The sequence below is a fragment of the Ochotona princeps genome, chromosome 17, assembly GCF_030435755.1.
Source record: "Ochotona princeps isolate mOchPri1 chromosome 17, mOchPri1.hap1, whole genome shotgun sequence".
Classification (NCBI taxonomy): Eukaryota; Metazoa; Chordata; class Mammalia; order Lagomorpha; family Ochotonidae; genus Ochotona; species Ochotona princeps.
Window position 1 is genome coordinate 39,710,293 of NC_080848.1, and position 243,793 is coordinate 39,954,085.

Here is a 243,793-nt window from a genome sequence, read left to right on the forward strand (position 1 = left end):
CAGGTCATAGTACTCACTGGCAGATGTGTGAACCAGAACTGGGCGCAGGACAGACCAAGTTGGGCCACAACACAAGCCAGTTGACATTAGGACCAGGAATGGGGGCAGTCCAGGCCAAGCCAGTCTGCAGCACCTGCTAGCAAATGCCAAGATGAGACTGACCATACCACCTACCAGCACAAGAAAGACCTTGGGAAGGGTCAGCCTGGTAGTGGACTGTCGAGGTTCCCCTGATGGACAACTGTTCCTGCTGGTGAGCCTAAGAGCTGGGACTGGAGACAGACCAACCTAGGCATAGTCTGCATATGAACTGGGTTAGGGAAGAGCCTGCATGTGAACTAGGGTAGGGCGAGACCAGATTGGGCTAACCAACCATATCCACTAGTGCATACATGGGCCACAGTGGTAACAGGCTGGCTGGGCTTTGCCAAGATCAGCTGACAAAAGCTAGAACTATAGGCAGGTCCTGTTAGGCTGGATCACAATACCAACTGGAAAGTGCAAGACCTGGGCCTGGAAGTGTGCCTAGTAGGGAAACTGTGGTTAACCCTCTGATGGACTGCAGCTCCTGCTGGTGAGCATGAGAACCAAAGCTGGAGGCAGGCCTGGTCAACAGATGGCAGTACCCACCAGCATGCTTGATAGTGGAGTTGGTCAGGCTGAGCTAGGTTGCATCACCAAATGCCTTGTATCAGAGCTGAACATGATGTACAACAGCCTGGATCAGTCTCCTGCACATACCAGCATGTGCAGGAACCAGGGAACCAGGGCTGGGGACAGTCCGTGTGGGAGTTATTAGGAGTCTCTCCAACTAGACAGCAGTTGTCACTAACGTGCATGAGGGCCGAGTATGCAGTGGGCAGGGTTAGGCTGGGTCTCAACATCCTTTGGTCTGCACATGAAATGGAGTTGAAGAGGGAATTGATCAGGCAACTGCAACCACCAGCATGAGTGTAGGCTGATGTGGGTGATGATCTGAGTTGGACACAACTTGCTGGCACACATAGGAGTCAGGTCTGAGGTCACCTCAGGCAAAGTTTCTTTGGGAACCTCCCAAACTGGACCGCTGGATTCAAAACTCTAACCATGGGGAAATACATAAGATCTGTGGTCTGACCATGTAGTGTATCTGTCAGAACTGGACTTCCTCTTCAGCTTAAGCTGCTGAAGCCTATACATTGGAAGGCATGCCCAGGTGTACATGGTAGACATGAAAGCTCATAGAGGCCTGCAAAGGACATCTAGTACCGTAGTAGAGAACAGAGGGGAGAACAAATTGAGCAACTCACCCACCCAAGTTTTGAGAGAAAGCATCTGGGACAGTGACGACTCTAAGGTAAACTGTTTCAGCCAGCGAACCCTGAAAGGACTTCCTCAATTGTGCAACAATGAAATCAATAGCATCTCAGAACTATCAAAACCACTTAAGCAGTACCCCTGGAACACGCACAACACTTGGGACCCTAGAATGAAATTGAGTGGCTGTGGTCCAAACCTGGGTACTCTTGCATTTGGGCTGTTGGGAGTGGCCCTCCCCTCTTCTCTCCACCTTTCCCCAGATACAGGAAGAAAAAGAAATTGAAAGCAATTATCTCATCCACTTTCCCCATTAGTTTACCCTTCCTATCCTAATCAGTGATCCACATGGGCATACATTCATCTTAATTACATAAACATCAAAAAATAAAATATTTTGTTTTTCAAAAAGTAAAAATAAAAAGAAACAGTAGATAGAACATACAAACAAAAGGATTCCACCCCATACCACTAATTTCCAATTATCTGGATTCTATCCCTACAGATTAGACATGTCTACATTTCTTACTTGTTTAAAATCTTTTTATTTCTGAGTAGTTTTTGAGTTTACAAAGGTTTATCAACAAAATGGACAGTCACATACCATTCCCTTCCATTAGTCCTTGATATTAACATCTTGTTTAAGGGTGGCATATATATACAAATCATAATCCAATGCAGACACATTATTATTAATTAATATCTACAGCTTCCAGTAAAGAGATCTCTTTGTGGTATAGCTTTCCTGGGTTTAGACAGATGTATAATGACATGTAGCTACCATTACAGCAAAAGAAAAAAAAAAAAAGATTTTCTCCCTAAAGTCCTCCATGGCTTCTAAAGAATTTAGTAGGATTCGGCTAAAGGGATAAAACACATTCGTTCCCCCCATGCTCTGCAATTCTCCAGGAATTCAGATCCCAACTATTTAAAATATAACTTGTTAGTGACATCTTTTTAAATTGTACAATAGCCAGGTTTTATAGTCTTAAATATAATTAACTCATCTACACTCATTTACTTACAATCCAACTTGAAAATGCAAAAACAAAAATCACAGCAGGCACTTACGAGTTCTATTAGGCAACAGGATAATGCTCATTGTTTTAAATGGTGATAAAATTTCCTTTCCTTCATGAAACTGTCACAATAACAAAGTAAAATAAAATATTGCAAAGCTTATTGATAAGTTAAAAATAGTCAGAAGAGTGAGATATTATTTAGTATAAAGTTATATATACGCCTTCACTGAACCATGCCATGTTAGTGAGAATATACCACTCTTTCCCCAATGTTATGATCATTGTCATGAATCCTTCACCCTGTGGTATTAACACCTCTGTCTTTAACAAAAAATGAAAATAATGACTCTGGCTACTTCCCCAGACTTGGAGGAGCAGCATTTAGAGCCCCAGGTATAAACGACTTCTCAGGTAAATACAAACTGAACTATTATAATGACACGATATGTGAAGACCATACTAAATTCAGACCATTAAAAATGTGACAATGCAGAGAGGAAAATAAAAGAGAAGTGTAAAAGGTTAACAACAGAATAATGTGAACACTTTATAGAGAGAAAAGTAAAGATAATAATTAAACAACAACAAATCCAGCCTAGAAGCAGCAGGAGACTGGGCTGTTTGACTCTCGGTCCATTTGTCATGGGAGGAGAGAGCATCATTTAAACTGCAGTTGTAGTTTAAAAACAATACATGATAAGTTAGTGGGTTTCATAACAAGTGGCAGAAATTCAGTTAACAGATTGTAAGGTATGCTTTCTCAATGGGACCTGAAATTCAGAGGGAAAAACCTTCCTAGCTTGTCACTGAGCACTCCATCCCAGTTCAAGGACACAGTCACTTCCGCTTTACTAGCAGACTACAACGCAGTGCCCCACTGGAGCAGAAAATCCCATGGTAGTGAAGCATAAGTCAGTAACAATATTTAAATATAAGTTTATCATTGAATCTCACAGGCTACCATCAAAGGCAGAAGAATGTCTTTTTACAAACAACTCTTCCCAGGGCTCCCTTGATGTCTCGGTTCCTCAGGCTGTAGATGAAGGGGTTCAGCATGGGAGTCACCACAGTGTACATCATGGACATGACAGTCTCCTTCACTGGAGAATTACTGGTTGAAGGGATCAGGTAGAGACCAATAACTGTCCCATAGAACAGAGACACCACGGACAGGTGTGAGCCACAGGTGGAGAAGGCCTTACGGATGCCTCGTGCAGAAGGGACCTTGAGGATGGAGGACACAATGCCTGCATAGGACAAGGTGATGAGTAGGAATGGGAGGACAAGAATGATGCCTCCCATGACAAATATCACCAATTCATTAACACTAGTGTCAGAGCAAGATAGCTTCAGCAGAGCTGACATGTCACAGAAAAAGTGGTGAATCATGTTGTCTGCACAAAAAGACAGTCTGGCCATGAGCAGGGTGTGCAGCAGGGCATGGAACGTGGTCAGCACCCAGGCCAGCCCCACCAGGGTGAGACAGAGCTTGGGGCTCATGATGCTGGTGTAGTGAAGGGGGAAACAGATGGCCACATAGCGGTCATACGCCATGGCCACAAGCAGGAAACTCTCCAGGTCTCCAAAAAGCAGGTAAAAGTACATTTGACTCAGACAACCTGCATAGGGGATGGATGGGACTTGGCTGTTCATGATCTGTAGCAACTTGGGCACTGTGACAGAGGAGAAGCAGAGGTCAGAGAAAGACAAGTTGCTGAGAAACAAATACATGGGCGTGTGGAGATGGGAGTCCAGTATAATGAGGACGATGATGATGAAGTTTCCCAGGACAGTGATCAAGTACATTGCCAGGAAAAGAACGTAGAACAGGTGTTTGTGCTGTGGGTGAATGGGTAGACCCAAAAGGAGGAACTCAGCAATCACCGTTTGGTTCCCTCTTGTCATGTTCTGTCTCCAATTTCTTTAAGATGAAATACTAAAGATCCCTTTAAAACATGAGTAAGAACAAATATGCAGCTACAATATATGGTCTGTTAGGCATCATTCAATAGTTTATTTCATCTTCAATAATCATAACAATCTATATAATCATAAACATTCCATATAGCTACATTAAAGATGCTTTTTAAGTTTATTTTCTTCACTTCTCAATAGGTACAACAATATTAACTCCTTCTTTATAAAATATGGTCGTATTTTAGTTTCTGTGTGATCACACTGCCACACATTTTCTCTTAATATTTCCCTGGGCATTCATCCTCAATGACTGCAATTGGTTTCTTCTCTGATCATTATGTTTATGTTTCTTTTTCTTGGGGTGTTTTTCCTAAACACTGTTCTCTGATACTTCTGCAGAAAGAGTCCTTAAGGACCTTGCCTATTCCTATAGCCTCATTTACCATCTAAAGCTCATGGGTATGCCATTCTATCCCCTTCAGTACCATTATCACCAACTGCTTACTGACTGTCTCCCCATGGATCACCAGAACCATCTGTAGCTCAACAGCTTTCCAATAAAACTCATGGCTCACTCTCCTCCCTCTCCCAATCTGCTCTCCAGTCTCTCACATCTTTGTAAAATTAAGCCAGGGTCAAGCTTCAAAACTGAGAGTTCTCTTTCATTCATTCGTTCCTTTCACCTTAAACACCTAATCTAGAAAGTCCTATAAATAGTGCCATTTCACTCTAACTTAATAGTTTATCCCAACTGTCACTATCTCGATCAGGTTGACATGTCTTTTCTGGATTCTAGAGTCCATCACTTCATCTCCTGTTCCCATGCTTTCACTCCTTTCACAGGATGGCATTCTAAGATTTTTTTTAAATGGTCATAATCCCTCTGCTCAGTTTCATGGATTCCAGTTGTGTGTAAGATAAAGGCAAAGGTCCTGTTAAGAACCACCAGAAGGTGCTTCATGACCTGACCCTGCGGTTTCACACATTCTTCTCAAGAATAACCACTCCTGTGTCTCACACCTCAGCATTTTGGCTTTCTAAGTCATTGTTTTCACTGTCCAGAAGTTCATACTTGCTGCCCTCCTGTCCTGCACCTTCTTCCCTCTGCACTGTGTTCACACAGTATATTACATGTCATTTGCTCAGAAAAGCATTCCCTGCCTCCCTAGTCCTTGTGAAACCTGATCTGTATTTCCATGGCATCCTGTACTCTTCCCATAGCACTCAATGCCCTGATTACTACATTCTAGATGGCTTTGCTACCAAATGTTCAACTCCAGACAACAAACACCATCTGTAGCTTTATGACTGCTACAGAGTCAGGACCTGGCATGGTGCCTAGTTGTAGCAAATAATTCATTCATATTTGTTGATTTTTCCTTCAGGAAAAGGCATACTGTTAAATCCATCAAACTTTAAAGGCATCAAACTCCCATTTGAATTAGAATAAGCACTCCTACTAAATCCTTCCAGAACAAAGACTCATGAATTTTAACCACTAGCACTAGGTTTTGACACCTGTTACCCAATTACTAGCTGTAACTTTGGAAATGCTTAGAAAATGCTCGATTACCCAACCACACTGTTCTCTTTTTTTTTCTTTTCCTTTTTTTTTATTAATTATTTTGCATTATGTGACAGTTTCATAGGCTCTGGGAACCCCCCCTCACCCCCTCCCCTCCCCCCTGGTTGGATTCCTCCACCTTGATGCAGTATTACAGTTCAAATTCAATCAAGAATCTTGATCTTTAGACTTAACAGACAACTGATATGCATGACCACGTCACACTTTGTCCCCTGTGTTGATATACACGATTCAATATTAAATATCTCTGAGAAATTTAGTAATTTGAAGAAAATAATTTCTACCTTTAAAGTCTTTAGTTTTGATATCTGTATCTCAAAGTGCCTCAGAGGTGACTAAAGAAGCTGGAGAGGGACATAAAGCACATGGAAAGTTCCTCCACTGAAGATATATAGCTAAGTCCAGTTGCTAGGATCTTCATCCTGCTATTTACTGCTATTTACTTACAAAAAAAATAATAAGTTATTTACACTTGGCTAAAATGTGCCTGTGTTTCAGTTTAAAAGAACCAAGCGAAATTTCTCAGAATGCTGCTTTCCTGGAAGTTGACACCATACCTAGCATTAGAAGTCTTGTTTAGGAATCACAGACCAGCTCAATATCATTTGGAAATACAGCCACCAATCAGTCACATGAGTGTCAGCTGCTCCCCTCACAGTGCCCTCTCATCTTTACCTGGTAAATCCATAGTTTTCAGACTGCACTGCACACAGAATCACATGAAAGTGCTTCTAAAACTATACTTTACATACCAACCACTTGCTGACCCTGTTAAATACTAATTTTTATTCAGTACACCCATTGTGGGGCCAAAATCCTACATTTCAAAAGTTCTGATTTACAGTTGGTAATGCCTTATCTATGGATCATATTTTACATTGCAAGATCATACACTTTTTAAAATGGAATTTCTTCAGCAACAAATGTAACTGGAATCTCTGGGAGGTAGCCTGAGTAATTTAAATATATAGCCAAAGTTAAAAGGCCTCTTCATTAAATGCCTACCTCATTGAGATGTTACTATGTTTAATTGATAGTCTCTTGTGAGACTGCATGCACAGTCAATGATCATCATGAATACTATAATTTTTAAACACTGTAACTAGTGAATATTAACATGAATCTACAGTGTGGCACAGTATTGGGCTAGCAGGGAGACAGAGAAATGTTACCATACCTGAAGAACTGCCCAACAGAGCATTACACAGTTTGGGAAACCAGGTTGTTCTAGTTGGAAAGACATAAGGGCACCAGCTTGTTCACCCTCCTACTCAGCGGTCCAGGATGTCTGAGAGTGACACCAGGGTCTTGAGCCAGCATCCCACTGCCCTTTATCCAGCCTCTGTAGTCCTCACTTGTGTCTGACACCCATCTCTTCTGAATATCTCATTCTACCAACCCCTGGGCCTAAGGGGCCTGCATCCCAAAGGAGCCAGATCCAGAAGGAATTCATTAAAGAAAAGTAATTTCCCATTACCTTTTTAGGACAAATTATCTGAGAGTCCTAAATTGGTGACTGATTATAGTCTCTGATCACACCTGACTGTGTATGGAAACATTGATGGAAAGCAGTTCACCATCAGTGTTTAGTCATTGTCCATCTAGGGAATGAAGAATAAATCTGTGTGGCTGGACCACATTTTGGGAGGTGCAGAATGGTTAGAGAAGACATAAAATAAATATTAAAGAAGAGTTTCAATCTCTACATAGAAATATAAAAATGCAGGCATTATCCTATGGCCAACAAAAATCTTTCAGAGGCCTTTAATTTCCTAGAGTACCACTAGGAAAGATATTTTGGATACATTCCAAGGGAGATAATATCTCACTATAAACCAAGTCCCCACAAACATACACCAGGGGAGAGATAAATCTGTCACTAACAAAGATGAAATTTCTATGACCAAACTACAAGCAGATACATGTGGTTAAACAGAATAAAAGATGAACTATTCCAGACCACATTTAATTCTTCCTGAGACCAAAACAGAAATAAAAATAGCTTCTCATGGCTCTTGAAAAAACCTTAACAATAGCCTAAAGCTACCAGCATCTTGCCATTTTCCATTTATTCCAGATTGCCTTCTGGTGCCACTCTTTTCTCACCCTGAAGCTGATCATGAGACTAACATGAACATTTATATATTTTACAAGCAGAGAGAGAAACAGACAGAGATAGACAGAGAGAGAGAGAGGTGGATATAGACAGACACACAGTGTTCATCCATAGGTTCACTTCTCAAGTGCCCTCAATGGCCAGGCCTGAACCAGACCAAAGGCAAGAATCAGAAACTCAATCCAGGTCTCTCACATGGAGGAGGGCAGAGTCCCAACTACCTGCACTGTGTCTACTGCTTCCTAGAAGATATATTAACAGAAATCTGTAATCAGTAGCATATCTGGGCCCCAACCCAGGTACTCTGAAATGAAATCCTGGTATCACCCTGGGGTCTTAACTATTAGGTCAAATTCATCCCTGTAGTTGACATTTATAATTTCTTCTTCCACACTGTACCATATTCCCTTTCTCATTGTTTCAGCTAAACATTGGAAATCTGAATCTTCATTATTATGACCTTCATTGGCGTGCTATAATAGCATCAACTCGAAGAATCTCCTAGGGGCCAACATTGTGGCACAGCATGTTAAGCCACAGCTTGTGATGATAGCATTCCGTATTGGAGCACCAGTTTGAGACCCAGCTTCTCTGCTTCCAAATCAGTTCCCTGATAATATGCCTAGAAGACAACAAGTGATGGTTCAAATGTGGGACACCAGATGGGACTTTAGGCTCCTGACTTTGACTGGCCCAGCACCAGCTGATGTGACCATTTGAGGATTGAATCACTGGATGGAAGAGCTCTTTTATCTCCCTTTCACTCTACCTTTCAAATATATATACATATATATATAATCTCATATATATCATAAGTGGTCTTTCCTTATTGTGTAGAGAAGGGTACAATTTCCCACGTTAAGTGGGGTTGAATGATCTTACGCAATACAGTAACTCCTGGGTTTATTTGTTGTTAACTGGTAGTCTCGACTTCTAGTAGATTGGAACCATTGAAACCTTCCTGGTAGAAGTATTCTTGGCTTGGGTATTATGCCAGACACTTCAGGTACCACCACAGATTCTCTCAGTCATCATCTCTTATTCCAGACACAGCTGCAGTAGCCAGCTCTGCACAAACATCAACCAATTTCATAGAGATACAGCCTGATTGCATTACCTCAGGGCTGCTGTATCTGCTTCTTGTGTCCTGTTATATGATTCCTCTGATTCCGTAGAGTGGACTACCATGGAGTATCAGCTTAAAGCTTATGCATACACAATCTGAAAATGTAGAGGAGTTAATTCCCTATGGGTCAACCCTCCAATATGGGTTCTGGGAGAGTGGATGAGTTTATACAACTTATTTCACTCTTTAGTATGGCCAACTCAGGCATCCTAGTATTGAGACTCCCTGAATCACCACTTAATAACCCTTGATCCCACAGTCTGATTTTCTGGAAAAACCAGGCTACAAAAAAAATAATAATAATAATAATGTCTCCAAACCAGCAGAGGCCAAGATTGGGGTGAAGGGGAATTCTAAGAGGCTGTTATTTTGCCTAAAAATGAGAGAAGATTGTCCTGTTTCCACTTCTTGATTCCTAGACTTGTGAATCACAGCTATAGGACAACAGAATTATGTATGGGCTCCTGGTTCAAACCACATACCCCATTATAAACACCAAGTTTTGCTAGATTATTGTCCACTTCATTTTCAGCATTTTCAACAGTGCCTGGCACAGTGCATTCTCTGTGAATGCTTGTTTTAAAGGTACTTCACAGACTAATGGAGCTGAAACAATGCTCGATAGCAAGATTGGCAGTGGCCATGCTTAACTTTTTGTTGATTGTAGAAACACCTCTAGCACTTCCCCCATGAAAGCGATTTGGGGTGTGATTTCAATGTAGTATTATTCCATATTAAAGAAACATTTTTACTAGTATACTGAACTTTTTATATGACATTAATACTGAATATTAGCAAGTATACCATTTTAATACAAGCAATGAATTATTTTTCAGAAATGCTCTTCACATATATAAAGCTTTAAATATTTTATTTTACTTTATTCTATTCTATTTTATTTTATCTTTAATAAACACACAGCAATAGCTTTGGCCCCTGGGGTACAACGCTACATTCCAATACCTGTGTGAACATACAATGAGTATAAATCAGGGCTATCTAAAGCTTCACCTCCCATCATCACTCCTCCCATGTTCACAGCATTTGAGTTCCTCATTATAGTCACAAGATTATAGTCATTATAGTCACTGTGAACTGTAGATCCTTAGTTGTACCATACGGCACCAGAATGTATTCCTTCCATATCACTGTATTTTAGTATCCATTATCCAACCTCCACATATCCTCACTACTTCTACGAAACATTTTAATACCTTGTATGTACCCAAGTTTGATCTCAGAAGTCATGCAGGGTCAGGCCCACTTAGTGTTTGCATGGGGAGATTTAAGTATTCTAATTCAATAAATAATACGTATAAATGCAGTAGTGATAAAACCATGAAGATAACAAACTAAATAATAACAGAAAATGCTTCAGTTTAGTATTCAGTATTTTAAAGTCCGCTTATCACTATCTAAACTTCATTCATTACTTTAGTATAATATCTCATCTCAGCATCAGCAATTTTAACAAATGTTTGGAAAGTTTTTTGTTCAGAAACAGAAGCTGGTCTGACAGAAACACATTTGAAAATGTTCTTCTTCTGGTCATAGTTTCCAACACACCTATGAACTCGGCCTCTAATCAGTCTTGGAAGTTCACGATCCTGTATATGTGATATAAAAAAATTTACATCAGTATTTCAAATGTCTGAGCTAGGCCCCCATTGCTGACAAAACTATGATAGACAGATGCATATATGGGTATATATGGGTGCCCTATCAAGAGGACAAACCCTCAGTTGGAAGGGGCATGGCTTCCAAGACAAAATGGCACACTCTTTTACCAGACTGCCAGAGTTCTACTTTCAGTAACTGTCAAAAGAGGCGAGTTTGGCCAACTATCCAGGTGAAAACAAGAAGCTGGATGAGATTTGCTGCTAAAAATCTCCTTGTATCAGTTTCGTATGCATGCTGCCAAAATAAGTACCCTTGTATGCATCAAAGCCATAACAAGACAGTGAAGAAGTACAGACCTCATCTGGGAGAGTATGAAAATAAAGAAATCATGAATAAAATTAAAACATTCTAAAATGACTTTCACTCAAAGTCTACAGAAAGCACAAACTATAAGAAGAAAGAATAATATTGATAAAATTACATTAAAATAAAAATTTTTAAGCAAAAGCTACTATTAAGAATGAAAATCACAGTATAATTTTTTAAATTTGCAATACACAAAATGGACAAAAAAATCTGTGCCTAGAATAACTTTATTAAAATATGATCAATAAGAAAAAGACAAATAACACCACAACTAAATGGTATCTAAATTGTCAGTAAACATATGAAGCAGGAGCCAGTTTTACGGTGGAGTAGGAAAAACCATTGCTTACAACAGCTCATGCATCTCATAAGGATACTGGTTGGAGTCAGGGCTGCTCCACTTCTGATTCAGCTCCCTGCTAAGGGCCTAGGGGAAAGTACTGAAGATGGCCTAAGTGTTTGAGTCCCTACTACCCATGTGGGAGACTGGATGAAGCTCCTGGCTTTGGTCCTGCCCTCATGGTCATTCCAGAAATATGCAAGTGTATGAAAAAAGCTCTCTCTCCCTCTCTGCAATTCTGACTTTCAAATCAATGAAATCTTGAAAAAATCAAACATGAAATGATGATAGTTTCCTTAGTAACAGGGAATCATGAAGAACTGAGAGAACACTAAACCACCAGGATGGCTAAAATACTGACACTGTTACATGTTGATAAGAGCACATAGAAACTATACACTGCTTGAAAGTACATAAATTGACACAGCCTCTTAGAAAAATTCTGTGGCAGTAACTACTATATCAGAACATACACATGATCTATGATCCACCTAGTAACTCACTTCTAGGTACATCCCAAACACAAATGCATGCCTATAGCATTATGAATAACCATAACTTTGAAAATAACCCAAATGCTCGCCAACAATAATATGAAACATGAAATTATGATACATTAACATAACAGAAAAAATACGTATCAATAGAAATGAATGAACTACAGCTACATACATAAATACAGATAGATCTTACAAATATGCTGAGTGAAACAAATCAGACATTTTAAAATGCCATGGGATACTGTCTATGTAAATTTCAAAAGCAGGAATAGGATTTTTGACATTAAGTCACAACAAAGGTTACTTGTAGGCAGAAGACAGGAGACAGTGGATGGAGGAGGCACAACAGAGTTTCAGAGATGATGGTGATGTTCTGTTTCTTAATCTGGTCAGCATTAATTTTGTGACACTTCATAGAGCTATACAGCTATGTGTGTTTTTCTAAACACATTATACTTCGATAACAAAGAGGGTTTTTTTAGTTAGAGAAAAATAATGAACATTCAAGCTGTAGAAATAAATATAATATTTATGTATTGCTTCTGATTTGTATGTGTTAGGTACTAAACATATATGTTTTACCATGTAATTTCTTTTGTAATTTCTCAAAGTAGGTTAATCCCTCTTCTACATATTTTTTTAAAAACTTGAAGCTCAGATAGTTTAAGCAGTGTGGATCACACAGTGAAGTAAACACTAGAATCCAAGTATGATTTCAGAATTAAGACAATTTTCAGAATTAATGCATTATCATTTACAAAGTATATAGTCCTTTGTCATTTCCAGTCTTGTTTGTCACCAAGCCTCTTACTGATATCCAAGCCTACTCCTTCTTTCACCAATTCTCAGAAACAGGACCCTACTCCTACAAATTCCACACTTTGGTAATTATAAACTAACTTTTGGTTCCCTGAGCATATCAGGCTTCCTCTTAATTTCGTGCCTCTGCATATGTTGCTTCTTTGCTTTAGAATTTATTGTAATCCACTTCTTTACTTCATCCAATACTTTAACTAGAAATACTAAAGTTAACCCTAAAAAGTCCTTACTTAAAGACCTAAGTTACTATCTTCTTTGAAAATCCTTCTGATTCACTTCAACAGCACTCCGAATAAACAGCACTATCATGAATATATACCACAGTGTAACATTTACACATCTTTCTACTTGAAATTATAAACTCTGAAAGAGCCATTTACCACTCTCATTCCATTTTAGGGAAAAGTTTTCAATTAGCAATAATCGCCCCTCGCATAAACCTCATTGGCTATGATACTCCCACTGCACAAAGCTACTCTCACATTCCATTTTATTCCCCTTGCATCCAGCAGTGTCTGACACACAGCAGAAACTTCATATAACCAAATACACAGCTTAATATCAGAACTAAAACCAAAAGAAAACTTAAAGCACAACTAAAATGTTAACGGAATTTCTACTGCAATGGAATTATAGCCTGTATTTTTATATTTTGCTGGTATAGATTCTATAAATAATACTTAAAAAGTACTCACAATCTCGTAAAATATGCAAGGCACAGTATGCTTCCCATCTCTCAAAAGAAAAGTCTTTGAATAATGTGGACCAGGTGTAACAGCTGAATCTAGAACAGCTTAAGCAACATTGAAACAGGGGGAAAAAATCAATATGGGTAAAATGCAAACAAAATGTAACAGATATTTAAATCATTGTTCCCATACATTCATTTGAAAAGTGTTTTGCCAAGGTAAGCTATTGACCAACTGCTTATTGAAAAAACTTCTTTTGCAAACATATAGGCAGAAAAAACATAAGGTACTTAAGCACCCAAAAACTAAAATAAGATTAAGTAAAACACTCATACTACTCCCAGGATGAAAAGACTAGAAGGAAAAAACAAAATTACAAAACTCAAGAAAGCTGGACTAATGATCAAGATAGCTCTATTATAGAGCAATAAAAACGTTTTAAGAAGCAGATTTTCCTGACACAATTTTATACTTAAAAAAAATTCCTGGGCTCGGCAGTGTGACCTAGTGGCTAAGGTCCTCGCCTTGATCCCATATGGCTGCTGGTTCTAATCCCGGCAGTTCCACTTCCTCTCTGTCTCTCCTCCTCTCAGTATATCTGACTTTGTAATAAAAAAAATAAAATAAATCTTTTAAAAAAAAATTCCTGACCCTCTCAAACTTAGGAACAAATTATTAGAGGGACTTCACTTAAGAATTTAGAAAACTTAAATTAAAAGTATGAGTTTAATTACTGGCCATAAATTTTGTAATTCATGTATAGTTTTTTATAGTATTCATTTTCTACATTTTAAGATAACAGATTAACTATAGGGTGTTTATTCTTACCAGTAAAAAAAGTTTCCTAAATATTCTTTCAGATTAATTAAAATATAACTTAATACTCAGCACATAAAATTCTAGATTAGTGGAATACAGTAGAACAACATTAGATTGTGATAAGGAGCCTCACTACTAGACCTATTTTTGCTGTTCTCTTGCTTTGTGATTTCAGTCAGGTCTTCTCATACTTTACTTGTTTCATTTTCTTCCAACTCCTCACCTAACTTCATGGACTAATGTAGATTACTTGAAGGAGTCTTTCCAGCTGTAACATTATGAATCAGAAGACTACTACACAAATAACCACTTAATTCATATAAATCAATGACTGACCCAAAAAATGACAACAAATTACAGTCTCTTACATGACTTCATTTTCCAAGATCCCCTTGACATTCCTACTGATATTAAAAACTGTTTTCCAAACAGTGTTACTGAAATATTTTTAAAGTACAGTACATACCTAATACTTCAAAAAGAAGTACAGTTTTCTGTACATGTTCACGCCAATACTTCATGCTCTCAATAACCGCAGAAACAATTCTTAAAGTATTACTTTTTTCTTTAAAATGTAACTGAAATGAGGTTTCCTTTTGAAAAAAAATAGAAAATTCTTTTGTATTTTATCTTTCACCTCCCTATAATAGACAAATGAATAAATGTGTATAAAGAACTTTGCAGAGTGTCAACACAATCATTTCCTTAAGTTAAAGCAATCATTGCCATACTGTAAGAGAAGAAACTACAATGCATTTGCAAACACTAAAGAAGAAAATTATTTATTACAGGAATCCATTCATTTTTCATTTGTTGAATATTTCTGAAGTATCAAGAGCCAGATCCTGTGACAAACTCATACGAGCAGAACAATTACTTTCCTTAATGTATTCATTCTCTAACAGGGAAACAGACACAGTCACTCATTTGAAAAATGCTTTGCTATGAAAAGTTATTCACAAGAAGCTCATTGCAAAGACTTTTTTTTTTTGCAAGCATACAGGCAGAATAAACATAAGATACTTAAGCACCCAAGGACTAAAAACAGTAAGATACTCCCATGATGAAAAGACTAGAAGAAAAAATAAAATTTCAAAACTCAATAAAGCTGGACTAATGAATGGGATATGCCATGCAGGAACACAACCACAGTTATCCACACATTTTAAAATAAGGGAAAAAATGGAGAAATATAACCAACCCTTCCCACCCTTTGATGTCCTCCTAGTGACTCCTCCTGGCTGTAAGTAATGGATCCCAGTATTATGCCTTTGCAAGATGTTCCATCTTGCCAGAATCAAGAAAACAACTGGTGCAGAATCTGTTAGGCCAAGCAGTGGAGGGAGATTATTCACCTATTCCTCCATGACAATGTTACATAGAAAATGTTTACAAACAATAACCAAAGTGTGTGTACAGTGAGGAAGTAAAGCTAGAGACAAGACACAAACCAAAGCAGAGATGTTTCAAATTACATGCCACGTTTAGAGAACCATGAAGAGTACGAAATGGATAAAACATTGAAGAATCAGCAAAACATGAAATACAAAGCAAGGAACTTAGGACAAGACTATAGCTGGACTCTATGTTTGGTATATGCTTGCAATGGGGGATTCTCAACTGAACTTGAGCTATGGTTATGCAACAAGGTGGAGGAATCCACCATGGTGGGAAGGTTTGGGGAGGGGTGGGGAGAATCCAAGTACCTATGAAACTGTGTCACATAATACAATGTAATTAATGAATTAATAAAATAAAAAAAAAACCAACGCGCTGCCATTCAAATCTAATCCACCCGCTTTTTGGGTTCTTTGTAAACTTCACTGGAACACAGCCTTGTCCATCCACTTACGTATGTCTGTGGCTGCTTCGAGCTACAGGCCAAGAGTTACGTGATAGAGCTGAGCAGTCACAACAAAAATGTTACAGCCCAAAAAGTCAAAGATATTTACTGTCTGTCTTTTTGCAGAAAACATTTTCTAGTCTATTGTTTAAAAAAACTTAGAATTATATTTTAAAAGTCATCTGCAAAAAATGAGCAATTTTCCATTACATGCATAAATAAAAGGTTAATATCAAATGTGATAGGAAAACTAAAGGAATTATGCAAAGGCACAATCATCACCCATCAAAGAAAATATTTTGCAAGCTAAAATCTAATTCACTCCAACGGAACTGGGTATTTGTGCTATTCGACTCATGTATGCCATGGGATCAATTTCAAATCTTATTTCCTCTGCAGCTTTCCAAAAACTTATTTACTTCATATCCTCAAAAAATTAATAAGCAAGCCATTAAATTTTTACCTTTGGAGTGCTCTTTTCTGGAATATCATCCAGCATTTTTTTCTTAAATTGATTTTGCTGTAAATTTGGCTTAAGTGCCTGTGATGCACTATTTTCACCCAGGCCTTTTGCTGTGGAACCAGGTAACTTTGATGAATGCATCTGTCTGAGTTCCTGAGTTTCTCTGTGATGAGGTAAGTTAGGAAGTTCAGACATTTTGAATTGTTTCTGGCGCTGAGCTCCCAAATTCACTGGACAAAAATTATTTCCATCATTTGCCATTGGGTTTGTTCTTTTACACTGAGATGTAGTATCACTTTTATCCCAAGTCTGTAAACTGGCAGGTTTATTGCCACCTCTGTAACTGTAATAGCAAAAACAAAAGTTAGTTATTTCTCTATGCTTTTTTAATTAAAAAGCAATTTATGCAAACATTTCATTTTCATGGCAATTTATGGTTTATAAACTGATTTTTAATTAACTAGTTAGAAATCCTAAACACATCATCGTCCTACAATTACTATTTCTCTCCAGATAAGGATATTGATCCCTTGTAGATATAACATACCCAAAGTAATACAGTAAGTTACTTACCAGTCCAGAATCTGGAGAACATTGGTGCTCTAAACGATTTTGTAACTATACTAGCCTTTGTACTGAGGTGGGTATCTTAAAGCAGTAAGACTTTAAGGACATGTTTCTTAACACTTTTTCTTAAATTATCCACAAAGTGGGGCCCGGTGCAACAGCCTAGAGTAAGCCCTCACCTTACATGCACCTGGGTCCCACATGAGCACCATTTCAAGTCCTGGCTGCTCCACTTTCTGTCCAGCTCCCTGCCTGAGGTCTGGGAAAGCAGTAAAGGATGACCTAAAGCTTTGGAACTCTGAATCCATGTGGGAGATCCAGAAGAAGCTTCCTGTTCCTGGCTTCAGATTGGCTCAGCTCCAACCATTTGACCATTTGGGGAGCAAACTACCAGATGGAAGATCTTTCTCTATGTCTCTCCTTCTTTCTGTAGTTCCGCCTTTCCATAAAAAAAAATTAAATCTTCAAAAAATTTTAAAGCGAAACTATAGTTTGTCAATGATTTTAAATCAAAAGAAAACAAAGACAATATAAACATTTCTTTTATCAGATATTTTGTATTTTTACTGTGTAGCTTAAAAGCCCTACTCATGAACCTGCTGTAGAATGTATAAGCTACACTAATCAGAGTAGTTGTCAGCTGATCAGAACAATTAATGAAGAGAAAATCAACGTATAATTTCTGAGGTTAATAATCAACAAGACCAGTCCAAGTTATAAATTCCTAATTCTGAATAATGTTCCTAAAAATATCACAAGCATTACAAGAAGGCAATGAATATAACCCATAACTTGTTTCAGAAAATTGTCCAGGGCCAAATTGTAGCATAAATGGTTAAAGCTGCTGCCTTACAATGCCAGCATCCTATACAGGCACCAGTTAAAGTTCCAGCTATTTCACTTCTGATTCAGTTCCCTCCTAAAGCACTTGTCCTCGAGGACAGCCCAAGTGTTAAGGGCCCTGCACCCATGTGGGCGATCCAAAAGAAGCTCCTGGTGCCTAGTTTTGCACTGGCCTACCTCCAGCCATTGCAGCCATTTGGAGAGTGAGTCGGCACGTGCATGATTGATCTTTCTCTCTCTCTCTTGCAAATAAATAATTAAGTCTTAAAAAAAATTGTACAAAATGGTCTAGGCTCATTAGCGTTCAGGTACAAATCTGGATTTTATGGGATCTAAAGTTTATACAATTTGGGAAGTATTAAGTAAATTAGGCATAAAATTAAGGATGGAAATAATGATCCAAGATGAAATTTTAAGTTATAAATATCACAATATCCAGAAAAACATTGATGTTACTATTAACTACTTGACATACCACTATCAGACATTTTTCCTCTACTGTTTATCTATCTCTTCATATAATCACATCTTTAATTTTATAGTTTTATTTTCATCAGAGACACAGATCTACAGCTTTGTCTTTCCTCTCCCATGGCTGTGGAAACCATTATTTACAGTACAGAAAGTTTTAGCTTCACAACTACTTACATTATAGTACACCTGAAATTCCATCCAACATTTTTGTTTAGAAGGTGTCCCTAGCTTGGGAAATAGTCCTGGGATAACTAAAGTCTTTTTCACCTTAATGAACATGTCCCTCACACAGATGCTGCCTTGGAAGCCAATCCAGCTTAAACAGGTCCTCTACACCCCAAACAGACCGTGAGCCCCATGTTGTACTGCCTCCTGAGCAGCATAAAGGACAGCATCTCCCTCAGATAGTTCTCCCCGGAGAAAAGATAGTCCCAGACGTTCACTGTGGACTCTAAGCCCAGGATGTTGGGAGGACTAGATGTACGCAAAGGTAAAGCTTGCCACCCAACAACTGGACCAGTGGCTCCAGGAGCATCACTAGAATACAACAGGCAACCCAAGGGGTTACAACACGTTACAGAGCCCAAACGCTTCACATCACGGGTTTCTTCTCTGGCCCATGGATGAAACCATGACTTTGAAGGGAACAATACAAATGAACCCCCCAATGCTTTATACAACACTAATTTTACAGTAAATTCTCCTTCACGAATTTTGGATCTTTTGACAGTGCTCTACTCAATTATTCACAATTCAGAGCAATAGGATGGAAAATAACAGCTCTGTTAGTTCCCATACAGTAAAAAATGATATGTAAGAACCATTTTATCAGAACAACAGAACTTACACTGCATCTATATATATATATATATATACATATATATATATATGTATATGTATATATATAAATGAACCAGCAGGTGGGAGTATGTCATCTTCCCTTCTCCTACTCTTTTTGTCCCCCATTCCTATCCCTCAAATAAAATTTTTAATTGTGAAATTTTATATTAGTAAATTAGTAAAACAAGTATTGCTTTATTTGATATTTAGACTGCTACACAAAATCAGCTGTGGGAAGAGCAATACTCGAAAGGTCTTGGAGAGAGGCTCAAAAAACTACTACTTCCGGGCCCAGCACGATAGCGTAGTAGTTAAGGTGCTCGCCTTGAACGTGCTGGGATCCCATATGGGTGGCAGTTCTAATCCCAGCGGCCCTGTTTCCCTTCCAGCACCCTGCCTATGGTCTGGGAATGCAGTCAAGAACAGCCTAAAACCTTGGGACCTTAAACCCATGTGGGAGACCTGGAGGAGGCTGCTGGCTTCAGATTGGCTCAGCTCCAGCCGTTGTGGCCACTAGGGGAGTGAACCATCGGATGGAAGATCTTCCTCTCTGTCTCTCCTCTCTGTATATCTGCCTTTCCAATAAAAAATAAATAAATAAATCTTTTTAAAAAACTATTATTTCCAATTTTTTTTCTCATTTTGGAAAAGCCAGAACCATCTAAAAGAAGGGAAGCTATTGGTGTGGAAAAGCACAGAGGCACAAAAGATACTACTGTACTGAAAAGAGAATAACTAAATTCTCTTCTGTCTCATTAAATGCCTGGGAGATAAGGAAAGCTGAGGTTTATGAGTATTTAAAATAAGGCTCTCCAACAATCACCAAGGGTTTTAAAGATCTCACTGTTACAATCCTCGCCTTGCATGCACCACCGGGATCCCATATGGGCGCCGGTTTGAGTCCCAGGTGCTCCACTTTCCATCCAGCATCCTACTTGTGGCCTGAGGAAACAGTAGAGGACGGCCCAAAGCCTTGGGATCCTGAATCCACGTGGGAGACCTAGAAGAAGCTCCTGGCTCCTGGCTTTGGATTGGCTCAGCTCTGGCCGTTATGGCTACCTGGGGAGTGAACCAGCAGACAGAAGATCTTTCTCTCAGTCTCTCCTTCTCTCTGATCTGACTTTCCAATAAAAATAAATCAATCTTTAAAAAAAAGACAAATAAACAATACCATAGGAAGTCCATATCTGTAGATACTATATCTAGGAATTCAGACGCACATAAAATATTTGAAAAAACGTTTATACTGATAATACATCCTTTTTGTCATCATTCTCTGAACAATATAGTGGTAACTATGTACAAAGCAGTTACATTGCATTAGGTGTTTTAAGTCACCTCTAGGTGATTTAAAATACACCGGAAGATGTGCACAAGTTAAATGCAAATACTATGTTAACTAGCTTTGGAAATTTCCTAAATGTGATTCTCCCTAAGAAAGAAAGCGATGAAAGCCAAGGAAAGAAACAAGAGGTATAAAAGGAAAAGGAGACAAGGGAATAAAAGAGAAAACTAAGTAGACTCACCTCCATCCACTCTGGCCTCTGTCAGTATCGGGTTGGACAAGTTTAGACACAGACTCCTGACTTCTTGGGGGATGAGAAACTGAATGTGGTATTTGACTTCCAAAGAAAAAAATAATAGCTTATTTTCAAATTAAGAAATATGAAATACATACAAAGGAGCAAAAATAGGTAATACACACATACACATTTTTTAACATACCTGGTGCTCCTTGTTTTCATTAAAGGAGCCAATTCTGGATTTGCAGCTTCCCAGGCCCAATCTCAAAAGTAACACAGATCAAAGTAAGACACGCAGTATTTTTAAGAATAGTTACTTCATACTTGTTTAGTTCCACAAATGCAAATGTAAACAAAATAATTCCAATTCAGACGTATGATAAAAGTCTATAGGATAATGCTGGATGAAAGTAGTAAAACAAGTATTGCTTTATTTGATATTTGAAAATTTTAAGTGTATAGTAAGATCCTATCCAGAATTTTTGAGTAGCCCCAAAATGTAAATGTATATAACAAGTATATTTCAGAATTTTCTGCCTGCCCATACCTTCCACCAAGAGAAAAACAACCAGCAAACATTTAGCACTCCCAACAATTAAAAAGTGAAGCCATTTAAAAGATTAGGTATGCCAGAGGCTCTCTGTCTCTAGGATTCAAAATGTCAAGACACACAGAAGGCAGCTAACCAATGACTCTGTAAGCTACAACTATGGACACTTCCAGAAATGACAACTGAATTCATGCTGCGCTAGCTGGATCTTTAAGGCAGCAGACTGGATGAGTGAGTTATCAGACCATTTGAGATGCTATAACAAAACACCTTAGATCTAGTTATTGATAATAAAATTTACTTTTAGTAGTTCTGGAGGCTGAGAAGTCTTAATCAAGGCCCCAATACACTCAGTATCTGATGAAGGCTGACTCAGTTTCACAGTTTCACAAATGGTGCCTTTACTGTGTCCTCATACAACCAGAGGAGAAAAACATTTCCCTTATACCTCTTTTATAAATTGCCTAATCCTACAATCATCTTCTACAGGGCTCAACGCTTAACAACAACACTCTGGCAATTAAGGTTCAATATAGGAATTTTCAGATCATAGCAGAGAGCAGAATCAACAAATGAAGAAAAGCAAAATGCTATAAGAAAAGGAAAATGACCAAGGCCAGGCATCAGAAATTCCTGGGTTTCTTCTCTTCCAAAAGTCTTTTATTATTTTTTTTCTGCTTCTATGCACACTTCCCATTCCTGAGGCAACCTGAATTTTTCTATTCTTTATCACTGAGTGGGTAAGTCAGAATACTATGTGTTTTGAGAAAGAAAACAAAAACTTCACAATGCAAGTTTTTTAGAATAAAACCTTGAACTCTTAAGATACCCTGTGGAAGTGCTAAGCTGTAGATCCACAAACTATTGACCTGGAATTCTCAGAAATAGCAAAATAATATCCATTTTCAGGTAGGGGAAAGAAGAAAATTGTAACTTCCTATGTTTCATTATAATGAGAGAGAAATGGTCATTTTGTTTCCAGGAAATCATCAGTGACTCATTGTGTTACCTGCTGGTAGGGGAGGGAAATCGTAACTGTCGGCAGCAGTGCTGATCCCTGAATCACTCTGAAGCGGATTCGAAGTTAATGGCTGTCTGGTCCTTTTTCTCTGATTGAACAATGGTACAGGCAAACAACCTAAATGGAATATGCCAACAAATGACTATAAAACAAGTAAATAATTATGCCTGGCTGTAGAATAATTATTAGTATGCAGTACACATTTTGAATTTTTCTACTTCTGCTATTATACTTATTATATACTTCCATGCCCATGAATTGACTTTACATTCGTTTTTTTTAAAAATATATTTATTCTCATTTTATTTGAAGGCAGAGAGAGATAGAAACTTTATCTACTATTTACTGATTCACTTTCCAAACGCCTACAACAGCCAAGGTTAGGCCAGGCCAAAGCTAAGTACCTGGAATTCCATTCCCAGTCTCTCATGTGGCTGACAGTGACCCATGTGCTGCCTCCCAGGGTGCGCATCAGCAGGAAGCTGGATGACAGCAGAATATCCTGACTCTGCATTAACCACTGGTGACCTAACTGCTGAGCTAAACGCTACAGCGCACTTGCCCCAAAATTCTACATTCTTTTTAAGTCACATTTGACTATAAGGAATCCTTTCTTATTCTACATTAATATTGCTTTAGTTACTCCTGCTTGAAAGTAATTTTCATCTCCTTATTCATTGCTAACCCTTTCCAAATCTACTTTTTGTTTTAATTTTCTTCGTATACCAATTCAAGGGAACCCTGCAGTACAACAGAAGTAAAGAATTAAACTTTAAGCCAAGCTTTCCAAAACTCAAAATATTCTTTGCACCTTTTAGAGCCATGATTCTCAAAGTTTTGGTTAGCTAAAAGTTATCCGAAATTCTGCTTAACAAGCAGGTAACAATATCTCACTTATTACCCTTTATTACAATAGTTTTGTCCTGGCTCTAATTTTTGAGCACTTCAAGCAAAGCACCTCAAGTGTTTGTAATGATCTTTTCTATGGATTATTTTAAGAATGTCTTAGGCAGAAATAATACCTAGCCTAAATGAAAATAATTCTAAAAGATGGCAGAACTAGTACCAAGTCAGGCCAAAAGTCAGACACATAAACCAAAATCTAGAAGAAAACTCAAAAGAAAAAGAAGTCCAAAATTCTCATAAATTCCTACATAATAAGTCCTTGAAACAACCTGGGTAGGATCTAAGCTTCCCAAATTTCAGTTCATATGTCTTGCCACTATAGTATTTTCAGGCTAATTCATCATCACTCTACTACAGAATAGTGGCTCCAAACACTCTGATAAAACGCAAGAATTATGTGAGCTCTTCAGACTGCCTGATTCTTTTTTTTTTAAAGATTTATTTATTTTTATTACAAAGCCAGATATACAGAGAGGAGGAGAGACAGAGAGGAAGATCTTCCATCCCATGATTCACTCCCAAAGTGAGTGCAATGGCCGGTGCTGCGCCAATCCGAACCCGGGAACCAGGAACCTCTTCCAGGTCCCCCACGTGGGTGCAGGGTCCCAAATCTTTGGGCCATCCTCCACTGCTTTCCCAGGCCACAAGCAGGGAGCTGGATGGGAAGTGGAGCTGCCGGGATTAGAACCGGTGCCCATATGGGATCCTGGGGCGTTCAAGGCAAGGACTTTAGCTGCTAGGCCACGTTGCCGGGCCCAAGACTGCCTGATTCTTAATTATGACTTCAAACCATGTTGGAATTACAACCCCAAAGTAAAAACTTGCACAATTTCCTTAAATTCTTTGTATTAAATGACTGATACTGGGAAGCAAGACACTATAATGACTAAGAGCACAGAAAGAGCCTGATCATAAAATTCAAATTTTGGTTCTGAGCATTAATATATTATTTAAGTTCTCTGTGCTCTGGTTGCTCTTCAGGATAACAGGGTGGTGATATTAACGGCCTATCTTAGAAAGTATTGTAAGGATTAATTTAAATGTCTATCATGCAGTACATATACCACAAATAGAAGCCAGCATAGTGATGTGGTTGGTAAAGCTGTCTTCTGCCAATATCAACATTCTAAGTGCGCATCAGTTCATGCTCCAGCTGCTCCTCTTCCCATACAAATAACTGCTAATGGCCTGGAAAAGGCAGCTCCTGCACCCACGGAGGAGACTAAGAAGTTCCTGGCCCCTGGCGTCAGCCTGGCCCAGCCCCAGCCACTGCATAGCAATTTTTAGGAGTGAACCAGCAAATAGAAGATTACTCTCTCCCCCGTCTGTGCCTCTATCTCCGTAATTATGACTTCCAAATAAATAATATTCTTAAAACTATAAATAATAATAAGCGTTAATTATCTTTATTGTGTGTTATCATTTTTGCACTCTGTGATTGTATTGTGCCAATCTATTGGGAACACAGAAATAGTAGGAAAAACTAATGGGAAGACAAAAATTTTCTGGAAATATTTTTGAACACATCACAAATACAAATACATCTGCTTTCAGTTTAAAACTACAGAGGCCGTGTAGGAAGGACAACAGGTTAACTCTAGGTACATCTGATCTTACTGCCACCTCTGCTGTCAAGACTGTCCTTCAGTAAGTTATTTTACTTCTTTGGGTCAAAAAGTAAGGCGTCTAAACTAAATGTCTTTTTCAAACTTCCTTCTAGGGCCCGGCATGGTAGCCTAATGGCTAACGTCCTTGCATGTACCAGAATCCCGTATGGGTGCCAGTTCGTGCCCCGGCTACTCCATTTCCCTTCCAGCTCCCTAGTTGTGGCCTGGGAGGGCAGTAGAGGTCAGCCCAAGGCCTTGGGACCCTGCACCCACGTGGGAGACCCAGAAGAAGCTCCTGGTTCCCGGCTTCAGATCGGCTCAGCTCAGGCCATTGCAGTTGTGAAGATGTTTCTCTCTGTGTCTCCTCTCTGACTTCCCAATACAAACAAATCAATCTTTAAAAAACAACTTTCTTCTAAAATGTCCCATCTATAAACCATGTAAGCATTCTATGGTATTTACTAAATACAGAATACATGAAAATAAGTTATGCAATACCTGCTGTACTTCGAGTTGAATTTTCATTTAGGTTTCTCTTCATTTCTTCCAATATCAAAGTCTATCTGATATTCAAATTTAGTATACAAAGTTGTTTGACTAAACCTTTGAAAAAATGTGAAACTCGCTGTGTCAACACAATCAAAAGCTCAGCCGAATAATCACAGAAACTATTATTTTAAACTGGTTTCAAGCATAACACTTAAAGGAATCTGCTGCTTCCTGTGTAAGAACTGACAATGCAGAGGTGGGCATTGTGGTACAAAGGCTTCAGCCCCACTCTGGACACCTGCAACCCTTATCTGAGTGCCTGATTCAAGTCCTGGCCACTCTGCTTGAAATCCAGCACCCAAATTTAAATCCTAAAAGTCAGCAGATGAGGGGTCCAGCCTTGAGTCCCCATTATCCAACTGGGAGATCTAACGGGTTTCCTGGCTCAAGGCTTCTGCCTGGCCCAGTCCTGTCATTTGAAGAATGAAACAGCTAGAAGATCGCTCCCTCTCCCTTTACAACTCTTTCAAATATTTTTTTAAAATCTTTTGTTTTAAAATATTATGATACACTTAATTTCCAAGTGCTGTTCAAAATCAGTTAGGAGCAGGGCAACTACTGCCTTGCTTCGTAAACACTGTTCTAGGCCATGCTTGTAAGGATCAAGAACCCAGAGTGAGAAGAGCTCTTGGGCAGCGCTTTGAAGAGGCAAATGGAGGAAGAACTGGCAGACAAGTGCTTGCTAGCAAGTGAGGGGACACCCACTGCTGACGCATCCAGGACAAGGCAGCTCTGGGGCTGACTTTAAAGCACTGGACACATCATCTGCTTTGAACACTTGTTAGCTGGAGCCGCCTGGGTGATACAACACAAAGTCCTCTCTGAATGTCCAAAAAATAATTACAATGTAGTAGAGGGAAAATAGTTGTGGGGGAGGTCACATAGGGAGGGAGAAAGGGGAAATCCTTGAGCCTATGGAACCATATCATGAAAAATAAAAATTAAAAAAATAAAAACGGCAGAAAAAAATGACAAGGACAAATTTCCAGTTTCTACAAATCCAACAAGTAAAACGAGTTGTTTTTTTTGGTTTTTTTTTTTTTTTTTTTTTTTTGCTTTCACAACAGAATTTGATTCTTCTGTGTGTGTTTGGCATGTTAAGCCTCAGAATATATTTCAGTCCTTTGCCAGGCAGGCAGGTGACACACCTACACGAAACCATCTCTGCTGCAACTGAATTCATTACTCTGCGAGACAACCAAACCGGAGGCCAAACAAGTAACAACACACCAATCCGAATGAGGCGAATATTAATTTCCCAATATTGCTCGGCAACATAAAACCCAGGGCCACAAGAAGCTGGGGACTGTCGCCGCTTGGTTTCCACACTTAGGACTTGGAACCTGTTAGAGCAGCCCTTTAAAATTGGTGTCCTTCTAGAAGCCCAATCAGAGGCTGCCGCTTTCCCTTGACACTGACAGACCAAAGCGACGCCCACCCTGTCTCTAAGAAGGCTGTCCTGTCCGAGTAAGTAAGCAAACGATATTTTAAAAACCTTAAAGACGAATCTTCCCCACCCCCTGACTGGGGGGCTGCTATCGTCGAGACCTGAGTGACGTTGATACCCCCAGAAGTTCACTTCAGTCCCAAACCCGCCCCCAAACAACCGTCGCCTCAGGCGGGGCTGAAGGCCCCTCGAAGGCAGCCGGGACAAATTCTCACAGGATTCATGTTCTCGCCCCAACTTCTCGTTACCCAGCCAGGGATTGGGGACAGTTTGGTATTTAGATTCAACACTAGAGCTCCGCCTTCTCGGCTCTTCACCAACACAACTCACACCTTCCACCCACGCCTCTCAACCGTCGTCCGGCCCACCTTCCCACCTCAGGCAAGGCAGAAAGGTGCTTGTGCGCAGGCGTGCCCAGAGCTCGCGCAGGCGCAGTTCACCGCTGTTGGGAGGTGGCGTTTCTGCGAGTTCTAGAAAGGTCTTTGCTGAACTCGCAGTAACATTCGGGTTCTTTCCTTACTGTTCTCACGGTGTGAGGTTCACGTTACGAGGGTGACTTTTGCTGTTTTCTCCAGGGAGGCTGGCGGTGGCAGAGCCCCTGCCCCACTAGCTTCTGCCCGTGAATGGACAAAAAATGATGGTCGTCCCTTCTTCCAACTGCTCAGGCATTTCTTAGCTCCTAGACATCAGTTTGTAAGATTCTGGTGACAACTTATGATGTGCCTGGACGCCACTGACTGGAAGGCTAAGGGCATCATAGCCAAGTCGTACGTGCCTTGCTTCTTTGCTTCTTCAGTTTCAACGAACTATGAGGTAGATGATCTGGGAGTTCAAATCCCCCAGGAGAGAGTGGGGAGAGAAGAGGCCTAGAACTGTAGAACTATAACTGTTTTAAATAACTAATAGTATCCATATCTTGTTCTGATTATGACATTTATTTCCACCTAGAAGGATGGTCATGGCAGGCAACAATTACAAGGCAACAGAGAAAAAAAGTAGTGGAGTGAACAATGGTGTTATACATGAGACACCTGATGTTGTATTAGAGAAAAGACCTTCTCTATCCCTACTCTGTTTTGGAAACAACCCTACCTTAAATTTATCCCCTCCGAAATGTATGGCCCTGCAAGCTGTTGCGTTTACCTTTGAGTGCTTCAGAACAATATGTATTCCCACTTAATAAAGAGATAGTGACAACTAGAGTGGGTTTCACCTCTGTGCTGTCAGTTCTCTGAATTCTCAGTGAAGAACTAGGCTAATTTTAAAATGTGTGGTTTGTAGGGAGCCCAAAAATCAAGGGCTCTTCTGGGAAACAGGGAGTTAAAAATCTTTTGGAAGTTAACTTAGTGTAAGAATCCCAAAAGCCTCCGTTGCTCCAGTTCTAAGGAAGTACTCTTCTCTTTTCTACTAAAACTCTCCACAGACGCCAAACTCTGAATGCCATGAGCGAGGTAAGCATAAAGAATGTGGTTTATTTTTGACAGGTCAGGGTAACTTTGTGAATGTGCGTTATGCTTCAGAGTGCTAATCTGTTAAAATTCCACAGAACAGGGATTCAACATTCAGGAACTAACTGAAGCAGCATTTCCAGAGAGACTGGGGCAAAGGCCAGAGCAACAAACAGCAGAAAAGAAACAAGGCATAGTCAGGGGTTAAGGAGTCACCCTCATGCATTGCTCTAGAAACCAAAGGAACTAACTGGTACAACTCTGTTGACTTTCACGTGTGTTTGCATCATCGCTGCACTGTTTGAAATGTTTTTGTGGAAATGGATAGGAGGGGAAAATAAAGGCTGTGAGGGCTTTGACTAGAACAAAAAACATAACCTGTATATGAGTATATTCTTTTTGCTTTCTGTCTCTCTCTCCCTCTTTGCTTCCCCCCCTCTCTCTCTCTCCACATTCTAATCTCTTTAAATGCACTTAAATTTAATGAATAGAAGCTTTCATATTTGATGTGTTCATGACGTGTTTTGCGTGTGTGCTTCTTTGTTTCAAGCCCATAACAATCGCTGTTTATGTGAATTCTGAAAGAGCAAACTCAGGACTACAGAGAAGACCAAAAATAACAGAGAGGCCCCTTATTGTTCTACAGAAAACACTGGGCTTAGAATCAGAAATATAGGTCTTAGGCCTAGTTTTCTCCTGTGTAGCTGTGGAAATTTGATCAGGTTATTTTGCCTCTCTTTCCTTCAGTGAAGACATTAATCCTTAACCCATACTATCTTTGATGTATGAATAAACTGAGCTCGTGTGTATGGAAGAGTACTATAAATCAAGCTACAGTGTAATACATTACTCTTGTGTACCCATATCAAATAACCAGGCATTGTTTAGAGCATAGTGTTTCTAGTGTTGGAACATATTTAACTTTCTGGGTGATTGAGCATGAAATCAAATCAGATTTGCCTCCGTTGTTTATATTCTGAGCACTTGTGCCTAATAGGATCCCATTTGGGGGACCTGGCACCATAGCTCAACAGGCTAATCCTCCCATTTCAACAACCATGATCCCACATGGGCACCAGTTAGTGTCCCAGTTGCTCCACTTCCCATCCAGATCCCTGCTTGTGGCCTGGAAAAGTAGGAGAGGATGACCTAAAGCCTTGGGGTATTCTCCTGCGTGGGAGACCTGAAGAAGCTCCTGGCTTCAGATTGGCTCAGTTCCAGCCTTTGTGGCCAATTGGAGAGCAAATTAGCACATGGAAGATCTTTTTGTTTCTACTTCTCTCTGTAGATCTGCCTTTCCAATAAAATAAATACATCTTTTAAAATCCCACTTTGAATAACACCTTTCAGTGAGTTTGGCCATGTTCGTATAAACTCTTAGTATAGAGAATGTGTCCCAAGATACATACAGGCATTAGAAAGAATTGAAAAATATTAAGTTTCTTTTCATTTGGTATTTGGGGAAAGAGGGGAGTGAGGAACATCTCTAAGGGGGTTGACAAATAATTTGTTTTTAAAAAAGAAAACTGTCCTGGTAAAGGAATTAAAGGACGCTTCCAAGTAGTGCTGTAAGTCCCTGTGTTGACCGAGGTGGTTCTTTCTCTGAGGAGCTGCCTTTGGTTGTTGATACTTGTGAGATTTAAATGCCCTCTGATAAAAAAAAAAATTAAAAAGTGCCTGAACAGACTGCAGAAAAGAAATGCTTTAAAATGCAAGTGAAAACATAAATGTTGAATGAGCCACTTTTTCATTTTTGATGCTTTTGGGGGATTAGAAATGTCCAAACTATTTGTGTTATACCAAGTAATCCTGAAAGTCCGTATTAAGTGACATTGTAAGTGAAGGGAAAACAGAGCTTTTGTAGGGGTATGAGATGCTAATGGACTATTGTACTTAGATCTTCTGACCATCTGAGGGAGTCAGAAGTTAAACAACTGTCTCCCTAGTTGATCTTTGCATATCTTAACCCAAATATGGTAAAGGGCAGGGCTAGAGAGGGAAGTGTCGAAACAGAGCTCCCTACGCAGTTGGCAAATTAAAACTTAACTTCACTCAAGGGAACTTTGCACTTTGGTTAAGGTCCCATGTAAGTTTACTTGGCTAGGCAATTGAGTTTCCTTTGATATCCCTGTCTTCTGAATTGCAGAACTCAGTAAAAACTACTTGGTGAAATGACTTCTTGTCAGGTCACTGAAGAGCCTTTAAAAAAGGTTGCTATCTTTGGAGGAACTCACGGCAATGAGCTGACGGGCGTGTTCCTGGTGAAGCACTGGCTGGAGAATGCTGCTGAGATCCAGAGAACAGGCCTGGAGGTGCAGCCCTTTATCGCCAACCCAAGAGCAGTGGAGAAGTGCGCCAGATACATTGACTGTGACCTAAATCGAATTTTTGACATTGAAAATCTTAGGTAAAAGTATGTATGTGAGCACATGTGTTGTGTATAAAAAGTGAAAGTTGTATGAGAGAGCACTCATATATGTGTGTCTTTGTGTGTGCACCTGTTACAAATGCTTGTGTTTATACAGATAAGTAGCTACAGTGAATCAGACCACTGTTGCTATTAAATACCCTGTGATGTAAATTATACAACTAATTAAACTGGGCATTCATTGCTCACGTTTGAAGCCCCAGCCTATTCTCAACTGATTTTTGTTTTTTAATGTATTCTGTATGTACTAAAAAGAGAGGTAGTTATTTTTAGATCAGATCTTTAAAGAAATAGATTTAATAATCCTCTGCTTCACCTTGGTGTTTGATCACCATGCTTGTGCACAAATCTGTTAGTAAATAGAATGATTCCTAGAAAGCTATGTTTGCATGTAGCAGTGTTAATAGTAGTGCATACAGTTCTAATTTAAATAAGGTGATGTTGCAATCAATGAAAGAGTGAATAAATAGCCATTGCCAGAAAACTTCTGTGACTCCAAATCTGGTGAGTACTTGCCTTCCAAGGCAGATTGCCATAGCTGAGAATAGAGGTGAAGGCATTTCACCAGAATTTTCTACATTTAAATCACAGCTGGTTTATATTGTGTATGAGGTGATGATAGTCCAGATGGGCCCTTTTTAATGACTTTTGCCTTTGTTTCTGTCGTAATAATTACCCCTTTGTATGCCTCTAAATCTTTACCTTTCATTACTTCTTGCTTTAGTTTTCATAAAAGTATAGTTGAACATATGTTCTTCCCAGGGTAGTGCCATATCCTGGGGGAGTACAAAGTAAAGTGGAAGTTGATAGACTACTAGCCAAAACGTGAGACATGCTCAGGAACAACTAACTGCCCTGTATTGTGTACTTGCTTTGTGGTAGACTGAGTTCAGACCACAGGAGGCATACCACTTTTAGTACAGCTGTGCCTCCCCTTATGGAGCAGATGCTTTTCAGGACACAGTAGTCACATTTTTGTGTGTCACATCATTTCTTGGCTAACATAAATTTAAGCTTCATAAATGCCTTCCCATGGGCCCGGCGGCGTGGCCTAGCGGCTAAAGTCCTCGCCTTGAAAGCCCCGGGATCCCATGTGGGCGCTGGTTCTAATCCCGGCAGCTCCACTTCCCATCCAGCTCCCTGCTTGTGGCCTGGGAAGGCAGTCAAGGACGGCCCAAAGCCTTGGGACCCTGCACCCGCATGGGAGACCCGGAAGAGGTTCCTGGTTCCCGGCTTCAGATCGGCACAGCACCGGCCGTTGCACTCACTTGGGGAGTGAACCATCGGACAGAAGATCTTCCTCTCTGTCTCTCCTCCTCTCTGTACATCTGCCTTTCCAATAGAAATAAATAAATCTTAAAAAAACAAAAAAGAATTCCTTTAGAACTCTGAACCCTTTGCCCAGAAAATATATATATAATATATAAATATATATATTATCTATAAATACATTATATAAAATATATATTAATATATAATATATTAATATATGTTAATATATAAAGGGAGAAGCCGCAGCCAGCCTCCCACCCATCCCAGGTCCCTGACGTGGAGCAAGCTCCAAGAGTCCTGTTTAAGTGGTTTTGATAGTTCAGCAGTTCTGAATTACTGCCAGTCGCAGCATTCCAAGTGAGATGACATCTCTCCTGAATCCACCGGCTGACATAGTCCACCTTAGAGTCTCTGTTTGTCCAGATTTTCACTGCCAACACATGGCTGGGGTAGATGATAGATTTGTTCTGTTCTCTGTCCTCTGTTGTGGTACTGGGTATCCTCTGCATGTTCCTATGGCCTGCCATATTCTCCCTGTGCACCTAGATATGTTGTCACTGCTCCGTCTGAGCCTCTGAGGAGGCTCAGCTTTGACGTTTGCACTCCACGGTCAGACCATGGAACCTGCACTTCTCTTCATGGTTGAGGTTCTGAGATCAGCAGTTCAGTTGGAGGAATCCCCAAAGAAACTTCGTCTGAGGTGATCCTAGACCTGATTCTTGTGTGTGCATTCCACTACAGGCACAGTCTGTTGCCCCAATAAGCTTTTGCACATGCTGGTGGTTGCAATTGTTGTTTCCAGCCCTGTCATCCTCATGAATCAATGGGTGTTGCAGTCCAGCCTCATTCAGGGCTTGAAGATTCTTGTCTATGCACTTGGCTGTTGATCCAAGAGTGATTCCTGAACCTCAATTGTGAATACCTGATTAGATGTCGTGAGCACCTGTGCTTAATTATTTAAGTGTGCTAAAACTACGTAGAATTGTTTTAAAAGGTTCATTGAGTGGTCCAGCCCCATAATTAATAGCCCAGTGCTTCATGGTTACTAAGGAACTGCTTTTTTACTTCATGGGTAATTTTTGTTGCAAATTGAAATCAGATGGTAAATTCTGTGTAAAATGTCCTGTCTGCCACCATCCATATAAATGAATTGGTGTTATTTGACAAGCTTTCCAATGCAACATCAGTTATGTGAGATTACATAAAAAGGGGAAAGTATAATCTTTCATTGACAAAGGTTTCAGTTTTCACTGCTCTCACAGGTTTTTTTTTAATACTAAAGATTTCACCATTGGTTCTTTGTACATTGTGTTTTATTACATATTTGTGTTATCCTAGCCAGGACCAATCTGTTAATCTTTTTATTTCTGCTGCTAACAGCAAGAAGATGTCAGAAGATTTGCCATATGAAGTGAGAAGGGCTCAAGAAATAAATCAACTGTTTGGCCCAAAAGGCAGTCAAGATTCCTATGACGTTATTTTTGACCTTCATAATACTACTTCTAACATGGGGTGCACTCTGATTCTTGAAGATTCCACAAATGACTTTTTAATTCAAATGTTTCATTATATTAAGGTAATATAAATTTTATTAATTTCTATGTTAGCATAGAACCTGTACTTTAAGTCGATTGTGAAAGTTTTGTTGTTCCAACTATGAAAGGTCCAGGTGGTAGGTTCTGAGAGCAATGAAATCTGTTCCACAGCTAGGCGTGGGGGTTGGGAGTGGTACGGTGTGAAAATATGGGACAATGGTGATAGATAGCACATACTTATGCAACAATAAGATATTTATAAATCCTTGTATCTATGAAAAGACAAATTGTATACAGACACACAAAACTGAGTAAATATCATGTCGGGAAGTTTAATGGTATAGTTGAAGTATCTCAATTAGAGAATTTTTTTAAAGCTTTTTTTATTTTTATTGGAAAGGCAGATATATAGAGAGAAGGAGAGACAGAGAGAAAGATCTTCCATCCGATGGTTCACTCCCCAAGTGACTGCAACAGCTGGAGCTGAGCCAATCCGAAGCTAGGAGTCAGGAGCTCTTCCGGGTCTCTCACACGGGTGCAGGGTCCCAAGGCCTTGGGCCGTCCTCAGCTGCCTTCCCAGGCCACAAGCAGGGAGCTGGATGGGAAGTAGGGCCACCGGAATTAGAACCAGCAACCATATGGGATTCCGGGGCGTTCAAGGCGAGGACCTTAACCACCACGCTATCACACCAGGCCCTCAATTAGAGAATTTTAGAAAGTTCAAGAAATAGTCCTTTAATACTAATGTCCAATGAAAAAAATACTGGTTTTCTCATCTTACAGTTGTCCTTGTGTGTTTCAGAAACCCTGATATACGTTTGATCATTCAGTATTTCATATAGCTTCAAGATGAAAATGCAACAATCCAATGCTTACAGCTAGAGAAGAGTTAGGAGCAAATGAGAACCAAGCAAAAACAACATAATTTATATATGTGTGTATAAATATAACATATATTTTAAGAATATAAATAATATAATGTAAAGATAAGTAAATTATGTGCCTATATAAATAATATAAATATTGTGTTATATATTTATTGTATTTTTATGTAATAAATAACTTTCCTTCTGGAGAGTTACTATGATTTAGTGCAAAGAGTTTGACCCATGTAGCCAGGATAACCTGGTCCCAGGGTTAGACACAGGATTTTACAAGAGACCAACAGTGAATAGTAAGTGTAAGCAGAGATAATAATAAAAACAACAAAACCCATTTGAAAGGAAAATATTCTTTGATCGTACTTCCAGAGAATTGTGTAATGTATCCTCTCCACAAATATCTCCAACAAAAACTGTTGTATGTTTTCAAAACTATAACAACGTTGGATTTTTCAGTATGTTTCATAAAGTTCTCTCATGAACCTTAACTGATTAAATTAAAAAATTTTCCAAGGGCATTAGTGGCTCTGTAACAGAAAGGAGAATGAAAGACATGGACTTGACATGCTGAGGAAAGTGTTCTCAATTGTCTGCAGGCTTCTCTGGCTCCATTACCCTGCCATGTTTATCTTACTGAGCACCCTTCTCTCAAATATGCCACCACTCGTTCCGTAGCCAAGTATCCTGTGGGTAAGTCTTATTTCCAGTGTCATAACTGAAGAAGGTATGTCCTAGCTGACACTCTGAGAAAAAGATTTTGAAAGAGCCTTTGTAGCTGTTTTGCATATCATTGTCAAGTAACAAGCCAGTTAACACCAGGTTGACTTTAACTAACTGTACCAAATGTCCACAGTCCCAGTGAGCTGCTTTCTGCTTTCATTCATATAATTTCATTGATGCTTCAAATTACTCTGGCCAAATTCTGAGACTCAATCCAGATGCCCCCTCCTAGAGAAATTTCCCCAAACCCATTCCAAAAAATGTTACTTACTTTTTTAAGATTTATTTTATTTTTATTGGAAAGTCAGATATATAGAGAGAGGGAGAGACAGAGAGAAAGATCTTCTGTTGAATGTTTCACTCCCCAGGCAGCCACAACAGCCAAAACTGTGTCATTCCAAAGCCAGGAGCCAGGAGCGTCTTCCGGGTCTCCCTCATGGGTGCAGGGTCCCAGGGCTTTGGGCCATCCTCGACTGCTTTCCCAGGCCACAAGCAGGGAGCTGGATGGGAAGTGGGGCCACCAGAATTAGAACCGGTGCCCTTATGGGATCCTGGCACATGCAAGTCGAGAACGTTTGTCACTAGGCACTGCACCAGGCCCAAAAGTATGTGTTACTTTCAACACATATTGGAATGTGCCTACTGACTAGAAATTAGGTTCCAGAGATAAAATCATAAACAAAGCGCACAATTTGACCTCAAAGAGCTTAGCATATAATGAAAAGACAAATGAATAAGCAAGTAATAACCACAGACTGATGTGTACCACAGTAGGAATCGTTTTTTAAGAAAAAAAAAACTGGGTTTTTTTGCTAAAAGGTATGTACTTATTTGAAAGAGCATAATTACAAAGAGAAAGACAGAGAGAGATCTTCCATCCACTCTCAAATGCCTGCAACAAGCCAAAGCTGAAGCAGTCTGTTGCCAGGAACCAGAGCTTCATTCAGGTTTCCCAAGTGGCTGCAGGGTCCCAAGGACTTGAGCCAACCTCCACTCTTTCCCAGGCCATAAGCGGGGAGCTGGATAGGAAATGGGAACAGCTGAGACTGGCGCCAGTAATGATGGCTACATATAGAGTATTATCTGACTAACTATGCTAGTACATACTTTCAGGAGATTGTCCAGAGGGGTCAGGTTTGACCGGATCAGGAAAACAATGGGTCTCTGTTTCTCCCATGGACCTACTCCAGGCTTTTTTCCGGTCTTGCCCTTAGAAGAACCGGAAAGGGCCAGATGTTTTGCCCTTGTTGCAGGCATCAGCCTGCAGGTTAGCATGCCACTGTTGGGTAAATGCTGGTGGGAGACAGGAAAAGTCCTGAGACACAGACAATTAGATGTTAACAACAGTAATAGCAGAGGGTCAGCATTTCTACACCATGCTCCAAGCCCCAGTTCTCACAAAGTTTTGTGGAAAGAGTCAGACGACACCTACACCAGTGATTTGTCTCCCGGAAGAGAAACGCTGAGCTGAGGACTGGAGTTCTTTTTACGATGGGCTGTAAGCACACCTGTCCTGTGCAATGCAGAAAACATCATCCATAGCTCCCAAGGCTGTTTCCCCCGCCACCCCCCGCACCCAGCCTCCATACAGACATCCTGGGTACTGGACAGACAATCTGGAATAAAGGTGCTCAGTGTCTGGCCCACAAGACCTTCAAGAAATGCAAAATAAAATCCCGTAGAAATCTATTTCTCAGCCTCCCTCTTAGCACCTGCTTGCTGTTTCTTGTCCATTCACTTGTGGGAAAGCTATAAGGCTGTGGAATCACTTTCTGACATGTGGCCCACACTCTTGTACACTCTCAGACACATGCTTTTTTTCTTCTTTTCTATTTTCTTTTCTGAGTACTCTGTCCACGTAATTACCTTCAGACTACAATTAAAATCACTATTATGACTGTATTTTTCTCAAATTTCAAATGTTTCAACTCAGAGTAATCTAATGTAAAAGTAAGTTAACAATATAAGCAAACTAAAATCAAAACTTAACCTGCTTGCTCAAGTATTTATACTTCTATTGCATAATTAGGGGATCAACCAAAGTCAACTAAATATGTAAATACGGGTAATTAGTAGAGACATATCAAAAATTTAACAATAAGGGATAGAGATCCTGCTTGAAGCACCGAACAAAAGTATAAGAGTTCCAAACTTGGAAAAGTTAAGGTTGGCCCTGGCTTTTAGCCAGGAAAAATATCTACTGATATGTGAGCCATTGCAAACAGAACCAAATATTCAAAACATTTCAATATAAGGAAGTATTAAGTTCATTCTAAATCATACAGAAGAAGTACATGTTCTTCTGCCGACTTTGCTGTTGTATTTGGAAGGCTTTTATATTATCCACTCATAGAAAACAAAACTACATTTAGGGTCTCTGACCCTTTCTGGGTCCACATTTTATACTATCCTAGACTGTTGCCCCAAATTTGCCGTTATTTCTTCTTTTTTTTTAATTTTATTATTATTGGAAAGCCGGATATACAGAGAGGAGGAGAGACAGAGAGGAAGATCTTCCATCCGATGTTTCAGTCCCCAAGTGAGCCGCAACGGGCCGGTGTGCGCCGATCTGAAGTCGGGAACCAGGAACCTCTTCCGGGTCTCCCACGCGGGTGCAGTGTCCCAAAGCTTTGGGCCATCCTCGACTGCTTTCCCAGGCCACAAGCAGGGAGCTGGATGGGAAGTGGAGCTGCCGGGATTAGAACCGGCAGCCATATGGGATCCTGGGATGTTCAAGGCGAGGACTTTAGCTGCTAGGCCACGCCGCCGGGCCCTTGCCTTTATTTCTGATAGCTGTCTGCAAGCTACTAGCATACTGTTGCCAAGTCAGCTGATACATGATAGTATCAGTCTTGGTAAAGTTTGCTACAGCTGAATCCTTTCTGATATCTCTCTTTTTCTGTCATACACACACACGCAACAGAACACAGAAGAATGACCACAATCTTCTTTGCTTTCCCACATTGACCATGATCTCATTATAGCTGATTTTTTGATTTTTTGTTTAGTTAGTTGAGAAGCACAGGCAGAGAAGATTACAGAGTGGGCGGCGAGGGGAAAGAGAGAGAGAACTCTTACATCGAACCGTTCACTCCCCAGAAAGCTGCACCAATCAGGACTGGGCCAGGACCAAAACCATGTGGGTAGCAGAGACCCAATCCCTTGAGCTATTATTGTTGCCTTCCTGGGTCTACCTTAGCAGGAAGCTGGAATCAGGAGCCAGAAGCGGGTTATAAGGCTCAGATACTCAGATGGGTGACTCAAAAGTCTTAAAGGTTAAGCTAAAGGTAGGCCCCCTAATATTATCTTTATGACTTTAATTTCACCAGCCCCATTTGTGACTGCATGGCCTATAAGTACAACAAATTTGAATATTCTGCTCTAATAGGACATCTTGTGTTAAAATTAATATTTCATTTGGAAAATATAGCTATCCTACATGTGTCCTCCACGTACAATCAGAAAAGAAAAATTGTAGTAACCGGCCTTTCTCGGTCAAGTGTTCACTTGTACCAGCCTGTGGCCTTCCCTTGTTCAGGCAGGACTACCCAAACTACACCTTTCATCTCCCATGAAGACGAGAACATCTGTGTATGTGTATAAACATACACAAACGATCATATATTGGTATCTGTTCATCTGTATGTATAAGCGTATTTGTGTTTTTTATATTTATATATTATTTTTATATTTACATATATATGTAAAATATGTGTGTTCTATAATTTTGTGTATATATGCATATGTATGTATGCATGTTTGTATGCATGTATGTGTAACAGCCTAAGAATATCTAAATGCTCAGAATACTCAACCAAAAATCTAACTTCTCTTGGAAGGGAGGAAAAAGGACTGGTTCAGGGTAGACAAGCAACAGTGTCTTCCACAACACTCACACAGACATATCTATGAACATATTTTCATGCATTTGTCCAAACTATTTGTGCACAGATGCAAGACTTAGCCAAATTTATGATACAGTATACTAAAAAATATGTCCATACAAGTAAATAAGAGAGCTAAACACAACAAATGAAAAATTTAAATGAGAAAAATATGGTAAGATTTTTGTAAATTGGGAAGTAACAGACTTGGGTGTAAACAGGAAGAGTGTAAAAGAATGAGTGGAAGAAAATGAGAGTGGATGATATATTATACTTGATCAGTGTCTTGATACGTGAACAAGGTGACAGTTGGAGGGTCGACTTTGCAAAGGACTTGAACAGGAGGACAGGGACTGTGTAAATGGTTTGGGGAAAGAGTAGGGTGTACAAGTGAGGACTGATGGCTGACAGCCATGGAGAGCAGACCTCATGATGCAAGCAATGCCTTTGGGCATCAGAAACTCTTCCTATAGCAAACTCGAACCATTTTGTGATTGAGTTGTTATGGGAAGGGCAAAAATGTTGTTCCATAGTCACATTAGATTGTCTTATTGACTTAAATCTGTGATTCATCCAGATTAAATTTTTGCAACTACATAGATGGCCTTCCTCCTGTCAAAGCTAAATGTTAAACCTGTGACAACATTTCTGTTAATGTCACTTAAATGTGTCTACTTCTAATATCCTATCGTTTTTAAATTCAAAGGAAAGTTAAAGGGAAAAAACTCAAGATCTTACTACTTTAACATAACTCTGATCCCCCCAATATTGTCGCCTCGTCTTAATTCACTGTGTACATATCACTCGAACATACAGCTGTTCTGCTTATTTTTGCCTGACATTAGGTCTCACGTATTTTCACCATGCTACATAGTCTACCTTTACATTAAATGTAATGATGGGATGCTAGATCTCACTACATTTAAAATGCTCCATGTTATAGTATGTTCTAATATTTATATAAATGTGACTCTGTACCTAGGGATAGAAGTTGGTCCTCAGCCTCAAGCGGTTCTGAGAGCTGATATTTTGGATCAAATGAGAAAAATTATTAAGCATGCCCTTGATTTCATACATCTTTTCAATCAAGGTAAGCAGTAGACAAGAGCTGTTTCCTATGTGTATGTTTACGTGTGTGTGTTCATGCTTTAAAAAGCTCACTAACTGGAATTGAACGATAAATTTGCTTTTGTGTAGGTTTGAAATTATACGCAAGTTTTTTAGAAATGTGTTTTCCATGGATACTTTAGAGATTCTTTCATATATAGATATGTAGTTATAAAACGTAGCCCTTAAGTGTTGCAATAGCTATTGGAAGCTAGACTCATTTGCTGTGTCCATAACCTAGCTCATGTGTTTATTAAAACGTTTTACTTACTTCAGCTACTCCTCAATGACCAGATTGATAGAATCAAGAAAATGAGCACCAAATAAAGGCCTCACATCAAATGCTTATTTTCCCATTAACTTTTTTTTTCCTTTATGGAGATGTCCTGTAGTTGTGATTTATCCATACTGATTTTCCCACAGGAAAAGAATATCCCCCCTGTGCTATTGAGGTCTACAAAGTCATGGAGAAAGTTGATTACCCCAGGAACGGAAGTGGAGAGATTGCTGCTGTCATACATCCTAACCTACAGGTGACATTTGCTGCTTTAAACTAGTGGAAAAATGCAAATAGCACTTTAGCTCTGATAGGCCATCTGATGTTCTCCAAAGCTCTACAGCACACAGAAGATGTTCACACCCTCACTCAGCACTGAGTTGACTTTTGCTGGCTCAGGGACCACATCAGCAAGCAGGACCTCACTCCCCTGGAGTTTATAGTTGAGATACAATAAAGTCTACGTGATGGTTTAGAGAGAGAGATGGGTGTTGTGACAGAACAGTGAGGTGGGAGAGGAGAGAGCAGACGAGGCTGCCCAGAGAAAGTGAGTTTCCTACCCAAGGGCCATCTCCAAATGACAAAAGGTCAGAAGTTCACTCCTTGCCACAGCCACGTAACTATCAATGACAGGCCCAATAGCAGGGCTTTTTGCAGTTGACCACATGGCTGCTGCTTCCCTGTGTCCACCACTGAGTAAGTTAGAGCTAAGCCATCAGAACCTCTTTCTCTAGGATGCTCTCTGCCACCACACCTTGACTCTCCTTGCATGGTTGGCGCTATCAGAGCATCGTGAAGTTGGAGGACTATAAGAGACTTCAATTGGGAAAGGCAAGGAGGAGTGAAGAATCTGAAAAGTTCCATCTCTACACACTCAGAGGCCTCAGAGGTAGTACAGACCTGCTGAGTGAGGCTTTGGTCCCTGGCTAAGCACTTGCTGGAGAGCTTTCTTAATACACACAGTGCCAGGACTGTGAGATAAGCCAATCTTACTGATCTGGATAATCAGTGTTGAAAAATCACTGCCCCCGTTCAAATCCCTGTGTAATAACTCTAGACCAGATAACCAGACTTGCAGGTTATAGAACTATTTAAAGTGCTTGTATAAACAACTGGGGCAAATCTGCTCTGAGGTAAGGCTGGCCTTCTGCTGCTGAAGAAGTTCCCAGAATGATCCTGGGCCACATCTTCCCGAAAAGCACTGGTTCCGGAGCTGTGGTACCACTCAGGCCTTAAACAAAAACAAAATGAAACACCGACCGCTCCGATAAACTGTAAAGGGGTAGCATGAGTGGTTGGAGGGGTAGGGATGGAATTTTGTACATGTACATGTCAAAACTCCTAAAACTATTAACAAACAATAAATATTGCAGATTTTAAGTCTAAAATCTTATTAAGCTTTTTTAAGATCTTACCTATTCTTTGGTTCACTCCCAGATGGCTGCAACCACCAGAACTGGACCTGTCAAGCCTGGAATTTGTTCTAGGTCTCCCACGGGGGTGCAGGGACCCAAGGACTTGAGCTATCTTTAACTTGAGCTGGATCAGACACGGAGCGGCTAGGATTTGAACTGGCATCCCTATGGGATGGCGGTATTGCAAGCTGTGGCTTTATAACATGATGCCAGCCCCTTAAAATTTTTAAGAAAATAGAACCATGGAGTTACACAAGTGGATGTAATGTGCAGCCAGGTCTGAGACAATCACTGTGATGCTGTTTCTGCAGCCCCAGTGTTGTGCCCAAGGCTCCCATTTGTTACCATAGACATTGAGACTGGGGAGAGCCACAGGAGGAATGATGCTGCTGGGAGATGCTAACATGCACAATTTGGGGCTCACCCTTTACTCGCAGAACTAGAATCTGTATTTCAGCAAAGTCTCCTGGCTGATTTGCCAGCACACTGGAGTTGGAGAAGAACTGCCCTTGGGTTGCTGTGGTGTAACAGGGGCGGGACTCTGCCAATCAGTCAGTCATTATGACAAGGGGACATATTTTGGAATACATCCACCTGTCCTAGACTTTTCCCCAGCGCCCCCCCCTCATGCCTCCTCTGGCCAGTCTCCATCAGAACAAAACCTCTTGGAGGAACACGTGACTCATGTCTATATCTCCAGCAGAATATCTTGTACCTGCAAGGTTCCGAATGGATAGCCCCCAAATTTGGTTGAACAAAACTTAACTTGAGCTGGCAAGAAGCAGAATATGCATTTAGGCACATGCATATTTCATCTAGGTCTTCAGCAACATTCAAGATAAGCCTAGAATGGAGCAACATTTCCAGGTGTGAATGATAAGGATTAAAAGGAGAACTTTTAAAACTGCTGCCCAGATTCACTACACAATTTCAGATTAGCCAGATCACCCACCTGTCCCTTGGTGCCTCTCTCAGGTGTCTGTTTTAAAATAACACAAGGCTATGATTTGCTGCTGAGGGAGCATTGTGTGTGTGTGTGTGTGTTTTAATTTTGAATTTTATGGCACAATTCTATAGGCTCTGGGATTTCCCTACCCCCTCTCCAAATTGCCTCCCCCAAACTGATTTTCCCAAGACTATTACAATAGTATAGTTCTTCATAAGCAGTCATAAGTCCATCACTCTGTTATTTAAGTGTGTCCTGACATTGCTGGTACAGACAATGCCGGACAGTCCAGCATCCTATTGTCAAGATATATCCAACAGTTTCACTGGGAGTCCATCTTTGATTTGGAAGTAGAGATGCATACTGTATTGTATATTCATATCTGGATGTGATAGTTTCTATTACGCCATCGCTATACATTTCCTTAAATGAGAAGCCATGAAACAAAGTCAACAATAGAAATGAAACTACAACAAAAAAAATTTACAGCACCATGGAGTTAACATGCTACTGAATTAACAATGCTGAGACAGCATTTTTAAAGTGAGAGAAGATACAAGAATGACTTACCTATTTCTGTTGTTTCCTAAAGGATCAAGATTGGAAACCATTACACCCTGAGGACCCGGTATTCCTGACCCTTGATGGAAAGATTGTTCCCCTGGGCGGAGACTGCACTGTGTACCCGGTGTTTGTCAATGAAGCTGCCTATTACGAGAAGAAGGAAGCCTTTGCCAAGACGACCACACTGACGCTGAACGCAAAAGGCATTCGCTGCTCTTCACCCTAGGCAGCCTTCCTAGCTCACTTGTTATGCAACATGTTGAAAACACCTGCTAGTTCGTAAGCCCTGGGAGAGCAAGATTGTGCCTTAGCTTCATCACAGCACTTCCCCCAGTGCCGGCACAGCAGGCATCCAAGCAAAATTTTCAAAGAGAACAATGCTTTAAGGAAAATATTTAAAGGTATTGTATTTTATGTAGATATCTTATTCAAAAAAAATACATTTTCCGTTTATCACTTTTTTTTACCTTACACTTGAATAATTTAGCATTCTTAATAAATAGCTTTTAACTTATAAATGCAAGCTTGAAGAAGATGCTACTTACATAGAATGAAATGTTGCCTGTTGGGGTGTGTATGATACTTACCACCGCAACCCCAGCATCTGATATGAATGCCAGCAGCTGCGCTTCCCATCCAGCTCCCTGCTAATGGCCTGGGAAAGCAGTGAAGGGTGGTACAAGTGCCCGGGCTCCTTGAGATCCAGTTGGAGTTCCAGACTCCTGGTTTTGCTTCAGCCCATCCCTGACCATTTGGGTAATGAACCAGCAGATGGAAGAATCTCTCTTTCTCTCTCTCTGTCTCTAACTCTGCTTTTTAAATAAATAAATACTTAAGAGTTGCATGTCATCAACTGCCATATAAAAACTGCCAGAAATTCATGATGCAGGCTGTATTTCTGTTTCCATGTTTGAATTGAAGGTAGCACACTATGTATCCAGTCTGTAAGTCTCAGCAGTGACTATAATATACGTAGAAGGGCTTCAGATGCACTTGTGCAGAAGGAATACAGAAGAGGACTCGGGGATGATGGTGAAGGTGGTGTCATGCTTGCATGAAGAGGCTCTGATGGCCCCTCATGCACAGACAGGGAGCCCAGTGCTTCGGCCCCTCCCGCCCTCCCAGCTGCAGGGAGCACAGGCCTCTATCTTCCCCAAGGTGTACCCTCCCTCCCTTCAGGCTGTAACTGCCAAGAAAAGAGAGATTTTAATCCCATGATGTGGACCCAGGCCCATGTTTTTGGCTTCAAATGTACTTACCAAAAATGCTGAGGTTACCTGGAAAAAATACACCCAGATGGCCTTATTCTTCCAGAATAAACCCCACCAAAGCCCATTTCATGCCATACTTAATGTTCTGTAGAATACAATGAAACATTTCACAGTTATCAGCATCTGTTCTTATACTTTACCAAAACTTTCATTGAAAAAAAAAACTCCTTTCTGAATTCTGTAGCAAAAATTTAATCATCTTTTGTACCTCACAAGTTTTACCAGCTTTCTGCCTCCCACTGTAGAAGTTCCTTATTGTCTTGCTTCACAGGCCAATTTTTCTAGGTCAGTTTCTTCCAGATGTAAATTTTGACTTCTCCCGCTAAATTTCAATTATTTATATAATTGATGATGTGCAACTTAGGCCACTGTTTCAATTTTTGGATCATTTACTGTTATGAGGTCTAATTTTCTCTGACTCAATTTTTTTTAAAACAATTTATTTTTTATTTAAGAGGCATATTTACAGGAGAAAAGGAGAGACAGAAAGAGAATTCTTCCATCCACTGGTTCACTCCCCAAAGGGCCACAATGGCCTGAGCTGAGTTTGTCTAAAATCAGGAGCCAGGAGCTGCTTTGGGTCTCCCACGTGAATTCAGGTTCCCAAGAACTTGAGCCATCCACTCCTGCTTTCCCAAGCTGTAGGTGGGGAGCTAGATCAGATGCAGAGCAATCAGAACTCGAACCAGCACCCAGATGCTGGTGCTGCCCGTCCTGGACCCATTAAAGCCAATCTTCCATCTGCTGATTCACTCTCCCAGGTGGCTGCAACAGCCAGTGCAGGGCCAGGCCAACGCCAAGAGCTTCAGCCACGTCTCCTGTGTGGGTAGCAGAGGCCCAAGCATTTGTACCATCTTCCACTGCTTTCCCAAGCCATCAGCAGGGAGCTGGGTTGGAAGTGAATCCACTCGGACATATGGAGTACTGGAGTTGTAGGTGGCAGCTTTCCCCAGCAGCCACGCCAAAACACCAGCCCCTCCTTGCCTCAGTGTCTACAATCTTCTAATCGGATGTGACTGTCTAAGAACTACAAGGCATTCATCAGTGGTATTAGCCGCTTTGTTTTATTTTCCTTTGCTTATTTCTAAAAACCTAATGACTCATTTTTCTGGAATTGAAGATGATCCTCACAGCTCCCCTCTGGTATTGGAATGATGAAGTGGATTAATCCTTGTAAGCACTTGGCTTAGTGCTTAGCACAGAGTAAGTCCTAACAGAGGATCCAAGTTCATATTCCTAGCACTGAAGCCTTTCATGCTCTGCCTCTCTCTTCCCCACAGCCTCTGTGAACTCATCTTCCCACCAGTTCTGTCTGTTCCGGAACCCTCCGTGTTCTTGTATCCCTGTGTGCCTTCACACAGATGGCTGCCTCCACCTAGAATTTTCCCCTACATTCCCCAGACTACCAGCCCCATCTGATCTTGTGCTAGAAAATTCCTGGGTTTACTTCCACCTGCAACTCAGCTCTCATTCTTCGTATGAAGCTGTCTTGATCTCCGCTATCTAGCTTTAGCTGTCCCTCGGCCCCCTCCATCTTCTTTCTGTCCCACCTTGAGGCCATTAACAAAGTCTTTTCCAGCGTCTACAGTCTCATACTGTCCAATAAAGGTCAGGAGCATAAGAATGTATACACAAGCTTCCCTTCTTTCTGAAACATCTCCAAAACCTACCACATCAATGCCTTTCCCCCCACCTTCTTTCCTGCTCACTTCCTGAATATGCCCCCATCATTCCAAGTAAAACTCACCTTATTCTACATCCTTCAGACTGTTACTGTTAAAATTAAATAAGGGGACCAGTGCAGTGGCACAACAGGCTTATCCTCTGCCTATAAGCGCTGACATCCCATCTGATCACCAGTTCTAGTCCTGGCTGTTCCACTTCCAATCCAGTTCCCTATTAATTGAAGATATCTGTCTCTCCTTCTCCCTGTAAATCTTCCTTTCAAATAAAATAAATATTTCTTTAAAATATTAAGTAGGATAAAGATTTAAAAAAATAGCACGACACATAGTAAGCACTGAGTAAATCTTAACTTCCTTCTCCTCACCTTTCTCCACCTTCCTAGACATTCAATGTCTGCCACACTGACTACATACCCCCTAATAGAGTAGGTGAGATACATGCTCATGGAACGGGACTGAATTGCTTCCTTTTGCTGTCACTGTCAGAGAAGGAGCCTGGTATGATGGGAAATTAGGGTGTCCTTCAACAGTGGACTAAGTAAACTTGAGGGAACCTGAATCCCCAGGTTGGGACAATGCTCTGTGACACAGGCATGTCATTTCATCTGTCTCCAAGTCCCACTTTCTCACCTAGTAAACTGGGATAATATTCTCATCAAAACTACAGAACTGATTTTTTTTTGAAGATCACAAACAGGTATGAGGGCACTTTATAGTGTGACATATATAGTAACATATATAATCACATCCTGAAAAAAAAATTATATTGGACCTAGCGCAATGGCTCAATGGCCAAATTCTCACCTTGTAAATGCTGGGACCCCATATCGGCGGCAATTCATGTCCTGCCTGCTATACTTCCCATCCAGCTCCCTGCTTATGACATGGAAAAGCAGTGGAGGATGGTTCAAAACCTTGAGACCCTGTACCCATATGCAAGGCCTGGAAGAGGCTCCTGGCTCCTGGCTTCGGATCAGCTCAGCTCCAGCCATTTGGGGAGTGAACCAGCAAATAGAAGATCTGTCTCTCCTCTCCATAAATCTGATCTGCCTTTCCAATAAAAATAAATAAATCTTTTTTAATTATAGAATCCTCTTTACAAGGTAATTTTTCAACATACTAAAAGCCATGAAAATGTTTACACCCTTCAGCCCAAAGTTCCATTGCCAGAAATACACCCTATGACAGGAGCTTGCTTGCTCTCTTATCAGTCTACCTAAAATGTTCCCTGGGGTGCCAGGTGCCTGAATTACAAACTGAAGTCTATTTAAGCTGGAAGTGCAGACTACATACAATTTACATCTCTTTGCCACTTAATAAGACACATCCTGCTGCAGAAGATTATTCAAGGAAACATTGGAACTTGGAAAATAATTCACCAAATATAGCATTCTGCTGAATTGATCTCAAGTTCCACGACCCCGCCAGACAAAGCGGTGCCTTGTCACTAACACTGAGGTTGCACCCTTTGAAAGTAACCCAAAAGAATGAAGTAATGCCCATCTTGAGAACTGGGATGATAGGCATGGTGACAATATTGGCACCAGCTCCTTGATATCCATTCTGGCACACAAGGGGAATTTCACCTTTCTGGTCTCTGGATGGAGCCATGGGCTTAGATCCATGCAATATAAATGCTGAGCCAGCAGGGCATGGTGGACAGAGCACCGTCTGGGGGTCATCCATCCTGAGTGGGTATCCTTTTCTGGCTGAGAAGCCTCAGGCACACTGATCCCACTCTCTGAACCTCCTTTTTAAACTACTTCCAAAGTCGCTGATGGGTTCATGTGGAGTCTTGGGCATGAATGCAGTTTGAGACACAAACACTGTTTGAAGGTAACATGGCTTAGTACTTGCTGGCTCTGTCTCTGAGCCAGGACCACGGAGCAGGCTCCCCATACGAAAGTTGGCCTTCCCATTACACCTGCTACACAATATCCTATGATTGCTAATGGGGCTTCCCCTTGGCACATCCCAGGCAAGGATAAAACGTGACCATAACAAGGCAAAATAAATATTTATTACAAATCAAAAAACAGCACTTCTTCCATGGGAGTAAAATGCGATTGCTCTTATGATTTCCTTCTTGAACATAGTTTCCCACACACATGGCACTAAGAACAAACATGCAGCTCACTACTGACGAAGAGCAGATGCATTCAGTGAGAAGGGGGTGACAACTCTGTGTTTGGAAGCAAGATCACAGTTTACAAAACAATGTGTAAATTGATGAAGAAGTCAAGTATGGCTTACAGGCTCAGGTGACGGCCTTGCCCACCTGGGCCCTGCCCAGAGCAACAGGGCACAGTGCACCAGGCCTTGCAGAAGGAAAGGAACATCAATATCACTGGGCTGTCTCGGGCAGGAGCCTCCCAAGAGCTTAGTGACTTCACAGTACAACCGTGCACATCTTCCATATCCCAGGGAGGAAGAGAAGCATCCTTTTTGTTACAGACAGGCACCTCACATCATGTCCAAAATAATGAATTCTTTCTGAGCAAAGTTCCACAGAAAGAACATTCGCAGCCAACACCATCATCTGAGCATGAGAGATCCCATCCCTGGTAAACACTTTCTCTTTAAATTACTGAAATGTAAATCACAGAATTTCAACATGTCCTGATAGGTCCATGAGTTCCAATGGTTGTGTGTGTGTGTGTGTGTGTGTGTGTGTGTACATTTGACTTTTAGACCAGTCACAAGGATGACGGAGACAATGTTGACTGCCAAAGCCCTAGGTCCTGACATTTGCCAACCACAAAGCTAGACTCAAGTATACTGAATATGTGTGCTTTATAAAAAAAAAATTTAAAAAACTGGGCTCTCTGTAGACCAGGAATAACTTCCCACACAACTTTGAACAAGCCCATGTTCTGTTCAATTTGGTCTCCAGGGGTAAAATGGGAGGTTTCTTTTCACTTGGGTGCTAACTCACTGTTTCCCTTTGCCTTGGAAAATCTACCTAGGCTCAGAGCTTCTAGACTATAGGCCTTTTGGAAGAACACCCAGTACACACAATGGTCTTACCAACACCTTCCACACAGATCCACAGGAGAGCATGCAGGGGAAGACGGAGACCCAGTTACTGATTTCCATTTGCCTAACCTCCCACTTCTGTCCAAGTGGGAAATAGGGAGCCACATGCATGTATCTTAGCAGCCTCTGCAAAGCAGCGCAGGAAGCCCCAGCTCCATGGTGTAGGGCTCATGGCACACAGGCCCAAATGGCTGCCTTTCCCACACAGACCATAAAGCAAGGAGCTGACTACGAACCGAAGACATGGTCACAGAATCTTCACACTGGACAGAACCCTAATGTTCCCCCAATTGCCATTTCACAGTGTCCCTAATAACTGTTCAAACTGCTTCAGCTTGGAAAGTTCCAATATCTGGAGTAGTCGCTGGACTGAATGAAGCATTCTTTTTCTGGTTCTTTTGCCAGTTCTGCCCATCTGGAATACACCTGCTGCTTCTGCTCCCATGACAACCTATCACATCTTCTCTCCTTCACACATTCCCACCTAGCCCCCCACCCCCACCCCTCACCCTATGACTTAGCACACCTGTGGACTCCGTGGCTTGGCTGGAAGTGTGGGGACTGCCAGGAGTCATAGAGATCTCAGTGCTGTGTCTTCTACCTTTTCCACCTCTCCCTAACCCAGCCCCATCAGGTGCAGAGAGGATGAGTTTATGCCCATCTAGCTAAACTGCCAGCCCAAAGCAGCCAGGAAAGAAACACAGGCCCAGAGGGAACATGGTGCTTGGCCAGGGCTCAGTTTGCTTCAAGTCAGGTTAACCATCAAATTGCCAAGTTGTCTGAAAGCCAAATAATTTTGTGCCATTTAAAATTCAGGGGCAGGTGTCTGGCCTAGCAGTTAAGAAACCCTCATCCTTTCCTGAGTCTCTGGGTTTAGCTGATTCCTGGCTCCACTCCTGATTCCGGCTCCCTGTTCCTGCAGACCCCAAGAAGCAGTGGTGTTGGCTCAAGTAATTCTATTACAGCCAGCCATGCGGTAGACCTGGCCTGAGTTCCTGGCTCCTGGTGTCAGCTCCAGCCTGGGGCCACTATGCAAGCATTTAAAGTGAGAACCAGGACCCTGCACAGTGGCCTAGCGGCTAAAGTCCTCACCTTGAATGCACCAGGATCCCATATGGGCGCCGGTTCTAATCCTGGCAGCCCCGCTTCCATCCAGCTCTCTGCTTGTGGCCTGGGAAAGCAGTTGAGGACGGCCCAAAGCCTTGGAAAACTGCACCCACATGGGGGACCCAGAAGAAGCTCTTGGCTCCTGGGTTCGGATCAGCTCAGCTCCAGCCATTGCGGCCATTTGGGGAGTGAACCACCAGACGGAAGATCTTCCTCTCTGTCTCTCTTCCTCTTCCAATAAAAATAAATAAATCTTAAAAAAAAAAAAAAAAAAAAAAAAAAAAAGAGCAAACCAGCAGATGGGAGTTCTCTATCTCAACCTCTCAAATAAATAAATTTAAAAAGAGAAATTAAAAATTAATTCATGGTGACCACCTTGATCATTTCACTTCTAAACCGCCCCCCACCCCAGCCCCTCAGATAAACAGAGGTAGAGTGGATTTGTGCTTGTCTAGGCTCTGGTCACCAGAAAAAAACTTTTCCCCACTCCATTTCACCTCTGCCCCAAACTGAGTAACCACAGTGACAGCACACCAGAGGAAGAAGATCTAAAAATAAGCCCCAAGTCTTGGCCAATGTTCCTCTCTCACGAGCCTTCCCCTTTCGCTTCGGAATTCACAGTTCACAAAAGCACTTACTACCAGTGCCATTTCAAGTATTTTGTTAAGCGTCCCCCCGAAAGAAGTACTGACAGCCACCAGTAATCTCTGAGATCCGAGGGCATATATAGAGTAGCTGCTGTTTTTGTTTCAGAGGAAGCCATGATCCCAGCAAGGCGCTCCAGGGAGATGAGGACACAGAGCCAAGCCCTTTCACCCAGATCCCAGCCTGCAGCCAGGTCCCACCCACGGGTCTCCTGTGAACTTTTGTGTGTGTGAAGAAAAAGCCTTTTGTCCTTGCCCGGCCACCCTGAGGCCAGGCTTCTAACACTTCTATCCAGCCCCCAAGCCCAAAAATCTGTATCTCAGTTTTTTAAAAGTCACATTCTTCAGCTGAAGTAATTTTCATTCAAAACTGAAATGTCTTTTCTCTACTGAACATAAACCCCTGTGTTAATCATGCTACTTTAAAAAAAAAAAAGTCTCCCTTGGTCTAAGACAGCCAGAGTCCCAAGTTTCTTTCCAAGGGTGGCTTCTCTATTCCTGAAGTTTCTAGAAGGTTGTTTCCAGAATTCACTCCCCTCCTCCCTCAGCACATCCAGCTCTACTCAGTTCAAGCTCCCTGCACGTCCTGAGACAGAATCAAAAGTTTCCCATGAATTCAAGCAACCCAAGCACAGTGGGTGGGTGTCCGTGGAGTACCTGGGCTGGGGTCATGATTAGGAGAGACAGAGACGCTGGCAGCAGGAAGATTCCGACCCTGGCCTCCAGGTCCCGCCCCTTCCCGCCCCCACACCCCACCCTCCACCTGCTGACCTGCCGATGGTAAAACTAGGGACTTCACCCAGAACTTCAGGACACTCCCACTGCCAGGACCAGTGGCCATGGGTGTACTTTGCCAATTAACAAAACCCCAGGGTGTTGCCCACTCAGACCAACTGACGAGGGCCTCTCAGTCCAATCCCACTCAGCACATGAGAGGCTTGCTGCAGGGCCAGGCCCCACTATGCTGCAAAGCCACTCCAGGCAGCCCTAGCTCACACCAGCTCAGAGCTCTGCTTCTATACCGAGGTTTCTGGAAATTCCTCTATTTCATCAAATGCATTCAGAGTGGTTTTGCTGTTGCTCCTGGAAGAATCTTGAATCTTGTTGAGGTCTGCTGTAAAAAAAATAATAATCCAACTATTTCAGAATCCGACTATTTATGTGTGCTGTGTCTGATGTCTTACGGCACCACCCGCTTTTTAGAAGTTTTCCAACTAAGCTTGTGAAATTGTCCCAGCTGGGAAAGACCCGAGAACCAACTGTGGGCAACCCTCTTGTGTCACAGAGGGAGAGAAGCCAGGACCGTCAAACTTGATTGGCCCAAGGGCACACCAACCAGACTAGACCCCATAATGCTTTGCAGCAGCAGTTACCTGTCCGTTTGATGGGCCCCGGATCCTCGTTCAGGAAGGAGACATGTGTTTTCCATTCAGTCCACTTCACCTCATTAATCCTGCAAGAGTAACCATTATTCTCACATCTTGGCAACCGCATCTCATTAAACACAAGTAAATGGAGCAACATTTGGATTTTCTGGCTTCTTTTTTTAAAACATTTATTTTGGTTATTTGAAAGGCAGAGTTGCAGAGAGAGTCTTCCAGGCTGGTTCACTCCCCAAATGGCTGCAATGGCTAGGACTGAACTAGGCTGAAGCCAGGAACAAGGAGCTTCCAGTGGGTTCCCCATGTGAGGGCAAGGGGCCTAAGCATTTGGGCTATCTTCCACTGCTTTCCCAGGCCATTAACAAGAAGTTGGATTGGAAGTGGAGCAGCGGGGCCCCAACTAGCACCCGCGTAGGACCCCAGACTTGCAGACAGCAGCTTAACCTATTACACCACAATGCTGAGCTGGATAATCTTTCTAAATAGTTCTCCTCTGTCCACCCCAGGGATCAAGATCCTGACTGTCAGTGTTTGAAATCTGCATTGATGCCCATTTTACCAAGCCTCATGGATCCTTTCACCTCTCAGTGACTCCGAAACCCTGTAAGCTGCTCCTACAGGCATAAAGTAAATCTCTTTAGACATCACACTTGTCATGCTCAGAGAGAACCACCTTGGAGGAAGGTGTGAAGACTGAAAGTATGGAAGTTTGGGGCTGGTGTTGTGGCATAGCACGTAAAGCCTCCCACTGTAACATCGATACCCCATATGGGTACAGTTCAAGTCTCAGCTGCTACACTTCCAATCCAGCTCCCTGCTCATGTGCCTGGGAAGGCAGCAGAAGATAGTCCAAGTATTTCAGCCCCTGGATCCATGTTCAAAAAAAAAGTTCCTGACTCCTGCCTTCAGCCTGGCCCAGTCTTGGTCTTTGAGGCCATTTGGGGAGTAAGCCAGAGGGTACAAGATCTCTCTCTCTCTCTCACACACACACACACACACACACACACACACACACACACACACCACTCTCTCTCCGTCTCTCTCTCTCTCTCTCTCTCTCTCTCTCTCTCTCTCTCTCTCTCTCCCCTCCTTCTCAGTCATTATGCCTTTCAAATGAAGAAAACAAATCATACGAAAGAAAACCAGCTATCTCACTTCCACTTGCCAATGATAAAGGCTCCACATCCACAGCTGTTAGAACCCACACAGGACAGACAGAAGAACAGAGAGGGTCATGTTGGTCAATGCTTGCAAAGCCAGACCCTGCACAGGGAGAAGCGTTAAGGCACCCCCACAGGGACAGAAAGGGAGAGCAGAGTGGGCCAGTCCCCCTTTCCCTCTCGGGAAGCTCCAGCACCCTTGCCCCATAGCCTGTGACCCCGTAAGAGTCAATTCCACCTTCTACGAAGGCCCAAGACAGCGGGTGTGTTTACAGCAAGCAAGTGGCAGCACCATTTCCCTGATACCTTGTCAACTGCCTCTACTCACCCCCGAGACCCATGCCCTCACTTACCTCAGACACAGCCGGAAATCGTCCTCAGCCACTTTACACAATTCCCCCATGCGGAATCTGCTCCTCAGCCATTCTGGCAACATCTTCTCAAACTCCAAGATTGTCCTGGCTCTCTGGGGACATTAAACAAGCCTTGGCAGGTTGCTCAGAGTCAGCCCTGGGAGCACAGCTCCAAGTCAGGTGCATGCTTAATGCATACAGCCTGAGGGTACAGTGAATCCGAAGAAGGCAAAATTGAAAAACGGGATGTTTGGGGAAGACATGCAAAGTGCTTTAGGAACCACATAATGTCTCCAGAAGCTCAGGGCCTTGTAATACTGAGATCCTGGAATCCCACAGAGGAAGATTCAGACATGGTGGAGTCCCACCGCCCACCCAGCCTTGGAAATCCTTGGACATAACCTGTCCCATCTCTCCTGAGCAGTATACACAAACTAATGAAGCTACCTTCATAACTAGACACTTCCTTGTGCCCATCAAAGCTTTTCTCAGGGCCAGTGCTGTGTCTCAAACAGGTTAAGCTGCCACCTGTGACACTGGCATCCCATATGAGTGCTGGTTCAAGTCCCAGCTGCTCCACTTCTGATCCAGCTCCCTGCTAAGACTGTAGAAAAGCAGCAGATAGACCAAGAACCTGAACCTTTGCCACTCATGTGGGAGACCCAGATAGAGTTCCAAGTGTCTGATTGCAGCTAGCCTAACAGTTGTGGCCATTTGGAGAGTGAATCAGTGGATGGAAAAATGAAAGATCTCTCTCTCTCTCTCTGTATGTGTGTGTATAACTCTGCCTTTCAAATAATAAATATTTTTATGTTTTGTTTTCTGATTTTTATTTGAAGGAGTTACAGAGAAAAGACAGAGAGATCTTCCCACTGGTTCATTCTCCAAATGGCTACAATGGCCTGAGCTGAGCCAATCCAAAGCCAGGAGCCAGGAGCATCTTCAAGATCTCCCACATGGATGCAAGGTCCCAAGGACTTGGACCATCCTCTGCTATTTTCCCAGGCCATATGCAGAAAGCTAGATCAGAAGTGGGAGCAGCCAGGACTTGAACTGGTGTACATACGGGATGCCAGCACCATAAGCGAAAGCTTAGCCTACTGTGCCACGTTGCCAATCCCTAAATAATTTTTTTTGTTTTTTTACTTTTCCTACCTACCTGCATTGCCCCCCATGTATCTTCATTCTGCCCCATGGTGCCCCTGAAGGGAGATGCTCCCTCCTTCATAGACAACTCAGCAATGATCTGCCGAAGCTCTCGCCTTCTTCCAGCCCCAGTTCCAACAACCTGTGAGGCGCAGCCTGCAGTCCACCCTATAGCCCCACCAGATGGACTGGCAGCTGCAGCGGGTGAGCAGTGTGAAGGCAGGACTGAGTAGAGTTGGACCATCACCTCACTGTCCCAGATCCTATACTCATACTCCTGTTAATGCAGCCTAAGGTCACCCCTCCACATCCCCCAGTCACCAAAGTCACCTCTGAGCAGAGCTCCTCCATAAGCTAGGGTCTCTTTCATACACAAGGCTGTTCCTAGCCCCTCACTCAAAGACCCCAGAGAGGTCTGGTCAATCACAGGGGAGCATAATATGCAGCTTCCCAAGCCCCGCCCCAGCCCCACCAGTGCAGCGGTTGTCAGTGACTGGGTGCTGACCTGAGTCCCCAGGGTGGGAGGGGGAGAGCTTTACTCACCTGAAGGCGCCAGATGCGCTCACTCTCCTTGGAGACGTTCTCCACGGTCTCCCCCATGAGGGCGATGAGCATGTTGAGGAGGAGGACAAAAGTGAGGATGACATAGGTGATGAGCAGGAACAGAAAGAGAATGGGGTACTTGGAGTTCTGCCGAATGTTCAGGTCGCCCAGGCCTATGGTGAGTTTGAAGAGCTCCAGCACCGCGTCCCCAAAGCTGCCGTAGGAGCTGCAGTCCTTGTCGTCCTGGGAGCACTTCTCAATCAGAGATGCCAGGGCTGGGGCGACAGGACAGGATGGGTTCCCATGAGCCTCTCCACCTGGCTCACTGCCCCCACAGACTCATGCACACTCGCACATGCACCCACCCAAACCCACAATGCAAGCCTGTGGCCTCTTGCTCTCTGGCAACTCACACCCATCTCCAGCCTCAGATCCCACAGAGCCTGTCCAAGGTGGGGTTCCCTGCCTTGACCTCCTGCAGAGCCATTCCCACCTAGTAAAGTTCCCTCCCTCCTCCACCCCACAATTTGGTCCTTGGTCATTTACAGCCCAGCAGAGTTGCTCATTATAATCTGTGTGTATGAGCGTGTGTTTGAGTGTGCGTGTGTGCATGCACGTGCACTTGCCCTGGTCCCCACGTTCATCTTGAAGCTCCTGTATGCCTGACCCTTTAAGACCCTGAGTTTCCTCCCAATGCTATGTTGTGAGTTCTACTTTAGCGAGATTTCACTTTTCTCTCCTTTCCAATATACCACAGCAACAGTTCATTGCTGAATGTCTGAGTGGGAGATGGATGGATGGATGGATGGATGGGTAGATGGATGGATGGATGGATGGGTGGAAGGATGGATAGACAAATTATTGAGTAATAAAATGAATGGATGAATAAATGATCTGATGGAGGAGAAAATTAATAAGCAAAATTTCCACTCCATAAAAGCTCCAGACTGCTTGCTTTTGAAGGCCAACATCCACACTGAAAGAAAATGGAAGAAGAGACAGCTGGTTTGGGAGCAACATTTGCTCTGCACATACAGTTAGAAATAAAGCTGGCCTGTGCTGTTCTCCGTTAGAAATGGGGTGATTTGAAAGGGGGGCTCCACAGGCCTGGTCCTCGGCAGGTCAGAGGCTCTCACAAAGCTCTCTGAGGCAAAGTACAATCCGAAGGGCAAAGGAAGGTATTGCAATGCATTTCCTTGTCCCTACTTTGCAAAGACCACCAGTCAGCATTGGTTTCCCCAACCGCAAAAAAAAAGGGAGGGGCCAAAGCACCTGCCAAGGCTTTCTCAGGCTTCTTGGGATTATAAAAGTCAGGGAGGCATGTGGGAGTGGACTGGATGGGGAAGAGCAACAGGCCCAAATCTTTGAGCCTCGGTTACTTTGTAGTGGCAGAAGAGGGAGAGGAGATCATTGAGAGAAATCAAAAGGCAACGCCTGGAAAACACCCCATAGGCAGGTGACAGAGTCTTTTGTCATTTCAACTTCGGAAAAGTGCTTTCACATGGGTGGGAGTCAAGACAATCACACATCAATTACCTACTCCAAATCCAAGTAAGAACACGATATAGACAAACAAGAACTTCAGGACATCATGCAAAATGACCTGCGAGAAATAAGACACAATGGAAGTGTAAGCCTTGAGCACAAGCCCATGGCCTGCCAGTCCCACCTCTCCCTGCCCTCACTCAGCCTTCATCAGGCCGTCCTCCCTGGCCCCTCGCCCAACGCACCTTCTGGATCATGACACTGTACATGCCCATGGACTGGAACCCCCGCGTGTAGTAGAGCATGTTCGCCCAGCCCAGGGCCATGGCCAGCACGAGGCAGGCGAGGTACTCTTTGTAGGCAAACAAGTACAAGAAGACAGAGAGTATCACAAGCACAGCTTGGACAAAACTGTTCAGGAGACACAGGAGACAAGGGCCTTACTTAATTCTGCTCCATATCAGGGCAGAGACATCCAAACCCCAGGCCTCCCTTGAACCCCTGAACCGTCACCCCAGAGGTTAATGTTGAAAAGACAGGGACAGCAGCCTCAGACTCACTTGATTGTGTTTCAGGTCCAGCCCTACCAACTGCACACCAGATGGGAATCGGGGTCCATGGTGGGAAGGTAGCAACTGACATGGACGTTTTGAAAAATAAATCGAGAAACCCAGCTTCCCAGGAGATTCTGGGGTGCATCCCAAGAAGCCACAGTTTTTAAATCACTCACATGATTTCTGAATCCCAAATAGATTTGAGGGTGTCCCAGGTACGCCAAGGAGACAGTGAAAGACTGCATTTTTAACCAAAATGACAAGAGCTACCAACATCTATACTTAAAGTTCAATCATAGCAGTCTCCCAAAGCATACCCTCTTTTATTTAAGAAAAGTTAATTTTCATTTGAAAGGCAGAGAGAGTGCAGGACAGAGAGAGAGAGAGATATCTTGGGCCCGGCGGCATGGCCTAGCAGCTAAAGTCCTTGCCTTGAACGCGCCGGGATCCCATATGGGCGCCGGTTCTAATCCCGGCAGCTCCACTTCCCATCCAGCTCCCTGCTTGTGGCCTGGGAAAGCAGTCGAGGACAGCCCAATGCTTTGGGACCCTGCACCCGCGTGAGAGACCCGGAAGAGGTTCCTGGTTCCCGGCATCGGATCGGCGCGCACCGGCCCGTTGTGGCTCACTTGGGGAGTGAAACATCGGATGGAAGATCTTCCTCTCTGTCTGTCCTCCTCCCTGTATATCTGGCTTTCCAATAATCATAAAATCTTTAAAAAAAAAAAAAAAAAGAGAGAGAGAGAGAGATCTTCCACCTGCTAGTTCACCCTCCAAACACGTACAGCAGCAGGAACTGGATCAGGCCAAAGCTAGGAACTGTGAACAACTAAGTCTCCCACATGGGTGGCAGAGACCCAAGCACTTGAATCAACACCTATGGCCTCCCAGGGTGTGCCCTCACAGGACGCCAGAAGTGGAACTGGTGTTCCAACCCAAATATTCTGACATGGGACATGGAGTTCCAAGGGGCAGCATAACCACTGTACCAAACATCGGCCTCTCTTAATCTTTTCAACAAAATAGGATACGTGCTAAGTGAAAAAACACAATCATATTAAGACAAACACTATAGGACTTCCCTTATGGGAGATACCAGATTAGGCAAACTCAGAGAAAGAAGCAGAAGGGAAAGGGGAGTGGAGGCTGCTGGTTCCAGTGTAGGCCATCAGGTTTGCCTGACACAGAGTTATTGCAAACATGTGCTTAAAAATGGCAGTGTTCCAGACCTGTAGGAGAGCACAGGAAGCAAGGCAAGGAGCAGAGTAAGCTGTGCCAGGTTACAATACCCGCTGGCATACATGTGGGTCAGGTCTGGGGACAGACCAGTCTGGGCCAGCACATAACACCCACTGGCAGATCTGAGAACCAGCAAAGGGGGCAGGAGAAGCCAGATCAGGCCACAACATCAGCCAGTCCACATTAGGACCGGGATAGCAATCAGATTGGGCTGGGACAGGCTGCAGCACCCACCAACAGGAGCTGGAACAGGGTACAGACTAGACTGGGCCAAGTGGCACAAAAAGACTGCAGAAGCTCAGGTGAGGCGAGACATGCCAGCCTTGGCCAAGAGGGGGGCCAGGCACATGAATCCCAGGGATAGGTGATCCAACAGGGGCAGGGTAGATTTGGCTCCAGTCTTGAGGCCCACATGTGTGGTGGGGGACGGATTTCTGAGCCCTCAGGACAGGGAAAGAGGTGGAGTGTGGGTTGCTTGGCCCAGATCCTGGGGCCCGCCTTTTAGGTGGACATTGGTTCTGTGAAGCTCGGAGTGGGGACAATGACGGGACTTGGGACTCTTAGTCTGGGTCTGAGCACCCATGTAACAGACGGGTATCGGATTTGTAAGTCCCAGGGGTAGAGAAGCTGGTGATGCTTGAGATATCTGTTCCAGCTTCTTGGACTTGCCAGCAAGAACATGCCCTACCCGGGCCCAGCGGCGTGGCCTAGTGGCTAAAGTCCTCCCCTTGAACACCCCGGGATCCCATATGGGTGCTGGTTCTAATCCCGGCAGCTCCACTTCCCGGCCAGCTCCCTGCTTGTGACCTGGGAAAGCAGTCGAGGACGGCCCAATGCTTTGGGACCCTGCACCCGCGTGGGAGACCTGAAAGAGGTTCCAGGTTCTTAGCTTCGGATCAGCACAGCACCGGCCATTGCACTCACTTGGGGAGTGAAACATCGGATGGAAGATCTTCCTCTCTGTCTCTTCTCCTCTTTGTATATCTGACTTTGTAATAAAAATAGATAAATCTTAAAAAAAAAAAAAAAAAAAAGAACATGCCCTACCCAGTGAAAAAGGCGGAGCAGCAGACAGGCCCTGCTGTAAAATGGAGAATAAGGCAGCACATTTGGTGCTGTAGCAGAACAGAATTAATTGGACAACAACCCCAAACAAACAATGACAGCAAATAATTTCGGTGTATGGAGCCAATGGACATTGGGAGGGTGACATCATCCTTGGATCGGTGAAATTGGCAGCAGTTCAGAACTATCCAAACCACTTGGACAGAACCCTTAGAATATGTACATATTGACACTCTGGGCTGATATCAGGTGGCGGTTCATCACCCCTGGGTACTGGGACGTGTGGGAAGTCGTGAGTGGTTTTTCCCTTTTTTTCTCTTTTTCCCCCAGTAACAACAAGATGAAATAGCAAATTTGGAAGCAACGAATTCACCCAATTTTCCCTAAACCTTGAACCTTCCCACCCTGATCAACCATTTAATCATTATTTTTTTAAATAATAAATTATTTAAGAGGAAAAAAATGTCAGCGTTCATGCAATATGCATTTCACCACTGAAAATTTTTGAAGCAGCAGATGAAGGGGATGGGTTCCAAGACCCTCCTTGCTCAAGTCCTTCCGGGAAAGGGCGTGGGCTTTGCTTAGAAGCTACACACATCCACCCTTGCCGTTGAAATCACTCTAGGTTACTTCTGATGCTTAATACAAGGTGAATACAAGCTAGCAAGCCATGCTATGTGGTTCTAGGAATAAGGACAAAGACAAAACATCCATGCATGCGCAGTACAGAAATACTTTTTTTTTTTCAAATATTTTCCGTCTTTAGTTGATCAAACCCATGGATACAGAATGCCTGCCCCTAACATTCAAGAACAAAATGCGTTCCTACACAGATCTAAAGACCTCCCTTTTGTCTGTCACATCTGACAGTTTCCACCATTAAAAACCTAGCTCAAGCAAGGACACAGCTGATATATATATATAATGTAATGGAAAGCCAAGACTGGATGAATCAGCTGCCTTTGGGACTGACATGGAATAGAATCTCATCTTCTTCCATGCCCACAGAACAGAGAAGATTACACGTGGGGGGTTCTCTGGACAAAAAGCGGGGGTTGTTTCTCTGGGTAGTAGAATCCTCAAACTTCCTCAAAGAAGACACTGCACCTTCCCTAACCGTTTCCTGCCAAGCCTGGGTGCCTCACCTGCTCACAGGGACAAAGAATTATGTCCATGTTCAAGGCAGGATCATACTTAACAAACACGGGCATGTGCAAGCATCAGGGTGAGACTCGGACTCCTACACACTACTACTCAGGGCTCACAGGAGTCACCTGGGCAACCCAAAAGTCTCCATCCCAAGCTCCCAGATCCATTCCGGCCCCACCCTTCCCCATGGCAGCAGTGTTAAGTCAGCCCTTGCTCATCTCCAGATGGCTCATGTGAGCCTTGAACATCTGCTGCCCATGACCTCATGCAGACAGCTGCTGAGCTGGGCTTTCTGCCCACCACTCATGGCACGATCCTGCACCAGCCTGCAGAGCCAATGACAAGGAGGCTAGAGACTGGGCACCACTGAAGTTACTGTGACTGTGAATGACTCACACCCTTGCTCCCAGGAGCTTGAATGGGGTCTCAACTGGAAACTCAAAAAGATTTCCCAAGTACATGCCAGTCTACATCTACCCTGGCAGCTTCTGCCCCACAGGCCACAGCAGACGCTGCCCTGCAACGTGCCTTTGTGAAACAGTTGACTGCTAAGGCTCCTCATGCTTCCACGCGGGGCACATGGAGTCAGCCACCCATCTGCCACCAGCCAGTAGACACAGCCCTCAGGCTCTCTGACCCTCTCCACGGGCATCTCTTCCTAGCAGGCAAGGAGGAAAGCCCTGGAACAAGGACTGGGACACAGTGACGTACTGTAGAGAAACACGGCAGCTACCACACAGGAACCTGGCCCTACCTGTGAGCTGGTGACCAAGCAGACAGACCTACTTACAAGACAAAGTGAAACCAGGCATCCGACAGGATGGACTGCAGGTCCGAAGGTCTCAGCAGGAAGATGGCAATGCCCTATAGCCAGGGAGGAAGGAAAAGCAACTGTGCTCTCTCTGTGCCCCCTCCCACTTAGGGGTCCAGAAAGAGGTATGTCCCCAGGACCATGACTCAAGGAGGCCCAGCCAGGACCCAGGGTGGGGTACATGGCAGAGGACTTGTGCCAGAATCTGCATGGCCACCTACCACCCCCCAAATACAGCCGTTTGCCAACCTCAGAGCCTTTGTGTATACTGTTCACCACACCCACTCTGTGATCTCTGCATCCCTGGATAACTCATACCCCATCCCACCCTAACCCCTGCCTCCAAGCCTTTTCTGTCTCCCCCTATTCCCAGACAAAAAGTCATCTCCCTTCCTTTACAAATCCAACTTTGGGCCCTTTTCAGTCTGCCTTAAATCTGGATGTTTGTGTCCAGGCTGCGTCCCCACCCAATTGTAAGCCCCACGTAGGCAGAGTCTCTTCATTCCTATGTGCCTGCCCCCACATAAAGAAGATGCTCAGAAGGTGCCTTTTGGTTGACTGGTTGGATGGATATGTGCACAGATTAAAAGAGAGACATGTGGAGAGTTGTTTGGACCAAGGTGGGAAGCATGGTGAGAATGAATGTGGAAGGGGCGCTAGAATGGATGAGTGATAGTGCGCTGCTGGGTTGATGAGAGTAGGCAGGTGATTGGTGGCAAGAGTATGGGCACTGAGAAGCTGGTGGGTGGTGGGCAGATGGATAAGGGGGTAGATGGGGGAAGAAGGTAGGACAGGCCATCCCTATTCACTTATTTCCATATTTTAATGAGAAACCCATACTCAAAAGAAGCCTGCCTGGAGCCCTGTGGCAGCCTGATCGGCTGAGTGGCCCACTCACCTCTTTCACAGAGATGCACGTGGCCCAGATAAGCACGAACATCCTCCCCAAGAGCTGCAGCCACCCCATCTTGTGTGTCAAGGCCAAGGGGTGCGGGAGGGCCTGGGGGTGAAGGAAAGCGGATGGTGAAGAGAGGGCTCAGTACCAGCTCTGGAGGGCCGGTGACACCTGCCAAATGCTCAAGCTACACCAAGGCTGGCATGAAAGCTGATCTCTGGAGTAAGTGACAGGAGGAGTGGCAGCCCCTTCCCTGCCCCTGCCTTCTCCTGCCACGAAAGGAACCAGCATTCCCCAGCAAGGAGTGTAATCCCACAACCCAGACATTTAGCACTGCCACCTGGCACATCTGAACAAGGTGCACACTTGAGCTGGCCCAGGGAACTGGCAGGCAAGCTGGTCCATGCCACCACCCTCACCTCCCACTTCCTATGGTCCCCACCCCACAAACACGCACTCAGCCCTGGACTGACAGAGGGCCTGCGGGGAGCCCAGGGCTCCTAATTCTACAGTTCCCTGCGGACTCCGCGTTCAGTTCCTACAGACTTCAAGACAAGGGCAGCCAAACCCTTCTCCCGCCCAGTCCCATTTAGATGTTTATAACCTCCTTCACAGGCCACACAAGTCAATGTAGTACATTGAATTTTGTCTGGGCAGGGCCAGATCAAACAAGCAGGCAGGCTGGATGTTCTCCCAGCACCACCCTACAGGCCTGAGGGATGAGACCCCCAGAGGGCCCCTCTCTGGGCCTCAGCTTTCTTCATGTGCACAGAGGGCAGCTCCAAGATCCTCAGGCTCTGAGCACAGGGCCCCTCCCACCATGAGCCCACACGAACCTCCTCCTCCCTGGGGCGGTAGTAGGAGACGAGCGTCAGGGTGATGTTGTAGAAGAAATAGAAACAGAAAGAGAGAAAGAACATGTACTTGGCGAACTTCTTCCACTTCATGTGCAGCAGCGTGTGCAGCGGCTCCAGGGTCAGCATCTCGTGCCGGTTCTGGGGGCAAGAAGAGCATGGTCACTGGCACAGTGGGCATGGGCTTACAGGGAGACAGGAAGACAACATCGGGGAGGGTGGAGGGAGCTCCGAGGAGGAGGAACCAGCAGGAACTGGTTTGACTGGAAAGGCTGGGGGGGGGGGTGACCCCTGGATCCTGAGACTCCCTTCTGGAACACGTGGGCCAGGGAGCTGGTGGCTTACGACAGGTGCAGGTGATGCAGCAGGGACCCAGCTAGCAGGGGGGTGGCCGAGGGGCAGCCCCTGTAACAGCCTCCCAGTGAGGCCACCATAAGCAACCAGGGAGAGCCTGGACAAAGCAGGCTCTGGGCAGCCTGACTCTTGGGGAAACACAGAGGATATAGGCTGAGCCAGCCACTTTACTGCTCCTCCTCCCTCCTCATCTCCAGCTGTGCTCACCTCCCCTCTCTGGCCTCCTCCAAGAAGGCCCTCCTGATCGCTCCACCTGTGTGCTCCCTGGCCTCATTCAGGACCACAGTTGAAGACAGGATTCTGAGCCCAGGCACACAGACAGGACTAACAGGAATAACCTCCTTACCCACACATGCCCACACCCAAAGGGCTCAGGAAAACCCCAACTCGGGGGTCCACAGTCTGAGGTCAACCAGGGACAGCTGAGCCCAGCAGGTCCCCTCAGCCCCACTCTTCCCATGCCCAGCTATGCCCACTAAGACTAGGAGTGGGAGACAAGAGGTGCCACACAGCCAGCAGCCCCAGGCATGCTCCCCCGCCCCAGCCCCAGCACCCTCTGAGCCCCTGGCCTGGGGTCCTGCCCTCACTCCACCCAGGGGACCCACATCAATGTTGGTGTTGTAGACGATGATTTCCAGCACGGAGTTGTCAGTTGTGGTGTCCACATTGGTGAGGTCATAGAGCGAGGAGGACACGGGCCCATAAGCCCAGTCGGTGAACTTCCTGGACAGGCCCCGCAGCGGCTTCTCTTTGATCTCACGGCCAAGGATGGACTTCAGGATCTGGGATTGGGACAGGAAATGACATCAATGCTGTGTTGGCCTGCCAGGGAAGCAGACCAGAGGATGTGCTTTCCAAATGGCCTGTGTAGAAGACAGCGGAGCCCAGAACGAGGCAGGTGTCTCCCACAAGGCGCGGTGGCCATCCTGTCCTCTAGAACACATGAACGTGCTGGGCCATGCTTGGTGTAGGACACCAGGGACAGCGGCATGCAGGGGAGGGGCCCTTGGAGGAGGCATGACCCACATCACACACTGAGTCTCCTGTGAACCTGCGGGAAGCAGGCACTGGGGGATACAGGCTCCACCCCCTTCTCCCTACAAGAGCTACAAAAGGCCCTTTGTGCAGCCCAGCCCTGACCACAGGGACAGCAGCCGAGGGCCTCAGGACAGCTGATCACGGAGCTGGGGGTTGGGGGGCATGGTGCGGAGTGACTGAAGTTAGCATAACTGCTCAGTAGCCGCCACCTACCCCCTCCTGCTGCCTCCCAGGAGCCATAGCCCACTGCAAGGGCTAAGAAACAAAGGGGGCCACAGAGTAGGCTTAGAGGCCCCAATCTTCCCCCAGGAAGAAGAACCTGGGTCTTGATCTTGACCTCTGGCCAAGTCATGACTGCAGTCACTGACAGGCAGCTGAGCCCAGGATGGCCCAAGGCTCCCTCGAGGTCCTCCAGCCCTGCACACCAGGCACCCTGGACCCCATGCAGCTGCTCTCTGCCAAGGACATGGCTCCAAACATCTGCTTGGGGAAGGACAGCCCATTGGCTCAGGACTCCCATCCTTCTAAGAAAATCCAAGGCCCTAGGGCTTGACACTAAGCCTCCACACAGGTGCCTCATCCCCCAAGAGTGTGCAGTCACAATGCACTTGGAACACAACATCACCTGGGCCCCTAAGCTCCCCTAAGCTGATGCCAGCCAGGGGCTCCCAGGGTAAGAGACAGAAGCAAAGACAATCAGGCAGAAGGGCTGAGCAGGTCCTCAGCCCTTATTCCACTGTGCTGTGCTGTGTGCTGACACTCAGAGTAAACACACCCCGCCCACCGCTGCCCAGAGTAAGAACAGTTCATCGCCCCCAACCCGCCCCCTGGGGCCCACCTCGGCCTTGCCCATCTTGGCAGCCAGCTGCAGCGGCGTGAGGCCGTCGTGGTTGCGCATGGTCTCCAGCTCCCAGCTGCCACTCCGCAGCAGGATCCTGTCGTACATGTGCTTCACGAAGTCGTTCTGCGTCTTGAAGTCCTCGGCCACCGTCACCAGAGCGTGCAGAATGTTGTTCCCGCGGGAGTCCTGAGAGGTGATGTCCGTCTGCTCGTTCTCCATCAGCAGCTGCACGATCTCGGGCTGGTTGGTGCAGGCCGCCAGGGCCAGCGGCGTCTCGCCTGAGAGAGGGAAGCACGCACAGGATAGGGCTTGGTTCTCTCACAGGCCACAGGCAGCAGCCCCAAGCCCCAGGAGCAGGGCCCACAGCCTATTTCCTGTGTGTCTCCCCACCACGCAGGGGGAGGCCTGAAGCTAGCTCACTAGCCTCCTGGCTGACCCATCTCCTCCCAGCTTCCACCCTGGCCCACCAACACTGCCCAGCTCAGCCACAGACAAAATGCCCACCCCAGACAAAAGCCCCCACTCCCTTTCCTTTGACTTTGTATCTTTTCAACAGCACCTGTCATTTTTAAGAAATTTGCCCATAACACCTAGTAGCACTGAGGGCCTCTCTCTCCCCAGCCTAGGAATGGCAGTGCCATGAGGGCAGGGAGCTTTGCACCTGCACAATGCAAACTGCACATGTGCCTGTTAGGAAAAGAGAAGGAGCTGGCCCTGGGGAGCGGCGGCTTCAGCCAACATTTGCACTGTCGGATTCCCATATTGGAGCGGCTGCTTGCAACCCAGCCCTCTTCTCTGGGAAAGTAGCAGACTATGGCCCAAGTACTAGAGCCTCTGTCACCCACGTGGGAGACCTGGACCGAGTTACTGGGTTCCATCTTCAGCATGGTGTAGACCTGCCTGTTGCAGGCCATTTGGGGAGAGAACCAACAGACTAAAGATTCGCTCTCTCTCACTCCTTCTTTCTTTCTTTTTTTAAAAAAGATTTATTTGTTTTTATTGGAAAGGTGGATATACAGAGAGGAGAGACAGAGAGGAAGATCTTCTGTCCGATGGTTCACTTCCTGTGGCTGGAGCTGAGCCAATCGAAGCCAGGAGCCAGGAGCTCTTCTGTGTCTCCCATGCGGATGCAGGTCCCAAGGCTTTGGGCCCTCCTTGACTACTTTCCCAGGACACAAGCAGGGAGCTGGATGGGAAGCAGGGCCGCCGGGATTAGAACCGGCACCCATATGGGTTCCCGGCAAGTGCAAGGCAAGTACTTTAACCACTATGCTATCACACCAGGCCCATCTCTCTTCTTTCTCTCCCTTCCTCTCTCCCTCCCTGTCTCCCCCTCCAGGTTGGTTTGAGAACTGACCACACCTTACTCAGGCATTATTATTTTCTGTCAGGAGCATCCTAATCATAACATTTGGAGCCCAGAACGTCTCTGTCAGTTCTTTGTTCCTGACTCCCTGAGAAGCCCGACACACAGGCCATAGCGGGGGAACCCAGCCACCCCACCGCCTCACCTGGGAAGAGGGACTGTCTCTTTGTCCCCCTGCTACTCAACACCAGAGACAGCTCCTTCCCCAGCAACCCTGCCTCTGGCTGGTCTCCAGCACCGTGCTCCTCCCCTGCCGCCTCGCCCGGGCTCGGCCCGCTGCGACCTCGGACCACCCTGCAAGGACGTCTCCCCACTCGGGGGTCTCCATGCCGGCGTGCAGAGGCGGCACCCACCGAAATAGAAACCCTCGTGCTGGTACTTGGGGTTGAAAAAGACCCCCTTGGCGTGCGCGTTGACGTCGGCGCCCGCCGCGATGAGCACCGCGGTGATGTCTCTCTGGCGCCGCTCGATGGCGATGTTCAGCGCCGTCTGGCCTGTGGGGAGGCGGGGAGGCGCTCAGCACAGGGCAAGGACCACATCCCCTGGTGGGTGGGCCCCAGGATTGCCTGGGAGCCCTGGAGAAGGAGGGGAGAGGATGGCCGGGGCTGTCTGGGTCATCCTTTGCCCCACCCACAGGGAGAGTGGGCCAGGCACACCCAAGCTAGCCCAGCAACAAGAGGTAGCTTGGGGTAAAACAGAAAAGACAGGGAGAGACTGAGAAAGGAAAGCGTAAGGACTGGTGGCCAAGGCAACAGAGGCTACGTAGTCACCAGTTGACAGTCATATATTCACTCAATCAGAATGTGCAAAATCAATGTGTTTTGGTGAAACCCCAAGAATGCTGGGGCATTGGCTGTGGCCACCAGACTCCAGCAATCCCCAAAGGAACCCTGTGGCTGCAAACGCTGCGGAGAAGACAGGAAGGATCAGACAGGGCCTGAGAAGGGAGGATCAAGACAGGCAAGCTGGAGACCCTGGGCTGAACTTCCCTGCCATGCCCTGCGGCCCCCCACTACCTTCGTACGCCTCCTCCGTGTACTCGGCGTTGATGAACCTCTCCAGGATGTCATTTTCTTCGGCGAAGGTGAGCAGGATGCGCACGATCTCCTTGGTGTTGGCGTTGATGTTGAGCAGGGCCTTCATCAGGCAGGTCTTGCCCGTGTCCGAGGCCGTCAGCTTATGCATGAGGAAGTCTGCGGGCAGCCAAGCAGCGTGGAGCTACAGCAGGGCCCAGCCACCCTGCCCTCCCAGCCTCACCTCTGGGTTCTGCGCCCTTGCTGCGCCCCTCACCAAACCCCACTCCCCAGCCCTCCTCCCCTGTCTGCAGCCTTCTAGCTGGACTGTGGGACTTGTCCTTCAGAAGAGATGTGTCCCTCTGTACCTTCTCACCATGCCCTGGTGCCGCCAGCCCCTTCCTCCCAGCCTGAAAAAACAGCCCAGCTGTTTCCCCTCCACCAGCCGCTGCCTCCTTCCCCCCAGGGCAGATAAAGCTCCAGCCATCCTCCAAGTTACTCCAGGGCAAATAGCACCCCCAGATGCCTCCCTCTGCCTCTCCTCACTGTCACCCTCCCTCCCCACATCTCCCTGCCTAAAGAACTCTCCAGAATGGCTCCCCTCCCCCAGCTCTACTGGTCCAGCAGCCTTCTCCAGCTTAACCCTACCTTCCTGTGGCCACATTAGCCAATGATCCTCCTCTGTCTAGACTCTTCCATAGCTCTCCACTGCCCTCAAAATCTAGTTCAAAGTCCCTGCATGGGCCAGCAGAATGAGGCACCGGCAGGAGGAGCCGAGGAAGGTCCCCAGTCCCCAGGAACTGACCAGGCACATCCAGGCCACGGCGCCGCCTGCACAGCTCCTGCAGCTCTGCCAGCAGCTCCAGCAGCTCCTCCACGCAGCCCTCTGACACAGCCGTGAAGATGCGCTTCTTCAGCCGCTTCTTTTTCCGCCTCTGCTCCTCCTTGGCCAGGTTTGCACTAAGGCCAGAAAAGATTTTCATCGCACCAAGAGTGTGCCCCCAACTCTGTTCTCTCCCCTCTCCAGAGCCATAGGATCAACTACAGCAGTCCCCCAGCATCTTCTCCAATGGCAATGCATCTCATGCCCACCAGGGTCCCTGTACTGTCCCAGGCTTCCCCCACCCTACCCCGGAAGCCATCCCGTTTGATTAAAATACAGATACTTGGATACACATAGTAACCATCTAGGCCCAAGCATAGGGAAATCAGAACAGAAATTTCTCTGGTATGTTTGGCATGCTTCAAATTCCATTCGTCCAATAGGTTAGTCTGACCACACGTCAATGTCTTTGGTCTGCACACATTCCGGCAGTGTCACATTGCTGGTATGGACGCAAGCGCTTTTAATTTACACAAATGCACTTAGGCTGAAGTGCTCATGGTTGCTGTATAAATGTTTTAAAAGGAATGGAGATTTGGATTGTACTTTTTTCTATTTTTCTTTATTTTAATTTGAAAAGTGGAGAGACAGACATCTCCCATCTGCGAGTTCACACCCACCCACCCCACAATTCCTGAAGCAGCCAGTTTGCGGGCCAGATCGATGTTGGCGCCAGACACAAAATCCAGATCTGCTTAAAATCCAGATCTCCTCTGTGGTGCCTGCTGCCTCCTGGGGTGCGCATGAGCAGGACACTAGAATCAAAAGCAGGGCCAGGACTCCCAGATGGCAAGTGAACGTCCCCAGGGACATGTTAGCCACTACACCAGACGCCCAGCCCACATTTTCTTCATTCCTCATGGACACACATAATTGGACGTATTTATGGGGTACAGCGTGATGTTGGCATGCAGGGATAAAAGTGTGTAATAACCAAATGAGAGCAATTAGCGCAGCCGTCACCCCAACCGTTTATCATTTCTCTGTGATGAGAACATTGAAACCCTCTTCTGGAGCTGTCCTGGCACCCAAGATGCATGATCAGCACGTGGCCACGCAGAGGGCTCCGGAACGTGTTCCCCTTGCCTGTCCTACTCCGCACCCATGAGCTAGCTTCTCCCCAGCCCCCAGCTGCTCCCTGCCCGCTCCCCGTAGCTGCTAGTTCTGTCTCCACTTATGTGAGATGGACTTTTCCTGTTCTACCTGTGACAGTCTGACTTATTGCATGCCTGTCTCCACCCCCTAAGGATGGCGGTGTCTTCCTCTTTCCCACAGGGCCCTAGAGCATGACCCTGTCCCCTCAGAGGGCACAGTGGGAGGAGAGGGACAGCCAGACTCACCTGGGACTGTTGGGATTGGATGGGGTCTCTGTCACATCGTCCTGTGGGGACTGGGGGGAGTCCATGTCATCACAGTTGCCAGAGAGGCTGCAGGCATGGAGGGCAGATAGAAGACCAGGGTCATAAAGGGATGGGAGCAGCACACCATAGGGAGCTGGAGCTGCTGCTCGCTGGAGCCAGGGCTGCACAGGGGCTGGCACTCACCAAGGCCGGATGTTGGAGTCCATGGGCTTGGAGAAGATGGGGGGAGAGGTCTTGGCCACGGTGGGGTTGGGCTCGAAACCTTCTATCTCCAGGAAGAAGTGTGCACTGGGGGGACAGCAAGGAAGGCTGTGAGAGCCAGGCAGGGCCTTCAGCCCTGCCAGCGAGAATGTCCACAACTCCAGGATACAGGGCCTTGCCCAGGCACCAGGAGGCTCTAGGCTGAAGTGACTTGTCCCAGGGAGGGAGGTGGAAGTGCTGGAGTCTAGACTGGGTCTGGGTGACTCCTGTCATTTGAACCCAAGGGTCTCTCTAGAAAGTGGTCTGGTACCAGGAGAGGGACACCCCCGTGGTGGACAACAGGGACCTGGAGGCGAGAAACCCCCAGGGATGCCCCACTGCCCCTCGGGATTCAGCTCTGAAGGCAGGCCCTCCCAGGGGAGGTGGCGAGTCTGGGAGCTGTACTAGCTCCCTTTGGCTCTTGAGCAGGAGGGTAGAGGCCAGAGTAGCATCCCTGCCGCCCTCTGCCCCCTCTGATCAGCACAACAGAAATGGCCAAGAACAGTTGAACTAGACTGGGAAGACTCGTGGAGCCAAAGGCAATGCCAAGAACTCATTGTCGGCAGGACAACCACTCCAGGAAGTCCAGGGGTTTGGGGCGGTGTGGAGCAGGAGGGACAAGGGTCTACTTTTTCCCTGGACTGGGAGATGAGGGAGAGGAGTCCAGGGCCCCCAGAGAAAAGCAAACACTCACTGTCCAGGGACACGTGGACTCCCAGAACGTCACTCCAGCCATGCAGTCCCAGCCCCGCCCCTCCAGATGCACCCATCAACACAAAGGTGTGTACGCTGGGAAACCGCAATCACATACTCAGAAAGGGGCCTCCTGGTAGGGCCTGGGGTGAGGGTAACCTTGGATGCACACACACACACACACACATACGCACACACACACGTACGCACACACACATTGCACCTGCTGCAGCACCACTCGAGGGACCACCAGGAAAGTGGACTCCAGGTGGGCAGGGTCCCAGGCACCTTTGCTACCTGCTTCCTTCCCGGGCCCCAGAGGGTTTGCGTGCCCCCCTCCACTTCACAAGACCCCAGAAAATCTCCTAAAGGGAAGTCAGCCGCATTAAGTTCAAAAACTTGGCCAATCAGAGAAGGCATGGTAGCCCCATCCTGCAGCTGAGAGCCCTGGGGTGCAGTGTTGAAGAGGGCTTAGCCTCAAGACTCCCACAGTTGCTTCAGTTTTGCAGTCTGAAAGCCAAGGGACCTGTTCCAACAGTGATGTCCCGGGGGTGGGCCTGACAGGCTCTCTTGGCTCCTAGGGGCGTGTCCTCAGAAGGTGACTCTTGCTAGAAGGGTGGTTATTTTAGCCAAGTTCAGCCTGACTTCAGTCCCTGCCTCCTGGCTCATTCCTCCTCTTCACTTGCGGCATCCCCACGGGCTTCCACCAGCCACCAGCCCAATGGGGCCTCCTGAACTCCAGACCACAAGTAGAACCTGCACCTGCCCAGGAAGCTTCCTATCGCCCTTGAATTAAAGGCACCGAAACCTAATTAATGCACAGCTCCAAGGGTTGGAAGCCAGGCTGATGCAAGAATCCGATTCCTGGTGCCCTGGCTCGCAGCCTACACACTGCAATCCTCACTGCTGTACTCTTCCCTCGGGGTCAATAGGCAGCCAAACCTACTCCAGGAGTTTGCCTGCATGGGAACTGCCCGGGTTGAACCACGTTCCAGGGCAGGGCGAGCAGGAGAGAGCACTAGGGCAGCCTGGGAATCTCCTGGCTCTCCTTCAGGCACACACAGAGCCCCAAGGCCTCGGAGCTTACCCCAGAAGGGAGAGGGCAGTCCTAGCTGACATGTGAGCCTGTCTCCTGCCTGCCAAGAAGAACCTCCTGATTTGAGCTGATCTGACCAGAAGAGAAGACAGAAAGCCTGGGATGAGAACCCGAAGCCTGGCTGCTCCAACCCTGCCTCCTGTGTGACACCAGGTGGTCCCGCTACCTCTCTGAGCCAGGTGTCCTCACCCAGATGGGTGATGGTTGGGCGAGACGATCCCTAAGGCCTGGGCTCTGGGGGAGGGGTCTTGGCCTGGCATTGCCCACTTCCAGACTACCTAAGCGAAGTGGGCAGCAGAGTCTGGTTCCCATACCCATGCCCCCACAGCACCCCCAGAACTCCCAACTCTAATTGGCAGCCTGAGCCAGGGACTCCAAAGACATCTGTGGGTGCCTCAGCCTCCAAATATCCCAGTTAAGATTTGCCCACAGAACCTCCAACTCCACACCTGAGGCTTTTGCCTCAAAAAGGGTTGGTCCAGTCCCTTCCCTGGTCCCCAACCCTTTTCCTGACTCAATTCCTCAGCAATGCATTCCCTCAGCAAATAAGGAGCCCCCTACTCACAGTATTCCTGGGTCAGGAGACAGATACCACAGCAAACAAGCGGGCCAAAGCTGCTGTCCCAGTGGGTTGGATGCAACTGGGCCCAAGGTCAAATCAGGGCAGGTGTGAGAAAAGTGTGGCTTTCTTGGCTCTGGACAATACCCCCTCCCTCAGTTGTAGGTTCCTCCCTGGAAGGGACCATAGCGCCATCATCCTTGATGCCCCAGGATTTTGCAGATCCTTAGCACTGGTCTTAACACTAATGGAGTAGATGGGTGGGCGAATGCTGAGAAGACCTTGTGATATAGACATGTGGCAGGACAGGTAAGGAATGAGAGATGAATAAACAGAAGAATGCTGTGCAGACAAGCAGTGAGGTGGAGCGGACAGGAGGCTGACAGACGACAGAGGGATGAGTGGACACAGTAGATGGTGGGTAGGCAGGTGGACACATGGAGAGCCCAGTGGGTGGGGCCAAGAGAAAGAGCAGCATAGCCTTAAACTGCAGGTGGAGATGGTGACCTCAGGAAACTCTACTTGTTCCAAGTTGCTCACCTCTCCTCAGCCCCAGCCCCTTCCCAGTTTCAAGCATAAAGTTAACGAGGGGTCCTATGGCTCTCCTCCACCTCCCAAAGCATGCCAAGGACCCGAGGATGCTCCAGGAAGCCAGCGCACCAGCTCCTCTGTCCCCTACAGGGTCAGGGCTGGGGCCCAAGGGAAAGGAAACAGTATCTGCCTGACTCATCGCATGGGGTCCTCACTCAAGCTGAGCAGTGCCCAGCCACCAGACCACCTGCTCATTCCCTCACCTACTCCTTCACCCACCTTCCCTCTTACTCCTTCACTGTGTTGGCAAGTTGGGGAGAGATGGATGGAGGAAATTTTCTTCTGGGGGTCCCAGCCCCAGAGACCTCAGCCGGGGCTAAGCTGTCCCAATGGTCAGGTCAACATCCTTGAAGAGGACGGGAACTGGGGAAGGTTCTGAGCTCTCTGGAGTGCCAGGTGCTGTGGGTCTCACAGCCTGGAGAGCAGCACAAGAGACACCTCCCACCTAGCTGCCCCAACTCCCTGTCCGCCCGGGAAGGAAGGGGAGGGCAGAGCCTGCAGGGGAGAGTCCTACATGGCCAGTGCATGGATGAGAGGAGGAGGCTGGTGAGTAGTGGGCTGAACAAAACTCAGTTGCTGGCTGGGAACTTCACCCTGGGACTAGACCAGAAGGCCCTGTCCCCTGCCTGCCCCAACTGCCCCCGGCACCCGGCCATCATAAGCATGTGACAAGACCTTCGACACAGATATCCCCACACCTGTCTGCTGCAGGTGCTGTTTATTCCCACTCTGGCCCAGATCGAAAGGCCCCACGTGTGTGTATTGTTGCCTCCAGCAGACGGACAGCCTCACGCCATTTCTCTTGGCTCCTTAGCCCTCTCCTCCAGCAACCCCAAGTCTAGCCAGCAGTCTCTCTGGCCACTTGCTTTGTTCCAAGGAGTACCCACGTCCTCCGAGCCCTACTAGGTCAGCTCTACCACAGCTCCATGCCCTGGGCATCCCCTTGCCCAGGGCCCAGTAAGGATACTGTGATAACAGCTATGCATAGTGGGCTGAGGGCAGGGCAGGGAGTAGTGACAGCTTGGACCTCCGGATCTCTCCCCATGCCACACACCCTGGGACCTTCAACGCCATCCTTTGTCTATGTTTCCTCCCTGGTCCACATGGTCCTCTTTCTTTATATATGATCTGCTCTGTTTGTCTCTACATCCAGTGCTCCATTCAGTGCTGGGAAAGAGGTCCCGATTCCAGGATCGGGGAGACTCAGGGGGACCCTCTGAGAGCCCTGGCAGGGGAGTGGCCACTTCCAGAAACAAAACCCTGGGCCAAGGCTCAGCCTGCCCCAGGAGCTAAGTTCCCGAGCAAGTGGGGATGTATTCAGCGAAAGCAGCCGGATCAGTCCTGCTGGGCAGAGCCCCAGGTTTTCCTGTCCTCCATCCTTCCCGGGAGAGTGGTCCTTGCTGGCTGTGCTCTGTTCCTGCCCAGAGGAGCCCAGCCTCACCCAGCCTGCACCCTCCCACCCCAGGCAATGTCTCACCTTCCTCCTTGGCCCAGTTTCCCCAGGCACCCCGGGTTGGAGCATCCACTGGATGTCCCTGCGGCACCTTTTACCCAACATCTCACACCTGAGCTTGGCTCGTTTCTCCTGATCTTGTCCCTTCCCCTCAGATGGGCACATGTCAGAGGTGGCCCTGGTGTCCCTCCAAGGGCCCCCACCAGAAGATCAAGCTGCTTGGCTCCTCCTCCTCCTCCTCGTTCTGCCCGCCTTCCATCTGCATGGTATGAAAACCTCTCTGTTCTGTCCCCTCCTCTGCCTCTCAGACTACCAGCCTCACCAGTCACCTGGGCTCCTCATCAGCCCCCAGGGGAGTGGCATTTAAGCCCAATCTCCATCCTGGGCCCAACCCCAGGCCTGGCACATGGAACTGCTCAGCGTGGTGACTCAAAGCCACAGCCTGAAGGGCAGCACCAAGCTATTGTCTGGCCAAAGGGGAGGCTTGGGTTGGGACAGAGGCAGCAGGACCTCATGGACCAGCCTATCACAGGGGTCACCCATAGCCCCAAGTCTCCACTCTGCAGAGAACAACCTTTCATGCAAATCTCCCCAAGCCACTCCCCGCAAGAAAATCCACACCACCCCGGGGGTTGTCTGGGTTCTAAACCTGACCCCTGAGAGCCCTCTCCAGCAGGACTTACCTCCCCCCACCAAGACTCCTCCACTCAAGCCAGCCAGTGCCGCAACCACACCAGGCTCTTTGCTGTTCCCTGCCCCACATCTATCTCCACATGCTGCTGCCTGGCATGCCCTTTCCCTTCCCTGCCACCTACCCAAGTCCTCTTTAGCAACACCTCCTCCTCCACGAAACACCTGAGACTGCCCACAGGATCAGAATGACCAGCCACTCGTGAGGTCCCACCCACTCCTTCACCCTCTCTCTCCCTCTTTCGCTCTCTCTTTCTCTAGGCCTGCTCATAACAGGTGGGTCATCCTCCTCCCTGAATCCCAATCTTTCCATCCCGACCCGGTCCCAAGTCTGGTGCACAGGACCCTTTGGCAATGATGATTCAGAACCAACAGACAGAAGGACAACATCACACTCACCTCTGGCCGAAGAGGAGGGCTGGGATGGGGCAGAGGCGGCAGGGCAAATGGGCCAACCTATCCCAAGGGAAGCATAGCTGTGGGGGGAGGCATCTCAGGGGTAGTGAGGGTAACCCTAGAGAAGTCCCTTCTCAGCTCCTAACACATGTCCCCTGGGGGAAACAGAATGGACCCTGCCAACCTTGCCCAATCCCCAGGTACCCTGTGGAGTGTTAATGGCAATAACCATGGAGAAGGTAAAAAAAAATCACCAACCTACGCCAGGCACTGAGTTGGGCAGCTGGGTGCCTCATTGATGATCCCTGTAAGCCGGTGCCATGGCTGGCAACCCCTTGGCACACAGGTGGGGCTACAGAGCTTGAGCAACCTGGCCAGGTGCCCTGTGGGTGGAAGCCATGGGTGCATGCAAGAAACATACCCCATTGCAGGTCCATGCTACATGGAATGTCCACTCACTTTTTGCCCTTGATGTCCAGCAGTCCCGCTCTGCCTCCAAGAGCCTTCCCGAATGTTCTTGCCTCAATGCTCCCCTGCCCCCTCCAAAGAGACCTCCCTGATTGTATTAATCATATTGATCGCTTCACCCCAGGGATACAATGCTGCCCCTGCTCCCACTATGGCCCAGTCACACCTGGCCACTACCACCCTTGATAAGACAGAGTCTAGGGTCCACCCAGGGTCAGGGCTCTCTGGAACAAGCACCTAGTCCCCTCCTGGCAGGCCCCAGCCTGACAGTCCTACCTCTTCTTGGTGGGGGTCACCTCAGCTGGCCTCTTGTCCGTCAGGATGGCAGGGTTCCCACTGGCAATGGTGGCTCTCCTGCCCATGAGTGGCACCATCTCCTTGGTGTGGGCGTTCATGACTGGAACACAATTGATAGGCAGCAATTCAGGGATAAGGCAAAAAGGAATGGCATGGGACAGCTGAGCCCTGCATATCACCATTTACCCTACGTTCGCAACCCCCTCCCAAAGTGGGGCACCCTCTTCCTGTTTCTCAGGTCGCCAACCCTTCTCAAGAACAGGGATGCTGTCCCCACAGCTTCCCCATATGAGCCTGGGAGAGGGACCAGTTGGAAACCACCACTCCCCTGACCCCCATTAGGACCTCTGGCCAACGCAACCCATCTCCAAGCACCCTGCTGAGTAGTCCTGCCTTCTCAGCACCCTCCGCAGACTGGGTGTCCATGGTGACTCTCTAAGGGGTTTGGCCTCAACAGAGCAGGATGCCACTTCCTTGTGTTTGGATACTACTCCTCGTAACACAGCCCTGGGTTCCCCTGGTCTTGGGGACTCCACAGCCCCAACTGATGCTCACGGAGGCTGGGGGAACCAGGTTGTGGCTGGCTGGCTGTCAGACCCCTCTCTCCCAGCCCCATTTCCCCAAAGCAGGGCAGACTGAGGTCTTGGAAGGGGCAAGACTCCTTGCAGAGCTGGGGAGGGCAGTGACTTGGGGATCAGGAACTCATACATCTTGCAAGGAGAGTGGGGAGGCTTAGTGAAGGGAACTCTAGAGGTTGCTGTGTAGACAGAGGGCAATCTGGACAAACGAGTCATCCTGGACCAAGACCGGGGGCCATGAAAGTCCAGCAGGAGCTGGTGTAGCTGCGAACCTGGCAAGTACATGGGCAGCCCTGGTAGAATAGGCTTGGGGGGGGCCCAGCGGCGTGGCCTAGCGGCTAAATTCCTTGCCTTGAATGCCCCGGGATCCCATATGGGCGCTGGTTCTAGTCCCGGCAGCTCCACTTCCCATCCGGCTCCCTGCTTGTGGCCTGGGAAGGCAGTTGAGGACGGCCCAATGCATTGGGACACTGCACGCGCGTGGCCTAGCCCGGAGGAGGTTCCAGGTTCCTGGCTTTGGATCGGCACGCACCGGCCTGTTGCGGCTCACTTGGGGAGTGAATCATCGGATGGAAGATCTTCCTCTCTGTCTCTCCTCCTCTGTGTATATCTGGCTGTAATAAAATGAATAAATCTTTAAAAAAAAAAAAAAAAAAAGAATAGGCCTGGGGACAGATGGGCTGCCCAGACTCCACTTAGGTGCTGTGGCTGACCCCAAGAGGTGACCAGCAGCCAGGAGTCATCAGGTTGGGGAAGGGGACAGGTTGGCCATAGAGGATGAGATGGACAAGGAAAGCACAGTGTGGACCGGAAATGACTTTGCAGGGCCAATCTCAACTTCAGCCTTCCTCAGGTACTGAGAGCCCCAGAGGGAGGGGACAGGAGAGGGGATTTCTAGAGAAAGGCAGGGGAATCCCAAGAGAGGAAGGCTTCCTGGAGGAAGTGTCCGGAGCGGGCTGTCGTCAGGCTGGAGTGGAGTTGGGAAATGGGAGCCTCCCACCCAAAGTCAGCAGGCTTAGGAGAACACAAATTGGCCCCGGGGCTGGGAGGTTTGGTCCTGGATGTGGGCAACTCGGAGAAGTAAGCTTTCCAGAGGGGCCAGACAGGTTGAGAGCACCCATTGGGAGTGCCTCAGGGTGCCCAGAGGACTGCCCATATCCCTCCCAGGCCTGATGAGGACAGAACAAACTTTGCTGCCTCCCCAACTCCTCTGGAGTGACCTGTGGGCAGATGGGTTGGGCCAAGAGGCAAGGCGAGAGATGGAGGCTCTCATACCAGTCCAGACCTCTGGGGGTGACACAGGAGTCCCAAGACCCTGACAGCCAGCCCTGGCCAGCCCATAGTCGCTGCTGGCTGCATCCTGCCATGCCGGGCCCATGAGTGTGGACTGTCTGGGCAACCAGGGCAGCCAAGGAGCGGACTGCAGCAACTGTCATTAGCATGGTGAGTCACACACAAACTCTGCCTTCTCTCCTACAGGGCTCCTTCTCCGCCCTGCCCTCCTCATTCTCTGGGATTGAGCTGCCTCACTTGGAAAGTTGGATGTCATCCTTCCTTCCCCCTACCCAGCCCTGATTGAATGACTTCCTTGTGGGAACATAGGCCAGGCAATCAGGGGGCCACAGGGCTACACAGCAGTGGCTGTTGGCTCAGCACCCATGTGATGCCCTAGGCCCAACCCACTCCAGCTATGGGGCCACCTTGTCCCATCCTGTTCCAACTCCCATCAATCACACATGCTTGCCCGGAAGCACCTCTGGGCCAGCTGGGAGAGACAGGAACCTCAGCTGTGGGGCACAGCAGTAGCGAGACCTTCTCCCTCTCCTGGGATCCCAAACCCATATCCCCTACACAGGCCCTACAGCCAAGAGTTACCAGCTTCGTTGCCCTAGCTAGAGACCCTGCTGGATGTGGCCCAGTGAACCCGAGAGGTCGATGTCCTGGACTCCCAGCCGCTGTCAGCGGTGAGGACTCACCTAGAGGGGTCAGGCGGCAGTGGGAGCCCAGACAATGAGATCAACGCATGTCTGGGGCCCAAAGCCCCTCGGCGGCGGGACGGCGACGGAGGCGGCAGGAGGCTCTCATCGCAGGCAGAAGGATGGCTGGAATGAGGCGTCAGAGGCAGAACTGGCTGGGCCACCTGCCCTTGGCGCCAGGCGGGCCACGCCCACAGCCACGCTAGAGCACCTCCCGCTGGTGTCCTGTGTGAGTCACCCTCCCTCCCCCACCAGCCGCGTCACCCCAAGCAGAGAGAAGGTGAGACCAGCAGCAGGTGCCAAAACCCAGATTTCTGGTCCCTGGTCTTCTATCTTACAGCTAATGTTCAGCAGAGATGTATAATCACAGGCCTCAGTGTCCCCAGCTGGGAAATGGGTATTATAATATCCACTTCCCCAAAAGGTCATAGAGGTGGGAATTGGCCCTGATATCAGGTCCCACTGAGACAGAAGTCCCCAGTCAATGCTTCCCCCAGGGATTGTGCCTCCTGGACCTGTGTGCCCCACAGCCTCGCTCCTTCCTGCCTAGCTCTGCCTGTGGACAAGTCATTGCTCTAACCCGAGTTTTCTCAATGGTGAGATATGCCTAGTAGAGGCCAATGGTGTGGCATAGCAAGTAAATCCACTACCTGCACCATAAGGGTGCTGGTTCAAATTCCAGCTGCCACTTCTGATTCAACTCTCTGCTAACAGAGGCAGGTACGTTGTCCCTCATTCCCTCCCTACAGCTCTGGGCAGGCAGTGGAGGATGATCAAGTCTTTGGGCCACTTATACCCATGTGGGAGACCTGGAAGACATTCCTGGCTTCTGGCCTTGGTCTGGTGTAGCCCTGCCTGGCCATTTGAGGAGTGAACCAGTGGTTAGAAGCTATCTCTCTGTCTTTCTATCTCTCTTTATATATAACTCTATCTTTCTTTTTTTTAAGATTTTAGTTATTTTTATTGGAAAGTCAAGTATACGGAGAGGAGGAAAGACAGAGAGGAAGATCTTCCATCCACTGATTCACTCCCCAAGTGGCCACAATGGCCAGAGCTCAGCTAATCCGAACCCAGGAGCTTCTTCTGGGTTTCCCACATGGGTGCAGGGTCCCAAGGCTTTGAGCCATCCTGGACTGCTTTCCCAGGCCATAAGCAGGGAGGTGGATGGGAAGCAGGGATGCTGGGATTAGAACCAGCACCCATGTGGGATCCGAACCAGCACCCATGCGGGATCCCAACACGTACAAGGTAGGCTTTAGCCACTAGGTTATCATGCCAGACCTTTCAAATAAATAAAATAAATAAGTAAAATAAATCTCTAAAAAAAGAAATACACCAAGTAAATCCATCTTATATGGTTACTACAAGGCTTAAATAGAAGAGCAAACAAAAGGGGCTAGAATGAAGCCCAGGGCACAGAACGAACCGGATCAGTAATAGCCATTCCTAAGTATGGCTTTTGTTTTTTAAAGATTAATTTTATTTTTATTGGAAAGTCAGGTATATACAGAGAGGAGGAGAGACAGAGAGGAAGATCTTCCGTCCACTGATTCACTCCCCAAGCGACCACAACAGCCGGAGCTGAGCTGATCCGAAGCCAGGAACCAGGAGTTCTTCCAGCTCTCCCACGTGGGTACAGGGTCCCAAGGCTTTGGACCATCCTCGACTGCTTTCCCAGGCCACAAGCAGGGAACTGGATGGGAAGTGGAGCTGCCGGGATTAGAACCAGCACCCATATGGGATCCTGGCACATTCAATGTGAGGACTTTAGATACTAGGCCACTGCGCCAGATCCTTCAAGTATGGCTTTTGTCATATCCATCTAATCTCCCAGCAACTGCCAGGGCCACCATTTCCTAAGACAGAGCTTTGGACAAAGATTCCAGAACTCCCTGCAGGCCAGGCTGCTTGCTGCGAAGATGGTGGTATAAGATAGGCTGCCCTCCCTGCCTTCGCGTCTCTCAGGAACTACACACCTGCTCCTTCCTGCAAGATGCGTACAAAACTGAACAGGGTCAAAGCAGGAAGTCTGTGCTGATGGCAGTTGACACAGGGCCAGGGGCTTCCTGTGGGAGGTGGGCCCCCCTCCATTCCTGTGCCTGCAGCCAGCAAGGCCTGGGGATGGGTCAGGAGGCAAGGGCAGGCTTGCAGGCCAGGGGAGAGCAGGCTTTAGGACCAGTCAGAGACAGAACATGCTTTTCAGTGTGGGTGAAATGAGGAGGTCACTTTGCCATGTGAGTCAGGGTGTCCTGGGGCTCCTATTCAGGGCAGCTAGGCATGGTACACGGGGTGAAGGACCACCTAGGTCCACCACACTCAGCGTCAGAGGGCCCAGTAAAAATCTCAGTCTCTGCTTCCGATCCAGCTTCCTGCTACGACACACCCTGTGGCGCGGCAGGTGACGGCTCAAGCACCCGGGTGCAGACCCTGATGGAGTTCTAGGTTCCTGGAACTTAGGCCAGCCCAGCCCCAGGCTTTTGTGTATTGTGGGAGAGTTAACCAATGAATGGAAGACCAATCTCTCTTTCTATCTATCTCTGCCTCTCTCCCCTCAAATAAAACAAAATGTCAGTATCTTGTCATTATGGCTGAAACTTCACTCGCAAGACCCAGCCACCCTACTGGTCAACTGCCCCCTCCTGACCCCTCTCCTCTCCCCTCCTATCCTCTGGCAGCCTCAGAACCCCAGGGAGGCCAGGGCCCCAGTGCCAGTGAGGAGAAATTCCTCGGGCCTTCCTTTTTTCTCAGAGGCCCCACAAAGATCCCTTGTCTCCCACCCAAAGACACACACCATGCCCAGCAAGAAGTGTAGGAAGTCCTTGCTGCTGGAAAGGACAGCAGGAACCAGGTCACCTAACAGAGGCAGGTATACTGTCCCTCGCTCCCTCCCCACAGCTCCAGCTGCCCCCACTATGGGACCCCACACATGGACCCCTGAGAGCCGGTGGTGAGAGGCCCCATCCCAAGTGCCAAGCGACAGCACAGGAGCATCCAGAGCTGAATGATGCCATCTCCATTTGCAAGGAACTTGGAGGGGAAGAGTGCTTAGCAGGTGCCTCTGCCCACCAAGGAGAATGGACTCAGGTGACCCAGTAGTGGGAGTGAGGTGAAGTGTCTTACAGGAGATGGAGGGTGGGCTCAGGGAAGAGAGAACACTTGAGCTGGCCTTGGGAGCAAGGGGAAGAGACTCAGCGGCAAGAGGCTCTGGCGTGGCCAAGGAGTGGTGACAAGCCTGAGGCCACACAGGAACTCACTGGGGTGGTCAGCCGACGTCATGGCCAAGTCAGCTTCCAGGCGCCCCGGGCCACCGGCTCGGCCCCGCTCCTTAGTCACCCGGGGCTGGGTGGACACAACCTCCAAGGACAAAGTAGCCATGGCCCAGTGGGATGCGGGCTGGGCTGAACCAGCAACCAAAACCCCGGGTAGCCTGCTCATGCCTCAGCTTGCTCTTGCGGTGGTGCCGGGAAGCATCCCTGCCCAGTGTTGAGGAGCTCTACAATCCAGTCACAGGAGTGTGGAGCCAAGAATCTCGCCTCTTTCTGCCAAGCCTGTCACCTCACACTGTCCACCCAGCTCTGCCCACTTAGTGTTCACCATGGGCACCCATTTGCTGCCCCCTGCCACTGCTAACAATTCATTCTATACAGCAACCATGAACTGTGCTGTACCAGCCCTTCATTAGTGAGCCCCGATTCTTCCCTGACACTGAATGGAACACCCACAGTTCCAGGAAAAGGGCTGTTCAGACAGAGTGGATGTGCGAGGATAACAGCAGGGAGTTGGCACTGGGCTGGGGGTAGGACACAGGCAGGGCAAGGGCAGCCTTGGATTCTCCTGCCCAACCATGCTTCCCAGAACGCTGCAGGACAGGTAGCCCCCTGACACCTGCCAAGATGTCCCAGAGACATCCCTGTCCCTGCCCCCAGGGTGCATACACAGGGCAGGCGTGCAGCCCCTTCCCCATCCCATAGACTCCAGCCCACACGTCCCGCTTCCTGCCAGTGCACACCCTAGGAGGCAGCAGATGACAGTTCAAGTTCTTAGGCTCCTGTCTCTCATGTAGGAGACCCAGATGAGTTCCAAACTCTCCGCTTTGACCTGTCATGGTCATTTGGAAGTGAACCAGCAGATGAGAGAGCTTTTTCTCCTCCTCCTCCTTTGCTCTGCTTTTCAAATAAATAAACAAATCTCTAAATGTGTATGAGATGATGCAGATCTTAAATAGCTTGACTAAGCCATTCCACAGTGAATGAACATATCAAAACATCACATTGTATACCTTATGTATATACGGTTTCTACTTGTCCATTAAAAATAAGTAAAATTTTAAACTGTAAGCATAAAATCAACAATAGGAGGCCTGGCGCAGTAGCCTAGCGGCTAAAGTCCTCGCCTTGCACACATGGGTGCAATCCTGGCGGCCCCGCTTTCCATCCACCTCCCTGCTTGTGGCCTGGGAAGGCAGTCGAGGATGGCCCAAAGCCTTGGGACCTTGCACCCACGTGGGAGACCTGAAAGAGGTTCCTGGCTCCTGGCTTTGGATTGGCTCAGCTCTGGCCGTTGTGCTCACTTGGTGAGTGGATCAACAAACAGAAGATCTTCCTCTCTGTCTCTCCTTATCTCTGTATATCTGACTTTCCAATAAAAATAAATAAGCCTTTTTTTAAATTATTTTTTAATAATCTTACTTAGTTGATTAGGGAACAAAGGGTCAAGGGCTACAGGGTGAAAGTGGGTAATACCATTGTTTCCACATCAATATCATTTTACCCTGTATCTGGGGTCAGGGAAAAAAACAAAGGGAAAAGCCCCACCCAACCTCCCACCCATCCCAGATCCCCAACGGGAGGCGCGCTCTAAGGGTCCTGCTCATACAGTTTTGATAGTTCATCAGTTCTGGATTGCTGCCAATCTCTCAGTTCCAATCGCAATGAACCCTATTCAGAATCCACTGGCTGTCAGTCTCTTCATGGTTGGGGTTCTGAGATCAGTAGTTCAGTTGGAGGGATCTCCAAAGAAACTTCATCTGAGATGATCCCAGGCCTGATTCTTGCGCGAGTTTGCTAGTACAGAGTCCGACACCGTCCGTCACACCAATCAGCTTATGCTCATGCTGGTCGTTGGGATTACTGGGTTCGTTCTGTTTCCAGCCCTGTCTTCCTCGTGAACCAACGGGTGTTGTAGTCCAGTTCGATCCTGCCCACTTCATACTCGGTCCTCACGCAAACCGGTTGGAGCTGCAGCCTAGTTGGGGCGACTCCCCATAACCCCCACAGTATACCATGAATATTTTGGTTTGTTTTGTTTTGTTCCCTTTTTCCCCCATTTTGCTTTGAGAGCCCCAATCAAAAATATAGAAAAGTAAAAAAGATGATTTGAACAAAAATATCATATGCTCAGGTGCCACTGATCAATGCTCTGAAAAGATTTAAATAAAAAGATGAGAAAGTCACTGGGACAGGAAAAGGGAAACGGGCAAAAGGCCGTCACACATTTCTCAAAATGGCCCAAATCCAAACCCAAACGCTGACAGGTAAGTAGGACAAAGGAAATTCTCAGTCGTTCCCATTCTGTAAGACAATCAGTGGCTTTCTCTCTTTCCTCCTTTTTAAAAGCCTTTTTATTATCTGAAAAGTGGAATGACAGAGAAAGAGGAAAAGAAAGAGTTCTTCTATTCCCTGGTTCCCTCCCCGAAGGGCCACACAGCCAGGGTTGGTTAAGGCCAAAGCCGGGCACTCCATCCAGGCCTCCCAAGCACCTACGCCATCCTCTGCCCCTGCATAGGTCCGTTAACAGGGAGCTGCTTTGGAAGCAGAGCAGCCGGGAATGCAAACCAGCTCTCATATGAGATGCCAGTGTCACAGCCAGTGGCTTAAGCCACCATTCCCCAATGCCGACCTCTTGATGGTATTGTACAAAACCAAGCCTACTCCTACTACAAGATCTTACAAGCATGGGCCCGGCAGCATGGCCTAGTAGCTAAAGTCCTCACCTTGAAAGCACTGGGATCCCATATGGGCGCCGGTTCTAATCCCGGCAGCTCCACTTCCCATCCAGCTCCCTGCTTGTGGCCTAGGAAAGCAGTCGAGGACGGCCCAATGCATTGGGACACTGCACCCACGTGGGAGACCTGGAAGAGGTTCCAGGTTCCCGGCTTTGGATCGGCACGCACCGGCCCGTTGCGGCTCACTTGGGGACAGAAGATCTTCCTCTCTGTCTCTCCTCCTCTGTGTATATCTGGCTGTAATAAAATGAATAAATCTTTAAAAAAAAAAAAAAGATCTTACAACCATGCTGTGTCCATAGAAAAACCTGTACACTAACATTCCTAGTAATTCACTCACACATGTTGTAACTCAGAAGTATAACTCAAAATCACAGTCAATATATGAATCAATAAACTGAGACTTATCTAGACAATGCAATATTGCTCAATATTGCTCAGTGCCAAAAAGAAGTGAACTAACAGGGTCTGCATTGTGGTGTAGTGAGTTAAGCACCGCTGATGGCACCCGCATCCCCTATAGGAACCCAAACTCAATTCCTGGCCTTTCCACTTCTGATCCAGCTTCCTACCAGTAGGCCTGGGAAAAGTAGCAGAATATGATACCAGTGTTTGGGTCCCTGCCCCTCAATGTGGGAGATCCGGATGAAAGTCCTGCCTCCTGGTTTCAGCCTGGCTGTTACAGACATTTGGGGAATGAACCAGCAGATGGATTTCTTTCTCTCTCTCCCTCTCTCCCTCTCTCCCTCTCTCTCTCTCTCTCTCTCTCTCTGTATGTATGACTCTGCCTCTCTGCCTTTCAAATAAACAGAAAAGTCTTAAAAGGAAATTAACTGTCAAGCTCAAGGAAGCTTGAGTACCTATTACTAAATGAAAGAAGCCTGTCCCTAAAGGCCACATTTTGTGTGATTCCAGTACCTCGCATTTTGGGAAAGGCAAAACTAAGGACACAGAAAATCAGCGTTGACTGAGGCTTAGGGGAAAGGTGGAATGAGCTGATGGAGCATGGAGGACTCTTACACTGTGCAAATCCCCCATGGGGTGCTGTGAGGGAGGACATGCATTGTCACACATGTGCCAAATGCCCAATTCCGTGAGTGACCCCTCCCATAAACTATGCACTGTGGGAGAGGATAACGTGCCAGGAGAAGGCTCCAGCTATTAGCCACGGCTGCATGTGGATGCAGGCGGGCTGCCCACAGCAGGGGAACCTTCAATTCCATTCTGCTCAATTTTGCTGCAAACCACAGACTACTTTACCAATACAGTCAATGGATATGAAAGGGCAAACTATGAGCCCATCATGGATGTGTCCTTCTTTAAACATCAGCAAGTGTACAACAAAGTGTTTGCAGGATCTGGCGCAGCCCCACCAAAGCTCAAAAGCTGATGCATTTGCAGACATCTGCATGGAGCAGACAGTCATACAACCTTTATGAGGGAGGTCTGTGGGTAAAGCAAGAAGCCTGGGGCCCGCAATCAGGATGAGGAGCCCTCCTGTGTCCCTCCTGACTCGGGACATTTGGGCACACCCTGGGGCAGCCTGACGCAGCAGCTGAGAACCAGCTCTCAGAGTTTGGAGTCGCGCTGCCCGGGGTCAGATCCAGGTCATGCATTTTATGGGCTGTGTCACCTTACTGACTGCAAGCGCTTTGATGCCCTCATCTACAAACGGGAGCTAATAATAGCCTCCTGATGAGCCACAGGAGCTTTGAGAATACTGCACACCCAGCACTTTCAGAAACATGGCGTCTGTCCTCGCCACCAGAGCTGGTCTCCACGCTCACCTGCCATGGTCCAGGCACAGCTCATTCACACACAGGCACTTCATGTGTGTGTGTATGCTGGTGAGCATGTATGCCCCTCAGGGATGCTGAGCCCCAGTTTCAGCTCAAAGCCACCTGTTCTTCTGTGAACCACCATCCAACAGGTGCATGACAAGGCACCCTGTGCCACATTCCACGGACACACATACAGTCCACTGTGTCCTGGACAGAGCTCTCCTCTGCAATGTTTAAGTTCTATACCATAAAGGAAGTGTCCACCCACTCTTCTGTTAGGGCCCAGATGGTACAAATTTGTGAGTCCATCGGTCTCTTGCAAGTATTCAGGTATGCAGTGTAGCCTGAAAGCAGCCAGAGGCAGGCTATGTGAGTGAGTGGGTGTGGCTGTGCTCCCCATCAAAGTGAATTTAGAAACCAGGCAGGACCCAACTTGTGGCCAAGATATTGCTGTCCCAGTAAGCGCATCTGTGAAGGAGTGGCCCCAGCCCGGGGGGAATAGCCAAGAGTGACCACAGTGGTTCCGGTTCCAACTGGAATGCCCGCACATTCTGGACCATGATGCTTGGGCTCAAGTCCCAGATTGCTCCCCATTGCAACTTCCTGCTAACGCACTCTGGGAGGCAGCAGGATAACAGGGTATATGCTTTCCTGCTACCTACATAGGATACCTGGATTGAGTTCCCAGATCCCCCTTCAGCCTTGGCCTAGAACTGGCCAACTGCTGGTATTTAGGGAATGACCAGCAGATGGTAGTACCCTCTTTGTCAAACAAATAAATATACAGATTTTTTTTAAAACAGTGACCAAAGGATCCTGGCCCCATGGAGAAATGTATACACACACACACACATATATATATTCCATAAGCACACAGAGCCAACTAGCTGTTTTGACCCAATAACCAGCACCAAGGCCACACTCGATATGGCATGCACCTGTATATGTGTTTATTGGATGGATGACAAGATGGAGGGGGTGGAGACGGGTAGCACTGCAGTGGGCAGGACAATGGAAGATTACAGGGAAATTCTTACCACATGGCCATGGTTCTATACTTTTTCTGAGCTGCTACAATGCTAACGCCTGGGGACTCGAAGGCGTCACACACAAGGACGAAGCCACATGCCAATCTGCCAGAGCTGGGAGCAGGGCCCGCCTCCACCACCTTCACTGGCAAGAAGATGCCATCCCCTGCCCAGCCCACCCCAGGCAAGCCAGAGCACAAGCCAGAGAGGAAGGGGACACATGGCTATGTTCTCCCAGTGTGCTTCATGGGCTCTGTTCACCGGCCCTGGCAGAAACACAAAGCTGAAGAAAGCCAGGTCCCTGCTGCCTAGAGATTTGCCACTCCTGCCTTCTAGTAACATCAGCTAAAAAGATAAAGGTCAGGCCACTTCCTGCTGGGAGCTTCCTGCTGGTACCTGAGTGGTTGGAGGCCTCAGCCACGCACTCTCTCCCTGGGCTGGTCTGAGGAAGTCTACAAGCACACTGGGGCAGGCAGGGAGCAGGCCAGGCCACAGGTAGCGCTGTGGGTATCCCATGGACCACACACAACCCCCCACCCCAAGGCATCGACAGCGCCTGTGGGGGGGCCCTCATTTCTCTGCTGAAGCCACGGAGACCTTGAAGACCTCAGCATCCTCTGGCTTCAGGGGCCCCACAAAGGGCCTCAGGTGGACATCCTCAGGTGGGGCAGGGTGCCGATCTCGGGTACTGGTGTCCCTTAGAAGGGGAACCAGGGTGAAGTTCTTCCAGTTTCTCCCTGAAACTGAAGGGAAAATCGTCACCAGGGCCACAGAGATGGCCACACAACACTTACTCGCCACCCGCCCCAGGTAAACCAAGGCCCAGGCTCGTGGCCCTTACTGGCCTACCCGGATGGCTGCAACTCCTTCCTTCCATCACCCCAGAGGACCCATCCCCTTGCTTGGGATGCCATGAGAGCCCACTGCTTCCCTGCCGGGCCTCAGCTTCCCAAGCCCAGCCCTGACCCAGCTCTCAGGTGCTGACTCCAGCCCAAGGATCACCAGGATGGGCAGCAATGGCAAATAACATGCAGTGACCCTGGGCCTGAACTTCCAAGAAGCCGCTGACAGATGCCCAGTCGCCACCCCTATGGCCACCTCAGAGAAATCATGGCCACGGGCATGCTGTGTGTGCCGGAGCCTCTGCTCGGAAATCCACCCTCGGCTCTCACCACCCAGACTGGGGCTGTGATCCAGGCCCCTCTGCTTTGAGAGGGCATGCCATATCAGTAACTGAATGGACAACAGAGCCAAAATTCAGTATTTTAAATGAAGGTAGCAGACACCAGAGTAGCTGCAGTATATTATCTACTACACCCAATATAGCACTTAAGGGGCTGGTGTTGTGGTGCAGCGAATTAAGCTGCTGCCTGCTACACCAGCACCCCATATTGGAGCACTGATTTGAGACCCAGCTGCTCTGCTCTCCATCTAGCTCCCTGCTAATCCAGCTACGGAAGATGCTTGGGTCCTGTCACCCACATGGGAGACCTGAATGGAGTTCCAGGCTCCTGCCTTCAGACTGGCCCAGCTCTGACCCATGTGGCCATTGGAGGAGTAAACCAATGGATGGAAGATCTCGCTCTTTCTCCTCTTTGTAACTCTGCCTTTCAAATAAATAAATAAATTGAAAGAAAGAAAGAGCGAGAGAAGAAATAAGAAGTATTGATGAGGGTGTAGGAAAATCCAGAACTCCAGGTGCTGCTGGCAGGAATATAAAATAAGGCAGCTCTTCGGGGAAACAGATTGGCATTTCCTCAGAAAGTTAACTGTAGAATCACCGTATGAGCCAGCAGTCCTACTCCTACATGTGCACCCCAAATTCTTGAAAGCGGAAAATCAGGCAACATCTAGTCTGTCCACCTTCATAAGATTTTTCACAGTTGCCACAAAAGTAAGATCATCCACATGTCAGTCAACAGACGGATAAGCAATATGGGGTGGATCCATACAGAGGAATACTGGATAGGATTTTCAAAGCATCTCTGGAAATGTGCATCATGAAAACACTAGGCATGGGTTTCAAAATCTTTCGCCCCTTATTGTATTTTCTGTGAAATGCCCTTGTAATCAACCTGACATTACAGGCAGCTAGCTAGTGATTCCAACAATGTGAGATACATGGGACAGGCGAGTCCGTAGAGATGTTTATATAACAGCATGAATGAAATCAATGCCACGGAGTTGCACTCTTAAAAATGGTGAATGCTATGCGGCAGGTATTTTCCCACAAAGCTTTTAAGCTAAAAATTGACTTGAAAGAATCAGTGCTGAGTTGTCTGTTATGGACTATGTTTGTTTCATTTTTGAAGCTGTTTAATACCATGTTCACTACGACATGGCTGTTATTTCCCTCAGGGTTTTCTATTTCAAGTGTACACTTTCCACCCCCTCCTCACTCCTCCCCTGCACCTGCCCCATGTGTCCCCTTTAAGGAAATGTCACAGGCACCTGTCCACACCTGCCCTACCTCACACAGGTGTGATCACACACGTGGAGCATAAGGAACAGGACAGAGAAATTAGGGCAGCCCACATGAAGCAGTCTCTGGCCAGGATACTGGCTCAGCCACGTGCATGGCTACCCCGAGTGGGCACTGCACAGGTCAGAGGGCCTAGAGCTGAGTGTAGCACGGATGGTTGACATTTGGGGCCGCAGCAGCACTGGGTCCTATGAGGGTGAGGCAGGCCTGCAAGTAGTAGATGACCCTCAAGGTGCCACCTGCCCAATACTAGGCCCCCAGCCAAAGAAAGTCCCTCCTCCAAGGCACAGCGCCCACCCCTCACACCTCACCTCTGCCTGACCGCAGGGAGAAGCTCAGGGTACGCTTGACGCCCTCACAGTTGCCCGGGTCCTCGTTGATGATGCCTACATTGGTGTTCCATGTGGTCCAGTTCACCTCATCCACCCTGCAAGGTAAGGGGCACAGGTGCAGTCACACCTGGCTCCCCAGGCCAAATGGGGCCAGTCTTGAGAGCCCACACACCAGGATAGAGCTGAAGCTGGAGGGGTGAGGGAGGAGCAGGTGCAGAAAGAGGACTCTCCGCCCTAGCACTGAGGATTTGTGCACTCTCATCTGACCCAAAGGCCAGGGAATTATAAATGTTGGGGTTCCTGCTTCTGTCCCATGCTCCCCTTCTGGACACCTCCAGTTGTCCAGAAGTGAACATCTGGATCATGACAGCTGAGGTCCAAAGCGGATCGCCTGTGCCCACAGCAGAAGCCCAAGGATAGCAGTCGGAGAGTGCCTCATGCCCCTGACTGACCTCAGGAGGTCCTGAGAAGGAGGGCCTGGGCAGCCGCGCCTGGCTCCAGTGGGTCCCTCATGCCCACGCTTACAGCCTCGGTTCCAGCAGAGCTGTTACCTGAAGCACCACCTGTAGTCGTCCTTGCCGTCAGGAGTGTAGCCCACCTGCAGCAGCTTGCCTGAGCGGAAGGCCTTCCTCATGCACTTCAGGAAGCTCTTCTCTGTGTCCAGGATGGTGATGGCTCTCTGTAGGAAGATCCAAAGGCCCCAGAGGCTCACCCCCACGGCCCACCAACCTGTTCCACCTCCCAGCTGGACCTCCAGCACCCTTGAGGCAAGGTTTGCTTCCATAGCCTGGCAACCCCAAGGAAGGGGCTCGGCCTATCCACCCTCAGATTTGTCCACAAACAGCTTGTGCCTGCCAGGTCTAACTGGGGATTCAGACCCCTCCCTGAGAAGTTCACCAGGGGGCAGTGGAGAGTCACAGTTAAGCACAAGGCCTGGCACTATTCGCAACAGCCATGGTGGGAATGGAACAAGGCAACTGTCATCAGATGAACAGATAAGAAAAAGTGCAATCGGGACACTCTGCAGCAAAGTGAGTGGAACTGGAGGACACGATGTCAAGTAAAATAAGCCAGACGTGGAAAGAGCAAATACGACGTTCCTCCTCCTAAAAAACAAAGTTCAATCTGAACACAGATTCGAATGGTGATTCCTGGAGGCTGGGGAGGCTGGGGGTGGACAGAGGGAGTGAGGATCATGGCACCAGATTCGACTGAGGGAAAGGATGAGCTCCTACTGTCACACGGCATGGCCAGGTGACCAGAGCTCACGAGATTTTAGGAGCAAATAGTAAAAAAAAGAAGTGCCAAGGTCCTAACATTGAAGCAAAGGTGAGGAAGGAGGAATATTGAGGAACTGAATCTGACCAGCGCACGTTGTATAGGGGCATTGGCATCGCCCACATAGCCACCACACACACACACACAATCTTTGTTCGTCAAAGACTGTAAGTGATAAAAGAAGAAACCACCTGGACTTATTCACTAGCTGAGTGGCCTGAACCCCTGCTGCCCCTCTCGCCTCAGTGCCTCCACCTAAAAACGGGGCAGTGACCAGGGCCACTCCCCCAAAGCGGTTGTGAGGATTAAGCAAGACTCAGGTAAGTTGCGGAGGGTAACTGGGCCAGTACCTTCCTTGAGGAAGTTTTCTGATGATCAACTGGGGAAGCAGGTGCCGACCAACTGAGCTAGAAAGGGAGCCTTGTGAGCTGCTGCCAAGCCCAGGGTCCAGTGTTCACCCTAGACCAAATTCCTGGGGGACCCTCCAGCTCCCCCACCAAGCACACACCACACTGCAAACACCAGCTGGGCTCCTCTGACACCACTCAGTGTGTCACCAAGGGAGCCCACACAGAGGACACTTGGCAGACGCTGCTGGCCCAGGGCCTCACCTCCTGCAGGGCCCCTGGGCCCCGCTGTGTGAAGCAGCAGCCACTGCCCACAGTCTGCCCCAGCCCGGCCCACCTGCAATTTCCAGATGTTCTTGCTCTCCTGTGCAATCTTGTTGACCGTCTCGCCCATGAGCGCAATGAGCATGTTGAGCAGGAGGATGTAGGTGAGAATCACATAGGCCAGCAGCAGGATGATGAAGACAGCCTTGAAGTCGTAGTTCTCAGTGAACTCCAGGTCACCCATGCCGATGGTGAACTTGAACAGCTCCAGACACGTGGAGTACAGGCTGTTGTAGGAGCTGTCCGGTGACCGGCAGCCAAACCCCCGCCACCTGTGCGAGGTGGACTCGGCCGACGTGGAGCTGTTCTTACCGTCCTCGATCAGTGTCACCACCGCTGCGGGCCATGGGGCGGGATGGGGGCTGCTGAATGGAAGCCGAGACCTCAGGCCCCCTACCCTGCACTTCCCCTCCAGGAGTCTGCAGCCAGTATACTGTTGAGCCTTACAGACCGCTGTGTGAATTGCTCTCAGACACTGACATATCCTGGTCAGTCAACGAACCTTAGAAAAATTTTCTCTACCCTAGTAGTACAATAAAGTGGACAGTGTCTCAGAACTTATCAAGACCCTCAAGCAGCACCCTCAGAGCATGCTTCCCCCCATCAGGGTCTCTAAGGCGACATCACATGGCCATCTCCATCCCTGGGTGCTGACTGTGATAATATAGGGGGAAATGATGGGAGGAGAAGAGGGAGGGAAAGAGAGAATCCCTCTACCTACAAAACTGTATCATGGAAAATAATAATTAAAATTTGGGGGGGGAAAAAAAAGAATCACCCATTCTTCAAAACTATCAGAATACTGTCCTAAGACACCGCTTCATTGTAAGAACTGTGTCATCATCACCATCTGTTAGGAAAACTGTTAAGCAACATTCACAGATCCGTGTGTACAACATGACTGCAGCACAAAGGGACACATGCAAGAATCACCACGGGGTAGGAACACGGCTGGTGAGAAAGGGACAGAGACATGGTCTGCAGCCTCTGCTCCAAAATGACTTCTCGGTTACAGAGGCAAAGGCCGGAGTGCTACAGATCCTCCAAAACCAAGCAAGCCAGGTTAGCAACGGCAGCAGAAGCAGGACCGGCAGACGCCCACATGCTGCACTGCCGCAGGCCCACAGAGCTTCCCTGGACTTTTGCTCCTAGACACATGCTGGATCTGACCAGGAGGAAACATCAGGCACACCCAGACTGGGAGGCGCTAGACAAAATGCCAGGGAAGAGGGACCACGTTCCCCAAGAATAAAGGCAGCAAGAGAGGCCCAACAATGGAACAGAGCACATGGTCCCACATCCGCACTTTCCATAAAGGACCAGCGAGCATCATTGATGAAACTTCTAATAAGGGTTGTTGACTAGCAAACACTACAGATCAATACTGCTCTCCTGATTTTGATAATCTTGTCGTGTTTAGGTGACAGACTGCTGTCATTTGCAGGAAATGCACACTGAGTACTTAGCAAATAAAGGCTGGTCATAGGTCCTTACTCTCAGATGCTAAGCCTGGGATATACACATGTGTACAACCGTGTGTGTGAGTGTGTGTGCACGTCCACGCAGGAGACAAGAAAGCAGATTTAAAGGTGGTAAAACTTTGGAAACTCTGAATTTAAAAAAAAAAACACAGAGAAGTCATTTATACTAAGCCTGCAGTGCTCCTGTAAGTCTGAAATTAAGTCAAAATTAAAAACTGAAGAAACTGGGTCGAGGGTGATGGCACAGCCAGCTAACCTTCCACCATAATGGCACTGGTTTGTGTCCAGGCTGCACTACTTCCAATCCAGCTTCCTACATATGGTCTGGGAAAGCACCCGAAGTCCTTGAGCCCCTGTGCCCAGGTTTAAGACCCAAAAGAAGTTTCTGGCTCCTGGCCTCAGATCCCCTCAGCTCTGGCCACCGTGGCCATTTGGGAAGTGAACCAGCAGATGTAAGACCTTCTCTCTGTGTCTCGTCTTCTCTCTATAACCCAACCTTTCAAATAGAAATAAAATAATTTTTTTAAAAAGCTGAAAAAACTAAACCAAAAACTATACAACAGCACCCATTATCTACTTCAAAAACTGCCAAAAACATTTTTGTGAATCTTGTTTCCAGGTTTCTCTTCGATGTGTTCTGGGTCCGTGTGCTCTGCCGTCTGCAAACTCCCATCAGTCCACCCCTGCTGCCTCCTCCTCTGCCCAGCCCCAGCAGAGTCCTCAGTAAGCAGAGCAAGGCAAGGGTCCTGCCTACCTGCCAGCCCTGATCAGACCCATTACCTGTAGAGAAGCCGAACAAGAACACAAGATAGACGAACATGAAACGACACAGGTCCCTCAGGATCATCTGCAGGAGAGAGTAGGTTCATCAGAGCCATGTGCAGGCTGGGAGGGGCCAAGGTCATGGCCATGCAAGGTCATGGTCATGCATAAGCCCAGGGCAGAGTCTGGGGGGACAGTGTTATTGGGAAGCCCAAACTCTGGCTGTGGGGATGAGATAGAGGGAGAGGGACTGGTAGGCAGAGAGAACAAATTTCCAGGACCCCCAGACCCCACACCTCGGTCAAAGCCAGGTTGTTTGATTGCTAGAGCTGTCCCCAGGCATCACGGACAAGATGATCAGAGTCTGGGCCAACAGCACCCCCGACGCACACAGAACCCACCTTCTCGATCATGACGGCATAGATGCCCATCTGCTGGAAGCCACGGGTGTAGTAGAGCATGTTGATCCAGCCCAGGGCCAGGGAGAACACCATGGAAGCCACATATTCCTTGCGGTGGCTGAAGTACAGCACCACGGTGGCCAGCATAAACAGGGCCTGTACAAAACTGGGCGGGAATCATGTCTGTGGGACACAGGGAGAACCGACAGCCCCACCTACAAAAGGCTCCCAGTTGCTCGGTCTGGCCTTGCCGGGCTAGGGCTGTCCTGCTTCCTGGAGTCCCTGCATTCTTACTATGAGCAAGGTAGGCCCCCAAACTACCTGGGGTTGCAAAACTTTACTCAGCTCTACGTACAAAGCACAGATATAAACAGGGTGCAGACGCTCCCTTAGTGTACAACAGGGTTATGTCCTGAAAAACCCATCGGAAGTTGGAAACATTCTCAGTCAAAAATGAATTTCCTAGCCCGTGGAACCTGCTAGCTCAGCAGCGCCATCCACAGCTGGGCCTCGGCTGTGTGTCCACTGCCTCTGTTTAGCTTTACAGAAAGGTACCAGACATTTGAGCAGTGAACCAGGGGATGGAAGCTTTCTCTCTCACTCTCTCTTCTCTATCACTTTCAAATAAATAAATCTTTAAAAACAAACAGAAGAGGGCTCGGCAGCGTGGCCTAGTGGCTAAGGTCCTCGCCTTGATCCCATATGGCCGCTGGTTCTAATCCCGGCAGCTCCACTCCCTCTCTATCTCTCCTCCTCTCAGTATATCTGACTTTGTAATAAAAATAAAATAAATCTTTAAAAAAAAAAAAAACAAACAGAAGAGCTGGTTGCTGTTGGGACCTGCCTAATGGAGCCTGAGTCTTCCACATCACTTACAAAAGCATCTCGCTGTAGCTGTCCACAAACAGGGCCTTCATGGACGGCCGCCTCTGCAGGAAATACTGGATCTGCAGATAAACAGACGGGGCAAGAGCCCAGTGAGTGTCCACTGTGACAGCTCAATGGGGAGCACCCAAAGTGCTCCCTAAACAGTGGCTTAAGTGCCCTGTCGCAGCACTGGCTGATGAAGAGGGGACAGCAGGGGCCCTGCTAACATGGTGACACCATTGGACTCGGCCAGCAGCCATCTTTCCACACGCAAAGGGCAACTCCAGCTGCACCGAGAAGTAAAACCTGGGAGGAAAACCCTTAAAGCGTATTCAGATGTTACTATGGGGTGATGGGATTGCGTGGGTTTTTCTTGTTTTTGTTTTTGGTTTACTGCCCTAGTGGGTGCTTTTTATTCCTCCTTAATTTTCTCAAAGCAAGCCAACACAGTACAAATTCTTTAAGCCAGCCTGTGCTAAACTCTCACCAGATTGACCACTGGCCGCTGAGAGGACCAGGGCCTTGCGAGACAGTCCAGATCACACCTGCTGCTTTGAGCTTTATTATAATGTAAACTCCGAGTGGGAAAACAGAGATGGCTGTTTTGCAGAGATAGAAGTCTGATGATGTGGGACAAGTCCTTAGACATGAGTCCTTCCGTTGTATTTAGGAGGGTGGAGCTTAAATCAAAAAGATTGGGGGTTAAAAGCGAAAGTTATTGGGCCTCTCACAGTGGCCTAGTGGCTAAAGTCCTCGTCTTGCATGTACCAGGAACCCATATGGGTGCCAGTTCATGTCCTGGCTGCCCCACTTCCCATCCAGTTCCCTGCTTGTGGCCTGGGAAAGCAGTCGAGCAAGGCCCAAAGTCTTGGGACCCTGCACCCATGTGGGAGACCCGGAGGAGGCTCCTGGCTCCTGGCTTCAGATCAGCTCAGCTCCAGCCACCACTTAGGGAGTGGACCAGTGGATAGAAGATCTTTCTGTTTCTCCTTCTCTCTGTATAACTGACTTTCCAATAAAAATAGATAAATCTTTAAAAAAAAAAAAAAAAAGGAAGTTCTCTCAGAATCTGTGTTTGGATCTCTTGGTGCACGTCTCAGTTCTCACATGTCATAAATTACCTAGAAGTCACCAACAAAGCATAGAGCAGTGTTCCACACACTGGCCCCACATCCGGGAGACTGTGCCTCTGCTCACACAAGGACCACAGAATGTGCGGGTACACACTTTTAGTTCAAACCAAAGAGCTCCAGGACCCACGCAAAACTTCCCCCTCATTCTGAGCCTCAAAAGACTACTTTGGAGACAAGGTTGTAACACAGCATGTTAAGCCACTGCCTGTGACACTGGCATCACATATAAGCACCAAGCCTCAGCTGTTTCACTTCCCATCCAGTTCCCTGCTTTTATATTTGGAAAATCAATGGGAGATGGCCCAAGTGCTTAGCTCCCTGCACTCATGCAGGAGACCGCCCTCCTACTGTTGTGACTAATTTTTATACTGCATGGAGTGCCACGACTGTCTGCTGGCAGTACTGACCTCTCTGGGCTCAGAGGAATGCACTGGGCAAACAGCCCCCACCCCAGTGGTGAGTGCCTAAATGGCTCCCATCTCCCCACAAGGTCCTCTGGGCCCCTGCGGCAGGGCCACTGCCTGCATGGCAGATACACCAATGGGTCCTATGGCTTCCTATTTCCACGACTCACAGTGTGGGAAGGAATCCTTACCCCTCGGATAAAAAAGTAGACGCCCCCGGCTACAGACAGAATCTCTCCAACAGCTCGGAAATAGTCTCCCGGGATGTTCTTCAGCTTATACGGAGGCTGTGCGACACAAAGAAGTCCGTGACTCTACCCGCTGTCTCACTCACTCATTCAGCAGACATTTACCCGGTGCCAAGCCCTGTGATCCAGCCCTTCCCAGACAGGCACTGAAGTACAGCGGGTTAAGCTGCCGTGTGGGATGCCCACACCTGCTACTTGGAGCTTTATTGTAATGTAAACTCCGAGTGGGAAAACAGAGATGGCTGTGTTTGACAGATTCCTTGTGCTTCCGCTCCAGCTCCCTGCTGATTCACATTGCAGGCAGCTGATGATGGCTCAAACGTTGTACCCCTGCTATCTATGTACGAGACCCAAATGGAGTTCCTGGTCCTGGCTTCAGCCTGGCCCAGCTCTAGCCATTGTGGATGCCCCTTTGTGGAGTCTGACTCCCCAGATGGCAGCTTCTGGGTGCCACACAGAGCTCCCTTGGGATGCTCAACTGTCTCCCAGGCAATGTCTGCACGCAGCACTCCAGAGAAGAGGACAAAGTGGTCAAAGACACTAAGAGACCCATGTACTCAGCATCCTCCTGCTACCTCAGCCCACAGTGAGCACCTGGTCTCCCAGGTGGAGCCAGGGCCTCCCAGGGATTTCAGAGGGAAGGACTGTTCCCAAAACGTCTCCAGGAATATGCCATGGGCTCAGCCACAGTGATCTGGGGTGGGTTGACCATTGATGTCTTAGGAGCCCTCTGTCACCAGCTTGTCCCATTAATACAGTTCTCTTTTCCCCTCAGAAACAGTCACCCATGGCAGTAGCTGGTGCGTGTAAATGAGATTTCATCTAACTGAGCTTTGAAACCAAACTGATAGGCATGGCACCCTGGACGTCAAAGTGCAAAGTAAACGCCCTGAGAACTGAACAAGAAGGATTCGGTATGAAGATGTGATGGAGGCCTTGGCTGCTAGAGGAGAGGACTTGATTGGTCCTAGCTCCTCTTCAGGCATGGCTCAGAGATTGGCCCAAAAGCCCAAGTCCAGGGAATGAATAACAAGCAACTAACTGGGCCTGAGGGGAAGGACCAGCAGGTGGCCACAAACTCAGGGTTTAACTGCCCACCCAGCCACCCTAAAGATGCCCAGCCCCAGGGATTGGATTTCTAAGTCCTAACTCCTGCACCCTTCCTCAGAGTCCTCAGTGACCACACACTCAGCACATCTGGGCCACAAAGTTAAAGGACTGAGGTCAAGAACAGAAAGGGGGTCGGGAAGAGGGGAGCCCAAAGACCCTACCACCTCTCTACAGAGCCAAGAAGGCAGCTAGGAGTAAGACCTGGGGTTCTTTGGGAGCCGTCCCACCCCAGCCCGGCCCAGTCTTTAAGCCCCACCCCACCCCCAGCCGCACCAGGCCATCCACAGGCCTGTAGTAGGCGGCCGTGGTGAAGATGATCATGTACAGGCAGTAGACAAAGAAATTGAAGTAGAAGATGCGCTTGACGAATCTGTCCCACTTGTCCTGCAGCAGCCGGTTCAGTGGCTCCACCAAGAGCATGTCATGGCGATTCTAAAGGCAGCAGAGAGAAGAGAGGCTAGCTCCTGCCTCACAGCAGTGCCCCACCGACTGCACCAGCCTGTTGCCCCCCAATCCCACCAAGGTCAGAGGAGGTCTGGTCCAGAAACTGGTTCCAGTTCTTCTGGGGTTCACTGAGGAAGCTGCCCTCTGTGTCCCAAGGGTACCATGAATAGAGTGAAACTGGACAAGCCCTAAGCGCTCACTTAAGCGCCCACAGCGTTGCCCAGTGGTCTTCTCCCATTATTGCTCGTAACTCACTCCCAGGAGCCTATGTCCTGATTATTCCTGACATTGTGGAAAGAGGCTAGCTCAGGCAGAGTCCAGATGAGCCAAGGGACTCAGGAAGGAGACACAGCACCCTAGACCTGGGTGCTTGGAGCATTACTTTAGAAAGAGGGGACAGGTAAGAAGTGGCCTTTCAAAACAGTGGCAGGATGAACAATTCAACAAGTGACACTGAGACCTTCACTTGGGACCCAGCTCATTTAAATGCAATACCCACCCCAGGCCCATACAAGTCTGTTCTAGATCAATTAAAGTGCTGCTCATAGAAACTTGTGAAGCAACTGAAAAATGCAGAAGGATACCAACATGACAATCCTCCTAAGGCTTAAGAGATGGGCTGGTACCGTGGCACAGCAAGCTAAACCTCCACACCAGCATCCCATATGGGCACTGTTTTGAGTCCTGGTAGCTCCACTTCTGCTCCAGCTCCCTGCTAATGGTCTAAGAAGACAGTGAGAATGGCTCATCATCCATGTGGGAGGCTCAGAAGAAATGTCTATCTCCTGGCCTCACACCAGTCCAGCTCCAGTCTCTGAGGCCATGTGGGGAGTAAGCCAGCAGATGGAGTATCTCTCTGTCTCTCCTTCTCTCTCTGTAACTCTGCCTTTCAAATAAAAATAAAATAGATCTCTTTAAAAATATGTAAGAAAGACTAAAGTCACAGATGCTATAAAAGAACAAAAAGCTGAGGCCGGCATTGTGGCACAGCAAGTGAAGCCACGCTTGTCACATCAGAATCCCATATTGGAGTTCTCGTTTGTGTCCCAGCTGCTCTGCTTTCAATCCAGCTAGCTCCCTGCCAAAGCACGTGGGAGCAGCAGATGGTGGCCCGAGTCCTTGGGTCCCTGCCATGCATGTAGGAGATCTGAATGGAGCGCCAAGCTCTTGGCTTTGGTCCGGATCAACTCCAGCCATGGCAGCCATTTGGGGAGTAAACCAGAGGATGGAAGATCTGTTTGTCTCTCCCTCTCTCTATCTGTTGTTCAAACAAGTAAAATAACATTTTCTCTTAAAAAGAAAGAAAAGTGAATCAGTTTTACCCATCAAAATGAGACTGGGTCCTAAGCAGGTGATGCCAGCTCTTCTGTGGAACATGGCACAGCGATGATCTTATGGCAGAAAATGCCCTCCAAGACACGCCACCAAGTGACGAGCCTGGCTCTCCACTGCACAGGGCATGATGGCGATTGATGTGAAGAAAACCAAACTGCACATTCTTATAGAGTTTAGATAGATAGTTGCTGCTGCCCAGGTCCTGTGCTTCTGGTTTTTATAGGACAATAATCATCTTAAGGAAAACATTCAGTGGGGATGCACGAGACGATGTGGCTGCTGGGCCTGGGCCATGGGCTTTTCATGTGATTTAAAACAAAGGCTGGGGCCAGCATTGTGGCACAGCACGTCAAGCTACCACCTGTGATGCTGGCATCCCATATGCATGCCAGTTTGAGTCCCACCTGCCCCACTTTTTTTCAGATTTATTTATTTTTATTGCAAAGTCAGTTATACAGAGAGGAGGAGAGACAGTGAGGAAGATCTTCGTCTGATGATTCACTCCCCAAGTGACCACAACAGCCGGTACTGCGCCAATCTGAAGTCAGGAGCCAGGAACTTCCTCCAGGTCTCCCATGCGGCTGCAGGGTCCCAAGACTTTGGGCCTTGCTCGACTGCTTTCCCAGGCCACAAGCAGGGAGCTGGATGGTTTTGGAGCTGCCAAGATTAGAACCGGCGTCCATATGGGATCCCAGTGCATTCAAGGCGAGGACTTTAGCTGCTAGGCCACAGCACCAGGCCCCTGCCCCACTTCTGATCCAGCTCCTTGCTAATGGCACGGGAAAAAGCAGTGGAAGATGGCCCAAGTGTTTGGGCCCCTGCCACCTACATGGGAGACCCAGATGGCACTTGTGGTCCCTGGCTCTGACCTGGCCCAGCCCTGGCTGTTGTAGCTATCTGGAAGGCAAGCCAGCAGATGGAGAGTCCCCTTCTCCCCTCTGTAATCTTATCAAAACCCGGCTGCTGCTCCCAGGACCTGTGCATCTGACAGGCTTCTGCTATGCATGGTGACAATCACCCTAAGGGAAACCTTTGGTGGGAATGAATGAGCATGTGGGCTACAGAGCCCGGGCATTCCCTGGTGAGAGGCACAGCTCGACCAAGGGCAGGGCCTAGGGCCTGGGGTCCCCGGCTCGGTCACTCACAGGGGTCTCACTGCTACTGTAGGCGATCACCTCCAGCACTGAGTTCTTCTCACAAGTGTCAATGCAGGACAAGTCATAGAGTGAGGAGTGGACAGGCCCATAGGCCCACTCGGTGAACTTCCGGGACAGGTGGCGGCACTCGGGTTCCAGGATCTCCCGCTGCAGAATGTAGGCCAAGACCTGCCTCGGGGGGTGCAGGAGCCTGTCAGAGGCTGGCCAGGGGCCCCGAGCCTCCAGGCTGCTCAGAGCACCCCCCTACTCTTCAGCATCCCGGACCCCAGCCGCACATCACTGGGTCCCCACCTCTGTCTCATGCCTCTACCATGGCCCATTCTGGAAAAATCTCATGCCAGAAGGACAGAAAAAAAAAAATGGATACAAGAAATGAAACCAAATTCACAAAGCCAGGTTCCACTATCCTAATAGCAGAGGCTCCTACAGAGATGACTTCCAGGATGCTCCCAGGCCTGAGAAGCCCCACCCACCAAATGCCCAGCAATGCCTACCCCACCCTCCAACGGGTTTTCTACAGTGTCGCCCACAGGTTCCTGGTTTTGCTTAGGGCTGCCAAGCTGTCCCCTCAGGACTCATCCATGGAAGACATCAAGACTTCTCTCTCCCTAAGCTCAACCTGTTACCCACCATATCCCTTTATTAGTGACACTCAGGAATGCCCATGCCCTCCAGGGTAGGCACTGCCCACTGCTGGATTTCTCTGACTCATGCTTGGGAGACAAGGAGCTGGGCACTGCACGCACAGTGATAGCAACGCAAGGCATACCCCACTGAGTGATCCAGCCAGCTGCCTTACCCCAATCTTTCCACTCCCGGCGGCCAGGGCCAGCGGCGTCAGCCCCTTCTTGTTGGTGAGCTCCTCCAGCTTCAACGTGGGGTGCAGCTTGGCCCCCAGGATGAGGATCTCATTATACATACTCGTCACGAACTTAGTATTGTCAGCCGTGTTGTCAGCTACCTCCACCAAGGCATGTAGCACTGTGTTGCCCACTGAGTCCCTGGCACTGATGTCTGCCGGCTGCCAGGAGTTCTGCAGCAGGAACTTGACAATGGCCAGCTGGTTGGTGCATGCTGCCAGGGACAGGGGTAGCTCACCTGCAGCCAACACAGGGCTAGCAGTGACCTTGGGAATGAGGCAGGTGTCTCTGTCACCATCAGACTTCCAACTCCCACCATCTCTGCCCCAACCTCCCCTTAACAAAAATCAGAAAGTCCAGTGTCTGCCCCCGTGGTCCCCCTACCAAAGTAGAAGCCAGGCCGCCCCTTAGTCTTCTTGAAGAAGTCTCCGTTGGCCGCAGCCTGCACGTCTGCTCCATTCTCCACCAGCAGGGTCACCAGGGCCATGTTCCGCCTCTCAATGGCGATGTGCAATGCCGTCTGGCCTGCAGAGGGCACTTGCTGTGGGCTTTGTAATCCCAGTGCCCAGGGGCAGGCTGGAGCTATGCAGAAAGCACCTGATGACTGCCCACTACCAGAGCCCTCCCTATCTCACACCCCACCCCCAGGCCAAGGTTCCCCCTCTGGTACCCAAGGGAAGGCCTGAGGCAGGAGTAGACGGGACACCAACTCAGCAGGGAACTCTTGGAGCCAAGCAAGGAGGCTACAGGTACCCAGGAAGAAGACAGAGAAGCAGGAATCACTGCCCCAGGAATGAGGAGCCACCAACCCGACAGCTGGGACACAGAGGGAGGGCGCTAGGGCAGTCAGGAGGCCCAGCCCTCCGGGTCCAGGTGTGCCAGTGGGCCTAGCTGAGCCGCCGCCCCTTACCCTTGTAGTAGCTGTCGGTGTAGCTAGCATTGACGAAATCCTTCAGACTATCGGTCTGCCGGGCAATTTCTAGGAGCAGCGGAATAGTGTCGTTCTGCCCACCGTGCAGGTTAAGCACGGCTTTCAGCAGACAGGTCTTCCCAGTCTCCGGGTCTGAAAGAGAGGAAAGTGGGTGGGTGCACAGGGACCCCTCCCAGGGCGCCAGCAGCAGGTGCTTGCGGTCACCTTTGAACTCGCTGTCGGTGAGGCGCTTCTTGCTCCTCTGCAGGAAGCAGAGCAGGCTCTCCAGCTCCTGGCAGTTGTTCTGGGCCACGGCCTCGAAGATCCGCCTGCGGTCATACAGCTTGTGGGGCCTCTCGGCAGCACCACCACCAGCAGTGACTGAGTCCTGGGACAGCTGCCTGGGGACCCGACAACACCCTCGTCACATCCCCTGAGGCCTCCAGAGCTTGTCAAAGGGATACAAGACACACCCAAAGGGAGAAAACACAGAACACAAAAGCCAGACCTCGGCCTGGGCTGGCATCCAGGAAACTGGTGTAAGAGGGGGCCAGGAAGGGGGTGGGCATATGATCCTGTTTCGTCCCACCCTACTTGGAAAGTCATCACCTGTCTGCCTGCCTGGGAGTTGGGGGCTCTGGAGGCCACAGCTTGGACCTGACAGGAAGCAGGGGCTTGGCTGCCAAGTCCAAATGCAGCCCACACTGACCCCATCCTGTGTGCCAACCCTGGCCTTGAACATTTAGACGTGAAGCTCATGTGTCAGGGTCTACTGAGTGTTCCAGGCCTGGACACCTGGCAGTGACCTGGCAGCTGGGGTCAGCACACACACCCACATGGGCCACCATGTGTCCTGTAAGGTCTCGTGTGTGCATGACACTAGGGCAGACCACCTGCAATGGCCCCCTCCCCTCTGTCATCAGCTCCCCTAGTTGCATGACCTTTAGCCCAGCAGCCAGACCACCCCAGGGACTCTCCATGATTGGGATTACCACCAGCAGAGCCAGCTGGGATCCTGGCAGGGAGAGGGGCTCCAGCCACAGACTTACCTGGCACAGGTGGGGCCATCACCAGACCTCTGGACAATGACCACGGAGCTGATGGTGATGGCCGGGCAGAGACCTAGCTCGCCTTCCTCATAAGAGCAATCCATAGGGGACGCCTCCTCAGAGTCACCCTTCCCAAAGAGCCGGCTGCGGCTCTTGGATGTGGAGAATATGTGGGGCTTGGCCAGAGGTGGCCTGGTGCTCGACTCTCCCTCCAAGAGGTCCGGGCAGGTGTCTTCTGGGAGAGGGTCCTCAGACCCCCCCAAGTCCAAGCTTGCCCCTTTCTTCATCCTTGCTGGGTCCTCCCTCAGTGGTCTGGTTCACAACCTGTGGGCAGCACCAAGGCAGGGGTTTGCTCCCAGCTCCAGGATCATCCTGATCCCACATGCCCTCCTTGCCAATGTGCCTAGGAAGCAGGACACCCCAAGGACCCAACCAGCTGCCAGCCTGACCCCCCAAGAGCTGAAGTTTGGGGGACTGTACCTCTCAGCCTAGGGACCCCAGGGATGAGCAGAGCTGCAGATGCACAAACTCCTGACATCCACCTGTAGGGATCCAGGCAGAGGAGCCCCCACGGCAGAGTCAGTGGATTCAGGGGTGACAGGGGAGGGGGGGATGCCTGGGCTGGATGGATTCCTGTTCCTCTCTGGGCTCAGCTACCCCAACAGCAGAGTGGGGAGGAAAGAGTACAGGGAACAATAGGAACGGCTGTCACGGGCAGGCTGCGTCCAGGGAGGAGCAGGCTGATGAGGATGACTCAGCCCTGAAGAGCCGAACGCACCGCGTCCCCAAGACAGGGAGACACCCACTCTGCATGGCCCTCCTGTGCCACGTGTGCACCTGCCACCAACCATGGGCACAGCTGCCTTTGCCATGCAACCTAGTGGCCAGACTGTCCCCTTGCATGTGTGTGTGGAGGGGAGGTGAGGGTGTTCATTGTCGTGAACTTAGTAGGTCTCGAGCACCCTAGGCCTGCACTTCTGGGTATTCAGTGTTAGGAAGTTGTTGGCTCCTGTGGGCCCAAGCAGTCATAGAGGAGTGGGCAGCAGGGCCAGAGCAGCAAGCTGCAACCTGAGCTGGCACTGCCCGCCTCATACCCCAGTCTTCCTCCCCATGCTTTTCCTTCACCTGCTGGACACCCCCACTCCCAGGCACCCAGGACTTCCCATGCACCCCATCCCAGGAGTCTTTGCGCCTCCACATGGGTGTTTTAGCCTTCTCTCCCTGCCCACTCCCTACCAAGTCTCATGCCCCCGCCTCTTAGGATTCAGTACTATTGCCACCCCCTCCATGAAGCCCTCCATTCCCTGCACTTGTCATGCCCTCTCCCCACTGGAGCATGGCCTATTCATTGTCCGCCCACCCCTCAAAGGTCCACCGTGTAGCTGAGAGTTTCTGTTGTATGTTTTAGCTTTTGTTTATTTTTATTTGAAAAGCAGAGACAGAAAGATGGATCTCCCAGTTGCTGATTTGCTCCCCAAATGCTCACAAGAGCAGAAGCCTGGAACTCCATCCAGGTCTCCCCTGTGGATGGCAAGAACCCAAGCACCTGCTCTCTCCCAGGGTGCACGTTAGCAACAAGCTGGGATGGGAAGTGGAGGCGGGATTTGAACCCACACACTCCGATCTGGAACACAGCTGTTACAAATAGCATTTTAACTGCTGCACCCAACACCTACCCTGGTTTAACGACTTAGGAGTTGCTGCCTTATCTCCCACAAGCTTGGGAGCCCCTTCCTAGCCAGGAATCTTGCCTAAGTAGGGGGTAGTGAGGTTTCAGAAACAACTGGATCTGCAAAACAGCCACAGAAAGTATGGGCAGCTTCTCCGGTCTCGCACTTTCTAGTCAAAGTTCAGGCTGCAAGAACCTAGAGTGCAGGATGTGGGCAGGGCAGGGAATCGGCGTTGGCCCGATGCCCAAACCCACAAGGAAACAAAAAAGCTGGCCTTACAACTCCACACCTCCCCCCACCCAGAGCTGGCATAGACAGCCGACTTCTAGCCCACCTCCAGGAGCGCCTGTGGATCTGCTTTTGGGAGGCCATAGTGTCTTGGATTCATCCGCTAGGTGGTCAGTCTGCAGCAAGCAGTGTCCCCAAACCTAGGTAGCCCCACTTCCCGCTGCTACCCCACTTGTTTATCCCATCGTGCATGTAGTCAGCTGAGTTCTCCTATAAGCCTAGTCCCAAGTCATGCTGGGAGCAGAGAAGAGCCAGCCCTGATTTGCAGCAAGAGGCAGGTACTGGCCAGGGTAAGGGGACTCCAGGGGGGATCAGAGAGCTGAGGACAGGCAAGGTGGCCTGGAAGGAGGCCAGTGTGGACTGGAGCTGGAAAAGAAGGCAGGACTCCCAGGACATGGCTACTGATTGGGGAGGTGAATGATACTGGATGGGAAAGGATTGAAGGCCAAGGGACAGAGAGTAGACATGATTAGACAGACAGGAGGAAGCCACAGGTAGCTGTAGAGGTGTGGGAACAGGTGTCCATCTGTGCTTCCAGAACATAACTTCTTGCAGGGGACTTGTCACAGCAAGGGGAGCCTATTGTTACTCAAGGCTCAGAGGCTACAGAGCATAAAGGCAACAGAAACATACCGGCAGGTGCACAACACCAAGCAGACACTGTTCTGAGTGTTTTGCATGCGTTCATTGGCCCTCACAGCCTAGGAAAAGCTATATGCTGTTTGCCTAGAGTTGCCTATTTAGCCAGACAAGGAACCTAGATTTGATCCCAGACAGCCTGGCTCCAGGACAACTTTGGGATTCCACCACTACTCTGTAAGGCTTGGAGTTCCTGCCTAGCCCCTAAATTCAGTCCCAGACCCCACACCAGAGCCTGGGGGTCAATTAGACCAGGAATTTCCACCCCAAGAGCCAAGGCATGAGTCCCACATTTGGAGCACCCTCCTACTCCTACAAGTGCACACCCACAAAGCAAAATAAGAATAAGATGTAGGCCGTACCTGGCTTCCTCAAGCGTATCTGTGGGACCTCTGGGATGAACCTGGCTACAAAATCAAAGGCAAAATAACCCCAGATCGACAAGTTGCACTGAGTCTGGCAGGAGGGCGCCCACCCTCAGAGGCCTCCATGACTTTCCTTTGGGGTTCTTAACTAGAGGTTTTGCTTCTGTCTCTGACCATTCCCAGCGCAACTAAACCCAGTACAGATGGAACAGCCGCACTCCATTAGCCATCCATCCACACTGGGAACCAAACAACTCTCGTGGCAGGGCTGTTCCAGGGGCTGAGGATTTGCTCTGGGCTAAGGAGGAGAAGCAGGGACAAGATGGCAATCACAACCTGGCCACCATGAACCCCACAGCCACGCACCTGTCACCACGGTGCACTTGTCAGTGATGGAGAGATTTCCAGTCAGGATTCAGGCAGACCCTGGCAGAGATGAGGGTTCTCATTTGCTCCAAATTCACGGACTCAAGGTTGTCCAGAGAAAATGGCCTTGCCCACCCGCAACCAGTTCAGCCTCTGGCTCGTTGTTAACTCCATCGCTGGAAAGGACACCGCCCACCCTCTGGGAGAAGGCTGTCTGTGCTCACCCCAATCCAGTGAGACCTCTGGACTGTGCACTTCTGCCATTCCCCTCCGTTCTGCCCATGCATGCCCTGGGGCGCCTTCTCCTCCCTTCCCTCGACTCAGAGAGGCCAGGACCAGCCCTGCACACCCACATCCCTCCTGCAAGATAAGCAGCTCCAAGGGACAGTGCACTAAGAGCACAGCCCAAGACGGGAACATAGAACTCGGCTGTGCAGCCAAAGTGGGCGACACCCCAGAAAACCACCAGGCTGGGTAGCAGCTACAGCCTCTGCGCCAAGGAGGGCTGCCGCGCAAAGAGCAAGGAATATCGACTCCGCCTAGCAGGAACCGCTGCTCACCACTCACCAGAGCTCACCACTCACCAGACCTAGTGCCTTCCAAGCTCACAGCTGCTGCCATGATCCCAGTTTAGAGATGTGTTCACTGAGGCTTGCCTGCCTGCTCAAGGTCTCATGGCTGGAAGGTGGCAGGAATCAGCTTGTGGCAGCTACCGAGCCACCCACCCTAGCAGTAACCATCCGCTTTGGCCACCAAGCATCAGAAGGGACTCACCAGTTAGGCACAGGCACACCCCAGACCGCTGGGTGCTGGTGAGCTGGAGGCAAGTGCTACTTGAAGGCAGGGCTGGACTGACGCGGAAGAAGCCTGGCCTCCCTGCCTGGGCGAGGGTCCCGTGCCCCTCCCTGGGCCGTGGCCGCTGGCGCTGGCAGGAGTGGGCTCCGGGAGCCTCCGGCACTGAGCAAACATTTCCAGTGATGGCAGCAGCTGCTGTTGCTGCGGCCGCGATTCCCAGAGGATCTCAAAGCTTTTCCCATCGTTTTTGCCCTGTTTCAGAAACCACTCAGCCGCTGCCCCTCCTCCAAGCCGTGCCAGGGCCGCACCGCACTCAGCAGACGCACACGGCACACAGAACCTAGCCCCAGCTCCCAGGGCGGGAGGGCACCGCCTTGGCTCTAAAACGCCCACCATTCCCACAGGTGCACTGCTGGAGGTGTCAAACCCAGGTGCCTGAGCTACTTGGTTTTCCAGAACAAGCGGGCATAGGAGGGTCACATTATCTAACTTGCTGTTTAGGGAAATATGCAACCTTGAACCAGCCCCTGCCCATCCCTCTTTTATGGCCAAACCTGGGACCGGGATTGGCCAGGGAGGGCATGGGCAAGGAGGTGTCCCTCTGGATCTGCCAGGACCCAACGTATCTCACCTGGGCCTCCCCAGAGAATCCCAAAATTCAGAAAGACGTGAGTGTCCATTTTTCTCACTTAACCTAGTCCCATCCTAGATGCTCAGGGAATAGAGAGAACCAGAGGACTAGATGCTCACCCAGAACCTGGTTGACTGGCTGGGAGAAATTGGAACTTTCTGGGGGTACACACAGGCTGTGGTCCCCAAGACCCGGCAGCCACCAACCTTACAGCTACCAGAGAGAACACAAAAGGACTCCAGAGAACCACAGGTCAGAGAACCAGAAATGAACCGCCACATACCAGGAAGGCACGCAGTGACCCTCCCTGGTGGCGCTGCACAACCTGTGAGTGGAGACAGCCCCTCCGTGCTGCGTGCCAGTGCACAGAGCTTCCCCCACCCTGCGCTCCCAGGCCATAGCCACAACCTAGAAGGAGAGCAGAGGCTGCCTGCCCACTCCCCAACCCACACACCCCATTTTATAGGTGAGTGGGCTGTGACACTGGGCACTTAGACAGTGACCCAGGGGCTGGGGGTAACAACCAGGCCGATCCCACCATGCCACACCATGTCACTTGTTGAGACACCTTGTTACTCGGGCTATTTTAGCTTCAATGAACAAGAACCTTAAAATTTACTTTAGTGTGATAAGACAGCTTACACAGAAAGCACCTTACTTGCCATTTTTAGGGCGGCTCTGGCATGAAGCACTCCATATTGCTATACAGTCCTCTCTAGAACTTATCTCATTGTTCCAAACCAAAACTCTCCACCCATTAGACAACTGCCTGTCTGCCACCTGCCCCCTAACCTCCCTGCAGCCCCTAAACAACATTCTGTTCTGTCTGCACAAATTCCACTATTTCAAAATATATATTTATTTTACGTGAAAGACAGAGTTTCAGACAGGGAGGAAGAGACAAGGAGACAGAGAGGTCTTCTATCCATTTAGTTTATTCTCCAAAGGGTAGGAATGCCAGAACTGGGCCAGGCCAAACCAGGAGCCTGGAATTCCATCCAGGTTTCCCACGTGGGTTGCAGGGATCCAAACACTTAGGGTGTCTTCCACTGCTTCTTCCAAGCAGGGGGCTGGATCAGAAGTGGAGCAGCCAGGGTTCAGACTGGCACCAATGGGGGACACTGGCATTGCAGGCAACAGCTTCACCATAGCACCACACCAGGCCCGTGAATTTAACTGTTTGGGGAACCTTCTAGAAGTAGAATCACACAACCCTGTCCTTTGAGGACTGGCTTATTCCTGTTGTATGGTGGCCTCAAGGCTCACCTGGAATCATTTTCCTTCTAATCATGTGGGCAAGAGCAAGGTCCCCAAACCATCCCTTTCACCTCCAAAGTGACGCGTGCCTCCAATGAAGCCGGGACATGTCTCCAAACCTGCCCCTCCTGTTCACAGAGCCTTAGACACTAACAGCCTACAGGACTATCACGTGGGCTCTGGGGCCTGTAGGGGAGACCGTCCACTTCAGTCCCCCACCTCTTGGTCTCCTGACTACCTCTCCTCACCAGGCCCTCCCCTCTTTTCTGCCTTTACCCGAGCCCCAGTCTGTGCTTCATTGCCTTATCAGAACTGCCCAGTTCATGAACTCTGGGAAAGCCCACTGAGAGGAGAGTGCTTACAAGGTGCCTTCCAAGCCAGCGACTTCTCCACCCAAGGGTCCGCCCCAGCCCTGGCTCCCTGCACCTGCTGGAGAAGACCACAGACCCCTTCCCTGAGTGTGGCTTGAAGGGACCTCTTCCCTCCACATTCAGCTTGCCCTGAGCACTCCCTGCCTGCACAGGTCTCAGCATTTTTCTGGTTATCAAGTTCAGGGAGCTTTGCTGTCTCCCAGCTTCCCTTCTCAAATCTCTCTCTGCGGCTGAGGGTCCCAGGGCTCACCTCCAACCCACCTTCTACCTGGGTCCCCGGTCTCTGTCTAGCTCCCCCATCACTGATCAACAGTCCTCAGTACCATGCTGGCTGGGCCTCTTGTCTCTCGGGGTCCCCCATGTATGAAGAGACCAGCCTGCCACCTCACACCCGAGTCCACAGTCCCATCTCCATTCCCATTGTAGCTCAGCTTCTCCTGTTCTCAGGATACAACCTCTTCCAGGCCACACTCATAGCGCCTCCATACACACTGTCCCCCTGCCCTATTCCTCCCCAGCCTGCTCACACTATCCACCCCATCAGCCCTCTGAACCCACCACTGAGTGCCAGGTGGGACTATGGGTGCTGGGAAGTAAAAGCTATCTTTCAAGTCCCTCTTCTCCCAACATCCTCCAAAAACCCCCATCTCTAACCTCCTCTAGAGAGCTCCATATGGCCACTTCCTGTGGCAACAGATGCTAGGACCACCATGACCACAACATTAATGGTTACACTGATAGAGTGGACCTAGCACGGTGCCTTGCCCAGAGTAGCAGGCAGGCTATATTGGCATGGCTTCATCTGAATGGCACCTGCACAGAGTGGTTTTACCAAGACTTGTGATACAGCAGTGGCAGGGACAAGGTCTACAGGTTGAGCATGGTTGAGATCAGTGTGCTCTCCTGGGCCATAAGGTAAGACATCCTATTATAGGAGTCGGTGCCATGACACATCAGGCTACTTCTCCACTTTCAAGTGCATGCATTACATATAGGCACCAGTTCATGTCCCAGAGCTGCTCCACTTCCATCCAACTCCCTGCTAGTGTGGCCTGGGAAAGCAGTGGAGGATGGCCCAAAGCCTTGGGACCCTGCACCCACACGGGAGATCCTGAAGAGGCTCCTGGCTTTGGATAAACTCAGCTCCAGCTGTTGTGACTATTTGAGGAGTGAACCAGCGGATGGAAGATCTTTCCCTCTCTGTCTCTCCTCTCTGCAAATCTGCCTTTCAAACAAAAATAAACCAATCTTCAAAAAAAAAAAAAAACCTGAAATTCTCCAACCCTTTAAAGCCCCTTGCCAGTACATCATGTCTTCACGAAGTCCTCTGGAGCAGAGCATGCTTCTAAACTTGGGTCTGGTGAGCTGCGAGGCTCAGCGCAGGAAGGCAGCTGGAGGATCTGGCAGCAGGTGCTTGGGTCTGGTACTGAACATGTGAAAGCTCAACTGATGTTGCTAATGGCACCACCTTTTCAATGTGACCACCAGGGGGCACGCTGACTTAAACTGATCTCAGCCAGAACAAGAAGAGGCCAACATCCTGTCCTCACCTACCCAGCTTCTCTAAGATGTGAGGGCGGGTCTCTGGCACAGCTAAAACCCAGCACATTCCCACATGCTAAAAATAAGCATCCCAGGAGGAGCTCTGCAAGAACCCAGCGGTGTCAACCCCAACTCCGGGGACAGTGATAAGGTACCACCTGACCTGCCCAAGGACTGGTTGGTTACTCCACTAGCCAGCTGTCCAGATGTGGTGCTAGGATGTAACCTCCTTAATTACTGTGTCTTGCCTTCAGACAGGGAAGAAAAGAAAAGAAAAGAAGAGAAAAGAAAAGAAAAGAAAAGAAAAGAAAAGAAAAGAAAAGAAAAGAAAAGAAAAGAAAAGAAAGGAAAGGAAAGGAAAGGAAAAGAAAAGAAAAGAAAAGAAAAGGAAAGGAAAGGAAAGAAAAGAAAAGAAAAGAAAAGAAAAGAAAAGAAAAGAAAAGAAAAGAAAAGAAAAGGAAAGAAAAGAAAAGAGAAAAGAGAAAAGATTTGTTTATTTCAAAGCCAAAGGAGAGACAGAGAGAAGGATCTTCCATCAGTGGCCACAATGATCAGGGGCTGAGCCAGACTGCAACCAGGAGCTTTCTCTGGGTCTCTCTCGTGGATGGAAGGACCCCAAGTACTTGGGCCATCTTTCTTTCTTTCTTTCTTTTTTTTTTTCTAGGCCATAGCAAGGAGCTTCTGGGACACGAACCAGCACCCACATGGGATGCCGGCACCATAGGCAGAGGTTTTACTGGCTATGTCAGAGTGCTGGCTTCCTGTTTTCACATTTCAAGTAGTTTCTGGAGTCCTGAACCCAACTGGCAAACAGCAAACCTGAAATAAAGCCACCTTCCTTTCTGCATTGGGCAGATGCATTACTGTCACCAGGTACCCACATTCGTATGAAAGACCACCTCCCACCCCAGGGAAGGCAGGGGAGTCTATGAGGATTCTAGTATTCTCCAGAAGTAGATGGAGCTGGCAATGCAAACTGCAGAGGGAGCCAGCAGAGATGCACCCAGTCCCTGCTCTGTGGGGCTGTGTCCCAGGTCAAGGACTGGGATGAGCAGGAGGAGGGCAGCTGGGAGGGCCCAGGAGTAGGCAGACAGTGGACATGGGATTGCAGAGGCACAGCTGTGGCAGACGCCAACCGCATGAACTCAAGCTTTCAGCTGAGCCTCTCAGGCTGCTCCTGCAGCCACAGAACAGGCAAGGGCACCTGCCCTGGCTGCTCCCGGGAGCTTTTCTGGGGATTAAGCAAGACGCTGGGTGTCGGGAGCTTTTCTGGGGATTAAGCAAGACGCTGGGAGTCGATGGGCCCTGGAGCCTGCTGTACTCCAGCAGGCAAGAGAGATCGTTGTTCTCAGAGCCACACCTGCTGACTGCTGAGCTGTATCTGAGGCCATTAGCTTGAGGTTGTCACTAATTGTTTTTTAATGAAGATTTTAAAAAAGAAGAAGAAAATGAGATTTGCTTAATGTTTATGAGTCATGCAAGTAAGCTTCCCTACAATCAGACTGTCTCTCTGTTGAGGACTTGGCCTGGGACAAAGATGTAGGATTCTGGAGCCAGTGCAATGGCTAATCTGGCTGCAAGTGCCAGCATTCCATATGGGCTCTGATTTGTAGCCTGGTTGCTTCATCTCCCATCCAGCTCCCTGCTTGTAGCCTGGGCAAAAACTAGAGGACAGCCCAAAGCCTTGGGACCCTGCACTCACATGGGAGACCCAAAAGAAGCTCCTGACTACTGACTTTGGTTCAACTCAGCTCCAGTGTTGTAACTATTTGGCGAGTGAACCAGGAGACATTAGAATGTTTTCTCTGCCTCTCCTTCTCACTATAGACCTGCCTTTCCAATACAAATAAATACAACTTGAAAAAAAAAAAAAAGATGCAGTATTCTGCCCTGCCAGAAGGCCACTCCAACCCTGGGCAACAGCCTAAGCTGAAGCACAGATGGGCAGGGCAGAGAATCCCTACCAGGGACCCTCCCTTCAAGCAGCATTCTGTCTACTTGTGAAGAAAAGAAAAACTGAGAAAGTGAGAAGTCACATGGACATGGGACGCAGTTGAAGCCAAAGGTAAGGGAGGCATGACAGAGAGAGAGAGGTGCAAGCTGGGTGGGCTGGAGCTCATGCCTCACTCTGCCGCTCTAACTCCCACCTCTGTCCACGCTGTTCTGTGACCATCTCCACTGGGCTCCTGCCTCTGGAGCATCCTGCACACTGCTAATGACACACCTAAAGCCCAGGCAGCCCAGTCCTCAGACTCCACCGTCTCCAGGAGGAAAGCCCAGCCATTCAGCCTGACTCCCACGAACTCTCCCAGTCCAACCAACATTGCCAATGACGCTTCCGACATCCCTGTGTTCACCCTCTGGCCTAGTCCCACCAGACCATCCTGTGTCACATCCTGGACATGGCCTTTACCTTCATGCAATCATATCCACCTAGCCTTGACCCCTGTGCTGGCACTGTGAGTTCAGGTAAGTCACTTAACTCTTTCTTTAAAGATTTATTTATTTTTATTGGAAAATCAGATATACAAAGAGGAGGAGAGGCAAAGAGGAAGATCTGTCCGTTAATTCACTCCCCAAGCTGCTACAACAACCAGAACTGCACCGAGCCAGGGCCAGAAGCCAGGAATCTCTTCCAGGTCTCCCACGCAGGTGCAGGGTCCCAAGGCCTAGGGCCATTCTCGACTGCTTTCCCAGGCCACAAGCAGGAAGCTGAATGGGAAGTGGGCCACTGGGATTAGAACCAGTACCCATACGAGATCCCAGCATGTGCAAGGCAAGGACTTTAGCCACTAGGCCCACTTGCCAGGCCCGAGTGACTTAACTTTTGTGCATATCAGTTTCTTCATCTAGGAGATGGGAATCGTAATATCCACATTCTAAAGATCAAGTGAGCTCAAAATCGAGTTTAGATGTCACACAGCAACCTCTTGAGGAGCAGGCTGGTCTCAAAGGCTTAGCATGCCTATCAGGAGCACAATAGCAGCGAGGGGTTTGTGACTGCAGGAGACCCTGACAGCCACGCTCCACCTCACTCACATCCCACACAGGTCTCAGGCCGTGTGCAAGCATGAACTCCACCAGGCTCAAGGCTGAGCGCTTAGGGGTAGAGCAGGCACATGGTTTAGAAAGGGAACGGAGAGTCCCAGTGCCACAGCAGACACAGGGCTGGGCTGCCAGGGCTGGTAACACGTCCTTGCAGCTACCGATCTGGTACTTCACCAGGCTACCCACAGCACCCTGAGCCTGCCAGCTGCCTCCCTGAGGTCAGCAGGCCCAGTTCCTCCCAGTCAAATGGGTTCTTGCCCCTCAGCCTTTCTGTCTCCTGCATAAGACCTTCCTCAGAGCTCCATCACAATGGCAACTTGACTCATTCTGGCTGGGAGCAAAGTGATGTTTCTGGATGACCCGCACATGTCTGTCCTGATAGAAGGAAATAAAGAATCCCCCAGAGTCAGTTCTGTAGCTGTGCATAACTTAACATTCTTCCCCCAACAGGTGTTTTCTTAAAGGGACAGGACTCTGGAAGAATGAGCTTTATTTGAGATATCAAATTCAATCAGTTCAGTCAGGCAAATCAACCTCAGGGCCTCAGATAGTTACACAATCTGTCAAATGACATTTACAAAGAGATAAGATGACTGCTTCTCGAACTCACAGCTGCCCAAGGTGCTCAGATTCAGAACTGCCCAAGCCTGGGATCCTTTGGGTGTCTGGGAGCAGGTGCAGCAATGGGGGACTCTCCTGGAAGCCATCTATAGTTTTCCTACCAACCCCATGAGTAGTAAGCTGGTCTGAGATCCCTACAGGGATGCCCATTCCAATGGGATGTTTCTGCTGAGTCAGAAACACACAGCAGGCCAGACAGGCCTGTGCCAAATAAAAGAAGTGGGGCATCATTCAGTGGGGGCTAACCCCACAGAAGAACTCTGTGCCTGGCCGCATCCCTTCCCATGAAGGTTTGGAGGGGGAGGGCTATGCGGGCAAAAGCAGACACACCCTGAAAAGGGGACCTGCAGACTCTCCGGAACTGTGCTGAAACAGAGCTGGCCACACCCACCCATCCCCACCTGCTGCTTCCTGTGGTTCCCGTGAGCCACAGGGTGAGCTGTGTGGTGAGGACCTAGGGCAGACTCCAGGCTTCCCTGGGGGGGGGGGGGGGTAGGGTGGGACAGGGTTTTGGTAGGAGTGCACCTGGCAAGAGGACCACCCTGGTTTCCACAGCCTCAGCCAGCCAGCTTCCCCATGACAATCACGCCAGCCCCAGCTTTCCAGTTGCAGCCACAGGGTTCCCAGTCACAACGCACAATGCAGGAGGGAAGGACTTCCTAAAGGAGCATGCACCAGGGCCCGGCAGCGTGGTCTAGCGGCTAAAGTCCTCGCCTTGAAAGCCCCGGGATCCCATATGGGCGCCGGTTCTAATCCCGGCAGCTCCACTTCCCATCCAGCTCCCTGCTTGTGGTCTGGGAAAGCAGTTGAGGACGGCCCAAGGCTTTGGGACACTGCACCCGCGTGGGAGACCTGGAAGAGGTTCCAGGTTCCCGGCATCGGATCGGCGCGCATCGGCCCGTTGCGGCTCACTTGTGGAGTGAATCATCGGAGGGAAGATCTTCCTCTCTGTCTCTCCTCCTCTGTGTATATCTGGCTGTAATAAAATGAATAAATCTTTAAAAAAAAAAAAAAGGAGCATGCACCCAAGCCTGAGCTGCATGTCTGTACAATCAATACCCAAAAGCTCAACGCAGGGCAGGTCCTCTACTTGCCTGGAGCCACAGCCACCAGCCTTTCTGACGTCTGAAGTCCACAGTTGTTGTGTTTGTTTTTTTTTTTCTCTGTTTACAGGTGAATCACAGACAAGTTTACCAACCAGGAGCCTCGGCTCTTGTTTTCTCTCTCTTCCTTTTGCTACAGTGATATCTGCAGCTAACTTCCAAGGGAGTCTCTCTAGGAAAGCACTGCTCTGGGATCTGGTTGGTGACCCCCCCTGGCTGTATAACGAGAGGATATCCAGAAGGTAAGATCTTGGTCAAGATGGTGTCCCATGTACACATGCACATGGAGTCTTTAAGAAGTTCCTGGAAAATACATTTTGAGGGAAAAAAATATGCACAGTTTCAAAATCTTTTGTCCAGAATCAATCAATGTTTTAATTCAATTTTCCATGAGCTTGATAAAGGACCCTCATGAGCCTTCAAAGTTTCCCCCACAGACCTGTCTGGGAAAAACACAACCCAAAATTAGTGTCAGGAATGCCAAGTAGGTAAAGTTTCACAGAAGCCCCTCAGGCCCGGAACTCGCTGCCTAGGGCTCCTTCTGATTGAGGTGTCTCCGGAGCAGGACCAGAGCTGCCCCAAGAGCTGCATCCACGTCCTGCCCGAAGGACACAGGCAACGGGAAAGCCCTCTGCACCTCCTGCTTCAGCACCTCGTTCTTGGACAGCGCACTCCCACTGCCCATCACCCGCTGCACGCCCCACTCTTTGAGCTGCTCAAAGGGGAGCATGGAGTGCAGGTTCTGAACAATGCCTCGGCACAGGGCCCGGGTCACATGTCCCAGGGAGAGGTTGGAGGAGGAGATTTTGGTCACGGAGGCCAGCTGGTCTGGTAGGTGCCTCTCTCCCAACACCATTGGGGTGATGGTTAAGCAGGTCTCTCTCTGCTGTGCAGCTGCCTGGATCATGCGTGAATACACGGTGGATTCTTGGACTTCCAAGCCTGCCAGAAACAGAGAAGATCAGCACGAGCTCACGTGGCCACTCTCTTCAGGCTAACTATGCTGAGTTCCCTCGGGGCACACACTGTGACAGAAGGCTTCCAGGCTTAGGGATTCACATGGTCTGGATAGCTAGACTGCCCTGAAGACTTCAGGAAGACATCTTCCCAAGTGTCGCTGGGAGCCCTGGCTCTCACCCAGCCTCTTCACCAGCGTACAGCTGTAGGAACCATGCTCCCAAGGGGACCAAACCCAAGCACTGATGAATACATATCACCTCAACTGTCCCTGGTCATGAACCACACTGGAAATCCCAGGATCCTAAGCTGATCATAGTCCAGACCACCCTCACGATACACATAGGGCTCCTGAGCCCCAAGGGGGACACAAGCGGTTGATGATTCAGCAGCTTATTGATGTCATGTCAGAGTCCCTGTAGCTTTTCTTGATCCATGCGATGTTAGCTCTGCATTCCAAGGAACCAAATCAAACCAAGGAGGCCTTTCTTTTCAGTACACTTTCACCTTAGAGTCACTTTTGAATCACCTTAGAATTACCAACCTGCTGTTAACGCAGGGGAAACCAACCTGGCCCGGAGAAGAAAGCTATCAACCCGGGGGTCTCCTGACAAGTACACACACTGGAATCACCAGGGCGGCTGTAACACACTGTGGGCCCCATCCCCAGACATCCTGACAGCACTGGGCTGGGCTACCACACTTTACCTAGATCCGCTGTCCACTGCTGCAGCATGTGCACAAACATGGCCAGCACGTTGCCTCCGTTGAGGGATGCTGCCACCCCTAGGTAGGTGCTGTCGAAGTATGGGAAGTATGCGACCGGAGCGGCAGGATCAGGAGTCTGCGCTGGCTGGAACCCTGGAGGCATGGGGGCTGCCAGCTGAACTGAGGTGCTGATGTTGAGAACTGGGGTACAGAAAACGTGGCATGAAGGTCTGTCAGGTTAACGCAGAGGTCGTGGACACCATGGGGCAGTGAGAGAGGCTGCTCAGTCTAAACATGCTGTCACCAGTTAACCAACATGCCTCCTTTCAAGGGGCGGAGCCTGAATCCTCTCTTCCAGTGAACGAGACAGGGCAGAGCGGCCACAAGTGTGTGATTTCAGGGACCAGGTCGAGGAGGCGCCGCATCTCCCGCAGTGGCTGTTCCCTTGCTCAGCTCACTGGCTCTGGGGGAAAGCAGGCATCTGCCATGTCATAATCCCTGTGGATGGGCCCACACGGCAAGGAACTGAGGCTTCTACCAACAGCCAGGAGCCTGGCCCTCCATTCAGGTTTCCCACATGCGTGGCCCTTGGACTATCTTCTGCTGCTTTCCCAGGTGCACTAGCAGGGAGATGGATCAGAAGTGGAGCAGCCAACACCTGAGCCAGATCTCATAGGAGATAGCAGCACAGCAGATGATGGCTTATCGTACTGTGCAGCAATGCTGGCCTCATTCCCTTACATTTTGTGGTACTGTTCAGCACTTCATTTCTTTTTAGCTGCATACAGCTAGCACAATTTCAATCCACTCATTGGTTGATGGACACTTGGGTTGCTTCACTTTTCATCTACCATGAACAGTCCTGCTGCAGACACCTGTGTGGAAGCCCTTGTGTGGATCTCGGCTTTCAGTTCTCCTGATGGATTTGCAGGAGCAGGAGTGTGGGGCACTGGTGTTAACTCTACATCTAACACCTGCAGAACCACCAGACCCCTGCTAAAGGAGCCACACCATGTTACAGTCCCGCTAGTCCCCCTGTTACATTTCCAAATGGCCGTCAGGACACAACAGCTCATGACACAAAGAAATCCGAAGTCCCTGACACCTCAGTGGCCATGAATACCATTAGATCAGAACATGGTTATGCCAATTCCTTACAGGTGGTCTGTGGTGGCCGTCAAGCCCAAGAGTAGGGGTGAGCACAGCCCACACACTTGGGGACACTGACCGCCAGCCCTTTGCAACAGAAGTTTGCTGAACTGTGTCCTGGGCTGCTGCCTCCACTGTGCTGTGTTTCTTTTACCTCATACAGAAGAAATTCCACTCGGATCCAGCATGACTCTGATGGGCACAGTCACCCAGCTCACATCTGGCCTCTCAGTCAGCCACACAGCAGCCAGATGCTGAGAGCTGTCTCCTCTGCCTGACCATAGAGCAGGCGGAGGGACCTTTTCTTCTACCAAGGGTCATTTGGACATTTATAATGTCCTTCATGAGCTACACAGAATAAACAACTTAAAAAAGTGCCTGCCTGTTAGGGCTGGCATTGTGGCATAGCAGATAAAGCTGCTAACCTCCCACATGGGTACCAGTTTGCATGTCCTGGGTGCTCCACTTCCTATCCAGTTCCCTGCTAGTGAATCTGGGAAAATAGCGGAGGACAGACCAAGGACTTTGGCCCCAGCACCCACGGGAGACCTGGTTGAAGCTCTTGGCTCCAGGCTTCTTCAGTCTGGCCTAGGCCTGACCATTGCGGCCATTTGGAGGATGAATCAATGGATTGAATATTTCTCTCTCTCTCTCTCTCTCTCTCTCTCTCTCTCTCTCTCTCTCCTGCTCCCTCTCCCTCTCTCCTGCCCCCTCTTTATCTTTCAAATAAATAAAATAATTTTTTAAAACAATTTACCTATTTATCGAATTTTGAGTCATACCTGTGGTTGCTGTGGCAGGGCCAGACCAAATAATCTCAGAGGTTTTACATGGCCAGTGGGCCAGATGTTCCCCACCCCTGCCATAGAGGGACAAGAACAGATGGACCATGGTGGGGACAGGGCATGACCTGCTGGGCTGGGAGCTCCCACGTGCAAGGGTGAGGGATCTTTTCCTTTCACAGAACGATGAGCTCCAGAGCGATGCTGGCACAGAGCTGGCTCTTAGAAGGCACAGGTGTAAGCCAGGAACAAAAGACCTACCCGCATCTGTCCTTTGGGCCATGCAGGAATAGACAGAGGCCTGCAGATCACCCAGGGCCACACCCACCGGTGTGCCCTTCGGGATTTCACACCAAACGTGGGAAGTTCTTCCTGCCACACCGCCAGGCTCAGCAATGTCCGGGAGCAAGTGGACGGGAAAATCCGAGGCCTTCAGTCTGCAAGACAAAAGTGGACACTCATGTTGACCTCATCGCACTTGGCCCTTAGCTGTGCGTCACTTCCAGGAAACTCGGCAGCGGGAAAGTGCTAAAGATCACACAGGGGAGAAGGCAGGCTGGAACCCAAGGTCACCATAGAGAGCCTCTGGCCCCGAGAAAGCCATGAGCTTAGAATTCACCATCCAGGGAAGGAAACAATCAACTGTCAGGAGGGCACTGGGGAAGGTCAGAATAGCGGGAAGTCACCATGGTCCCACTTCCTGTGCCAGCCCGGAACCCAACACTGCAAAGGGAGGCGGGGCAGGCAAGTTCAATATGAAGTCACGGTCTGTTAGCACAGTCCCAACCAAAGGCAAACCCGCCAGTCTCCTGACCATCCAATGCACACATCACGCAGGGTTAGTGACTAGGGGGCTGTTTTATAAAACATGCTGGAGAGTCTTTTACCTGCACTATCAGGTGCTTTTTGCTTTATTTCAGAGCTCAGAATTTGGGCCCTGAAGGAAGTAAAACTACAGGGCACTGGACTTCTGCACCTGAAAAGGCAAACAATTGTTTAAAAAGATCTTTTTTTTTTTCCTAAAGTATATTTATTTATTTTGAAAGGCAGTGTTACAAAGAGAGAGAGACATTGTTCCATTCTCTGTTTCACTCCCCAAATGTCTGTGATAGTTGGGGCTAGACCAGGCTGAAGCCAGGAGCCAAGAGCTCCATCCACATCTCCTCCACATAGTTGGGACCATCTTCCACTGGTTCCGCGCGTACATGAGCAGGGAAAGCAATAAATCAGTGCTCATCCAGGATACCATACAGCAGGTGCTGGCTAAACCCATTGTGCCACAATGCTGGACCCATAAAAAGATCTGAAAAGTTATTTTCAAGGCTACTACCTCCAGTTCTTAATTTTATCCTAAAACATATTAAGGATGGATATTTGACACTGTGGTTAGGATGCAGCTTGGGTTACCTGCACCCCATTTACCAAGGGCATAGTTTAAGTCTCAGCATCTCTGCTTCTGATCTAGCTTCCTGCTGGTGCACACCCTGGGAAGCAGCAGGTGATAACAACTCAAGTGGAGTCTTTGCCATTCACTTTGGACACTTAGATTAGCTTCCCAGCTCCTGGCTTTAACTTGGCCCTGTCCTGGCTATTATAGGCATCTGGGGAATGAACCAGAGGATGGAGGATCTCTGTCTTTGTCTCTCTGACTTTCAAAATAAACAAAGTTTTAAAGATTAAAACAGGGTCCAACATTGTGCATAGCAGATAAAACCATCACCTGAGATGCTGGCATCCCATAGGGGTACCAGTTCAAGACCTAGTTGCTCCATTTCTGACCCAGCTCCTTGTTAATTCACCTAGGAAAGCAGCAGAGGATGGCCCAAGTGCTTGGGCTCCTGCACCCAACATGAAAGACCCCAAAGAAGCTCCTGGGTCCCAGATTCAGCCTGACCCAGCCCTGGCTGTTACAGCCATTTGGGCAGTGAATCAATAGGTGGAATATTTCTCTTCTCTCTGTAACTCTGACTTTCAAATAAACAAATAATATCTTTTTAAAATAATAAAGTAAGCAAAGCACATAAATTGGAAGAGTTGTTCTTAGACATCTACAGGATGGGTGTGCCAGGGGTCTCAGAGAACACTGGGGTCCCACGCTGTGCCCACCCTGGGGAACCCACCCTGATCTCAGCAGCTGTGAAAAAACAGATGAGTGTGGCAGGGGAAGCAGAGCACCCGCCCCAGAGCTTCATTTATGCTGGACCCATATGTGCCAGGTTGGGGCATGGAGCCCCGATTCCTGGCCTCCACCACTCCCAAATAGGAACTCCCCCTCTGAAGCCTGGTTCTGGAGCCCAATCAGCCTGGAACCCCCCTCAGCCTAGAGCCCCCTCAGCTTGGAGCTGGCCTGCAGGTTATACTCACATCTCTGTGTTCCAGCTCTGGCTGCGGGTGTTGAAATAGCCCCAGCTAGCAGCATTCTGGTCAGACATCACGGGTCTCGGCAAGCCACACAACATGGCAACGACATAGTCTTGGATGGTACCAGCTGCATCGTAGGACTTCAGGAGCTCAGGGCTGGTTTTCATACCAAAAACAATTTAATGTGGTTTTGCGTGGACTCAAAAGGATGTACTGCACCTAGCTGTCGGCAGGGGGATGAGCACCGCACAGCTCGGTGACAGCCACTGCCACCACCATCCCCGGCTGTGCTCCATGCATCTGCGCCTCACCACCGCCCCCAGGGAATAAAAATCTTGCACTCACTCCAAAGCAAGCTAATCTAAGTCGTGCCTAGGGCAGGGGTCTCCCAGGAGGAAGCACCATGCCTGATATACCCCACAACTCTGACCCCACTGCATCTTCAGCATTGACCCTTGGCAAGTCACCTACTCTTCCTGTTCCCTTCTTCTGTTCTCTGGGTTAGACTGAACACCCAATGGAGAACCCTCAGTGAGTGGACCACATCTAGGTGTTGAGACCACACCCCGGGCCAGGCCACTCTCACTGAGACGCAATGCAGCAATTGGAGAGATGCTGATCAGCTGGACTGCAGTCCTGCACTCTACTTTTATTTCCCTAGAAACCTGGCAGGCCATCCCAGGAGCAGCTGCCCATACCTATTTTTCAAAAGCCAGAAGATGGTAGCACAGCCGAAGCCCGTGGCTACACTGAGATGGGACTCGGGTTGGGGCAGCGAGGCCAGGAAGCTGCTGCTGCACCGGCCATCCTGCCAGGTGACCAGGTGACTCACGGCTCGGGGCTCAAACACTGATGCTGCGTCTCCGGTCCACTCACAGCCTGGAATGAAGGAGATGACATTCTAAACACGGGGAGAGAGTACGCGACAGGCCACCAGCATGCCCCTGAATCCCTCCTGCTGGGGAGTATAGGGCATAGTCACAACCCTAGGACGAGGCTCGGCTCACACTGGGCTCTGGGATTAGAGGACCTGGGCTAGTGCCTGGTCCCATCACATGAGGACATCCGGGGCGGTTCACTTGCCATCATTCATCTTACCACTCCTGCTATAAATTGATATTGTTTCCTCCCACCCTAGGCATAATCCCAGGCTCCCTACCCTCCCTCTATTCCTCGGCCTGTCATCATGCTCACATTCTCCGGGCTTGATTCAGGGTAACTAACAATGTATATTCCCTTTTCCTTTGGTCTCAGCTCATTGATATTTAGATGCCATGATATTTAGATGCCATTGATATTTAGATTACCATGAACATTGGGTAATTTTTATACCAAATATTTCTGCTTCCGTTCTTTCCATGCTTTTCTTTTGTTATGTCCTCATTGATGTTATCATTCTTTCATATCATTTAGTATATCTGGCCAATTTTTTAAGATTTTTATGTGTTTATTTTATTGGAAAGGCAGATATACAGAGAGGAGGAAAGAGAAGATCTTTCATCTGCTGATTCACTTCCTAGGTGGCCACAACGGCATGAGCCGAGCTGAGCCAAAGCCAGGAGCCAGGAGTCTCTTCCAGGTCTCCCATGTGGGTGCAGGGTCCCAAGGCTCTGGGCCGTCCTCAACCGCTTTCCCAGGCCACAAGCAGGGGAATTACGGCCACTTGGATTAGAACTGGCACCCAGATGGGATCTGCGCATATGCAAGATGGGGACTTTAGCCACTAGGCTACTGCACTGGGCCCAGGCCAATTTTTAAATTGTATTTATTTGAAAGGGAGGGAGGGAGGGAGGGAGACAGACAGACAGACAGAGAACTCTTTCAACTGGTGGTTCACTTCCCAAATAGCCACAATAGTCAGGGTTGGGCCAAGCTGAAGCCAAGCGCCAGGAACTCTATCCAGGTCTCCCATGGAACAGCAGGAACCCAAGCTCTTGGGCCATCAACTGCTACCACCCAGGTGCATTAGAAGGAAGCTGGCTAGGAAACCAAGGAGCCAGGACCTGAACCTGCACTCCATTGCGGGATAGGATGTCCCAGGTGGCAGCTTCCGCTATTGCATCACGACACCCTCCTCCAAACTAACCTTAAAGTCTCTGAGTTGTATTTCTGACAGACCCTCCCTCAGAAACCCTGGATGTGTTCTCCGGAAACAGCTGTGCTCCTCCACGTTGTTGGATTCTGGACCTTGGGCTTCCTTCCCTTGGGGAATATTGGCTATTCTGCCAGGCCGTGTAAACGAGCCAGGCCTTGGTTCCTGAAGCCCCCCTGAGTGAGAAGCTCCCCAAGGGAATCCTCAGCTAACCCATCACGCAAACTAACTCCTCTGGCCCCCACAGCCATGCTATTATAAGGGTCCTGAGGGTATAGGTCACTAGCCCTGGGGATTGAGGAAGACACTTATTTTTTCTTCTGCCTTGATTGTATTCCTAGACACCTGAGTTCCCATGGGTGTGGGGTTAGATGCTGTGTGTCACAATGGCACAGCAAGTTAAGGAACCAGCAGTTCCCTCTCCCAACTCATCCTCCCACAAGCAAGGTCAGTTGCCTCCTGTCCCAGACCCAAATCCTCAACCCACACATACCAGCTCAAAAGAGTCCAGTCCACCCAGGATTTCTCCCCTTCCCTAGGTGTTTTCCTGAATCCGATCCTGGAGGAAAGAGGCAGCAGGTACGCCGTCCAGTACATACTGGTGGCAACTGTGTCTGGCTGCCCAGAGGCGGGAAATACATAGCTCTCCATCCCCCGAGTCCCAGTGGCTCTGCCTACCTTGGCTGGCTTCACTGTCAGGGCAGTAGCAAGAGGAAGGGTCAGAGTTAAGGTTGTGGTTAGGGCTGTGTGTCTTGTGTGTATGACAGCCATCTGCTGAGTGAGTTAACCGTGTAAAGCGCTCTGAACTGTGGCCGGCACATGAAGAGGACTCAAGAGATGGTAGTGATGAAGAGGAGGAGCCTGTCCACCGTCCCGAGACTTTTCCAGCAGCCTTTGGCAGAGTCTGCACAAGCACCCTACCACCCAGCAGGACGTGTTTCCCACGCTAGCATGCAGCACAAATGCAACCACTGCCACAGAATTGTATGGTGTGTAGTTGAGTGCGATTTTTTTTTTTTAGTTTGTTTTCTTTTTTCAATCGTGCTGCACTTCTTGTTCTAAGAGTTAATCTCATCATCCAGCAAGTTGTTCTGGAGTTCTCCAGTGTGTCACGAATGAACCATATTCTTTCGCATTTCACTGTAGAACGTGAACTGTGCAGTCATTCATGCACACCCTGCAATTCGAAATCACACATTTTCACTGTGAGCGAGGATGCAGCACCAGCCACGGTTGTGCCTCCTCGTGCCCAGACACATCTTAAACAGATCCCAAATACTGAAACTGCTGAATCACAACAGCCATTTCATTCTTCTGTGCAAATGGCCACACTAGTTTACACAACCAGCAGAGGCATTTAAATGAACCAAGTAGCTATCTCCTTCGCCAGTGTTTGACATCCCCAAACTTTGGAGTTCTTGCAGTTCAGTGCCCGCAAACAATTCCTCACTGTGGCTTTTGTCTGCGCGCTCCTGATGACTCATGATGTGGACATCTTCACATGCCTGTCACCACTCGTATTTCCTCTGCGAGGAACGGCCAGTCAAGGTCCTCTGCCCGTGCTTCAGGGAGCCCTTCTGCCCAAGTTACTGCTTCATGATACGTACTGCCATCACGCACCCTCTGCCTACCACAGTCCCCGGCAAGTGCTCTCCGCTGCGGCTCACCTGCCTCTTAGCTCGGTTTTACGATCACCAACTCTTTGCCGCTTTTACAGAGCCTGAAAATGGAGTTTGGAAACTGGCCACAGACCTCTCAGAAGACACCAATGACTCCCTGGCCTCTTCTCTACCTCACTCGCCTGCGCTCTCAGAAAAGCACTTAGCTGTCTGCTCTGGGCATGGGGGCCCATCTGCACCGGCTGGGCTGGGAAGGTGGAAGAGGCTCCACTCATTTCTGTATCTCCCATGGGGGCAAGCGCAGGGCCTTATGCGTTGTGGGTACTGAAACCAAACTGAATCAAGGCTATCATTAAACCCAGCACAACTTGATCTCTAAGAACATGACTTCACTCGACTCCACTAAGCAGGCATCAACATTATCATCCCCATACAGCGACTCTCCTTCTTCCCAGAAACAGAGAACAAAACACGCAGGCCTGTGGGCTGGCTCCAATGAAATATTCAGCAGCCCCTTCCGCCGGTGCAGCTGCGGGCTTGTGTGGTTGCCACAGAGCCCAGGAGAAGGGGGGAAAGGAGGGCGGGTGACCACACCACAATCACCGGTTCTCTGCTGTCTTCTCTGGGCAGGGTTTTAGTATTAAAAGGACATTTATTCTCATTAATGCAGAATTAAGGAGCTTAAAAAGCTTTTACAACTCCCTCTGAGAAGTCAGCTCCAATACCCACGGCCTTCTGTTCTCACTACCAACTTCTAGAGCCCTGACAGCCTGGCAGACAGAAGACTGGGGTGGGGGGGAGGGTGGTCTGTGTCAGCTTCCATAGCCACCCAGCCCCATCCTAGGGAGGGAACAAAGGACACATACATCCAGAGACACACTTTTCACTTAGCCCAGGAGACTGCAAACCGCTGGCCCTCCAGGCTGAGAGGGATGGACTTGATGACCCCAACTACCTTGCTCCAAAGCAACCATCCATCTTTGGCTTAAAGCACCTTGACTTTGCTGAAGCTAGATAACAGACATGTTCATGATACTATGTTCCTGATATTCATATCCATATAAATTCTTTTATAAGTGAAAAAATGGGATGGGCACTGGGCCTGGTAGTTAAGACATCAGTTAGGACACCCATGCCCCAAGTCAGAGTGCCCAGGGTCAAATCCCAGCTCAGCTCCTCACTCCAGCCTCCTGCTATGCACACCTGGGAGACAGGAGCAATGGGTTAAATACCTGGGTCCCTGCCATCCATGTGGGAGACCTGGACTGCGTTCCTGGCTCCCAGGTTCAGTCCCAGCCAGGAGCCATCCAGGTAGTAGGAAGTGAATTGGCAAGTTGGAGTTCTCTTTGTATCCATCTCTCTCTCTCTTTAAAAAAAAAAAAATTACAAATTACTTACTTTTTAAACTAGAAAAAAGACTTTTGAGGGCCTGGCATGATAACATACTGGTTAAAGGCCTCACCTTGAACGCACCGGGATCCCATATGGTCTCCAATTCTAATCCCGGCAGCCCCGCTTCCCATCCAGCTCTCTGCTTGTGGCCTGGGAAAGCAGTCCAGGATGGCCCAAAGCCTTGGGACGCTGCACCCACATGGGAGACCTGGAAGAGCTCCTGGCTCCTGGCTTCGGATTGGCTCAGCTCCAGCTGTTGCGGCCGCTTGGGAGTGAACCATCGGACAGAAGATCTTCCTCTCTGTCTCTCCTCCTCTCTGTATATCTGGCTTTCCAATAAAAATAAATAAATCTTTAAAAAAAGACATTTTGAGTGTTTTTGCCCAAAAAGAGATAATAAATGTTTGGAAAAATAGAGATGTTAACTCCAATTTTAACACATTAGTATATAAGGATCAAATTATCACAGTCTTCATATATAAGTTAAAAATAAGGATTTCTAATACCTGCCATACCATGAGCTCACAGCTCTCCAGGCCAGCCTCACTCTTCCTTGGACATTCTGTGGATATCTGCTCCCTTCCCAGGACCACAATACCCTCCCGCAGCCCTGGAGCTGCCACTTGGGCCTCAATCCTGAGCATGTTCTTCCAATACCTGGACCTCAAGCACTTCTCATCTGGGCAGTGGTGACAGTGCTGTCACCTTCCTCAGAAGGCTCCTGGGCAAGTTCAATGAGATCATACAGTGAGGCTCTAACCCTGGGACCTGGCATGGGATGTTCTGCTCATCTCTGTCCACTGGCTTGGTCCTCCTCGGAAGGGCCAGAGAGGACAGGTGCCCCACCTCTGCACCATGGCAGCCCTTCGAAGGACAGTCCACTAAAGGATGCTTTGCAACTGAGCCCATAAGCTGGGTACACTCTGAAATCATCTCTATGATTATATGAACAACAAAAGTCATATCCAAATCCAGCGTGTCCTCGTCACCTCCCACAGCCTGCAGCCAACACCTGGTTGTTGGCACGTGCGCCCAGAGATGCTGACAGAAACAGATAGCTGGGCAAGGGTCACTCTGCAGAATTCGACAGCTCATTCCCTCCCCTCCAAGTGTTCACAGACAATGTGCCAAGGATGTCTGACGGGTTCTCTTAGTAGCTGCACATGACAGATGTGCAAGACAGACACACACAAAATACTGGAGGCGACGTGTAATAGTTCATCCCCACTGCAGCATACCCCACCCTCCCCAGGAGCCTTTGCAGTATTACTCCACAAGTGACCATCGGCTGTGTGAGCTCAGCCTGAGTCCAGCCTACCTTGGCCTGTTTTCCAAAACAGGACTCCATGCATCTGTCCAGACACGCCGATGCCCCCGACTCTCCGGAGCTGTTCCCGGGGAAGGGCTGCCAGGCACTCATTCAGGGTTTGGACAATTCTACTCACATCCTGCTCCCGCCCCTGGAAACAGCAAGACATATTGGGCAAGGACAGATGAAAACAGGGGGGTGGCGGTGGGGGGGGGCAAGAGGGCAGGCCTCAAGGGATTTCCCGGTCACTGGCCGTCCAGATAAATCCACCTGGGTCTTCCACAACTTTCTGAGCAACATTGGGGATGAATGAGATGGCGTACTTGCAGTAGGAATGTGGTGGGGCCCAGGTCAGACGGGATGCAACAAACAGCCCAGGTGCTGCCCTCCGCTGGCTGAGTCTGAGCTGAGCAAAGCACTGTTCCACATGGTAGCAGGCAAGGAACTCACAGAGCTGGGCCTGGGATACACGGAACCTAGCAGGGAAATTTTCTTTCTCTTCTCCATTTTCCAGGTTTGCTAGAGTGAACCTGACAGCGGATCAGTTTAAATAGGAGGAAACATGCTGATTTACCAACAAGCAAAGGGAGAAACCATATCACAGGGAAATCACACGAGTAAGTGCATCCACCAGCTCAGCATCCTCTGGAAACTTACATACGGGGCTGGTGGTGCAGTGCAGGGGAGTGAAGCCACGTGCAACGTCACCCTCTCATAGGGGAGTGCTGGTTCCAGTTACAACTGCCCCTGCTCATGCAATACACCTGGGAAAGCAGCAGAAGATAGCCCAAGTAGTTGAGCCCCTGTCACACATATAGTAGAAATGGATGGAGTTCCGGGCTCCTGGCTCCAGCCTGGCCCAACCCCAGCCTTTGGAGCCACTGGAAAAGTGAACTAGCAGATGGGAGATCTCTCATTGTCTCCCTCTGTCTCTCTCGGTCCTTCTGCCTTTCAATAAGCAAATCTTTTAAAAAGAAAAAGAAACTTTGCTGCCCCTTTTTCTATCGTGGAACAAGAAAGACGGACAATTTTGAGAGATGTTCAGTGCCTATCGGAAGAGTGACTGGTCCGAGAAGCAGATATTTGTTTGTAAAATGATTGGAATTTAAATGAGCCCAGGGGACAGATATTCTCTTGTGGGAGGAAGCTATGTGCAGGTGCGGTTAAGTCCCTGCTGCTGCTTTTCCGAGATGGAGCATGACATCTCAGGCACAGGTGGAAGGCAACTGCATCCCATTTTGTGGTGTGGACTTAAGGCTGAGAAAGAACTCCCAGAAAGACCCTCTCCTTTCTTGGGGTGGACAGCAGCAAGATCAGGTTAGAGGGACTGTGATATTGAGCCTGTTTCTAAAACCTTTCAAATGGGTAGGAGTTACACGCTCAACCTGAAAAGCAAGTAATGGTTTGACACAAATCTGCACGCTGTGGCTGTGTCTTTCTTTAAATTATTAATTGCCTGTAAGGACCTGGGACCTCATCCCAAAATGAAATTACTACATAAAAGCTCCCAAAAATGATGGCTCAAATGTCAGACTTATTAATGGAATAAGCTAAATTTAAGGGGTTGAGTAAAAACAGGGATTCTGAATGGCTGAAGCCAAATACTCATTTTGATTTCATCCACAGCAAACTGTTCCTGGCACATCAAAATCTCCCGAAGGCACAGAATAAAATCGCAAGTAACGATGACAAGGAGCCCATGGAAGTTGAGAAGAAGGAGCAGAGAAGATGCGCTCTGATTCTCAATAAATATCGCCTCTTGAGGGAACTGGAGAAGCTGAGGGTCTTACAAAGACAGGTGCTCAGGTCCCCTTGGTTCTCACCAGGCAGTACAGCCTTCCCCTCCCTCTAGAGACCAAACCTCCCACTGGCCTTGCTCAGGGGCTTGGTTTGGCTATTCACGAGTAAAAAAAAAAAGTTACAATGAACCCAGCAACAAAGAGCTCTGCAGAAGAGAATCAGGAGGCAGTTAAGGGGCGGGACTCAGGCAAGAAGCCAACTGCTGCTGCCTGGGGGTGAACCTTGGTCACTTCCACCCTGCGAACATGTGCTCCCAGAATGGCCAGAACCACCCACGATCACTCCATTCCCAGGGATGTAAACCAACAGGTATTGAGGTTTTTTCTGTGGATCCTTCCAATTCTAGGGGTCCAGCAGCTCCTAGTCTTTCCTAATGTTCAGTTTCCACTATAAGTACCCACTTGCAAGTCCGAAGATCTCAAGTCAAGTTTGTTTGTTTGTTTGTTCGTTTGTTTTCAATTTTGCAGGTTCCAAGTTGGGATTGATGGACACAAGCAAGGATTAAGAAGCACAAAGTAGAAAGATAGGGTGGGGTAAGGATGAAGCGAGGAGTAGAGACAGAGCCCAGAGCATCCTCAGGAGGAGGCAGCCCCAGACCCTCACAAGGATTCGATACGTGGCAGACAGGGGATCAACTGAAGGAGCAATGGAAGAAGAGAGAGTGCCCGGCTATGCATGACCTCCGCAGGGGAAGTAGGAAGCACAGAAATTGCACATTTGCTTAGGCCTACACAACAGGCCACATGTACCGAGTATAAACAAATGTTTTTAAGCTTTAAATGCACATAGGATTCAGATTTGATATAAAAATAAGAGTGTACTGTATCTCCTTAATAAAATTATTGAGACTGACACTGTGGCACTGGCATGCCATAAGGGTGCAAGCTGGGAGTTCCGGCTGCTCTGCTTCCCATCCAGCTTCCTGCTGGTGTGCCTGGGAAGGCAGCAGAGAATGCTTCAACCTGCATCCACATGGGAGACCCAGAAGAAGCTCCTAGCTCCTGGCTTTGGACCAGCCCAGCTCCAAGTGTTGAGGCCATTTGGGGAGTGAACCAGCAAACAGAAGATATTCCTCTCTGTCCTTTTCTCTCTGCCTTTCAAATAAAATTAAATCATGTTAAATCATTATATCAATGATTACATGTGGAAACAATGATGTCTGGACATGAAGTTCAACAAAATCTGCAACTGAAATTCATCTCCCCTGCTTCCCCTTACTTCCTCTAACTCCTAGGAAATCCAACAGTACACCAATGGTTCACATCTCCAGTTTGCGTTTCTCCAGGACAATGCTAGTTTAAAGAGCCCTAGCATGGCCTCTGGGTGGGGCCTCAGCCCAGAACAGAGCAGCCCCTGTTTACAGGGGCCTGTGTGGGTGGAGACAGCACAGAAGGGCAGGAGGCCGGACAGGAGATAAGCTGGCAGTGTTCAACAGTTTGGAGGGGAGGGGGTGTGCCCGGGAACTGCTCTAGGAAAAACAATGAGCCCAAGAAGCAGCAAAGGCTCTGTCCCCAGTCCTCTGCACCTCAGGGTATCACTCACCCTCCTCCATGCAGCTCAAATCCTAGCACCTGAGACAGGAAAAGAACACTTAGAACCCCTCATCACTAATGCCCCACAGCCCTTTCTACAGCTGACACCCAGGGCGAGAGAATAACTCAGAAAGGGTCAGACCGCTTCTCTCAAATTCCTTAGGTTTTTCTGTCCACAAGGACCTAAAATCCCTACTCATCCACACAGCCACCAAGGCCGGCCTGGGTACATGCAGGGCTCTCGAGATGAGCACAGAGTGGGGATGTGAGAAAACACATAGCCATTGGTGCCGCCACGGCCCGGTGGTCCTCAGATGGGCAGCCATGGTCCCCTAGGGGACACTTGGCAATGTATGTCACATCTGGGAACAGGAAGGCGCCTCCCAACATCCAGGGCTAGGCATCCGACCACACACAGCCTCCCCTTCCCTCTACACACACAACAAAGGACACAGCAGTCCAAAATGTCAGCCAGAAGGAGCCAAGAATGACAAAGCCCACTCCGGGTGAAATCCACAATGCTCTGCCCCCAAGCACTGCTCAGCTGTGGAGGCATCAGCGAGGATGGTCATCAGCCTCTGGGAGCCCCTCACAGAGCACAGAGGTGACACACAAGCGGTATGCCTGTGAGCCAAGCTGAGGGCCACGTGGAACAGAGGAAGCAGGGCACTGACTGAGCCCGCTGGCCCATGGCCCCAGCTGTGCAGCTCACCCCAAGGGCTCAGCCATCTTTGCCACCACACAACGAAGTGAAATAGACATCGTCAAACATGCTGATGCCCCAACCACACTCATGGCAAGACCTCAATGCTACTGAACAGGATGGGTTCTGAATCCTGCCCAAGCTTGTGGCCAGTGCATCTAGGCGTGGGAGAAGAGGGAGAAGTGGGGCATAGCTCAATAAATCAAGGACTGTGGCTGGAAGAGGCTTTAGAAGTCAGCTTGCTGGGACCCCAGAAGAACAAGCTGAGGCCCCCAGGAGTCACGAGGCTGTCTAGGAGCTCCTTGGTACTCGTTTCTATTTTGCATTAACAGAACTTAGAGACACGCTCTAGCTCGGAGGACTGACATCCTTTCTGAATCAGCCCACACGTGCTGCAACAGCCTACTGTCCAGAGCTTTCCATTTCTATTGTGCAGCGTCCACAAGCCACTAAATGCATCGGATAATTACCAAGCTGAGTCCTTCAAAAAAATTTTGCTTCTTTTAAACCAATTTGTCTCACTACCTTCCCTTCTAGGTGTGTCTCATTCAGCCTATGGGGCTGGCAGGTGGTGCCTAACCAAGTTTCTCAGTCCACTGGTGCAAAATGCAAGAAGGACCCCGACAGGTATGGTTGTGCACCTGACTTGCGGAGAGAAGCCCAGACTTTGTCCGGGAGAACAATCTGAATCCTGGACTTGAGGGCACAGGGCGAGTGTGGGGAGCAGGGTGGAGCGACAGGGGGCACAGGGCAGAATACAGAGTGGAGGGCAGAGAGCACAGGGACCCAGTGCCTTGGGGCCCGGAGAGTGAGGGGGGCATCGGTGCCAGCACGGGACCTAACGGATCAGCATTGGCACAGCAGGGCCGCAGGCGGGCAGACAGGAGGCAAAGGAGCGGCAGGAGGAAAGGGGTGTGCAGAAGGCTCCCGAGGTGGCGCGGCCCCAGGACGCTGCCTCACCTGGGGCCCGGCCGCCGCGCTCTCGGCCGCCGCCTCCGCCCGTGCAGCTCGGGCACAGCTCGCCAGGACCACGAACCCCGATGGGTGCTCGGGCGCGGCCTCCAGCAAAGCGGCCTTCACAGAGGTGGTGCCCAAGTCGATACCGAGAGTGACAAACGGCAGGGCCATCGCTGCTGCAGGCCGCGCCGCTCGCTTCTGGGCGCGAAGCCCGGCTCGGACACCTTTCAATTCTAGAAGGCGGAGTTGGGGCGGGACCTCACGCAACATGGCTGTTTATCGCCTTCCCATTGGTCGATGAAGGAGAACGCCCACGCAAAGCTCTCCAATGATAGGTGGAGAGTTGGCAGAAGGCGGGACTAGAAGGCTCGGCCCGGTAGAGCCGAGGTTCCAGGACCGTGGAAAGCAGGCCTAGACTCGCTCACCACAGTGGTGGAAGGCTCTCCAAAAACCGTTGTGGACTCCGGACGCCCCTCAAATTGGCCTGGCTGTTCTTCATACCTGAGCCCCCAAGCCTGCTAACCTGTGCCCGGATACGCCTCGTGGAAACTACAATTCCCAGGGTGCACCGCGCCGAGACGTGTACTCCACGAATCAGGTGGCGCGGGTCAGGTGACCGCCGTCCCGCCCTCACACAAAGTCGGCCCGGCCCGAGAAGCCGGCGCAGTCCAGGGCGACACCTGGCGCGAGGTTCCTGCGTCCCGCGAGGCTCCTGGATGCCCGCCGAGCCTGGGCCACCTCAGGTGAGAGCTGGCGCCGCCTGCACAGCCTCCCCGGGCCTGGGGTGCTGGCTTCGCGTGTCCGTGGGGGCCGCCTTCCGCGGACACAGCCCCTCGGGCGTCCATCCTAAATCTCCAGCCTCGGCTTTACAAGGCGGGACAGCTCTCCGGCCGAAACGCCCGGGTGGTGACCAGGGTGGGCTGAGTGGTTGTACCTCCCGGGCGTGGGAGCCCCTTCCCGCCTGCGGTCCCGCTGCCCCCTGCTCTGAGGTGGGGAGTTTGCAGACGCCGTCGGAGCGCTCCAGGAGCTGCTGTGGACGCGTGCTGGGCTCGCCAGCACCTGGGAGGAGACTCAGGCCGCCCGCGTGGGAAAGCAGGACACCTGGGTGCTGTAACACAGGACACCTGGGCGCTGCTTTCCTCAGTAACACCGAGGAATGCAACAGCTGCATGCCCCAGGCGACAGCAGTGATCACTTCACAGGGCTGTGGTAGCTTCTCAGCCTGCTTGTCCCTCTCTGGGAGTGTAGTACTGCTGATTAAACTCCGGCTTATGCACTGTGGTCCTGGGATAGACCGCTATCATAGAGATTCCTTTTTTTTTTTTTAAGATTTATTTCTTTATTTTGGAAAGGCAGATATACAGAGAGGAGGAGAGACAAAGAGGAAGATCTTCCATCTGTTGACTCACTCCCCAAGCGGTGGCAACAGCCAGAGCTGCACCAATCCGAAGCCAGGATCCAGGAGCTTCCTCCGGGTCTCCCACACAGGTGGAGGGTTCCAAGGCTTTGAGCCATCCTTGACTGCTTTTCCAAGCCACAGGCAGGGAGCTGGATGGGAAGTGGGGCCACCGGGAGTAGAACCGGCACCCATATGGGATCCTGGTGTGGGTGACACGAGGACTTTAGCCGCGAGGCTACTGCACTGGGCCCTATACAGATTACTTTCCCCTTTCTCCCAAGAGCCGGACTATAACTGGCACCAGCCGAAAATGCCTGCTTTATAGCTCATGTCTTTCAGCTGTGTGGCACTGTGGCACCAGCAGCTGAGCCGCTGCTTGCAAGGCCGGCATCGCGTAGCATAGTGCTGGTTCCAGTCCTGGCTGCTGTGCTCCGGGACTGGTTTGCTGGTGATGTCCAAGGGAAGGCAGTGGAAGACGGTCCCAGGTGCTGTGGCCTTCGTAGGAGACCAGGACAGAGAGAATTCCTGGGTTCTTGGCTTCAGCCTGGCCTAGACCTGAATATTGCAGCCATGTGGGGAGTAAACCACCCTGTGGAACCTTTTTCTTTCCATCTGTCTCTCACTTTGCCTGTCAAACAAATCTTTCAAATCTTTTAAGTAGATATCCCTGTCCCTGTGTCCCCATCAGGAAATTGAAGTTTCAGTCACACCCTCAAGTCACATAGCTAATAAATGAGGAGAGCAGGTGGGAGCCTGAGCTCTTGTCCCTAGGGCACACACATGCTCGGCCCATCTGTTCCCTCTCTGGCCTCTCACTTGTGCAACAGAAGGGCCTGGCTCAGTACCTGACCAAGGGAGCTGCAGGAGTGGAAGAGGCTTCATAAAACAAGTGACCTCTGCGGGAGGCCTGAAGCGCTTTACAACTTACGCAGGAGGAAGAGCCAGTCAGACAAAGCCCATTGTGGGGCAATGTGTTTATCTTGTTGCCCTCACAAGCTGCTAAATGTGTGTGACCATCAGTTTTTTAATGTGGGTTTTTGGGGACCTGGTGCAATGGCTCAACTGGCTAATTCTCTGCCTGCAAATGCCAGCATCCTGTTGGGGCACCAGTTCATGTCCTGGCTGCTCCACTTCCCTTCCAGCTCCCTGCTTGTAACCTGAGAAAGCAGTAGAGGATGACTCAATGTGTTGGGACCCTGCACCCGTGTGGGAGACCCAGAAGAAACTCCTGTCTCCTGATTTCAGATCAGCTCAGCCCTGGCCATCGCGGTCACTTAGGGAGTAAACCAGCAGGTGAAAGGTCTTTCTCTCTGTTTTTTCTTCTCTATAAATCTGCCTTTCCAATAAAAAATAAATAGATCTTAATTTTTTGCTTGTTTAAGTCAAGGAGAAGACACACAGATCTTCCATCTGCTGATTTGTTCCCCGATTTCCCATGCCACCCAGGCTGGATCAGACCAGCACTAGGAGCCAGGGACTCGATTTGGGCCCCCCCACACACACCTTGGGAGCCGTCCTCCGCTGCTTCCCAGGGTCTGCATTAGCAGGACACCTGCCCCTGTGGCGGTTTGTCTTATCGCTCACAGCGGGTCTGTCCTCCTGGGTGCCTTAACCTTTGTGGCCCTGGGGAACTTGCTGAGCACCTGTTTCTCAGTGCCCGTTTCACTTCTCCAGGACTAGAAAGGAACTGGTTTGGGGAAGAGGAAGGCTCCTGGGCCAATAAAACAACATTCTTTCTGTTAACAGGGTTACAGAAAGCAATTGAAGAAGGGGGGGAGACTGCGTTCACTTCCCCGGGGCGACACTTTACTCCATCCATGTGGCTGCTCGTTTCCCCTTCTGTCCAATGAGTCCGGGGGTCCCCATCTCTGAGATGGTGTTGCAAGGCCCATGAGGTCAGAGGTGGGAATGCAGGTCCTTTATGAGCTGTACCTGCCTGGCTCCGGGTGGCTGATGCAAGCTGTCCATGGACATGATGTTTGTTTCCCTTCTAGTTCTGCGACGTCAAAGAACACGATGAGGAATTGGCTGATGGTGATGTGTGTCCTTTTCTCCCTGAAGCTGGTGGAGAAATGTGGTAAGTTCAGTCCTGGATCTTGGGCTTTGTAAAGGGAGAAATGGTGGTGAGAGCCTGTATGCCCTGGCCTGGTGGTTGCCAAGGAACTGGCACTGTCCCGGCCACCTGTGTCTGTCTGCTTCCCCCCAGTCACATGGCTTTGAGGGTAGTGAGCCCGACCTTGGTTTGGGGTCTGGGAGTTTTGCAAAAAACCAGATGGTTCCATGAAGAATTGTTTTCTGCCCTGGCATCCCAGTTTCCTTTTCTGTATCACTAGAGTCTACTGTTTAAGTCGACCTGTGGGTCCCCAGCAGCCTGGGATAAATACTTGTGAAGAATGCTTTCTGGGCCTGGCGGCGTGGCCTAGCGGCTAAAGTCCTCGCCTTGAAAGCCCCGGGATCCCATATGGGCGCCGGTTCTTATCCCGGCAGCTCCACTTCCCATCCAGCTCCCTGCTTGTGGCCTGGGAAAGCAGTCGAGGACGGCCCAAGGCTTTGGGACCCTGCACCTGCGTGGGAGACCTGGAGGAGGTTCCTGGTTCCCAGCTTCGGATTGGCACGTACCGGCCCGTTGCGGCTCACTTGGGGAGTGAAACATTGGATGGAAGATCTTGCTCTCTGTCTCTCCTCCTCTCTGTATATCGGCTTTCCAATAATAATAAAATCTTAAAAAAAAAAAAAAAATCTTAAAAAAAAAAAAAAGGAATGCTTTCTGCCTCGCCCTGTGGGCTTGCTGAGGAAGGTGTAGGTTCTGGGGACACAGGTATCTCCCTCACCCCTCATTGTCACTGGTTCTGCCAGGCCCTGGCATCTACCTGGCATCCCGTTAGAGCCTAAGGAGCAAGGCACAGTTCTCCCACAGGGCTCAGGGTCACAAGGAACCAATGGGCCGTTGGCCAGGTTGGCTGCTCCAGAGAACACAGCTAACCGCTTTTGAAGCTTGCATTGTTCTAGCAATTATTCCACTGCCCAAGACGTTTCTAGAACTCCTTCACCAAAGAGCTTTATTTAGCACTGCCCGTGTTGATCACTAGTGTGGTTGCTATCAAGTCGTAAATAAAATTCCAGACTCAAGAGTTCAGGTAGGAAAAAAATACAACTCCTACAACAGTTTCCCAAGAGCTGTGAACAAAGACTGTACACTTAGGATCATCAGACAAGGACATCTGATCGGCCCTTCCGGACCTGTTAGTTACAGTCACACGTTGGCAGTTTCCAGGAAAGGGAAGGTCCTTGGGGCCCTGAGGCCCAGTGTTTCTCTTTAATGGTTCTAGGGCTTCACTCTAGCCCTGGGGGTCACACTCCCTGGGAGCAAGGCTGGAGTGTGTGTGTGTGTGTGTGTGTGTGTCTCTACATTGCTAATGCATCCCCCTAGGGAAGAGCAGCAAATACAGCAGCTCCAGTGAACCAGAGGGGGAAACTGAGGCACAGAGAGGCTAGCGGGCTTTCCCTGTCACGGAGCTAGAAGGTAACTAAGGCAAAACTGCGTAGGATCCCCACTCCATCATGTGGCTTCCTTTCCTGAGTGTCCTGTGAAGTCAACCAACTGCAACCACGTTTCTCACCTCCTCCTGTGCCTTTTGGAAGTGATCATCAGAGACCCTTAGCGAGAGGATTGCCCTTCAGAGACTGTTGTCACTGTTGGCTTTCAGTGGAATCCAGAGGTCTTAGATCTGTGGACAAGAACCTGGACCTTGGGCCATACAGCTCTAGATTTGAATCTTCCATCTCCACCATTTTTGACACCTCCTTTTGGAATTCTGTATTTCCTCATATGCAGAGCTCTCACTGTTGTCCTAATGAGACAGTGGAAGTTGAGGGGATAGCTGACTGGCAGACATGGGGCAGCGGACCGAGTGTGACAGGTGCTAGAACATGTAAGGTGAAAAAATAAAACCTGAGATGGTTGTCTCAGAACCTCACAACTCCTGGCCTGCCCCCCCCCCCCGACTTTTGGAGCTCTTCAGGGAGTGACTCAGTGGGTGGAAGATATCTCTGCATGTGCCTCTTACCTAATCTTTCAAATAAATAAGTAAATCTTATATATATATATATATATATATATATATATAAAATATATATATACTGCTTGGGCCTTCACAACCCTCATAACCCTAGAGTGCCTGGATGAAAGTCCTGGCTCAACTTTCTGCTAATGTGCCCCCTGGAAGGCAGCACGTACTGGCCCCAGTCGGTGGGAGACCCAGATGGAGTTCCAGGCTCCTGGCTTCTGCCTGTCACAACTCTGGTACAGGCATGTATGGAATACACCAGCAGATCAAAGATCTCTCCCTCTCTCTGTGTTCCTATCTGTCTGCCTTTCAGTAAATAAAAATAAACTTTAAAAAAACTTTAAGTTCATGAAGAAATGTAACTAAAAGGCAATTTTACTTTGGTGTGAAAACTGTGGAAATGACACAGTGTTTTCATCTGAGGTAATTTCGGTGAACTTGGTAAAGACCCGTTATACTTGCCTCTGACTTGGGCTCTGCTGCCTGTGGCTGTCCAACCCTGTCTGGACAGCCCCACGCAGTAGAAACGCTCTACATTGTTTAGTAAGTAGTGACAACAACAGGAAGTTTGTGCATGATCAGTGTAATAAATGCAGGCTTTTGTCCAAATGTTTTTTGTTTTTACTCTGGTTGACTGGTTACACAGCCTGCAGTTTCATTTAGAAGGGCTGCCTAGCAACTCAGGCAGTGTGGAATGTGTGTGACAACACTGCTACATGGTTACCCTTCCAGGCACTAGGTGAGATGGGACTGTTCTGTCCACTGTTTTATAGATGAGGCAGTGAGACTCAGCAGGTCCTCAGTGGCAGAGCTGGCCCTGAAGCACGTAACTTCAGGACTCAGGACCTTACAGCTGAGTGGTGCTGTCCTTTGGGGAGCTAAGTGAAGGGGAAATGAACCTCCCGTGGCCTGGTGCTTAAAAAGTTCCTAACCTCTTAAGACGCAGTCACCCTCATCCCTGCCCTGGTCCAGCCGTGGGGAGACAGAGGGGGAGAAGATGCCAGGCGTTGTTCTAAGTGCTGGCTTGTTCTTGTACCCACTTAGCTGGCATGATCCTCAGCTCCAGGTAAGAGTGAACAAGCAGGGACAGTAAGTCTGTCCTGGCAGCCGTCCGAGAGCTGTGAGTATGATCAAGGAGGGGCCCACCTGCCAAAGTGGCTCCAGCTCCTCTGCTGCTTGGCCTCTGCCATGGGCAGGGTGGGGACCCCTTACCCTGAGGAACCCCACCACGACCAGGCAGGCAGCCTGTGGGAGACCGCACTTCCACCTGCCATGCCACCTGCAGGGATGCTGTGGAGAAGGCAGCTTGCTGCAGGCAGAAACAAAGTGTTTTGAGAACAAACTGCCAGGGCTGTCTGTGTGCAAGGCAGCAGTCAGGGAAAAAAAAAACAAAGCCCTCAGAGGCAAGTGGGTTTTTTTTGTTTGCTTGGTTTGTTTTTTAATAATTACTTATTTGAGAGGCAGAGTTAAAAGAGAAACAGAGATCTTCATCTATTGGTTTACTCCCTGAAAGGCCACAATGGCTGGAGCTGAGCCGATCTGGAGCCGATCAGGAGCCAGGAGCTTCTTCCAGGTTGCCCACAAGGGTGGAGGGTCCCAAGGCTTTGGGGCCGTCCTCGACTGCTTTCCCAGGCCACAAGCAGGGAGCTGGATGGACTCAAGCCAGTGCCCAGAAGAGATGCTGGCACTGCAGGTGCGAGCCCCAGATGGTGTTGAGATATCCGAGGTCATTAAAGAGAGTAGCAGCAGCAGCCAGGGAAGGACAGAGATGAGCTAGTGCCAGGAGTCAAAGTGGAGACTGTAGAGATAATGCTGGTTGACAAGGTCCCCAGTTGGCAAGGCCAGAGCCGCGGGCAGCACATGGCCCTAAATCTCCTCTCTCCAGGTGTGGAATGACCCACCTGAGGCCCTCCTGGCTGGGACGATGATGGGTCAGCAGACAAGAGCCCCGCCTCCCCCTCTCCCCCTCTCCCCCCCCTCCCCCCTCCTTCCCTCCCTCCCTCCCTCCTTCCCTCCCCCCTTCCCCTCTCCTTCCCCTCTCCTTCCTCTCTGCTTCCTCTCTCCCCTCTCTCTTTCTCCCCTTCCTCTCCCTTCTCTCTCTCTCTCTTGTGTGTGTGAACTTTGTTAGCCAAGGTTATGGGCAGAATAAAAGTGAATAATGTGTGCAGATGACTGTCATTACCCGTCACTCCCTCTTCAAACACTGATTAACAGGAATGCTTGGAAAGGAAGCAAACTGAATGAGGGGACTTGGTATCTCCAAGAAAGAAGAAAAGCTGTAGTCTGCAGTCTTCGAGTGTAATGGTTGACTTACCTGAGACGAAAAAGGAAGCAAAATGATGGCTTTTTTTGTTTTAACCACTGACCTGACCCCCTGTAGAGCCAATCTCCCTCTTACCAGTTTTGGATTTCTCTGTTCTTCCTGTGTCACTAGGAAGTATACAGCAGCTTGTTTGCTGCTGTTCCCGAGTGTATAAAGCCCTGTGGGATCTTGGTGCACTGCCTAAGTAAAGCTTTAGCTGTCCACGGTGATGCTCAAGGATATTCTTGTCTCTTAACAAGGCGTTCTTGGTACTACACACAAATGTCCTACCTTCTAAGCACAATGAGACTCCAGGATTACAACTACTTTGGTAAAGTGTATTTAGGAGAATGGGAGTTTTATACGTTTCCTGTCTGGATTCAAAATAGATTCAGAAGTTTCCAAAATTCAAAACTGCTTCAAAGTAACTATGAGTTAACATTTTGCGTGTTCTCTTTAAAAATGTTTTCCTCTTAATTAAGAGGCAATTGAGGGTTGTTTGTGATGTAAATTAGAGGAATCAGTAATAAAAAAGATTTCTGTGTATTCATAACTGACCTAGATAACAAAGTTTTATGCATCTGAGAAAAGTCTTTGTTTTCTGTTACCTCTATTGAGTTTGCTTTCCACAACTTAAAATGCTCCGGTCTAACTTTTACGTAGACCAAATGGTTTAAACCTTTCTTTTTTTTTTTTTTTTTTTTTTTTTTTTTGCACATTTTTTTAATTTTTGGCAGTCTTTACATAGTTAATTACAGTAAAAAGGTTCAGGGGCTACAGGGAAGTGGGTAGGACTATTATTTCCATATTGTTTCCTTCTTGTACCTGACGTAAAGGGGGATATTGAGGGAGAAGCCCCACCCAGTTTCCCACCCACATGCTCTGAGATACTTGCTCAAGTGGTCCCGGTAGTACACCAGTTCTGAATCGCTGCCAGTTTCACCACTCCAAGCATGATGAGGTCGTTGAAGAATTCACTGATTGATATAGTCCATCATAGGGTCTTCATTTGCCCAGTATTTTGCTGCCAACATATAGCTGAGGTGGTTGATTGTCTTGTTCTTTCTTCTGTCTTTTCTTGGCTAGGGTTCTGAGTCCAGCAGTTCGATTGGGGAGATCCCCAAAGAAACTTTCAGGTATTCCCAGACCAGATTCTTGTATGTTCTAGCAAGCACAGGGCCCGGCACAGTCCATCGCCCCAATCAGCTGGTGGTTGCAATTGCTGGGTTGGTTCTGTTTTCAGTCCCGACTTCCACTGGAACCAATGGGTGTTGCAGTCCAGTCTGGTTCTGCCCAACACTTACTCGGCCTTCACATAAACCAGTGGGAGCTGCAGCCTAGTCGGAGTGACCCACAATAACCCCCACGAGGCCCGCCTCCTACCGTGGTTTGCCAGTATGTGTAGCAGACTAGTCCAGTCTGTCCCACATCCCATTTGGCTCTTGTACTTGTCACTGGGTATTAAAGCTTAGTTCCATCTAACCAGCTCAACTATCCAGCCCTCACGGATGCTGTTGAGTGCTTCTCTGTCTAGCCACACCAGCCCCCGTCCTAGTTTTCATGCCCTCCCGAGGGAGTAGTAACCCAAGAGGGAGGAACCCACTATTTCCCTCCCGGGTCTCTCTCAATCCCGGTTTATGTACTCTTCAGGTGGTTCTGTGTTTTGACTTGACAGAATTAGCCCCCAATGCCAGCTTCTGCCAGCTGTTGCTGTGGCTAAGCCCAAACAACCTTCACCCACTCTAATTTATGCTTGCAGCAGCAGGAATAATCAGCCCAGCCTGGCTTTTCCCTGATCTAGTCTGCATGCAGCGCTCAGGTGTTGTAGCTCTGCTTAGTCTGATCTGTCCCCATCCCAGCCCACGCTCTCCAGTGGGAGTAGCTGTCCGGTGAGGGGACCAGCCCCTTAATCCCCCTGCCGGCTCTGCCTCCTCCCTTCCCGGTTCTCACATGTGCTGGTTGGGTGCTGCGGTCACATCCAGTACAGGCAACCTCACCCGGCATTCTATATTGTGCACTGGTTTTTGCTGCAATCGAACATGGCTCAACCCACACTCTGTTCTGGTGTTCAGATTTGCTAAAGGATGACATGAACTGTTTCAGCCTGGTCTGCCCCTGACCCATGCCAAATGTGTGCCAGTGGGAAACTTTCCATGGCCTATTCTGGGCTGTTTGCTATCATGCTTCTTGCGCTTACCTGCAGGGACTGTGTCCTGTCAGAGGAGTTGCCCAGGCTCCTCCATCTGAACCCTTCCCAATGCCAGATTTTGCGCATACCAGGGGGTCCATGAGCCAGCCCTACTCAGTTCACTTCCTGTCCTAGCAGGAACAGTGGCTTTTCTTGGCTGGCTTTCAACCCATTCTGGTTTTTGTTGTTGGATGTTTCAGCCCAGCCATGGCTCGTCCATACCCACATACAGGTCACACATGGCTCAGTAGGGGCAGACACCTAGCCTAGTCCATCCCATATCTACCCTGGTCCTCCAGAACACCAGAAGGTGTTGGAGTCTGGCCTGGCCTGGTGCATCCAATCCCAGTCCACACTAGTGCCACAGGAGACTACAGCTGTTTCCTGGTTAGAACGCAGCCCCCATTCCAGCACATGCGCCCCTTGGTGGGAACCTCAACCCAGTTAGGGTGTCCCCTTAGCTCCCCAGCTGGGCCTGTTCCTGGCCGTAGATCACGCGCCTGCCAGTGGTTGCTCTGACTCAGCTTGGCTCAGTCCCTCACTTGTCCTGGCCTCTGCCTTAGACACTGTGGCTTAGCATCCTTGACTCACGTAGACCAGTAGGTGCAAGAGCCTAGCTTGGCATGACCTGTGCTCCATCCTGGTTTCTAGTTTCGCTTGTAGGCTAAGGTTTGCTCAGTCCTGCCCAGTACATCCCGTTCCATTGCCAATTTACACATTAGCCAACTGTTGGAGCTACTTTGCCCAGCTTGTCTGACCCCAGGTCTGGACCACATGTTCACCACCGGGAACTATGACTCGCCAGGAAAGTTTCCCAAGTTCCTCCACTTGATCCACTCCCCGACCCAGTTCTCATACATGCCAATGGGTTTTAGGCCAGTGCCCTGCGCAGTCTGGCCTTCCATTTGGCCTTGTATGAGCTGGTGAATGTTGCAGCCCGGCCCACCCCACACCCTATTCAGGATGCACATTTGGGTGCTGCTGCCTTGACCAGCCCAGAGTGATGTCGGTTCCTTTACCTGTGATTGATGGCAGGCTCCTTGGTCACACCTAACTTAGTCCAAAACCACCCAAACTCTTGGGTTTACCAATGGGGCTAGAATTTCCACAGGGTCTGGCCCACACATCCCGCACAGAATCTACCCCCACATATGGTTCTCGAGTGCTAATGTGACCAGTCTCCTGATCCATCATCACGTCAGGTGAAAGGATGTCCTGCTGGACAAGCACCGAGCCTTAGCTTTTGCATGAACTGGTATTCACCGCTCAGCATTGTTACAAATTCTTCAAAGGAAGAGTTACTGCCATTGGGAATCTTTAGGATTGACTCAGATCCTAGAAGCACAGTGGGATCAACCTGGAGCTACCTAAGCAGCGATTCAGACAACCAATACCCCAGAGCTCCCCGGCCGGGCGGCCAGCAGGCAGAGCCTGGTGCCAGATGACGCACTGGCCACCCAGGGACAGCTCACCATGTGCACATGGTGGCTGGAGTCTGGATCCGAGCAGGACACCCCATCCTGGAGCCCACCAGCGGCCTCCCAGCTGCTGGAAGTTTAAATCCCCAGGCCCGAGAATTCTTTGCATCTAAGGCTCTAAAACCAAGCCTTCAACTCTGAGGCTTTCACCTAAATCTCTGGAACTCTCCAAAGCTAATGCTGTAACTCATGTCTGTTACACAGGACGAAACAATGAAATGCCTGCCTCCCAAGACCTCTCAGAGGCAAGGGTGTGCTTAAGATAACAGGTTCAGATGTCAGAGGTCGTTAGGGCAAGTCACCAACATCCAGAGAAGCTGGAGATGGGCCAGTGTCAGAGCAGAAGGCCCGGGCAGCAAGCATCCCTCAGGTGGTTGGGCGTGTGTGTGATGACCCACCTGAGGCCCTGCTGGCTGAGACAGTGATGAGTCAGCAAACAAGAGCCCTGCAGGTGGATGATGCTGACATGAAATGTGGTTCCCCAAATGAATGAAAGCTGCTGGGACAGGCATGGAGTTGTTCCCTGTCTCTGTAAGAAGAACCCTCTGAGGGCCTGGCGGCGTGGCCTAGCAGCTAAAGTCCTCGCCTTGAACGCCCCGGGATCCCATATGGGCGCCGGTTCTAATCCCGGCAGCTCCACTTCCCATCCAGCTCCCTGCTTGTGGCCTGGGAAAGCAGTCGAGGACGGCCCAAGGCTTTGGGACCCTGCACCTGCGTGGGAGACCTGGAAGAGGTTCCAGGTTCCCAGCTTCGGATCTGCATGCACCGGCTGTTGCGGCTCACTTGGGGAGTGAAACATTGGATGGAAGATCTTCCTCTCTGTCTCTCCTCCTCTCTGTATATCTGGCTTTCCAATAATAATAAATCTTTAAAAAAAAAAAAAAAGGAAGAACCCTCTGACTGCTGCTTTCAAAGAAACCGCTGCTATCTGTATCTTCTCCTTACTTGTCGCCGCCTCTTCAAACCCTGGTTCATGCTGCACAGGTTGCAGCACAGCTAAGGAATGATTAGGAGCACCACCAGAGAGCTGAGCCAGGCCCAGCAGTGCAGGCTAGAGGCCAAGAGACGAGATGGTTCTTCCAGGAGGTGTGTAGGCAGGGGCCTGAGACGCTGAATCAGACAGGGAAGGTTGAATTGATTGGGTCACTTGAAGTTCCAACTTGAACACCTAAAATTTCAAACCCCAGCTCTTCATCTCCTTCCTTTGAAGGGTCTGGAGGAAGGGAGACCTGCGCCCTGCCCACGTCTCTTGGCCTACAAGGGTCATCTTCCTCATTGTTAAAGCACCCATTTACCTTTTGGGTGCCCCTAACCATTCCTGAGCTAACCATGCCTTCTAGATTCAGAAGCATGACCTCTAGGCCATACACAGCCACATAAGGGACGCAGGAGCAGTGATACAGGCTGGCCTGGCATGGGGCTTAGAGATGGGGTGGAAGATCAAGTTGCCCAAAGGGTACAGGAAAATGTCCGAGAACTACTTAGTTGATCTTGTTTTACGCCCAAGGTGCTCTGAGATGGAAGGCCCAAACCTGCCTCCGCGAGGGCCTCATTGGCTGCCTTGTTCTGAGCTACCACCCTCATGCCAAGATGAAACCCAATACTGGCCCAGGTTAGGAAGGGAGCCCAAAGGACTTCATCAGAAGCAGATGAGCTGGGCCCATTCTGCCTCTGAACAGAAGAGATGCTGTGCGGTCCATCTGCAGAAGTGGCTTGAGTCCCCCTTGTGCAGACCACAGCTTGAAGTTCCTGTGTGGTCGCTTTTGGGCTCCATGGTTCTCTCTCTCTCTAGACCCTTAGAGCTGCTGAGGAAGCACTGATGTTTGCTGCTCTGGCCCATGTTGACCTGTATCTGTCTTTGACAGCATATGAAGAAGGAATATAACAAGAACCTCAGTTTCCAGGGCCTCCATGTCTTTGCCTAGGCTGTAAGGTGGTCAGGGTTCAGATGTCGGGGGCCCTTGTCCCTGATTCCCCTTGCTGGCCTGAGTTTTCTGACCCAGTGACTCCCATTACTGATTTGTGTCTTTCCAGAGTCCGCCAGCGGCCTCATGGTTCCTCCTGTCGTGAAGCTGGAAAATGGCAGCTCAACCAACGTCAGCATCACCCTGGGGTGAGTTCCTAGGCCCGGCTCTGTCCTCAGCTGACTCCTGGCTTGGTCCATTCATAGTTTAGACATGACACTCTTACTTCTGAACTATAAGACAAGCCGTAGGGAGAGGAGTGACCAGCCTCAGGCTACAGAGTCGGGTCCATCTGCCTGGCCCATGTGGATGCCACACCTTGCAGTAGTCCTTTCCCAAGACTCCACACATTTGAGGGGAGTCCTGAAGGGCAAGGGGCGAGGAGCTGAGCTGCTAGTCAGCTCTCCAGAGCCACGTCCGAAGATGGAGATGACCACATTGCACAGTTCCCACTCATGCGATGCTCGGGCTCAGCCTCGTCTCCCTTGCTGGCATCTGGTGGCTAAAGCACAAGGTTCCACCCAGTGCAGACCACACAGCCCACCTCTCCCTCTGTGCCTTAGCTGCTCTGTCCTACTCTTGCCTCCAAGCCCACAGGACACCCCAAAGGGAAGATCTGGAACCCTGTCCTATGTGATTGGCTTCTCTTGCCTTCCCTCGCCTCCTCTGGGAAGGCTGATAAACCAACACTCAGGCTCTTAGGCCCCCCCTTGCAGGCCTACCACTCCCCTCCCAGCTTCCACCATCCCTGCATGATAGCGGCACCTAATGAGGCTCCCAGGTCATCCTGCTCTTTTCCAAGTGAAAGCAGGACTTGAAGCCCCCCTGTGAGGCTCCTGGAGGTTACCACCAGCCAGCCATGTCCAACTTCTCTAGTCAGACCTCCCTCCCAGTTTGCCATGCACACAGTGCTTCCCCAGGGCCCTCGATGTGGACAGCACAGAGTGGGATCTGAGATTGCTCTAGAAGAGCTTTCCCTTGGAGCAGGGAACCGAGATCCTGTCCACCTCCAGGAGCCATGTTGATCATTCACAGCCAGTTTGTCCTGCCTCAGACTCTCACCTTACTCTGGTGGGACTGCTGGTCCCCTCATTCAGAGATGATGCCTAAGGAGCCAGGAATGCCCCAGGGCTGAGCACACAGTATTTCCCAGCGTAGCTGCTGGAGAAGTGACGGCGCTGCACAGAATCCAGAGGGTTAGGGGAGGTCTCGGTGTCCAGCTTCGCAACACTAGCCAGACTGTTGTCCCCCGCAGGCACCCGTTACATACAAGCTTGGTGATCACTCTAGAAGTCACATTCCATTCCAAAAATGTCACCATCCTACAGCTGCCTGACGAGGTAAGTAACCACTCCTCACTGCTGGATAGGGCAGTGCTGGGTGACTATGCCCGTTTCAGATGGAAGCCTGTGGGAGTAGTTCCTCAGGCCGTCTCATTCCCCTCCGCCTAGGAATCCGAGCCTTTGGCTCTGTTCCTCTCTTTGGGAGTGAGCATTCCATGCCATGCAGATGGGAGAGTAAGAAACCAGAGGCAACTGGTTTTTGAGAAAACTGGAGAAGACCTGTTAAACTAGTTCTTCATTCTTTTAAGTACCAGTGTGTGGGTATCCTTCGAAAACTAAAACTCACATTCTTTTAACAGCAGTTCAACTTCTAGGAACCTGCCCTGAAGAAATACCTGCCCTTGAGCACAAGGGTACCCACTGCAGTGTTGCCATAGCAATCATGTAGCGCCAGCCCATATTCATTAGCACTAATGGACAAATACTTTATGAAACTTTTCAGCATAGTTTTCAGCTATTAAAAAGAATGAAAAACATTAAAAAATATATAGATTGGAGTGAACATGTAACCTAGTAGGTAAGCTGCACACAACTCCCCCAGCATACCTGAGTTTGTGTCCCTGCTAATGCAGGCCCTGGGAGGCAACAGTGATGGCTTCAGCCGTTGGATTGCTGCCCCTTCCGTTGTAGGCATTTGGGGAATGAACCAGCAGGTGAGGGTTCTGTCTTTCAAATTATTTTTTTAAAGAAAGGTTCTGAGAATGTAGCCAGCGCTACAGTGGTTCATTTTCTTCTTTCCTTTTTCGTTATTTTTTGACAATCTTTACATAGTTGATTGGGGCACAAAGGGTCAAGAGCTACAGGAGAGTGGGTAAAACTGTCATTTCCATATTATTGCTTTTTTTTCTTTTCTGTATCTGGGGTAAAGGGGAAGATAAAGGGAGAAGCTCCACCCATCCTCCCACCCATCCCAGGTCCCCGATGTGGGGCATGCTCCAAGGGTCCTGCTCAAGTGGTTTTGAGAGTTCAACAGTTATGAATTGCTGCCAATTCGCCCTTCCAAGCACGATGAACTTGCTGCAGGATCCACTGGTTGACACAGCCCACCTTAGAGTCACCGTTTGCCCAGATTTTCACTGCCAACACATGGGTGGGGTAGTTGATTGAGTTGTTCTGTCCTCCATCCTCTGTTACGGTACCAGGTTCTGATGGACTGCAGGTTCTGATGGACTGCCATATTCTCCACGTGCTCCTGGTTGTGCTGTTCACTGCTCTGTCAGAGCCTCTGAGGAGGCTCAGCTTTGACTCTTGCACTTCGTGGCAGACCATGGAACCTGAATTTCTCTGCATGGTTGGGGCTCTGAGTCCAGCAGTTCAGTTGGAGGGATCTCCAAAGAAACTTTGTCTGAGGTGATCCCAGACCTGATTCTTGTGTGTGCTTGTCAGTACAGGGCCCAGCACAGTCTGTCCCCCAGTCACCTGGTGGTTGCAATTGCTGGGTCATTTCTGTTTCCAGCCTTGTCTTCTCACGAACCAATGGGTGTTGGAGTCCAGCCTGATTCTGCCCAGCACACACTCGGCGCTCTCATAAACCAGTGGGAACTATAGCCTAGTTGGAGCAACCCACAATAACCCCCACGAGTCCCACCGCCTTCCCTGGTTCCCGTGCTTCTGCAAACTTGCCCAGTCTGTCCCACATCCCATTCAGCTCTTGTGCATATCAATGGGCATTGAAGCCTAGTTCAGCCCAACCAGGCCCACTATCCAGCCCGTGTACATGCTGGTGGGTGCCGTTCTGTCCAGCCAGGTCTGCCTCAGTCCTGGTTTTCATGCTCTCCAGTGGGAGTGATAACCCAAGAGGGAGGTGCCCACTGTTTCCCTCCTGGACCCACTCCCGGATCATGTCCTCTCCAGGTGGTTCTGCCATTTAACTTGACAGAATTAGCCCCCAGTGCCAGCATCTGCCATCTGATGCTGCAGCAAAGCCCAGCCAACCCTCACCCATTCTAATTTATGTTTGCACCAATAGAGACAGTCAACCAAGCCTGGCTCTTCCCTGATCTGGCTCACATGAGGCACACAGGTGTTGTAGCCCTGCCTGGCCTGGTCTGCCCCCATCCCAACTCACACTGTCCTGTGGACGAGAGGTAGGCCTTCCACATTCCCCCTACCAGATTTACCCTCTCCCTCCCTGGTTCCTACATGTGCTGGTTGGGTGCTGCAGCCCAGTCTGGTATGGCCCGCCTCGCCTCAGCATTTGCCAGTAGGTGCTGTAACCTGGCCTGGCCTGGCCCACTCCAATTCCAGCTGATGAGGGTTACAGTATAGCCCAGCCCAGCATGCACCCATTCCCAGCTGTAATGTGCACTGGTATGTGTTGCGACCATACCTGGCCCAACCCTCACTGTTCTGGTGCTCAGATTCACCAGCGGGTGATGTGAGCTGGTTCAGCCTGGTCTGCCCCCAACCTGTGCCAAATGTATGCCGCTAGGTACATTTCCCTGGTCTGGTCTGGGCTGCTCCTTATTGTGTTTCTTGTGCTCACCTGCAGGGACTGTGTCCTGCCAGAGGAGTTGCCCAGGCTCCTCCATCAGAACTTCTCCCAATGCCAGATCTCGTACATACCAGTGGGTCCATGGGCCAGCCCTGCTTAGTCCACCTCCTGTCCTAGCAGGGACGGTGGCCTTCAACCCATTCCGGTTCTTACTGTTGGATGTTTCAGCCCAGCCAAGCTGGTCCATACCCAGACACATGGCTCAGTAGGGGCAGAGACCTAGCCCAGTTCGTCCTACATCTACCCCGATGCGTCCAGTCCCAGTCCACACTCGTGCCAGGGGAGACTGCAGCCATATCCAGACTAGAATACAGCCCCCACTCCAGCCCCTGCACTCACTAGTGGGAACCCCAACCCAGCTAGGGTGTCCCCTAGCTCCCCAACCGGGCCTGTTCCCAGCCATAGACTGTGCATGCCAGTGGTTGCTCTGATCCAGCTGGACATAGCCCCCCACCTGTCTTGGCCTTTGCTTTAGATGCTGTGGCCTAGCGTCCCTGGCACATGCAGACCAGTCAGTGTATGAGCCTAGCTCAGCATGACCTGTGTTCCATCCTGGTTTCTAATTTTGCTTGTGAGCTAAGGTTTGCTCTGCCCTGCCCGGTGTGCCCCCTTCCATAACCAACCCATACATTAGTCAGCCATTGGAGCTACTTTGCCCAGATTGTCCGACCCCAGGCCTGAACCATGTGATCACCAGCGGGAGCTATGACCCACCAGGGGAGTTTCCCAAGTTCTCCCACTTGATCCACTCCCACACCCAGTTCTCGTACATGCCAATGGATGTTAGGCCAGTGCCCGGCATAGTCTGGCCTTCCATTTGGCCTTGTATGAGCTGGTGAACGATGCAGCCCAGGCCACCCCACACCCTATTTAGGATGCACATTTGGGTGCTATTGCCTTGACCAGCCCAGAGTGATGTCGGTTCCTTTACCTGTAAGTGATGGCAGGCTCCTTGGTCACACCTAGCTCAGCCCATTACCACCCCAACTCTTGAGCTAACCAGTGGGACTAGTATTTCCACAGGGTGTGGCCCACACATCCCCCACAGAATCTACCCCCAGTAATGGTTCTCTCATGTGCTGGTTAATGTCATCTCCCTGCCTAATGTGACCCGTCCTCTGATCCAACAATCTGTCAGGTACTAGGACCTGGGCCTACTAGACAAGCCCCCAGCCTAAGCTTTCACATGGACTGGTATACGGTGGTCAGCATTGTTCAGTGATAACAAGCTCTACACAGGACTCAAAAGTAGGCTGGTATATCACTTTTACCCATAAAGATTGTGTGGTCTCTCTCCTCCAAACCATCAGGTCTCAGTACCCTCGCTTACCTTCAAGGAAAAATTACTCTGTCGTGGGGAGTCCTTCAGGATTGATTCATGACCTGCAAGCACAGTGGGCTCAACATGGACATACCTAGACAGCAATTCATACCCCCAAAACTCCGGAGCTTGCCGCTGGGTGGCCAGCAGGTGCAGCCTGGTGCCAAATGGTGCACTGGCTGGCTGGGGACAGTTCACTGCATGTTTGCAATGGCAGGAGTGAGGGCCCTAAGCATGGAGTCCAACCCAGCCCAGGACCTCCCAGAAGCCAACAGACTGCTGGAAGTTCTCCTACCCAGACCCAAGGTCGCACCCTCCTGGTCCCACCCACGATGTTGGCGGCAGGTGGAGTCTGGGCCTGCCCTGTTCTCCACCGTCTTTTTTTTTTTTTTATAGGAAGAAGTAGAGACAGAAAGATCTTCTGTCCTTTCGTTCACTCCCCAAGTGGCTGCAATAGCTGGAGCTGAGCTGATCCAAAACCAGGAGCCTCTTCTGGGTCTCCCATGCAGGTTCAGGGTCCCAAGACTTTGGACCATCTTCCACTGCTTTCCCAGGCCACAAGAAGATAGCTGGGTGGAAAGCTGGGTCACAAATTGGCACCCATATGGAATCCTGGCACATACAAGGCAAGGATTTAACCACTAGGCTACCATGCTAGGCTCCCTTAGGTGATTTTCTAAGACCTTGCCACCCAGGAAAGCCATCTGTGATCAGCAACCTTGGCCTTGCCTAATATCCTGGAAATGCAGACTCCCAGGTTCCTTCTTAGACTTACCGATTCAAAGTCTGCAAGTTGGCAAGACCCCCAGATGATATGGGGCCACATTAAAAGTTGTGGGCTTTGTTTTGTTTTCTTTTGTTTTGTCTGAATTACAGAGAGAGGAGGAGAAACAGAAATAAAGATCTTCCACCTGCTGGTTCATTCCCCCAAGTGACTGCAACAGCCAGGGCTGAGCCAGCCAAGACTAGGAGCTTCTTCCAGGTCTCACAGGAGTGGCAGAGACCCAACAACTTGGACCATTTCCCACTGCCTTCCCAGATGCATTAGTAGGGAAGTGCATCCAAAATGGAGCAGGCAGGCCTTGGATCGGTACCATATAGGATGCCAGGGTTGTAGGTGCTACCCCACAGTGCTACCCCACAGTGCTGTCCCTGTGAAGCAATGTTCTGAGACACTGTTGGTTGGGTGTCATTTACAGAAACCAGTACCAGTGGCCTTCTGGTATTATAGAAACTATCTGAACCTTTTCATAAGTTTTTTAAGTTTATGTATTTGAGGGACTCGTGCAGTAGCTCAAATGGCTAATCCTCAACGTCCAAGTGCAGGCATCCCATATGGATGCCTGCATCAGTTCGTGTCCCAGCTCTTCCACTTCCCATCCAGCTCCCTGTTTGTGGCCTGAGAAAGCAGTCAAGGACAGCCCAAAGACTTGGGACCCAGAAGAAGCTTTGGCTCCCAGCTTCAGATCTGCTCAGTTCCAGCTGTTGAGACCATCTGGGGAGTGAACCAGTAGATGAAAGATCTTTCTCTCCTTCTCTCTATAAAAATCTGCCTCTCCAATAAAAATTTAAAAATTATATATTTGAGAGGTGCAGAGATAAAGAGAGAACTACCGTCTGCCGGTTCACTCTCCAAATGCCCGCAGCAGATGGGGTAGGCCTGGGGCCACAGTTGGGAGCTGGGAAATGCCACCTAGATCTTCCACATGGGCAACAGGGACCCACTTTACTGGAGTCAGCAGCCAGAAGCAGGGATTGAACCCAGGAACTCCAACACCTATTCTTGCTTTATACAACCATCTGTGTGTCTTGCTTCTACTTTACAAAAAAATCGAGCTAGTTTCCATTCAACTATGAGAAACAGTTCATAGGAAAGGGAACAACTCGAAGCCTAATGGAGTCATTAAAAATAGGAAAATAACTGCAACTCACGATAATTTCCAGAGAACTATAGTTCAGAATGGTAGCTGTAGTTAATAAAGTGTTGCGTGCATTTGTTTGCCGCATAATGAATGCTATTACATTCAACAACGGGCCATATGGAGAATGGAGGTTCCATAAGATTCTGTCCCCTAGTGACATTGTGACTGCCCTAGCTTGTATAAGTACGCATTGTGATGGTCACACAGTTATGAAATTGTCTAATAATGTATTTCTTGGATTGTATTCCCTGCACTAAGCAACATATGACTGTACTTGAAAATTGCCAGGAGATAAGTCTTCAATGTTCCGAACACAAAACAATGATAAATACACGGGATGGTAGATACATTGATTAGCTTAGTATTATCATTTCAATGTAATGTGCATATCAATATTACATGGTCTGCTGTAAATATGTGTAGCTTATTTGATGCCCCAGGAAAGCTGGAGGCAGAGCAAGGGGAGATGACTGCATAAAGCAGGCCACGGGGCTGAGGCCTGGCAGGAGCCCCAGCTGGTGGCAGAGAGGGACTACAGGCTCTCTGCACCCTAGCAGGTGACCAGCACTGAGGCAGAGTCAGTCTCGTAGTGTGCAACCTAAGATCTATAACTGCAGCATTGAGAAGAGAGGCAGCAGTGTCGAGCTAAGGGGTCCCCTGGTGAGCACCATACCCCATGGCCTGCCCCATAGGCTCAGACCAGTGCGCAGGAGGGCCATTGGTTCAAACAGCAGATCTGCCAGTCTCTCAGCCTGATCCCCCACAAACAAACCTTGTAAATTCTATTATTTTATTTGAAAAAGATTGTCCATCTGCTGGTTCATTCCCCCACATGCCCATAATAGCTGGGACTATTCCAGGCTGAAGCCAGGAGCCTGGAACTCTACTCAGGATTCCCACATGGGTGCAGGGAACCTAAGTTCTCAAGCCATCACCTGCTGCCTCCTAGGGTGCACTTTAGCAGGAAGCTGGAGTCAGAAGCAGTGCCAGGAGTGGAACTCAGGTACTCCAAGACAGGGTGCAGGTCTCAGGGGGTATCTGAACTGTTAGGCCAAACACCACCCCACTCTGTAGTTCAATTTCCTTTAAATATTTTAAGATTTTATTTACTTGAAAAGTATAATTGCAGAGAGGAGACAGAAACAGATCTTCCACCCACTGGTTCACTCCCCAAATGGCTGCAACAGCCAAGAACGGGCCACACTGAAGCCAAGAACCAGGAGCCTCTTCCCAGGTCTCCCACATTTGTGTACAGGGGCCCAGACATTTGGGTCATACTCCACTGCCTTCCCAGGCGCATTAGCAGGGAGCTGAACAGGAAGTGGAACAGTCAGCAGTCAAGCAGGCACCCATTTGGGATGCAGCATCTTGGGCAGCAGCTTTACTTAATATCACCATGCAGGCCCCAGAAGATTCAACAGTAAGAGTCACACAAACTATTTGTATCAGGTTAGCTTTTTGGGCACCACCCTGCCTCACTGGCTCCTCTCCAGTGAGCTCAAACCCCCCGCTCATCCATGCCTGTACGCACTAGTTAGAACTTGAAAGTCAGATGGTCTGGGAGCCATGTGTAAGGATCTTCACCCAGACACTTCAGTTTCCTCAGTAGACACAGGGTTAGGGATGCCCATTTGACAGCAGCCTGAAGACTAAAAGCGGTAGCAGATATAACTGATCTAATGTGGTACCCAGCACTTGGGAAACATTCCACAAAGGTAACAGTCACGAGCATCTCATTCTTCTGCCTTGTACTGATTGATTTCTGATTGACCAACTTTCTCCCACCCTAATCCCAGAAGTGATTTAGTGGCCACTTGCAAGAAGGCCAAACAGTGTTACAAGGAAAATCTGTTGGAAAGAAGAAAAAGGCAAATGATAGGAAGATAAAAGGGCCAAAAGCAGGTACATGTCATGAAGCTGCCCCTTGCAAGACATGGGCCACAAACCAGGCTGCATTGCTATGACAGAGCCTTCCAGTGTTGAGTGCTGAGACATCAAGAAAGCAGAGCTTGTGGGTCCTCGTTGAAGAAGCTGCTGCACTCTGATGAGCCGTGTGCCTGCAATAGGGGTATAGGGTGGGACCCAGCAGATTTCCCAGGGAGCAGACAGGTAGAGGGCGGAGAATATAGTTTGATTTGGTAGATGATACCCCCTCCCTGCCACTCCGGGGGGATTTGAGGAATCATGTGTTGCAGAAGGCTACCACGCACTTGTGCTCAGAACAGAGCCTTAACTAAACACTGGGAAGAAATGAGGACAAGAACATTCTCCTTGCCAAGTGTCTGGTGCATGCACTCGGCAGCCAGGCCAGCTGTGGGGCAGATGTCCTTTTGTGGCTGTTGAGAAGCCTAATCCTACTGGATGTGGTGGTGGTGGCCATCAGCCTAGTGTAGCATCATGGCAGGCACTCAGCCTGCCGTGTGCCAGTCTGTCTTCTCTGACCTTTGTGGGCGTTGTGGTATTTGTAACAGACCTGGAAAGGTAAGTAGACGTGTTTGTTATTCTCTTCTACCAGCCAGGCTGCAGCCAGAGTTTGGATAACTTGCCCAACATTGCATGGCCAGTGAGAAGAGAGCCACTTCCATCTTCTCTCGGCCTGGGCCCAAGCAGGTCCTGAGGACTAAGCCAGAGCTCTGTGCAGGAAGTCTGACACAGAGGTGTGGGGATTCAAGTTTGCTGGCCTGCCTGGGATTCTGCTGTGGTTAACAAGCTCTTGGAAGACAGGAGTGATGTGCAGTCTGTCCCTTATACCCTGCAGGACAGCCCGGAGCCAGGCATGTGGTGGGGCCCATAGTTACTGCCTGTCACCATGGAGTCAACTGAGTCTTCCTAACAGGTGGTGGTGCCTCCTGGAGTGACCAATTCCTCTTTTCAAGTGACATCTCAAAATGTTGGACAAGTTACCATTTACCTGCACCGCAACGATTCCAACCAGACCGGGTAGGCTGGCCTCCTGTGTGCTGGCAGCCAGGGGCTGTCTCTGGAAGCCCAGCCTCCACTCACCCCGGCCCCTCATTCCTTCCTAGCCCAAGGATCCGCTTCTTGGTGGTCCACAGCAACACCATCAGCATCATAAACCAGGTGATCGGCTGGATCTACTTTGTGGCCTGGTCCGTCTCCTTCTACCCTCAGGTGATCAAGAACTGGAGGCGGAAAAGGTAACCTGCCCAGCTTCACGTGGAGGCACCTCAGGGTGACAAGAAAGGGACATTCCAGCAAGGCTGCAAGCTTCCCCCTCTGCCCACCCTTGCCCTGATGGGAGAGCCGTCTGTGAGCAACCATGTCAGTCACACTTCCGGGCCTGTCCCTGCCCAGTCCAGCCTCCCTTCATGAAGGCTACTAGATGGCCTTCTTGGTGAAATGGAGAGTGGGCTGGGAGGGAGGTGGTCCACCCTAGAGTCGGTTCTGCCTCTGGTCTAGACTGGAGAGTGTGAGGCTGTGGGCCAAAGCCAGCCCATCTGTGTCTAGCACCAGCGCAGGGCTGGAGTTGCATCTTCAGCTGCAAGGGCACAGGCTCCCCTGCAGTCACCCTGACCACACGGGCCTCTTGTGACCGAGCAGAGCCAGGGGTAGGGAGGGGGTTGTATCCTAGCTGCAGGAGACCTGAAGACTTCCCCCGGGATGGGAGGCAATGAGGGCACCTGTCCTGAGAGGGTAGGGGTTGGAGAGCAGGAGGGACATGCCCCAGGGCCCCTGGCCTCATCCTGTCTGGCTCTGTCCCCCCTCTTCTGCCCCTACAGTGTTGTAGGTCTGAGCTTCGACTTCGTGGCCCTGAACCTGACAGGTTTTGTGGCCTACAGCGTGTTCAACATCGGCCTTCTCTGGGTGCCCTACATCAAGGTACAGCCATGCCCACCCACTACAGCCCCCAAGCCCCCAAGCTGCTCCTGGCTGGGCTGTCCCTCACAGCCCAGCCTCTCCCTGCTCCTCCAGGAGCAGTTTCTGCTCAAATACCCCAACGGCGTGAACCCGGTGGACACTAACGACGTCTTCTTCAGCCTGCACGCAGTCATCCTCACGCTGATTGTGCTTGTACAGTGCTGCCTGTATGAGGTGAGGCGCCAAGCCCAGCGGGCACTTGGGAGTGAGGCATCCAGAGACAACTGGGGCTGAGGCACTTGGTACCATCCAGGAACGAGGGGAGTCCCTGTCAGAAAGGGCAAGCCACTTCCCATGGGGCAGGGATTGTGGAGGCCAAGGGAAGAGCTGTGAGCACCTGGGGATACTAGGTGCAGGTGGACAAGTGGGAGCCTGTCAGGAGGGGCCCATGTGCTAGGCCTTGTTGCCAAGGAACCCCGTGGTGACAGCAGTATTTCCAGCACCCTGTGGTGTGACACATCCCTGCCGGCATCCCGGTCACACACTGCTCTTGGGCTATCCGCTTTCTGAGCCCTCCAGGTTTCTCTCCCCTTCCCATGAAGCTGAGGTGCAGGAGGCCCACATCAGGGCTGTGCCGGGAAAGGCAGGAGTGCAGGGAAGGGCACATTTCAGGGTCTGGGCTCTCTCTGGGGAATGGCTGGGCAGGTACAAGGTCCCGGTCCCCAAAGTGGGGGAGTCAACTTCCCAGCACTTGCTCCTGTGTAAGCTCTGAGAGCACATTATACACAGCGGGAGCAGGAGAGGCACAAACGGGGCTGCCCAGGAGACCCTGGTGATCAGAGGGGGTGGTTCACGCTGGCACCGGGGCCCCGCGGCTACAGGCCCAACCTCTGGTCCCAGTCCAGTGTGAACTTGTTCTGTGTCCTGGCTGGGGCTGTCGATCTCTGAAATCTGTCCCTGTCCCCTCCACGGGCTCTGTGAAGGTCAGACTCCAGCCTCCAGCTCTCCCCTGCACCCCACTTTCTAAGCCATCCCCTCCTGAGTCACCTCACTCTTATCTACCCAGCGAGGCGATCAGCGTGTGTCCAGGCCAGCCATCGGCTTCCTGCTGCTCTCCTGGCTCTTCGTGTTCGTCACCATGATTGTGGCCGCCGTCGGGGCCACCACGTGGCTGCAGTTTCTCTTCTGCTTCTCCTACATCAAGCTCGCAGTCACATTGGTCAAGTATTTCCCACAGGTACTCACAAGGCCTTCCTGCACTTTCACCTAGTGACAAGGTGAGAGCTGAAGTTAGAGCACGGGACAGGGCCCCCAGGAGTGGCAGGGCCACCCTAGCAAGCACTGCCTGTACAGAGGAGTTCTCGGGGGAAGGCCGCTGGCCTCTTCCCGTGTGTTCCATCCCACTCAGACCCAGGGACTTAAAGTCAAACATGTCTTCCTCCTTGGGACACAAGCTGATTCCCACCCATGACCTCATCCACCCCAGCCTAGTCCAAGCAGGAAAGCCCACTTCTTGGCTCCCTCGGCACTGGGGGCTTTGGGCCCCAGAGGCTCAGGAAGGAGTGTTGGGCCCACACAGGGCTAGATCTGAAGGGTCAACAGGAGAAGAGGGTGGTCAGCCTGTAGGAGATGCAGGCAGAATCACAAGGGAGGCAGCAAGGAGCCATGGCTGGCCTCGCAGTGTTGATGTCATTGGAGTTGAGGAGGGTGGGTCAGGTCCCAGGAAACATGGGGGGCGGGACTAGGCTGGGGTGGATGAGGTCACGGGTGGGAATAAGCTTGCTTCCCAAGCAGGAAGACATGTTTGACTCTAAGTCCCTGGATCTGAATGGGATGGAACACACAGGAAGAACAGGGTAAGATGTTGGGGGAAGTGAGTTCTCAGCCCCAAGGTTAGGAAACCTCCCCCAGGGAAGACAGGAGCTGGCTGGCAAGGTCTGGGCCTGCAGGGGCAACAGAAGGCATAGAAGAAGGTGAGGGCAGTCAAGGCCAGGGCCTGACTGAGAGAAGCCCAGAGCTGCCTCTCAGGCTGTGGCAACGGAGGTGGCATCTGTCAGAAAACCAGCCAGACATGGGGCAGAGGCAGCAGGAAGAAGGGATGTTCCAGCTACCAGCCTGGCCAGGGCTATTAGCCCCATACCACAAATGGGGAAGTTAAATTTAGCAGAACTCAATCACTTGTCCAAGGAGGGAACTAGGATGCCACATGGGGAAGTGTGACTCCTAGTGGGCATTCTCAAGCAGCACTGCATGGTACAGGCTGAGTAAGGTGGAGGGAGCCCACAGCAGGTGCAGGTAACTAGCACACAGCATAGCATGGTCCACAGGGGAGCAGGGCAGAAGGCAGCATCGCCATCAGAGCTGGGAGGAGGGTGTAGGCTTGCTGTGCCGGCGCCAGGACCACCCAGGCTGTTCCCTTGGCCAAGGCCTATCAGAGCCCAAAGGTCACTGTGTTCCCGGAAGCAGAGGCTGGGCACACGCGTGGGAGGGATGAGAGCCACTCTTGTTTGGAGCGGCAGTCACAAGGCACACACGGCCCTCACTGCCTGCCTCCCTCCCTCGGTCTGTCTGGTCCAGGCCTACATGAACTTTCGCTACAAAAGCACCGAGGGCTGGAGCATTGGCAATGTGCTCCTGGACTTCACCGGGGGCAGCTTCAGCCTCCTCCAGATGTTCCTTCAGTCCTACAACAATGGTGAGTCACTCAGAGGGCTGTGGGCACGGAGAGGAGAGGGGGTGGACTGGCTTCTGGAGACCCACCCCCAACCTGCAGCCTCAGATTCCAGGCCCATCCCAGCCCCCTAAGACTCTCCCAGGGGGCTCTATAGCCAAGGATATGTAGTTTTCTGGGCAGACAGGGACTCCACCTCACCCCATCCCTGCCCTGTGCTCTGGCTGCTCCTGGAGTTGTCGGTCTTAGAACTAGATTCTGTCCCTCTGACTGTTAACAGACCAGTGGACCTTGATCTTTGGAGACCCAACCAAGTTTGGACTCGGCATCTTCTCCATCTTCTTCGACATCATCTTCTTCATCCAGCATTTCTGCTTGTACAGGAAGAAACCTGGGTACGACGAGCTGAACTAGCACCCAGGGACATGGTGGGGAAAGCCCGGCCAGGCCCAAGAGTGGGCCAAGTGTGCAGTAGAAGTGTTGTCTTCTCAGGGCCAGATGGCTTAAACTTGAGCCAGCCCGCCTGCATCCAGGCCCAGCCTCTGGGACAGAAGCATGCCCGACTCTGCTCAGAAACTAAAAAGCCAGCCCTCAGGCGGTCATCCACAGGCCTCACTGGCCACCCCTGGCCCTCCTGCGTCTTGATGCACCATCTCTGTTTTCTTTAAGGCTTCAGGCGGCACCCCTAGGTCTGGCAGCCGTCTCACGCAGGACTGGGCACTGAACTTGCCACTGGAGGCCATGCCCCAAACTGGGTGCTGAGCCTGCCGTTGGAGGCCAGTGCTTTGGGACGCAGCGTTGGAGAGCTGGCCTCGCAGTCAGGAGAGCCCAGGGCGCTTTGCTGCCACCTGACCCAGTAGCCAGGCAGTGGCTGACGGACTTGGAGGTGCTGGGACTGGGACTGCGGGATTAGGTCTTGGGTTACTTTCTCTCAAGGCCACACCTCCTGACACTTTCCACCTAACTCAACTTCCTCCACTGTGGGAGCAGTGGTCCAGCCAGGGCCCCCAGGGAGTACTTCCCAGCCCCGAAGTGCCCACCAGTTGGTTTGGAACTGGACTTGGGACAGGATCCTCTGGCTCTCTTCCGCCCAAGGCAGCTTATCACTAACTCCTTCCAGATTTGGGGAGGGATATTTCCAGAGGCTGGCTAGCTCTGCCCTCTCTCCTACCTCTGCTTTCCCCCCCGCCCAAGAGTCTGAGGGGGGACCCATCTGAGCATCCCTTACTGCCCTGCTGGACACTGTCTCCACCAGTCTGTGCCTTAGGACCCCTGAGGCCCATTTGAGTCTTGCTCAGGGCCCCTGCCCTCAGTGCTCCCCAGAGCCTGCCCTGAGACCACCTTGGGGCTGTAAGGAGCCTTCAGTTAGAAGTGGAGCCCACCTCACTCAGTCTTTGTGGGTGCAGCCCAAGCTGTTCTTCCTGTGGTAGGCAGGACTGGAGGAAGGTCAGAGGTGAGGCGGGCAAGTCCCCAGGGAGGTGCCTTGAGCTTCTCACTCCACTCTTGTTTTTACTAAAATACATTTGCAAGGGGGTGCCCTTGATTAAAACCTGATGTGTTTCTTTTCTGCACATTCCGGAGTGCTTGTGAGCTGGCGAAGGCAGGAGCAGGGCCTGCAGAGCCAAGGCCTTGGGGCTCAGGGAGACCCCTGCCACCTTGTGTAAGGCAGTGCATGGGCTGTGAAATGCGCAGACCCCACACCTTATCCAGAGGGGCGCCCTCCCAGGTGGTGGTGCAAAACACCTGCTCAACTCAAGGCCAGGTAGGTAGCACAGGTACTGTGCCCACCACTGGAGCCATGGTGAGAAGTGGGGTTGGGTGAGATGTGAGGGGTGTGCTGCTGCGGAGCCCAGCCCTGGAGGTCGTCTTCTGTGGGTCCTTATGCTGGGCTGTAACACGTGCCAAGAAATATTCCAGTCAGCAGTTTTTATATATGGTTTAAAAAATTGCAACATCTTGGCTTTAAGAGTCCAGTCCAGCCGTGCCACGTGGACCCAGCAGTAGCCACACCTTCCCAGGCCAGATCTCAGCCCCACAGGACATCTGGGGGTGTGTCCTAACTGGGACATTTGAGTGTGTTTCCCGTGAACCCCTGGGCATGTGACGCCTGTTCCAGGTGGGAGCTGACATGGAATTACACAAGGTGCGTCAGAGGAATTCAGGGCCCGCTCCTGGCTCCCCTCTCCAGTCCAGTGCGGCTGCTCCCACAGCTGTGGCCCTTCCCCAGCACAGCATGTTCCCACTGAGGCTCTAAGGTCCTGCCAGCCGGGCTGTCCCAGCAGGAAGACCTGGAAATAGTTGAGCTTTGTCTCGGAGCAGCGGGGGACAGGTCAGCCATCCTGAAAACCAAAGCAGCTCACCCGGAGCCACCTGCACACGCACACCAACCCCCTGTGCCTTGGCAAAGAGCCCTCATGCATTCCAGTACTATTTATTGGGCATGGACGTCAGCTGTAGGCACAGCAGTCTCCAACCCCTCTTCCACAGCAGCCATGGAGGCTGGTCCGCTTGCTCAGGGCTGCCCCAGATGTGAATTAGTAACTTACAAAGCAGAATTGGCATCTCCAAACAGTAAGAGAAAAAGGCTCTGTATCAAAGTTGTGACTAAAAAAAATACAAAAGTTAAACCCACAGGTATGGAGTAATCCTGAGATGTCAGCCTTGAACCTCGGCCAGATCCTGCAGGCAGACACAGCTGGGGGAGCAGGGAGTCGGGGTTCAGGAGCCACCTGCCTTCCTCCCCAGGCAGGCTTCTGGCACCGTGCGGCCAGCCCCCTGATGGGCAACATGGAAGAGTTGGGGCGCAGGCACTGCGGAGATGACACGGGAGGCTGGGCCTAGCCCACAGCCAGGACAGAATGGGGAAATCCCCCCATCCCCCTTAGGGTATTTCCCATCTTTGGCAGCTCTCCATGTTTCTGGGCACCTGGTCTTGGGGCTGAGCCTAGGATCACGGCAGCCTGGTGACCACCTGGCTCTAGATGCTTCTGCTCAGCCCTCAGCGTCCATGGGAGCAAGCTGACCCCAGAAGCATGGGGTGGGAGTGGGGAGGGGCGGCAGGGTCAGGCCTCTGGGAGCAGCTGGGGCCTGGCGCTCAGCAGAAGCCAGGATGAGGGGCAGACAGAGCGTGGGAAGTGGTGGCGTTGTACAAATAGGCGCGAGCTGGGGAGCCCAGCGGGCTGCTAGGAGAGCATGGACTGCTGCACGGCCTTCTGCAGAGACTGCCGCGTCACCAGCAGGCGTACCACCTCCTCCGACCGCTTGGTGAGCCGCTTCCGGGCCTGGTCGTGTGTAACCATGGTCATATCCCAGCCGTTCACCTGGCCCACAGAGAGAAACAAGCCATCTCACTTCCCTGGCATCTGGAGGCTGAGGGCTTTAGGGGACTGGGTCACCCGTGAACCTGACAACCCTGGAGCACACAGAGGACCCAGCCAGCTTCCTCCCGGGAACTGCCAGCACAAGCTCTGAAGGGCTAGGGTAAGTTCCTCCCAGCTGGGAGGCAGGGGAGGCAGGGGAAGCCCCCCCCCCCCCAAGTATTTCAAGCCCTCTGGCCCCAATCTTGTTTCTTTCTTTGGGACATTTGTTACCTGCATGATCTTGTCTCCAATCTGCAAGCCAGCAATTTCAGCAGGGCCTCCCTCAGACACCCGTGTGACATAAATGCCCTGGAAAGAGGAACCCAGGTCAGGCCCCGTGATGGCCACCGGACTGGTCTCTTATACACGGGGTCGGTCCAGCATGGTATAGCCACAGCTGTCCCTGTGTCCGGCCCCCCCAGCACACACAGCTGGTGCAGCCTATGCCACAACAGCCAAGAAGGAGCAGAGCTGCCCACACACACCCCAGGCCTGCTGAGGGACACCCCCCTCTGGGTTGCCTGAGCAGAACTTTCCAGGCAGCCCTAGGAGGCCCATTCCCCACCTCCCCTGACACCCCAACTCGTTCACAGCAGATCATTTTCTGGCCCCTCTTAGGACCATTTTGAGAGAACCGGATCTGCCCTTGCACACAGGCGCGGGCCGCGGTGCCACCATCTTGTTGCTCTCACCTTGTCGGTCTTGTCCTCTGAGAAGGGATTCTGGGACGGATCCTGGTCAATGCCGCCTCCGATGCTGAAGCCCAGGATTAAGTTCTCGCCCTGACGCAGCTTGTGAATTTCAACTCGTTGCTGGCAAACAAAAAAAAGCACGCTGGCTTAGGTGGGTGTGGAGAGCAGGCATCTGGTTTATGTCCCTAGCAGCCTGCTGGGAGCTATGCCAAGGGGTGGGAGCCCAGAGTGGCCTACAGCAATCCAGCTGGGCACCAGCCTAGGAGGCTGGGGGCTGCACTTGCACATGGCAGACTGATCCCCCTTAGGCACCAGGCTTGGCCACACCCATGTACCAAGCCCCTCCTGGCCCATGAGCCAGGGCTCTAGAGCTGCTATGGGCTAAGCGCGCCACCTCCCCTAGGAAGGATAAAGAATGGGAAGGGCCTGGCCCTGGAAAGCTACAGCTCCTGTTTGTGAGCCAGCCCAGGGAAGGACAAGACAGGAAGGAAGCACTGGGAAAAACTATAGATCAGACTAGGATGGAAAAGTTTCCTGGCCAAGGGAGCGGAGCAGAAGCCTGCGGATGACATGGGCGTTTGTGACACGGCCACCTACAGCACAGGACATGCAGCTGGAAGGTAAGCCGGGGCTCAGCCTGCATCCGGCCAGATCAGGAAGGCCCATGTCCTGGGGTGGAGGGGGGGTCTCCTGAAGGCACAAGCCTTGCTCCTACCCCATACAGAAGGCCAAGAAGTGTTCTGGGGCTCTGGGACAAGGGTCCCCAGACCCTTCAGCAGGTCACCACCAGGAGCCATGCCAGGTCAAGGCTGAGAGCTGTAAGGCAGCAGCGGGGAGCAAACGGGGACGCGCTCTGGACCTGAGGAAGTTTCACCGAGACGGCACTGTGGGCGCCAGGTCTCCATGGTGAGCAGGTGTTTTGCTGCCTGACCTTGACCCTGAACCTCCTGGGGACAAGGGCAGGGCATGGTCACGTTGGAGGCTAGAACAACCCACTCTACCAGCCGGAATGGAAGCCAGGACTTTGGAGACTGCTCCTGTGGGAGAGGGGTGACTGAACACAGCATCCCTCAGACCCAGGAGGAGCAGCAGGTGGGGGTGGAGTGCCAGGAGCAACCAGGAAGGCGTCCAGGAGGCAGAGGTCAGCTAGGGTGGAGACAGGGAGACGCTGGGCGCCACCCAGCCCAGGCAGGTCCTGGTACTGAAGAGCTGGGGGCCTCCGTCCTACAGCTTGAAGGAAGACACAGGGTGAAGACAGGCCCTGGTCCTGGTACCCCAAACAGCTCCTGCAGCACCCACCCTCGAGGTCAGAAAAGTACCCAAGCCCTGTGGCTGGGAGACACGGCCCTGGCACTGCCTTGCTGGATGAAGTCAGGGAGGAGGGTGCCCTCTGGTTTCTCCCTTGCACCCCCTTTTAACCAGTTTGGAAGTAAAACCAACCTCTAGTCTTTGAGCAGCTGGGCCCTGCTGAGCCAGGCTGGGGCCGGCAGAGTGAGGCCTGGGACAGCTGTCAGAGGGGAGCTGTGTTTGCTCAAGTTCACCCTCCCAGGCCACCTTTATCAGCAGCCGGGCTGCAGGAGCCCTCAGCTTACCCCGGGGAGATGGCAGCACCGGTACCTGTGGGCTGGGACCTCTGATCTGTGGGACAGGCATTTCTAACCATATTCTGAAAGCTTAGGGAGCCGGGCGGGAGACCTGGGTCCTTACTGGCTGCCTCCTCCAGGGTTGGGCGAGCCCGGACTTCTTTCTGGGACCCCGCCGCTCCACCTCTGTCCCAGGGCTGGACCTCCAGGACCTGTTCCGCTGGGACAGGGTCGTGTAGGAGTCGGCTGCCCTCCCTCTGCCTGTCCTGACAGCACCTGGAAGCACGACCGACCAGTGCCAGGTGGGAATCCTGCACTTGGGCCTCAAGGCCTGAGGGTGTGCGCGGGAGTGGGCGGCAGGGGAGTAGGGGGCCTCAGGCTGCAGGGAGAAGGGCCGCGGCGGAGGCTCGGGCCAGCCCCACCCCCCAAATCTCGCTCCCCCCAGGCGGCGGCGCAGGCTGGAACGCAGGAAGCACTTCCTCATTCCAGAGGCTACGAATCACGGACGTCGGGCGCCCGCCCCCCGCGGCTGCCCAGCTGGGGCCACCGGGACCCTCGCAGGGGACGGCTTCCCCGGACTCCCGCATCCACGAGGAGCCCTTTCTCCTCCGTCCTCCCCGCGCCGGACTTGGCCTCGGTCCGGAGTCCCGGGGAGGCGCCCAGCTCCCAGGCAGCGGGGTTTGCAGGAGTCCCAACTCGTTGCTGGGTGTCAGTTTACCGCTCTGCGAAATGGAGCAAGCCGAGGCGAGGAGGAGCCCGCGCGAGCGCACTCACCACCACGGCAGTGACCGGCTGGCCCGGGACGTAGGACATGGCGACCCCGATCCGGTCCCCCAGCACCACCAAAGCCCCGCAGCGCAGCTGGGATCCCCGCGGCCGCGCCCGCTCCGCTTAACAAAGGCACCCCGGCCGGGCCCGCCCCCTCATGAATAGTCAACAAGCCGCCAGCCAATCACAAGCCGGAGCGCCGCTCGGCTTTCGGAAGTCCCCGGTGCGTCCGGAGGAGGGCGGGGGGAAGCGGGAGCGTGCCCAGTGCGCAGGCGCGAGGGGCGGAGCTGGTGTGGGCGCATGCGCACCCGCGGCATCCCCCCCCCGCGCCCTCCTCCTCCTCCTCCTCTTCCAGCGCAAGATGGCGCCCGGGGGCTCCGTGAGGCTTCCCGTGTGAGGGGAAGACGCCGCTGCGTTCCAGGTAAGCGGGCCGGCCCGGCTGAGAATCGCGTCCTCGGCCGGAGAACTCGGCCTCCTCGGCGCCGTGGGGGGAGGCGCGGGCGCCGCTCGTAACTCGCCTTTCCGCCCTCGCCCGCAGCTCGGCGTGCCCGGCGGGACGGCCGCGATGGCCGCGGTGGCCGCGCGGCGGGAAGGGCCGCCGTTCATCAGCGAGGCGGCGGTGCGCGGCAACGCGGCGGTGCTGGATTACTGCCGGACGTCGGTGTCGGCGCTGTCGGGGGCCACGGCCGGCATCCTGGGCCTCACGGGCCTCTACGGCTTCGTCTTCTACCTGCTGGCCTCGGTGCTGCTGTCGCTGCTGCTGGTCCTCAAGGCGGGCCGCCGGTGGAACAAGTACTTCAAGTCGCGGAGGCCGCTCTTCACGGGGGGCCTGGTGGGCGGCCTCTTCACCTACGTCCTCTTCTGGACCTTCCTCTACGGCATGGTGCACGTGTACTGAGCCGGGCGCCGCGGACGCTCGGCTGTGCTGCTCGCCGGCAGAGACCACGCGCCTGTAATGCTCTTCAGATTAAATGCAGTGTGAGCCGCTCGGTGCACCTCTCTGCTCCCTGGGCGGGTGTCCCGCGAGCACGCGCGAGCAGCCCCGCATCCTCCCGCTTGGCCGCGGGGCCGGGCACAGCTGCACCTGGCGTCTCTTTGGAGAGCCACCTTGGCCTGCCTTCCAGGGAGGGGCCAGAAGCCCCCGGAAACAGCCTAGGGACTGGTCCCTCGGGGCGTCGTGACGTGTTCCTTGCACGCCAGGCATCGTGCCTGGGACCCCTTGCACCCTACCTCACCCGGGGGGTGCTTGGCTTCACCTCCCGGCTTCCCCCAGGGAGCTCAGCGATGACCTTAAACGCCCCTGGTCCAGCAGCAGCTGCCCCTCCCGCCCCGCCCGGCTCTCCGCAGGTGGGAGTGATGTCTTTGAGTTCTCCTCCACCTGACCACACTGCGGTGGGTTTCCCATGGAGAAAAGCAAATCCCTGCCACACTTGGGCATGTTTCCGGGCGGGACTGTCTGTTTCTGGTGACCCATGATCCTTTCTTTGCAGGAGGGTTGTCTTGGAGCAAGGTGCGTGTTGTCTGCTTGAAAAGTAACTCGCACTAGCGTGCTAGTGGTGACGGAGTTGCTCAGTAATTGGGATGTGAGTGCTGTTCCAGGAGAACAGAGGAGCCCCTTGCCCAGCTCAGATGCACCTGGGAGTCAGCTTGAGGAAGTACCCTGCTCAGCTGAGGCTCAGCCCGGGAAAGGGCAGGGAGGGGCTGCATTGGGGTCCAGGGGCAGTAGGAGTGTGTCTGGGAAAGAAGAGGAGGGTGCTGGACTAGACCCTGGAGGGACACAGAGGGGTTCAGGCGCCATCCCAGGAGCACTGGGAGGAAGGCTTTCATCGAGGTTAGCGTTTGGTTGTAGTTTTTAAGATATTTTGTTACTTGAGGGCCTAGTGCAGTAGCCTAGTAGCTAAAGTCCTCGTTTTGCACGCACTGGGATCCCATATGGACACCGGTTCATATCCTGGCTGCTCCACTTCCCATCCAGCTCCCTCCTTGTGGCCTGGGAAAGCAGTCAAGGACGGCCCAATGCCTTGGGACCCTCCACCCGCATGGGAGACCTGGAAGAGGCTCCTGGCTTCAGATGAGCTCAGCTCTGGCTGTTGCGACTGCTTGGGGAGTGAACCAGCAGTTAGAAGATTCTGTCTCTCCTTCACTGTAAATCTAACTTTCCAATGATAACAAATATTAAAAATATACTTACTGTTATTTGAAAGGCAGATCTTTCATTCACTGGTTCACTACCCAGGTGGCTGCATCATCTAGAGCTCGGCTGGTCCAAAGCCAGGAATTTGTTCCAGGTATCCTGTGTGGACGGCACGGGCCCAGGTACACGGGCCGTCCTCCACTGCTCTCCCGGGTAGGTGAACAGGGAGCCGGATTAGAAGTAGAACAGCTGGTGCTCAGGGAGGATGCTGTCTCTGCAGGTGGAGGCTGAAACTTACTGTGCCATGGCACCAGACATTGAGGTTTGTTTTTAATTATCCTGGAAGGTGATCTGAGAGCCGGAATCCAAGCTGCCCTCTGGTAGCTCCTGGCCACCCTGGGTCCCAGGCCTGAATTCCCCCGAGCAGCGAAGCCAGAAGCTCTTCCTCTTCCCAGCACTCTGCGGCAGCCGTGGGGGTTTGCACACCTGTTCCCCTTGCAGGAGTGGAGACAGGAACTTCACAGGAAGGCTGGCTCCAAGCCAGCTGAGGTTGCCCTGTGGCTGGCCGCGGGCTTACTAGAAGTGTTGCGGGGAGCGCCTTCCTGGTGCAGCGTGTTGAAGGCGTTGAATGAGCTGACCGCTTGGTTGCACATGCTTTCCAGGGGTTACCAGCTGAACTCCTTGAATGGAAAGTGTGCTTTTTCTCTGTGCCTTCCTGCTCCCGAGTTTTACATACCAATCGAATTGGAACTGCATTGCCAGATAAGGAGGCGCAAAATGTGCTGCTTGCTAGTGGTCCCTTGTGTCTGCTTCTTGCAACCGCCTCCCCCCCCCCCTTTTTTTTAAGATTTATTTTTATTACGAAGTCAGATATACACAGAGGAGGAGAGACAGAGAGGAAGATCTTCTGTCCCCAAGTGAGCCGCAACGGGCCAGTGCGCACCAATCCGAAGCTGGGAACCTGGAACCTCTCCCGGGTCTCCCACACGAGTGCAGTGTCCCAATGCATTGGGCCGTCCTCCACTGCCTTCCCAGGCCACAAGCAGGGAGCTGGATGGGAAGTGGAGCTGCCGGGATTAGAACCGGCGCCCATATGGGATACTGTTCAAGGCGAGGACTTTAGCTGCTAGGCCACGCCGCCGGGCCTTCAACCTCCCCTTCTTAACTTTCCTCTTAATCGAGGAGTACTTTCAAAGCCATGGAGAACAAAAAGGTCAGGACATGTTTAAGAGGAACATCTTCAGTTTTCCTATTTTTTGATGAAGTTTAGTTGGCGCTGGGGTCTCCCTCCCTCCCCTCCAGGCTTACAATGGGTGTCTTTTGTGAATTAGCACAAGTCCATCATGCTGCCACTGGGGTGTCTCCCAGCAGTGTGGGAGATTGTCAGTCATTTTGTTGTGAGTCCATTCTTGTCGTGCATGCATGAGGACTTGTTTGCACCTATGAACATGTTAATTTCCATTACAGTTCCATGATGCATCCCTTGGGTACAGTTCACCATGGGAGAAGAGGAAGAAAAAGATGTTGAACCTGATCCACAGGAGCTTAATGAACATAACAAAGGTATCAGTGTGGCGTTAGGGTGATGAAAAGGAGTGTCCAGCATCTTCGCATAGGAATGTCAGCCTGTGTCCAAAGCCCTAACGAAGGTACAGTGAGGACTAGATCCTCATTATTTATGGGCAGTAACGATAACAGTGATAAAAGGGACATTAACAATCTCATGTGATTATAAAGTCTTAATCCTCAGACAATAAGACGTTCCTCTTAAGTAGCAGAGACAGTCCCTGTTGGGCAGGTCCCAGAAGGAGTTAGCTATCTTCCCCCCTGTGAGGGCTGCACTGGCTTCAGGGGAGGCAGGCAGAAAGGTAAGGTGACGTCCCCTGGCGCAGTTTCCACAAGAGGAAAGGTGTGACTTGGAACAGAACAGACCCCTTTCCCAGACACACGGAGACACCATTCCCTGTGAGATGGTGCAGGAATGCTAGGCGCCCCCTTGTCTTTGGCTGAGGTGCCTACACACCTGGAGAAGGCCACGATCCCAATGAGAAAGGAGGAGCTGGGTGGGGCAGGGGGCAGCACGGGCCAGTCCTTCCTGTGGGGCCTGTGATGTCACAGTGACCGCACCCAGTGTAGTCTCCCACCGGCCACAGTGCGCCCAAAGGCATTTCTCAGTTGTTAGGAAGACCCAAGGTGGGCAGGCCAAGCCTGAGCATGATGCTCTGTGCAGGGGACCCTGGAAGTTCCTCTTTCCCACACGGCAGCTGTGCCCACTGAGCTGGAGAAAGCAGAGGGCCCCCAGAACAGTCTTGTCATCCCTCCATCAACTGGTCCCACTTGTTGAGTGAGCACCACCTTGATCCTTGACCTCAGTAGCACTTGGGTTAAAGCTGTCCAGCAGGCAGGGAGCTGGGTCGCTGAGGCCACTGTGGGGCAGGGCTTCCCCTTCCCCAGCTTACCCCTAAGGCAGCAGCCTCCTGGGCTTGCACCCCTGAGAGCCCGCCATCCCTCAGGTGTGGGCCAGAGCTCCCCGAGTGCTGGTCTCACTGGGGGCCAGATTCAGCAGCTCCTTGAGGCGGCCCTTGAGTGGGGCCCAGTGCCCGGCATGGTCGGTAAAAGCACTGCATGTACAAGCTGGAGAGTGTCCCACCAGGGTCCCAGGCCGTGCAGGCCCCCTTTGAGGATACCTGCTGCCGAGCCATTGTGGCTGCAAGGGTCTCCCCTACGCACAGCACAGCTGGGCCCGAAGTCTCCATCTTCACTGAGTCTGTCTCCAGTCTGGCTATGTCTGCTTTGCCTCCAAGGGCTGTGGCAGTTTAGCATTCACAGCCTGCAGGGAACCAGAGCTAAGAAACACCGAGGAAGATATTGTCAGGAACACTGGGCTGCCTCCCACAGGCAGTGGAGGGCAAGCTCTCAGGTCCCGGTTGCCCCACTCAGCATAAGGCCAGGGGTTAGGGGGTACTGTGCAGGCAGCCAGAGCTTCCCGTAGCACCCAGACCAGCCTTCCCCTCAGAGTAAAGTCAGGTGGGCATCAGGGCAGCAATGGCTAGCTCAGGGAACAGGTGGAGGGCCCAGGCCTACCCTGTATCGGGGATGTGCAGCCTGCCACGCAGGGTCCTTTGGGCTGCCATGCCTCCTGCAACAGCCCCAGCCTCTGTCACCCTCCCCTTCCTTCCATCTCAGGTTACCTTCTCCCCGCACTCCTTCCCAGGGTGAGCTGGAAGCTGCCTGAACTCCCTGAACAGGGCTGATGGGCAAGGGCCTTGAGGAGACTGGCGGAGCCCCACCGGGAAGTGGACTAGACCCAGAGCCTGGTAGTGGGGTGGAAGCAGAGCAGCCGGGACACAGTCACCAGCCTGCTGAGGCTGGGGCCACCCTCACTGCCACCTCCCTGCACAACAGGGACCCAGGATCTAGAGGGGGAGGAGGGTGTGTTGGGCACCAGACTGCCCCCTGCAGTCAGCAGCACATGCGGGAGCTGTGTAAAAAATCGCCTAACTGTGCCTTGGTTTCCCCACCTTAGGGACTTGCTTCATGCTGGTGAGAATGCGGTGGGGAGCCCAGCCAAAGCAGCTTCTACCTTGCAGTCAGCACCAAGGCTTGAGGCACTAATGGGGTGCTGCTAGGGTGGGACGGGCCCCAGAGCAGGACCCCCACCTGTCAGACTCCAGCACCTGTCGGCACACACTGCCATTCCCCTGAAAACCGCCGTCCTGGCTGCTGCTCCGCAGTGTCCTGGGTAGTTCCATCAGCCCCGAGGCAAGCGACTCCTCCTGCCCCTGTACCTGGTCTTCAGCCTCCAAGGCTCGGTCATCTCGGCCCCTGTGCAGATCCCATTGGAGCCACTTAACCAGACTGGCCCTCCTAGAGAGCACCTGCAGGCCAGGCTCGCTCTTGCAGCTGCTCTGAGAGGCCCTGTGGCCCAGGTTGTGGGGCAGAGGGGCATCCGTCTCAGTTCTTCACCGATCCAGAGACACATTCGCAAGGGCCTGACCTGAACCCCCTTTCCCTGCCTGAGCAGCCACAGACCTCCCTTCTACTCAGAACACCATGTGTACACCCTGACACACATACATACACACGTAGTCCAAGAGGCCCCAGCATGGCATTGGGTAAGCAAGCCTGGTTTTCCCTGGGCTTTCCATTCTAGGCTCCCTCAAGCCCAGCCCAAGACCAAGGCCAAGCCTGGCTTGACACCAGTGCACTGGGAGTTATGCTGTGGGACCCAGTGCTTTTCTCTGCCAGAGAACCCATGGCCACAGGAGGCCTGATCCTGGCCTCCTGCGGTGAAGCCATGGGGCACAGTCAGATCCTGCTGCCACACCCCCAAGCCATCAAGCTAGGCCCTGTGTCCCTCAAGTTAGAACCTGACCGACCTCACTTTCTCAAACTTCTTCTCGCGGTAGAACTCTCTCTTCTTAATGATGTAGATGAGCACCAGGTCACAGACAAAAGCTGCCTGCAAGACAACAAAGGTCTCAAACTCAGGCTCCTGGTCCCACAGAGGGCACTCCACACTGTTGGAGGCAGCAGCCATGAACAAGGTGTCAAGTCCCCATGTACAAGGCCACAGGCTGGCTCGTGCTGAGACTCAGAGTGGGATCAGAGGGTTACCACCTGACCCTTGGGCCAACCACCAGTCTGGCCTGCCTCGGTGGAGGCCTGGAGCCTCCCTCTGGTGCAAGGGACGGAACAGAAGGCAGGACATCACCACCTGGGGGTGGACAGCAGGGCAGAGTCTTGAGGTCTGAACAGGAGGCTGGACAAGACACAGAAAGCCTGAGGCGAGGGAGTGTCACAGGGCTGGGGGAGAACAGCCAGACACAGTTCTGGCCAGGCCAACAGGGACCAGTCTGGGCTGCAAGACCACTGCAGGAATGCAACATTTTAGGAAGAGCGCCCTCTAGTGGTTGGTGGGTGATGGGTAAGTCCTGAAGCTGAGTTGTGCAGTGCCTCTCTCCACCACCAGGCGGAGACTTCACCCTACAGTGTGGGGTTGGGGTAGGAGGTGGAGCCTCTGATCTGGGTGCTGTACTTTTCTCCCTCAAATACCAGCAGTGTTCAGCCCCAAGCACCATCCTTCCCTGACCAGGACCTTGTTTCATTTCCCCATACCTTGAGGAGTTTGTGGCTGCTGGGATCATCCCCCAAGCAGAGGAAGGAGGCAACCAGGGGGATTGGGAAAGGACCTCTGGGATGCAGCTGGGCACATCTCCCAGGAGTACCTGGGGCTGAAGAAGCAGCCCCTCTCTGGCCACCAGCCACTCCCTCCTCTCCTGCCTTGCATCCACTGCCCCAGAGATCTCAGCCTGGGCCATTGTCCCAGGAGCCGCATGGACATCACAGCTGTGGGGGATGGTACAGTGCCCAGGACACAGGCCAGCCCACACAACAGGGAGCTACCTGGCGCCAAGTGTGTTTAATGCCCAGTACGAGGAACCCCATCCCCTGCCTGATCCTACCCTCTATAAGCACAAGTGGAGGGGAGCCTGGAAGTTCCAGTTCTGATCTTGACCCAGAAGGCCCAGCTCACTGCACCAGATGCAGAGCTCCAGCTCTGAGCCTGCGGGGCGCTTGGCTCAGTGTGAAATCCCAGAAGCTCTTTTTGCATGTGCCCATGGTGACCTGCCAGCTCCCACTGGCATGGCTCCTCCCAGGAAGGTGCCTCCCACTCCCAGCAGGGGGCCGGCCAGGGCAGGCAATGGGGAGGGAGGAGCAGTACTCACAGCACCCATGAGCGCCACCCCAGAGGCCAGGTTGATGACTGTAGGGATGATGTTGAACTTCCCTGCCTGCAAGACAGACTCCGGCGAGGTGAGCCAAGCAGGGTGGTCTGTGCTGACCCCCCACCTCCACCCTGCCCAGCTGCAATAGGTGTGGCCCCACTTCACTCACCCTGCCATTCACCAGCACATCAAAGCGGATGCCATAGGCTTTAATCAAGGTGCGGAACTCCATCCCCGCAGCATCTCGGTAGTACTTGGCAAACCTGCGGGAGACAGTGCCCAGGGAAGCCTTGGCTGCCCGGGACCCCTAGCTCGCGGTCCTCCAGAGCACCCTGGCTCCCAGTAGAAGGGGTTGCAAACCTCACTGAGCCGAGTTCAAAGATGGCTCCAGACCTGTGAAAGCCCTGCCAGTACCAGGTCTGCCCCTGCCCACCTCAGGCCACCGGAACACAGCAAGAGTTGTCCCAGAGGAGGTGTAGAACATCCTGGGCTCCACCACAGGAGCAGGCAGGCACACCCACAGCTGCAGTCCCCGCCTCAGCTGCCTCTGAGGAAGGGGTAGGACCAGGGACCCAAAGTGGCAGAGAGCAGAGTTACCTGAAGTTGTACCCTGAGGAAATGGACTTTGTAAACTTGTGGTCCAGACGGCTGAAAGAGTAGTGAGGGTTGCATTCAGAGCCTGGTTGGTCAAGATCACAGTCCCACTCAATGTGAATGCCAATCACACCGCCCTGGATGAGAGGGAGGCACTGGTCAGGGCACAGGAGTCCCAGGCCAACCCTTCACCAGAGCCATACCCACTGGACCACCTTGCAGGAGGCCCTCGCCCCATCCCCCTGCCTTAGCATCTCCTCTTGTCCCCAGGAGAAGGGGCTGGCACCCTGCGCCGCTTGTGGGAAACCACTCATGAGCCAAGTGGGGTTGTGATGGCTCCGTTTGGGCTGAGGACATGACACGTGCCAAGGCTGTCCCTCACCGAATGCGCATGGCTGAGGCGCTGGCACAGCCTGGCTGCCTGCGACTGCAGTCTCTGGGGAGGGTTCCCCTAGCTCACGGCACCCACCTCCAGGGCTATGTCCTCGAAGGTGCTCCCCGCCCAGCGGACCACAGAGCCCACATGGAAGATGGGGCAGTAGAGGTTGTTGGGGCCAAAGTGACAGGATTTCAGCAGCGTCTTGTCCGTGTCCACGTTCGTCCTGGGTGCGGGGCCCCGCCCAGCCAGGGAAACAAGGGTGAGACTTGTCATTCCTGGCCTGACCCCTGCCCCAGCTAAAGCCCTTATCTGTTCACACCCAAACCGCCCCAGACACCTACACAGCCCTGAATCATGAACCAAGCCCCACCTACTTGGAGAAGTTGAATTTGGGGAAGCGGATGAAGTTCTTAATATAAACAGTGAAGTCTTCAGCATCCCCCAACAACGGCTTCCTGAAAAACAGCCCGGGCAGCCTGAGCCCCCAGCCTCCCCACACCTGCTAAGGTCTGGTCCATGGGTCCCGGGATGTCCCGACTTCTCCCTCAAGTGGGCACCACCTCATGGACTGGCTAACACGCACCTGGGCATGGACTTGGTCTCCACTGGACACCAGGCGAAGATCTCACAGGTGCCCTGGGTTGAATTCCCAGCTGGCAGACAGCGGCCAGTCTTCACTCCTGCAGTGAGGGCATGGGGATGTGGAGTGGGAACAGGGACGCTGCCAGGAGCTCCTCCACCCCCTCCACGTCTGACCGGCCCAGGCCCTCACCATTTCCGGCTTTCACGGGCATGCCCACTGGGCAGTCACTGTCCTGAGAACACCGGCCATCAGGAATCTGTTCATTCTGCTGGAGGAGAGGGCACCTGAGTGGGGGCAGGGCCGTCCAGAAGCCACACCCCATGGGAACCTGCTTTCAGCCCCAATGAGGCAGGTGCCCTTGCACAGCACACATAGCCCCGGGACCCTAGCACCAGACCCCAGACCCTGCGTCAGCCACTCCCTGCCCGGCTCCCCAGGCCAGTCATACCTCAGCACAGGTGCCCTGCCGCTGGTGGGGGGTCACAATCAGGTTGGTGATGATGAAGAAGACATTTTCTCCCTGGAAACCAAAGAAGGTGAGGAACCTTCTGCTACCCGCCTGTTCCTGCCCAGGGCTGTCTGGCAAGCACACAGCCCAGTGCCTCCCGCTGTGTGCCTGCTGACCCCACGGTTCCCAAGTCAGGGTCTGCAGGCGGCCCCTTCCAAGCCCACTCTCCCCGCCTGAATGTCCTTAGCCACTGCAGACCGAGCCCAGAGGGGGAAAAGAGGGCGGCATTGGGGTTGTCCAGGCAGCTGGCAAGCCGGCTGGGGGCACTTCGGGAGGCAACAGCATAGAAGAGAGGGGCTGTCTGCACCAGGCCCCCCAACTCAGAATGAGTGGAAAGCTCCCGGGACCCCCTGTGGCCCCCCGCAGACCCAGATGCAGGCTAGGAGGGAAGGGGCGTGACTGGGGAGGATCTGGACAGGGTCTCTGTCTGCCACCTGGTGGCCATTCTGGGCCAAGGCGGATAATAGGTGGGGATCGTCAGCCTGCGTCTCTGGGACTACCAGGGGGCTCAGACCTGGGGCGGTATGACGTAGTCAGTGGCATCCCAGAGCCGCACCCCGAGCTCCGAGGTGTTGGTGTAGGCCACGCCCTTGACTTTGGTGACCACAGCAGTCTGCAGCGAAGTGTCCACGTCCTGGTAGCCCTTCTTGACCAGGAACACCCATCTGCAGGGAGAGACCAACGGCACAATCAGCCATCAGGCTCCCTCTGGGACGTCTCCCCTGGCCCACCTGGGTTCCTGGGTGGGGTTGGGGACCAGCTTCCAGGCAGAGGCTCCCGTCTGCACTGCTGCCAGGAGAGGCAGAGGTTGTGGGGCGCTCCAGGGAGCTGCCACTTGCAGCTGGACAGGCCTGGGCTGACACTGGCTCAGCCATGCGCTTGTGTCATGTGGCCCCAGGTAGCCACTCACCTCTGGGAGCCTCAGGGAGCGACATGAGCTGGGGTCTTACACGTGAAGTTAACTGTGAGGAGGCCTCAGGCAAACGGAGGCCCCGTGGACAAAAATCAGAGTGCAAAAGCCACTCTTTGGTACCAAGACGAGAAACAAAACTGGCTGGACTGCATCACTAGGTACAACTTTTGTGTGCAGTGACTAAGCTGTCGTGTGGGACATCAGCAGCCATGCTGGAGGTGGCCCTTCCTGCCATTGTCCACTCTGAGATGACAGGTGGTGGGTCGAGTGGTTGGGTCCCTGTCACCACCATGGAAGACCTAGACCGAGTTCCTCGCTGCCCTCGCTGCCCTGGGCCTTTAGAAGGTCTTTCTCTATTTGAGAGAGAGGATAGCTATCCACTGGTTCATTCCCCCAAATCCCTGAGGCTGGTCCAGGCTGAAGCCAGGACCTCCTATTTGGTCTTCCGACTGAGTGCAGGAGCTATAGCCCTTGGGTCACCTTCTGCTGCTTTCCCAGGGCATTAGCAGGGAGCTGGGTCAGAAGTGGAGCAGCCGGGACTTGAACCAGTGTCCGTATGTGATGCTGGCATTGCAGTCAGAGGTTTAACATGATATACCACAACACTCGTCACCCTCTGCCTTTCACAATGAAAATACTGAGAAAACTTGATTGCCTCAAAGGACATGGCTGAGACAGTGGAAAAATTCAACCCATGAAATGAGAGAAGGTATTTGTACATCAGTTCGCTGAGAAGCATCCAGGATCCAGAATATGTACAAGCCTCTTCTGCTGTGCTTTGTTTTTCAGAGACAGACTAGGTTGGTACAGAGCCTGCATCTACTTGTTCCCTCTTCAAATGACTGCAACAGCTGGATCTGGGCCAGGCGGGAGGCAGGAGCCCAAAACTGCCCGCAGGCTTCCACGTGGGCCGCAGGGCCGTTATGTCAGCTCCCCGAGTCTGCACTACAGGACGCGGAAGTCAGGAGCCCGAGCTGGGGACGGACCCCAGATGCCCAATGTGGAACAACTTCCCTACTGCTATGCTAAACACCTGCACCCTACATTATAGGAAGTATTGAGATTGTATTATAGTAAATGCACGCTGTGTGTCTGAGGTGAAGTTTGTTGTAGAGATGTAAAAATGGTGCAGTTACTGTGGAAAGCAGCCCGGCAAGTCCCCAGAACATTACAGGTGGACCCGATGATTCCACCCCTCAGTAAGGCTGGGGCGGGTGCGTGGGTCAGCAGGATCAGCCACAGCTGGGGGTGCCCAAATCCCACATCAGGGGACCTGGGGATCAAGTCCCGACTGCTCTGCTTCCAAGTCAGCTCCCTGCTCATGTGGCTGGGAAAAAGCAGCAGGAGGCAGCCCAAGCACTGGACCCTGAGTGCCCCAGCAGTCACTCCTAACAGGCAACCAGCAGAGAACGCCCACCAGCTGCCCTGGGGTGAGAAAAGGCGCAGCACACCCTGTGGTGGGATTCGACGCAGCCATGAAAAAGTAATGAAGCACTCACCGATTCACGGTACAACGTGAGCGAGTCTCGGAAACACTATGCTAAGCGCAGGCAGACAGCAGGAGGCACACGGGACACGACTGCCTTTCCGTGACATGTCCAGAACAGGAAGACACACAGACACTAAGTGCATTGCCGGCCACAGGAGTAGGGTGGACTGTAACTGGCTGGCTTCTCTCTGTTGATGGACCTGGGCCAGGATCTGAGGTGGTGATGGTTCTGACACCGTAGCTACCCTCAAAAGCAATGAAGCGTGTGTTTTAAGTGGCTAAAGTGGTGAAATACATATTATGTGAATATTACCTCAATTTAAAAATTCCATACTCTTGGACCTGGTGCCGTAGCACAGCAGGTAAAATCCTCACCTTGTATGTGCCAGGATCCCATATGGGCACCGGTTCTAATCCTGGCAGCTCCACTTCCCATCCAACTCCCTGCTTATGGCCTGGGAAAGCAGTCGAGAATGGCCCAAAGCCTTGGGACCCTGCACCTACATGGGAGACTAGGAAGAGGCTCCAGGATCCTGGCTCAATTTTGGCAGTTGCAGCCACTTGGGGAGTGAACCAGAGAATGGAAGATCTTCCTCTCTCTCCTCCTCTGTTTACCTATCTTTCCAATAAAAAAATAATAATAAAGCTTTTTTAAAAATCCCATACTCTTAAAAAAAATAACATGAAATTCGAAGATGGACACAGGGGAGTGGGTGGTCAGCCTATCAGTGTACTGGCTTTGAGTCCTGCCTCTTTCTGGTGCAGAGGCCTGCCAAGGCACACCCCGGAGGTAAGGGTGGGGGTCTGCCACCCGCATGGGAGACCATAATCCAATTGTTGGCTCCCAGGTTTGGACTCGCCCAGCCTTAGCTGTTGCAAGCATCTGGGGAGTGAACCAGTGGGCAGGAAATTCTCTCTACCTCTCTCCATGTAGCTTTTTTTTTTAATTATTAATTATATTTATTTTTGATGCTTTTTACATAGTTGATTAGGGTCAAGGTTTTGATAGTTCAGCAGTTCCAAATTACTGCCGATCTCACCACTCCAAACATGATGAAATCTCTCCAGAATCCACTAGTTGACACAGTCCAGGTATTCACTGTCTACACTTGGCTGGGGTAGTTCATTGATTTGTACTGTCTTTCATCCTCTGGTGTAGTACCAGGTGTCCTGTGCAGACTCCAGCATACTGCCATGTCCTCCATGTGCACCTGGCGTGTGTCTCTTTTAAACAAATAAAATGGCGGCATGGGGCTGGTGCTGTGGTGCAACAGGTTAGGCTGACGTGTGCAATACCATCCCATGTAAGTGCCAGCCTGAGTCCCAGCTACTGTGCCTGCAGAAACAACGCAAGGCAGCCCAGCACCTTGGCCCCTGCTTCAGCACCTGGGAGACCCAAATTGAGTTCCTGGCACTTCACTTTAGTTTGGCCCAGCTCTGGCTGTTGCAGCCATTTGGGGAGTGAACCAGCAGACAAAAACATTCTCTCCCCTGCTCCTCCCTCCCTCCCTCCTCCTCTCCCCAACCCCACCATCTACTCTGTCGCCTTCCTCCCCCTGTCACTCTGCCTTTCAGGTAAAATAAACCTTTATATTATCTGAAATACAGAGAGAAGGCTATCTTCCATCCCCTGCTTCACTCCCAAAGTGGTTGCAATGGCCAGAGCTGAGCCAGTCCCAAGCCAAGAGCCAAGCTTCTTCTAGGTCTCCCACGCGGGCACAGGGTCCCAAGGCTTTGGGCCGTCCTCGACTGCTTTCCCAGGCCACAAGCAGGGAGCTGGATGGGAAGTGGAGCAGCCAGGATTAGAACCAGTGTCCATATGGGATCTTAGGACCACAGGCAGAGGCTTAAGGTGCTACACTGTGGTGCCAGCCCCTCACATAAATGTCTTCAAAAAGGCAAAGTGGGGCCCGGCGGCGTGGCCTAACGGCTAAAGTCCTCGCCTTGAAAGCCCCGGGATCCCATATGGGTGCCGGTTCTAATCCCAGCAGCTCCACTTCCCATCCAGCTCCCTGCTTGTGGCCTGGGAAAGCAGTGGAGGACGGCCCAAAGCCTTGGGACCCTGCACCTGTGTGGGAGACCTGGAGGAGGTTCCAGGTTCCCGGCTTCGGATCGGCGCAGCACCGGCCATTGCGGCTCACTTGGGGAGTGAATCATCGGACGGAAGATCTTCCTCTCTCTCTCTCCTCCTCTCTGTTTATCTGGCTGTAATAAAATGAATAAATCTTTATTAAAAAAAAGGCAAAGCGGCAGTCAAATAAGAGCATGATTTTATATTTTTCTTTTCTGTAAAGGTGATTGATAATTGGGACAAGATACGAGAAGATCCCTTTAACGTGTGCCGAGTTCTCTGGGCTCCTGCTCCCGGGGCCATGCAGGTACGCGGTGATCCAGACAGCACAACACCCTGACCTCAGCCCTCCAGGGTCAGAACGGTTAAAAACCACAAAGCACAGAACCATGCAGAGAAAAAAAAAAATCACACGCCAACCAGCGTCCTGCCCGGGGAAGGGGCCTCACACACAGGGGAGGGAGCAGCGCCCCGCAGGAAGTGCACGCAGGTCACCACACCACACGCACAGCTCTCAGCATGTTTTTACGAGGAAATCAGCTCATCTCTCAATTCTGCTTGCCATGCACTTTCGGAGGCTCTCATGCATGTGCAGGTGTCGCAGACAGCGCAACCACCAACAAGGTTAACATCTGGGGAATCCAGGGCCCGCGCCCTCAGCAGTGACCTCCTCCTCCTAACTGTAAACCAAGACACTGGCAGCCCACCCAGAATTCCTCCTTTCCAGACGAGATGACTGTACCGCATGCGAGCCTACACACCCACACATGCCCACACCCACTGGGTACAAGCTCAAAGAACACAGCTTGGCACCTTTGAGATGTGCAGGCCTCCCCTTCTCCCCCCACCCCGCCTCACCCTTCCCTAAGGTCAGGAAAAACCCAGGCAAGAGGGAACAGGAAACAGGTACGGAAACCTTGACGCCCCCCAGGGGCTCCCGTGGGGAGGGTTCTGCACAGCAGGTGCCAGCCAGGATGCAGGGGCACAACTGGGAGGCCCTGGGCTGCCCTCCTAACACATACAAGCATCTAACCAGCACTCCTTGGCCTCACACCATCTGCCAAAGAGGGAAGTGACCGGAGTCCCCGGGGCAGGCCCACCATGACAGTGGGGGAAAGGAGTGGAGGTGATGTGCGAAGACAGCTCTGCAGCAGGGCTGGGCGTCCACCAGGTGAGGCAGGGAAGGCGCACAGTGCAGGGGAGGAAGTGTGTGCAAAGGGTCCAAGCCAGGAGGTGGCTTGGAGTGTGAAGGCTGGGGAATGCTGAGTGCCAGGCCTCCCCCAAGGGGGCGAGAGGCACCCAACAGTGTCCACTGAATGAATAGAAGGTGTGGCCTGGCTGTCGGGGTGACCTCATCTCCCACCACCTGTTCCTCCCAGCCCCCAGGGGACAGGGCTCTGAACAGCATCTGGCTGAGCAACCCCACCAACCTGCCCGTGAGTCATTGGGTCCCACTTCCACCAGCTGGCATGGACGCTGGGCTGGGCTGGGCTGGGGTTTCGGCCGCCGAGGTAGAGGCCTTTGGCGGGACCCCCAACCACAGACCAGAGAGGCTGGCCAAGAGTGGGCGAGCTGACTGGGAGACGAGGACATGCCAGCCCAGTGAGTGGCGCAGTCCAAGCATGACTCTGACTGTCGCGGATTATAAATAACTGCCCGGCCTCCAGGCCAGCTGTCCAACCAAGACCTAGGAAGGCTGGGGGTGGCGGAGAGGGCAGCGGTCCAGGTCCCTGCCCACATCTCAACCACTGTGGCCGGGGGCTACCCATGGTAAACCTCTTCAAGTTAAGGAAACTCAGAAGCCCCCGCCTCCATCATCAGGTCTGGGGCTCCCATGGAGGGCGCCCTACCGCAGCACCCCACACGCAGGTGCAGCCTGTCATCCGCCTGGCCCCTCGCACTCACATGAGCAGGTACAGCAGGACGCCGAGCTGCAGCAGCCTGTACAGCAAGCCCACCTTCCTGTTCTTGGCCACCACGTACTTCTCGGTCTTGTAGTCCAGGAGGGACAGGCAGAGCGCCCTGCAGTCCATGGAGCCGCCCCAGCCAGGCCTGCGCACCGCGGCCCCACGTGTGCGGCACGGGGAGCCGCGGCCCCGCCTGCCCCCGCGGGCGCCCGGAGGCGCGGCTCCAACTGGCCCGGGGCTGCCGCTTAGTGCGCGGGGCTGAGCTCCCGGGGGACGCACGGCGACCTTGCGGCCAGCTCTTCCTTCTCCCAGTCCGGTCCGGGAGGTCAGAGGAGAGGGGCCGGCAGGACGCCCAGCTGCCAGAAGTGATGGCAGGGCGGGAGTGTAAAGCGGGAAGGGCAAGCTTTAAAGGCGAAATCGCTCCCCGCCTCCTCCCTTCCTAGAGACTAAGTGAGGAAACTGAGGCCTGGGGAGGCGGGACCTAGGCACAGGAAGGGGAGGGGGACCAAGAACACTCACAGGCCTCTGACTGCATCCGCGCTAGCTTCGTTTTCTGGGAACTAGCACGGGTTCCCGGCTGCGAGAGACCAATGCCTGGCGGCCTGCAGCTGCCATAAATAAGTGGCTGTTCCCGCTGCGGAAGGTGCGGCGCGTTTAGCACTCCTCCTTCCCCACACGGGGCGGGAACACCCCGCCCCCCACACTCAAGACAAGTGGGATCATGGTGTGGAGACCCTTGAAACCCACCTGGGGAGGGGGCTCAGTGCCTGTTCCAAAGCTGAAGTCCCAGCACCCACAGCAGCGACCACTACGGTGCTGCCCTCACAGCTGTGCGAAGTTGGGAAGATGGGCCCCAGAAGGGCAGGGCCCGGGGCCTTTAACAGCTCTGACCAGCACCAGGCCTGGCAGGTAATAGTTCTGCACAGAAGAGCCAAGTGAGGGGGAGAGGGGCAGTGTGATGGCTCAACTGGCTAATCCTCCACTTCCAAGTGCTAGGATCCTATATGGGCACCAGTTTGTGCTCCCCAAATGGAACTAAGCCATCTGAAGCCAGGAGCTTCTGCAGGGTGCAGGGTCCCGAGGCCTTGAGCCATCCTCCACTCTTTCCCCAGGCCACCAGCAGGAAGCTGGATTTTAAATAGAGCTGCTGGGATTCGAACCAGTGTCCACATGAGATGCTGGCACCATAGGCAGAGGCTTAGCTTGCTATACCATCGTGTTGGGCCCCCTCCTTCATGGTTTTTAGACAGGGAGGGTACTTGGAGCTGTCACCCAGCACAGCCACAGCTGGGGAGGCTGGAGTGATCCTCTCTCTCCTGCCAGCCTGCTCCAGGTCCTTACCCTCCTCTGTTCCTCCGACTGCCCAGGGAGACACAGGCACCTGTGCAAGTGTCCTGAGAACACGGCCCTGGGAAAGGTACAGGGGAAGTTGGGCTGTTGGACCTCTCAGAGTGCCTGGGCTGCCCCTGGCCTGGAGAAGAGTACCAGAAGTCAGCAGGAAGCCCCCCCACTCCCCCTCCTGACACACACACACACACACACACACAGTGCAAATGGCAGCACAAGTCCCTCTCCTCCTTGGTGGGAATCCTGGCTCATGTGGCCAAAGCCAAAGGATCCCTCTTCGCTTTGCAGGGCATCTTCCTGTTTTTGTTTGTTTGTTGTTACATATTTATTTTAAAGTCAGAGTGAAAAAAAAAGAGACAACAGAGGGCAGGAAGGAGAAAGAGTGAGAACCTCCCACCTGCTGGTTCACTTCCCACATAGCTGCAGAGCGCAGGGATGGGTCAGCTCAAAGCCAGGAGCCAGAAGCTTCAACTTGGCCTCCCACGTGGGTGCCAGGCACTTGGGCCACCGTTCCCAGGCGCCTGCCCAGGGAGCTGCATTGACAGCAGACTCGAGCTGGCACATGGATCTGGGATGCTGGCATCGCAAGTGGCGCCTTAACCTGTGACACCGCATCGTGCCCCCTCTTGCCCACTCAGTATCTACAGAATGCCCATCCACTGCTGTTGGAGGCATGGAGGCGCCAGGCACCTGCGCTCCCCTAGCCTGACAGGGGAGCAGTGCTGGTATTTGCCTCCGGAGTGGGCAGCCCTTCCTGGATTCTCCACATCCCACCCTCCACCCCACCCCACCCCCCGGGCACAGCCAAGGCCGTGCTGCACCTTGCGTGAGGACCACCGTGGAGCTTTTGAGACCATACACAGGAGACACCTGCTGGGGGAGGGCACCGCTGCTCGCCGGGGTCCCTTACAGCACAGCTGTGATCCACAGTCCGCCGATAGCCATCTCGGATCTAGGCTAGCAGGTGCATTAGTAATACTGCAGGGATGAGCACGCTGTGCTGGGGTCCATGCAGTGGGCATGGAGGACACAAGGGTGTGTGGAGAACTGTTCTGCAGGCAAGGCCAGGAGGAATCTTCCACGACATGGCAGGGCTCTGCGGATGTCTCTGCGACCACGGGAAGGCAGTTCCACCTGCCTCTGCATGCACACTGGACCACCCCGCTGAGAATTCTGTAATCTATTGAGGCATTGTTTGCCCCTGCAGAGTTGATTTTTACTATCAATGTGAGCTTGGAAGTTGATGTTGCTTGCCAAAGGGCCTTTTACAATTCATGCTGTCTCTGTTGCCCCCATTGACCATATGGCTGGGAGAGGTTGGAGAACGTTTATATTAACATTGTAAAACATGCTAATGCAGGGCGTTTAGTCCATGGGTGTAGTAGGAATCAATATTTAGGGTTTTCTCTCCTTGATCTTTAGGTTTCTCCTGTGATCCTTTCTTCCCTTAACTGATTGAAGATTAAGTTGTAGAATGAGGATTGGAGCAGGAATATTTTCTGATTGATATGCACCGTCTATTGAAGAACTTCCTGGATAGATAGCCCCCTGCCTTATGGTGAAACAAAGGGCACAGTTATCTTCAGAAACGCCAGCTTGTGGACGGCAACACCCATTGGTTCCAGTGGAAGACAGGGCTGGAAACAGAACTGACCCAGCAATTGCAACCACCAGCTAATTGGGGTGATGGACTGTACCAGTCCCCCTACTTGCCAAGTACACACAAGAATCTGGTCTGGGATCACCTCAAAGTTTCTTTGGGGATCTCCCCAATCGAACTGCCGGACTCAGAACCCATGGTCTGCCATGGAGTGCAAGTGCCAGAGCCGAGCCTCCTCAGAGGCTCAGAGCAGTGGAGAGCATAACTAGCTGCACATGGAGGATATGGCAGCCTATCGGAACCTGCAGAGGACACCTGGCACCACAACAGAGGACAGAACAAATCAATTACCTCAGCCATATGTTGGCAGTGAAAAACAGGGCAAGCGGAGACTCTAAGATGGACTATGTCAATCAGCGGATTCTTCAGCGACCTCGTTGTGCTTGGAAGGGCGAGACTGGCAGCAATTCATAACTGTTGAACTACAAAACCCTCGGAGCTTGCCCCACATCAGGGACCTGGGATGGGTGGGAGACTATGTGGGCTTCTCCCTTACCTCCCCCTTTACCTCAGATACAGGAGAAAAATGTGGAAATAATAGTCATATCCACTTTCTTGTAGCCCTTGAACCTTTGTGCCCTAATTATGTAAAGATTGTCAAAAATAGAGGAAAAAATTAAAAAAAAAAACACCCGCCAGCTTGACCACGATGTGAGAGCTTATGACATCTTCTGTATAAATAAAGGGGACAGCTTTCTTGCATTGTCCATCATGATCCTGAAATTGTCACGCACCCTTCTTGAGTTTCGAACTCTGCTGGAGCTGGACTCCGGCACCACAGGAAACAGGCTCCAGCTGCCAACCACCCCAAGAACTGTCCTCACTGATGGATCAGTGCTGCCTGGCACCGAGCACTTGATCAGAGGACTCGGTTACTGCATCCAACTCTTGCTGAGAGTGAACAGTCCAGCACTGGCCTCTCTGGGCACCAGGAAAATCAAAACTCACATCACTGAGCCCAGTAAACAGGGACTGCTGTGGGGCAGAGCCAGCGAGCTCCCCAACCCCTGCTGAGGTGTCCTCCTGGGACAGGCTGCCCTTCCCTCTGTACCGGTCACCAGCACAGCGTTGCCATCCTCCTTCCTTGGCAGCTTCCAGGCTCAGCTCTCACGGGCCTCCTGGACCCCTCTCCCCGCTGAATCCCCACACGTCAGGATTCTGGTTGTTTCCTCCTCTGCTGCAGTCACAGCGGCCCATCAGGCTAGGCTGGAGGGCAGGAGAGGACCACTCGGAAGCAGGATGTCCCGGAAACTTTTAGAATGTGGGGGAAAGCATGAATGACATTCCTGACTGTCTTTCCTGTACCCCCAGCCTGACTAAGCCTTTGTGTGTGTGTGTGTGTGTGTGTGTGTTTATATTCTTCCAGAGCATCCAATTACATTTGTTCCCAGAAGCAACTGGCCAGCTATCCGGCTGAGCACAGCAGGATAACGAATTCAAACCCAGGCTCCAGGCTCAGGATGCAGCTTTTGCATCCACATGACCCTGAGCAGTTGCCACAAAGGCTGCACCCCCGGCCCGCACATGGAGCTGAACCAATGCAGCCTTGCAAGTGGCTGTGGAGTGAGACGGGGCGCCTGTGTGGCTCGGCTCGGGTCATTCTGCACACCCATGTCTAAAGGGCAACTCCACTCCGAGCTGTCGGTCACCCGCGCCCTGCCCAGGTGGCAAAGTAGCTTTGATAGGAAGAAGCATGAGACTAGTGATGCCAAGTCTGTTGCAGTACCAATAGCTCTGCCCTGTGGCCCTGGGCAAGTTGCCCCACTCCTCCACCACAAGCAGAAAATGCCCTGGATTCAGTCTGTGACATGGGCAGCCCAGGAGTACCAGTCTGAATCCTGACTGCTCTGTTTCCCATCGAGTTCCCCGCTAATGTGCCTGGGAAAGCAGCAGAGGATGGCCCAAGCACTTGGGACCCCACACCCATGTGGGAGACCTGGATGAAGCTCCTGGCTGGTGGCTGTTGGTGGCCATTTGAGGAGTGAACCAGCAGAAGGAAGTCCCTGCCCCCAACCCTCTTTTAACTAAATCTTAAAACGTAAAAACATAAAGATTAGCTGCAAAGCACCAAGTCCCCTGGGGTACCTGCCTCCCCAAATGGGACAGGAGCATTTAGGGCAGGTCTGGTAAGTGTTCACACCCATTTTCACTGCACTTTAATGAAAATGTAGCATTTGCTTCCATTATCATCGGGGGTTTGGTGGGAATGGACAGCCACAGCGTGCAGCCTGGACCCCCCCAGAGAGGAGTGTTAAGTGTTTATTTCAAAGAGTTGCAGACAGAGGCAGGGACACAGAGAGATCTTCCATCTGCTGGTTCACTCTCCAGGGGGCTACAATGGCCGGGGCTGGGCCAGGCTGAAGCTGGGAGCCAGGAGCTTCTTCCAGATCTCCCCTCATGGGTGCAGGGGCCCAGGCACATGGGCCATCCTCCACTGCTTTCCCAGGCGCATTGGCAGTGAGCTGGACCAGAAGTAGAGGCAATAGGACTCAAATTGGTGCCCATATGGGAGGCTGACATTGTAGGCAGTGCCATGATGCCATCACTTGTAAAGCTGGAAAAATATGTAAGCACAGTACAATGTTAGCGGCAGGCAATGGCAGACATACACTCGGTGTAAAATTCAACTTTCCTGGAGGGTGAACATTGTTAATACGACGTCGGGCGGGGAAACATTGGAGAGTCACCATAAAGTGCTCAAAAGGTTTATAACACAAAGAAAACATGAGAATCCCCTGGCAGGAATCACTAGAGTCCTTAGCCAGCTAGCAAACCCACCTAGTGGGTTCTGCCTCTAGGAGGTTGAAGACCCCAGGCTCCAGGGTCCTGATTCAGTCAGGCCAGCAGCCCTCTGCGAGACTGCAAAAGCTAACAGCACATCTGGCGCTCAGTGGCCTGGGGTGCCTGCTCCCACCCAGCACTCCAACCTTCACTGGGCCCCGTGAGTCTAACGGGGAACGGGCACTGCCAGACACCAAAGCCAAGAGAACTCCTGCCAATGCCCTGGGCGGGGCTAGCTCTGGCCCCTCCCAGACCCCACTGCAGCAAAGAGGAGCCCCCCAACCACCTGCCCGAGAGACTGTGGCTGGCTCCAGGGTCTTGGGGGGTGACTAACAGAACTCACTGAAAAACAAATAAAACTAAAGCAGTGGTATTTGGCGCAGCGGCTAAGAATCCAGGCTCTGCTCCCAAGACCAGCTTCCTGCTGATCCGTACACCCGGAGGCCAGCAGTGGCTCGAGTGTTTGGTCCCTGCCACCCACGGGGGAGACCCAGGCTGAGCTGCAGGCTCAGTAGCCCATGGCCACTGCAGACACTTAGGAAATGAGCCAGCAAATAGACCATCTCTGTCTCTTGCCATGAAAATAAATTTTAGGGCCCAAAACAGGGGCCTAGCGGCTAAAGTCCTCACCTTGAACACCCCGGGATCCCATATGGTCACCAGTTCTAATCCCGGCAGCTCCACTTCCCATCCAGCTCCCTGCCTGTGGCCTGGGAAAGCAGTCGAGGATGGCACAAAGCCTTGGGACCCTGCACCCATGTGGGAGACCAGGGGGAGCTCCTGGCTCCTGGCTTCTGTTCGCCACAGCACCGGTTGTTGTGGTCACTTGGGGAGTGAATCATCGGATGGAAGATATTCCTCTCTGTCTCTCCTCCTCTCGTATATCTGACTTTACAGTTAAAAAAAAAATTTTTTTAAACTCATCAAGTGGAGAGGCATAGCCGTGCTTGTACTTGACCTTCGGTCAGTCAAACCTGTGAGGCTTCTCCTGGAAATCTGGGAGAATTGAGAACTTTTCAAAAGCGAGAACAAAGATTTGCCCGAAGAAATGTCAATATTTACTGCCAATCATAAAGAACACACGTGCTATTAAAGGTGCTCCTGTAGAGAGAACTGTTGCACTTTATTTACTGTCCAAGCGTGCGCAGGCTTTTCTTCCGACACCTGCATGATGATGGCTGCTCAGACAACAGTCCACAGACGTCGTCATCCCAAAGGAAGCGCAGTGGCCAGACTCCACGCGCGCTGGCGGCCGTGGGTGCTGGGCTAACCGTCCTCGGGCAGCAGACTCTCAGGCCTCAGCTGGACCTTCCTCATGCTCTCCAGGTTCAGCTGCTGGTATTTCCTTTTGAAAAAGCCACACTGCAACAGAGGGCGGGGAAGCCCCGTTACAGGGCGTTTCGGTGCAAGCTCTCAGCAGATCCGGGTGCGGCTTCAGGAAAGCGCCCCCACCGCCTCACAGCTGCTCAGACTTCCTGCTCCCCCACCCTCTCTCTCTCTGCAGCTCTACCAATGACTGCGTCCTTCAAAAGCCTGCTCAGACCACCGCCTTGCCTGCTGCCCCACCTTCCTGTGAGGCCCTAGGGTGAAACACTTGAACTCAGTTCACGCCACCAGGCATTATGGTTCCAGCTGAACTGCAGCTACTTTTACATTTGTGAAACGCCCCAGATGGCCTAGAGTGCCGAGGCCAGCCAGAGGCCCCGGATGGCCGCCTCTACCAAGAAGCTCCAGGGACAGCCGGCATGACCGGGGCCTCTCCAGGCCGAGTGCTCAGAGCAGTGACAGCGGGAGGTGGGGACGGGCATGCCAGGTGGGGACATGGCCCTCCTGAGGGAACTGCCCGTCTTGTTCGGGGAACAGGAGAGGGTGGGGAGGGGTCAAGCCCGGAGAACTGGGGGTGGTTCTCGAACAGTGCCAAGAGTTGGCACGTTACAACAGGGACGGCAGGGAAGGGACTGATGATTGGAACTGTCTAACGAAGAGCTCTCAGGACTCTGATATTTGAAGTCGGTTTTTGATTCTTTCAGACACTCTGTCTCCCTCGCTGGCCTCGACGGCGCCTGTGTGGGACTGATGGAGGATGGAAACCTGGCCAGGAGCCCAGGGTCGCTGCCCAAGGGCTCAGGGCCTCGGGAACCCGTGCGGCACTGACCTTGAAGAGGATAACCACGATGAGCAGCAAGAGCAGCAGGCCGCCCACGCTGCTCCCGATGATGAGCGCCAAGGAGGGCTGGGCCGCTTCCCGCAGGAAGATGACGGTGATCTGCACGGGCAGAGACACGCTGATACATCCGGGAAAGCCAACGAAGAAACACCTCCACGCGTTGTCATTAAGAAGCCAAAACGTGAAGGCTTGGCAACATCCCGTGTATTGACTGACACTGACGATGACGACGCATAAAGCTAACCGTGGCCTGGCGCGGCACTTTAGAACCCTTCTGAATCAAGTGACCAAAACACTTGATGGGAAACTATTTTAGTCACTAAGCTAGAACAGCAAAACCTGTCAGGGGACTGTGACCTTTGGGTAGGGATGCTCGTCCATTTCAAAGGGAGTCCTAGGGAGTCAGGGACCGGTGGTGCAGCACAGCACGTCAAGCCTCTGCCTGCAATGCCAATATCCCATGAGTGCAAAGTTCAAGTCCCAGCTGTTCCACTTCCAATGCAGCTCCCTGCTAATGCACCCGCGAAAGCAGCAGAGGACGGCCAAGCATCTGGATCCCCGACACACACAGGTGGGGTGGCTTCTTTCCTGCTCCTTATCTCCAACATCATGGCTGCCAAGTACTTTCCAGCTCGGCTCTCACTGCTCTCTTAGTCTCTGGGACACACCTGCCCCCACAAGAACTCTCCACAGGGTTCCTGGGTCTGCCCTTCCCCAGACGACCCAGCGTGCATGAGGTCAGCGATGTGAAAGTAACTGTGCGTAAGTGCCAGCCGCGGAGCACTCTCCCTGCTGCAGCCGCAGCAGCTCCCTTCCCACCACACTCAGAGGGGAGGTCCCAGCGGAGACCCAGGCCTGCCTCTCAAACGGGACTTGGGGGGGGGGGACAAGAGCCAGCGCAGCTTTGCTGGGTTCCCTTGAGAGGCCTTTTCCAAGGATGCTGGAAAGGCTGTGGACATGGGCAAAGCCTCCAGGCTGTTCAGCGCACAGGTCTTGAGAACAGGAAGGAAGCCAAGCAAAGATCAGGGAGAGGCCGATTCTGAATCCAGCGGGCTGCCAAGGCGCCCCTGGGGCTCCGGCAAGATAAGACAGGGACACCACAGCTCAGAGCCAGCTCGAGGCAGCGCACTGGGCGGGCAGCCACCCGCAGCCATCCCCTATGCGGAATGACACGTGCTCTCATGCAAGCCGCCAAAGCTTTCTCCTCGGCCAGTGACCACCCTGGGGGCCCAGACCTCACTAACAGCGCATCCTTCTGTTACTGGCCTTTTGTGTCCTCGTTTGTATTCTGACCTGGGAAAATCCAGGATGTGGCCATGCAGCCACTCTGCTGGCTGCCGGAAGGAAGCTCATCCCAGGAACGCAGCAGAGCAGAGGGCTGAGGGCGTGAGGCCGGCGTCCTGGGGTGGGCCGCCCCTCACCCGATAAACAGCATGTACCCTTCTGGTACATTCGCTGGAGTTTTTCCTGACCTCAGCTGCAATGCATTTGCTTTGTGGCTATGTATACTCATCGATTCACTCTAACATGCTCTTTTTAAACATTTTTTTCCTTGTTATATATTTGAAAAGTAGAGACAGAGAGGCAAAGATCTTCTATCCACTGTTTTTTTTAATTGCCCCCCAAGAGCCAGACTTGGGCTGGGCCAGGCCAGGCCAGGCGCCTCAGGCCTCCCACACGGGTGGCAGAGAACCAAGGGGCCCTCCCCCTGCTGCCTCCCAAGGTGCACACTGGCAGGAAATAGAGCCAGGACTCACACCCAGGCACTGTCATATAGGATGCTGGTGTCCCAAGCGACCTCTCAAACACTATGCTATGCCACTCGCCCATCCTGGGATACATAATTCAATCAATTTGGGGCTAGAGATAAACAGTAAGAGGCTGGCACGGTGGCTCAACTGGCTAATCCTCTGTCTGCAATGCCACGCCCCAGGATCCCATATGGACGCAGGTTTGCATCCCGGCTGCTCCACTTCTCATCCAGCTCCCTGCTTGTGGCCTGGGAAAGCACTTGACAGCAAAGCCCTGGGATCCTGCATCCACGTGGGAGACCAGGAAGAATTTCCAGGCTCCTGGCTTCAGATTAACTCAGCTCTGGTCATTGTGGTCACTTGGGGAGTGAACCATCAGATGCAAGAGTTTTCTCTGCCTCTCCTTCTCTCTGTAAATCTGCTTTTCAAATAATTTTTCTAGAAATAAACAGTAAGAGTTGAAATAAATGCAGCATGTATTCACAAAACACTGCCAACAGTAACTCCCTTAGAGACTTAGAGACAGTGAGGGCGAGGAGGAATGAAGGACTGTACTCATTTGTGCCTTTCTATAATACTTGAATTTTCCTGCTGTTACTTCATTTTTTAAAACATGGGTATCAGGGCCAGCATTTGACACAGCAAGTTAAGCCACTGCCTGCAGCACCCACATTCCATATGAGTACTGGGCCAAGTCCTGGCTGCCCCACTTCAGATCCAACTCCCCTGCTAACACACCTAGAAACCAGGAGTTCCACTAAAGCCCCTGAACCCACACGGGAGACGAGCATGGAGTTCCTGGCTCCTGGTTTCTGTCTGGTCCAGTTCCTGCTGCTGTAGCCATGCACGTGTGTGTGTGTGTGTGTGTGTGTGTGTGTGTGTGTGTGTGTGTATAACTGCCTTTCAAGTAAAATAAAACAAAAAAGAAGGCAAAAAAACGGTAAAAATGCAGCATTTCAGAACCATCCAAAGCACTGGGACAGAACCCTCGAAATATGTACACATTGAGACTCTGGGTTGATATGAGGTGGCGGTTCCTCATCCCTGTGGACTGGGACGTGTGGAAAGTCATGAGTGGTTTCCCCCTTTGTCTCCTCTCTTCCCCCAGAAACAATAAAAAGAAATAGCAAATTTGGAAGCAATGAGTTCACTCAATTTTCCCTAAACCTCGATCCTTCCAACCCTGATCAACCATGTAATCATTTTTTTAAAAAAAAGCCTGGACACTAGGGGCTAGTACCTGCAACATCCCTCCGGCGAGAGAAACAGAGGGCTGAGCCCATAGCCATCCCGGCCCACTCCCGACCCGCTCTAATGCCAGCAGCGCCCCCCAGTGGGCGTCAAGGGGCATGAACACGCATGGAAACAGGGCACAGGCATGGCTTTGAGTTCTGGTCTGTAGCAGCACTCCAGCACTCAGGCTAAGTCTTATAAAATAATTGTGCATTCCCGGGCATTACACCATTTCACACCACAGGCCCTGAGGCTGCACAGTAGGAATATGGTTAAGGTACACACACTTCTCACCTAAGAAAATTTTTTTTCACCAACATAGTTGCAAATCAAAGTATCTATGTTTGTTGATTTGGACCTAGTTATCCAAGGCCTTCAGCCTAGGACTCTTCTTCAGTGGCTGCGTTCGTCAGGTCAGAAAATGAGGCCACAAACTATCTCAGCGACAGCCGAGGGCAGGGCCGAGCTCTGGGGAGCCAAGATCCCAGACAGGACCCCAGGCGCAACAGATCAAAGGCGCCGCCCACTTCACCCGGCCGGCATTACCTGGGTCCTGTGGTTCTCTGCATTCAGCCCCTCGTAGAGAGATCTGTTGAAGGTTATCGCCCCGAGCAGCTGCAGTTCAGAGATATCTTTGTCTCTTACTAGCTGGAAAGGATGGCGGACGTGGGGGAAGAGAGTGGGAAACAAAATGCTTTTTAAACACAGACTCACGGTGTTTGGACAGCATGTGTCACCTTCCACCTTAAACGTGTCCCTCCTCCAGCATCCATCAGCCTAGCCCACGGCCGCCACCAAGCCACCCAGGCTAGAGGTCTGCGGTCAGCCCTCCCCTCATCCCTCTGTCTCACTCCCATCTCCCCCATCACCGGAGCCTGTCTCACGCCGTTTCCAGCACCTGCGCCCCTCTCCTCTGCTCCCCACAGCTGTTGCTGTGCCCCTCAAAGCCTCAAGGCTCACACCTGGATCACTGCAACACATTCAACAGGCCTAGCAGCTCCCAACAGAGAAAGCTCAGCAGGGCATGGCCCTCCACAACTGTCCACCCCTATGAAGGTCCAGGGACAAGCACAGAGCTCCCGCCTGTGTCCAGAACAGGCCCGGCAAAGCTGTGCCATCAGGAAGGATGGGAGAGCTGGCTTGTCAGAAAGAGGCAGGAGCCAAAAAACAATCAAGCAGAGAATAGATACTGTAACGCCTTGCAAGCCTCGAAAAAAAAATACGGGGCTTGGGCCTGGTGCCGTGACTCAACTGGTTAATCCTCTACCTTCAGACTGCTCCACTTCCCATCCAGCTCCCTGCTTGTGGTCTGGGAAAGCAGTCGAGGACGGCCCAAAGCCTTGGGACCCTGCATGGGAGACCATGAAGAAGCTCCAGGCTCCTGGCTTCGAATCTGCTCAGCTCTGGCCATTGAGGCCATTTGGGGAGTGACCAGAGGATGGAAGATCTCCCTTTCTGTCCTTCCTTCTCTCTGTAATTATCTGCCTTTCCAATAAGTACATCTTTTAAAACGGCAAACATCACTTAAGAAATAATAAGGGGGGCCCGGCGGCATGGCCTAGCGGCTAAGGTCCTCACCTTGAAAGCCCCGGGATCCTATATGGGCGCCGGTTCTAATCCCGGCAGCTCCACTTCCCATCCAGCTCCCTGCTTGTGGCCTGGGAAAGCAGTCGAGGACGGTCCAATGCATTGGGACCCTGCACCCATGTGGGAGACCCGGAAGAGGTTCCTGGTTCCCGGCATCGGATCGGCGCGCATCGACCCGTTGCACTCACTTGGGGAGTGAATCATCGGACGGAAGATCTTCCTCTCTGTCTCTCCTCCTCTGTGTATATCTGGCTTTGTAATAAAATAAATAAATCTTTAAAAAATAATAATAAGGAAAGAGGCACAATGGAGTATTTGCTTTTAGAAGACACAGAGCTGTCCTGTGACTTCTCAGTAGAATGTAGAAAGCGCACAGGCCCGAGGTAACTGCTGCGGGCAGCCCCGCCCGGAGGCGGCGGCCTGAACCGCGGGGCAGAAGGGAAGGTCGTTCGGGTCCGCTTGGGAGGGGGCCCGGCAGCTGGTGCTGCGTGCGCACGGGGGTGTCAGGCAGCCGGGGGCCACAGGTAAGTCCCAGTAGGGAGTAGGAAAAGGAGTTCCTGAGGGGGAGCAGCTGACCTGGGGAAGCCGCGGGGGCACAAGATGCATCTAGACACCGGTTGGGGACACGCTGGGACGCCAGGGCGCGCCTGGAGAGCGGGACCCGGAGCACCCCGGGTTCCGGTACCTGCTTCGCCGGCTCCAGGGCGATCTCTGCAGCCACGGTCACATTTTCTCGGGCCGAGGAGACGGCGCAGCTCACGGAATACCACTTTTGCACGTGCTTGGAGAAGCAAACATTTCTACTCAGCCTGAAATGGCTCACACCTGGGGCATCCAAACGTCCCTCCCACGAGAGAAGCTGTGTCTGCCTTAGCCCAAGCCAAGCTCCAACCCCGGGGAAAGCGTCCCCGGAGCGAGGCGAGGCACAGCCTCGGGTGGGGAAGTGGGGGGGAAGCCCTCAATTGCCGCCGGCGGCAACCTTGCGACAATGGGGGCGCCCTGGCCTCTCCCGCATCTCCCCTTGCCCGTCTAGAGGATCGCTCACCTGAAACCGATCGATCACACAAGCTGTCTGAAGACGCACATCGCAGTCAGTGGAGGCCTGAAACGACAGCCATTCGCGCCAAGCCTTGAGCCCAACGACCCGCCCTGACGCTCCCGCCCCGCGTGGGTGCGTGCGCCCAGGGCGCGCTGCGCAGACGCACGGCCCGGCCCTGGGACCCGGCGCCCGAGTCTCGCGAGGTTTGCGTTTGAACCGGCTGGCGGGTTCCGGCCATGTCGGCGTCCCTCGCTCCGCCCGGGAGCCGGCTCTTTCGAACGTATGGAGTGGCCCGGGGCCCGGGGCCGGGGCGCCGGGGGCAGCAGCAACAGCAGCAGCAGCAGCAGCAGCAGCCGGGCCGGGCGGCGGCGGCGTGGTTTCCGCCGGAGGACTGGAAGCGTTTCTTCAGCAGCAGCAGCAGCAGCGAAGTGAGCCTCAGCACCGGCCTGTCGTCGTCGGTTGCGTCCGATGACCCCGCAGACCCCGACTACCCCGGCAGCCCGGTCGGCCGGCGGCGGCGGAGGCGTCCTGGCGGCCGAGCCTCCCAGGTCCGGGGGACCCTGCCCGCCGCCGCCACCCCGAGACGCCTGAGGCTGCGGGCTCGGCTCCCGCAGAAGTGCAGCACGCCCTGCGACCAGCTCCGGCTGCCCGCGTTCCCCGGCCGCCGCCCCGGCTTGCCCAGCCCCGACGTCAGCATGGACAGCCAGGACGCCGACGAGCTGGGCACCAGCGCCTCCCTCTTCGGGGACGCCGCCGTAGTCTCCAGCTCCCCGGAGGAGGCGGCGCCGGGAGGCCGGCTCAGCAGGATGGTCCTCCGAGCCCGGGCCAGCCTCAGGTCAGCTCTGTTGAGCCTCACGGACTCGGGGAGACCCGCGGCGGATTCTGAGCGTGAGGTCAGTGGGGACCACGGGACAGCATCCTGCGCTAAGACACAACCCGTGGGAAGCCGGCTGCAGGGCCCTGGGCTCCCTGGCACTGGTCAGAAGCGGGGTGCGGGTCGGGGCTCTTGTCGGAAAGCGGGGTCTCAGAGGGCTGCCCCCTCAGACTCCGAGGACCCCAGTGGTAGCCAGGACTCTGTTGTGCCTAAGAGAATTCTGCCAAAGCGGAAGAGGAAACACGAAGAGGCGGTGGAGACCTCCCTGCAGCATTCCCACGGGCCTAAGAAAGGCCAGCAGGTCGGGGGGCAGTCGGCCCTAGCTCACCGGCCTACCCGTCTACGGAACACCTGCTCCTGGACCAAAATCAGGGCCTCCTTGGGCCTCCACAAGAAGAAAATCGTGGCCGACGCGTCGGACGTGTGCAGCACCTACACCATCACCAGCTCACTCTCCGAGTCCCTCCTCTCCGACCACTCAGGCCCTTCTGTCCCCCACAGGACGCGCAGCGCCGCATCCCCCTGGCACTCGTCCTCCATCTATCTGCTAAGCCCCCTGATCTCCCTCCCCGTGGCTGACAAAAAGTCCCACGATGCCGAGAAGGTCTACTGGGAGTGCAACCAGGAAGGCCCCATCCCCTTCAGCTACTGCCTCCCCACGGGCAAGCTGGAACGTTGTGAGAAGATCGGGGAAGGCGTGTTTGGGGAAGTCTTTCAGATTTTCGGGGATCACAACACGCCGGTGGCCCTGAAGATCGTTGCCATCGAAGGCCCCGACTTGGTCAATGGGGCCCACCAGAAAACCTTTGAGGAAATCCTGCCTGAAATCATCATCTCTAAGGAACTGAGCCTCCTGTCCACCGAGGCGTGCAACCGCACCGAAGGCTTCATCGGGCTCAACTCGGTGCACTGCGTGCAGGGCCCCTACCCGGCCCTGCTGCTCAGAGCCTGGGACCGCTACCACTCCACGAAAGGCTCGGCCAACGACAGGCCTGACTTCTTTGAGGAAGACCAGCTCTTCATCGTGCTGGAGTTTGAGTTTGGAGGCACTGACCTGGAGCAGATGAAGACAAAGCTGTCCTCCATGGCCACAGCCAAGAGCATCCTGCACCAGGTCACGGCATCCCTGGCTGTGGCCGAGGAGTCCCTGCACTTTGAGCACCGGGACCTGCACTGGGGCAACGTGCTCTTGAAGAAGACCAACGTGCGTGAGCTGCAGTACACCCTCAAGGGGGAGACGAGGGCCATCCCCACCTGCGGGCTACAGGTCAACATCATTGACTACACCCTGTCCCGCCTGGAGCGTGACGGGATCGTGGTGTTCTGTGACATCTCCACGGATGAGGAGCTGTTCTCTGGGCAAGGGGATTACCAGTTTGACATCTACAGGCTCATGAGGAAAGAAAACAACAACTGCTGGGGTGAATACCACCCTTACAATAACGTGCTCTGGCTGCATTATCTCACGGACAAGATCCTGAAGCAGGTGACCTTCAAAAGGAACTGCAACACCCCGAGCATGAAGAAACTCAAGAAGAAGATCGAACATTTCCACAAGACCGTGCTGGACTTCAGCTCGGCCACCGACCTGCTCTGCGAGCACAGCCTGTTCCAGTAGCCCGGGCCCGTCTTCCCGCCCCGGGCACTGCTCCGGCCTCTCCGGTGCTGCCCGTTTCCAACACACACTGCTCCTCTCCCGGAGCGCGGTGACATTGCCACTTTTACTTGTTTTCAGTCAGCTAATCAAAGAAGAGTTTTTCTTTCCAAATAGAAACTGCAATGTTTGAAACTTGCCGGTTGCCCAGTGTCCTTCAAAAATAAACTACAGCTGAGAACGAGTATTTACAGCTCACGCCCTGTTTCTGATGGCCCGTGGTCTGCTCTGTACATGCCTTTCCCTGGGTTCCTTTTTGAACTTTGCCACTTGGTGGAGCTCGAGTAGGGGGAGGGGAGACGGGCAGGAGAGGCCGCTGCTTGGGAATGCCCATGGTCCCTATCAGGGTGCCTGGGACGGCCTGCCCCGCTTCCGATCCAGCTGCCTGCTAATGCACCTGACGCACAGCAGGCCGTAGCCCAGGGGCCTTAAGTCCCTGCCCCGCACACGCGTAGGAGACCTCATTGGAATTTCCTTGCATTGGCTTTGCTCTGTCTCAGCCCTGACTGTGGTGGGCAAATCCATCTCCATCCCTCCCTCTCTGTCCCTCTCGATGTTCATGTAAATACACATCTTTTGAAGAATAAAGTTGGGAAGGCCCAGACCTCGGCTGTTGGACTGACCGGAGCCGCTGCCTTAGCCCCCGAGGCTGGTTGATGCTGGTGCTGAGCGGAGCTCCAGAGAGGGGAGGAAGATAATGGGGATGTGGGGGGTGGGGTGGGAAGCAGGGTGGTGGTGGAAGAAATGCCACGTGTTTACCCAGCTCGGGCACTATGTAGCGTAATTTCCAAAGGGACAATTAAAATGTCTCCACAGCTACTCCGAAGGCTTAAACTTTTGCTTAGTCATCAAGGAGAGCAGAACAAATGCTGCCGTAAATTTCGAGTGCTTGCCGCTCTAGTGTTTGCCTCAGGGTTCACTAACCTTGTTTTGATACCTTTTCAAACGGAGTCACTCACTCCAGATGGAGATGTGTGTGTCATAAACAATCACCATGAAGTACCTGAGTCTTGTTCAGGGTCTTCAGTGTTACAATCTGGAGACCTTGTAATGTGACTGGGACACAAATCTGCAACTGGTACTCTGCTCCAAAGGGATTTTCTCCATGGATCTGCAAAATAAAGTCCGGCGGTAGAAGTCAGAGCCGGCGTTACTTGGCCACCCGCAGCTGTGTAAGGGGAAGCCCAAAGCCAAACACTTACATTAAAGAGGAAGTCCTTGTGCTCGGAAAGCCCCCTGCTTGTGTTCACGTACGTCACTGATGGCCTGCAATGAGAGGACGTGTGTCAAACCTCAAGGTCCCCTCTCTGAAGGAACCTGATGCACAGATGGCAGTGGCACTTGAGAGATCAAAGCTGAATGTCAGAACGTAAAGCAAGGGGTTGGGACCTGCCCCCGCGCCGTGGCATACAAGTGAAGCCGCCAACTGCAGTGCCGCCACCCATGTGGGCGCTGGTCTGAATCCCAGCTGCTCCACTGCTCCAGCTCCCTGCTAATGACTTGGGAAAGCGGCTCAAGTGCCTGGGCCCCTGCACCCACATGGGAGACCTGGAAGAAGCTCCTGGCCTCAGCCTGTCCCCAGTTGTGGCCATTGCAGCCATCTGGGATGGACAATCTGTCTCTCCTTCTCTCTCCATAACTTCTAAAAAAGATGATTTCTATTGGAAAGGCAGATTTACAAAGAGAGACAGAGAAAGATCTTCCATCTAGTGGTTCACTCAACGGCCAGGGCTGAGCCGATCCAAAGCCAGGAGCCAGGAGCTTCTGGGTTTCCCACGCGGGTGCAGGGTCCCAAGGCTTTGGGCCGTCCTCCACTGCTTTCCCAGGCCACAGGCAGAGAGCTGGATGGGAAGTGGAACAGCCGGGACATGAACCAGTCCCCAAAATAAATGAATCTTTAAAAAAAGATTTTTAAAAAGTGGAGCAGTGCAGTCACTGGGCCACCTGTATGCCACATTGGGGTGCCTGGTTCGAGTCCCAGCTTACTACTTAATTCCTCTTAGTGCACACCCTGGGAGGAAACCAGTGATCCTCAAGTCGGCCACGTGAGACCCAGAGGGAGTTCCAGGATCGTGGCTTCAATCTCGCCCGCCTCTGGCTGTTGCTGGTGTCTGGAGGATGGAGAGTAAATGGCTGCAAGATTTCTGACTCCCTGCCTTTCAAATAAAATGGGAAAATAAAAATATTTCAAAATGCCAAGTGCTTGTTGAGGGGTTGGAATGAGATGCAGCCGTTGGGGTGGGGGTGGTTCATTTCTAATTATGACTCTTCAAAGTGACCTTCCCTTTCCCAATCCCACAGGCCCCTCTCTTTCCTCCATGGTCAGCTCTTCTGTAGCAGGGCCACTTGGCAGCCACCGGGGGGGCTGCAGGGCCTGGCGGAGTGCCCTAGAGTACTCCCCTTGCAGACCAGTGATGCGCTTCCAGCCCCACCCCCTGGCCAGGATCCCTGGGTGCAGCCCTGGGGAGTACCTACTTGGGAAGAACCGCTACGAAGGCGTGCTTGAACTGGAGCGTGTGACTAGATCTGGCCGAAGATCTTTGTTCGTTGGAACTAGGAGGAAGAATGTTGGGTCCATAGCACACCTGCTTACGCGCACATGTTGTGTCTGTTTCCTAGCTCCCCAGGGCTTCAGGGGAGCTGGGTAAGAAAAGGCTCTTGGAGGTTAGAAATTGGAGTTGCCAGAAGATCACACTAGGTAAACGGTGATTTAAAGGGACTTCATAGCACGGTCACAAGTTAAACTGAACCATAGCTGAAACTCCCTTCAGAGACTTGTACCAGGCTGCACCACTGTTGTACGGTGTGTGTAAATAAAAGGGGTTATATATCTTTGACAGGAAGAAGGCAGAGGCCCCGCACGGTGGGTGCCTAATGGTCTTGCTGCGACAGTAAGGGCTGTGGCTTTCACAGCATGCGGTGGGAGGGAGACCACTTCCTGTGCACAGCCTGGGTCTGCTGGGACCTGCGTCACTCACTTGCTCAGGGTCACAGTGATGTCCGCTGTCCTGTTTGGAAAGGCGTTCTCCTCGAGCTGCCAGGTTACTGAGATGTTTGTCTGTTTGAAGGGGGGAAAACAAAAAGCCAAAAACACCTGTTGTTATCTAGTCCACCCACAATTCACACTGCTTACTGCCAGCTGGACGGCCTGGGGCCATCACGGCCCCATGTTGCTGTGGCATGGCTACCTCATGGCTGTTATTTCAGGGAAGCCTCACACTGTGAATGGAACAGGGTGCCATCAGAAGGTACCCCAACCCCAAAACCATCAGGGGCAGGCAGGGGCGGACTCCCATGGAGCTCACTCCACCTGTCCCTTATGCCCCAACCCTCCTCCCTCCACTTCCTTCAGAGCAAACTCAGCAGTCCTGAGCCCAGCTATGGATCAGCCACAGCACAGGGAAGCTCAGAGACCACAAGGAAGGTTCAAACGAGGTGGGGGGCGGGGGTGTGGCTCCCGGCAGACTCACAGAAGACCTCCTGAGTATGGGGTGACCGACCCTGCACTTCAGGATCAAGACGGAAGCGACCGGCTTAGGGTCATCGCACTGGATGTCTGGAGAGGGCGGCTGTGAACACACAAGGGAAGGGCCCTTTAGCCCACCCAGCAGGAGCCCCTCGTCACTGGTTTGTCTTGGCCCCTGAACCTCCTGGCAAGTGCGAGGCCTGGGGAGGGGCTCAGGGGAGAGCTCCAGAGATCAGCAGAGTTCGCTGTCTGTGGCCATCAGGAGGGCTGGGCTGTGCTCTGTCCCACTACAGCAAGCGTGAGCAAGTAGTTCGTGGATTCTGGAGAAGGGCAGAGCTCCAGCAAAACGTGGGGAGCTACTGGAAAGGGCCTCAGGGCAGAGCTGGGAGTGAGCAGCCCACAGTGGGCAGGTGGCACTGCCAAGCAGACCCGGGGCCTGCTTCCTGGGTAATAGGGCCACATTAACATAGACAGGGAAGGCTGTATCCAGAGGCACCATCTGCAGCCCCTGCACCGTGGACGGGAATGCACCTGTGTCTCCTGCTCAGCAATTCAGGTTCTCAGAGGACTGATAGAGCAGCGCGACCACCCGGAACTGAGGAACTGCCCTCCTCAGCTGCCCTACCCTGCAGCTGCAAGGGGGGCCCCGGGGAAGGGCCTGTGGGCTGCAGCCGGTCAGGGACCTCAGCCTGTAGAATGGGCCAATGGGCAGGTGGAGTTTGTGTTCAGTTTCTCGGCACCTGAGGGCTGCTGGCTCCCCGGCTAAGGAAGGCTGCAACACAGGACTCCTGAGGATGCCCCGCGGTGGTTGGAAGAGCAGGGGGTTTGTGTGGTTGCTAATCAATCATTGCGTGCACCAGGGGGAGGCTGGCACAAGGAGAAGCAGGTGTGCTAGGCAGGAAAGACAGGAGTGGGGCATCTCCATAGCTACCGTCACAGTTACCTTTTGCATCCTCTTAAAGTGTAAGTTCCTGGGGTAACTCAAAGTCATGCTGGTCATGAAGGAATCTTCCCCGGTGTTGCTGAGACTAATGTTCATGGTCAACTCCCTTGTGAGACCCACCACCAGCTCCTGCCTGCGTGGAGAGCAGATACAAGTGTGGCCGGTTCCCATACTCCATCCAACGTGGATGCACTGTGCGTGCACACGCCTCACCAGCTTCTGAGATGAGGAACTGTGGGGCCCCAGGCTGCAGGACCACTGTCGGCAACTGACCTACACAGGAAAACATCAACCACACACAGCAAACTTTCTAACCAGCTGAAAGGCCCCCAGCTGGGACAGGCAGCCAAGACTGGGAAGCGAAAGGACATGTGTCTTGTGACTGCATATTGGTTCCCACATACTGGTTCACTACCTAGATACTTACAACAACCTGGGGCCAGGGTCAAGGCCAGGCACCTGGAACTCCATCCAGGTCATGACGATGGGCAAAGGGAGAACGTTTGTGACAAGGGGGTAGGGGCGGGAAGAATGGCCAGCGCACAGACAAGGGGGTCATGATGAACTCCGAGTGTCCAGCTGGGTGGACGAGAGGTGCCACCCAGAGGGAGAGAGCCCAGGAGAAAAGCCCACTCAGGCCTCAGCATTGCGAGAGGTGGGAGTTGGACAACCTGCAGGAGGGGCTGCCTTGCAGGGTGGACGCTCTGTTCTGGGACGCAGGGGAGTGGTGAGCGGCAGCAGCCTATCTCACAGGGTGTTTCCACCAGAGGCCCCGGAACAATTTCAGGGGGCCTGGCATGCGGGTGTTTCCGTAGGCCCACGTGATTGCCTAGGGGTCCACAATGTCAGATCCTAACCAAGACCCTTGGAAAAGAGCTTGCTCACTGTGGACACCAGAGGGCGCTGCCGGACAGGTCGTGTGTGCTGTGTTCTAGGAGTTGGCAGGAGGGCCTTCTGGGCTGTGGTCCACTCCCACCCAAGCAGCTGTGGGTGCCTGTTGACCCGGTTCCAAGGCACTCCAAAAGTCTTGACTTGAGTCTTTAACGATGGACAGCGCCAGGGCATCTGCATCTGCAGTGCCGTCCTCAAACATCTGTGAAATGACTTGCCAGGACATGGGGAACAGTTTGTCACAGATGCCAACTCTGGCCAACCCATCCTTGGTCTCAAGTCAAGGAGGGCATTCTAAGGCCACCACATGTCCAGAACCTCTCTTGTGACCTCATTCAGCCCTTGCCAAGTCCAGCTTCCACAGTGCCAGATCGGGTCCCTGTCTGCATGGCCACGTGTCACCAGCCAGATGTGACCATTAAGTTGTCATTGCGTACCAGAGCACTGGTTGGAGTCCTTGCTGCTCCTGCTTTCAGCCCAGCTCCTTCCTAACACAGCGGAAAATGGCTCAGGTACTTGGGCTCCTGCCACCCACATGGGAGACCCGGATGGAACATTAGGCCTAGGCCAACCCCGGCAGCAATCCAGTGAGTGAAGCGGCAGACAGATTTGTCTTCCTGTCCCTGCCTGTCTCTATCATCGTCTCTCTAGCTCTGATTTTCAAATTCACGAACAAATCTTTAAAAAAAAAATTGAACCCAGCTGTAGGCAACTGCCCACATTGCCTTATACCTAGGCAAGTGTTACGCTGCCGGGAGAAAGCCAACCGGTAGCTGATCGGCATTCTGGGTCTGGCTAATACCAAATCTGTGTTAACTATACTGGTGTGCCAGCAGAGTTGCCTATTTTATTTTTCTTTTTTCTAAAGATATATGTGGAAGGTGGGGAACCCTGGCCCCCAGGTAGAGGAGGGAAGGCTGCAGACTGCCCAGGGAAGGGGATCTGGGATATATTGAAGTGGGAGTGGCTGAAGGCATGTTTGATACGGGAGGAATGACTTCTCGGGGGTCTTCCATGGACCAGGCCACTGAACTCACAGGTAGATGAGGGAGCTGAGACGGAGTGGTTTAGAGGGGGAAAGCAGAGGGTGTGTCTGGGTCAAGCCAGGGTACTCACTCATAGGGGAGACCTAAGCTGAGTTATATAGCATTGCCTGCCACCAGCTGACACACAAAAGGTTAGGACCATGCCTGACTGAGCTAGGCCATGGAACCTGCCCACAAGTGTTGCAGCAGGGGGTGGGCCCCAAGCTGGATACTCATGAGAATATGAGAGATCTGGATCTGGGAGCAGATTCTACAGGACACTTGTGGGCTCACCTCTGTGGGCCTGCAACACCCATCAGTTTGCACAGAGCTGCAGCTGATGATGGGTTGAGCAAAGGCTGAACCTCGGAATTCACCTGACATTTTTGGGAGCCGGGCCTGGGAGCGCGCCAGGCTGGGCTAGGCTGCAGCTCTCACCAGCACCCACAGAGGCCAGGACTGAGGACAGACCATGCCAGGCAGGGCCACAGCACCCACCAGCCCGTGTGAGATCTGGGGCTGAGAGCGGACCCGAAGGGAGCTTGGGGAACTCCCCTGCTAAGTCACAGGATCCGCTGGCAATTGCAAGGACCGGGTGCGAGTCACGTCTGCTAGATGGCAGTATCCCCCTGGCAGGCACAAGATCCGGGGCTGGAAATAGCCCTGGTATGCACTCCCCTGCTGGGCTGTAGCTCCCACCGGTGGGCATGTCGGCAGCTGCCTGGGCTAGGTTTGAGGGTGGGACAGGCTGAGCTAACTTGCAGCACCCACGGGTGTACACAAAAGCCAGATGGGATCCAGGACGGATCAGGCTAGGCCATGGCACATGCCAGCAAAAACTAGGGCTGAGGGCAAGCCAGGTGGGGGTTATTGGAAGTCACCCTGACTAGGCAACGGTGCACGTAAAGACTGCGCTTACAGCAGACTGGGCTGGGCTCGGCCTTAGCACCAATCAGCTCACGTGAGATCTGAAGCTGGGGATGGACCTGACCGGGCAGCTGCATCCACCTGCATGTACGCTGGCCGGTACAGGTGATGGGCCGAAAAGTCAAGTCTGAGGTCACTGCAGGCAAGGTTTCTTGGGGGACTCCACAACCAGAAGGCTGAATTCAAACCCTAACCATGGGGAAAATCACAATATATGTGCTCCGACCCCGGAGTGTGTATGTCAGGGCTGGGCCTCCTCAGTTGCTGATAGCTGTGCAGTGGACACAGTATGCCCAGATGCAAACAGGAGACATGACAGCCAGCTCAGTCTAGGCCAGCAGAGGACTTTGAGTGCCTTGTCCGAGGATGGAAAGGAGAACAGGTCGGACAACTCTCGTGTTCAAGCTTTGCAACATGCTTCTGGGGACCCTGAACCCATGTGGGAGACTTGGAAGAAGCTCCTGGCTTCAGATTGGCTCAGCTCTGGCCATTATGGCCATTTGGGGAGTGAAGCAGTGGATGGGAGTTCTTTTCTATCTCTGCTCTCTGTATCTACTCTGCCTTTCTAATAAAAACAAAAAATGAATGTGCCCCCATCCCTGAGTGCTGAGGTAGTTTGACAGCAAAGGAGTCTTTCATTCCTCTCCAGCAGACCAGGAGGATAAAAAAGAACTGAAAGGTTTGTCCCACCCACCCACCCACCTTCCTCCATACCTCAACCCTCCCCACCCTAATCAGAGACCCACAGCATCCCTCTCAACCATGTAAACAGCGTTAAAAATTAAGACAGCCACCTCCCTGCTTCTGCCCCTGCCCCTACAGTCTATTGTCAGTACAGCAGGATGGCCCTGTTAAAAATGCAAGGTCATGGGCCCGGCGGGGTGGCCTAGCGGCTAAAGTCCTCGCCTTGAACTCCCCGGGATCCCATATGGGCGCCGGTTCTAATCCCAGAAGCTCCACTTCCCATCCAGCTCCCTGCTTGTGGCCTGGGAAAGCAGTGGAGGACGGCCCAATGCATTGGGACACTGCACCCGTGTGGGAGACCCAGAGGAGGTTCCTGGTTCCCGGCTTCGGATCGGCACAGCACCGGCCGTTGCGGCTCACTTGGGGAGTGAATCATCGGACGGAAGATCTTCCTCTCTGTCTCTCCTCCTCTCTGTATATCTGACTTTGTAATAAACTGAATAAATCTTTAAAAAAAAAAAATGCAAGGTCACTGCCTGCCCCCCCCCCGGCCCCAGTTTCCCATCCCTCCCTCCCGCGCCCTCCCAACCAGCTTCCCAGCCAGCAGGAAAAGCCCCGAAGAGGAGCTATGAGGTCTAATAGATTCTTCCTCTCTCGCCGTCACTCCAAGGACCACCACACTGGGTCCTACCAGCCATGCTCCCATCTCCCTTCAGCCCCGCCACCTTCGCATTCTCTCCCACCTCCCGGCAGGAAGGCAGGGTGCTTGTCTGTGTCGGTGCCTGGGACCTCCCCAGCACCTAAAGCACTTGGCATGGAGCAGACATTCCAGAAATAGGGAATGCATGGAGGAATCTGAGCCAGGAACAAGAGACTTATTCCAGCTGAGCTAGTCCTGGGAGTGAGGCAGACCATTGGGTAATAAACCTTGCATCGGTCAAGACATCAAGAGACCCCGGTTCAAGGCCATCAAACGGCCTCTGAGACTCCCAAGCAAGGCCCTTCCTAATCTCTTCCCGGGGAGCCCTGGGGGTCGTACACACTGCATCCCAGCTAAGCCAGCTGGAGGAAGCCATTGCCCCAGACTCACTCAGAGATGGTGGAGGCCACCCCTAGTTCGGCCACACAGAACAGCTTGTTCTTGCAGTCCTTCTCGTAGGGCAGCTGGAAGCAGACAGAGGGGACACCGTCAGCCCCGCACCCCCCCTTTGCAGCAGCCCCACCTGGGTTCTTCCCCTTAAGGGACTTGGGCCTCGCCTCCCCGCTTCCAGGTATAGAGGGGAGGCCGACAGAGGAGCTGTGACTGTGGCATTCCTGCATCTGCCTGACTCCACGGGCAACAGGGAGCCTGGCCCTGGGCCAGAACCAAAGTCAGCTGAGCCAAGTGGCAAAGCTCACAACTCCTGGCCGCCCTGCTGTGACAGGCAGCCCCCTAATGAGCAGAGGGTGCCACAGGCAGGTGCAGGAAGGGAACCACCAACCACGTGATGCCAAGGCCAGACTTTCCTAGGCACCCATTTTGTACACGGGGAATACAATGTGAACTGTTACCATAGTGACTGACTGTTATAAGGAGCCGACAGGAGTTAAGCAGGGAGCTCCACAGCCACCTTGGGCCACAGCTCCAGCGCCGGGAGCCACCTGCAGGGGGCGCTAGCATGACCTGCATCTCCTCATGAGGAAAGCACAAACTGAGGAACCGTCCACAAGGTGACAGGCCTGTGCCCTTCACAGATGGACAAATAAATGGACAATCTGAAAACAGTGCGTGAGTCATTCACTGAGTTTCCAGGGATGACTAAAGGTAAAATTAAATGAGGAAATCACAGAGCAGCAAAACTTGCCATGTTCTAAACAGACCTCGGTCTTGCTGGTGAGGTCAGTGACATGGTAGCTGTTCAAGCTGCTTCAGCATTTTCCCAAACGTGAGTTGTACAACGGAGTGCGCTGATTTGAATACATATCTGACATTTGTCCTTTGAACGCTATTTACATACATTTTAATAATCATACATAATTTTCGAATGTTCAAGTCATTTAAGGAAATAAAAGCAGGGGCCAGTGCTGTGGCATAGCAGGTAAAGCCATTGCCTGCACTGCCGTCATCCCCTAAGGGCCTGGTTTGAGTCCGGGCTGCTCCACTTCCGATCCAGCTCCCTGCTAAAGCATCTGGCAAAGCAGCAGAGCGTGGCCCAAGTGCTCGGGCCCCTGCCACCCACATGGGAGGCCAGGAAGAGGCTCCTTGGTTCCTGGCTTCAGGCTCATTCAGCTCTGGCCGCTGCAGCCATTTGTGGAGTGAATTAGCAGCCGGATGAGCACCCTGTCTCTGCCTCTCTCTCTCTAAAACTCAGCCTTTCAAGTAAGTAACAAATCCTTCTTAAAAAGAAAAAGTAACGGGCCCGGCGGCGTGGCCTAGCAGCTAAAGTCCTCGCCTTGAACTCCCCAGGATCCCATATGGGCGCCGGTTCTAATCCCGGCAGCTCCACTTCCCATCCAGCTCCCTGCTTGTGGCCTGGGAAAGCAGTGGAGGACGGCCCAATGCATTGGGACACTGCACCCATGTGGGAGACCTGGAAGAGGTTCCTGGTTCCTGGCTTCGGATCGGCGCGCACCGCCTGTTGCGGCTCACTTGGGGAGTGAATCATCGGATGGAAGATCTTCCTCTCTGTCTCTCCTCCTCTCTGTATATCTGACTGTAATAAAATAAATAAATCTTAAAAAAAAAAAAAGAAAAAGTAACAATAAAATGCAACGAATAATCCCCAACCAGCACTTTTTTTTGCTATAAAAATATCAATCGGACAACTTGAATAAAGTTTGTAAATAATAATATTGGGCCCAGCGTGATAACATAGTGGTTAGTCCTCGCCTTGAACACGCTGGGATCCCATGTGGGTGCCGGTTGTAATCCCAGCTACCCTGCTTCCCATCCAGCTCCCTGCTTGTAGCCTGGGAAGGCAGTCAAGGATGGCCCAAAGCCTTGGGACCCTGCACCTGCGTGGGAGATCTGGAGGAAGCTTCTGGCTCCTGGCTTCAGGTCAGTGCAGCACCAGCCATTGTGGCCATTTGGGGAGTGAATCATTGGATGGAAGATCTTCCTCTCTGTCTCTCCTCCTCTCTGTATATCCACCTTTCCAATAAAAATAAATAAATCTTTAAATAATAATAATAATATTTTATCACTATTAGTGTCCTATTTTGATCACCATACTGTAGCAGAAAGTCCTTATTTTTAGAAAATAAATTCTGAGGTATTGGAGGCAAATAGGGAATTCTTTGCACTATTTTTGTAATTTTTGCTAAGTTAAATATTATAAAACAGTTTTTTTTAAAGATTTAATTATTAGGCCTAGAGAGATAGCCTAGAGGCTAAAGTCCTTGCCTTGTATGCCCCAGGATCCCATATGTGCGCCAGTTCGTATCCCGGCTGCTCCACTTCCCTTCTAGTCCCTGCTTGTGGCCTGGGAAAGCAGTCGAGGACGGCCCAAAGCCTTGGGACCCTGCACCTGCGTGGGAGACAGGGAAGAAGGCTCTTGCCTTTGAATCTGCTCAGCTCCAGCCATTGTGGCCACTTGGGGAGTGAATCAGCAGATGGAAAATCTTTCTGTCTCTCCTTCTCTTGTAAATCTACCATTCCAATTTTTCAAAATCTTTTTTAAAAAGAGATTTAATTATTTTACTTGGAGGTCAAAGTTTGTAGAGATAGAGGGAAAGAGAGTGAAAAAGATCTTCCATCCACTGGTTCAGTCCCAAAGGGTCGCAGCAGCCCTGCTGGGTCTGTCCAAAGCTGGGGGCCAGGAGCTTCTTCTGGAGTTCCCATGTGGGTGCAGGGGTGTCAGTACGGTGGAAACAGACATTCAGCCCGAGGGCCTGGGCAGGGCCTGAACAGGCAGCTCGCCAAAGGGCACCTACCTTCTCTGCCACATAGGGCAAGGCAGCTCCAGTGCAGTGCCCATTGGCGACCCCACCACAGCATCATCAGAGGGCTCAGCCAGGTAAAGGCCCAGTCTACAATGTACTCACCTACTGCACTACATAGACACTAATCACTTGGCGTGAACACAAAGATAAGCCCTGGGGGCTGGCTAGAGGCCCCCCCATTTGTGCCAACTCTAAAGACCTGTAGGTGGCCAGGGGAGCCAGGGCTTGTGTGGGATGACCCATGGGAGATTTGGTGCTGGCTGTGGGCAGGTCACCTGGAAGATTGCGAAGGGCTCCGTGTAGTGGTCCAGGATAGGGTGGAGCTGGCTCCCCCGTCTCCAGTGAGTCTGAAGGTGGTAGCTGACATTGACGGTGATGTTGGAAAAGCAATCATCCTCGCAGAGCTGTGAGGAGGCGCGGTTGGATGCCGGAGGAAAGAAGATATGGAGAGCACTTGAACCACCACATGGTCATGATCAGAGACACACAACAGAATCAAGTGCCTTCCGCACCAGCCAGCCTGAAGCGAAATGCTCTCCAAGGGGGCTGCCAGGGGCCAGCACTTGGCCCAGCAGTCACAACACTGCTTGGGCCAGCCAGGCCCCCTCCCCTCTACTGAAGTGCCCGGGGTTCAAGTCCCAGCTCTGCTTCCCACTTCAGCTCCCTGCTACTGAGGCAGGTAAAGGCTTAAGTTCTTGGGTCCCTGCCACCTACATGGGAGACCTTGTGTCCCTGATCTTAAAACAAACATAGAATCATACATATGTACATACAGGCAGGTACATTAATGACAAGAAAATAAGGAGGCCATGGAGAATTCTGGGGAAGTTTTCTGCCTTTTGTGGGAGCCTCGGGTTTCCTAACTCCCTCCAGTTTTCATCTTGACCACAAAGGGATGTTGACCATGAACAGGCAGGAACCGGCCCAGGTTTTAGGGGACAAGTGGGAGCCACAGAAACCAAGTCATTGTCACATTTGACAAACGTCTTCCCCACAGCAGGACAGCAGAGGTAAAAGGATGGCTCGGAGAGGTAAGGGCTGAGAACGTGGAGACGGTTCTCCATGGTGAGGCCTCGCTCGGGATGCCCGTGTGGGGGTGCCAGGGTTTGGGTCATCGGATGGAAGATTTTCCTCTCTATCTCTCCTCCTCTCTATATATCTGACTCTGCAATAAAAATAAATAAATCTTTTTTTTAAAAAAATGTCATTTTGTTTTAAGAAAGGTCACACACATGCCAGAAACTCTCTCTTAATTCAATCGCTTTAGGGGTAAGTATTTGACTTGGAGCTCAGGCCACCTGTGTCCCTGGTCGGAATACACCGTCCCATTTCAGGCTCTGGTGCTTGTCTCGTTTCCTGCTATGTCAGGCCCTGGGAGGCCACAGTGATGGTCCAAGTGCATGGATCTCTGCCACCTCCACCGGAGGCCTAGGCTGGATTCCTGGTGTCCAGCTTCAGCCGGGCCCAGCCCCAGGGGAAGCCAGCAGGTGGGAACTCCTTCATGTCTGTCAGCCTCTCTTCCTTCCTCTATGACTTTCAATTTATATATATATATATATTTTTTATATATATTATACATATTATATAAATATGTATATTTATATAAATATAAAAAGGTCCCTTGGAAGTAGGTGTGCAATCAGAGGTATAAATTTATGAGTCTGTTCACTGGAATAAACCATCCCTGTTAGTCCAAAGTTCTGGGTCCTACTAGGCTGAGCATCCACAAATGATTTTACTTTTGCCTGTCTCTGGGCACCTTTGCCAGGAGTCAACCTTTCTTAAAAAAAAAAAAATGCAGATTTGAAAGGCAGATTTACAGAGAGATATGGAGACAGGAAGAGGAAAGGGGGAAGGAAGAGAAAGAGCTTTCATGCGCTGGTTTGTCCACTGCTCAAATGCCTACCATAGCCAGGTCTGGGCTAGACCAGAGCCAGGAGCCAGGAACTGCTTCTGGGTCTCCTGTGTGGGTGGCAGGGCCCAAGTACCTGAGCCGTCAGCTGCTGTTTTTCTCACGCACATTTGCAGGGAGCCGGATAGGAAGCAGAGTATTCAGGCATGGCAAGCAGTGGCTTAACCTAAGAGGCCACAACACTCAGCCTTATTTCTGTTTCTGCCTTCCAGTTGTTACATTGTTCAGATGGCCACTTGCAGCTCCCCTGCTGTTATCACAGGAGGCTGGATAACGAAGGGAGGAACATCATTTCTCCCTGATTATCACTGAGAAACGTCACCTTCCTTCCCTTCAGCTTCTGGGGAACTCGCACGGAACCACTGCTCCGTGACGGCAGTGTTTCTGGAATGAGCACCTCCAGCTTCCACATCCTAATGTGATTCCTGGTCTACTATGATGATGTTTTAAAAGTTTATTTGAGGGCCCGGTGGCGTGGCCTAGCAGCTAAAGTCCTCAACTTGAACGCCCCGGGATCCCATATGGGCGCAGAGTCTAATCCCAGCAGCTCCACTTCCCATCCAGCTCCCTGCTTGTGGCCTGGGAAAGCAATGGAGGACGGCCCAATGCATTGGGACACTGCACCCGCATGGGAGACCCGGAAGAGGTTCCAGGTTCCCGGCTTCGGATCGGTGCGCATCGGCCCGTTGCGGCTCACTTGGGGAGTGAATCATCGGACGGAAGATCTTCCTCTCTGTCTCTCCTCCTCTGTGTATATCTGACTGTAATAAAATGATTAAAATCTTTAAAAAAAAAAAAGTTTATTTGAGAGTGATAGCAACAGAGAGCTCCCAACCTCTGTTTCACTCTGTGAATGCCCACAACGGCCAGAGCAGGGTTGAGCTCAAGCCAGGAACCAGCTTCTCCATTCAGAGACTGCAAGCCAGGGACGGTGGCGGGCAGGAACCCCATGACCGGCGCCATCAGATTGCCTCCCCCAGACTGGAGTCAGCAGGAAGGCTAGTCAGAAGCTGGCACTGGGGACAGAGCCAAGGTACCCTGGCTTGGAACACTGGGTGTTTTAACCATGAGGCTATACACCTCCATCCTACTGCATTGATTTTAACCACCACATGGCGGGGGCACACCCTTCACTGCAAGCATCTCCCATCTCCGCCAAGCTCAGGTGCCTGTGGACTTCCACCTAAACACCTCCACTTACCTGTTTGTTAGCGGGGGCAAGCATCAGGGTCTTGCAGGGAGAGGACCCTGCATTCCATTCTATGTTACCCGAGCAGGCTCTCATGCCTGAGCACTGCAACCTTTTCCTCGGTTGCAGCATGTCCACATCCAGTAGGAAGTTCAAGGTCATCCCTCCAAGGCCTGCAAATGCACGTGGGCCTTCCTTGTGATGCTGTCGCAAGGCGCCTCGACTTCCATTCTGCCTGGGGCTCCACCTGGGCAGGCCCTCCCGAGGGGCCCTTCCCACTGTCCCCTGGTACCTTGCAGGTCACCTGGCCCAATCCCTCTGAAGTACCAAACAGAAACTGGGGCCCAGAGAGGCAGAGACACCTGCCCAGGGGCACACAGCGCTCAGCAGGCCCAGGATCCCGGCAGGCCTGTTGTTTTTGCACACGGCCTCTGGCCAGGGACAGAGGGCCAGGCATCCCTGGGACTGTGATGACAACCTGAACCTCAGGGGCTGCTGAGAAGAGAGCGTTTCGGGGCTGGCTATGATCAGCTGGGCTACAAAAGCCAGGGCCACCCTTTCTCCCCTTCTGGAAAAAGCATGTCCAAGCAAGTCAGGTTCTCCCATCCTGCCTTGGCTAGGGAGACACACTAAGAAGGAGAGATGCAGAGAGAGAGAGGAAAGCCCTCCAAACTGCCCTGCTATCCCACACATGCTTGGCCACAGGTACAGCCATGGAGGTGGAGGAATGGTACCTTCTCAGTCTTCTCTTGAAAACTCAGCCCCAGGGACCCCAGGGACCCCAGGCCTGCCCCCACCCAGCAGGGTCAGAGTGGGGGCAGCAGGTGCAGGGTCTCACACAAGCACTCTTCCAGCCCTCCTTTCCCCTGCAGGCAGCCCCCCTTGCCCACGACTCAGCATCTTACTCTGCTTGGCGCTGCTTTCAAAACACAAATCCACACGCACGCTCCCATTGAAGCCGATGGGCAGGGCGCTAGGGGTGAAGGTCATAGACGCATTCAGACGAGTCACGGGCCGTGAGCTAAACAGGACAGCAAAGGGGTTGTGGGCTCCGGTTTTATTGAACCACTCCAAGTATGCTAGCATTGCTTGAGTCCACAGGTTCACAGGCAGCCCTGGAGGCCACGCCCCAGAGCGGGTTTCTCAGTAGTAACCATGGTGTGGCCTGGGGCAGCATGGCAAGGGGGTCTCTGTGGGTGCTGAGTGGAGAATGGCCAATGGGTTGTGGAAGCAGGAAGATGGTGGTGGCCGTGGTGGTGGCCCGGGCTGAGGGCTATTATGCACTTGAGCGGGGGAAATGGGGAGAAGGCCATGGAGACAAGGCGATAAGGACGGTGGAGGAAAAGCAGTGTCTGTCCTGAACACCTGGGCGGATGCTGCCGCCGCTGGCTGAAACAGAACACCTCAGAGCATGACACACGTGGGAGAATGAAGGTTGGGTGGGAGCTGGAGCCCCACCTGGAGGCACACCCATGCCCAGCAACAGCTGGACCAGGGTATGAGGAGGCAGCTTAACCCATCACGCAGCTCGGAAGACGGGCAGGCAGGAGCGTTCCATTCACTTTCTGGCAAGCCTTAAGGCTCAAGTGTCCAGTTAGGGACAGAGCTTGGGAGTGCTGGAATCAGCCCTGGTGATGGCAGCCACTGGGGGCACCGTACCAAGTGCTTTGTGTGCACCAGGGGGAGGGTGTTTTCCAAAAGTTCATGGGAAATCCTTCTTAACCAAAAAAATCATGCCTAGATTTCTTCAAACAACTTTGGACAGAACTAAATATACCTATCTTTTTATTTTCATTCCATTCCCTAAGAACTTCTGAAGGCTTATTTTTACTTCATTTACTGGTTTTATGTAAAAGGGAGAGCAACAGTGGGACAGAGAGACAGAGATGTTTCCATCTGCTGTTTCACTCCCCACGTGACCACAGCAGCCAAGGCTGGGCCAGGTCAAGGTCAAGGGCCTGGAACTCCATCCGGGTCTCCCATGTGCCGTGAAAGGGGCCCTAGGACACTGACTGCCTCCCGGGACACAAATGAGCAGAGAGCTGGGATTGGATCCAGAAGAACTGAAAGCCGGGCACCCAGGGAGCACTGTGCAAACTCCTTCCAGTTCACAAACTTTTTGCGGTACACTCCGCTCCCTCCCACCGCTCCCTCCCACAGCCCTGCCATAATCCTCACCACTCTAGGAAGCAGGTGCTAGTCTTGACTACAGGAGGGAAGGCTGGGCTTTGGCACTAAACAGGCTGTCCAAATGAGAGCCAACGAGGCTCAAGGCTAGACTCCAGACAGTGGGCCCTTCCCCGTGGCACCACCTCCCTCTCCCAGTACCCGGGGTCCACAGGTGAAGCTATTTAAGGCAGATAAGTGGGGGAGGCTGGGGCCCAGGACCCCAGAAAGCAGACACCTACCGGAGGACAACCGCCTGGCCCAGCGTGCCCACAGTGACGTCCACAAGGCCGTCACTATTGAAATCTAAGCCACCGGCCACAGACATGCCGAAGTAATGAAGTTGCTGGGCTATTGTGGAAGCCTTGATACACTGTGGAGGGAGAAACATGTGGCATGGGGGTGAGGTAGGGACAGGGAGATGGGAAGGGGGTACCCTCAGCCACCACCCTGCCCCTGGGGTCCTTGGCCTACGGAAGAGAGAGCTGAGAGGTAGGCGAGACTGCAAGGGGAAAGTGGAGAGAAGGGTAGGGGATGGCAAAAAGCAAGGGTTTGACAGGATGATTTAATCTGGTGGAAGAGGAGGAGGCAGGGAGGCTGCTGGGCATGGTGGGTGGGCGTCCAGGGCAGGGATAAGCCGGACCAGCAGTCGGGGGTAGGGTGGAGTAGAGGGGCTAGGTCTAGGAGATGGCAAGTCAGGTTAGGAGGTGACAGGCCGGGCAGGGTGTCCCAGTGCCTGGGACAATCCCAGGTTTCTGCTGTGGAAGAGTGGGCAGAGGTAAAAGAAAGAAAGGTGTGGGGGAGGTAGAGGATGCCCCTGCAGAACCAAGACAGAGTGAGAATCCCAGGGGCCATCTGGAGGAGGTCCATCGAAGGTGTGCTGTGGGAGACTGGCAGTGGGTCCTAGGAGGCAGGGAGCAAGGCAGGACAGAGAGCAGGCACGAACTGAGGCAGGTCTGTGGAAGCAGGCCGGGGCAGGTCCGGAGAGCAGACAGACTAGGCCATGACCTCCCCCATCCTCGAAGCTGAACGTCCCCTAGCCTCAGTGACTTCTCTGCCCCTTCATGGGCACTCAGCGCTGCAGCCAACATCTGGTCACCCCATCTGGGGGTGTGTCTAAGCCCCAGGGTCACCTGTGAGGGGCTGGCAGAGAGGCCGTCCCACTGTCCATTGTAGATGTACACGCTGCCGAAGCTGGCTGTCCTGTCGGTCCCAATACCCTCCAGGGGGGCCCCGATGGCCACGTCTGTGAGCTCATCCTGATTGAGATCGCCCACGGCTGCCATAGCAAAGCCGAAGCGGGCATCAGTGGGCCCCGGATATCCGCTCAGCGTATGGGTCAGGGAGAAGGACCCATCCTGTAAAACAAACAGGCAGCTTGGCCTTCAGAGGGATGGGACACGGCAAGCACCCCCCAGGTTGGCTGACCCTGCCTCTGCAGCAGGTGCTTGAGGCTCAGAGAAGGGCTGGGCTTTGGCGGGGCGAGGGAAGCCTGTGTTGTCCTGGCTTCAAGGCAGGGCCCAGAGCCCATAGGAAGGGGCGCTCAAGGACAACCGGGAAGCTTGGGCATTAGTGCCAGCTTTCCCGCGTGTTTGCCGGCTCCACTAGAGCCCATCTTGGCATCAGTGTGAGACCTCCACAGGGGGAAAGGGATGTGACCACTGCCGACTGCCCTTCAGGGTGACACACGGCAAAGGGAAGTACAGCAGTGCCCAGCGGCCTGGTGCCCATCGCCCAGGCGAAGATGGAGGTGTACCCACCTGCTCACCCAGACGGTACACGTAGACTCTGCCTTCCTCTGTACGAACGTGGTAAAAAGGAGCAGCCACCAGCAGCAAGTCTGTGGTCCCGTCCATGTTGATGTCCACTGGGCACAGCTCTGAGCCGAAATAGGATCCCATCTACAACCCAAGAGGACCCAGGCCTCAGCGAGCACTGCCCTCCCTCGTCCCTCTGTCACCCTCCTCCAGTCCCTGGGCGCCTCCCAACCCCGCCTACTCCTGCTGTGCTGTGACAGTGCGGGGGGCTTCGCCAGCAAGTACCTGCTCTCCTTTCAGGGCCTGCGTGAAGGCGTCCTTCCGGAGCTCAAACACTGCGCCACGCTGCCTGTGCCGCGGAGCACCCGACAAGTAGATACGGCCACAGGCCTTGTGCAACACGGCCATCGAGTAACCTGGGGCGGCGAGGGTGTGCCTGTGAACAGGCGCTCCACCGCCGCGCCCCGGGGGGGACCCCCAACTTCCCAGCCAGGTCAGAGGAGGGGGCTGGGTAGCAGAGACAGACTTTCTCAATCATGTTGTGGATCACATTGCGCATGCCCATCATCCAAATGTGATGCACCACACTGCCCACGGTGTGGCGCTGCGCAAGGATCTGCATCCATACCTGAGCCATCTGCATTGTCTTCTACATGGATGTAAAAGACTGAGCAGAGGGGCCAGGGACCCGGATGCATGCAGGACTCTCAGGGTGACTCCTGTGATCAACCGGGCACTGCCCCAACAGGTAGCTCCATGTGCAGCCTAATACACAGCCTCAGGGTTGGCCTCTAGGCCTGTCCCTGCAGCCTTCAGGCCCCTCCTCCGCCCAGGTTGACCCAAGGCCCCCAGCTCACCAAGGTAGCTGTACTGAGCATCCTCAGGGTCCACTGTCGTCTGGTTCAGGAAGCGGCCCTGGCGGCTGCGCATATTGTAGATCAGAGCTCCCCCGGACCAGTTGAAGGCCCCAACTGCGCCCAGCAGCACCTGCTCCTGCAGGGGCCAGGGAAAGGACCCAGTGAGCGGGAGGGAGTCAGATGCCAGCACAACTGACCTTGCTAGACATGGGGCCGGTCATGAGCGGTGGGCAGGCTAGCTGGGGAGCTGCCGGACGCTGGTTTTCTGCCAGGGACCCACGACACTGTCTGGGTGACTGACTGGGGTGCCCTGGACTGAGTGAAGGTGCTAGCTGAGCTTCCCCTGCCCCGCGGCCCTTCTCACCCACCCCTAGTACCCTGTGGGAGGCCTGCAGAAGTAGCCAGGCCCTGGGACCCTGGCTTGCTGCTGTGTTATGAGCAGCAAGCCGTTCATGGACTCAGAGAATACACAGATGTCTTGTCATCAATAGGACAGTTCCTTGGTCTACCTCAGTGTTCCCCTTTATGCTAATGAAGCTCAATGAGAGGCATGACCCCATCATCCTAGTTGGAGGCAGAACCCAGGTCCCTGCACATCAACCCCACTGGAAAGCTGAGCTCCCCGCCCCAACACCAAGAGGGCCACATACCTCATCCAGGATCTGGGCGCTGAAGCCAATCTGTGCCAGCTGGAAATGAAGGGCCTCTCCGGCTGCTCCTGGAAGCCCAGACCCCCACCCGTGAGGGAGGACCAAGTAAGGGAAGGGGTCTGGGACCCATGGAAGACCCATGGGCACTGCTTAAGCAGCTGTGGGCAGAACTCCTGGAAATCCTCTCTTCTCCAGCCCTTGCTTCGCTCCTCTGAATCTCCAGGAAGTTCCAACAAGCCAGGAGGGCTATAGGTACTACTGCCACCTTACAGGTGGGAGGCGATGGGAATTGCCAGGGGTCCCATGTGCAAGGAGGACAATGGGGAGGTTGGACCCCCAAGCCCTCACCTTCCGTGTGGATGATGCTCTGTTGCAGTCTGCTCAGCAGCCCATCGAGGGCCGAGTAGTTGGTTACCTTGAAGGCATGCGTCTCATCGGGCTCTGAGGCAATCAGCTTCAGCTCCAGTTCAGTCTTGGCCTTGTCAAATGCAGTTCCCACCTGCCCAGAGGTGCAGCCCAGGGACGGCTGGCTGACTCCTCAATCCCCTATGGCTCACCATGCCCATGGAGAGACCCAAGCCCTCCTACTTGCTTTTCAGGGATCCCATCACCCCTTTCTGCCCTGTTCTCCCTCCCACACCTTCAGGGTCAAACTCCAGTATTCCTGCCTCCTCCAGGAAGCTGCCCTGTTGTTCCTCTTGTGAGTTTTTCCCATTACGCTCAGCCAGCAAGCTGGGGCCACCTTGGGATATAGGTGTGGGCAGCAGGAGGACCCAGCAGGGTTTGCAAACACTGTTTGCAGGAGTCCCTCTGACCCCGCCCCCAGGCCGTGGCTCTCACCCCAATGGCGAAGCGCTCGATGCCCTGCATCTGGGGCGAGTTGATGACATCGTTGAGGTTGAGGGGGTCCTCGAATGTCTCCCCATCAGTGAGCACTACGATGACCTTGGAAGCCTTTTTTCTGGAGCCATGGCTCGGTGTGAAGATGTTGTCCCTAAGTTGGGGGGTTCCCACAAATGAGGCGAATGTGGCCCTGGGAGTGCATGGGCTTGGGAGTAGGTATGACTCCTTGTCCCGTATTAGAACTGGAGAGGATCATCGAGCCCACCCAGAGGGGGAACCAAAGTCCCTCATGCAACACAGTGAGGTGTCTGCAACACACGGGTCTCCCCAGCACCTGCTGCCGAAGCAGAGATGCCAGATAGCACTTGCATCCAGCCCTTCGTGCTGGCACCTGAGTGCCAGCCTGTGGTGCAAGCATGTATGGGCTGTCCTTTTACCCCCCACTGAATTATGACAGAATCTCACGGGGCAAGCACCATTAGGATCCTTGTTGTAAAGGAAACTGGATCACAGAGAATTAGCTGCCTCGTCCAGCCACAGAGCCAGCTGGAACTGGGATCGATGTCCAGCCGGCCTATCTGCCGAGTGTGCAGGAGGATGTCTCTGGGAGTTTAAAGAGCCAAGCTTGCCCATCCCTCTCGCCACACAGGGGCTGAAACCCCAGCCCTTCCCTCTCAGTGCTGTTCGGCCACCTTGTCCAGTCGTGAGGCCACTGGGGGAGGCCCTGGGCAGTCCCCACACCTCACCACGCTCACACTCACAGGACATGCTGAATGGCTGAGGCAGTCTTGGTGACATTCTTCACTTGAGTGATGTTCTGGACCCTGGCAAGGGAGGCTATTATATCCTGGCTGTCCCGAAGGTCAAACTCGGTCTGGATGACAAACCCATACTGCACCAGGGCGAAGTTGCACTGGAGGGGAGAGATAGGGGAGAGGGGTATGGGCAGAGTGGTCATGCCCAAGACCATCTCTGTTCCACTGAAGCTTCCCCTGAAAGCAAGGGGGACAAATCCACTCGTTCTTCTCTGCCTCTGGGCAGAAGGGAAATCTGCAATCGGGGCACGTCAGGGTGGAGGACAGTGTGAGCTGGTGATTTCTCTCTGAAGCCCTGTCCTGTGAGGTTGGCTGTTTGGCCATGGGATATCAGCAAAGGTGGTGCACTGGGAGACTTGGAAAGGGCTTGCATGCTCTGGGTTTAGCTCAGGGTTGTTGCCCTCAAGAAGTGGGACTGCTGAATATAGACACACAAGTGGAGGCCCTCTTGGGCCACCCAGCCCCGGGCAGATGCCTGCAGCTGCAGGTAACAGTGGAGCAAGGCTGACATATGGACCACCCAGCTGAGCCAAACCCAAATGCCTGTCCTGCACAGCTGTGAGCGGAGGAGGGAAGCCCACCTCGAAACACTTAGAGAAGCTCCTCATCATGTTGGAGATGAAGTCTTTGGCTCTCTGGAAGTCTGGAGGGTCAATGCTTCCCGAACCATCCAGGACGATGGCGATCTCGGTGCCTGGCAAGGGCGGACATGAGGGTTGGGGCAGGAGTGTGGAGCAGCATGTCCTGCCTTGTAGGGTGCCCCTTCTCCCCTCCACTCAAACCCTGAGGGCTCAGGTCAGGGAGGCTCCCAAGAGCAGAGATTTTGGTCTCTGAGGTAAAGACCTGGCCAGCTCTGACTCTGTATGGGAGTCACTGCTGCTCTCTGCGCCCAGCCTCCCCACGAGTGGGATGGGGATGGTAGGGCTGGGACTGTGCATACAGCCATTGCTTTCTATCTCCTGGCTGCCTCCATTCTCACCAGCTTCTTCCTCTTCTTCTTCCTCCTCCTCCTGTGCCTGCCGCAGTGCCCGGCGATGCCTGGCTGGGCTCCCATTCTTCCATACACTGCCTTCTTCATTTGGATGGCAATATCCATCGTCCACATGCGCCTCTGGGTCCAGGTGATTTTCTCCAAAGAATAAGCATTGGAGCTCAGCACCTTGCCCCAATTCCCTTTCCACCAGGGCTCCAACCTGAAGCAGGGGCCCTCTGCAGCCTGTCTCTGTAAGCTGTCTAAGACCAGTGTGGGTCCAGTTCTTACCAAGGTTATGGAAGTAGGCCTGGGACCGGGGATGCAGGGTAGGGGTCAGCAAGCTGCAATTGCCTGTGAGCTCTGAGCTGAGGCTTTGAGACTTTCTGGACTGCACTTGGATGCATATCTGGTGAGAGGAGAAAGGGGAGACACTGGTCACCCCCATGTGTGTAGCCCCAGCCACCTGTTACCCCAGCAGAATCTAGGTTGGAGACACAGGAATCATTAGCTAGCTACTCCTTCACCAGGGACAAGTGCCAGGGCTGGAGTCAAAGCAGAGGTCAGCTTCAGGGACAGGTGTGTCAGATCACAAGGAACACCCACGTCAGCCTTGGCATCAGTCCAGGTGGTCAGGGCAGCCAAAAGCCCTGGGGCTGGTCCCAAGGAGATTGATGGGCTCAGCCTTGGGCACAACATGCTAGTCAGGCTGGGTGTCCACACCAGGCTCACCCACAGGGGTTGGCACCTGCCTCTCCAGGTCCTTGCATACTCACCAAGACGCCATGGTGGTTCCGGACCACTGTCACTTGCTGGGGCCTCCCCTTGGGCATGGAAATGTGCTCTGAAAACACAACTCGGGTAAGAGGGGCGGGACCCTGGGGAACAACCAAGGTCGGGAAGTACAGAGGACCACCCTGGTCAGGGTCCCAGGTAGAACTTTGGGCCACTCAGAGCAGTATCTAGAAGCTGGAGCCAGGGAGACCCTCGGAGTCAGGGGGCTCATTTCTCACTCACTGCACAAGTGTCACCCAGTGCCTGCTCTGGGGCCTTGGAGGTGGGGATCCAGTAATGACTGAGACCTGTTCTTCCTGCAGGATCCCAGGTCTGGTGGGGCAGGTGCAGAGAGAAGCCCAGTTGGTGCCAGCAGAGAAGTGTGGTGCCAGGGGCCGAAGACCTCCAGACTGGACAACTTATCCCTGGGGACTCTTCCTGCCCCAGCCCACTCCCCACCTTGCAGACCACAGGGTGCTGCTTTGTTTTGTGGTGTGTCAGCATATGTAGCCCAGCAGGGGTCAGTCTGCTTGAGCTTAGACTTGGACGGTGTGGGAGAAGTGGGGTCTGGTTCATGAGTGGATTGTTCCCCCAAACAGCATTTAGTGCCCACCTCACACATGCCAGGCCCCCACAGTTAGCACCTTGATCCCACAGAAAGGCTGGCACCAGTTAATCTGACTTCCACTGGGGTATGAGTTGTGTCAGGATGGTTTGCAACTGGGGCCTGGAATTCACCAAGATGGGGCCTGCAGCTGGGGAGTCACCAAGACGAAGTTGTGACCCTCATGGCCATCCTCACACCCGAGGGACACGTCTGAACGGTGGCGGTCTTTCCTGTACATGGTGTGAGGGATGGGCTACAGTGGTTGGAGTTGGGCTGTGTGGGGTGTCGGCATGGGGTGGGGGATGCTAGACAGCACACCCTGGAGTTGGGGCTGACTCACCCACTGGGTGACACTGGATTTCATTGTAAATGAGCGAACACTGGTGCAGGGGCCATGAAGTCCTGTTGGTTTTCGGGCTGGTGACCAGGAGCCTGGGGGCCGGGATAGTAGATGATAGAGCTGAACTGGCTGCTGGCTCCCTTCTTCCCTCACCTTCACACACAGTCTCCCCTTGAGCAGGCCTGCAGCTCCCTGTGTAGTCAGGTGGAGTGAAAGCCTTGACCCACAAGAGGGCTGCAGACTCCTAGCCCAGCCCTCCAGATGGTGTGAGGGGCAGCCATCTTCAAAACCTCAACGTCTGCACATCTTCAGGTAGGGAATGGATAAATGCAACCCCTCTTTGCCTGCACACACCCGGTCCCTGCTCTCTTGTTGGGGCAGGGGCCAGGAAGCCACCAGCAGCCAGTATGGGCTTCCCGGTGGCTGCCCCAGGACAGCATCAGGTGCCTGATCCTATGGGTCTGCCATGTGGGCAGTTTGCGAGTGAGTGTTCAAGCACAACAAAGGTGATTCCTGGCTGGAAGCTTCTTCCCTGACTCCACCCCCAGAGCAGACCAGGGAAGATAGCCGAGTCCAGGGCAGCTGGGGGAAGGTGGGGAGGGGGCACAGGGAGTGTTCTAGAAAGGGGAAGCCAGGGGCTCACCTACGCCTTTGAAAGGTCATGGTGTGGCTGCCGTGGTTGGGGGGCAGAAAGAGCACAGGATGAGGGGCAGAAGTGAGGTTCTGTCTCCACTTCCTCAGCTCCTGTTGCTCTCCATATTAGGCAATGTGTTCACCTAATTGGGTGCTGTGCCGAGTAATAAGGAGGCCTGCCCTGGCATGTGCATGTGAGGGGTCCCCCAGGCTGACCCCACCCCCAGATGCAACCTTGTGAGGGTCACGTGGGAGCTCCACATGGCCAAAGCTAAGGATTGATCGATCCCCTTTCTGTCCTTGTCTATCTCGGCAGCCCTGAACATGACTCTTCTTTTTTTTTAAAATTTATTTATTATTTTTAATTCATTAATTACATTGTATTATGTGACACAGTTTCATAGGTACTTGGATTCTCCCCACCCCTCCCCAAACCCTCCCCCATGGTGGATTCCTCCACCTTGTTGCATAACCACAGTTCAAGTTCAGTTGAGATTCCCCCATTGCAAGCATATACCAAACATAGAGTCCAGCATCTTATTGTCCAGTCAAGTTCAACGGCTTCTTAGGTATACCCTCTCTGGTCTGAACATGACTCTTAAAACATTTGCTCCTCGACTTGCTCAACTCCTACAATTCTCTGTTGCTGGCTGACCTCTAAACATCATCCAATATCCTGGGGCCTGGCCTTGTCTGCCCCCGTCAGGGTGCCTGCTCCCTCCAACCCTGTGACTTCCGGCCACCTGTAACTGTCTGAGCTCTCACCTCCATAAGCATCCCCCATCAGATGCCAGGCTGTAGGAAGCACAATAATGTCCCCCTCCTGGCCCCGTCCTTGTCCTGAACCCCAGACCCCGTGACGTGCGTGTGGGACTGAGTGGAGGATGTGGAGCTGGGGAGGTTTCCCTGGGGCTGTTTGTCTGCATTGTTGAGGGGAAGAGCATCAGCTGGATGCTCACGAGAAGGAAGCGGGAAGATGAGAGTCACGAACAGACTGCAAGGTGCTCCCTGCAGGATGCATGACTGGAAGAAGAGGCCGTGAGCCTAGCCGAAGCATCCAGGCAGCCTCTGGAAGCTGGGAAGGGTGAGGAAACGGTCTCCCCTAGGGCTCCCAGGAGGAGCACAGCCCTGCCACAGGGCCCAGGTGAGCCTGCTGACCCCCAGAACTCTCAGGCGACACTTAGATGTTGCTGCGAGTCAAACGCTTTGATAATGTGTCCTGGCAGCCGATGACACAGCCAGCCTCCCTGCCTGGGGACACTTTCCCCTGGCTTGTTCCTCAGCCTCCTCTAGAGAGAATTTCTTCTTCTCTCCATTCTCCTGGCTGCCACCATCTTGCTGGCCTCTGACTACGGCCCCTTGTTTGCTTTTAAGATTTATTTGATTTATTTGAAAGACAAAGTGATTGAGAGAAAGAGATCTTCCATCCACAGGATCATTCCCCAAATGACGACATCAGCCCAGGCTGGACTGGCCCAAATCCAGGAGCCCAGAGCTCCATCCTGGTCCCTCCCATGGATGGCAGGAGCCCAAGCAGCTGAGCTACCTGTAACCAGCAGGGAGCTGGATTGGAAGCAGAGCCACAGGGACTCACATTGGAGCTCCGACAGCGGATGCCTGTATCACAAGCAGCTGCTTGCCTGTACTCTTGTCATTTTTACCAAGTTACTTCCTGGCTTCAGTGGTCTCCCAGGCACTTAGACACGCAAGTGCAAAGCCTTTAGTGCTGCCCAGAGGCCCCTGCACAAACCAGCCCCACCCTGTCTAGCGCCCTCACTTCCCAGCAGGCTCACTCTCAATTCTCTTCTTACCCCTTCCTCCACACTAGTGCGTGTTCTCAGCCAGTGCGGTCTCACACCCCAGCTGTGCTCACACCACCAGCCTTGCCTCCCGCTGAGAACTTAACCACTGTCTGTTGGAACCTTGCTTACTCATTCATCTGCTGATGAGCCATCTCCCTCACCAAACAGGGAGCTCCCGGAGGAGCTTGTCTCCTTTGTGTGCTCCCAGCACAGAGCAGGACCCTGGGTGAGGTTTGTGGACTGACTGCTGAGTGACAGCCCAGGCAACAGCTGGTAGGTGGAAAACAGGGGCAGCTGAGCGCTGCTCCTCTGTGTGGGTTCTGCTGCTGAACCCCAAACCAGGCTACAGCTTCAGCAGCTCGCCCCTCTCCCTGAGCCTCACCTGGCCCCTGTAGGACGGGCCCAGAACCAGGTTCTACTGGAGAACAGCCTGGGCTGCCCCTCCTCTTCAGACTTCATCCCTGGCTGTCTCTTGGCCTGTGGAACTCTGCCCCACTGCACTCCTGCACATTAATCAGCCTGAACAATTGCCCCAAACCACGTGTCCTGGATACTTTCCCAAAAGAAGGTGCCACTGGACCCCTCTGGGCCCTCTCGTGGCCTCGACTATTGAACTCCCTCTGCTAGTCCTGGCCTCTTTCCTACCTAGACTGAGTTCAAGGAAGCCACAGTGTATATTTGTGCATTGCAGATCATCCAGATCGCCACACATGTCACCGCCACAAGTCACCGCCATGCCGTCTCATGGTCCAGGAGATGCAGTCTGGGCCGCCTCTGCTCCCACCCTCTTCCCTCCATGGCTAGTGGTCTTCAGGTTTACAGAAAGAGCATCTGACAAACCTAGGCCCAGCCAACAGCTCTGGGCCGGATGCAGCCTGCCCCACCCCTGCTTTCTTGCAGTGCTAACCTGGCCCTATTTTCAGTTCCCGGGGGTGGGGGGAGGGAAGCCCACCTTACAGCCTGCTCAGCATTCTCAGGAGCAGTCAGAGCCAGGATGCTGGCAGCCATAGTGGGGTGCATTTTGGAGCAACAGTGAGAGGGATGCATCTTCCTCCTGAGCACAGGGAGCCCAGCTGCTTCTCTCTCCCTGGCCCAATTCAGGCCACATGCAGTAGGCCTGTGGTGATAGACCCCCATAACCTGTGGTGGAAACCCAGGATGCCTTGGCCACATCCTCCTCCCCAGCATGTGCAAACCCAAGAGCCCTCTCTGCTTCGGCAGGTGCACAGGGAGGCCTCTGTGAGCCCCTCCCCACCCATGGCTGTCTCCCCCTTGGTGGGCTCTGAGCTCTCTGCACTAGGGACTGCAGAGTCCCCTTGGTCCCCTTGGCATGTATCTATGGGAAGGAGCAGCAAAGTCTGTAGAGACTGGGCAGGGGATAGTCACAGACATGCCAGACTGACCACCGCCCCTTCGTGTGCTGCAAGAAGCCTAGAGAACTGCACACTGACCTGACATGTAACTTACAACCCAGGGATCATACTGATTGCGCTGCCCAGTCCCAAGGTAGCCACCCTGCCTCGGGGGCTGTTCACAGGATGGGAGACTCGCACAAGGAGGATGAGCAGCAACACCACGGTCAAGTTCCCGGGCTGTGAGCGGAGTGCGAGGAGGATGGCATGAGAGAGCACACACTGCAGGCCACCTTTCCAAGAACCTCCAAAACTGGAATAGGAAGTCCTCTGGGGGGCAGTTTCTGGTAGGAGGTGTGGCTGGGAGGGCACCCAGGGCTGCAAGGGACTTCCGCAAGGCTGTGTGTTTGGTCCTGCCCTGGATGCAGCTTTCACAGGCCCTTTACTTGGTGCATACTCGTCAGCCTGCACACCTACGGAAGGCACCTTTTTCTGAGCATTGTTTATCATTCGATTTTTTTTTTTTTACCAGAACGAAATGCAACATTGATCTGTGTGTTCCTGAAACCCCAAATCTTTGTGACAACCTTTCACTACCCGCTCTCTGCTCCTGGCTTCTGCAACCCTCGGTGCACGGGTGACAATGCACCGCCCATCTCCTGTGTCTGACTTTCTGTTAATCTTTGTCTCGGCCATGTGATGTTTTCTCAGTTCCTTAGCCTCGCTCAGGCTGGGTTCCCAGCTTTTGACCAAGTGGTTGTGTCTCCTGGCCTTCCTCTTCTCCCATCCTTCTCAAGTGAATTCTTACTCAGCCTGTGAGTCCTAACCCAGATGTTGAAAAACACACTTGCCAAGTTGTCTCCAGGGGCCCTAGCAGGGTCTCCCCGTCATTGTCTGGCCTGTTGGTTTCCTGCATAAAACCTATATGCTTCCCAGGAACTCCACGAGGCAGGGGTCCTATCTCCTTCACTGCTTTGCCTCAATACTTGCTGAGTGGATGGGTGGATGGGTAAATGGGTGACCACACAGAGGGACTGAGTCTAAACCCTTACGAGTTACATTCCCTGGCTAAAGGCACTGAGCCAGGCTTATGCCCAAGCTCCAACAGGATCATCTTGGCCATTCTCGGAATAGAGTTTGGGCCAGCAGGTGATTCCTCCTCCTGGCACAGAGAAGGTGATTCTGTGACTCACAAGCCATCCCTGTCAGCAAGAGAAGCCTGCTCGGCCAGCTCCACTACCGCTCTGACAGACCTCCTGGTTGCAAGCAACAGAAACCTGCCAGTGACAACCGAAGCAACAGGAGAGGAAATCCAACAGCCACCAGTCACCAGACTTCTCCTGGTACAGACGATGACATCAGAGCCCAGGAACAAGAGTTCCGAGGTGGGGTCGTGGTCAAGTCCAGGAACAGAGAGGCTGCCTCAGGAGCTCCCACGCCCCCCACCAAGCCCCCTCACACAGAGCTGCTTTGCTCTGGATCCCTCACTGGCTCTGCCCCATGGCGCATCTGGACTCTGATGCTCATGTGTGCTGGGGGTGAAGGAAACTCCCAGGTGCTGAGCAGAAGCAAAGCCGTGAAGGTGGCAGGGAAGAAGATAGCCCCGGGCTGAGCCTGAGCCTCGCCAGGTGACTCAGCCAGCTCAGAAGCCCATGACCATGACACAAGGAAAAGGAGCAGAGAGGAATGAGTGCTTCAGATCAAAATCTGATTTGTTTCAGATCTCATGAGGTGCTGGGAGCTGCCTTGGATCTTCACTCGCCATCCCCCCAGCCAGGCCCTGAGGCCCCCAGGCTCCTGGTTACGTCCCCAAGGCCTGGCATGTTTCAGGGTCTTCTCTCCATGGAAATCTTTAGTAAAAGGCGAAAGATTTATATGTTTCAGGGTCTTTAACACATTCATGCAAAATACCTATTACAACAAAACTATGCTTGGATTTCAATCCTTTTCTTGCACCAAAATAGACTATGTAATATATAGTTTTATATATTATATATGATATTATATAATATAGAACATATATTTAATTCTATATTTACTTGAAAGGGGAAAGAAAAACCAAGAGAAAACTCCCATTTGTGGGTTAATTCCCTAGATGTCCACAGCTGACCCACAAAGGCTGGGCCAGGGCTGAAACCAGCAGGTGGACACTTAATCCAGGTCTCCCAGGTGGGTGCCAGGGAACCAGTCACTTGGGTCATCACTGTTGCCTCCCAGGGTCGACATGAGCAAACAGTCAGGAGCCACACCCAGATCCTCATGTGCGTGACCTGGATGCCTTGACGTGTAGGTGAAATGTCTGCCCTCAGCTTCCCTTTTCCCATGAAGTACCTGTAGCAGCTGCCCCTGCTTGTTACAGGGATGCCTATTGCATAGAGAATCCTACCGCTCCCCCTTTGTGTCGCTAGCCAGCAGCGACACTAGAAAGACAAAGCATACTCTGAGGGTCCGGGAAACACCGGAACTGCAACCGGACACTTCACTGCCAAAAGCGACTGCGTTAAAATCCTTATCTCCGCTGCTCCTGTCCCCATTGGTCTAAGCTTTCCTCTGCCGCTACTCCAGCTCTCTCTCACCACCCTTCTTGCCACCCATAGTTCTCTGTACTGCTTTTACTGCTTCTGTCTGTATCCCTCTTTTCTACTTTCTCTCCGGCACCCTTCCTCCCGCACGTTCTCCTTCTCCCTCATCCCGTCTTCTGTCCCTCTATCCCAGTCCGTCCGTCCATCGTCTTCCCGTTCCGGTATGTCCATCCGTCATTGTCCCCTGTCGTCCGCACCTAGCTTTTACCAGCTACTTTTATATAGTTCTCCACCAATCACTTCTCCCCGTGGGGCCACTTGGCGCTACGGGATAGGCCAGAGCATTAGACTATCCCTGTGACTTCCTGTGTACCTGCTGGGGAGAGCGACTCCGCCTCCTGGCCCTGGGCCAGTCGCCATCTTACCACGGCCCCTATCAATCCCGGAGCGGCTTCAGCACCCCGCTCCCCACACCTTTGCGTCTCACAACACGTTTTGAACTTAACCCCGGTGAATAATCACAGTGCCAGTGTCACTCGTTTGCCCTGCTTTTCGTATCCTACAACTCACACCTTCTTTTTTCCGTTTTTATAACGTGAAATATTTCCAATCATTCACGGTCCCAGGAAGGGCCGCAGCCAACAGGTGCCTGCATGCCGGACAATCTCACTGGCACTGCCATCAAGGGGTAAAATCGTCGCGTCCAAACCAGCATGCACTGCACCTCACGCTGGTGCATCGGCGCACATGCCCACGTGTTCCCCCTAGTGCTGCAGCCTCACCAGCATACCGTGGCCAGAGCTCACATTTTTGGCTCATCTAATGAGTGGCTACAGATGATGTGTTTCAGATCCCAGGCAACATCCGAGGGGTCTCACTTCGGACAGCAATTCCCTTAAGCCCTTCTCACATGCCTATCATTTCCAATGGGCTTTGCAATAATGCATGGAGGCAGGTTAAGTCAGCCCTTTCATTCCAGGCAGGGGAAGCTGGGATTCAGGGCTGAGTCCCTTGTTCAGGCCACAAACACGGAGCCAAGCTGCCCTTGAATGGGGGCTACTAACACCTCAGCCTGCTTCTAAACTGCTCCCCTGTCCGGCCTCAGTGTCTGTGTTGTCACTGCCACCACCCTGTCTCCTTCCCAGCATTCTGTGTCCAGCACGTGTTCCTTGGTAAGGAATAGGAGACACCTCCTACACGCGACTGTAAACTAGGGGCTAGGTTTCTACTCCCAAACAAGACAGTGGGTCCCAGAGAACCAGGGTGCAAAGCTGGATCAGACCCTGGGGACCCCGTTCCCAGACAGCACCCCTCAAACCTCCTCTCTCTACAGCCAAAGCCTTTGCGTGTGAATGCCTCCCAACCCCCAGACCGCAGAGGCAGAGTGCCAGGACACTGCCCCGGTCTCCTGCGTGCCACGTTCCCACTCACCAGGTCTGCTTGGTGTTGGGGTCTTGGTGCAGAAGGACGCTGAGTACAAAAGGTGCTCCCTTGGGTGTGAGCCAGGCCCAGGACACATCCACATTGAAGGCTGCCAGGGGAGCCAGGCCTGTGGGGAAGGGAAACATGTGATAGAAGGGGTACACCGTGGAGGCTGGAGCTGGGCCTTTCACTTTGAGTCTTGTGCTGTCATTACACCCATTTTATAGATAAGAAAAGTGAGATTCCCCAGCGATTTCTGTTTGCCCTGTGGGAGTAGGAATGGATGGAGACAGATCTGACCCAGAGCCCCTTTCTCCAGGAAGCCTTCTCTGGATCTCCCCTGAGGCACACTTCCCACCTGCCCACACCCTTACCAGGCCCTTCCTGCACCTGTCGCTCAGCATGCATCCATCACAACCCGTGTTAAAACAGACAGTGGGTCCCAGAAGAGCATCTACATTCATTCTGTCTGTGGGTTCCTCAAGTGATCCAGGAGGAAACATCTGAATGAATTTCAGTAGTTGGTGGCAAAACAGAATCAAAAGACATGCTTATTTTGGTGTAAAAAAAAAAAATCGGGGGCCCGGCGCGGTGGCCTAGCAGCTGAAGTCCTCACCTTGCACACACCGGGATCCCATGTGGGCGCAAGTTCATGTCCTGGCTGCTCTACTTCCCTTCCAGCTACCTGCTTGTGGCCTGGGAAAGCAGTCAAGGACGGCCCAAGGCCTTGAACCCTACACCCACATTGGAGACCTGGAAGAGGTTCCTGGTTCCCGGCTTCAGATCTGTTCAGCTCCAGTCATTGCGCTCACTTGGGGAGTGAATCATTGGATGCCTGTGTCCACTGCTCTGCTTTTTCATTAAGTAGGACATATTCTTGCAGGCTAGTCCAAGGACCCAAGCCAGGAGACCCAAGCTCCACCGGATCACCCCTGAGGCTCACGAACCCAGAACCCACCTAGTAGGTGCGCCCCGGGATCAAGGTCAGGAGACCCAAGCCGCGCTGGATTCCCCAACCCTAGAGCTCATAAACCTAGCACCCACCTTGCAGGCAGGCCCCAGGACCTGTGCCAGGCGACTTGAGCCCTGCTGGATCCCCCCGCCCTGGGGCTCACAAACCCAGCCCCCACTGGGCCCAGGCTGGAATGACTCGCCTCACCTCAGCATCCACAATCTCATTGTGCAGCCTGGCCTAGTCTAGTCATAGCAGCTTTTTTTGTAACAGCCCCTAAATTGCAAACAGGACCTAAATTGCAAACCTGTGGAACAATGGATAAACTCACCCATGTGTCGCCACACAACAGGGTGCTGCTCAGGAGTTGGTGTCACACAGTCAGACCTTGCAGGTGGGTCCGCAGTGGGAGGCAGCCATTAAGGCGTCAATTAGAACCCCTCATCCTGGGCCTGGCACAGTAGCATAATGGTTAATGTTATCGCCTTAAACGCGCCGGGATCCGATATGGGCGCCAGTTCTAATCCCGGCAGCTCCACTTCCCATCCAGCTTCCTGCTTGTGGCCTGGGAAAGCAGTCTAGGATGGCCCAAAGCCTTGGGACCCTGCACCTGTATGGGAGAACCCGGAGGAAGTTCCTGGCTCCTGGCTTCGGATTGGTGCAGCACCGGCCATTGCGGCCACTTGGGGAGTAAATCATTGGATGAAAGATCTTCCTGTCTCCCCTCCTCTCAGTATATCTGACTTTGTAATAAAAAATAAATAAATCTTTAAAAAAAGAAAGAACTGCATGCTAAAATATTAAAATCTTATCAGTTCATAATGATAGAGAAGAAAAAAAAAAAAACCCGACAATAAAAAGAAACCAATTTCCAGTTAGCCATCACTGGATATAATGAGGTCACCAATCCCTTATCATCATTTTTTCGGCCTAGATCTTCAACGGGTAAAGTTGCTGGGTGCAAAGCTTTGTGGAGAACTTAACAATTCAGCTGACACCACCTGAGTGCATCAATCTTGGCGCGGCCATGGGTGAGTCCCATGCATGCGTTTCTTGGTACAACCCCGGGGGAAGGAGTGCTGGCCTCCGCTCTCCCAGGTAGCGCCTGCGTGATGCCCACACTGCTTGGCCTCCACACCACAATTTGAGTACCAAGACCTGAAAGCACTTTAGCAAAGGCAACAAAAAAGGGAGAGTGAGATAATTGCAGGAAGTGTGGTCAGATCTTGATCATTGTGTCATCTGGGTGACAGACCTGTTGGCTTTAAGATTCAGCTGCTGGAAGTAGGTGTTTCCAGCCAATCAATCAGATGCCGTTTTCCATGCCCCAGCCTGGAGTGGCTGAGCCTGGAGTGGCTCCGCTCCCACCTCCAGCTCCCTGCTAACACAGACCATGGGAGGCAATAATGATACCTCAAGTCACTGTTCCTGACACCCACATGGGAGTCCTGGATTGAGTTCCAGGCTCCAAGCTTTTGGGTAGTGAACTAACAGATGCGAGTACTCTCTCAAATTAAAAAAAGTGTTATTGGGCCCGGAGCTGTGGCTCAGCAGCTAAAGTCCTCACCTTGAACATGCCCCGGGATCCCATATGGGCACCAGTTCTAATCTTGGTGGCCCCGCTTCCCATCCAGCTCCCTGCTTGTGGCCTGGGAAAGCAGTCGAGAACGGCCCAATGCCTTGGGACCCTGCACCCACATGGAAGACCTGGAGGAGGATCTGGGCTCCACTGGCTGTTGCATTCACTTGGAGAGTGAATAATCAGACGGCAGTTCTTCCTCTCTGTCTCTCCTCCTCTCTGTATATATGACTTTGCAATAAAAATAAATAAATCTTTAAATAATAATAAATAAAAAAGTGTTATTAAAAGCCAAGCATGTGGGCCCAGCACAGTAGCCTACTGGCTAAAGTCCTCGCCTTACAAATGTCGGGATCCTATATTGGCACCACTTCGTGTCCCAGTGACCCCACTTCCCATCCAGCTCCCTGCTTGTGGCCTGGGAAAGCAGTCAAGGACGATCCAAAGCCTTGGGATCCTGCACCCACATGGGAAACCCAGAAGAGGCTCCTGGCTCTTGGCTTTGGATCAGCACAGCTGTGGACATTGTGGCCACTTGGAGAGTAAATTATCAGACAGAAGATCTTCCTCTCTGTCTCTCCTCCTCTCTGTATATCTGACTTTCCAATAAAAATAAATAAATCTTACAAAAAAAAAAAAAAAAAGCCAAGCACGCTCGGGGTCCAGAGGGAGGACAGTGGCAAGGGGCGGGCAGGGTCCGTGTCTCTCATTTCTCGCTTCCCAGGCCCTGCAGCACAAAATGGTGAGAGGCTGTAGGGAAAATGATCTTGGCTTCTCCTCTGATTGCATGACAAGGAGCACTTCCGTGGCCCCAGATGTGTGCAGCCTCCCCCACACTCCCAGGAAGCAGTTGTAGGCAGAGCACACCCACAGGCACTTGTAGCTGGAGACTGATGTCATCTCCCCTAGAGTAACATCCCCTTCCAGGGCCCACAAGCCAGCTGTTTGCTTCTGGTCAGTTACCTGCTGATATGTCCCCCAAGCCCACTCCTGAGGCTCCAGTTCTGGTAGTGACTCAGAGAAACATACTTACTGGCTTAACAAAGGTCAACACACAGGAAGATGCGTACAGGGCATGGGGTGGAGTGGGGAAAGAGGCAGGGGGCCACTGCACTCTCTCAGCCTGCAGAGCTCTCTCTATGGAAGCTCCAGAGCCCTGTCCTCCTGGGGCCTTTGGGACCTGGCGGGATCCCCCCTGATGAGGATACCAGAGCCCTTGCCAAAACCCTCCAAATGCACATTCCACCCCCACGGTCTACCCAGCTGGCATATCCTGAGCTGGTTATACCCAGGCCCCCATACAGCGGCAGCTGTGTGGATTTGGCCCTGGGAAAGACAAACAGACTTTATCTGCTTCCCACAGCCACTGCACTCACATTTCCCCCTCCACCCCCTGCCCTGCCAGCCCCCAGCCCCTTGGCTTTTTTTGTGGCTCAGGGAGCCTTGGACCAGCGTCTGCCCTGTTCTCTCCTGCTCCTCTGCCTTATGTCGATGTAAGAAGGAACCCGGAAAGATGGGGACATTCTGCCTTCCCCTATAAGAGGCTCCTTGCCATGAGACTACAGAGACCTTGTCCTTGTTCCCACCACTGACTCCTAGGAGAGTCCTTCCTGATGCCCCCCACTCACCCTGGCCCCACCTGGGCACTTGCCCCTACCCTCAGCCTTGACTTCACTTATTGCATTATTTACTGGCAGCCCATGACCATATCCTCTGCCCCATCCCAGGCAGTAAATCCTGCAAGGACCTCGACTGCCTCTGCTTCGCTCACCACATTCCCTGGGGGCCTTGCATAGTGGCCCACACATGGTGGGTGATGGGAGTCGGGGCCGGTCAGGGGTTCATGTTCCATCTCCCAGGCTGGGAAGAGGCTGGTACTATCCCGGACGAGTCCATCCTGGGATTAAAGCAAGGCCAGCAGTGGCTGGGGACTCAGGCTCCTGGCTCCTGGCCTTGTCTCCTATTGGCTCGTGGTCAGCCAGATCCGGGGAAAGCCTGAAATGAGCAGGCTGAGGAGGAGCGCCCCGGAAGGTGAGCACCCCAAGCTGGTCACAGGCGAGTGGGAGCTCCTCTCCTCTGTTAATGACAGATGTGACTTGAAGGAAAACCCAGTCTCGTGGTCAGATACCCTAACACTGTCCATGCTCAGCTCTGCGTCCACTGCCAGGCCGCCGCCTGCACACCTGCTGTCTCCTGAGTGGCCTTTGCGAAGGCCTACCTCCTTGCACCCCCAACCTCTGCATATCAGCCAGGAACGGGGAGCCCCGCCGCACCCCGCAGTGCCTCTGCCTGACTCTAAATCCTGTCTCAGCCACAGTGACTTGTGACTCATCTCCACCAGCTGTGATCCCGAACCCCATTACCGTTCCCATGGGCCCACTGTTCCACCAAGGCGCTTGGGAGTCAGGGGCCCCATGGGGTGGAAATGAGGTGCCACACCCACTGCAGGGCTGGGAAGGCCACCAAGAAATGCAAGTCTGCAGCCCAGGTGTGCCCAATGCCAAAGCCTTTAGTAAAAGCCAGAAGCCCCGAGGGATTGAGAAACAGAGGGAGTGGGACAAAAACCCAGAGAGCTGGGCAAGGTTGCCTGAGGTGCCCGTGCTGCCGAGTGGACAGAATGCGGCTTCACAAAGCTGGCAGCTTTGTCAGCGTGAACCTCTGGCATGGGGGCAGGGGCTAGAGAATATGTGTGTGTGTGTGTGAGGTGGCGAGTGTGTGGGGGTGGTGTGTGTGTGGTGTATGTGTAAGTGGTGAGTGTGTGGGGGCGATGTGTGTGTGTGTGTTACGTGTGGTGTACATATCTGGGCATAAGTGTGGCGTGTAGGGGTGTGGTGTGTGTGTACATTTGTGTAGTGTATGTGGTGTCTGGTGTGTATGGACATGTTTGTAGCACCTGAGTTGGCTGTTTTCGCTGTGTGTGTGTGGTATTATGGGTGCATGTATGTATGAGTATGTATGTGGTATGAGTATGGAAGCCTGTGGTGTGTGTCTGATAGGTATGTATGAGTATGCGCATGTATATACGGATGTGTGTCCCTGGTGTGCAGTGTGCGCTTGTGTGGTGAGAGTCATTGCATTCACTGGGCTCTCCTTTGCCAGGGCTACCCCCTGAAGGGGACCCCCTTTCCCGCCGCTGCCCACTGAGACTCAGAGCAAGCAGCGTGGACCCCACCAGACAGCCTCGGTTCAAATCCTCACTGGTCGCCAGAGTCGCAAAGCACCTGGGACTGTCCCCTCCCTTCAGTCTGCCCATCTATGAGGCCTCCACATGTAGGTGTTACTGTCATGAGTTGTCACCATCCCAGAGGTGGCACCTCCTGTCACAGCTGTGCCCATTCCCGTCCGCAGCCCCTTGCCAGCCGTCAGACTGCACAGCCCAGCAAAACCAGCGCCCGTCACCACACAACCCACAGGGGCTGCTGAGTCACATACAGTGCCCCCTCCATCCTGTCACATCTCCCCCCACCTCCTCTCCCCTCCACGGGGCATTTCCTGTTGTATTTTTTAAATTCATGTGACAGGCAGAAAGAGCGAGAGAGACAAAGAGAGGAACAGTGAGAGCTCCCACCTGCGAGCTCACCCCACAAATGTCTGCACTAGCTGAGGCTGGGCCAGGCTGAAGCCAAGGACCCGGAACTCATTCCAGGTCTCCCCCAGGTGGAGGGGTGCAGACCCTGGAGTCACACTTGAGCCTCCCAGGATCTGCATTAGCAGGAAGGGCTGGAGTCATGGGAGGAGAGGGTCCCAACTGGTGACGTAACTGTAGGCCCAAACGCCTGCCCCTCTCTAGGCATCTTAGGGGCACACTGTTTGGTCTGGAGTATTGGCTCAAATAGCTAATTCTCCCCATTCAAGTGCTGGGATCCTAAATGTCCTGGCTGCTCCACTTCCCATCCAGCTCCCTGCTTGTGGCCTGGGAGAGCAGTAGAGGATGGTCCAAGGCCTTGGGACCCTGCACCCAAGTGGGAGACCTGGAGGAAGCTCCTGGCTCCTGGCTTTGGGTTAGCTCAGCTTTGGCCATTGCGGCCACTTGGGGAGTGAATCAGCAAACAAATCTTTCTGTCTCTCCTCCTCTCTGTAAATCTGCCTTTCCAATAATAACACATCTTATTAAAAAAAAAAAAAAAGGCACACTGCCACAGCACAGCAAGTCCTCCCCACGCCCAGCTGGGGACACTTGAGGCCCAGGGGTCACAGTCCGTCTGCAGAACACAGGACTGTAGAAGACAGGCAGTCCAAGGCGTGGCCCCGCACATGCAGCAAGGCCCGACAGCAAGGTCCCAGCTTGGCATCGTTTGCAGAGCCCTCGCCTGCCAGGGCCCCTCGGACCACAGTTCTACCCCTTTCGCACAGGGGCCTCCTCGCTTCAATCCAATGCTCATGGTTCCCGGCCTGCCCTCCCCTCTCCGTGCCGTCTACTTGGGGCACGCCACATGCTGCTCATGGTGCTGAGTGTTCTCTGTCTAAACCACAGGGCTGACGGCCACTCCCCGGCTTGAGCCTGATTGTCGCTTCCTGATGCCTTCAGCGTTACATCCAAACCCTCAGCCTGCCTCTTGGGGGGGCCCTACATTCCTCACCCCCACCCCTGCGGACCTCCTAGGCCCAGCTGCCCACATGTCTCCTGGGACACACCATCTACCTATACCGCCTCGCTCACCACCCAGAGGCATCATGTACCCCATACACACCCACACTCCACGAAGCTCAAATCCACTCCATGGCATCTCATACCCATATAGCTCAGACAGCCTGCGTGCACCCTGACCCCACACTTCCCAGTCACACCCTAATACACTATTCTATCACATATACTCCCTATATGCTTCACGTATACCCCACACACATCACATGCACACATCACCCGCTGCACAAGCCAACTTTGCACACCAGACGGGGGTTTCTTCCTCCTGCCCCGGCTCTCCCAAGAATGCTGCCCCTTTGGGGAACCTCATGCTTGCCTGGGCTGCCACAAGCCCTTTCTCACCTCGTACTGAGCCTCACAAAGCATCTGTCGTGGCCCCTCTTACAGGGGTTAAGGTGTGCACACGCACGCATTGTGTGTACACCTTTCTCTTCACACCATGGCCCCCACCCAGGGCACTGCCCTTGTCTCAGGGTTGATCTGTGGGAGAAGCGGTCGCTGCTGCCACCCCGGCCTCAGCCTCCTCCATCCCAAAGTCAGCCTTGTCACTCCCAAGCCTTTGCCCATACTGTTTCCCCTCTACAGGAAGCCGCCTCTCCTTGCTGTCCAACCCCGATCCTACAGGCCCAGACACCACAGTGCCCACTGCAGTTCTCCATTCACCTTGCACGCAGCGACAGGTGGTGCTGCCCTCCTGCTACCTGAACAGGGCCACAAGCCGTGACCTGAGTGGCCATCAGCAGAGCAGGCCTGGATTTCCACTTCTTCCTTCTCCCCCCTTGTAAGGCTGTAAGTAAACAGTCCAGTTCCCTCTCCGCATGCTGAGGGATGCTAAGCCTGGATGCAGAAGTGAACAGCTGTGACCACAGAATGAGTCAGGGGTGAGACTGACCTGAGGACAGCAGGCTGACACGGTGCCCGGGGTCCGTGTACGTCTGTGCCTGCTCTGCAGCACCTTCCTTAGGCCAGTGTTAGGTCATCTGCTCCCACGGATGATGACAAGTGAACATGGCCACAGTGGGTGGCCGGAGGGATGGAAGGTGGGGACCAGGCCCGGCCAGGCACAGCATTTAAGGGGCTGGTCCCAGGGCCGCAGTCTGAGTGGTTCTCCCCTCCCCCGGTACCTCCTTGTTGCTTTCTCAGACTCTCGCCAGCCCTCAAGGCAGTACCAGTCTCCTCTCTTCCAGGAAGCTCTCCAGGACTGGTCCCTTTCCAAGTGCAGCACTTCACAGTGCTCAGTATCATTTATTCCAGCACAGCTGGTGATGCTGGGCCCTGCGCTCACCCTGCACTCAGTGGAACTTCGGGGCCAGTGCGCACTGGAAGTCCGTTCCACTTTGGCCCCGTCGTCCAGCAGCTCAGGCAGTGCCCAGGCCTCAGAGAGGTCTGAGAAATGTCATCTGCTGTGATGCTGGACACTTGTTCCAGTGCTTACAGGAGAGAGACATGGGCGGAGCCCACAGTGTCTCCCGGGTCAGCACCTCAGGTCGTGGGAGTATTCTAGATTTGGAAGGTGGGCAGGATGGGGGCCTGAGCCGCCTGTCTATCGGCACCTTCTTGTAGCAATGGTCAGAATTCCATCTTCTGGGAACACGCTGGGTGCGGCGAGGCCTTAAGGTGTCCACAGGGTGAGACCCTCTCCACACCCTGAACGTGACCAACAGTAAAGACAGGCTCACACGGTAAAGGAAGGGCAAGGAAATCCAACCGAGCTTTGATCATTCCAAGCCAACTCTCGCTGCTTTCGAAGCAGTGAATACCCAAATCTGTCCTAGAAGGTATGCTCTGCCGGGGGCCTGTGCTGCTTGGGGTCTGGTCCTCAGTGACCTGGTCCCCTGTGACCTGGTCCCCTGGAGGGTGCTGACCTGAACCCCATCTTGGCATGGACTCGGCTCCCCCAGACACTGGGTTTCGTCAGCTGATCCCAGCTTCCTTTCAGGGAGAACTCCAGCTCCCTAAATCCCTTTAACTTCAAATGCCTATGACCAGGGAAGGAGGCCCCCATAAGTCTCCCTAGGTCACCTGACCCAAGCCACCTCCAGGACTCAGCCGGGATCCCTGAGGGCAGGCCCAAGGCTTGGCTCTCCCACTAAGTCTTCCAGGGGAGGCTCAACAGCTGGGGCAGGACCCTAAGGCAGAAGAGCCTCCCCTCTCTGCTCATTCACACAGTTTTTCAAACCAACCCTAACAACAGGAACAGGAAGCTGGCTCCCCACCCCCAAGCACCTGCCCCCCACCCTGCAGTTTCTCCCCCTGGGGCCTCTTCAATGCCCACATTCTCATGAGGACCTCACCCTCAGCGGCTGAGCCCCGCTCTGCAGGTGAGATGGTCATTGGCAGCCTTAGGCTAGGAGTGATGCCAAGGGGAAAGGGGCCTGACCCCGACCCAAGCAACAAGCCAACAGAATTCTGGACCATCCGCAGGCAGCCTCAGCAGCAGCCCTACGCCCTCCCTGGTGGGGACAGGCGGAGCCCCCACCTCATCTACCCTCCAGCCCTCACTGAGACAGACCAACCAGGCCTCTGTCAGCCTCACGAGGCAGGAGGGGAAGCTGACTTACCAGCTGTGCAGAGCAGAGAGAGTAAGAGCCACATCCCAGCTGGAGAAGAGGCAGCCGCATGTGTGGCTGAGCCAGGAGCCGCAGGGGAGCCTCAGCTTCCCCTACGGGTGTGCGAGGCTGGGAGGCGGGGACAGAGGCCAGCAGGGGACCATAGGCAGGCAGGTTCTTCTCTTCCTACACCGCCAGCCAGCCAGCCCACATGGCTTTCTCAGCAGCTGGGGGCTGGCTCCTGGGAGCTAAGAGCCAGCCATGGGTTCTGCACTGTCATCCATGCTTTGACACTGCCACCCCGTACTCGGGGTGGGGGGGGGATGGTGGTGAGCTGTTCTGTGCTGTAGTGGCAGTAGCAATCTAGCTCATCGAATCATTCTGCCCCCAGGACCACCGTCAGCCACCTCCTATCCAGCTCTGGCCCCAGGAAGTAACG

The 243,793-nt window shown here is 51.7% G+C and overlaps 12 protein-coding genes and 1 pseudogene across 16 annotated transcripts; 4 read left to right on the forward strand and 9 right to left on the reverse strand.

Annotated features, from left to right (window-relative positions):
• Positions 1-3,170: 3,170 nt before the first annotated feature.
• On the reverse strand, positions 3,171-4,259 carry LOC101532646 (olfactory receptor 1468-like). Its single transcript, XM_004593976.2, has one exon. It carries the CDS (start codon positions 4,221-4,223, stop codon positions 3,282-3,284), a length of 942 nt encoding a protein of 313 aa, XP_004594033.2. The 5' UTR covers positions 4,224-4,259; the 3' UTR covers positions 3,171-3,281.
• A 6,040-nt stretch (positions 4,260-10,299) lies between these two features.
• On the reverse strand, positions 10,300-25,679 carry SPATA22 (spermatogenesis associated 22). The gene is made up of 8 exons (XM_058676043.1): positions 25,351-25,679; positions 22,328-22,456; positions 20,971-21,031; positions 20,772-20,867; positions 16,522-16,864; positions 14,682-14,808; positions 13,403-13,500; positions 10,300-10,669 (listed from the first exon to the last, which is right to left on the reverse strand). Exons 1-8 carry the CDS (start codon positions 25,391-25,393, stop codon positions 10,478-10,480), a joined length of 1,089 nt encoding a protein of 362 aa, XP_058532026.1. The 5' UTR covers positions 25,394-25,679; the 3' UTR covers positions 10,300-10,477.
• Positions 13,049-13,181, reverse strand: LOC118759761 (U4 spliceosomal RNA; annotated as a pseudogene).
• A 1,159-nt stretch (positions 25,680-26,838) lies between the features above and the next one.
• On the forward strand, positions 26,839-43,755 carry ASPA (aspartoacylase). 2 transcript variants are annotated; one of them, XM_058676364.1, is made up of 7 exons: positions 26,839-26,868; positions 30,443-30,703; positions 33,377-33,572; positions 35,009-35,102; positions 39,999-40,106; positions 40,547-40,656; positions 43,354-43,755. In XM_058676364.1, exons 2-7 carry the CDS (start codon positions 30,468-30,470, stop codon positions 43,549-43,551), a joined length of 942 nt encoding a protein of 313 aa, XP_058532347.1. In that variant the 5' UTR covers positions 26,839-26,868; positions 30,443-30,467; the 3' UTR covers positions 43,552-43,755. The 2 variants fall into 2 exon arrangements, with proteins under 2 accessions (XP_058532347.1, XP_058532346.1); XM_058676363.1 differs by lacking the exon at positions 26,839-26,868 and adding an exon at positions 28,433-28,549.
• Positions 43,756-52,076: 8,321 nt separating this feature from the next.
• Positions 52,077-77,141, reverse strand: TRPV3 (transient receptor potential cation channel subfamily V member 3). The gene is made up of 17 exons (XM_058675903.1): positions 77,023-77,141; positions 70,744-70,848; positions 70,540-70,626; positions 69,122-69,276; positions 68,320-68,496; positions 67,657-67,797; positions 65,935-66,215; positions 64,664-64,840; positions 63,687-63,845; positions 62,854-62,955; positions 61,935-62,008; positions 57,383-57,548; positions 57,189-57,255; positions 55,653-55,927; positions 53,964-54,076; positions 52,442-52,521; positions 52,077-52,182 (listed from the first exon to the last, which is right to left on the reverse strand). The coding sequence occupies exons 1-17, from the start codon at positions 77,139-77,141 to the stop codon at positions 52,085-52,087; spliced, it is 2,376 nt and encodes a 791-aa protein (XP_058531886.1). The 3' UTR covers positions 52,077-52,084.
• Positions 77,142-88,858: 11,717 nt separating this feature from the next.
• Positions 88,859-105,621, reverse strand: TRPV1 (transient receptor potential cation channel subfamily V member 1). Its single transcript, XM_058675805.1, has 15 exons — positions 105,335-105,621; positions 104,511-104,686; positions 104,286-104,438; positions 103,760-103,900; positions 103,315-103,613; positions 102,504-102,683; positions 99,853-100,011; positions 98,413-98,508; positions 96,694-96,764; positions 95,818-95,983; positions 95,435-95,501; positions 93,187-93,509; positions 91,776-91,903; positions 91,204-91,319; positions 88,859-89,153 (listed from the first exon to the last, which is right to left on the reverse strand). Exons 1-15 carry the CDS (start codon positions 105,619-105,621, stop codon positions 88,981-88,983), a joined length of 2,535 nt encoding a protein of 844 aa, XP_058531788.1. The 3' UTR covers positions 88,859-88,980.
• Positions 105,622-118,367: 12,746 nt separating this feature from the next.
• SHPK (sedoheptulokinase) lies at positions 118,368-135,642 on the reverse strand. The gene is made up of 7 exons (XM_058676282.1): positions 135,395-135,642; positions 130,409-130,550; positions 124,686-124,866; positions 123,991-124,143; positions 121,888-122,063; positions 119,696-119,896; positions 118,368-118,972 (listed from the first exon to the last, which is right to left on the reverse strand). The coding sequence occupies exons 1-7, from the start codon at positions 135,560-135,562 to the stop codon at positions 118,560-118,562; spliced, it is 1,434 nt and encodes a 477-aa protein (XP_058532265.1). The 5' UTR covers positions 135,563-135,642; the 3' UTR covers positions 118,368-118,559.
• Positions 135,643-138,772: 3,130 nt separating this feature from the next.
• CTNS (cystinosin, lysosomal cystine transporter) lies at positions 138,773-164,249 on the forward strand. 2 transcript variants are annotated; one of them, XM_058676090.1, is made up of 11 exons: positions 138,773-138,867; positions 148,860-148,938; positions 150,045-150,129; positions 158,706-158,809; positions 158,896-159,027; positions 159,610-159,709; positions 159,803-159,922; positions 160,755-160,925; positions 162,266-162,383; positions 162,640-162,754; positions 163,029-164,249. In XM_058676090.1, the coding sequence occupies exons 1-11, from the start codon at positions 138,807-138,809 to the stop codon at positions 163,081-163,083; spliced, it is 1,140 nt and encodes a 379-aa protein (XP_058532073.1). In that variant the 5' UTR covers positions 138,773-138,806; the 3' UTR covers positions 163,084-164,249. The 2 variants fall into 2 exon arrangements, with proteins under 2 accessions (XP_058532073.1, XP_058532074.1); XM_058676091.1 differs by lacking the exon at positions 163,029-164,249 and having other exon boundaries at positions 162,640-162,970.
• Positions 164,250-164,774: 525 nt separating this feature from the next.
• Positions 164,775-168,926, reverse strand: TAX1BP3 (Tax1 binding protein 3). The gene is made up of 4 exons (XM_004593979.3): positions 168,768-168,926; positions 166,411-166,530; positions 165,950-166,027; positions 164,775-165,679 (listed from the first exon to the last, which is right to left on the reverse strand). The coding sequence occupies exons 1-4, from the start codon at positions 168,804-168,806 to the stop codon at positions 165,542-165,544; spliced, it is 375 nt and encodes a 124-aa protein (XP_004594036.1). The 5' UTR covers positions 168,807-168,926; the 3' UTR covers positions 164,775-165,541.
• A 142-nt stretch (positions 168,927-169,068) lies between these two features.
• Positions 169,069-169,748, forward strand: EMC6 (ER membrane protein complex subunit 6). Its single transcript, XM_004593981.2, has 2 exons — positions 169,069-169,182; positions 169,300-169,748. Exon 2 carries the CDS (start codon positions 169,327-169,329, stop codon positions 169,657-169,659), a length of 333 nt encoding a protein of 110 aa, XP_004594038.1. The 5' UTR covers positions 169,069-169,182; positions 169,300-169,326; the 3' UTR covers positions 169,660-169,748.
• A 3,886-nt stretch (positions 169,749-173,634) lies between these two features.
• On the reverse strand, positions 173,635-185,562 carry P2RX5 (purinergic receptor P2X 5). 3 transcript variants are annotated; one of them, XM_058676292.1, is made up of 13 exons: positions 185,067-185,562; positions 179,203-179,353; positions 178,629-178,700; positions 178,370-178,445; positions 178,181-178,277; positions 177,972-178,052; positions 177,688-177,820; positions 177,222-177,355; positions 176,794-176,887; positions 176,625-176,690; positions 175,275-175,357; positions 174,556-174,720; positions 173,635-173,741 (listed from the first exon to the last, which is right to left on the reverse strand). In XM_058676292.1, exons 1-13 carry the CDS (start codon positions 185,192-185,194, stop codon positions 173,678-173,680), a joined length of 1,344 nt encoding a protein of 447 aa, XP_058532275.1. In that variant the 5' UTR covers positions 185,195-185,562; the 3' UTR covers positions 173,635-173,677. The 3 variants fall into 3 exon arrangements, with proteins under 3 accessions (XP_058532275.1, XP_058532276.1, XP_058532277.1); XM_058676293.1 differs by lacking the exon at positions 174,556-174,720 and having other exon boundaries at positions 185,067-185,560; XM_058676294.1 differs by lacking the exons at positions 174,556-174,720; positions 175,275-175,357 and having other exon boundaries at positions 185,067-185,560.
• A 6,560-nt stretch (positions 185,563-192,122) lies between these two features.
• Positions 192,123-243,546, reverse strand: ITGAE (integrin subunit alpha E). Its single transcript, XM_058676456.1, has 34 exons — positions 243,367-243,546; positions 233,639-233,756; positions 225,899-225,990; positions 224,954-225,021; positions 224,469-224,586; positions 224,187-224,336; positions 223,789-223,901; positions 223,154-223,305; positions 222,390-222,543; positions 221,898-222,048; positions 221,550-221,617; positions 220,900-221,035; positions 220,328-220,458; positions 220,046-220,186; positions 219,419-219,643; positions 218,528-218,658; positions 217,025-217,140; positions 216,132-216,292; positions 213,294-213,422; positions 210,188-210,261; positions 205,571-205,703; positions 204,632-204,730; positions 204,140-204,219; positions 203,637-203,714; positions 202,364-202,427; positions 202,165-202,272; positions 200,088-200,561; positions 199,844-199,939; positions 199,211-199,552; positions 198,988-199,120; positions 198,280-198,551; positions 196,554-196,655; positions 193,012-193,122; positions 192,123-192,218 (listed from the first exon to the last, which is right to left on the reverse strand). Exons 1-34 carry the CDS (start codon positions 243,398-243,400, stop codon positions 192,123-192,125), a joined length of 4,650 nt encoding a protein of 1,549 aa, XP_058532439.1. The 5' UTR covers positions 243,401-243,546.
• Positions 198,722-201,354, forward strand: HASPIN (histone H3 associated protein kinase). The gene has a single exon (XM_058676288.1). It carries the CDS (start codon positions 198,870-198,872, stop codon positions 201,123-201,125), a length of 2,256 nt encoding a protein of 751 aa, XP_058532271.1. The 5' UTR covers positions 198,722-198,869; the 3' UTR covers positions 201,126-201,354.
• Positions 243,547-243,793: the final 247 nt, after the last annotated feature.

Coding starts and splice junctions, on each gene's coding strand:
- SHPK (XM_058676282.1), bottom strand. CDS start 135,562: ATGGCCCTGCCGTTTGTCACTCTCGGTATCGACTTGGGCACCACCTCT. Junction 124,867..130,408: donor GTTTTGGAAAACAGGCCAAG/GTAGGCTGGACT, acceptor CCTTCATTCCAG/GCTGTGAGTGGACCGGAGAC. Junction 119,897..121,887: donor GGCCCAAAGGACAGATGCGG/GTAGGTCTTTTG, acceptor TCTGTACCCCAG/TTCTCAACATCAGCACCTCA.
- HASPIN (XM_058676288.1), top strand. CDS start 198,870: ATGTCGGCGTCCCTCGCTCCGCCCGGGAGCCGGCTCTTTCGAACGTAT.
- TRPV1 (XM_058675805.1), bottom strand. CDS start 105,621: ATGAAGAAAGGGGCAAGCTTGGACTTGGGGGGGTCTGAGGACCCTCTC. Junction 104,439..104,510: donor CACCGACAGCGAGTTCAAAG/GTGACCGCAAGC, acceptor CCTCTCTTTCAG/ACCCGGAGACTGGGAAGACC. Junction 96,765..98,412: donor TCTACTTTTTTATCCGAGGG/GTAAGGATTCCT, acceptor GTTTATCTGCAG/ATCCAGTATTTCCTGCAGAG.
- TRPV3 (XM_058675903.1), bottom strand. CDS start 77,141: ATGAACGCCCACACCAAGGAGATGGTGCCACTCATGGGCAGGAGAGCC. Junction 57,549..61,934: donor GCCTGGTTTCACTTTGTCTT/GTAAGTAGGTCT, acceptor TCTCCTGAACAG/TTTTGTCCAAGCTGTGCTTG. Junction 52,522..53,963: donor GATTTCCGGCTGTGTCTGAG/GTAAGTGAGGGC, acceptor TTACTCTTGCAG/GATTAATGAGGTGAAGTGGA.
- P2RX5 (XM_058676292.1), bottom strand. CDS start 185,194: ATGGACTGCAGGGCGCTCTGCCTGTCCCTCCTGGACTACAAGACCGAG. Junction 177,356..177,687: donor TCGAGGACATAGCCCTGGAG/GTGGGTGCCGTG, acceptor CCTCTCATCCAG/GGCGGTGTGATTGGCATTCA. Junction 176,691..176,793: donor ATGTGCTGGTGAATGGCAGG/GTGAGTGAAGTG, acceptor TCTGTCTTGCAG/GCAGGGAAGTTCAACATCAT.
- EMC6 (XM_004593981.2), top strand. CDS start 169,327: ATGGCCGCGGTGGCCGCGCGGCGGGAAGGGCCGCCGTTCATCAGCGAG.
- TAX1BP3 (XM_004593979.3), bottom strand. CDS start 168,806: ATGTCCTACGTCCCGGGCCAGCCGGTCACTGCCGTGGTG. Junction 166,531..168,767: donor AGCCGGTCACTGCCGTGGTG/GTGAGTGCGCTC, acceptor TTTGTTTGCCAG/CAACGAGTTGAAATTCACAA. Junction 165,680..165,949: donor TTGGAGACAAGATCATGCAG/GTAACAAATGTC, acceptor TCTGTGGGCCAG/GTGAACGGCTGGGATATGAC.
- ITGAE (XM_058676456.1), bottom strand. CDS start 243,400: ATGTGGCTCTTACTCTCTCTGCTCTGCACAGCTG. Junction 233,757..243,366: donor CTCTCTGCTCTGCACAGCTG/GTAAGTCAGCTT, acceptor CCTTCCCCACAG/GCCTGGCTCCCCTGGCAGCC. Junction 221,036..221,549: donor GCGCCCAGATCCTGGATGAG/GTATGTGGCCCT, acceptor TGGCCCCTGCAG/GAGCAGGTGCTGCTGGGCGC.
- ASPA (XM_058676364.1), top strand. CDS start 30,468: ATGACTTCTTGTCAGGTCACTGAAGAGCCTTTAAAAAAGGTTGCTATC. Junction 30,704..33,376: donor TTTGACATTGAAAATCTTAG/GTAAAAGTATGT, acceptor TGCTGCTAACAG/CAAGAAGATGTCAGAAGATT. Junction 35,103..39,998: donor CGTAGCCAAGTATCCTGTGG/GTAAGTCTTATT, acceptor CTCTGTACCTAG/GGATAGAAGTTGGTCCTCAG.
- SPATA22 (XM_058676043.1), bottom strand. CDS start 25,393: ATGAAGAGAAACCTAAATGAAAATTCAACTCGAAGTACAGCAG. Junction 16,865..20,771: donor AGAGGCCAGAGTGGATGGAG/GTGAGTCTACTT, acceptor TTGCTATTACAG/TTACAGAGGTGGCAATAAAC. Junction 14,809..16,521: donor CAGAAAAGAGCACTCCAAAG/GTAAAAATTTAA, acceptor TTTTTTCAAAAG/GAAACCTCATTTCAGTTACA.
- LOC101532646 (XM_004593976.2), bottom strand. CDS start 4,223: ATGACAAGAGGGAACCAAACGGTGATTGCTGAGTTCCTCCTTTTGGGT.
- CTNS (XM_058676090.1), top strand. CDS start 138,807: ATGAGGAATTGGCTGATGGTGATGTGTGTCCTTTTCTCCCTGAAGCTG. Junction 159,028..159,609: donor AAGAACTGGAGGCGGAAAAG/GTAACCTGCCCA, acceptor CTGCCCCTACAG/TGTTGTAGGTCTGAGCTTCG. Junction 159,923..160,754: donor TACAGTGCTGCCTGTATGAG/GTGAGGCGCCAA, acceptor TTATCTACCCAG/CGAGGCGATCAGCGTGTGTC.